The following is a 288,358-nucleotide window of genomic DNA, read 5'->3' on the forward strand; positions in this document are numbered from 1 at the left end:
TCAAAAGGAACAGCCTACCTATCAGGGTAGGCTGAATGGTACCAATAGTAGAAATGATCAAATCAATTTTCAAGCAATCTCTTAGCTGTTTCTTAAATAATCTCCAAAGAGAAAGTTCTTGAGGACCTTTTGGTCTATTGCTATGTATTTCAAGTTTCAAGTGTGAAATTTTTTCCTTCTTGTTTAACTGGTAACTGCCTGCTGTAAGCGTAGGAGTGTCTTTATATTCTTAGGCTAGTTAGTTCTGTCCTACTGATCAGTTCCCTGAAAAAATGAGGTATAGCAATAAACAATCAATTTACTTAAAGATATCTTTTAAATCAAAATAAAAGTAGGCATGTTTTTTCTAAAAGTTTATGCCTTGACTATTTTCTGGAATAGGGACTGTGTTCTAATATATTCAACTGTGTGGCATTATTATTTAGCACTGATTAGAATTTGTATTTTTAACAGGCAATTTTTATCCAAATTGATGTTCTGAAAGTTCATTTTCTAAACATGCATAACAGGATTCAGATATTTCTGATCTTTTGAGAGGTGCATGAGGATGACAATAATCAATCATATCTAATTAGCAGCTGACACACTGTGCTTGCAATAATTAAACAAGACATTACTGCTTACTTTCTAATGGTTAAGATCACACAGATTGAAAGCCAGCTGTTAATCACTTCTCTTGCAGGACTAATGTCATTAACAGAAAATCCCAACATTCCACCCCTAAGGCTACTTTGAGGAGAGCTTTTGGTGGACAGGCTGTGATGTAAGCAGTAAAATAGATTTTAAAATTACGGTTTTTGAGCATCTTTTCAAACAGCTGTTGGCTTGAGCTTTTAGTCTTTTTTGTAGATTTCTATATGCTAGTTAAATATTTAGAAAAAAATCTGTGTCCTGAAGTGCTGGAAAATAATATCACAATGCTGCAATTAAAATATTCTAAAAACTTTTAACATTAATATGCCTTTTAACTGGATGTAGTAAAATGTTAATCCACAGTAAGCACTGATAAATGCAGATATGCAAAAATAAGAAAAATCTTTATGAAAAATAGTAATTTTTAAGATGCATATTTCATATATTATAATTCATATTCATATATTATAATCTGTACTTTGGGGAAAAACAGAATGAATTTTTTATTAAATATCTGTTCTTGAACATTTTTGTTTCTGATTCTGATTCTTATAATAATCATATATCTACCTATTAAATATCTTGCATTGAAAATTTACAATATATTGTGACTGAGTACCTTTAGTCTTAATTGACTTACCCTGGAATCATTAATGCCCATCAGACAAATTCCACTGGCTTTAGCATGAATATGAATCACCCGTTTAAAAACAGGCTGTCAGGAATTTCTGTTCTTCGCCACTGACTGACAGTGGTGATTGTGAACTCTATGAAACGGCGTAACAGTCTATAATCAAAATACATAATCTAGTCTCATACTTTAACTGCTCAAGAGGATTAAAAAAAGGAAATAAGTGAAGAATAAATACTCTTACTAGCTACTTACTGATTAGGCTACCAAGCATTTTTCTCCTTTTGATTAATTTTTGGTGGGTTTGGCTTGAGGTTTTGTTTGTTTTAAATAGAGGCTGAAAGAAGATACATTCCAAATACATCTTAGATAGAAGTAAGGCAGCTGTTAAGTCAGTTTGGTTGTACATTATTCTAGATTAAAAATTACTGTTGACTTTGTGATAATAAAAATAATCTGCTATCAAAGATTAACATTGGCAGTTGCTTTCAGACTGGAATAAAATTCAGTTTATTTTATTTTGGTTAGTTTTTCAGAAATGAAAATAATACTACCCTTCAGTCTACTTCATGATAATGACAAAGTAGACTCTTGCTTCACTGTAGTTTGGGGGAAGGAGGGAATTAGTAGAATTAGGTAATACAAATATGATTTCAGATTTTTGCTTTTGCTGACAGGATGCATTCTAAAGTCCTCTCCAGTTCAAGTTTAAGGCTAGTTCAAAATATTTAATTTTTTTTCTAGGTTGTATAGATCTATTCTTCCAGTAATTTTATTAGGAAATTGTAAAGCAAAATAAAAACAAGCAATGTGTTTAAAACATCTACACTATTTTTTCTGTCATTCTATTTGCTTGCACTTAGAGCTGCTGTATTTGATATGTTCTGCGAAGTTTAAGTAAAGTTTCTAATTGAAGAAAGCAAGAATACTTATATTGCAAATATTATTTATAGTGTTTGTTCTGCTTGGGTTTACAGTACAAGTAATGTTTAACCAGTCAAACCTTCTCATTACCCATCTTAATTATTAAATTCAGTTTCACAACTGCGTGTGTGTGAAGAACACTGTACTTGAAAGGTAAAATTAAAATCAATGATTAAGTGAAGCAAAGCCTCTCCTGAATTCCTGTGCAGCATTGCCTAGTTTAGTGATCAAAGCTTATCAGTGACAATATTTGCCAGATTAATGTATTAATAAACGCTGTATGCTCTGTGGCTGGCCACATGTGTCATATGAATGACATACGAATGATGCATTTGTTACTTATTTTCCTAGGTGATTATCAGGGACTCAACATTTTCTGTGGCTCAGGCAAGTAGGTGCTTAGTGCTCATATCACTCTTGTTCTAACAAAACATTTCAACATATGCAGAACTCAGTTATGCTGAAGTTTACATAAATGTGGTGCTCTTGTAAAAGTCATTGACAGAATTAGCATTTTAAATTCCTCATCTTTTTTATGCTATTAAATGCTTTTATCTATGCAAAACAGTTATAATTCTGAGTTTTGCATCATCACATAGAGGAAAATACATTTTCTATTACAAATATGTGTTGTTCTTTCAAACACCATATTGCTGTATTTTTCTCTCAGGATTTATTCCAGTAGAATGTCATTCTACTTTTCAGAATACTTATTATCCTAATGGGTGCAGTTTCTAAGCTATAGCTCACAGTGCACACCCACACACTGTATCACTGAGCTACATGGGAGTTTGCATTTCTATATAGGTTGCAGTTTTGGGGCAAGGCTGTGCTGTGGGCAGTTCCACCTTATTCAGTCAAAGAAGTTCTTACATCACGGCTGCCTGTTACAACTCACTTTCGGTGTACCCGCTTCTGGAAGTTGCATTGACGGTGCTCTTCCTCTGTCTATGCAGCAGGCTGTAAACCCATGGGCTTTCAGTGCTGCCTTGCTGTTCTTCATGGATGTAAAGGCAAAGTAAAGGGGGCTGGCTGGGAAAAGGGGCAGCTTCTGGATGGAGAGTGGAAGGGGTACATAGATTCAAACTGAGAACAGCTCTAGGGGAAGGGAGTAGTCTTGCCTCAGCCACAGGCGAAGGCCAAAGGACTGAACTGCTGGGGCAGGCAGCCACCTCTTGTGCAAGGGGTAGCGCAAGATGCTGGTGCTGCGGTCACCACTGCAGTTGCTGTGCTCACTTAGAGCGGAAGCAGAAGCAGCTGGCAGTGAGCTATGTGTGTGTGCGGGGAGAGGCCCTGGGCATGGTCCTCAGACCAAAGCACAAGGTAGAGTGTGTAAGAGTGTCCAGCACAGCCCTGGCCTTTGGACTCTGCGGTTGGGTAAGCAGTAAGGGCCCCTGGTGATATCCTTGGGCCTAGCATGTAAAGGCACTGCTGTGCTCCTCTGTACATGGAAACTGGACAGTTGTGGCACTGGTGATGGTGAGCAATAGGAATTTAGAGCAGAACGGTGTCTGGAAATTTGAGCTCCCTCCTGTTTTCCCCGTCTTCAGTATTTCCTGTTAAAAGCACAGCCTGATTAAGTCGTTGACTGGGAGGGGATAGGAGCTCAGAAGAAGACCTCCATCAGAACCCACTGGTACTCTCTGACAGAGCACCCGTGTTTTGGAACAACTTTGAATTTTAATCTCATGTCTGGTTCAGACTGTAGAAGAGATGGCTTCAAGGCAGCTAATAGCAGCCCCCCCTGTACCTATGAGAGAGTATCAAGAAGACAGAGCCAGGCTCTTCACAGTTGTGCATGATGGGAGTATGAGAGACAACACGCAAAAATTGAAAAGAGAGGTTCAGACCTGATACAAGGGGAAGCTTTTTCCCCAGGAGGACAGCCAAGCAGTGGAGTGGGTTGCCCAGAGAGGTTGTGTAGTTTCCATCCTTAGAGAAGTTTTCAGCCTGGTCTGATCTCAGAGCTGACTCTGATCTGAACAGGAGATTGAGCTTCAAACCTCCCAAGTTCCCTTTCAACCTGAATGATTCTGTGATTGTAAAACAGCATTTTACCTCCTGATCTACAGCAGTTTTGAGTTACTCTTTGAGATATGGGAAAAGTCCATACCATTTGGGCATCCAATGGTTAGCATTTTTACAGATGGTTTTGTAACTTGTTCTCAGAAACCCCTAGTATTAGGGAACCATAATCTATCCAAACAATCTGTTTTAAGGACTTCATTATCATTATAATCCCTACATATCTGCTGTCCTTATCCTTTTATTCCATGTTGGTCCATCAAAAAGCCTGTATTTATGTTCTCACTCAAAGCCTCTTAAACCTGGAATTATCTTCTAGTCATGAAAGACAAAGTTACAGTTCTCTTTAGGGTACAGTCTTCCTTCAGATTAATTGGTGTGAAAATTATTAATATTAACCTATTCTATTTTGAATGCCACAAATCCATTTTTAGGTCCTTAAATGAAAAACTTCTTTAGGTCTTCTAGTTATTTTTCATGTCTCTCCTGTAACAGCAACAATTTTTTCAATGTAGATACCCTTTTAAAGCCAGTCAGAATTCTTCAAGAATGCATGATTCCAGTCATATGCAAGAAGTCAGAACTCTAAATATTAGTTTCATAGACAAACAGATCTGAAAGAAATCATTCTGTCCAGGATTTTTGCCATGTAAGAGGATTAGTACCTCTACAATTCAGACAGATGTTCAATTTTTTCTCAGAATCCCTCAGAGATGAAAATCCATAATCTGTCCCAGCAATCTGAGGACTTCAGTTTATTTGCAGTAGGAGTATGCTAAAGAGAGGAGGGTTTTTTTTTCCTTATTGGATTGTTCCGTTTGTCTTTGTAATATGACTTTAAAACTGTCATCATCTCCCCTGTTGTTCTGTCTTTAAGGTAAACAACCCTAATTCATGCAGAATTACAGATCTCTGGTAATTTTTAATTTTTTGTTCTTGACTCTTTTCAGTTCATTATCTCTTTTCTCTAGTGCGGCCATGAATCAGCACTGTCATAATGTATAAAAAGAAAATTTACTGGGATGCATTAAGTGCAACCTGTGGTAATGGATTACTTCACGGACATGAAATAATCTTCCCTTGTATTCAGCACTGTGAGGGAACATTTTGTACTACAAAGCCAGAGTGCTATGTTCACTTTTGGGCACTGTTTTTTGTTGCGGGGAGGGAAGCAAATCAGTTGGAGAGAACCAAAAGTAGAGCCACAGAAATGATCTGTGTTTGCCTTTATTGCAACAAGATAGTACACTAATATTGCCTGTTTCCTTTCTTGAAGGAGTGGTACAAGTTTTCCCAATTACATGCAATTGATTATTATTCCTAGAGTGTAGTACCTTCCACTTTCTTCTGTGGTGCTTCATCCCATTTTTTTAAATCTCTTTTGTATTAGTCAAGGTCATTTCAAATTTGAATTCTCTCCTGTTCCAAGAAAATGCCTTCCTTTGTCTTTTGATCGCAATAGTGGAAGTTGTGTATAAAATATATCAGAACAGTTATGAGAGAGTAAATTTAAGTCTTCCTTAACTTAGTGGTGAGAGCACTGTGGGGCAGACAGCGAACCTAAAGTTCTATCTCTGCTTAATTTAAAGTGACATAGGATAAAAATTAGTGACCTCACTTCTCACATGTCCTCCCAAACATCAGTAAACCCCAGATATGAAATTTCAACAGAGTTAAGTTTTCAGGAAAACCTTCATAATTGGATTAAAGAATTTAATCACTGTTTCTGAGATATAAGGATTATTGATAAAATATTTTTATTTATTTCATTTTAAAAAGTTAAATTTAAGTTCAAATGTGATGCTAAAAGAATTTTTTTTACAAATGAGGAAAGCTTATTTAGAAATGTATTTTTAGCAGTTGAAAATCAAACTGCTGTGCTATTGAAGCTATAAATATATTTATTAAGCCTAAGAACTAGCAAATGGTAATTTCTGCTGGAGGATCAGTGTGACTCAGTGGACTAGAGCAGAGTATTTTTTAGATACAGCAAGGGAAACTCCTTAGAATAAATTTTCATGCAGGTCTAAAGACACTGACGCCTCTATTCAGTTGGCCAAAATAGTGACGACAAATGATAAAAGCCATTTAGGCGGAGGGAAGGAAGAGAGAGAAGTTTTGAGTTACTGAGAACTTCTGCAATCTAAATCTCTGTAAAAGAGTTTTAAACTTTTTTTTTATGTCAAATATTCACTAGCATAAAAAGCCTGAAAACTATTGCTCTAATTCAGTATTACATTTGAAAAACAACTATATGTAAACAAGTAAACAGTTTCTGTAAAAGAAGACGGAATACACCTCAATAACACTTTTACATTTATGTCTGCCTTATTTTTTGCAAGCTTTTTCAACATTAAAGTAATGAAGACAAATGCTTATGCCATTAAGACCAAAGTTTGGCCCATAGATGTCTACTCTGAAACAGAATTCAAAGCTGTGACGTTTAGGCTGCAGATACAGTGCACTGAAAGAATTATGATAGTTTGAGTAGGGTCCCAAAATACTACACTGAACAGGGAGCACTCTAAAGCAGGTACACTGACAGAAAGGACCTGCCCTGAGTAGTGAACAATAGAAGTTTGATAAAAGGATGTATCTACAATTCTAGCTCCATCTAGAAAGTGCTGTTTTCTTCTGTGTGGTATTGACAGTTTTTGAGCTTGCTCAAGAAAGTAAGCCTCAGTGTTTCTTCTTTCAAAGACAGAATAGTGACTAAGCTTTCTTAAATGTCACGACTAATGTGATGTGTATGCTACTGTGCTCTGTTTTCTTTTCCTCTCTCTGCACACACATACATACACGTACCCCTTTTCTTTTCCTGAGGCCAATGTCTAGAAAACTTATCAGTACGGTATGTATTGGTATGGCAACCAACATTTAATTTCCTTATCTGCCCAAATGAATTTAAACACATATTCCTTTACTTCTCACTATAAGCACCTAAGTCCTATTGAGATGCAACTCTCTAGGCACTTTGTGCATTCTTTTATTACAAAGCACATACAAATTTGGTGTATGGTCTCTAACATTACTATGTCATTTTTAGGAGATACTTCTACTCTTCAAATCTCACTTTCTGATACCAGTTACTGGAACAGTTACTTTATAAAGAAACTTTTTAAAAAAGAAATCAAGACAAATCCAGCATAGATTAAATGTTGTATATACAAGTACATGCAAAAACTAAATTGCCATTAAAATAGTCTTGTTTGAAGAAGCACTTTGTCCATACTGGAATTTGCCTAATGAATGTGGAGTTACTTGTAACACCTCTTTAATACAAAGAAGGAACAGGTGAATGTTCTGAATTCTAATTCACAGCCATTTATAATGATCTAAAAAGGCATAATTGAAAGGCTGAGAGAAATCTAGATTTATTTTATTGATTCTGAAAGCAAATATGGTATTGCTGTTTGTCATCTTAGATCACACTGAAAGTTAGATGGTGTGAAGTAGGTATTCATTTTAATAGGAATAGATGAATTTCAGTGAGACTTTTAGTTTAAATAGCATGATAGAAAGCACTACAATATTTAATCACTCTACATGTTTCATTCATTATTTGATGGGCTGTTACAGGTAAAAGTTCTGTTGTTGTTTTTTTTTTTATTGTGTTACTTCTAAACATGTGCAACAATTGCTGGCCGGTAGAATGTTCTGATTTTAGATTATATAAAGTGTTCTGTTCTCTCAAGATGTTTCTGTAAAGCATAATCTGGCATATCAGCAAAAGTAACAATGATTGCCAGGCTGGGTGAAGTAGTGATGCAGAACCTTTGAATGGGAGCAAAATTTGGGTAAGCTGATTTTGCAAGGGAATTCTACTGTTTGAAAATATTTGCTCTTCTGTACCGTAGCTGTTAAGGAGATGGTGTTGACACAGTTTTCATATCCTGTCATTTATAAAATTGTATTGATAAATCATCCGATCATACTAGAAATTTTAAAATGTTGAAAGTTTGTGAATATAAAGTAATGTCAGTTTACAAACAAACGAGAATAATTAAAGTTTACACATGACACTGAACATTTTTTTTCCTTTAGGCATTCCTAGCAGACACTAGGGACAAGATTCATCTGTCCAGAATTAGACACCTGTGTCTGGGTTGTCATTTATATTTATTTTCTAAGTTGAAATAGAGAGCTATGATGCAATTTGTTTCATTCTAGATGGGTCTGTAGAAGAGATCAGATAAATCATGCTCCGGAAGTGTTTATTTCTCACCACTGGCTTTACGGAATCCAAATGGCTGGCCTAGATGGGAAATTCTGCATTGTAAACCTTTGTGGCGAGATTAATTTCAAGCTTAAAATATCTACAGGTAGATATCTACTAGTATGATAGGTGTCTGCATGTCATTATAATCATGGAGATCTGGCCAAGCCTCCAGCTAGAAGCACCTGGGTTTCCCATAGGGCCACATACATGTTTAGATTGTCTTGGATATCCTAAGTGTGTTAAATGGCAGCAGTGGCCTACATGGGGCACTAATGAGAACCTTATGAGCAATTCAACTGAGCAACTGCTATGTAAGGGTATATTGAATTGCTGTCTAGGCGGTTTTCCATTTCCGTGGACTATAATGGATGCTTTGGCACTTTCTTTCTGCATAGAGCTACATGACATCAAAATATAAGTGCCCTAAGCTTGAACTGATCCCGCCTTTAAAGACCAAAAGGTTTTACTAACAATCACCAAAGAGCTCTCTGCTTAATCTTTATAGTAATGAAAATATTGTTTTAAGGTTATGTGCCATTTTTTTTTATTTTACTTTTAAATCAGTTGAGGAGCATCCATCCAGTGCACAGGGCATGTTTCTTCTTTAATTCCATTACTCTGTTCTTTACTCAGTCTGCTATTTAACAAAATAAAAACAAAATATGAAGGTGAATGACTTGATTTAAAACAGTCTTAAGAAAAAAACAACACTGTAGCTATAAACCTTAAGTTGTGCTTGATTTCTTCACTTGCACAGAGAAAGTGCACAGTGGTCTGATGTTACAGATACAAATTAATAAACAAATATTACTCTCAAATATGATCATCTGTTTTCAGAACAGGTGCTATAATCTTTCTCTTCTGTGCAACAGTTGTAAAGTTCTGAAATTATACTAGCCTGCTTATTTTAACAACTAACTATAGCATTCTGAATTCCAGTTTAGTAGGAAATCTGTGCATATTTAAGAAAACCAAAAGTCAAAACAGATTTTCTTTTCTATTAGTCATGTAGAGAACTTTGAGGATAATCATTTCTTCTGGCTACAAGCTATCTTTTAGATTTTACCTTTTTTTAATACAAACATACTTGACTACCGATAGACTTTAGTATGTAATATTCTGGTGATGATGTAACTTCAGAAATACATGTCCATTTGACTTAAACAAATTGAAACCTTTAACACCTATATGTTTGCAGTGTGTATATGTGTGGTTTACTGTATGAAAACAGTTTTGTACCACAATAGAACTCTATCTTAAAGGTGGCATTTATGAAGGATACAGATTTTTTTCCTGAGACAGTGGAAGGAACATCTTTGAGTCAGTAACAATATTACACTTCTCCACCTCTTGTTGAAACTGAAAAGTGCATACATACATGTATATATATGTATGTACATACATTTTGCTTCTAATACAAATTAATAGTAAGTTGTATGACTAAAAATAAACAGAATTTTCTACAGCAAAAAAATCCTTTGTTGAACAGTACAATGGGGAATATTTTTTTATATATTAATACCTACTTCAAAGACCATTTAGCTGTCTTTTTACAGTACAGAAGAGGCTTTTTATGTTTAATCCATTTGAAGCCTAAAAAGCAAACCAGTTTTCCACTTTTTATAAAGAATGCTTATTTATATGCATTTTGTGTATTGAATCGGATAGAGGTTATTTTTTATCATTATGAAGTGTTCACATAATTAAAATCTTTGTTTCTATTTCTGTGCCTTGTTTTCACAGACTAAAACTGGTATTGCATTGTTGTATGATGAAGTATCTGAAAATGCCTATGACATCCGACTGAAGCTTACAAAAGAGGTATTAACAATTCAAAAACAAGATGTCGTCTGTGTTAGTGGAAGTGATCACAGTGCAAATGTAAGTGCTTCTAGATTTCTATGTTTTTGACTGTATATTTTAATGTCTTCTACAGAGATCAGAATATGCTATTGGAGTGCGAGATATGTTATTCGGTAATAGAAAATATGTAATGATCAATATTTCTTTTGTGCATATTTGGATTCTTGTAGGTAAGAACTTACTTTTTTATCTACAAGATGGTATGTGTCCTTTATTCTGACATGACATTACAAGAAATTAAAAATCTATAAATATTGAGAGTGCAGTATTCTTCCACCAAATATCGTTAGCTTATTAAATGAAAAAAAATAAAAGCAAGAAAAAGCTGTATTTCCAACTGAAAGCATTTTAAGAGTAAACTAATACAAGGACTTTTCTTCATTGATGCATCAAGTATCAACAATTGTCTGTTCAAGGGCATAGAGCTGGCTGGGAGAACACTTGACAGATACTTACTTGCTTCATTTTAATTCTTCTTCAGCCACAGATGGAGCTTACTCAGTGCCAGCATATATATGGTGTTTTTTTTTTTTTTTTTACCCAAATTCAGTTACAAAGTTTTTCTAAAGCATGTGGTGTCCTTAAGCTATAGAAAAGTCTTCTGTATCACCATTTAATATTGTTGCTAGAAAATCTAGAGACATTTTGTATAATGAGTACAACAATGGCATCTGTGCTTTGGACATCTTCAAATAGCATCTTTTATTTCCTCATATGAAAGTGTTCCTCTTAAATCTAAGTGTAGATATCCCAAATTTACTGAGTAAAATAAATTTCATGAACCATGCTGGTATTCGCTAGAACAATGCATGGCAGCCTCCTCAGAGGGAGGGCAAAAAGGGAGTCTTTTGTCTATTTGTTATATGGCACATTTCATCTGAACATAAAATCTAGCACTAGGAGTTATCATGTAAGTTTATGATATCCTGTTGAGGATTAAGAGCCTAAAAGTATATAGGGGTATCTGTATATGCATACACACACGCACGCACGCATGCACGTATACATGTGTGTGCATATGAGAGCGAGAGTGAGAGCCTGCTTATGTAACACATACATACATAAATTTCTGCTACAGTAAATATCTGTATTTTTTGTTTAATATCACACAAAAACAAACAGCTTTTAGAAGTTAGAAACTATATACTGGTTTCAAACCTTGTCTGTGTAATTCAATGGAACGTGACTTGCTTTTAAAAATGTGCAAAAAGACTGCATCAGTGGGCAGCTAGTGGAAGAACACTTAGTGAAGTGAAAGGCATGTCACATTCCGGTTGGTTTGCTGAAATAAATATAAGCCTGAGCCAAAAATTGTCAGCTTGTGTATACTTTCCACTTCACTGAGAAACATGAAAAGGTGCAGACTTTAACTACAGACATTATTGGTAGCACTGAGAAGTTGTATGCAAACTGTGGTTACAAAAGTCATAGTAAAATGTTTTATGGCTGCAATTCATGGTGTCTGTACATATAAGCATACATGATGGCTCTGGTCTTGGTGGCATCTAGATGCCTTTTGTATAAATTTTCTTTCATTGAAAAAGAATAGAAATTCATCCTATTCTGAGATAGTTCTTGACTGAATTAGCACAGGCTAGTTGCATCTGAGAAAAAAAAGAAGTATCAAATCTGTATCTGTATTGATCATCTTTCATTGAGCAAAAAAGCAAGCCTGATGCACTTTACTGCTACATTTTATGTGTCCCCTAAGTAGCATTTGCTGGAAGAAGACAGGACAGGAAAACAGGCTCTGATAATACTTGGAGTTTTAAGATAAGAAGTAGGATTTTGAAAAAAGTTCTGGAAAGTAAGAGTCAATGTAGTGTACCAGAGCTCTGACATGTAGCCACTGTGTACGAAATGAGCTGAAGATCCTAGGTTGTATTTCATGACGAGTAACAATTAGGTAGGTAAGTTAGTAGGTAAGCCTAGAGATAAGGGCATAGCCTGGGACTACGTCAGAAAGTAAACAGCTTTTCCAGTATATAGAAGTAGCATTAATGTGTAGAAGTGAGGGAGTTTCATATACAGGTCAGATGGCAATCTAGGTTTGAGTTGCAAAGTACTATGTGGCTCTAGATATGAAGTTCATTAAGAAGGAATTCTTCCTCATTGCACTGTTTGTAGGCAACATGGTAATTCTGCCAAGCTGACCTTTCCAGGAAAACACTGAAACATCAGGTGATCATACACAAACAACTGGGTCTTCCTCAACCTGTCCAGTTGCCTATACTGTGGTAGAGCCTATAGCTTTGTACTTTTTAAAATTCATTTAATTCTCATCTTCACATGTTATTTTGATGTTACGGCTGAACTTTTTCCTTGTTTCCTTTAATGGACAGGATAATATTTTCCTCACTATTTTTCTCCATATTGCTATAATTGGTGGGGTTTTTTTTTTTAAACAAATGCATTGAATTTATATAATAGAAATTATAAATTGCAAAACTGAATTGTTTTGAAAATCTTAATCTTTATCATTTGTTTATGATATTGTTACAATATTACAATATTATTACTATTACAATATTTATTGATTGTTTACATTAATCCTAAGTTATCCTTAAGTTTTCCTCAAGTTTTTTGTAGGTTTTGTTGCTGAAGACTCTAAAATGTAAATTACAAAGCTCTTACCTGTTGCTTTTCTATGGGCCTTTCAAGATCTTCTCAAGTTGTCCCTTCTTGAAAGTGTTATCTTCAATCTGCATGAGTTTCTGTTGTCAAACTCAAATGAGAAAAATGGATTAAATCAAGGCTTCGTGGCAATATTTGCTTTGGTTTACTTTGGACCAAATAGAAACTTTTGGAGCATTAGTTTTTAAAATAAATGCCAATTGAGTGTAATGTAAAGATGAGCATTTTAGTTTTTACAGAATATAAATTACCAGTATATAGGAACTCAAAGGCAGAATTTGAAATCAGGGTGAAATAGCTGGAAGTCCTCTAGCACTCTCTTTGCTAACTCTAAAATTTTGAAGAAAAATTCAGAAGAGCTAAATGTTTTAAGTGTTTCAAGAAAATAATTTTGCTTGTCCTCTATATGACTATGTATAATTCAATATGTTAATAGAAAATTGTAACCTGAAAGGCATTTCTATAGCAGTTATAGACAATCACATTGTCTTACTGATTTATTCTTCTCCTTTCTATACTTTGCCTTTATTATTTATTATTCATAGTTCATCTGTATTTTGCACACAGCCATTCATCACACTATTTCCTTTATAACAAAAACAGAAATAACTCATTTGCTTTCTTTATGTAATCATCTCAGATATGTAGGAGGAAAAAAACTTCTGCTTTTAGAGTTGCTTTTCGTAGGTGGAATATGTGAATGGGAAAATATTGAAAGTTCTGTATCTACTTGTGACAGTACTTAATTCTCTAGCCAGTTTTGTGGAAAGCATTCCATGTTACCTGTTCTGCTCCGCTATCAGTTCTTTCTCATATACTTCCAGCCTCCATGGGGCCGACCAGTTCATTGAGCTTGTGCAATACAGAGGACTACACAAGCCACTGGGGTGGGTTGGACTTTCAGCAACACAGATTGCTCCATAAGCATCTCACATTGATTGTACAGATACAAGGCAGGTTCTCTCACTGTAAAATACTACTAAGAGTAAATTACTTCTACTAGCATCATCTTGACCTTTACTTGTTTCGTATTTTGTCTCTGCCATACATTTTTAAACACTGAGAAAGCTGTTCACCTGTTCATGAGAAAATGTAGAGCTGGTTTTCTGTAATTTGATGGCAGTTCATCCCATTTCACTAGCCCATTTCACTAGACATTTGACTTGGATGTAAAATAATAAGGGAGAGGAATGTGGTTTGTGGAATTCAAGGTATGTATAGAAGAAATAGGTAAAGAAAGAGTTGTCTTTGCATTTCGATACCAGATTCTACACAATAGAAAAGATGGCTTTTAAATATGTAAAAAAATCCTTCCAGAAGTGGAACCACTGTGGGAAATAATATGTTCTCAGTGTTTGATTATATATTATTTGATTATCTCTCTATATATGTTATTAAATATGTGTTCCTTCCAACAAAATGTTTCAGTCATTCAGACTTGGAAAGTCCAAGCACTCCAAACAAGTCTTTGTGACTTACTTCACAGGGTTCTCATTGGTAGGAAAAAGGAGAATGTATGGGAGAATCATTCATAGAAGCAAAATTTGAAAATACTGACAGAAAAACAGGTAATTTTTTTTCAGGATGAATAGTTTAACAATACCCACAGAAGCAAATTGGTTGTATGGTAGCTAGGGAAAGAATCCATTATCAGTTAAAGGAGAAACAGGACGGCATTTGTTTCTATGCTTTCATAATATGATGTGCTTTACTAAGATGTGATATTTCTGTAATTTTTTGCTTGTCCACTTGTTAAAATTAGTTTCCCATATATTGCTAGTGCCTCACTATCTTACTATCTAGTAAGTGCTATCTTACTTCTCCTGCTGTCAGCCCAGTTTTATGCCTCTCCACTTTTCATAAACATTTTTTCTTTTCCTTTCTATTACCTTTCTGTGTCTATTCCCTGCGAAGTCCACTTGCAAAGTAAGAAAAAAAAAATGCATTTAGCTTTTTATCACTATTAATCAGTCCCTCCCACAGAGCTGAATTGTCTCTGACTTGATCAGTGGTAGAACAAATAGGTTTCTGATGCAGGCTCTTGGCTTGTTAATTGGAAGAAGACTCTTCAGAGGCTTTTGGGAGACTAATATAATTAGAATAACAAAAGCTTCACATTCTGGGCACACAGTCCAGTTTCACAGGTCTTGTCTTAGCTGGAGTTTGCCACATCGAGATAAGGTAGGTGAATAGGGACAAAAAATAGCAAGACTGGTTGTTTTGTTGATCCAAAAAAAAAAAAAAAAAAGAAAAGAAAGAAACAAGCATCTGAATGTACTGTTTAAATCTCTGATGAGACTGCTATGACTTTTTTTCTTTATAACTCAGATGCTAATAAGGACAGAAAAGAACGTTCTTTTAGCACACCTCTAGAGAATAGGTCTGCATTAAAAGTTTCTTTATACCCCAAGTACATTTCTGTCTAGGTAACTACTAATACTACTGTTTGCCCAGTGCCCATTCTGCCATAAGAGCTAATAACTAACATTTCTATTTATCTGGAAATATCAAGCTGGTGATTAAAGAAAGACTTCTTTTTGAAAATTAGATTTTTTTGTATGGAGGAAATACATTATTTAGCCTTTTGTTATTTATTTTCCATACTCTGGGAAGCTGGCCTAGATATTTAGAAGACAGATATCAAATAATGCTTTAGGATATATTATTAAAGATCATAAGCTCCTGTTGCTGTCACTTTGAGAACAGTTAGAAGTTTATATCACAAAATAAATAATAAATATGAGTATTCATCAGCATGACAAACAGAAAATAACTTTGGTTTATTATTAAAGGCAAAAAAGTAACTAGCATTGACAAAAATAGTAATAAATGTACAGAGGAGAATAATAAAAGGGACACTGTAGATATCCCTGAAAAAAAAATCTCCCTGAGATATGGTCAGAATCTAGCTGAGGTTAAGTGCCCTTACCAACAAGGTAGAAAAGAGAGCAATACAGTATCAGTATTTCTGTGTTGCTAACCAGGCAAACAGGCAGACAGATATATGCATCCTTTATTAAAATTTAAATTAATCTGTTATTGTACATGGGGCCATGACAAACTGTCAGGATTGGTAAATTGCTACTGTATATATTGCAAAAGATTGTGCAACAGTTAAAAATCTTCGATAGCTAGATGCAGAATATCTGACTGTGTGGAAACATAAGCATCTTTAGTGATAGAACAGGACACCGGTGGATACAGCCTCTATTGTTCATCTTTGCCTTCACACCTGCCAACATGTAACAGCGAATGCCATTGAAATTATTCAGCTAAAGAACAGCTGTGTTCTGGAAGGATTTAGCTGTAACTCTTGTTATAGCATGTCTTTTTACTTGAAAGAAATCAGCTTATTCTTAATGGAAAAAGAAAGAAATATAACTATATATTGCCACTGGGGCCATATATGTAATAACAATTAGCAACTCTGAAAATCCAGATTTGTAGATGATCTGCACAGCCTTTATCTATATTGTTGCTCTCACAGTCTGGGATCAGTCCAAGTCTCAAATCTTCTCTTATCACCAAAGATAGCTCCTGTCCCAAATTAATCTTACAACTCAGTGAGGGAGTTCCTGGAGATTCTTGTGAACTTTTACCAATACTTATACCAATATTGTCACTGAGAAATCTGTAATATGATCACCACACCCTGGAGAATGAACTACACTGTGGTTTCTCAGACTCATCCTTATTAGAATAGATCACAAGATAATTTAGATTGAAAGGGATCTGTGGAGTCATCCAGTTCAACCTCCCACTGAGATAGGGGTGGAGTCATCTAGTGCAACCTCCCACTGGAAGCAAGGATAGCTTCCAAGTTTGTTCAGGTTGCTTGGGGCCTTGTCCACTCAAGTTTATAATATCTCCAAGGATGGAGATTCCACCATCTCTCACCAGGGCAGCCTGTTCTAGTACTTAACCACTTTCACTGTGAAATTATTTCCCATTATACTCAACTGGAATTTCCTTTGCTGCCAGTGGTGACTGTTGCCTCTCCTCTTTTTATTGTGCACCTCTGAGAACAGTCTGGTTCAGTTTTCTTTATAATCTTCCTTTAGGTTGGCAGGCTTTAAAAATAGAATGAGTGACTTCGTTTTACTCTATCAAAAATGAACTAAGACTTTGATCTGCAGTAATGGAAATAGTTATAACAACATAAACTGATAAAAACACCTTATTACACTTAGCAAGGATCATCTACAGCTGTCCCAGATCTCAGCTTGCATGTGAAAAGATCTGCTTTGCCTCTGTACAAACCTCTACTGGTCCTGGCATGCCTCAGTCAATTTTTATAGCTGCATTTTTTTTCCTGTTGCTTTGGGGTAAAGATGACATCCTGTACAAAAAAACAAACAAACAAACAAAAAACCTGTGTTAAAAGTTCCAACTATCTCTTATATTCACAGTACTCTCTTGCTTTCTGTTTACCTGTCTTTTATTACAGCTTACCTCCTTTTCATGGCACTGGAGAATGAAGCATCACATGTTGCCATAGAGGATTACTGCATGCTTTTCTCTCTATTGAGGTTTCTTGACCTGTATTTCCATTTTCTGCTTAATTTCTTCCACTTCCTGACAAGTTACAGTGTCTTTTTAAGACTATAAAACTATTTCTAAGACTATAAAACAGTATTTTAAAAATCACATGGATTTAGGGCTAAAATTTATACAGACAGCCTTTGAGCAAAAAGCTTCTGCTGAAGGCTAAACATGTTACAACCAACAGTATAACATATTCTGTTGTAAAACCGGTCTTTGATTTCCACCCTCCTCCAATACATGGAAGAGCCTTTACATTATTTTTCATTGCATTATATAACAGTTTACCTAGTTAAGGGTAAGGTGCTGGTGGTTACAGTTCCCGAGAGAGCCGTATTAACAACCCTTAGAAATACATGAATATGGCAGATTCAGTCTTAAGTGGCTGTGAAATTTAGGTGAAACCTTCACTGTTTTCTTAAGATTTGTGATACTCATGGTCTTTCATAAAGGCTGTGGGACATATGTAAGTAGTAACAGGAGTCAGTAAGGAAGCAATCAAAATTCAGTGTTTTTTGGCATTTAATTAATTAATTAAATTTAATAATTTGTTTTTTGATCCCAGACTACAAAGTACTGCAACAAGGAACCTCTCTAATCCAGTCCTAGATACTGGCATTGCAATTCTTCTGAAATGCTGAATGATATGTGAAGTCTACTAGCCTTATCATGGGTGCCTATACTAGTCAGCGATAAATCATAATCCAGTACCATCTCTAGTTACAGCTGTCATGTACACTCTTTCTCCCAGGCATAGTTTTTCTTCTGACTTCCACCTTGATAGAATTTTGGCAAATGCAGTCCCTTCTGTAGTTTAAAATCCTTATTTCTAGCAAGAGTGTTGGGCAAAGGGCAGACTGCATCCAGTAGGAAGTGGAAGTGTGCTGCTCATCAGCAAGCAGTGAGGGTTATGTGAGTGTAGGTGGAAATCTCAATATATGGCAGAATATTAAATATATGCAGAGCAATATGCTGAGGAAGCTCTGGGATTGAACAGGTGGAGGGGTGTAGCTGAGAAAATCCTTATCTGCAATGATCTCCCCACCAAAGGATTTTACATATTCTTGTTCTGCCCTGGATGTCTGCATTTGGTGATACATTTTACGTTTACATTTTACATTCTCACAGCATCTGTCTCTTCAATCATTTTTTATCTTATAACTTCCTGTGGCAGCTTCAGCAATAAGAAAAGATAAGATTTGGCTGATATCTTAAGTATCTTCATTTTCTTATCCCTTTTTGTATCATGCTATTTCTTTCCTTGCACCCATGTGGGACAGGTTACAGACTTGTTTTAGCTCTTCTTATTGTATCTTTTTGTTCCACTTCTTCCTTTCCCCTGAATATTTCCCAAGGGATTGGCTGGTAAATTCTGCATTATTGTTTAAGGCTGGCTTTTGTTTTGTATCGTCACCCTGCCATGTCACTTGGAGAAAATTTGGTGCCTTATTTCCAACATCTAAGATGGCCTTTTGAGGTTATTCTTTCCAGTAGAGGAGATTACAGCCACAGAACTGGGAATAAAGTTTCTTTATCTAATAAAAACAACAAAGACTTTGAACTACTATGAACAATGCAGCAGTGAATGATTTCCTTGCTTGCATTTTCCTGGCTTGCTGTTTAGCCACTTACCGTGCTTAAGTTAATAGTGTGTTATGGTTTGAGATGGAGCTGGCAATGTGGAGGCTAGATGGTCTCAGGTACCAAAGCACGTTTAATCACAGATATATGGACAAGTGACACAGCAGCCTTTCAATGGAGGAGGTGGCAGGAAGAGTTTGGGCGGGCCAAACGTTGACATTTCTCCTATGACCTGCCTGTGCCCTGGCGGTGCAGACCAGGTGGCCCTGGAGGACACGGGGGGGCCAGTGCCCTTGGGCACTCCGGCAACCTCCATGGGCGCTTTGCTGGGTCCACGCGGCAACCTCAGCACTCTCGGCTATGGGTGAAAATGCCTGGTTCTGATTGGCTCAAATTCCCGTGTCACCTGGCGATTGGCTGTTGCTGGGGAAGGGGGCACACACAGCCTGCCCCTCTGGAAGGTTCTGCATGCTGTGGCAATGGCATGTTCACAGCTTTCAGTGTGATTACCAGGTTGTTTACCCTAAAATTACTCCCTTATTCTTGTCTGCTTCTTTCTAACTATAGTACAACCAGTGCCAACTGCCAAATAGTCATGACTGCCGGCTAGCATCTCCTAGCCTTGTTATGATTTATCTTGGATACAAAATAGATAGTAAAATGCCTATTATTTTTTCCACAATGCATGACGAACAATTGTTTAAATAATTATTTCTCCTTTTCTAGAAGGCCTTTCTTTGCTGTATGAGCGTACTTTTTTAGAAAGAACTCAAATTTCCAAGTGTTTATGTTTGTGTATATTACTTTTATAGCCACCTAGGATCATTACATATATATATGCTGAAAATATATATATATACACACACACAGAGTATATATATATATGTACTATATATATACACAGTGTATATATATATATATATATATACACATACTGAATCTTCTCCCAAATATATCCCTTTATATCAAATTGTGTGGAAAGCTTAAAGTACCTCCTCATGAAATCTCTCCCCTTGTTCATTAACGCACAAATAGAATACTCTTCATAATGAAGGATCCCCTTCCTCGACTGCCAGTGCTGGATGTTGACAATCTGGTAATGATGACAAAATGGGTAGACATTGATGGGTGGATGTAAAATCCTGCTACAAAACACTAAACTGAATTCTGTGATTGTTCAGTGACAGACAGCAAGCAGCACCAAAAATTAGAACTATAATCGGCTTCTGACATTGGCCCTTAAGCTCCATTCACATCTCTAGAAAAGTCTTTTATATGTTTGTATCCATCCACATGCAGAGATAAACTTTTCTATCAAACCATTGTATTTTAAAAGAACATAATAGGTCACCTATGTCAAGAGCTATCTCATAACTAAAAGACAGGTGTTTGACCACATAGTTCTCCAAATTACATTTAAAAAGTATCATAAGGCAGGTCTCGATGTTCTTTGAGAAACTTTATTAAAGCTGTTGGTTGTTTTCAGCTATATCATTCTCAGGAGTTAGGTCTGTGAGCCAGAGTTTATGATTTATTTGTAGGGAAATACACTTAAAATGAGGAGGGTAATTCATGTTTTTCCTGACATAGAAAGATTTCAGAAGTGGATTAAAAACTTTTTGAAAAATACATAGTATTAAAGGATAGTTTCAGTAGCAATGGAAATTGTTACAACCTCCACTTTATGCCTCCAGTTACCAACTAGTCTCTTCTCTAGTTACTGATCTCTTGCTCTTCTATTTGGTGTCTATGTTTTCAAGTTTGCATTGCATTTGTTTTTCAACATATTCTCGCATCATTCTTGGAGTTCTTTAAAGTTTTTGCCTTGCTGCTGTCTGTTTCAATATTGATGACTGAGATCTTTTAAGCTCCCCAATCTGTTTAGTTATATGTGCTATTTCAATCTAGAGCTCTCCTGAAATTGTCTCTCCCTGAAATTCTCTCTCCCAGGGCTTCTAAAACCTTTTGGGACTACATCTAAGCAAAAAAATGCAGGCTTAATTAACAACTATATTTTTGGTACTGCTTTCATGCTTAAAGCTTTGGAGAGCTACAGGTTGTTGAAAGCGACATAAGTACTGAACTGCATCCTGCCCAAGTCTGATTTCATCTGTGGTCTGTGCCTGTCAGCATCTTAGGTTAGGGCAAAATCCTTTCTGCTTATTCACATCGTGAACAGCTTTTTTATGCATTGCAGTTGTTTGCCCTTGTGCACAGAACAAGATCTTGTTCTGAAATAAAGCCCTTGTCTCTGAGCTACGTACTGTGACAAGATATAAACCCACTGGTTGTGCTCTGGCCTCCCTTCAGAACAAATGTTGTTCCATGAGCATGATAGTGACTGAGGAACAAACGAGTTGATCACTTCTAAATATTACTTCTAACCACAAAATTTAGTTTAACTCCACCCTTTCACTTTTGCAGCTACAAGGGTTTTTTTTTTGCCTAGAAATTGCTTTTGCTTCTGTCGTGATGACTGCTGATGTTAGTCTTTCATGAAAAGCAAAGTGCTTCCTTAAATGCAGTTGCATTGTCTTTGAACATATCTAAGCCTGTTCATGGTCAACAACCATGAACTCCAGTGTTTCCATGCTTTGGAACAAGACAAAGGTTTTATTCAGGCATGTACAACTGGATTTCTGGATTACTCCTTCCCCCTCCCTCCCCCTCCCCCCCATAAGCTACATTTTCATTTAAAGGCATTTAAAGGACTTTTTTTTTTTAATTAAATACTGGCTTTACCAATAAGATGCTTTTTTTATTTACCCTTTTGGTTGTGTTCTGTGCTCTGACTGTCTGCCCTAACAGGTGGCTGGACTCATTTTCACAGAGGGTCCTGTCCATCCTATAGTTCTCTCTACCATGCACCTATAAAATTCCAGGAAATAGCTTTTTAACACTGGATATCTAATTGGCAGCAAGAACAAAAGCGCAAAAATTGAAATGAACTCACAGACAACATTCATATCTGCACACAATCCCTATATGCTAATTCTTGTGAGTCGACTTTGGTTTCTTGGACCAAAGAGACAGTGTTTAGGAATTTTATTTCTATTCAAACCTTAAATAGAATTCACAGGAAGAATTCATCTTACGCACCTACATTTTCTAACTTTTCATTTTATGACCTTTCAATGATTTCAGTTTTTCCAGAAACAGATAGCAGATTTAGTAGAGATATCAAGATTGGAACCCATCATTTTGCAGTGGGATTTACGCCCAGAGTTAGGCTTTGTTTCAACTTCTCCATTTGTTTGTCTTACCCATCTGTTACAGGCTTTTGCCTGTCATCTGAAATTTCCAGTTCTGTGTAGCAGTACTTTTTTATGAAATGATAGATATGTTGGTCCTTGAAACCTCTTGTTATTATTATAGGGCTATGTAAAAAGTGTTAGAAGTAATCTTAATCTTGCAAATTCCATTATTCTGTAATATTAAGAAAATTATAGTCCTATTTGGGCTTTGGCAGTGAGTGTGTATTTCTGCGCTTCCCTCTAAAAGATTCCTTGATTGTAAATTTAGGGGAAAAACTGATCTGTGTTCATGAAATAACATGATAGATCATGGTTTAAAGAAAGATAAAAAAAAGAAATATCATTTCATTTTAAGGTCTAAAGGCCATATTATTGTTAAAAAATGTTCACTCTTTTAAATTCCAATTATGGTTTACCCTGGTAGCAAGGTTTAAAATGTTGTGTCTGTAGTCTGAATGTGTCTATTTTCAACTTCATGTCACTGAAATTTGCACTATATTTGTCTGTAAGATTCACTCTTCTGCCAAGGAAGTTGCTTAAAACTGTGCTTGATCATCCCTGAAATATGCTTAAAAAAGCTAAATAGGTTCAAGTCCTGGTATCTATTTCACTACAAGACAAACCTCTCAAGCTGTTTGGCATTCTTGTGGCTCTTCTTTGCTGCCTCTCCAGTTTGTGTGTTATCATTTTCAAAATGAGCTTATCAGAACTTGCTGTATTTGTTCAAGTGTTTGCACCACTGCCAGATACAGAAATAATTTAAGTGTCCATATTCCTGCTTAATAGTCACCTAATGATGTAGGATTACACTAGTGCTTTTGGCTGTGGTTTTATTTAGGAACACAGATTTTTCTCATACTCAGTAGAACTCACTTTTTTTGGAAAATCACCTTTTTCCAGATAGAGTGCTCTGCTCTATTTATTTATGGAATTTGTTTTCCTTGTTACAAGAAGAATTTATCTTTTATTTGCTTGTATTAAAATATGTATTGTAACTTACTTCCAATTTAACAAATCATCAAAATAACTATGTACTCAGAATCTGTCCTGGTGATCATTACTTCTCACTTTGTGTCACCTACAAACATTATTGCAATTAATTTAGATTTTCTTTCAGATCACTAATTTTTTGAACTTTTTTAATAATCCAGGGACTGTCACTACCCTACCAGAAGCATACCCACTTAATGATGACTTTATCTTAATTAAATTTTGATTTGGAATCTTTTAGTTAGCCAGTTTAAATGCATTTAAAATATGCCATATTATTTTGCGTAGTTTTATTTTTTTCATTAAATATTTTTGTGGTGTCAGATTGGTGCCTTATGTGGGTTATTACAGCACTGGTACCTGTCACTAAGACTGGAAACTGCATAACAAATATTAATTTAATTTGAAAAGCTCTGTTTTCCACAAAATTATTCTCCTTTAAATTTTTATGAGCTGGGTTGATTGCTATTCTATAATGGAACAGGTGGTTGGTTGACAGATTATGATCATCTGACCTTTAAGCCCCTGTGATATAATGAATTTATAAATGTTTTAAATATTGACCCAATTTTAGCTTTCTTCTATTCTTCTGCAATTATACACTCTTCAGTTTTTGGAAAATTGAAAATCACTAACAAAAATCTATCTTTCAGTGAAAATCAGAGGTAGGATTTGGTCTTGTATGACCATTAGTCATGATCATAGCGAACGATATATGATTACGTAATAGCAATACTGTTTCATAAGACAGATTTATGCATACAGTTGAGATGAGTTTGTTTAAATGATCTTGATAATGACACTGTCCAGCTTTTGGTATTTGACTTGGCAATTTGAACATCTTTACATGTAGAGGGTTCCTTTGCATTTTTTAAATGTAGCTCTAATTTAAAAGGCTGTTACTAGGAAAAAAAAAAAAAGATACATGTGTAATAACTTATGTCAAAGTATGTTTTAATAGGAGTATTTGGAGCTACATAATGAGCTATGCTATAAGCTCTGAAAATATAAATATCAAAATTATAACAAACTATTATGTGAGTAGAGTGCTTTGTAGGGCATAAAATATGTGTATTAGTTATAGTTGAATGGAGAAAATGCCAATAGACAATATCTTGCTTGTTTTTTTATTATAAAAAGGCAAAAGCTGTCCTTGCAGCATATGTACATTTCTTGCCAAATAATGCTCAAGTAATCTAAACTCTGAAATAATTTATTTCATCATTTCTGTACAATGAGTTATATTGGGATAATTTTTTTAGAGGGGATAAGTATAGGTGCAGGGAAAGAAAAAAAATTAAATAAGCGAGTAGGATTTATGTCATAGAAAAATGGCTCTTGGGAATGAGTCAATGATTTAAAACGTAGATATCCATGTATTCTCAATCAGATTGGATCCAAGCTTTCTCAGTACACATGATTATTTTGATTAAAAGTTTTGATTCAATTCAAAATGAAGAATCAATGAAATAATCTGAAACAGCACATACTTCACTAAAGCTGAATTATATAGTCTGAGATTGATTCATACACGCCTTTGATTAAATCAGTTATCATATGTCATGATAGAATACTTTTCCATTTTAGCACAGACTGGAGTAGTATAATATTCATGGGAACAGAAAAGATAAACTTTAAAAATGCAAGGAAGTATTCTTAAGTTTTAACTATATGCTTTAGTTTTTACCCTCTTAAAGTCAAACTGAAATGTATGACTTACTGTTGCCCTTTCCCCCAAGTCAATATTGTCACAAGTCTGCTAAGTTGAGTGTTAGAAAAAATAAATAACGTGTTGGGTATGGGCTTAACTGTTGAACATCAAAATTCACATTTATCTGAATTAGTGAAATCATAAAATGCCCAATCAGAAATTTACATGTAAGAGTAATCTCATATGAGATTCTGATATACAGAATAAAAAGAAAAATATTTTACCTTAAATGTTCAGTAGTTACTGTTGTAGGTGCTGAGAATCGACATTATATGCAGTATTGTTCAGCATGTTGCTAAAAAAGTCCTGCTCAACTATTAATTACTGTCAACAGATGAAGTAAAGATACATGTTCCATTATTATGGTGTCAGGCACTGAGAGGTACACATGAATGAAATGTCAAATTCAATATAGTATTAAACATATGATAGGTTACTACAGAAAAATATTGATAAATGTTTATCTTCTTTATGCACTTCAACAGAAAATGCAAGAAAATAATCATGAGAAGCATATGCTGCAAGAAAATTCACATAGGCCTGAAGATATGGATTAGAAAACATTGGTATTTGCAATTGAAAAATGATCAGCTAGAGAAAATAATTCAGCTGTAAAAATTTGCATCTCAAATCTCTTCATATAGTTTTCTCACAAAAACATTTGTCAAAGCAAAAGGATGTAAAAATTTCCATCTAGGAAGAATAGTGCTTCAGTAATAGAAAAAAAAAACATTAAAAATCTGTGTGCAGAATTCACAATATAAAAGTGTTCTGCTCTCAGTGTTAAAGACCTTTATGGTAAGGGAATTAAATGAGTGCCTGTGAAGTCAGTCTTGAATCATACCTCAGAACTGAACTTGATCACCCAGATTCTAGGGTACCTTTGAGAAATAACTTTTAAAAATTAAAAAAAAAAAAAATCAAAGACATTTTATATGCTTGTTCAGATATCATATTTTCATATATATAGTACTATAGTATACATTGTTTTTTCTTGAGAAAATTAAAGGTTCTTTGAACACAGAATTAAAATACATTTATGGATCATTCCTTCAGCATCACACTTTCTTTAAGCCTTTCTATAAATGTCCAAGTGCTCCATATGTCTTTGTGCTTAATTTAAAATCTATAATCTTTTCAAATCTTTAAGACCTGTACTTGAAATTTTACTGGTCAATATTAGCTTTAGAAAATACACTTTTTACAGCAGAAACACAACTGTGTCATAAACATAGCATTTAACATTAATCATAAAAACACAACTATGTTATAGGAAATCTACTGATACACTTAACTTTAATAACCCAGAGGATAAAATAATATGAACCGAGCATATTTTTCCCGACACAGTAATTCATTGCCATATGGTATGACTTATTGTGCCTAGTAGCAAACAGAGAGTGATTTGTAATGTTGATTTTTATTGTGATAACACCAGATATAAATCAGTATAATCCAACCCAGTTAATTATTACATTGACAAGTATTTGCAAAAGAAACCTCCTTTGCAGGGTAGTGTTAGAATTTGGAACGATCTTGAAAAATTGTAGAACTGTGAAAAAGAAAGGGTCAGTTCAGTGGAACCACTGCACGTAGGTGGGAATAATGAACTACACAAAGATAGGCAGCACCTTGCAAGGTGAAATAAAGGTTTTAGTTGATCAAAAACAAAGTCATATTTTTGTGTCTGGTGGACATGGACATGGTGACTAGTTTGTTTACACATAGATGCCAAACAAAGATGGTTTAATATGGAAGCACATGTGCTACTTCCTCCCTAAGTATTTTTTCAGAGTTGACCCCAGTCATTCACAAAGGTAGTACAGCTGAGGTAACCAAGGCTAGTCTGAATGGGTCGGTGGCCAGAAGCCAGGAGCTTGACTCCAGTGGGCCAACAAGGTCAAGTTTAAGGACGAGTTAAGCCCAGATGGAGGTGCTTGTGTGCATAAGGAAGTCAGAGTGGATCAAAAGCTTGTGTTACACCTTGCACTGATGAAGGTGGAGGTTGAACATGAGTCCTTCATTGAACAGAAGAAAGGCCTTACTTGAACATAAGACATTAGAACTTGCACGCTATTTAATATCTGTACACTGTTTCCTAGTGTCACATATTTGACTTAATATTTTTGCAGGATTATTCTTATTCTCTTCTATTTATTTTTAATTATTTTGCCCATGTTATTTTTCTTTATTACTGGAAAGCTAAAGGTATCTGAAGATAACATCTACTCAGTGTTCTCGCTCTTAGATCCACGCCTCCAGCACTACGTTTGGTTTGACAGGACCGAGTAGAACATTCTTAGCATTTAGGATTTTTTTCTTTTTCAGTATTGCATCTTTGAGACTAGTCAGGCACCAACAGGGGCCTCATTACCTGTTGATAGAAAGAACATCTCTATGAACAGTTTAATAGCAATCAACAAGAAGAGGCAAGTAGTTTGATCTCTGATTGAAGAATATATTTTTATTCAAAATAATAATTAAGCACATACTGAAGTTGCAATGATATGGAGTCACTATATGTTTAGTGAAAAGTGTATGGATAAATTAATTCTACAGTTGAGGCTTTAGAGTAATATATGATAATGGGATTTGTTTTGAGGGTTAAATGCTGAAACAAGGGACTTACTGAGGTAACTAAAGAATTCTTTGAGTAGAAGGATGCACAAGCTTAATTTTTAGTTGTTTGCTTAAGTGAACAGGCATCTACTTAAAATCAGATCTGAGAAATGTTTTTAAGAAGATATTGGAAATATTTGTATGCTTTAAAATTATTTATAAATGATTCCGCAGGAAAAGAAAAATTGGAATGAAATATTTGTATGTTTCACTTGAAAATTATGTTTTGTTGTGGAATTTGCTTTAATTTTCTTTTTATAGGATTTAAGAGCTTGATGAATTCAAAACACATTTTTAGAGAGAAAACCAAAGTATTCACATTTTAGGCTGATATAAAAAATTTTTTCATTTATTTGATTTGGCTAAAAAAACAGAAAGAGTGAACTAGCTGCCCAGTTCCAGACTTGCACAGTCACTTACTTACTTACTTTCCTGAAATGAGGCTTTATATATGTGTATATTTATATACGTGTGTGTGTGTGTGAATGACACCTGAGGGCTGTGCTGCCATTCAGAGGGACCTGGACAGGCTGGAGTGATGGGTAGAGGGAATCTCCTGAAGTTCAATAAAGGGAAGTGCAGGGTCCTGCACCTAGGGAGGAATAACCCCATGCATCAGTACAGGTTGGGGACTGACCTGCTGGAAAGCAGCTCTGCGGAGAAGGACCTGGGAGTCTTGGTGGAGAAGAAGTTAACCATGAGGCAGCAATGTGCCCTTGTGGCCAAGGCAAATGGTATCCTGGGTTGCATTAGGAAGAGCATTGCCAGCAGGTCAAGGGAAGTGATCTTCCCCCTCTACTCAGCCCTGGGGAGGCCACACCTGGAGTACTGTGTCCAGTGCTAGGCTCCCCAGTACAAGAGAGACATGGAGTTACTGGAGTGAGTCCAGCAAAGGCTTACTAAATCCCCTGATGAGGGGACTGGAGCATCTCTCATATACTGGGACTGTTCAGCCTGGGAAAGAGAAGGCTGAGGGGGGATCTTATCAATGTGTATAAATATCTGAAGGAAGAGTGTCAAGAGGATGGGGCCAGACTGTTTTCAGTGGTGCCCAGTGACAGGATGAAAGACAACTGAAACACAGGCAGTTCCATCTGAATAGGAGGAAACCTTTTTTACTGTGAGGGTGACAGAGCACTGGCACAGGTTGCTCAGAGAGGTTGTGGAGTTTCTATCCTTGGAGACATACAGAAGCCATCTGGACAGGATCCTGGGCAATGTGCTCCAGGTGATCTTGCGTGAGCAGGATGATCTCCAGAGGTCCCTTCCAACCTGAACCATTCTGTGATTCTGTAAAGATGTTTCTGGATACTGTACTTTAGTTCTGTATGTATTTCATGATCAATATTCACTTTGGAAGGTGCATTTTGCAGTTTATGAAACAAAAGATCGATATTAAATCTGAAAACCATAATCTGTAATTTCAGTGAACTTGTAGTATTACAGTTATCATTCACATACTTTAATCTTAATAGAGAAAGGTATCAAAATGCAGTATACTGTTTTAATTATCATCTCTTCCATGTAACATTTCAGTGAATATACTACTGCCTTAGGATACCACTGATATGAACAATTCCTATTCTTTCTTCTACCTACCTCTGGTTGAACGTAGTTCCTTCATGAATTTCAGAAATCTAATTAAATGGAAGATACTATTTGAATTTATTACCATTACAGTCCAGGTAGAAGAAAAAAATTATAATTATTCCATGCAGGCAAATTAGAGACCTAGACCATATGTGTTCACTCAGATCATTTGTTCAGGAGAGAACCACCTGAAATCTTTCTGAAGATGGATGGTGTTTTGGACTTTGGGTTTGGAGCTTGCTTTTACCATGGTGCTTTAGTGTGGAAGCTGAAGAAGCAAGCAGCTGGACAGAAAGCATCCTCTGGTCTGTAATACAGACTCACAGTGCACTGAAAGATACCGATTAAATTCAGAAGAAAATTCATGCAGATATTTTGGGGCAGAAGCACAACCAAGAATCATACAGTATATTTGATGGAAAGAGCAAATGTAGTGATCCTTCTGCTGGGAGATAGTGTCATATGGAATAATATGAGAAATTTAATAACATCCTTTGGCAATTTCAGAAGAGTTCTATTTTTGATCTTTTCACTGTTCTTATCTTCTTTGTACTGATTTATGAATTAAAGACTTTTTAGGCTATTTTAGGAAATATATCTCTTCTTTCCTTATAACTCATTTAATGTATATACTTCTGCTATTTCTGGCATCACCTCAGTTTGTCAAGTAAGTATTCCAATTTTCATATCTACAGCTGTTACAACGTTTTTTGCATTCTATAATGGTATGTAATGGAAACTGAGTTACCTATTTTGGAAGAAAAGATTGAAGATACCAGATTTGCGTTTAATTTATTTCTATATAAAATGTTACATATTCATAACTTGTCTGACTTTATATTATGCTATTCAGCTCAGTAGGCTTTTTACCTGTGATATTAATCATATGTGTATTAGAGCTAACCTTACACCTTAGAATATTGCAATTATGTGAGCAGATTCATCTTCCTTTACATTTTACTGCATTCCTCAATTTATTCACCAAGTGATTAATTAATTTTAAAATGTGTGCAACTATTTTCAACTGAAAAATACTGTACTCATTCTTAAAATATTATCAGGTTTATATTGAGTAACATGTAAAGACTTTCTGATACTATTAACCGTATCCTAGAAATGCTGCATTTTTATCAATTTAACTAAGTTTGCACTGACTTTTAATGGGGTCCTAATTATTCTTGCCTGGTAGAACTTTTTTATATTGTTTAACAATAAACATAGCTTGCTCACAACTGTAACTGTTGCTTTTGCTACTTACTTATTGCTACTTACTTCTGTCCTTATACAATAGATGAGTATTTTTACTTTTATTTTCAAAAGTAATGAACTTATTGGCTATAGTTAGGAATGTATCTCAAATAATAAATAACAGTAGTAATGTAGCATTTTCAAATTTTCTAAAGATATATTAAAAAAAAAGATGCTGTGTTTCTCATTACACCATCTTAGGTGCCATGTGTTTCCTTGAAAAAGTGAAGTTTTAAGTACTTCCATGACTAAAGTTCCAATTTTATGTGTCTTAACTTCTAGTATAGATATTTTTCTATAAAGACAAAGTCAGATGAGGAAGAACTGATTTACTAAGTGTGCATAAAACTGAAAATGTTTTCCTCTAGTACAAATTTATTCACATAATCACACATTCACAAGTTATACCACTCAACACTATTGGGTGAGGCACATGAATTACAATGAGATGAGAATTTACTGTTCATCAGCTGACCCATGATAACATTCATACGGGCTCTCTTTGCTGGCAACAAATACAAGATAATCTGTGCTACGTTAAACCCCTTCCCTTAACTAAAAAGGTAACTTCATGTGTCTCAGTTTTTCTTAATTGACTTCACACTGAATATTATTTGCTTGGAAATCACTGAAAGAATCACATTTTTAGCAGTTTGGCTTAAGATTATGATAACGAGACATACAAATACCTGGACTTCTGCAGGAAATTCAAGTTATTTGCATTTTTCTCCTAATTTCCTAAAGTAGGTCGAAAGTTAGTCTATTTTATCACAGTGTGTGTTGACACTTCACACAGATCATCTGATAAACTGTCAATGCAGCTGATGTCACAAACCTGCTTGCAATGAGAAAGTCATACAAAAGCCTTCACTAATTTTTCTTTTAGTCAGTGCTAAAAGATAGACGGGCAGAAATTTAACTGAACTGTAAAGCTTTTCCTGTTTTATCTTTTGATATACAAAGCACATTTAATTAAAAAAAAAGGAGTCATCCCCAGGACTTTTCCACATGTCTTCTATGTTTTGAAATGCATAGAGCTTATTGCCCCCACCAGATCAGAAAAAAAATGGCAAATTCTGGCAGTAATATAGGCTCTCAGAGTTATTAGGCAATTAGTATCAAAATGGTATTTTTTGAAATTGGCAAGAGACGCAGAGGACAGTTATAATATCATCTGCCTTCTAAAAGTCACAGCAGGGCAGGAAAAGGTTTGGGTTTTTAATTTTTTTAAAAGTTAAGGAAAGAATTTTCTCCTGTTTATGCTTTTCCTTGATGCCAGTTGCTATGCTTTTGCGGTTGCTAATTGCACTTACCCATTTGCCTCCGTTTATTTTTTGGCTTATATAAAATGTAAAACAATATTTGTTTATAAGAAAACAACATTTGTTCCATTGATATAGTCTGCAGTGAAAAATATTATGAATTTGTTGTTGCAGTAGTTTTCCTTTCAAGTTGGACTCAGTGCCAGCCATATAGGGGAAAGCACTTTTATTAGTAGAATGTTCTAATAAACAATTTATTCTGAAAACCTGCTTTTTTGCTTGTAATATCTGAAGGGAAATAGTGAAGAAGCAAAGCCAGTGTCAAAAGCAAAGCCATCTGCAAAACAGATTCATCCCTGTTACGTTTGCCTGTGTGACGTTTTCTGATTTTTTTAGAATTAAAACAACTTTTCATTTGAAAAAAGAAATTTCTAGCAATTCACAGCAATAAAGCAGGCTTTGAAATCATGAGCTAACTGTAAAATCTCCCCTTAAGCTGCCTATTTCTGTAAAAGATCTCATAAAATAGTTTAGATGGTCTTAAGTATCAGAACTGACTACAAGCTTGCTGATCATTCCAGGGAATGGAGTGGAGAATGGGATGAGAGAACAGCCTGTGAGGGATTCTCACACTGAAAATGAGTAGAAAAAGAGATGGAAAATCACAGAGATAAACAGAGCTAGAAATGAATAAAGCAGAATAGGGAAGAAAAATGGTAATAATACTGGAACAGAGAAAATCATTTTTGTTACAGGACCATAGTAAATACGACACTAACAATCTGAAGTATATATGGTTAGAAGTGTCCACCATTTCTTCACATCCCCACCCCCAGTGGAACCTGACTCAGTTACATTTTTCTGGATGAGATATCCATGTTTGATTTGGGAGGATTATTATTCTTAATTGCTGTGTAAGTCTTCAAAAACTGCTATGAAAATCTGTCTGCTCTCAATGTGAGATTCTCTTTGCTCCTCATGAGGTCTTTTTTTTTTTTTGTGAATATAGTTCCCATCTCACTGTAGCTCCCATTGCATTCTAGGAACCGGGAATTAGAAAAACAGTGCTTAGGTTTCTCACAGCAAAAAAGATCCAGAAAATGATATGGGTAGCATAAAGTATGAAGAATAATTCTGAGAAGAATCAACGTCTGGAAATCAAACTATAGTTTATACTAAATCCTGTTTTCATCCAGGATATCTTTATTTACAACAAATACTTCCTTAATATGTTAATGCCATGTTAAATTAGTTGTGTTTGAACAAATATGCTCATTATTAGAATACTACATATATTCCTGTATGCACCTTTGCAAATGTTCCTTTGATAGTAACAGCAGTACTCAAGAAATAAGTGTAATTCTTCTGAGGTAAATATCTCTCTTAGAGCAACAGCTGTTTCCTTTTCAGTAAAAAATATCAACTTATTTAGCAGTAGTTTACAAGAAATGGAGAAAATCACAATATTGGTATTCTCAGTGAAATAAAGGCAGAAATTAAGGTCACTAGCTAGCATGGAACTTGGGTAGAATATTGAGACAAATATTTCTATCAGTGTAAAAAGAGATAAATCATCTCAAATTCCACATAATCTATTGGGAGCAAATAAACTCCAGTGTTCAATAGTCTTATATCAAATAGCATAGTTTCTTCTGGAAGTGTACTTTCTCTTACCCTCATGGTAAGGCATTAGTTTAACAATGAATTCATGGCTTGAGCAAAACTTACTGACTCAAAAAGCATCATCTTTTGCAGCAGCAGTTATTTTATGGGATTCTCATCCAAGTATTCAGCCAGCCTAATCCTGCTTAGCTTTTGGAATCTGATGCAATTACGGGCTATTGTGATAAGGCAAAAGGCTTACTACCCAGATTTATTTTATAGTAATGTGAAGTCAGAACTTGCTGTGTTTAGATATAGTATTCTCCCCTTTTTCTTGGCAATATTATGTCAAGTAAGTCTTTCTCATGCTTTTACAGATTCCTATATTTGCCCTCTAGTTGCCTTTGTATGTTTACCTTCTGTTTGTGTAGCTTCTTAGCTCTGCAGTAATCTTGAGAGAGTAAATAAATAAGAGCTATACAACTCTATTTTGAATTATGTGCCAGCGGAGAGGAGGAGGGAAACAGAAAGTAAAATCAAGCAATCCATAGTTAGACTACAAAGCCTACATCTGTGCTCTTGGCTTTCTGATCACCACGGAGTGACACTAAATCACACTTAATTAATTGCATTAATTTCTTCAAATGATTTAACATTTTTGGTATGCTCCCACAGATTCTTCTGTCGTAATAATTGCACATGTTTAATTACTAACAAAATAATACCTTTCACTTGCAAACAAAGAAGTGCCAATTTTTTTGGTATAAATCATGGTTTCCTAAAATTTCCCAGATTACTACTGCTAAAAGCAGCAACATTAGTAGTTGAATCTTGACCCATGCACATATATTTAGTTTCTAGACAACTATGATCCCACTCCCATGACCTGACTTTACCAACTTTCCTAGTGTTACAAGAAAAACACCGCCTTCTATTATGTGCAGACCCTGCCTGCCCAATGAGTAGAACAGAAAAAGACTCACTTTATTAGCATTTCTTTTATTGAAGAAAATCTGAAGTTTACAATTGCTAGCACGTATCTATGACAAAGGTGTTGTAGACAGTTCCTGGTGTCAGTTGCATGCACATGACTGTGACCTATGCCAAACTGCAAGGAGGACTCCATCTAAGAGAGATCAGCTCTTGCACAGATACTTGGATGGTGGGTAGGTGTCATTATGTTATCTGCACACTGTTATAGTTCATGCTGTTTTTTACATAGTCCAAGTTCAAAATACTTCTGGTCTTCCAGGCCAAAACAGTTTTATCTTGAATTAACTTTGTAGAAGCAAGAGCATATGCAGCTATAAGAGTACCAGCTAAAATATTGTTTGGCAAGATGGCATTAGCTTTTTAACAGTTTGTTAACCTACTCACATAAAGTAACTAATATAGTTCATGCTGTTCTTTACATAGTCCAAGTTCAAAATACTTCTGGTCTTCCAGGCCAAAACAGTTTTATCTTGAATTAACTTTGTAGAAGCAAGAGCATATGCAGCTATAACAGTACCAGCTAAAATATTTTTTGGCAAGATGGCATTAGCTTTTTAACAGTTCGTTAACCTACTCACATAAAGTAACTAATCACTAATCTGCTGTGAGTCAGCAGGAGATTCATTCTGCCACTAAGGCACTCAGGGATGTTGAGGAGGGTAGTGGCATTTTCTGTACCACTGCTGAATATCCCACTCCTTCATTCACATAGGACCTATTATCGTCTCTCCAAAGGTGTCTCCAAAGGTCTCCGTGCTACATCCTGACTTGACCTACTCCTGTATCCAGTACTTGTCTCACCTCACTTCTCCTGTGCATGTCTCACATTGAGTTGATTTCTACAGTGTGTCAGACTTCAGGCTTGTGTACATGTAGGGTCTACAAGTGAATTCCTAAGTGGGTGTGTAGGCAGATACAGTACTTCAATAACATGAAGCCATCTTTTTCTGCCTGCTCCACAGGCACTGAGAGAAGTGAGGAAACAAGTCCTAAAATTTCCCATGTACTACCAGTAGTTTACTTACTACAGTGTGGGCAACCTCGTGCTTTAGAATAATGACATGGTGTTTTGAAACACATTTTATTACTGAGTGAGTTAAAAGCTTTTCTTTATATGATAAACTGGACACATATGAAAAGGAGGAAGACTAAGCTGAGGGAACCTCATATTCAAGAATAGAAATTTGGACCTTTTTTTTGCTTTAAACAAAGAAATGGAATTTAACATAGTACTGTAAAGAACGTGCACTTAAAAAGCTTTTCCAACAAGGTATTTTTCAATGTCTGAAGTAAGAGAGTTCCACTTTCAAATATTGATTAGAAATGTCAAATTGTTTGTCCTTAAAATATAGTAATAAAACAAATGGCACCAAGTGTATCTTTACAGTCATGATGGACACTTTGACTAGTTCATGGGAGAGGAGGGAAAAACACATCTGTACAGCTTTAAGGAGTCTCTTGTACTCTGGTTACCAGTTTCTCCAGTCTTTGTTTTATTTCATCTGGTTTCTTAATTAATGATTTTCATTTTCCTCATGCAGTGAATACTTATGCCTATATTTAAAGTTAAGCCTATGAGTTGAGAGGTCTGTAAAGTCAATGAAGCTAATCATATGCTTAAAACTGATCATGTTTTTGTGCAAAACTAATACAGTGTCAGAGAACTTACTGCTTTATATATTTCCTATGTAATTCAGGAATTTAACAATTTTTGAAAAATTAAATGGAAATATTTATTTTGATAAAAGTAGGAAAATATGCACAATAAACTATTTGAAGAATCAAATCTGTATTAGGAACTATGATTTGTGCATGAATTAACATGTGGTAAGTCAGGATTTCCCTAGCATCTGTTCTGTAAAATTTACAGCTTCACAACCTTACAAAGTTTAGAAAATTTAATACAGCTCTCCTCTAGCCCTAATGAATATGAAACACAAACAAGGTAAAGCTAGAAAAAATTACTTCTACTTCCTTTTTCTTCTCATCAAGTGCAAAATAATTTCACATAGTCCATGACTCTTTCTGAATTTTTAAGTGACTTCAATGATGGGCAACTTGCTTTCAGGAAAGTGTCTCAAGTCTGATACATTCTTAAAAGTAAGAATTTTTTATTTGATTAATTTCATATCATTTCATCTACGTCATTCCCTTTGGACTTCCCAGATGCTTTCTTCCTACTGCAGTATCATTTGTGAATTTTATCAGTGTACTTTTAAAGCTTTTTTTTTTTAAAAAAAAGATAATTAAGATGAAGACTAAAAGTGTTTTAACACTAATTGCTGCAGCATACATTTAATGTTCTTTTAAAGCCTGGTACATTTCTGCTTGTAACTACTTTGTGCTTATTTTCTTTTGAAAGTTTTTTTTTTTTTTTTTGGCCATGTTCAGTTCAAGATCACTGAAATTATTGGTATTGGTACCAAAATTCCATATTATTTCAAGTGAAACTTGACTCCACATAAATTGGAACATTTTACTTGAAGTTAGAAATGTTTTTGTTGTGTAGAGAGCATATAATTCCAGTGAAAACACCAGTGAAGTTTTAAATGATATATCCACTTGTCTTCAATATTTAAAATAGGTCCTAGAGAAACAGAACTGTCTTTTTCTCTCTTTTTCTCTCTTATTTTAGTAGCAACTAGGTTAATTCCCTGAACCACAGCTTCTTGTCAATTTTTTTTGTAGATTTATACATTTTTGCGAGAAACTGAGTAACTCCCTTAGAGCTGGCATTCACCTAGGTCGCAAAATTATTTGTTTTAAAGGGGTAGTATCTGTTTAGTCTTTCAGATAACATCAATTTGTAATACACTTGTAACCTATAATATGACTTCTGCATCTTTTCGCACGTCTTTGCAATTTGATTTGGGCAAAATACTTTTGTTAGAAGCCATCTTTGATTTTAAATTATAGACCGTTGGCTGAAATCAAAAAAAGAGACTTTCAAAGATGGTTTGCCAGACTACCATCACTGGCCATGATGACAGCTAGTGCCATTACAGCAACCATGGAGGTTTCTACATTATTGTTTTGGTTTGGAGCAGTATTGCATTTTTGGAGCAAATCTCCTGATTGTCCTTATTTTCAATGTTTTGTTTCAGATCACAGAACATTTGGTATCAATCCTGTAACCCACCTTCTCTCAGTTACTTTGTCTGGGCACACACAACTGTGCAGAGACTCTGCAAGAATATAAATGCTTTGTGCTCTTAAGCTGTAATATATATTGGCTAATACACACGATACATTGGTATTGCAGTACTCATTACCCCTGGGGGACACCTAGTGAGTCTTTGCTGGCCTGGAAGTCATCAGCCAGGTGGGGAAGGTTCAGCCTCCATTGTTCCCTGGAAGAGCTTTGATCTTCAGTGTTGCTGAATTACCATCTTCCAGTTCCCTGCTTTTCTCTCTTGAGATTTTCTACCTTTTCATGTCAGTGTTTTTCCTCTTCCATCTTCAGCTGCAAACTAGCCCCGTCAGAACAATCTTACCTGTGTCTGTAATTTTGACTTTCTTATCTGCATGATGCTTATCTGCATATTTTATTATAGCTCTTTCTCAAAATGTAGCAGTTTTCACAGAAGTCTGAGTCAAGATTATACGGCTGTGCTGCACCAGAATTAGGTAGTGGGTCATGGCTAGGTCAACAACTAGGAGGACGGTTACAACTACCAGCCTCTGGCTCTTCATGATTCACTCTTCCACCAGCAACTCATCTTCCACCCAAACCTCTCCTGGCTCAGTAGGCTTTCCCTTCTTGCTGGCCCTTCTGTTGTTTTCAGAACTTTTTTTCAAACTCCTTGTGCCCCCACCTCTCTTTCATTGTACTTCTTTTGTCAAGTGTCACCATTTGCAGTTAAAATCTTTCCAATGGTGACATCAGCTGCTTTGGTCTCCCAGACAAGCCAAGAAGAGAGGCCCTCAAGGAAACAACACTGCCTGCTGCATGACATCCTCATCATATTGGAGGCCTGTAGGTTAGTTGAGTGGCAGCCATTGAAGTATGTATGATTACAGCTGCTTTGCTGCAGTGATTTGGAGCGTGGGTCCTGCCATCACCCCCACACAGACCAAATAATATCCAGGAGGGCCAGGACTGCTTCATTAAGGGTGTCTGTGGAGGACTGGCTTGAGGGCAGAGGTCATGTGAAGATTGAACAACTAAAGGAAGCAGAACTAAGTGCATATCGCACACAGTTGATGTGAGCCAAGTCCCGTATGAGAGTAAAAACAGCTAGAGCCAAGGACACATTGTCCTTGGCTCCAAGGTGTTATCAATGATTAGTCCTGGGAACTTGCGGGTGATGTAATGCAGAAGTTGCTGGGTAAACCAAATTGCTGTTACCAATAAGGAGCTCAGCTTTTGCAATATGTATGAGCCTGATTAGTCCTATACTATATAAAGAAAGACCACACCTAATAAAGTTGAAGTACACTGATCACTCATATTGAGCGTCTGGGTCTTCCCTCCGTCGGCTCCTCCCGTGCAAGTTTCCAACAGGTGTCCTCCTGGAGAAGGTTGAAATCTTACTCTGTTGGTATTTCACCTTTGTTCAACTGAAGCTGAAGTTCTGCTTCACTGTAAGGAGGTTCAAATAGCAGGTACCATTGTATCACTTGTAAGTAAGGCCTACTTCTGCCGATGTGGCCCATTATAGCTACTGCTGGCATCAGGAGTATGTCACTGTGTGGCACAAACAACAGGATGCTGGTGCGTCTCTGGATGGGCTGCTTAGGGGCCAACATCCCAGAAAGTGAAGGTTTGTGCAATAGCTTTCCTTAGGCAGCTTTGCCTCACCTGGGCTGTGGGACCATTCAGTCTGGGAGACCAGACTAACTAGTCTGAAACAAAACTTCTGAAACCCATATAGCATAGGTATAAGGAGTGTCAACAACAGCTGCTTGAGCGGCTGACCCATTTCTGTTGTGCTTCATTATTGTTCATACAAACACATACAGTATTTCTCTGTTCACTGCTCAATCTCATACAGTGGGCACAGCATGCCTCCTGCACCCTTTGACTTTATCCTCTCATACCTCAGCTAGAATTTCAATCCTATTCACTATCCTATCCTACACAATCGTATATGTGATTGTTCATATACTTAAGTTAACCACATCAATCTTGGTAGGATCAGAGCCTTGCTTTTAATTAAGTACTAAATTCCAAGAGGTAATTGTCCTCAAATTCCACTAAAAATTACAAAATTTAAAAATCAGTGAGTACACCTCCAGAAATGTCATTGTTTGTACCTATACAGAATTATTTTTCCTTACAGTTTCATTACAGTGTTCCCATTAATTCTGCAAGGCAGGACACATGCAAATCACACACTGAAATAATGTATTATGTTACTCTCAGGAACAAAGCTAACTCAAACTTCATATTAAAGAGTGGTATTATATTCTAGGCACAACCTCTTTAATTATAGCAGTCCCTGTAAATTTGTTTGGGGGGAAAGGAGCTGCTAAGCAGTTTTCAAAATTCCTATTTTCCTTTTGTAGAAGACTAATGAAAAGTGTGAAATATGCTTTCCACATAATTTAATGAAATCCTTCATTAGTGAGAAATTACACTTGTGCTCCATATTAAAAAAGTTCTTTGTGCATGGAAAGTAACTCTTAATTTGCTTAAAATTGGAAGGAATCTATTAGCTTTACAGGATGGTAACTGATTGCCACTGGTATTTTTCACAAGCAAAGCAGTTTCAGGTGACTGTTATAAACAGTACGCTAAACCAAGTGCTGAAAGGCAATATAGCATTATTTTTCACTACCTTTTTCAATTCAAATGTACTCTTTTTGTAATCCCACAGCTGACCAAACAGGAATGTTATTCATAGGAGATGCAATAATACAGGTCAGTAAACATTTGCTTGTTCTGCAGACACGTTTGTTTCATACTTGGCTTTATGTTTATTTCTTTAGCCAGCTTACACATTGCAAATTGTTTTCTCTCTATCATATCTGCTTTTAGGTTAATGGTATTAATGTAGAAAGTGCTACCCATGAAGAAGTGGTAAGTCTTTCTACTTTGATTTTTTGATAACATGCAGAATATTGTGTCCATACTGCTTTTTCTCTAGCTTTGTACCATAGCAGTTTATTTTTTCACTGTAAAGACACAGTGCTTTAGCCAGGTCTGTCAGGCATGTGAACATTAAGAGTTTTATTTTGGCTGTTCACATTATTTATAGTTTCTTTTTAGGTACCTTTTTGTGACTGTTCTTCACAGTAGGATACATGCACTTGTGGCACAAACGTACTGTTCCAGAGTCCAGTCTCCTTTATCATTTACTATAGTTTTTACATTCCTTAGAAAAAAAAATTTTTTTAAGCAGAAAATAAGGCAAAAATGCCAAATCTTGGTAGGTTATGTCCATTCTCTTCAGTGGAGCCCAACTGCTCTTCCCAGAATACGAACTTTATCAGTTTCACCAATGAACATATGATGAATTTTTTCTTTCTGTGAACTGTACACTGGGCTACTTGCCATAAAAATTGAATAGAATGCAAATAAAAAATTAAAAGAGCTTCACTATTTAAGAATTAATGTTAAACATATAAAAAACATACATCACCTTCTTAGGTATGCTACCACAGGTACTCAACAGTCCTGTGGGTGTGCACAATTACAGTCTCTCAGGGAAGGCAAATACATTGAATAGTCTTATATATATATATATATGTATTTATATATGTATGTATGTACATGTACATGTGTGTGTATTTGTAACTTTATTTATTTATGCACAAAGGTATGATCTTTATGGAGTATGACTTCGTTATAGTCCCTGATCCACTGGTATTGTAGGTGGTCCTAAAGGGTTTAGGTACTTTGATAATACTTCTAAACAGTACAAAAATTCTCAGCTTTTTAGCATTGCAGGAACAAGGATTGAATTACTGTAGTAAAGAATCTATTTTAATTGATTGTAAGAGCAACATTGAAAAATTAGATTATGTGAGGTGAGTGTCATGTTCCTGCTCAGGTATTTAAAATCTTTGATACCCTTTGCCTTCAGTACGATTAAAAAGGACTCAAGTTTTGCAGGTTATATGTGTGCGTGTATATATATACACACACATATATATATGTATGTGTATGTGCACATGTGCACCCATGTATATATATATGTATAATATTATATATAATTTATGTGTGTATTGTGACCACAAGGTGGACAAGAGAGGGTCACATACCAGCGGAGAGAGACACTCAAGGTTCATAAGGGGTTAAGCAGGATAAGTTTAACAAAGGACTTACTCTACAGACTGCATGGGGAGCCCCAGGAACCACAAGGAGGGGTTGCCAATGGGAGGCTGCTGGAGGCACGGGTAGGACACACAGGTCAGACGCCCAGGTGGGAGTCAACTTGTTGTTCCTAAGGACCCCTTAAATCTACTAGAAGTGTTTCCTCATCTCAGCTGTGCTAACCTGAGTAGCTACTGTCTGGAAAGCAGCTAGACGTTGTTGACAAAATGGAATATGCATGCCTGACCTTGATGGGAATTTGGTCAGTGCATAGTTTCACACAATGGGCCTGCTACTATGTACGCTGCCAGTCACTGATTCCTCACCAGATCTTCAGCAGGTGTTCTCACTACATGTATATACACCTACATTCATGCGTATATATATAGTTATGTAGTTATTGTTGCTGTGGGCTGTATTGCTTAGCACAGTGTACCTGTTTTGTGTTAGGAGTTCTCAAGTGTTACAGAAATATCACTAGTACATAAAAATAAGATTTATCATTATATTTAGACTGTGTCTAAATGCTGGGGCAATAATGGGAGGAACAGAGAAAGCAGTGGTGATAACCCCATTCAAATTTCAGCTTATCCTGTATGTCATTTTAAGACAGTATTCATCAGATTTGGGGGAAGTTTAAAAGAAAGAAACTTTCTTTGAAAGAAAGAAACTTCCCCCAAATCTGATGAATAGTGTCTTAAAATGTAAGAAATGTACTTAAACATTGGTTGCAGATTTTTCTTCTTTTCTGAAGATTCTTTTAGATTGTATCTGTAGGACCAAGATGCACTTCCTACCTTCAAGTCTGAGTGCACATATTGTACACATGCTAACTCCAAGCTTATACTGCTAGATGTTAGAGGGATAGAGATAATAAATAACCCTAATATAAATCTTTGTACCTAATAAGACTAAATGTAAATGTTGAAGCAAAAAGGAGAGGAATAAAAAAAAAATACAAAGATATACGAAGTTAAAAAGTTGACCTACAAAGATGTCAGCTGCAGGCTGGGATGAGAATAAGGCACACACTGCTGTATCATGGTTTTCATGTGAAAACCAGTATGTGCGGATTACAGGGGAGCTGCACCACTATGAAAAGTCCCCTTCTGTAGAAAAGATTGTCCAGGATTGTACAGCATGCTATGGAATGCACTTGTAGCTTGTGCATAGCTTTTGAATCCGGTGAAGTTCCTTAAGAGAAGCCAAAGAAGTAAAAAAAAAAGCCAATGAAGTAAAAGTATGAATATGATAGATAGGTATCTCCTTTTTTTTCTGAGGCTCACTCATGTCGATTTTTGAGAAGTGTTAACAGCATGTAAGTTTTTGCTAAGTTTAGAGGAATCCTGAAGTTAAAGAATGGAATTAAGATAACTAGTGCTAGTACCGTGTACTGACTCTTTCTGGCATATTCATGGTCATTATAATATTCAAGAAGGGGACTAAGGTCTTCAAGTGAGTTCTAAGGAGGTATAGTACAGTAAAAAAGGATCTAAAGATTGGGAAGATTATCTGATATTTCTAAGGCCAGTAATTTCACAGAGCATTCAGTTTGCTTAAAATAAAAATTATTAAAATGTTTTCTATATTGCTTTATAGAATTAAGATGTTAAGAGTTTCTCTCTTCTCCTAATTAAACGGTAGCATCTCAAACTCTCTTATCTCTTCATTGAAAAGGTTTGTGTTGGGGGGTCAGTAGGGTTGTTCTGTTTTGCCGAAAAAAATTAAAATAGGGAATTACTTTCTTCTTCTGAAACATGTTATTCTTGTATATAATACCTTCCATAGCGTTTTCAGTGCTTAGATGCTTGCAGCCGTACCCCAGATTAGAAAATACTTATCAATTGCTACTTCATATTACCTATTGGAATCTAGGCAAGAGATAAGCCAGAAGTTGCTAGCTGAATTTCCAGAATGTTTTTACCAACACATGTAATCTGGTTGGGCTAAAGTATTGATTCTGACAGTATTTCTTATACTTTCTCCTCCAATTCATACTCCACCATAGTTTAAGAATCACTTGTATTTACATCCTCAGACTAATGTGTTGGCATGCACAGAGGAGAGGAGATGGCTGAGATGGGAGTAGGCAGTGCACAGAGCAGAGAGAACCTATGGATTTTGGATGCTACTGACACATCACCAGCTCTTGTCTGAGAGTGTCTGAATGGCTCCTAGCAGTAATATGTTCTCATTGCATCTGTTCCCTGTGCTGGCATTAGATGCAAGGCATTAGACAGGGATTACTACCTTAATCCTATAATTATGAAAAATTTTGTTTTTTAAAGGGAATGGACACACACCATTCTCGCTGATTTAAAGAAAAATGGGGGTCAATACTATGTTTATTTTTTTCATTTATTGTTCTGATTATTTCATGTGGCTTTGAAGCACAAACCATGACAATGTTTTCTCCTGCATTTAACATTGTTTAGTTTTAAATTGGTTTAGTTCATTTATCAGATTGACTGTATGCAGGGAATGATTTTACACACTATGAGATTAGGTAGACTACTGGCTCCTAAGAGAATGGAGGATGTTTTATTTCTTGTTTTTATGTATGTTGCATTTTCTTGAAATAATGGTTCAGTTTTCTCACCCAAAATAAAGCCAGTTCATATTCTGCCCATGTGCACTGCTTTTCTGACATGCAGTAAAAGGCAGTATAGGTAAAAGTTCTTACCACCTGTTGTGTGTTTATTGGCAGTATCAGTTGATTCACTGACAAGTGTATCTCAGAATAGCATCTGTAGCAATCATAAATGACATGGGTTTTGACAGTCTTATCAGCAAGGCAGAAATTATATGGGCAAAGAAACTAAACTAGTTTTTATTACCTGGAGGTGATCTCTCTAGGTCAAGATAAAGTGCAGCTACATGATCTTGCAGTCCATTTCTTAGTGCTGATTAATATAGTCAGGCTGAATCTCTAAAATAATAACAGACAGAATCTCAGTAAAGCACTGAGTCAGATCTGTTTTATATTGGTGAACTGCCCTCCTGCTGCTTGTATTGTTATTGCACATACAAAACTCTAAACCTTCTGAAAGCTATTCCTCACAAAACTGTAAGTTACATCCCTTAAGGGTTGTTTTTCAGTACCAAGGAACACTGAAGAACTGTCAGTGTAACTCAGCTATTCTCAGTGGTGAGGAACGATAGAGAAATTTGTAAAGCTACTCTTTGCACTGTGCATGGGAATTCAATGAGAATCACTAAACAAAACATTTTGGAACAACTGTAGGCCATATGGCTGAAAGAAGCTCCAGAAGGGAAAGAGATCTCAATGGACCTGGAGACAGATCTGCAAAGAGACATTTCTACAACCACAGCCTGCTATCAAAATCAGAGTGAGGTTTGATAAATGGGTCAAGTAGTTTAGGAAGGGACTGATTCTATATGGTATCAGATTAGGTAGGCCACTGCCAAAGCTCCTGAAAGAATGGAGGATGTTTTATTTCTTATTTTTATCTAAGTTGCATTTCCCTGAAATAACAGTTGAGTTTTCTCACCCAGAATAAAGATTTCCTTATTTGAATATGGTATATGACTTTGTAGTTGAGAAGAAATGCTTCAGAAAGAAGTCTGTTAATGTTCCTAAGCTTGCAGCTGTAGGAATCCCTTGTTTGTCAGTAGCCACTATTTGTAGATGGAATACGTCAATGATGCCTTTATCTGCTGTCTATGAGGAGGTTAATATTTCTTATCTCATGTTCATTGAATTACACAGTGCCTGAGTGCACATGCATGCACACAAACATACGACATAAACAGCTAAAGTAAAATTCATATAGAATTTAGGAATATGTGCGAGTGATCTATTTAATTAAAAATAAAAAATAAAAAGCCTTGAACTGAAGTTCTTTAGAGTCTGTGGGGTTTTTTTTTTTTTTTCTGATGAATGTAGATAAGTTTAAATTTCTGGTACTGCATACATCCAGAGCTGCGTTGATACTTGTTTTTTCAGTGCTTCTTTCCTACGTAAGATTTTTCATTTATTTGAAAGAGGAAACCTCACTCCTAAGATCTGTTTAGGGTTCAGAGAACTCATAAACTAACAGGTTTGGGTTTTGTATACAATACAGTAGCTTCTGAAGCTATTAATACAATAGCCTAGTGATTAAGAGTACTTATCTAATCCAAAAGGCAGGAAGTTAGGTTTTGAGGAGCTATCTAACCTTTAGGGAATCACACCTGCATCTTCTATCTCCATAAAGAGTTCCCTATTTTCTATGTGTGTAAGTCGGGTGAGAGGTACTCCATCAATTCTGTTCAAAAGGCGCTCAGCAATGAGGTTTGGGTAGTCTCAGTTCATGTGGGGTTGTATTTTATGCTTAGCATTGTTAATGTCATACGAAATAGTTAATGAGTGGGAGAATGCCTGCCGCAGGATTGCTGAGTCATTCTTCTGGCTTGCTTTATTTCCTTTGGCACCATGATCATATTCAGTGATCTGCTTCAAGAGGAGGCTTCTGAAAAGTCATCCTCCAGCATAGTTTGAACATACTTCTTCCTGTTCACGTCCTGGGAGATGAAGATGTCATTTGTAAACAGCTAAATCAAGATTATGAAATGTAGTGTGTGATCCAAAGGACTACTACAAGGACGCTGGTGGTAAAGGTAGAGACACTGGATTCTTTCACTGGTGCCTGCTACAGTGATAAGGTATTAAGGGGCAGGTTCAAGAACACAGTCTCTGCTTTTAGTTTTTTGGTTTGGCTTTTTTTTAATCTTTTTATTGTAGCACTAAAAAGTGGTATTTAGAATTTTTCCCCTTTTGTTCTTCATTTCTTCTGTTTTAGAACACCTGCTGGTTCAGTCTTAGAGTATGTGAGGAAGTGTGCTGCATAGACACAAGTTTAGATAACCCACACTTTATTAAATGGAAGATTATGTGTAATCTCATGCCAGTTTGGCTGACAGGTGTTCCAGAGTCACCATGGGTGAATACATTTGGAGAGGAAGCTACAAGATCTGGGAGTAGTGGGAAAGGAGGTCAGTTTAGTCTATCTACTGCTTACCAGCCTCACAGCTGGCACTGTGGAGATGGTTATGTAGATGGCTGATCTTGGTTGCACCAAATGTATAGCTTTGTTTCTTGATCCTTGCACTTTCAGCAAGGTTAAAAGATCCTAGCTTCCTTGGAATCTAAACAACTAGCTGGGCTGTCAGCAACAATCACAGCTTTCCTGTTTCACACTACTAATTATTAGAATTTGCTTTTCTCCACAGTTCTTCAAGCTGCTACAGACTTGCTATCAACTTGCAGTAGTTGCTACCCTTCTATGGGCTTATCTTGATGGCTTTATTTTCTAATATAATTTGGCTGTTTTTTTGCACCTTATTTTGTACTTCAGCTTTGCATTGTTGTTTCTTTATCCTTTTCATCTAACTTCGAGCAACTATCCTATCCCACAGTTCTCCCATTCTTTGCATTATCGCACTCATATGCACCAACCAAACATCAGAGGGCAAGCAGATAGAATCCTTAAAATAACAGTGTGTCCAAATTTTGGCTGATACACAGGCACGAAGGGGAGCTGCCGTGGCCCAAACTGTAATTTTTGTGTTGTATTTTGTATTCATGCCTGTCCTAGGCCTGACTCAGGAAAATATTCATGAGGTCATCAGATAAGCCAGTGTTTAATCCAGTTGAGATATATGGAAATGAAGCATGTGTTTAACTATTTTAATTATTGCATATGGCATTTTCTCTGAATGGTATGTTAGCAACAGATTCAAATACAATAATAATAAAAACAAAAAGATTAATGTAAATTTCATTTTAGATTTATTGCAGTCTGTGTGAGGGATTGCCTGTTTCCATTTCATATTATTAGAAAATAGATCTTTGAATTTTTAGATCACGACAAACTTAAGGACATCATGGATATTGATAAAATTCTGGATGAGTTGCTGTAGGTAGTGTTTGAAAAAAGTGTAGATGAAAACAGAAAACTGGAAATCAGAATTGAGTGAAATGATGCTTTTACAGTAGGTAATACAACAGACTGTGAAGAAATGAAAATAAATTATTTTCCGTGAAAAATAAATTTATTTTTAGAAATAGTATATTGGCATGGGCAGACGGTTAGTACAGATAATTTTAATGCAGAAATTAATCTTGTTTCTGTATTGATCATCTGAGAGCAAATATATTTTGTTTCTCTCATGGCTAATCAGATTATCACCCAACACAACACAAATTGAACAGTCAGTTCTCCTAATAAAATGTCAGTTCTACGTTTGCCCCAAAATACCCTTACAGCCTGCAAAATTCTATTTCGTGTGCATCAATCCTTTGCATTGGATGGTGTGTATATTAAAATAAAAACTGAACATATATTTTTTACTCCTTTTAAAATTTTAAAATCAAAATCTTTGATGTTGTTTCCTTCTTCTAGTAATGCTTCACTATTTAATAGAAATCAAAATGGACACTCCTTCCAATGAAACCGAATCAGGAATTACAGTAACTATACTTTTAAAAATTACTTTTCTGGTATTTTACAGATATTTTTCTCAGTAGCCTATGTCAACTGAGAAATATTTCTACAACATAGAACCAGTTGCTCCCGTGCTGTCTATGTGTTATTAGGGTATGAGGAACATGGACAGACAGCCTGTGGGACAAACTCCCAGTACGTTAGTTTATATTTAATTTTGGGACTATTTCAGATCATTGTCAGAGAGAGTTATGTCCAAAACAATGCACCAAAGTCCTTATTTTTATAAGCTCTGCCGCACTGTTGTAAGGCAAACTATTCTTAAGCATCCCAATATTGTTTACATTGGTCAAATCATACATCTACCATATGTCTGATCAGAACTTATTCTAGAGAATTACTGGATCAAGCATTTCCTTGATCAGGTCAAAACAAAATAAAATAAATAATCTTGTGTATCATAATGGAAGGTCGCTGTAGGAGCGGTGAATAAATGGGTCTTTTTAACAGTGAGCCACAGAAGGATGTGCTGGCTCTTTACTGCCACATCGAAGGAGGAGGCTGTCTTGATTTTACCCTAATTATTCTCTATTTTAAGGAGCAGTAAGAAATTCTAACTCTAAGTAAAGACATTTTTTTCCTAGAGAGAGTGGTGTCTGCAGAAAACTTCAGCAATGCTTGTATGCAAGTACTTTATTTTCAGATGTTGATGGGGAGTCTAAAGTATCTTTGTATTTGAGGATTGAGAGGTGACAAATATGTGTTAGTAAAAAGCACAAAAGATGATCTGGAAAACCTGGTGTCTGAACTAAGCAAATTATTAGCAAGTAGCAAAAAAATAGAGTTAACAAACACATAGACAAAAATGATTTGCTGGCAGAGTCAGTATGTCTCAGGAACCTACTAGAGCTTTGTCAGGAATCGAGAAGTGTGTGGATAAAGGAAATGTGATCAATATAGTCTGCTTGGCTTTACAAAAGGCTCTCAACGAAATGCTTGTCTCAGACATGCTTTTAAGTAGACTAACTAACCAGTGGATAAGAATGACAATTCTTGCTTGGATAAATAATTGATTAAAAGATGGGAAACAGAGGAAAAACTATCTGGTCAGTGTTCACAGTGAAGGGATACCATCACAGCTTTGCTTCATTCACAATGAACTGTGAAAGGAAATAGTTGTCTTGGTGTGAAATTCATATGTCCTTCTACTGTTTGACTACCATTACTTGGGAAAAGACTCCGTGGCAATATGGAGTATGGTTTGGCGACTTTGGTAGTTTTAAAGTTAGTGTCTTTATTTGCATTAAAAGTGAAAAAATATCTAACATTCTTAGGGTAAAAAATTACCCTCTTTTGTGAGAAAGACAGAGAAATTGTTATTCTGTTACTTTATATGAAATGGTCATTTTGTATAAATATTGCTTTATGGAAATTGTTTTCTATTTTTGTCATTTTACTGCATTGAAAAAAGCATAATTTTCTCTTAAAATGACAGTAGCTCAATGCTGTATTTCCAAACTGTCCAAAGCAAAATTAATATTTCTTTTTATGCTGAAACCATTGTACAGTACTTGTGGCAGACAAATCCACAGACGTCAGTGTGCGCGCATGCGTGACTGTCTGTGTGTTTGTGTGAATACGGCTTAGCAAGTTCTACTGAAGTCAAATCAATAAATATTTCCTTTAATTAAATCGTATTATTTGGAAAGATGCACTTCTATCCAAAATGGTCAGGAGTTCCATATACTTAAGTTATATGTTATATGTCCATATCTTCAAACATTATGTGTCTGTCATATTATGTAACAGTGGTGAGTCTAATCCTTTCTAGTTAATGAAGATCTCAACATAAAATTCTGTATGGGTTTGTGTGTGTGCCTGCAAGTGTATAATGCAGCAGAGATTTAAGAGAACAGTATTGTACAAATCAAAAAATAAATAATAATAGCAAAAGAGTTATTTGTTTATATTTTGGGGGGAAAAAAAAAAAAAAAGACCATTACCATGCAGAGGGCCTTTTAACTTTCTTCTAAGTGGCCTTCCAAGTGCCACAAGCTTGTTTCTGCAGGGTTAGGAATAGTAAGGGATATCCCACAGAGTACTACTGCACAGGTATACGAATGTGCAGGAACTCTGTAACAGGTTTACTAAATTTGTTTTTTTTTTTAAAAATCATCTACTTTGTTCTACTTAATCTTACAAAGTAGCATTTGAGCACACAGACAATAAATTCTTGCCGCTCATCTTATGTACGAATTGCCAGACAGCTGGGTTATCAGGTTCATCTTTCTTTGACACACCACTTTTTGTGAACAGCCCAAGTGGTCTATGATGTTCTCTGTGACTTTGAGGGAAACCCAGGGAAATCCGTGCTAAACGGCTATTGCACAGTACAGTTCCTGTTCTGGTGTTGTGTGGTGTGGGCTAGGTGTTAGCATGTGTGCTCTCTGTGCCTAGTGGAGAAGAGAAACATGATGCAGAAAGATTTTACTGAGATTTGTCTGGTTTTGGTCGGGGACACATCGCACTGTCCCCAAAGTGAGCGCTACCCTAGAGTGGAATGAATTGTTCACTAGAAATGCCTATTTGTATTCACCATAAACAAAAACCTACATGACTAGTTAAGATGTAAGTTTCATTGAACTGAATCCCATTTCAAGACAGTAAACTTTTTTTCCCATTAACTAGAAAAGACAAAACTGAGCATTTAAGAATATAAAAAGAAGCACAAGGTACTACGCAACATTTTTTCTTCATATTTTTTCATAGTAAATTAGTGAGTTTTAATATAATTTTGGTATTTCACACAAATGGTAATTTAATTGAAATCTTGCTCACCAATCCAGGAAAATACTTAGAAATATTTCTTATTTTAAGTATGTGAGTAATGTCACAGAAGTGAATCAATAAATAAGAAGTACTTCTTTAAAACAGAGAATCCATTCAATGGGGTTGTTTTAGATTTTCAGAATTTCAACTGCTTTTAGTCAGTAGTCATCAAGCGTCTTTGCCAGATCTTTGAACTCTTCCAGCTATTTTTTGTAACAGTTTAATATATTATTGGCTTGTCTGGCAGAGGGTGATGGACTTGGACTTGAATAGGTTGATTCATTAAGGACACAAGGGAAAATTTGAAAATTGCTCTTCTTCCTTAAGATATTGAAATTTTCGTTTCACTCATCCCTTATTTCATCATTCATTCTTTGTAAATTATTATTAGTTCTTTGCACAGAGTCTTCTTAAGTTCTATTACAAGTGGAACATAGACTATATCCTTGAGTTTGTATCTACGTAGTATCAGAAAGAAAAAGGCTGACTAGAAAGAATTAGATACATGCCTAAAAACATGCATGGTGGTCAACTGCTTAGCAGATACTTCACATCGAAGTTTGTAACATAATAAAAACCATATGAGTAGAATTGTAGTGATAAATTAATAAAATCAGTAAAATAGGAGAAAGAGAATTATCAAATACCTTCACAAATTGATAAATTCATCTTTTGATATGTATGTGAAATAATAAAAACATTTTTATGATAAACCATTCATTTACTAATTTTACTGTGTAGCAGTGCCTCATAATCATATTAATAAGTAATTTTTTATTGACATATCCAGTTATTAAAGTCATTTATTAAAATCTGCTGCTACCTTAAACAATTTAAGATATTAATTTATTTGCACTGTGAAAACTACAGTGTTATTTTCTGTAGATTTAACTACCTGCTAAATTTTAATACATAATTCAGCTATATTTGAGGCAGCAGCCATGTGAAATTTGGAGAAAATAAAAGTAAAGTTTTCATTCAATACCAATAGAGGGTTAGATACCTAAAGATTCCTGCAGGAAATAATGAGCAGTACAGATTACAACTGCAAGTGAAATGCTTTTTGTTTTGTTAGATTGAACATGTACTTGCTACATTAAAATATATAGATACACTTGCAGATGTACATGTATTTCTGACTTGAGACTGACACTGACCTTTTATCTTCAGGTTATTCTTCAAAGCTTTACGGTTTCTCCTGTGGGGAGCTTTTCATTTTAAACATGTTCTTTTGCCCAACAGAGAAAATGTTACGATGTCAGCAACATGTTAATTGAGATATGGCAAGTATAGTATGAGAGTTTGATCAAATAAATGAAGGCTAAGACAAATATTTTACTACATATGAAAACTGTGCACCTCTTTCATTTCTTGGAATATCTATCTTAATGCTGCCAAGATGAGTATTTTTTCAACAGTACACTGTACATTTCACTTTAATAGTTAGGCTTTTATACTGCAATTTCAGACTTCTATCAAAATATAAGAAATATTCAGATAATACTGGGAGGTAATTCCTCCAAGTCCAGAAGAACCAGTAGCTAAGAGTTTCTCAGGTCGCATGTAGATTATCTGATGCCTTTGGATGTTGTGGCACTGGTTCTTCGTTTCAGCTGTGTGGCTCTCCCATTTTATCAGTACTTTGCAAAATTATTTTTAGACATCTTAATTGTAGTAAATTAATTTGCTCTTTTGTATGGAGAGTTTAGAAGTGATGTTATAAATGGTTTCCATCTAAATGAGATTGTGATTCTGTATTCCCTATCCCTTTTCCTCCCATGTCTCCTTTCCCAAATGAAATTCAGTCAGAAACTGATCAAATAAGTATTAAGAAAAAAAAAAAAAAAAAAAGAAGAAGAAAGGATGTGGTGATTCCTAAGATGGTCTGACATATCCATTTACTTCCATATAGATGTTGCTGCCTTGCTCAGATGTTCTAACAAAAGCAATCTCTTCCTCCTCTTTTTTTTTTTTTTTTTTGATGTACTGAAAGAAGAGGTGGATGCTTTTAAGAACCATTTTTAAATGAATTATTACCAGTAAAAAGAGACAATAAAATTGTACACATTTTCTGAAATATTGTATATACATTATTGCAAAGTTTTGTTGGAATTAAATCCTACTATATTAATGCAAGTCAAAAAAGTATGTGTTATTGCACAGAAACTTAGCAGTATTGTGTTAAATCACCTGAACATTTTGTTGCAATTCACAGTCTGTATTTCCTGAAATTGGCATGTGTTCAAGTAATGCAGATGCAGTAGAGTGGAAATAAACGAATCTCTGTAAAGACTATATTGAACATGTAGAGAAGTGTGTGTACATTTTTGTGAGGTTGTATGTTTTGTCATGGGAAACCTAAAGAAATATGGAATAGGATAATCAAACTCTGTGTTCCAGAGAGACTGCAAATAAGTCTCAGGAAAATGTCAGCGAGGGAAGAAAAAGAAGAGCAATAGAAAAAGTTGAAAATCTGCCTCAGTGAGTTTTTGTTACGGCTTTTGTTAGTGCCTTCATTAATGTCAGTTAAGTAGCTGTTAAAGAAAAAGAGAATAAATATAAAAACTTACAATATGCAATTGACTAACCAAGAGCTAAAGTGGCTCCCTTCTCTCTGTCTGTCTCTCTCTCTTTTTTTAAACAAAAGCTTAATTAATCAAAGCTTGTAGAGCAAACAGAATTAAGGTATGTACTTTCATAGCCTTGACCCTCCTACTTCCCTTCTCCATATCCTTTCTGCTCATGAGAGCTGAAGAGAGAGGAAGGGAAAAAATGATGGAGATTACCTAGAACAACTTGGCAAGGCTGTGCTGTGAAATGACTTAGGAGGATCCATTGAGTCTCCCCTTTTTTTCAAAGTCTTTATGTGAAATGCATTTAATCTTTTGAAGATAGTTTTGGCATTTTCTGAATTTTCTGCTTACATCGTTCCCTCCACCCCCAAAAAATAGCATTTAAAAACAATAAAGCCAAAACCTTTGGTATTTTCTTACTCTAGCTGATTTCCATCACTGATCTAAGTTGTTACTGGATATTGAAGAAGAAATGTAGAGGTTTTCGTCTGTCGTCTTTTCTATGACTAGTTTCTGTGTATGAAATATAATTTATTTAATTTGTGATGCCTTATTCTTTTCCGTATATGTTGCTGTTAGTTTTATTTCTCTAAATGGATTATATGGGTCATGAAATAAATGGCCAAATACTGAGTGACTGAGAAGATTGGAGTGTGCTCCAGGCTAATAGGTTATCTCCAGCTACACAAAGACATAAAGAAACAATGTGGGCAGAATCCTTCCGCCCTGAGTATATTAATGAAGGGGAGCTGCATTCCTGGAACCCCTGCTGAAATAATTCCAAACTCTCCCTGCTAGGTATTCCCATTATTAGAAGGTTTACTTTTTCAGTCAGACAGAGCGAGCATGGAGCTTGCCAAAGGATTTATAAGTGAACTTTAAACAAAATGGGATTTTCAGACATAAGAGAAATTGCAATTGCATATAAGTAAGATTTTGTGGAGGAACTCTTTAACCATGAAACATTCAACAGGTCTCTGTTTAGTTAAAGCTTTTTAGTGTATTTCGAGGACTACACAGAGAAAAAAAGATAACAAGCTTCTGAAGATTTTATTTTCAGAACTTCATCTTGGTAGTTCTCAGAGTTCTCTTGTCATTGTCCCAGATCAGTCCCAAAAGAGCACTTTAATTGTGTCCACTATGTGGACAGTAAATACCTCTTACGGTGAGTAGATAGCTGCAGAATGGCTGCATGCATCAAAGAGCCCAAGCAGGAGCTGAAAGAAGTAGATGAACCCTTTTTTTAGTAGCATTTATTGAAGGGTTTAATATAGGAGCTTTCATTAGTTAAGACTTACCATGTATTTTAGAAAATTAGCTGCTGCTATGTTGGTAGGCAGTAACAGAAAGAGAAAAAAAATTTACATTAATAGCAAGAATGCTAATTTGAGTGCAGAATGAAGTCCTGGTGTTCATAGTTTGCCTAGGCTATAAAATAGTATTCTTTCAGTTACTCTTTGGAACTTTCCTGGGATATTTTTCTGGGGATTTGGTCATAGCAGAACAACCCTCCTATCTGACTGCGAGGCAAATAATTTAGCAATATTTTTTACCTTAGATGCGAAAGATACGAGTTTCGTTTCATTTTTCCAGGTGCTAGTTTGCCATAGGCATTCTGTATCCCAGCCCTACGTAAAAATAAAACTACATAAAATAAGCAAATTACAGTACTACTGAAAAATATTGTGGGATACACAATTCATCATTGCTGTTTGCCAGATACCATAAGAAATGGGATCATTTCATCACTGGATGCATCTGTCAGCATTCCTTATTAAGAATCAAGTTCTAATATACCATCAGTCTTCAGCATCTTTAACATGAAAATGATAAACCTCACATGCTTTAACACACATTTTTGCCATTTGAAATTGCACCCTTTTGCACCTCTAGAGTTCTTTTGTAAAGAATAAAAAAAAATCAAGAAAGAGATTTAAAAAATAGAGTAACACCATATGGTACCTATATTCGTTTTATACTTAAAAATGTTACATGATTTCTGTAATATATTCTTGGAAATGGACTTACTTTGAAGCACTAAACATGTTAAGAAAGCATCCAGAATTTAATAGTTCTAGATTTCAGTATTGTTATTTTACCACCACCTATTTCACAATCACTTAATTCCCTGAGTAAGAAAAGCAGCAAGTACTCTGGTATTACAAAAATGTGTGATATGCATAATCTTTGAACACAAAAGCTGAATTATTGTAATTAAAACCAATAGAAGAATGCAGCTTCTTGGCACAAAGGAGCTATAAGCAGAATTTAAGTCTTTGTTAAGTTACAGGCACAAAATGTAGCACTTAGATAAAGCACATAGACAGTAGGCCTGAACAGCTACCATTTAAAGCAGTGCTTTCTACAGGTTAAAAAAATAATATTTTAAAAAAAAGTTTTACTCCCAAACTCGGGTATCTCTATCTCTTCCTATAACAGTTAGCCTTTTTCATTTCATAAATTCTGAAAGACCTACAAAAGAGTTTTAACAAATTGTACTAGTCATAAAGAACAAAAAAATAGGGTCGCTATTAGAGTTGCATGTAAACTGTAAATAATACAAATACAGTTCAGAAATTAAAAGTAATTTTGCATCAGTTTATATAAGGGAAAATAATATTGAATGCATGAGTAAAAGCAGGATGAGTGATCACAATTTATATGTTTTATTATGCTTAAAATGTGATCCTCATTTTGATCTAGGTGATCCTTGTCTTAGAGTTTTGAAAAACTGACACATGATATAGCAGATCCTTTTACAAAAATCACCAAATACCTGGAGTTGTGCAAATACCTGGAGCAAGCAATTACAGTAGCTCTATATTTAACAGAGCTGGGGGGGGGGGTGTTGAGGGGGAAGGGTAACAGTGATCTAAACAGTTTGCTTGTAATAAGATGAAAAATAATCTTAATTTTATTCCATTTTTGTAAAGTACATCAGACAAATAAAGATTAGATCAAAATATAATTCAAGTTTAAAAGTAGGTCATGTTAGATCAGTCATATTTCCGCCTCTTATGATTACTGAACTTGATCACCACCACCACTGACACCTGCATCCACCCTCCTCTTGGCATTGTTGCCAGCACCCTGTCTGCACACCCTGTCTGAGCACATGGACCACAACCCTTGACACCCTGCACAATGGGAGCCAAAGATCCAGTAGGTCAAAACTGTGCCTGCTACCAGCTGAGTGTGGGGTGTCCCCGCACTGTCTGCAGCAGCAACTTCTTCCCACCACAGCCTGCTGCCTCCTCACAGAGGGAGTGAACTTTGAGTGAGTCCTCTTCCTCACTTACTCCAGCCCTGCTCCCCACTACTTCACTCTGCTCCTTCTTCCTTCTCCTCCTATCTGTATAAAACCAAATGCCATGGAGGGAAACCAAATATTTAAGCTAAAGGAGAATGTTGAAATAAGAACAAAAGGGTATAAACTGTCTGTGGATAAATCTCTAGCATCACTGAAAGTGTTGATAGGAAAAGAAATCATCTATCTTTAAAACGGGGCTTGATAGATTCAGGACAAGTACTGTGTGACGTCCCTTGTTATCACTGACAGTCACTAGGAAGAACTTTCCACTCTTGCTTTATTTGATCCTTACATCATGTGCACAAACTAATCTGTTTTTTTCATTTTTGGTCACACTTCTGCACCTCAACTGGTAGTTAGCTTCTCTGAAGCAGTATCCATTCTTCCTATTTCCCCCTCCCCTACGTACCTTTTGCTATCTAAACAGTGTTTTGTGCTATCAAATAAATCACTGCCTTATCTTGGGTGACCCTCCGTTTTTCATCAGAGTGTAAAGAATTACAGGACATGATATATTCTAGCCCCATGTTATTATGAGGACCAAACTGGAAACTAGAAAAGACTTAGTGATGTTCAGTTGATTATGTAAATAAAATTGTACAAGATCAAGCTTATTCTGTTTCCATAAGTGGAACTCAGTCATTTTGCATCTTGTACATTTCCTGAATGGGAAAGGAAAATACAAGTTGTATAAAAGAATTAATCCCACATAAAATTAACGTCTTAATAGAGTTGTTGTATTTCTGATCATAAGTGAGATGCATGAACTACTTCTTGGATTGTGGTTTGTAAAGATCATTATATAAGCTGTATATAAGTTCTGTTTCTCTTCAAAAAGGCGTTGACTTTAATGGGGATGATCTAAACAAGAGGCGAAGAGGTCTCATAGCTGTTATTAATATTACAGGCAATATTAATTTGTTTAGCCACTAAATTGAGGCTAGATTGTGGTACCTGCTCTTGTTCCTGATTGTAGATACCAGACAAAACACTCAGAGCATAAATGGTCATCCACTTTGTTAGGGGGAGGCCAAATCCAGTAGCCCAGTAGTATCCTGGGCTGCATTAGGAAGGGCTGCACTGCCAGCAGTTCGAGGGAGGTGATCTTTCCCCTCTACTCAGCCCTGGGGTGGCCACACTTGGAGTACTGTGTCCAGTTGTGGGCTCCCCAGCATAAGAAGGATATGGAGCTACTGGAACAAGTCCAGCAAAGGGCTACAAAGATGATTAAGAGACTAGGGCATCTCTCATATGAGGAAAGGCTGAGAGAGGTGGGACTATTCAGCCTGGGAAAGAGAGGGCTGAGGGGGGATCTTATCAGTGTGTATAAATAGCTGATGGGAGGGTGTAAAGAGGATGGGGCTAGACTCTTTTCACTGCTGCCCAGTGATGGGACAAGAGACAACAGGCACAAACTGAAACACAGGCAGTTCCATCTGAACGTAAGGAAAACCTTTTTTATTGTGAGGGAGACAGAGCACTGGCACAGGTTGCCCAGAGAGGTGGAGTCTCTATCCTTGGAGATACACAAAAGCCATCTGGGCAGGGTCCTGGGCAATGTGCTCTAGGTGATTTTGCTTGAGCAGGGGGGTTGGGCTAGATGATCTCCAGAGGTCCCTTCCGAACTCAACTATACCGTGATTCTGTGATAGCGGTGAGGCTGTCACAGCTCCGTGTCCCTAAATTCATCCAATAGCAAGGCTGAGCATACATTCCCAGTAGGCGCCCACACAAACACATGTATACAACATATATATACATATACACATGACTGGCCACACAGATTAACACGGACAGACACACTCAGCACTCACATAAACACAAGGAGTACCCATGTCCTCATCTTGGTCCCCTCTCTGGCTGATCAGGAGGCAGGTCTGTAGTGGGGCACATATATACAAATGCATGATGTGGATCCCTCCTGTAGCTGGGCTTCAACATTCAGTTTGTCCAGTCACTGCCCCTAGATCCCCAGTTTCCCAGTTGCTGGCTCATGGACATATGAGTCTCTGAGGCCCATAGCCACACTCCAGTTGCTGATGCAGATCCCCTTATGATCACGAACACACACTCAGAGACACAATCCAGAACCTGGGTTTAAAGACACACAGTCCATCTAGAAGTGTATCCTGGTATTATTTGAGTTCCTCCATCTGCCATTGTGTCTCTGCACCTTTGTGCGTGTGCAGAGGAGCTTTTTATCACAGAGCCTAACACTTCAAACCGTGGATAAGATAATGCAAATGTGGGTGCAAAACTGCTGTAGGTAAATCAACCCTCCACATTTGCTGTAGGTAAATCAACACTCCACATTTGAAGTAGGAATTTTCACCTTACAAAAACCATCATTCTATTTTAAAGGGCCTGCTTCAGGGCCTGCAGCTAGCTAGCACTATTTGGAATCTAGCCCTTGTTACTGTTGTTCAAGGAAGAGCTGCTTGAAACAGGAAGACTACTTTAACTGTGGTGTTGTATGCATATACATCATCCGTCCTTCTGTGGTTACAAGGAATGTCGCTGATGCAATTTCAATCAAAATCCTGGTAGCATAAACATGTAGAATACCAGTCTATTCTTGGGCATGTCAGTGATGTTGGGATTCAAAGATCAGATGAAATTTCCATAGCAAGCAAACCTGCTGTCTTGCTTTTGGCTACAGCCAGAGTACAGGTGTCATGAAAACAAGATAGAATTTTCATAGAGACAGGGAATTCAGACTGAAGTTGGAACTCAGTCTCTAATCTGGTAATATATACATCTACATGAAGAGTTCATTTACATTGGAACACTCTCAGTTTGGGTGTGAAGTCCTACTTTGCCAGTCTCCACACTATTTTTTGATGTGGGCTATGTCCTAAGTGTTCTTTCTGAGAAAGCCCAGGTATGGAGGGTGTAGAGTGCTAGGCTGGTGCACACATTTTGTTAATGCAGTACAGCTGTTCCACTACGGATTTTCTGAACACCACGGGCTCATCATTCTGGTTCAATTACAGTCCTCACGAGAGGTCATGCATGGGTTTGCAGCCTGTTGTTCTTCCTCACAATCTCATATGTCTTTCGGTATACATATATCACCCTCATCTGAACAACAAAGAAAAAGTTCTTTCTCCTGGACTGTCTTGTTTCTGTTGCTGCACCAATGTTGTGCTGCAAGGAGGACCATCAGGCATTGCATAACAGTATAGGAGGGTGAAGGGAAAAAGGAACAAGAGAGCTGTAGTGCATATGTGTGATGGGTAGTAGGGGGGTTGCTACTCCACTCTCTTTGGCAAATTTTCCTGTCAGTAGCATAGTGCTATTTTAAACACGCTGTCACAGACTATCAAGAAACACAACAGAGAAGCAATGCTTAACTGAAAGAAACTGAGAGAGACATGTTGGATACAAAATGCTAATTTGGGGCGTTTATCGGACCTGCCTCTCTTACAGCAAGCATGAAGAAATCTTTGGCAAGCATTATACTATCCTACCCACTCCAGTGCATGATCCCGTGCCCGGAGTCCTATACTACAGGCTCAACAAAAGGACTCTTTCAATATGATCAGGCAGCTGAGCAACTGAAGAAATGATCCTCCTTTTGAACTAGACATGGACATCAGCACAGAGCTCACCTGCTTGTCTCTGGGATGGTCTGTGCAGCCATCCAGTATAGGCTGAAACCAAACTCAATGAACAAGATGATCTTTGGACTTGATACAAGTACTCATTTTAGTGGTGAATGGGAAGAAACTAAAGTCTCATGGAAAATAGATTGCTTTAGGGGTACACACTGACATTATAGAGATGAGCAGAAGTGGGACAAAGCACCCAATGTTGGGAAGAAATTTCAGAAGCCTGTGCACAAAGGGGAATTCCAGTCATGAAGCATCAGTGACACGTATAACAGGCTAATTAACAATTATACTAAGCAATAAAGTACATCCCAACTCACACTGCTTGCAAGATTGAAGTGTATACATGCATAACTGAAGTATCTTGGCCTTTCCTGGCATCCCAGAAGACTCAGGCATATAGTCCCCTACCTCCAAGCATTCAATCAGACTAGCTGCTGCATTGGCAGTTTTAGTACTGTGGTGTTTTCCTTTTGAATGCAATCATATTGTCTCTTCCCATTAACCGGTGTTATTACTGTAATATTTCTTGTAAGTACATCCTCATGAATAACATTTGCCTCCCCTGATTATTTTTCAGAGTTCTTCCTTCCCTACACTATCTCATGCAGTGGGCTAGCAAAGGCACAAGATGTCACAACAGGGAAATACCTGCCTACAGTTCTCAACACTTTTGTCTGGTTGCTTCCCCATTTCATGGGTAATGAACAATAATATCGTATATATTCATAACTAAAATATAGGATTTGGCATGGGCTTAGGCAAGGGTATTGACTAATTGGCACTTAAGAATGAGACAAGGACTGCTTGTTTCTTCATTTGGGGTAGGTCCTACCCAGTGGTGATATGCCAGTATTGGTAGAGATCTCTGTCTCTTTCACAGCTGCCTGGAACTTCTGGACCATACTAGAGTGTTCTGATTGTCCATAATAGCATGGTGTCAGCAAATATTCTTTGGCACAGGAATTTGATCAGCAATATTGTTAAAATATCAGAGGATACTTGGCATAGCTTGGCCCAAACCAAATATTTCTTTCTGAAACAACTACCAGGCCTGGATCAGAAGTTAACATGGGCCAGCCACCCTGTTTTGGAGGTTAAGAGAAATATGGCCAGACAGTGCTAGTTGGTTTCAGTGCCAAAGAACAGGCACTGACACTATTTTCCTTACTAGTTTAGCTGTGCCCGCTGAATTCACTTTATGCATCCACATATAAAGTTGCAAACTTTGTGCTGTAAGTAGCACTGGGTGTTTGGCAGATTGGGTCTGGCTACCAATATATTGTGTACCTCTAAACAGAAGTAGAGATTGATGAATTTGCTGTCTTTGCCTCTACAGAAACAGCTGCCTCACCTTCTCATGGGTTGCCTCAAAACTCTCACCGTGAATCCTCCAACAGCAGACTGCTTCTGCTATTGAGATCATGTTCCTCGAGCACAGATAGATGAGGAAAGATCCCTCATCTATCATGCCCCAGCATAATTTTGTAGGACTGGAAGGTGCGAGGGTGCTAACAGTGCTATCTTCAGGGGGAACAGCGGTAGCAGCTGGACCTACTCCAGCAGAAACCATCAGGAAGAGCTAGTCCAGCCTGTGAAATGATTCACAGAAGATAAAGCAGTAGCTGAATCAGTAAGTCTTTGGTCTGAGACCCCAAATGCTCTTCCATATGGCTCCAGCCTTGGGGGAGGAGTGAAGGGAACAGGACTAGGTGCTTCTAGATGCTAGGGCTGATGGTAGCACAATCTACCCCTCCCTGGATCCACAATAGTTGGTTTGTAGGGATGTAGCCATGGCCCCTACTAATATAAATTAGGACAAGAAGACCTTGATTCTTGTGGGAAGAGGGTTGGGTTTTTTTCTCCTTAATAAAATTAAGAAGATATGGGAAAGTAGGACAGTTAATTTTCTCTTGTTGACTGGGTGCCCTTTTTTTGGTTTTGAATTTGGAAATAAAATGCTGGTAAGGACTGAAGCTATGTCTTTTGCCTTTCCATGGATTCCAGGATTTGTTAGCTTCTCCAAGATGTACAACTATGTGCCCTGGTGGTCACCCTACGCTGAGGCAGGGCACCAGGGTTCAGAATCTTCTGCAGGATAATAAATTAGGCCAACTAAGGAGTGGTGGGCTGTGGAGGGAAACCTCTACCAGACAGGTTTTGTGATGTTGAAGGGGAAACTTGATTTGTAGCATCAATAACTGTCTGCTCATTGGGTTGCCTTGCTCCATGACTACGATGATTCCTCATCCCATAGCCTGTGGTTTGCTCTAAGGTCACTGTGGGCGAGCCAGAGGACAGATTTGTGTTCCTGAAACAAAAAGGAGGAATTTCCCTTTTTGGGACTGGGTCAGGAAGTTGTTAGTGGATTAGTTATTGGAATTCTTTACTGTAGATGGTACTGAGTTCATTACCCATTCCAGAGTTGAATAGAGCATTAAGGGCCTTGTAGGGCCCTCTTAGATAGGGTTCACTGCTAGGGTTCACTGATAAGATTCATCAGAGCATTTTATTGTTACTCAGACTCTCTTAAGAAATTTCTCTTTCTGATAGTTAGGCAAAATTACCAGAATATTCTGAAGTTGCAAGGCTTGTAGTGTAATTAAAAATTACTAGAAGATTTTCCTTCAGTTTTATTTTGTGGTTTGACTGGAATGGTCTTCTTTCAGTTTTGTCTATTGGAGGTTGTCTATAACATAATTAGCAAGTCAGATATATGAGATTTGTTAATACAAGAGATCCCCAGTATAATACAGCAATTTTGATGATAAGACAAACTGTAGTATTATAAAGAATAAAACCTTGCTGACTACATGGTTCTGCTAGCCTGTTTTACTTGTTTTGTTGTTGTTGTTGTTGTTTTTTGCTTAGATGTTTAGTGTAATTCACTGACTGAAATAAACAGCTGTCTGTTGATGGCACTCTGGTGACCTTCTAGGTCTGGAAAGTTTCAGATTTTTAAACTTAAAAATATAATCCAGGTCATATTAAAATAAAAAGTAGAGTGCCTAACTTTTTAAGTTGAAAAATCTCAGTGATTCAATCAGAAAGAATAGAAATGAAAAAGATTTATTAACAACTCCCACCTGTACAACTGCAAATGAGTTCTTGCTTTCAGATTTAGTTTCATCTAACTCAGTGATTTCCTGAGTTACCACTAACTTCACAAAGTCCCCTGTGACCCTTTCCCTCACCTCTGAGTTCTGGTTCTCTGCCTCCTGGTACCCTCAGGAGTGTCCCGGTTTCTTTTCATGAACTGCAAACTCCTATATTGTTGCTAGATCTCTTTCTCTGACTCCTTCTCACCTTGCAGGCCAAGTTTCTTTCTCTGAGTATACTCAGCTGTTGCTCAAGCAAAGATCAGTCTTCTCCTCAACCAGAGAATCCTTCCTAACCCAGCTTTCTTAAAAGAATAAAAAATGGCACAACTGAGAATAAACACATTAAACAGATACAGCCTGTCATGCCCTGCATTCACGTTTCTCATAGGTTGGATGTCTAACTACAATTTGGATGGGGTAAGATGAGAGCTAGGTAATGAAAGGATGCTGAAAACCTCCAGCGTACCAAATACATAGTATCTGGCATGAGTATCCATCAGGATATTGTACGGTAGTGATGGAAAGGGGAGTTACCTATAGAACATGTTTTATTTTACATATATACTTTGTTTAGATAGTCTTTCTTGAAATACTGTTCCAGAGTTAGACTGGTACCTACCCTGTTAGATTTGGAGTCTCATCTACTTGGGCAAAGACTATAGTAGCAGATAGTGGAAGTTTTACTTCATGTTAGTATATTGTGTGTTGTGTATTTACTGTCTTTTTGGGTTTTGTTTTGTTCTGAGAGCAGGGAAAAAAGACTACTTGTTTGCTTTTGGGCTGCCATGCAGGGAGGCAGGTGGAGCTGCTTGGGAGATCAGAGAACAGCACCTTCCATGAAAGCATTTGAGCATACAGAGGGGCAGTTTCTAAAATGCTGAATGCGGCCATGAGTGAATAGTCCATGAGTCTGTGAGGCACAATAAGCAGGGAGCATACTAAAAGACTTGTGAACTTGATTGTAAGTCAAGTCTGGGAAGTGACAGAGACTGAGAGAGGCTATGTAGAGTTTGTTGTGACACAGAAAATGACAGACAACTGCTGAACTGGAAAGCAAATCCGTAAGGACACTGTAGTAGGAGGGAAATTTGTTATTTCACCTTTTATTCTAGGTTTTACCATGCAGCAGATGTCAGTTTTCTCCATTTAAAAAATAATTTATTGTAATGTAATGTTTTGTATTCTAGTAAAACCTGGATTTAGAGATTTGGAAGTCTCTTTGGAATTCATGTATTTGATATGTTCAGTTAACAGAAGAGATGGGATAGTTCCATTTTAAGAATCTGACTGACTCATGGACTTATTATGTGGTCCCCAAATAGCAGACTCTTCAGTGGAGAATTTAATGGCAACTATTTTATTTAAATGTTTTTATAAAGAATGTAGAAATTATTTCCAGCAAGTTATAATCATCTGTCAGTCCAAACATAGATTTTTGTGTTCGCATACGTGAAACTATCCATAAAACGTTATAGTTAGTTACTACAGTTGGTGTTTGGGTTAGATATGTATATAAGCAAACTGTGTCTATGCTATCTAAATATCTAAATGCTTTATAAAATAAATGTGAAAGATTAATTAAATGAACAACAATCAGCCAGCTTCCATGGCCATCAGAAATATAAAGACATTATAAATGCCTCTTGCTGATATCATTTAAAGGCATACAGAAATGACTGCAAATGAAAACCTGCTGAAACTTCCGAACTCAGGGTATTGCTTTGAGACCTCAGCACTGAACTGACAGAGATTTGTTATGGAGAAAATGAGCTTTTGCTGAACTAACTTCCATTTTGCTAAATCCTTCAGATATGTGGAATATAAACCTAGGAAAATATATGGCCAAGAATGACTTTTTGACTTTCTTGATGTTAGACTTGAAAAACCTATTAATGTGAAATGATTTACAGGCAATTTCAGGTGACTTCTTCAGACAGAAAAAAGTTTTCGGTGATGATGAATATAATGCTGTGAAATTGATTTTATGTACTTTATTGATAAGATCAAGTCCTGTCTGACAGTAATTGTATGAAGTGCCTTATTGGAGCTATATGTTAAGATTATACATTTAAGAAAATTGTACAATGATGTGACTTTGTGCTGGTTCCATTATAAAAATAGGTTATTACATACAGATGCATTAAGCTAACCTGGAGTCACATTAACCATTAAAGCAGGATCGTGATGCATAGCTATTAAAGAAAGAGTTATCTCAGAGATAATTTTTGAGACTATAATGGTGCAATATTAACATTGCAAAATGACTCCTTGCTTTTAATCTTGCAGTTTCAAAAAGTACCTCCTACTTGGCACTTGTAGCAGAAAGATATATCCATTAATAAAGTGTGTGTATGTGTACAGTTAGTGCTTGCCTGAGAGGTTCTTATTAGCTTTGTCTATAAATACAGTCCACAGTTATACTGTAGGGTGAGAGTTTCAATAGTAAATAAGAAATGTATTCATTAAATTAATGGGATTTGTGTAACTAAATTACTTACTTGGTTTTAAATATATCATTCTCAGTGCAAAAAAGGCTTAGTGCTGCTAACAGTTAAGCATATTAGAAGTTCCTCTGAGCCCAGTCTCTATATAATGATGTCCAGCTGCTTTTATGTGTTGGAAACTTGCACGGGAGGAGCCGACGGAGGGAAGACCCAGACGCTCAATATGAGTGATCAGTGTACTTCAACTTTATTAGGTGTGGTCTTTCTTTATATAGTATAGGACTAATCAGGCTCATACATATTGCAAAAGCTGAGCTCCTTATTGGTAACAGCAATTTGGTTTACCCAGCAACTTCTGCATTACATCACCCGCAAGTTCCCAGGACTAATCATTGATAACACCTTGGAGCCAAGGACAATGTGTCCTTGGCTCTAGCTGTTTTTACTCTCATACGGGACTTGGCTCACATCAACTGTGTGCGATATGCACTTAGTTCTGCTTCCTTTATTTGTTCAATCTTCACATGACCTCTGCCCTCAAGCCAGTCCTCCACATTTATGTTTTTAGACATATGAAGTGTAGCATATGGTCAGACACATTTTATTGGCTGTCATTCTAAATGCAAGCAGTACTCTTTTGGTTTGGTGTTTTATATTGAAAGTTCTCATTGTGTTTTCCTTTCTCAGCTGAATTAGCTATTGTCTGCTGAAAAAATATATATGTATAGTATAATGTAATATAATGTGTTAACATAAACAGTTTTCTTTCATGATCTGATTTCAGGTTCCCCTGGACCATCTAGTGATCACAGCAGTGGAGCTTCATCACCTCTCTTTGACAGTGGTTTACATTTAAATGGAAACTCGACTAACACGGTAAGCAAATTAGTAATAAAAACATGATGTAAGCTGTGTAAGTTCGCTTTCCATTCTGAGCTTCAGAATGTTAACATAGGACTATACTAAGGATTTGCATTTATTTATTTAATTTAAGGGCATAAAAAATTCTGAAGATTCTGAATTCACAAAGTAACCAACATGGGTTCTTGAATTACTAGGTTCTTATTCGGAAAAGCTGGTAAGAGTGACCACAGTAAGACTGGGTCACTGTATTGGGGGATATGAGTACATGTTAACTTTTGACATATTTTATTGAATTTAATACAGCTAAAGATGCTGACTTACACATGGAATTCTGAAAAGAATGTAAATTGAATTACTGAAACAAACATTCATAACAGGAAAGAAAGCGAGAAAAAGGGAAAGAAATGAAATGAGAAAGCAGACTTAGGGAAAAAAATCGGTTCTTTAATATGGAAGATAACAGTTCTTTTCTCATCAGCAAACAGCTATGATTGAAGCATACGTAATATCATGAGGGGTTTTTTTTTTCCCCTTTTTGAAGTAAAAAGACCATCTGGCAAAGCCAAAGATAGGTTGTCTTAGTAGGTGGACATGTTGCTATCTTTTTAAAATTAAGATGGAAGATGGAAATAGCAGCTGTACAAGGAGAGACCTTCATGGTGACAACTCCTTTAGCTCCTAACTAATTGCAACTGTGGTCTTTTCACTTCGATACTACATTTTACAGAAAGTATATCCAGAGAATGGACTGCAGGCTGCTGCTTCTATTTTTCCTTTTTTTTTTTTTTTTTGGCTCAACAAAAGATATCAGTGTCTGCTCCCTGCCGTAGACTTCTCCCACAACTTTGCACTTTTCTGAGCATTGTCTCTCTAAACTAGTCCTTAAGGCTGGTTTTCGTCTGATCGAAATTCTGAGATTCATCTATGCTGTGATACCTGTAACTTAGGGCCCAGGGTCCAAACTGAGTCTAGGTTCAGAAAGTTTCATGCTTATTTGTTTGCAGTTAATTATTTCCTTTCGGTTGTGTTATTGTCTTACCAAGGAACCCCAGTCAGTCATCAGGGTCCATCACTCTGCAGTGCCTGAAGAATGCCTGTGTACCAGGTGCTCTGCAAGCAATCCATTTTGCAAAGAGCATATGTTATAAGAAGAGGGCTATGGTCAGAGGATTGCATGTGATTGCATTAGCATGTTTTAGTAAATTAATGCCTTTTAAGTACCAACATGAGTGTTCCATAATAACTTACAAAAATTATTATGACTGTACTTTGGGAATTACACATTTTGAATTCTACACATTATAAAAGTATAAATAAGTGGCTGGAGATACTTAAATTTGTAAAAGATTAATTTAGAGTTGCAGTTTACAAGGTAGCACACAAAAGACTGAGTAAGCTTGAAATACAGACAGAAAAACAGAAAGCAAAGAAAGGAGAATACTTAGGAACGAATTTGTTTTTATACAGAACTTACTCTCTTTTTCTGAAGTTTGACATAAACTCACATGGGAAGCTATGCCTAAGCACCAGACACTATGGCCTAGAAGTGAAATAAAGCAAAACAGTCTATATTTTATCTAGCCAACTACTGTGGATACAGGAAGGGGTAGCTTGTGCTACCATCAGCTCTAGCATCTAGAAGCACCTAGTCCTTAGTGCTAAAGGAGGAGCTGACCTCAAGGCCGGTGATTACAGGTCATGTACCTCCATGATTCTAACTACAAAACAATGGGGAAAATACAATATGGATATTTTTCTTGCTGTCCAGATGCCCTAGATTTCCAGGCCGGCCCACTCAAGAGAAAGAAAAAGTCTGAAATAACTTTTAATAAAGACATATAATGAAGGTACAATAAAAATACCATTGAATTATTATTATTCAGTAGGATAGTTGCCAGGCACATGGGGAGAATGTGGTCATTTTTCATTTGTTTGAAAATCCAGCTTCCTCGAGATAAGGTAAATGGTCTAAAAGTGGTATTCTGATAAGTGAACTGAGACCAAAGTAGACCATGATTTTCTGTGTGTTCATGTAATTTAAGAATGCTAATTAAATTTTTATAAAGTGTATGATGACTTTGGTTGGTTAGATGAAACTAAATAAGCATTTAGGATTTTCTAAATTGCTTTAAAATCTTTTTTCCTTAGTTACTTTGTTTCATCTATTAAATTAAAATGTTTTGCATTAAGAAAGACATTGTCTACTTCATCACCTGCTACAGCTTATAAAAAATTAAAAATACAAATGCCCAGCTGATGGGACCTGTAAGATGCTAAATGTTTAATTTGCTATGCAAGATCCTGTTTTCAGAGAGAGATAAAGGTATGGCTCAGTCAAGCCCGTAAAAGGCAAAAAAGGAAAAGGCTCCAAGAAAGGGGATGGACACCCCCATACAGAGAGTAAAAGCTATGCTGACGGATACTTTTAGTAAGTGATCGGGCTATTGAGTTGAGATCCAGTTGCTGCCCTACATCTAAAAGCTTCAATGGTTTTATTTTTTGATTGCTTATATGGCATCTTCCAATTCAGTATAAACACACTATTTATCATTCTGAAGTTTTATTTTATTCTCCATTTTTACCATCCTGTAGCTCACTTTGGAGAAGTTTCAAGATTTCAGATCAATACTTTTTCTATTAGAATGGTTTAGCATGTGATGCCAGCAGACTCAGCCATTCCTTGATCTGAAAGTCCATGATTTTCTCACTGAGAATGAAAGCATTATAGGTATAGATCTTGAAGCTTTAAATTGACTTTCAATTTACACTGCATCATTTAGTAATGTATGTGTATAAAATGTAACAAATACAAAGAATAGTTCCCTTACTTAGAAGGACAGTGCTGGTTCCTGTCATGAAAGTAGTCATCAATATCTGCTGAACAGAAAAGAAAAGTGTTACAATAGATGAGCATAGCTAGGTACACTTAAATATTTTGGACTGCTGCTGGGCTGTGGACCTATATGAAATGAGATAAATACACTGCAAATAAGTGCACTCCTTTTACTTCATGAATAAATTTGAAATGGCTGTCTCTTTTCTGCATACAGGGAAAAATAATCTTGAATTTTCTGTTCTGATTACACCTTTCAGGAATAGTAGCAGTAGAAAAATAGGCTGGAAAAAGACAATTAATTAATGCCTTCTTACTCTACTAATATAGAATTGTATATGAAATTATTTTGATATTGAGTAAGAAAATTGTTTAGTTTAGATTTAGTTGTTCAAAACACTGTATGTCTCTAATTCGGATTAGAGTTGATTGGGACTTTCACTCTGACATTATTGAAATGAGTAAATCGTATCTTTAAAAGTCTTATCTTTTAGTTGCATTGATCCCCATAGTCAATTCTGTTAATTCTTTCACCAGACATATTTCTTCTGGTGTTGAAACTGATGGTTGTTTGTCATTTCTTCTGCACAGAAATTAAACACTTTTTAATTTACCATTGAAGTTTAATTCAAATATGTTTTATGATTTTTTTTTTAAACTTAGAGCCTTAGCAACGTCTGGTGAATGGAAATACAGAATTGCTAAGGTCTTATTAGCTGCTAAATAAGTGAACACTGAGCAATATTTATTATTTTATGATATCTAATACTAGTAGAAAAAATTCAGTTAAAACTCTGAAAATTGATCCAATGTTCACATACTGTCCAAGAGGAAGGTTTACATTTTTCAAGTAGGACTGGCCTTGTTCTGTTCCCATTGGAAAAGAAATCAGACCAAGAAAGGTCAGATGAAAGGTTCTGGCTTTGTGTAGTCTTTGTTGAGACTTCTAGCCATAAGCATAACAAAAAAGTGCAGCAGTGAAACTACGGAACTAAAATGCCAAGCGGAAAACAATAACTTGAGTTGCATTTTGTAGCTATTCTGGTTTCATTTATTATTTCTACAAATTTTTCCCATAAACAGCTCTTTCTTGTTGTGAATAAGTTGTTTTCATATTTCTTACAATTTTATTTCATTTTACTTTTCATCAGTAGCACAAAGGAAATGGCTTAGAAGATAAATAAAGCTTAGTTTATTACTTAGGGTTTTTTTATCCTTTCCCATATCACTCGGCTTATTTTCTTTATCCTTGTATTGTCTGCAAAATTGTCTGCAATAGCTGAAGTTTGGATATACTCACATTTACAGTATAATTTCATATTAATCTCAACATTTTTTTCTTTACTGTTCTATTCCTTATATATCTATAACATAATGTTTTGATTTCTGAGTGCAGTTATAATTTGAGGAGCGGCACAATTACTTTCTGCTTTTTGTGCTGAAATTAAATATAAATTACTCTGTCTCCCCATGACCGTCCCCATCTCCCCCCTTCCTCCCCCCCCCCCCCCCCAAAGAGTATATCTAGAAAGGCATTCCAGGCAAGGTCATTGAGGTTAGTCAGGAACCAATTAGATACTAGCCTGAGGGAAACAAATTAAAGAAAAAGGTGCAAGATTCTGTCAAATAGTCTATTCTCAAAAAATATCTTAGGCTTTTACTTTACTGAGTCATTAAAAAAAATAATGTAATAGTACCTGGCAGCACAAATATAATGAAATATTCATTAATATTTCCATTGTAAATCACTTCTGGAGAAATTCATATAATTGAAAGGTTTTTAGTTTGTGCCTCACTAGTAGCAGAATTACTAATCCAACTGATTTAAATGCATAGCTACTGCAGTGAACAGGGCAGCGTAAGCCACTAACACATACTGATATACAGACTCTCATGTAAACACCGCATATAGGTGTTCAGTGTCTGCAAGAGCAACCATTAAATTAAAAAACCATTAAAAGTCTGTGAGAGCAGCCATTAAATTTCAAACGCATACAGGTGAGATAGCCTTAGAATCAAATCAAAATGTTTTTTTCTGTAACAGAAAGAGAGGGGGCAATATCTTGTTTCACATGCTGTTTCACATTCTTCCAATTTAATTAAACAGTGTCTGCCGATTAAAATAATGTAGAATAGAGCTGTGTAATTAAAAGTTGCTGCTTTCACTGAATTTTAAAGACCTCAAATTACTTTTCCAAATTGTTATTTCATCTGGAAGACCTTGTTTCCTGTATAGAAGCCTTTATCTACTAAATGATTTGGTGATGCATGCTTTACCACAGAATTGTGCACTTGCATCTAAGCATTCCATTAAAAATAAATAAACACCAACCCTCTGCTGAACTGATGCTGCATCAAAGGAATGCATAGGTATTTTGATATCATCATTAAATGAATTTTGAGACTAGTCTAACACTCTGATTGACTCCTGTTTACAGCAGCTATCTCAAAAGTGTGTTTCATTAGCTGGGCATCACAAGAGTTTCAAGTCATGTCCCTGCTCCTCGTTGAACATTTGTAATTTTGCTGTTCCATGATTAATGTAAGCTAATGTAAGACTCCGCTACTGCTAGATGGAACAGTCTTAATTTCTTCTCCGACTTGTCCCCAGCCTCTGCTTCCTCTCTCTCCCAAGAATCAGTAATGTTCAGCCATACATTGATCAGATCAGTTCACTGTTCCACTGGAAACTAATCCTACCTATATATATGGGTATACATATATACATATATATGTATATACACGTATTTCAGTCACTGACCTGACTGACAGCTGAAGAGAGAGAGGTCATTCAATTCATTGTGGGTTGTGTGGTTTCTGGTGCTGTTGCAAGAAATGTAACAAGGAAACATGCCTGAGACAAAGACCAGAAGGTTAGAATAACTGCCATCAGCACCAGCATGATTTTATATCAGCTTAAGCTGATCATGACACTGCATGCTAAGGCCATAGCTTTGTGTACGTTTAAGTTTGCATTAGCCAGCAATAGTAGTGAAAGAAATTCTACCTTCCCCTAAACTAGTAATTCTCATCTATGCCTCCTGTGTACCTTTTCATGCTTCTGCAGTGAACTAGATTGGGGAATTGATCTAGGTTAAAACTGAGCTGGCAAAAACTTCTTCACGTAATTGTACAAATGGTGTTTGTGCAGAGGGTGGAAGTGCTGCATGGTTTTGACAATGATGCTAGAATATGCAGGCCTTAGAAAGTGAAAATTACATGAAATTATAGCCTCATTTAGAGTGGTGCAGCTTCACAGGGTGTTGGCTGGATCTGAGGCTTTTAGACTATACAGGATGAGCTTTCCAACTTCTCAAGTTCTGCCACTCCACTTCCAATTTTAGTTATCAGTCTACATTGAACAAACCCCTGAACACAATTTTACTAATCAGAACTAATGTATTTGAGCATATTCAAAGACTTGTACAATCTCATTGGAAATTATAAAATGCTAAAGCCCCTCCTCCAGATTAACTGTAAGACAAATCAGCCTACTTTGAAAAGCTTGTTACATTGAAAGCTTTCTTTTGAGTATGCTGTAATATATCTGGTAATGGAGGTTTGTAGAGATGTAAAGATGCAAGAAAGTTAAATTTACTACACTCAAAGTTTTACTAAATCCATCAAAAGTGATTGTCCAATGTTTTCAGTTATAGCTTTAGAAAATGAAAGTATTGAACATAAGGGCACTTTTCGGCACTTCAGCCTCAGGGTTAAGTTTATAGTTTCAGTATAGTTTCCGTTTATAAATTTCAAATGTTGTATTATCAAATGTTGTATTAATGCCGCTAACATTTTCATATACATATTTTATAGAGAAAGATTTGTTTTTCTGTTCAGAACTTTTCAATAATGCTTACTAAACAGTAAATAGCAAAAAAATGCCTTAGAAGATAAATAATATCATCCTCATAACCTCTTATTTTATCCAGTGTCAACAGCAGGCAGTAATCTGGTATTAGTCATGCTCTTCCATATGCATGTTCTTGATAGAAAAAACACTTTTACAGAACAAGTTCAAGAGTTTAATAATATGCTTTGAAAGATAAATTCTCTAAAACAAAAAATGGATGAATTCTGAATTATCGATAAAGATCTTACAGAAGGCAAGAGGAAGTCACAAAAATTAGGCTGTAATTTTTCCTAGTGGGTATCCCACTTGATTCTTAATCATTTTCTTGTAGATAGTTTTAACTGTCAGTCTTCACCAAAACAATAACTTCATTGAAAGTTAAGTTTCAATATAAGAATTTAGCTGCCCATATGTATTTGATCCAAGTTTCCTTGAAAGTTGTAAGTGTATATCTTGCCAGTCTTTTGAAACCTGCAAACATGCAAGTTAGCAAGTAATTGCAAAAATCAAGGGATTTTGATAGAAGATTGAAATCTTACAGAACACAAGCCTTTTGTGAAATCATTTCCACCGGTTACATTAATAACTGGCCACATTATGTAAAACAAATCTTCTTACACATGATAAATTTTTAAACCCAACTTATTAAATTTTTAAACCTGTAATTTTATTTTTGAACATTGCTTTCATTGCTAATGTTTTGTTTTGTATTCCATTCAAATATTTACTGAGTAGTAAATGCTGGGTATATCCAAAAGGCACATTTTGGGAAATCGGTTTATGCCTTTACCATCCTCAGTGGAGAAACATCATTGATAGAAGGAACAAACCAGTACCAGCCAAACATATTAGCAGGTTGAGAAGAAGTGATAAGGAACTCAGAGTACCCCCAAAAGAATCACATCTTCCTAGCTATTTCTTGCCCACATCCTTCCAGTAGGATTCTGCAACAGCAGCAGAAATTGCTTCAAATATCTCCAGTTTGCCAGAGCCTATCAAAACAGGAGGTTGATGGGCATTCAGTTATCAGGAATATCTGGAAATGGAAGCATTCCAGAAAGTGGAAGTGAGGTTCCTAGAACCTTTTTTCAATTAAAATTTGCCACCAGAAGTAAGATTGCATTGCTTGGAATGAGAAAGCCTTGAATCCTTGACTTGTCCTATCATCTTTACTGTCATACACTGCAAGAGACCATTGAAAGCTCAGATATTGCTAAAAAAAAGGTTCTGCCCTCACTTTCTTTCTTAAAGGTGGTGACAGCAGAGCAAGGCATCATGGTAGTAAAGAAAGAAAGATAGCTTCTTTAAAGGGAACAAATACTTGATGCTAGTCAGTTTAGTCTTCTAAGAATAAACCCTACCAATAATTGTTGCCTCTGTTTTTTTGCCCAGTTGTGCTACGACAATGCTTGCAATAGATACCTTGCTCTTCCAGGTGTATTCCTTCATCTTCATCCACTATAAAGACTTTGCAAGACCTGCCTTCCTGCAAAACAGATTATATTTGCAGTATGAAGTAAAGAGCATATTTAAGTGCAAGCTTAAGCACGCTGAGTAGCATGACCCTGAGTATTTTCTGCTCCCAAAACTGGCTTAACTCAGCTTCAACCTGTCTGAAGCCTGTGTTTAAAGAAAGAGCTGTGTCAACCTAGAAAATCACCGTTTCAAGGGGCAGCCGTAAGAGAAATTGCAAATTAAATTACTAGGGAAGATTCAGAAATACTTTCCTCCAATAACATGATATTTCCCCTGTAGAGATTTAGAATCAGTGGCAGTTTAAAAAAAGCAAGGTAAAACAACTGATTGCCCACTCTCTGCAAATCGTATATCACAACAAGATGAAAAGTTGACAGCCACAGCCAGCTGCAATCCTATTTTCTCCCTTCCTATGTTCTGATAGTGGAAGGTTGATTATAGAGACATATCTAATTAAGGCTCCCACTTAACAGAGGATGTTTTATTCTATTTATGGAAAGACTTCTTGGTTGACCCATAATGAGTTGTTATAGAATATGTTTAAAAAAACAACAAAGCTCTCATCTAAATTGTCCTTCATAGGTCAGTAATTGCTAATGGGATACAGAATCGTTCCCTCCTCCAGGTCAGCAGCTCACATCTGTCCCAGGTGGGTAGTGATTATGTGTCATTACAAATTGATTCTTGTTCAGTGTTCTGTCAAAAATGAGATTTTTCTGCTCAATCCATTTCCTAATGGACAGGTGTTACAAACAAAATGGCATTAATTGGCAGCATTGTTGGTGGTCTCAGCAGAAAGTCAAAGGTGTGAAATGGACCAGAGGATAAAAGATGTGATTGCAGAGGTGATCCCTAAACAGCTATTTTTTTTAGTGCTTTGGAAGGGTGATGTGGAGAGTTGCAACATGAGCAGCAGCTGTTTAGTAGACAGAAGGCTTGAAGGGCAGCCAGCTCGGCACACTGGACTTTGTCCTCAAAACATGCTCTTGACAAAATACAAGATCAGAGGAAATATATAGCGTTATTTCTATGGTATATTCTCTACACCTCCAGTGATTTCTGGCATAGGGACTTCCTGAGCCGGAGTTTGTATCTTTGCATTTAGCAGCCCTATTTGGATTTTGATTCCATATATTTGTATTTCTTGATCACATATAAACTTTTAGCACCTACAACTTTGTGGATGAAAGTTTCACAGCCTCACTCTATGTTATGTGGAGACATACATCCTTTTTTTGTTTTTACCCTGTTGCATTTTACCTCTATTTGATATCTCTGCTTCTTATATTAAAAGACTCAGTGAACTATTGTTTCCTAGTCACTTTCTTTGCATTTTTTGTGGCTTTATAAATCTTTGCCATACACCCCCCTCAGCAGTTTCTTTTCTAGTCTAATGAATCTTTGTTTACTTACTCATTTTCATGGAAGCCATTCCATACCTTTCAACATTTGTTTTTCCCACAAGAGCAAGATCTTTTTGCTGAGCAGTAATCACCTGTTCATATCCTGCCACAGCATATGGAAAGTTAATGTTGTCTTTTCTCAAGTATTTGTTTACAATAATTTTGTCTGTCATTTTATCTCTTGACTGGAGAAATATTAAATATCATGAGATTCTTTATTTTCATTTTGATTTTCTTTTTATTGTTCTTCATTACTTGGTATGCTTAGTAAACTTGGTCAGTCCAGCATTCACCACCTTGTCCAGTTCATTCATCAATATGCATAGGTTGGGCCACAGTTGTCTGTGGGAGCCTGATAATGCCCCTCCACAGTGAAAAATGGTTATTAATTGCTGTGTTTTGTTTGCTATATTTTGCTATATTTTAGGTAATTATTTATCTGTATTTATCTTGCCTTATTTCATAGCAAATTAGCTAAGAATCTTTGTGTGGGACAAATGATTTTTGGAAATCCAAGTGTGCCTTACCAAGTGGTTCTCTCATATTAGTTGACTGCTTTGGACAACTCTGAAAGATTTGTGAGACGTGACCTCTGTTTGCAAAAGTTGTGTTGACTTGATTCTTCCCCAGTTTGTTATGTTTATCTATGTGTTCACTAATTTTGAAGGGATAAAATCAAAGGATGAGTGTCAAATTGAAGTGTAATAGGTTACAGGACAAGCTGAACAAAATGAAGCGTTGGTCCTATGACAGAGTTTACTTTTTGCATGGTGGCCTATGGCCATGTGTATGCCCTCTTTTTCTCTTAAGAAGGAGGGGTCAGGCTCTACTCTGTGCTCCAACATAAACTGGGTAGTAGAATATGTTTTAGTACGAAGTAGACATTTGAGAATGTCACCAGCTTGACCCCTTTGTATCCTTTCCCTATTCCTTGTCATTACAGACAGGCTTTTAAGTTTAGATTATCTAGATCTGATCCATATCTAGAGAGTGGAGGGGAATGGAAAAATAGGTGAGGATGCTTCAGAAATTGTGGTACTTCTTTACTTTCTGATTCCTGGATATAAATTCAGTGATTGTATTCAAGCATTTATGTTTGACTGTAATAAACTACCTTCAGGTTTATGCTTAGACATTTCAGTTTCCAGATAGGCACTTTAAATTATGTTGATCATTTTCAACTTCGGATTGCATGAGGTTATGTCACAAAATCATTTGTACAGAATTCAAAAATATGCAACAGATTCTTCACTATGATCTTATAAAATTTATACAAAGCTCTGGAGACACCTTAGCCTTTTGAGGCTAATTGTACGGACTAGAATTAGTCTATGAACTTTATTATTAAGTATTCATACTGCAACAACACCAGGAGATCTCAATCAGATGAAAGCTGGATTTTCCTAGGTACTTTGCAAATACTCTAAATGAAATTCTTTTCCCCAAACAGTTTGAAGCCTAGGAGATATTTTAGTATTACCAATTCTGGCAATTTCATTACAAATTTTTCATTTACTAGAATGTGTTCCTCAGTCACTAATTCTCAGTGGTCCTGTTAGAATATGAAACTCACTATTCTGATTTATTTAAAGAAATAAATAGAAAGATCAGCCCTTGCTGACTATAAGAGCTTTAGGAAAAAATGTTAACCCTAAAACCTTATGAGCAAGAAAAAGAACTAGAAATAAAACAATTCTCAGAATATGCTTTATTTTGAGTTAAGTTTTATGGCCTTTGAACACCAGGGCTTAACAGAGCTGAAGCCAGGTCATCCTGTAGTTTGTCTGCTTTTGTACGTACTACTCAGTGCATATTTGTGACCTTTTTTTAAAATAGCCAGCTTTCAACTACATTCTGTACTGGAAAATTCTCTTTACAACCTGGGATAAGTAATTTTGGTTCAGAGTTAGAGAACATAGATGCCTAGTTTTGACCTTAATAGCTGTGTCTGTGAATCTGTCTCAGCTGCTTCTCTGTAAATAGTATTCCTATCTTTTTAAAAGAGTGCAATGCTCAGATGTCATGATAGTGAGGAGATAAAAGTACCAGTGAAAACTTTCCAAGTTATCATTTTTATGCACTCTGTAAGAAGCTCCTTGCTGTTCTATTGTTCCCATTTAATAATTCCCATTTTGCAGTACATAATCATGATCATAAATCCTGAGTGGTATTCTGAACAATGAATTCCAGCAGTTACTCAGCTGTTTCTAATTTAATTGATTTTTGCCTGTAAACACAATTTTCAAATCAATTGAATTGCAACCAAAACCAATTGCCACCATTTCCTTCTAAATTTGGGCATATTTCTGTACTTTCACTGGTGTAAACCTCTGTTTTTACAAATGGTGTAAACCTCTGGACATTATGTCATAAAGAACAAACTACATATATATACATATATATACCACTGCATATATATATTAGTGTTAGTGGTTCTGTTACACCTTTAACAATCTAAAAAATACTTTCTTTTAATCATGTTTCATTCTGTGGTGCCTTCAGGAACTAATTAAATAATTAGGTGTGATACATAAGAGGCAATATATATTAGGAGGCTGAACAATCTCCATATAATCTCTACTTTAGGTTTGGCTAGACCCTTTTATCAATGACAGTATGTCCAGTCTAATTCCCCTAACTTCATTTGCAACGGCATTTGCACACATTTAATTTAATGTTATATTATTTTGTTTGTTCTCATAACATGAACTAAGTAGGTCATACAGGTACATATTTATTTTCACTGTTCTGAGATCTGGACATCTTTTACTGCTTAAATAATGCCAGCAATCTTTACTAGAAGAAATACTTGGAGGAAAACTTCAAAGATAAAATTTTTAAATTCATCAGTCCGTATATGGTTAGTGATAATATGAAACTCAGGATTTGCAATCTGTTATTAAATAATGCTATGGATAAAAGTCACAATGCGTAAATAAGAAACCAGTATTCTGCATGACTACTGTAGTCTTTACATATATATACTAAAATTAAAATTACTGAAATACTGAAATCAAATCACAAGTATAGTATCAAGATGTCCAGTGTTCTTTTTTACACAAATACTTTTTAACATTTTTCTACTAGATCCTGAGTTTCTTGAATACTTCTATTGCTGTATATTATTCACTTCCAACACAAGCACAGCCAGAAATGCATATTCTTGCTTTATGCACTATATTGTCTGATAGACTGTGCTTACTGATTCTCATTTGTTTTGTACAGGCTCCATCATCACCTTCTTCACCCATAGTTAATGAACCAAAATACAAGAAGCGCTGGCTAGACACCTTATCAGTTCCTCTGTCGATGGCTCACATCTCGAGGTACAAAGCTGGAACAGATAAATTAAGGTTTGTAATCTAAAAAGGGAAGCACTGGGTTAGTTAGCTGGACCTAATATTTTGCTCTGGAGCATTGGCTGTGCAAGAATTCTTTGCGTTATGAAAATCTTTAGTTTTTATCATAAAAGATATATGTATATGCCGGTCATCTTCCCTTGAGGTTAATGGCATGCTTGGTGATTACCAATGACAAAGTAAAAAGTATAGTAAACATAGCTCCATAAAATATGTTTCCATAATCCATTTTATCTTGGGAGTTCGGTTACCATCAGCAGATAGTTCAGAGGTTAAGCTTGGCTTTACTTGAATTAGTTTTTAAGGTATTACATTTCACTCCATAGCTCTATAAGAGAATACTCCTATATTCCATATTCCCAAGTTTTGATATTGTCAGTTAACACCTTTTTTAAAAAAATAATGAGATATCTCACAATTCTTGTGACTATGCTACATACCATTGTCATATAGAAACTCATATTGACTGTAACAGAGTTTTATAAAGTACAGGGTACAAAAAGTAGTATTTTCAATCATAAAATCTTGCATCTCAGAGACCTAAGCAATGGTTTATAAAGCATCTGTGGAATAGGATAGAAGAGCTGATTTTGCTGGACTAACAAAAAGATGTGAAAGCAAAAGTGTATACTGTCACCTGAATCAGGTGGCAGCTCCTCTCCCAGACTTTGCGTTAAAGCATCACAAATCAAATAATAGTAATCTGTCCAGGAGAGTTTTAGGTTCTTCCCCAGTCTTTGTGTTAGCTCTTAATTCTATTCTTTGCTAAGTCTCTCATCACTTCCTCCACCGCTTTCTTTCTCCCTCCTTCAGCTGTGAAGTTCACATGGTCATTCTTCCAAATCTATAACAGGCCTCTATACATTCCAAAATAAATATATCACAACAAGGCTTAGAAGTTCTCCTGTGGGTTAAATGAACAAATCTCTGCATGCATATTTAGGCATCAACTCTAATGATCAATGTTATTGCACTTAAAGGATAAGTGGAAAGAAATCAAAACATTTAAACGACTGAGTTCAGTTACTACCCTGCTAGTTAGAAGCAGTTTCACTCCTATTCTGTGCACTCTGTCCATTAATTGGAGCAATCCGAATGGATTCCAATTCAGAAAATGTCAGCAATATATGCATTTTGAGATTGCCTTGAAATAAAACACCTTCTAAGTATTTTTCATGTAAGGAATTAGAATTCTAGTGCTTTCAGCCTCAGCCTCAGATAGATACAGTCTCTTGTGATGCATCTGACTCCAATATATACTTTCTGTACACAGCATTCCACTATTACTGTTCTTTTGCCTTTTCTTTTAAACAATACAGGAAGTTGGAATCATTCCTTAGAGCCTATCACTATCACATGATACTTCTACTGATATGCACCCTGCTGCTTTTTATTTTTGGTAATCCTGCAGGAATATCCATGTGAGCATTAAAGGAATACCACCTTGGGAGTAATTGCTGATGAGGCCAGTCCCATGTTCTTACCAATGTTGTATTCTTATATGAGGGGTACCAGACTGCTCTTACCTATTCTCTCCTCCTCTGAAATACATGCTTATATTCTTACTATTATCCCACATATTACTTTCTTTTACATTTCTCCATGTTTGTGTAAGCATAAATTCCAGCATTTGTCTTCAGTACTTACTTTATATAATCAAATGTCTGCCTTGCATGAAATGAAACCTATAAACAACTATAAGTATAAATGGTAACATCAGTCTGGATAAAATCCCTTCTTTCAACCATATCTGCATATCTTGACTCCCTTTCACATTTCAGCCATCAATCTAAATTCATTTGAATGAGTCTGTGCCAATTTCCTTGAATGTATCATGGGTCTAGCTGACCAATTTGCTTTTTTTGCCATTCTCTGAATATTTATTTAGAGTCTGTCTGCATACATTAGGTAAACAGCATGCCTATTTTTTCAGTATTAAATGAGTTTATGAATCTATATGTCATCCTTGCTACTTTCTGAATCCCTCCTGTTCTCTGTCATGGCTTTGTTTTGCTGTAATGCTTCTTTATATATTTCTTTTTATATACTACTTTATATATTATCCTTGGGATAATATATAGGATTATCTCAGTTGATCTTAAGAAGGTGCACTGGCACTGGAACAGCCACTCTTGTTTTTAAGTCCATATCATTGAGAACTATTGGAACTGTTTTCTGTAGTATCACATACGCAGCTGTGTGCTTTCTCTTCTACTGGGTGACCTGTGTGAAGGGCCTTTTTCCCTGCTCTTTACATCAATTAAACTTAGAAAGAGTGATCTGCATCATTCTCTGTATCAGAATGGTCTATGTACTGCTTGCTTTAGGAATTTACTTGCAACTGTGCAAAATGTTATGGTTTGGGAAAGGTTATTAAAGCCTGTATGAGTATCTTGCTGTCTGTCCACTCAGCCATGTAACACACACTGCATTCTTCAGTCCTTCTTTCCCAAATGGAAAACCGTCTTTTTCACCTCTGAGATTCTTGCAGATAGCCACAGCAGACTTAGCATTCTTTTGTTATTAAAATCAATTGCTTAATTGCTGTGGCTTGTTTTAATACGTGGTTTTGTACAGTGTAAGCCCAACTATTCTTGTTGTTCTGATGTGGAAAGCTGCTGCCAGCCAGTTTGGATGACCTCATTCACTTTTCTTTCCTTGGCCATCATAATTTTCAGCTTTCCTTTTCCAGTGTTGTAAATAATCTCCAGCCTTCAGACAACCTTATGAACAAAAAAGAGATTGCTTGTCATAAGGTCAAACAGAGTCTGATATGTTACTGAAGGGTATCTTTTTGTTGCCTTTAAAAAATATTGAGTATGTCAGCGTATAGCATGTAAGCATCTTGCTGAATGTCTTTGACCCTTTTTTGGATTAGAAACATTTTATAAGCTAGAGTTGTCTGTTAGACTATAATATAACTTTAGTGTGATATTAGATCAGTTCTAATCTAAGCTAATCAGATTAGGTTATATCATTTCCTTTGTGGTTAAACTACACATTTTAAATAGCTTGGTACTTCCTCTGAGCTTTCCAGTAACTTTGGCACGAAAATGCATACTTTTAGCTCTTATGTCATCAGATGGCCAGGAAAACCTGTATGTTTGATTGTTATTCTATTCTTCACTATAAGGAAAAGGACTTACCTTTGACTTTTCATTTCACTTGATTTTTCATTTGATTTTTCTCATGAAGTCTTAAGTCTTTTTACTTAGTGCCAAAGAGTACCTTTTTTCACGTCTATTAGATTTTGTTAGCACCATAGGTATTAACGGAAACCAGAGAGAATAGGAAGGACTTTTTTCCTTTTTTATACTCAAAGAGGAATGATCAGAAATACTGCAAAGGGCAAGTCCATGAAGTGTGTTTGCCCCATTACGAAACAAAAACAGAAGAAAAACAGTCCCAGGATACCTAAAGAAGAGGTAAGAAATGTAGTAGATCTCTTCTCTTCTCGGTGCAGGATTTTTCCAGCTATGTCTTCAGAGAGTGTGAGTATGGGCAAGAAATAGTAACTACCCAAGTCACCCCTAATTAGTATATTTCGGATTGTTGATATGATTGAAGTTTATCTGAATGCATGTAGATTGGTGTACTCCTTTTGGTAACTTACTAAATCAATAACTTTTTTATTTGCTTGTTTTTATAATAAGGCACCACTGCTTTTATCATCCTGAAGTTCTCATCAACCCATAAGTGTCTTAAATGTCCTGTTTTCTGTGTAAATTTTACAGTAATATATACTGTGAAAATTCTGTTCTTGCGAATACTGTTAATTGCTACTTGTTGATGGAAACATTAGGGATAGAGTTGGTCACTAATTGTAATAGAAGTTTGGCAGTGAAATACTGAGATCAATGTCTTTCTTACCCAAAGTATGCAGAGTCTTAAGAAGTGAATTATTGTGTATCTATAACCTCTCAAACATTATGAGTTTAGAGTCTGAAAAAAAAAAAACCAAACTCATTTGGAAGCAGATGGAAGCTAAATTCAAGAAATGTGTGGACTGGAAGTAACGTAGGCACAGTGGCTATGAGTCTGTGTAGCTATGATCCCAATTACAAAAACAGCTTAATTAGGTTTTGGTGTTATTTTCTATTTCTTGATATTCTGGTCATTATAATTATTGCAGTGTATTGCGTTTTTTGTTTTGTTTTGTTTTTATAATTGGCTCACTGGGTTTTTAAGATAGATAATTTTTCTTAAGTCTTCTATTTCCCATTTTAACACTTCAGTGGGTTAACAAAATGCCTTTAATTAGGTAAATAAATAGGACAGTAAGAAATTAAGCAAACCATTTTGAGATAAGGAAGGTGAAGGAATTGAGCAAAGAGTGAGTATGTAAATGAAAAATACCACAGCCAAACTGGAATCTAATTCAAGAAAAGGGGGCAGTAGGGCAGGAAACTATGGCAGACAGTAACATCTGGTAAACGGAAAAGATGAGAGTAATTTGTAGTGAAAAAGAAACTATTGATTTGGAGAGATACTATTAATAGAGTGCCTTAAGAACTAACTTGGCTGCTGTTGATGCAGAACAGAACTACACTAATCAAGCTCACTGGTGACACAGAATCAGCATCATCGATACAGAAAAGGAGCACTATATTCTTATAAAAAGATGGAACTAATGGAAATGGGATGCAACCTAACAGTACAAAGTGCAGGGAGATGACATCAGGGATTGTAGATGTTGTAACAGGGCAGTTTGATCCTTCAGGAAGATTAAAGTTTGTCACAGTTCTGTTCAAGCAGCAAGATATTTTGGAAATCAATTGTCAGGAATCAAGTAAATGCAGGCTACAGAATAAAGTCTGCTCAGCAGAATAGAAGCAAAGAGATATCCAAGAAGTGGCTAGGCATTCTGCAGATCTCTCCACAGTGAGAGACAGACATACCCTTGACTAAAATGAGCTGCTAACTCAGGGAAAAATCAAGATATAGGCAGGAAAGAAAAGCTAGACAGGAACTGTGCCACACAGAATTAGAGATCAGCGCTGAGTACTGATTCTCAGCATTTTAGTACCTGTTCCTTATGCAGCAAGTGAAGTAGAATGTCTAAGCCAGAAGTTAGACATCCTTTAGGATGCCAGATATTTGTAGTCTAAAAATGTATCAAAAAATCAATGACATGAAAATTAAGGAAATTGCTGTTTCTTTGCAGTGTAGAGCAGTGTATTTACATGCTCTTTACAGCTCATATACATGCCTTTAATTTGTTCGGCAGCATAGCAAGAGAAGTAAACTGGCTTATTTTTTGAATCTTCACCCTCACAACGGTTAGCTGAATTCTAGCTTTAAAATCTATACTGCAATTAAGTGTGCCACAAGCAAAAATGAAGCATCCTCATTCTTTTCAGAATCCATGTATTCAGGAAGAACTTCCCCTCATCCCCAATGGTTACACGTTGCACATCTCTTCATTTGTGTTTCTTCTACTAAATAGCATCCCTTAGAGTACAGAATCCTAGATCACAGAAAGGCAAATTGTTAGGAAGCAGAAGAAAAGGCAAAAGAAATCTTCCTATCCCCACCCCCCAAAATAAAGAGATTAATACTGTCAGAAGATTGTTCATATTAATATTACCACTGAGCTCAAAGAATTATTACTTCTTTTTCTTTCTGGAGGTGGTGAGACTTATTTTGCCTTTTCTTCTGCTTGCTGACAACATACTAAATTCTAATCTACTAGGATTATTTCAGCAAGACTCTGCCCCCAGATGTCTTCAATAAATGCCTCTGGATAAATAGCCTTGGGTTTCAGTGGCAGACCTGCTTGCTTTCCACTAACTTGGGCATCAAAGTAGGAAAGAAATAAGTCAAGTGAGCTGAGTATGTTGAAGTGAGTAGTCGTAGTGCTCATTACTGAGCTTTATTGCTTTTGTTTTTCAAAATACCTATTTGTTCAAGAAATGACTGTTTTCAGAGGTGTGTTATGGAAAAAGTCTGATTTGCACTATGTTAGCTTATTAATAATAATAATAATAATAAAAATATAAGAGCAAGCTATATTGGTCTTCCTTCTGAAACCAGACGGTTTGCAGACTTCAAAGAAACATTGCTAAGTGTGTCATGCACATGAACATCTGTTCTTCCCTCCCAAACACATCTGAATTTCATATGCCGTATAAACTATATATTTAAATCATGTGGAGAGCTGAAAATCTTGAAGAAGTAATCATTTGCGTATAATTTAAACAAAATGTACCTGATATTCTCTGTATTCATGACACTGATGAATACAATTCAGTTGTTGTGGGCTGTAGACTGTCCTCTTACCGAAAGGCTTACAGGGCCTGAGAGGAAATTGAACCTGAACATGAACGAGCATTACAATGGCAAGGCAGTCCAATAATTGTTATCTATATGTAGATTTTGTTAGCCATCTTATGTGTCAGGAAATAACTAGAGACACCTATATGTTATATATAAGAGATTGAAGCTATTGACCTGTCAAGTCATCTGTAAAGGCATCATTAAGATAAATCTAGTCTTCCTACAAGGAATGCAGTAGGATGGCTTATTATTTAAAATTTTCACATCTCCCACACACTCCCATTGTGCTGAAAGACCAATTAGAAAATAACATGCCTCTGTATCATCCAAGTGACTAAAAGAAAATATAAATACTTGCATTAAGACTTCTTAAAAATACAGCTGAAGGGTTCCTTTTTTTTTTACCTTTGCTTGTATTTACTTTGCCAGTTCATTCAATAAGATGAATGAAATCAATCTTGTCTGCTTTTTTCTTTGTCATTTTCAATTCATATTTAGTAATATTTTCTTGTATTTTTTTAAGTTGAGTTAATGTGATTATGCTCTGCATGTCGATAATGTAAGGCAAACCAACATTCCAACTGTTCTGTGGAACTATTCACATGCTTAAAATCTTTATGGGATTGGGACTTAATAAGTGAGATTGATCTCATCTGACTGTAACATCTAATAGTTGCTCATCTGCAAATGTGCTTAATCCCTGGACTCATGTTGGAGTCAATGGAGAGAAATAAATATCTCCAGAGAGTGATTCACCTCACCTATCTTGTGCATTTACTTATGATAAAACAAAGTTGTTCCTGAGTTTAGCATGCCTTGCTTATCGAATCATAGAATAATTTAGGTTGGAGGGGCCCTGGCGGTCATCTAGTCCAACTCCCTGCTCACTGCAGGTCTAATGGGATCATGTTGCTCAGACATCTTGTGCTGTCAAGTCTTGGACACTTCCCAGGATGAAGAGTCCACAGGCGCACTGTGGCAGTTTTTGATCCTGGCACCTGTGTCAGTATTTGATTGCCCCCATGGCAAAAAAAAAAAAAAAAAAAAAAAAAAAAAAAAAAAAAAATCTAATATCTGATTGTAATTTGCCACATTCTAACTTCTGTTTGTTGCCTCTCATCCATATACTTAGGCGATAGAATTTAACATGGCTAAATTGGGTGAAATGCATCTCACTTGAATTATGCCTTACCATAATTACACTGAAATTATAAAACACTTGCTCACAAGTACACATACACCCTGTTCTCCAGCCTACCACAGTGACCAGCCCTACTAGACATGCTGCACTCAAGAGACGACAGTAGTACAGTGATATTGCATATAGCTTTCAGTAATTCAAGCTGCTCCTGTTTTCCAGCAAAACTCCTCCACCTCTTTCTTTGATCTGTTACTTCCATACAAATAAAGCATGCTGAGTGTGACAGACTGTAATTCCACAGACTTTTCTCCCTGCAGCAAAGCCAATTAAATTATCTCATACCTGCATTCCACTCTCTTGTTTCTCCTTCAGCTGCTTGTTTTACCCTATTCTGTCCTCTTCATAGTGCCAGTGTAACTATTTGTATGACTTCATGAAGAACAGAGTAAGAAAGAGACCGGATCAATACTAAAACCGTCCCACCTCCCCCCTCTCCTTTTTCTCTGCATGTATTATTACAAACCTGATGGATACAGCTGGGAGTTGCTTCTGCTGGCAAATTAGTAAGAAAATTTCTCTAGAAGCATCATTTCTATGTCACTTCAGTTATCTTACTCTACTACTCCAAGTTTAATACAAAATAAAGCAAAGTGACAGCATGGGAAGCAAAATGTTCAGCTAAAACAAACACAAAATGCAATCCAGGTTTATGCTTAATAGCTTCATTTATTTTTAGCTCCACAGTTTCTGCTAATAACCCAATTGTATGAGCAACTTGATCATTATTTGAAAATATGAGGGTATATAAAAGCTACAGTACTAAAGCCCTTCATTTCTTAAATTTCAAAGAGATAAAGATTCAGAGAGTACTTTCTTAGGAATTTTCATTCATATCCACCCATAATCCATAAAACTTAAGCCTAAATAGAAGTAGAAATTCTAGCAAGAGAGCCATAGAGTAATGTAGATAAGCCACTAGAAAATGCTGTAAGAAACACAAGAAACTTTGAAGGCAGTCATCAAAATATGTAGAAACAGGGCGGAAGACTGAGTTAGGACCTGGGAAGATATAAAGCTGATCAAGTGTATCTGTCTGTAACAACATGTTAGTAAACTTTGGATAAAAGAGCTGCTGTCAGACAACCATCTAGGCTTTTATTAAGGAAATACCGTATAACTTTGAGATAAATCTAAAGGACAGACTGTTTCACATACCACATTCAGATACTGAAAATCTTAAAGTATCTTTTGCTGAAATCCTTAGCTTCTAAAAAAGTAGAAATTTAGCTTTTTGCATTTCAGTTGGCACTGAGAAGGTGTTTTCTCTTATAAAAGTCTTTTTGCTTAACACCTCTCTAATAGCTAGTGGCTCTATATGGCAAAATTCACAGTGGCCATTTTAAGTTTTATTAGTATTAGTTATTATTAATTACCAAGAAGTGTCAAAGTCAGGAATTGAATTTAAGTCTGTCGATGCCTATCTGTTATTCTGACTGCCACTCTCACTAAAACAGTGTTATTTTATTAAACAAAGAAATGTAAGGGTAGTGTGGCCCAAATCCCTAAAGTTTAGGAAAAGCAAACATTCTAAAATTCTTATTCACACTCATGCAATGTCCAGTTAAAGACAGTATGGCCAGATTCAGTAGCTGTCCAACTACATAAATGTAGAGTGAGAGAAAGCTGTAGAAACTAACAACATAATATGAAATATTAAAAGAAGACTCTTTTCATCAGAAATTTTTCTGCATCTGAAGTGTTTGTACTTTTCCCCATAGAAGTCACATATCAGCAAAAATGATCTCTTACATTTAATGTGTGAAACACATGCCTAACAATTAATGTTTGTTATCCTTCTTCCACACCTGAGGAAGAGATGAGATATTTTAAATGTTGGAGAAGGATGGCTGCCTCCAGATTGTCACTTCACAGCCACAATGATGCTGTCTTTGAACAGGCTACATTGGAGAAAATCATGCAACTCCAGTCTTTCAAGATGAAAAAAAGGCCTTCAATTTTCTCAGTCTGGGAGTTTAAGTGATACTTTCCTCAGTAAGACTATTTATACATGATACATTCGGTGATTGCTGCTTTGTAGTGAAGAATACTTCCAATCATGGCAAAGTGGGAAAAATTCCATAAAGTTGATGCATCTATTAAAGTGGAGACTTCTGTATTTGGAAGGACTTTATCTTTTACTTGATTCAGAGATGAGTTTCATGAGCTTTGGTAGTCACTTAAAATAGTTATGTAAAATTCTTGATAATGTCATCCCATCTGTATTTGAAATGATACTGAGAGTAAAGCACCAGCACACAATCTTTCTCGGAGAAGTAACTGCTTACATTTCTGTTTCCTGTTTTTTTCTTTTTGGGGGGTGTCTGAACTGAAGTCCATTCATTTCTGGTTCTATTTGCAATAATCGGTACAGTAACAGGAAAAGTAGAAGAGATGGGAATTTCCTCTAGCTCTGTCTTTCAATGATCTTGAAGCCACAGAGGGAAAAAATAGCCAAAAAAGATGTATCTAATCGTATTTTGTGGTGATGAGATGACTACATAGCATCTTGAGATCTCTCAAACCTGTTTTTCCGTATTAAATACAAAACTTAGCTAAAAGGAGTAGGCGCATACTTGTGCCTCTTCCCCCCGCCCATGCTTTGAAGAAATGGAGAAAGGCATGATCTTTAAGCCTCCAGGATTTATTTTCTCCTGAATTTCAATGCTGTCTTTGTGCTTGCGTTATTTATTGATTACTTCACATAAAAAGAAAAGAAAAATTCAGCATTCAGTAGTTTTCTACTTAGCTTTTATTTTTAGCTTCCATATTTGCTTTTACTTTTTTCTGTATATATGTTATATTTTTCAGACTACAGAGTAAAACAGAACAATATGTTACGTGAATTGTAGAGGGAAACTACTGTAATTAAAGGCAAGAAATAATCATAATAAAGTTCAGTATGTTGAGAACAAAACCACTGTTTTACCAGCACAGACTTACTGGTTGGCATCTGTAAACTTTGCTTATTCTTTTTCTGTTTTGTTTCAGTCACTTGCTTCAAAGGGGCCTGCTTTCTGGCAAAACCAGCTTTCTGCTAAAGTCAGCATAGTGGTGGTGGTGGTGGTGGTGGTGGTGGTGCACTGCAGGTCTCCGTCCCCCATACCAGACAGTGTGACTACCTATGGCACATCAGAGGCCTTAAACCAGACAGAGCTCCTGAGGGAGGAGGCAGTTGTCCTGGTCACAGGCTACAGGGACACATTGGCTAGAGACCAGGAATGAGGTCAGTGGAGGAGGTGGTTGAGCTATCAGTTGAAGAGGAGATGAAGGAGATGAGCAGCTGCATAGCATCATGGAGGATGAACAGGAGATTGACAGGTTCCTCACAGAGACTCTGGGGGCTCAGGACTGCGCCTGTCCACCCAGATTGCTTCGTATGATGAAACAACTCTCTCTGTAGATGAGGGGAGAGCAGTGGGTGTTATATTAACTTTTGCAAGACTTTCTGCAGTCTCCTGTAGCATCCCTGTAGCCAAATTGAGGACAATGGACTAGATGAGTGGACTACAAGATGTATGAAATTCTGGCTAGACTCAAAGGGCAGTGGATAATGGTTCAAAGTTTATCCGGTGGCTGTTTACAAGTATTATTCCTCAGCTGTCTGTAGTAGGGCCAGTAATGTTTAACATCTTCATTGGTAATCTGCTCAGTTGGACAGAGCACATCCTCATCAAGTCCATGAATGGCAACAAATTGGGAGCAGTAGACATTCTTGAAGATAAGACTGCCATCAAGAGAGACCTCAAAAAGGTAAAGAATGAGCCAACAGGAATCTCATCAAGTTCAGCAAAGACACATGCTAAGTCCTGCACCTGGGTCAGAATAAGCCCATGCAACAATACTGGCTAGGGAACAGCTCTGCAGAAGGGCTTGGGGATCCTAATGGACAGCACATTGAGCAGCGGTCAGCTGTAAGCACTTTCAGTGATGAAGGCTAAGACAGATGGGGCTGCATTGGTAATAAAATGGTATGCAGGTTGAAGGAAGTGATTATTCTTCTCTGCTTTGCATTTGTGAGGCCACATCTCAAATACATGCATCTATAATACTGTGTCCAGTTTTGGTCCTCTCGTTGAAAAGAGAATTGTAATGTAAACCAGTCAGCCAGAAGGTTGGACTAGAGGACCTTCAGGATCCCTCACACCATGTTCTTTGATTCTGTGCAAATATCCTGTGACTGAAGCGTTCAGAACTCTGTCAACTGGCTTTTATAACTGATTACCATATTTTAATAAGGAAAAGGATGTGACAACTGGAGTTTGTAGTGTCATCCGAAGTATTGCCAGCATCATGCTTTCAAACAGTAAAAGATTAGTTCATTTTTATAATAAAATTTGTTTTGTTTTTATGTTGATTGTCTAGTGCATTAGTTGTTAGCTTAAGAGTTTATTTCTGTGATCTTTCATCAGCCGTTTGTATAACTTTGTGCCACTTGAATAGGGCATTCACATTGCATTCATTCATGCATCTGCTCTGGATGAGTTAGAATCCTAGGCCTTCTATGGATTCAGTGGAGAGCATTTACTATTTCCTGCTTCAGTTAAATGTATTTTAATTTTGATATTTAAATTTGATGTCTAAAGTAGGCATTGTGAATGGGTTAACTTCATGGCAGCAGATTCAGTTTTTTTCCATGCTCCACTGTCTACATACATGGTAATGGAACTTTCCTATCTCAGAGGGGTGTGTATATATACATATATATATATGGATACTGTCTTGTGAATATTGTATTTGATGGGAACTTTATAATACCATTTTTAGCAAGTATATAGATTTGAGTCTTCATGTGCACCATCAAACTGCCTATGAATGACAAATGTTAGGTTAATAATTTTTTCAGTAAGTCATGAGTAAACATGCCTTGTAACCTCCATGTGTCACTTTGAATGCTTATTTTGACATATATCATAAACTAAGCATTACTGGACTTGGCCTTAGATCAGAGAATCACAGGGAAACCCTGCAACCACATAGAGCATTTTTCTTGAGTCAGTATCTTATTTTCTTCTGGGTTAGTTCTGAAAAGAAACCAATATAGCATATAAATAATCTGTACTACAAATATAGCAGATAGCAGCAATATTTTCCAAATGATATACAAAAGAAACATATGCACAATCTTTCAACTATTTATAATTGTCTTTTATAGTAGTATTTGAGCTTTCTGAAGTTCTGTTGCTGAAAACATTGCATGACACATATTTTAAAGATATCTAAACCAGTGCACTTCCATGCCACTACTTAATTTTCTGTTGTTCCTACCAAAAAATCTAACAGTTCAAAATGCATAATGATATCCCATTTCAGCATCCAGATGTGTGGGATTTCAGCAGTACATGGATGGTGCCTAATTTACTGCAAGCAATGAGGAAAGCACTGGCATTTGCAGAATAAAGTTGTTATATAAAAGATGCATAGAAAGTGAATAAATGCAATTAGCATACGTAGACGCTATTATGAAAAGGGGCCTTACACTGAAAAATGCTTTAAAGGAAATTTTAAGTACATTTTTCAGATTTTCTATGTCATAAAGGGGCTTAAAGGAAGCATTGCTTAGAATTTTATATAGAAAATTATAGGAATCCAAGAAATTAAAACTAGGGAAGTCAATTCTTTGCAACTTATACATCCTTAGTAAATGAAACCAAAATGCAAGAAATGCAGAAAAAAAGTCATTTTGGTTTCAGGATTTGTTATAGTTGTTCAAAAAAAATTAATGCATATGTCCTCAGTATGCTACACTAAGTTCAGTAATTGTAAACATATATTTATACCCTAGTAAATAAATGATCAGGGCATATAGATACTGGTACAGAGAAAGTATTTATTGTATGTATTGCTCCTGATACTGTCCATTATTATCTTTCTTTCTGTTACCTTTCCTTTACTTTGTAAAGTCAAAACCCAAAACTTGTCAAAGATTGTAAAGATCACTTGAACACTGAAAAATATTGGGCAGTTTCAGAAAACTGACATATCTTCCTTTATGGATATGTTTCTTCTTATTGCAGATCTAATGCATTTGAAGTGCTGGCACTCGATGGAGTTAGTACTGGGATACTTCAGTTATATACAGCCCAGGAGAGTGCTGACTGTCTGAGAGCAATATCAACTAACATCAGTGGTTTGACACTTCAAAATGTATGTTACTTTCTGCATATTTTTTGTCTATGCTGTCTTAAAATTATTTCTAATTTTCCAAGGACAGAAAATAATTCACATTTAAGATAGGCGATATAAAACAAATGTGTGTGTATTGGGAGGAAAAGGAGAAAGGAAAGAGAAGAGACAGGGCTTTTGGTAAATCAAAGCTGTCCTGAAGTTTTCAAGACTTGCAGTACTATTGTAAAACAGAGAGAAATAGAAGTTCAGGTTGCCTTTATTATTTTAAAGATTCTTTCAAGGCAAAATACTGACCCTTTCTAATCATATAATGGAGCTTTGGATAGGGCCAATTATATCACTTGTACTTTCTCGAAATTAGTGTGCTTAAAACATGGCTTCAGAAATTAGCATTTGTTGATTTTGAAGTAGGCATGTGGAAATTTTGTAACTAGTGAAATGTAACTTACAGGGGCTCATTGGGAGGCAGTATTTTTACGTCTGTAATTTGTCTAGGAATTGGTTTATTTAAAGTCATGTGTTCCATCTTTTTGCCTACAGGTATAGAGGTGCTTATGCCAGTGTAAATTATTCCTGTAAATTCAAAAGTAGCATTTGTTATTGAAAACAGAGGTACTAAATAAACTCCAGAGAAACAGAAAATCGTTATTTGGACAACAGGTTATTATTCCAAGAAAGAACAACTGGAAACTATTGAAAATTCTGGAATGGAACATAAAGTCAAATAGGCAACTTGATAATGTACACTATTGAAAATATATACCAGTCTTTATGAACTGGTAGAAATCAATGATGAAAAAAATACAAGCACAGTTTGCTCTGAGAGAATTACCTGGGCAGATTTTTAATCTTGTTCTTTAGATGTGTTAAGACTGAAGCATCTTCTATAAACCAGGATCTGGTAGGATAAATATCTTTAATTTGTGCTCCAGGTTAATCGATGCTTAGTTATTCAGATTATATTGGGTAGGATTTGTATCAGGTTTGAGCAATCTTTGATCAAACTACATAATAATTTGACTTTTTTGCTCTTCAAAAGTTACTTGATCATGGTAGATATTTGATCATGGTAGTTCTATTAAATTAATTCTTTTTTTTAATCTGAAATTATTTAAGGAGGTCTTTGACAAAATCAGTAAATTTGCTTATGATATATCCTTTATAAATATTCCCTTCTAGGCACTATTTAGTAAATTACCTAATTTAGAGATTATTGTTTCTATTTGATAATTCTAGGGAAATAATATACATTATTCAAGAATGTTCATAATTGCCTGCTGTGTGAATAGTGGAAAGAAGTTCACTTTAATATTTTTAGAGCAATTCCACTTCCTAGTTCCTAATCACAATTCTTTTGCTTTCTAAAAAAATCCCACGAGTTAAAGTCACTCCAAGTATGTAGCTGAATATGACAGTAAAAGTGGCTGTACAAGCAAAGTATTTATTAATATATTTTATTACTGGTAGGGTTCTGGTCTGTTTCTTTGAAATGCAATGTATGTGGTAGCAGGTGTCTTGACATAGTATCCTCACTGTGTTATGACCTGTCTACAAGAATATTTTGTTATCTGCTGAGTATTTTTACTAATCTTCATTTTTCAGTTATCTATCACAATATAGAATTCTGTAAACAAAATACTGCATCTTGTGTCTTCCTCTTTAGTAGGGGTTTGATCAAGCTTTGTTAACAGCAGTGATAAATTCACGTGTTCTAAGCCAGGCAGAGAGTAATCTCTACACAGATCATATTAGAAGTGGGTAAAATCTTTACTTGGATTTAGTGCTTAACAGGCTGTGACAGAGGTGCAGCCTTTGGAACAACTGAATAGGGTCTGGCCACAGTAGTATTTTAACTAATTACTAATCATCAGAACAACAGATGTAAAAGTCAGCGAGAAACCATTTTATTGCAAAACCTTTTGCAAAAAGATCAGAATGTGAGGCTGGAATGCAATTTCAGTGAAAGTTTGCAGTAAAGGAAGGCTCCCTGACTGGGAGGGCCAAGGGACTATTTCAAATCCACAGTGCCTAGGGCAAGGCCTTTACAGTAGACTTCTTGAAAATCTATTCAGAATGCTTTTTATTACATTATTATCATCTCACAAATGGTCAGTATTTTCCTATGATCATCTTATTGAAGTCGAAGTTAGGCTATGTATCTGTAATTCTTCAGACTATTTTTCCTGTATTTGCCCTTCTTTAGTCCTGTAAAATTTCAGCCATTCTCCAGGAGTCTCTGAAGATAATCAGGATTCAGAGATTAGGGTTAGGGTTAGGGTTTGGAGTTCAGATAATTTCCTAACTTCTCAAGGGTTAATTTCATGAGTACATGCCAACACTGAGTTCATTGGCTTCTCCAAATATTTAACCTATTCATTTCCTGTTCTGTCCTATGCTGTCATGCCTGTAGATAAATGAATTCTGTTAGATATGTGATCACAATGGGCCTTGTTACTAAGACTATTGGCATCAAGAATTTCAGCCTTTTCACCTGACCATTATTAAGTTTTTCTGCCATATTTTCCATTGCTCACTTTTACTTCTATATATTTTCAGATTTTCTATGTCTATGATGTTTATGCTTCTTGATTTTAGCAACTCTTCCTGCACCTTAGTCATTCTTGCTTTACCTGTGCCTATCTGTGCCTCTTCTGTATACATTCTTTGTTGTACATGTTTGCATACCATTCGAATCATCTATTTTTGACTTTTAGTTCTTAAAGAGATCCTGATGGAGGTGAATTGATCTCTTACAATGCACGCTGTCTTTCCTGCATCGTAATGCTTTGCCACTTTGCCCTTTCAGCAGTTGGCAGCTCTCTGCCAGATCCCCTGCTGATGCCAGAAGACAGTCCTAATGTAGGCAATACAAAAATAATTCTGCCACAATCTGACACTTCTGCTAATGTCAGACTACTCTTTTGAAGTATTGAAACATCTAACTTCTATGCAAAGGCAAGCTCTCAGGGGATCAAGTGAAAGGGAGGAGTTGTCTTTCAGTAGTGAAGATGTGAGGAGTTGTCACTGCCTGAGGATGCTACCACCGAATGTTAGCATAGCTAGAAAGTGTTACTCTGTAGATGAGAAATAATGATTCTGGTATTAGCCTGGAGACAGTTAGTTCTTATAAGACAGAAAAGCACAGCGAATATGGCAACATGGAGAAAGATGTAAGCGTGTCTTTTCAGCCTGCCTTCCTGATATTTCCCTTGTATGCTGAGTTAGGAAAACCTGCCAGTAACTGTCATCTTTACAAGCGATACAGATTTTTTTCTAAAGATCCATGCCCCCCACTATTTACCATTCTGTCCATACCCTTGTTTTTTGCATACTTTTCTACCAAAGGGAAACTTCCCTATCCTCTTCCTTTATGATTCGATCCTTAGTCTCCTCAGTGTGTTCCAAGATCTTCACATTTACCTTTTGGAGGAGGAAGAAAACAGAGATGAGTAAGCACCTCCCATCTATTTCTTCTTACAACCCTATTCTCACAAAAGGAGGTACAGTTAAAGACACTGAGGGAAGAAAAGGAACAGAAGCTGGCAGTGAAGCTGCCATAATGAATCAAAAAGCGTAGGCAGCAACTTGATCTGCATGTGCTTCTCGCTGCTACTGTTTGGTTTGTTTAGTTAGAGGGTTCTTTGCGGGGAAGTGACAGCGCTGTGCAGGAGATGTTTTTAGGAGACAATTCTTTGGAGTAATTTAGAATCCCCCCTCTGTTGTGCACCATGCAGATAGCTATCTATTAAACGTTTTTAGCTTTTGTCATGGGCTTTAATTATTTTCTTTCATACATAACACCAAACATTAATATAGACATGATAGGTAGAAACACCTGAAGTTGATGTTGCCGGTTCATTTGCATCATAGAAACTTATTTCTTATATTTATAGATCTCTCAAGGTTTTCTCTTTTTTGCAGTGTGTTCTCAAGGTGTTGTGTTTTTCAAATTTAATAACGAATTTAATAAATGAACAGTTCATAAGCAGATAAGGAATAAAAAGATGCAGTTGTTCCACTTTAACCATTATTTATGATCTTTTTAAATCATTCCAGCAGCTCATTGGAGGATGATAGAAACTTAAAATTTGGTTTCAAAACAAGGATATTAATCTTAAATCATATATATGATTTTGACAGTGGATTTAATTTCCATGTGTTGTAGGACTTAAACATTTTCTCTTATGCTTACATGTACATGTATATCTACAACAGTGGAGTGAAATTTCAGTTTGATTAGAGAGAGGCTTATGAAATATGAGCTTTGAACATTCATATAAAAAAGAAAGAGGAGTAGGTCTTTCTTTCTTTACAAACCAGTATGTGAGGTGCATGTAGATCAAAACAAAATCCATTATGTGTCCATAACCTGTAGGAAGCAGTATACAAATCTTATTGCTCAGTGATTATACAAACCATTCTATTGCTGTCTAGGGATAGTAGCACAAGAGAATGTATCTTTTCTGCCACTTCTTTTTGTTTTTCAATGCAGGAATTCCTATTTGGAAGTACATCAGATCAAACCACTGAGACTGTAGTCAGTAAGGGTAGGAATCATGTCAGCTAAATTTAGCCAATCAAATAGGATCCTCTTGCTGTGCGAAAAGAGAAGGAGACAACTGTCAAGATCCTCATATGTCTCTGCTGATTAGAAAGAGAATATTGATATATTAAATGTATAACTTTTTTTTTTTTTTTTGAATTGCCAAAGCTAAGTGAGGTAAATCCCAGCCTGGGAGCTGAGTCATGGCAGCCCCATTCTCTTCCTGCCCCCTGCAGATTCCTATGCATTCATTTAAACACAGTATAATAATTATGATTGTTTAACAGTTCTAGTTGTCTGACTCAGCCACCGCACTCTTTGCAGATCCAGATTTTTGGTTTTAGCTTCCCTGCTCTTCCAAACACCTATTACTGTACTACAGTGTTTAAAACACATACATTCCCAACAAGGTGTAGCAAATTCCATTTGTATTCCTGCCACAATGCACCAACTGTGGAGGGATGTAGGGAACACATGGTGCTGTGCAGTATGGAGAGTGCATACTTCCCTCTCCTCAGTCCAGTGACATAGGGGCACAATGTGATGTAGAAGGAGATCTTTCCCCTTGCCCCGCTTACATCAGGGCTGCAACCATCCCTGCTTTGAATAAAGAATGAGTTAAGCCTATGTGGTGAATAGCTGTGGAATCCAAAGCATCCTTCCATATTGCCCTTAATAACTGGAAGCGATGCTGTTTGTGAGGATGCTCTTCACATTACTCTTCTCTCATTCTCCAGAGAATCTGCATGGCCAGTCTCACACACATTTGCACAGGCGCATCTGAACATAGTAAGGTAGAAAGTCGGATAACAGAATTTCTTCCTTTTATAAAGAGAACTTAAAATAGTTTGATTTAACTGGAAAGCAAGGTGAAAGGAGACAGGATCACTGCTTATTCTGTTTATTTGCACTGTATTATATTATAGTGATCTCATAATTTAGTGTGTCTGTGGTCACCTGCAGGGAAATAGTATTTTCTGTGTGCATGGCTTGGTTTCTGAGTAGTTACTTCTTGTGTATATTTTTCTCTAAAGCACTGGAGAATTGCTGGAGCTGAAGATAGGCAGGGGGTGATGGTATTCCTGGTGATGTTAAAGTATTTAAGATACCTTTTTGTTATGTCTTCTCAAATGCCCAAGATTAAGCCTGCTACCAATCCCCCAGATCAGACTGGTGAGGACTGCTTCCTTCTGTAACACCGGGCTTTTCACTAATTTGTAGCACGCAGGTTACAGATAAGGTTTCTTGGGTTCCCACCAGTTTGTTACTGTCAAGGCCCTGAGAGTGGCCAACAACCTCTGCCACCCCCCGCCCCATCCCAGGGATTTGGCTGCATGTGCTCAAGGCCAGTGCTGACATGCAGCCGGGGATGAGGCTGCTGTGAGAAGAGCTGTGGGAGAGAGCTGGGAGAAGCCTTGCTGGAGGCTCCCCTTTTGCTTGGAAGCTGCATGTTGGGAATGCTCATCCTTGGTCTTTGCCTGAGCTATGGTGCAGATGTCTGTGGCCTGCCTCTGTTGTGGTGGCCCCACTCCTCCTCTGGGGTAGCATGACCCCTCCAAGGGGCTGGCGGACCCTCCCTGCGCACCATCAGATGCCTTGCCAGGGTGATAGCCAGGCCTGGCAGCTGCCTCAGGCAGCCGGCAGGTCAGCTTTGGCCACCTCATCACGCAAGGCCTCAGTTGGCACACCTGCACAGTTCAAATACACAATTCAGTTCAAGTGGGTTGCAAAGCTGAGTGGGGGGAACGATCCCTTATGGCCTATGACTGACAAGTTCTTATAGCCCTGGGGCCTTTGTGTCATCCTCCATGTGTACATTCAAGGCCCTTGCTATCATCCTGTATTCCTCTGTGTTGCGTTTTATTCTAGGGTCATTTTGTTTAGGGTGGTTCCATACAGAATAAGCACTTGTTATTGCTATCAATTAGTTACAAATATCTGCATATGTATATATATAACATTATACCCCACAACTGCACTTTTCTCAAAAAAAATGAGTCTCATGCTTTTTAGATAATTGTTATAGCTAAACAAGCTGTAACACAGCTCCAGACATACCAAGACAGATCCAGACCAAGCCCAACAAGAGCTGAGGCTGGTGTTGTTGGAATAATGCAAGGCCTGTTGGCCTCTTACTGTCATGCTCTGCCTTTGAGGTTTATCCACAGATTTCGTCTTGCAAATCTCTTGCTCTTGCTAGGATACTGGTAATAGCCTTGGATTTCTTCTGCTCTTTTCCAGTGACTGTATCTTTTCCTGTGTGCAATTGTAGCTTTTGGTCTGTTATCACAAGCTTTTCATTTTTTTATAAAATGAGGGGAAATGCTTTGTGATGATAAGATTGTTTGGAAGGACTCATCAGCTCTTGTGACTGTTTGCAGGTTCTATCCCTAGATATAGGGGAGTCTTTTCTTGTAGTCATTCAATCTTTTCATGTCTAAATCCCATATCTTTAGTTCACTGTTACTAATATTTCGCATTAAGAAGTGTTTCACTTTAAAGAAGGGTTTGTCAAGGTTTGTTCAGCAGTCACCTATGCCAATTATGACTGTCAAAGAAAAGCCAAAATCAGCACACCTCTTCATTGACTAAACTGTGAGCAAAAAGGAAGATATGTTACTTTATATTGAACAAAAGGAAATCCTAAACAATTCCCTTAATCTGTTTTATATGCTGCGTCCTTCATTTCACAAAGTACTTGAGCACATGCCTAATTTACAGATCTGCTTAAACAATCTGTAGTACAGTATAATATTTTCACAGTGGCAAAGTAAATTCGTACAGCCAGTTCTTTATGAAGGATTTCCTGAAAACTGTGATGAAAGGTTTCCTGTCTTTTGAGTCCTTTGTTTTCTAGGCTTAGGATAATTATAATCTAGTATTTCTGCACTGAAAATATAAAAATTTCTTATAATTTTGAAGTACTAATACCAGTGTGCATTAACTATGTCAGTGCTAATTGCCTCACAGTAACTTTTAGCATCAGAATATTAATAACTGAGTATTTTTCAATCTCTGTTCTATAGATGAAAATGACAAATAAATGCTGTTCTCCCTCAGACCAGGTAAGACTTTAATTGTATTAATGAAATGTATTCATCATGCCAGAACAAAAATTATTAATTTTTCTAATTCTTCTCATTGCTTTAAGTTGCAAAATTTGTAGAGCCTACATACAGACATTTAGTCAGTTTGCAAATTCTAAAACCACATTTGCAAAATCTGTTTTAAATTTTGAGATGTCATAGTTTACACAGCAGATTCTCACTAATCAACAGTAACTAGTAGAATCCCCAATTGCACTTGTTTATTAAAAAATAAAAATAAAGGAAGATTAAAAAAGAAGGCTATATCACTGGATTAGATGGAGCCATGATATAAGTGAAAGAGGGAGACAGTGTAACTTACAAATATGTCTTGGAAAACACACTTTATGCTTGCATGCCTATAGCTTCAGCGAGTCTGACAAATTGATGTGACTTTATATCTACATCACATTATTATGCATAGATAGCTCAGGAATATATTGCAAATAGTATCCTTTGGATGTGTCATGCTGTGCAGAATACATGTTTGCAGTGACCATTTGTCTAGGGCTTTTGGAGCTTAGGGAGCCTGATGCAATATTGCTGCACCTCTAGCTAGTCAAAAAGACCCAATGAATTTACTACACTGGAAAGCCTTCTTACTTATTGTGGGATTGCAAAGTTTTTTTTTTTCTTTTTTTTTCCCCATTTACTTTGTAAATTTTCTTTTTCTTTTTCCAGGCTAATTCTATATTTCTGGGAAATAAATTGAATTTTATATCATAAAACTAATGAGCTTCACACTTATTTGCTATCCTTGCATCAATCTGGTGCTGAACTCAGGAAAAAAGAGCCCAATCCTTGTCTGTTTCCAAGAATGCTGTGTTTGCAGATTAAAAAAGTGAAAATTAGCCAGGTTGTCTTTTGCTACTTACTGCTTTACTATAGAAATTTATTGTAGAAATTTACTACAGAATTAAAAGACTGAGTCTAGAAGTATATTGTATGGACATCAAATAAATGTTTAAAATATTTGTTATTAATTAGACAGCTTGTATATTCTTTCATGTGTCACCATTTTGTCATCTTATCTAAAAAACGTAGTTGGACATTTGTAGACTGTTCTAGAAGTCATTAAAAATATCTAACCATTTACATTTTCTTACCCAGGAAACTGCTTTATTTTGTTATACTTGTGCCTGCATTTTGGAAAAAAAAAAGTACACCTGAAGAACTACTATAAACTTTAATTCTGTGCGTAGTAGATACCCAAAAATTATCCCTAAAACAAAATGAATACCTATGTAAGAAGGGAGCATTTAATTATTCCTTCTCATTATTAATCAAACTGATATGGAAAACAGGTGATTATAAATGGTAGGAGGAAAGATATTGAATTTGGATATATGTTGTTGGATGAACTCCCTACTACAAATATTTTAGTAACTATTTTCGTAACATCTGAATCCCATTTTAAATTTAATGATACATTTAATTATCTGTAAGTTAAAGAAATGAAGAATAATGATAAATGAGAATTGCTGCCTGTAACCTGCTTACCTACCTGCAGTATGGTATAACTACTAATGTAATTAATAATATGTTCCAAAATTTATTTAATGTTCTTGGGTCTGTCACTTTTTTGGAGCTGCAGGAGTACTGAAATCAAAGAAATGCCAAATCTGCTATACTGTAGCATTCCCATGAAAAGCTCAAAAGGGAATTCCAACTTCTATTTTATTAAAGACAGAAGTACTAATTGACATTAAAATGTCTGCTTTTAAGAAGCTCTTTCTTAAACTAAGTACAGGAACATTAGAAGCAGTCTTTGTTGATACAGACAGCTTGTAGAGTTGGATTTAAAGACTTTGGTTCAAGCTGCTGAGAGTTAGAAGGCGAATGAAGATGATACAAGAATGAGCTTTTTGGTATTAATGGATAACTGCAAATGATTGACTCTATTCTTTTAAACTTTATTCATCTCAATTTTTGTGCATGTAATATGATACTTCAAAAAAAGGAAGAAGTATTCTTCCTGAATTTGTAAATAAATATTGAGGACAGTCATACGACCCAACATTAGATGCCTAATTTGATTTCCCAGGTTAACAGGCTAGTGTCTATAAACTATCCATTTAGTCAGGGCAGAAAGATATTCTTTTCCAGAGCGTCATTCAAATGTGGAAATTAATATCAATCAGTATTTTAAATAATCCTTTATACGGATTATATATATAGCCTCTCCTTCTGCTTTGACTGTACTGGGGTCCTAAGAAGACCCCAGTAGGCTCTTAATTTACTATCTAAGGTAGGTGTCTAATGTTAAGCAGTACAAATCCATTACCCTTTTTACCTTCAGAATATGAAAGGAAGGAAAGATGCAATTAGAACGTAAATTTCTGGAATGGAGAATTTAAGGCAAGACTGATGTCACTTACATAATGTGTGTACAAACCTGAACTGCTCTTGTTAATATAATTGATTTAAAAGACAGAGAAAAGAGAAGTCTGAGAGACTGGAGGTGGTTTGAAGAGCTTCCTTAAGTAAATTTTGTGATAGTTGCAGATTTATCCTTCCTGTTGAGTATGGACATTCCTGAAGAATTAGATAGAGCCTTTGAGTTTCATTATCGTGTCAGTTGCCATGAGTTTTCTTCATTGCCTTCAGAATCCAAACCAATCTTTCGAAAAGGGGTGAGATCAGATCAGGACAGGTTCCATTCAGATTCTGTTTTTCATAGGTCTGTAACAAACTAGGATTTGGCATCAACAAATGCAAAATTAGTTCACTAAACCTGGGTTTCTCGCTTTTCTTTCATATTGTCCTTGACTGGTTTAACTGGAAATATTATTCTGGAAATCCAGAACAAGATGAATTCCAAGGGCATATAGCTAAGAAAACTGTAGAGGGAAGGGATGCAACTAATGGTTCTCAGATCTAAAACAGCTGTATTTCTGGGTCTCTTTGCCCAAAGAAGACATTAAACAAAGAGTTTGCATTTTGTCCTGCATATAAGATCCAAAGTTAGGAAGAGGTTCCTAGAGGTAGTGGTAGCAACAGTTGTAATTATTATGACTATATTTATAATGTTAAATTAAACAGTTCCAGGTCAACAAGCTAATTGGCACAGTCTCGCTACGTTCATACTATTAATGTCTCTTCTCCCTCCAAAGGAGGCATTTAAACTGGGAGGCATTTAAACTATTGGAATTTCATTTTTGCCAGTGCTTAAATCCCAAACTGTTCTTGGGAATTTTTTGAAGAGTACTAGTTGTCCCAGACCATGTCATGCTAGTTAGTCTCTGTCAAGGACTAATTATAAAAATTTGACAGGTGTATATAAATAAGTACCACTGCTGAAGCCCTGACACTATACGTAACCTGTGTAGACCTCAGAGGATTGGAAGCATGAGGCACCTAAGCACTGGGTACTTTTAGAGCAGATTGGTGCTCTGCAAGAAGACCGGGAGATTGAGCTAGGTTGTACAATATTTTATTGAGTGTGGAGAGCTGCCATTTTCCAAACACTATAACTTTTGATTCTGCTTGATATAATTTGTTGCAGTGCTCTAGAGACTTGGAAGCACTTAATTCTCTTATCTGTAAGCAGTTAGATTTGTGACTCAATTTTCAAAAAGATATGCACCACTGGATTGCTGCATATTTTTTTATGAAACAGTAAATTAGGTGATTCCCTCTGTACAGAAAAAAAAACTTGCAGAGTTGTTGGCTTTCTAAGACTATATGAGCATTTCCCATCCCCCACTGAAGCAATACCTTTTCTTCTCAGTATTAAGAAAGTGTTCATCGGATCTTGATAAACACTATGTATAATTTTACTTTATATGCTATAAAACAGATTTTCAGTGTTTCCTGCAATGTCTCTTTCCTTGTTTGTTTTGATTTTTTGCAGCTGGAGGAAAAGGTGAACTCTCTCCCTGTAATTGTTTGCATATGTATATTCCATTTGCTCTTTTGTAGTGATTGTATGGATTTCAGTATTTATAACAATCCGTGATTTAGAACATGAGAGGAATTTCATGAATTTGGAGCCTTGCTTTAGTTGTGTCCTTTACCAGACTTGTGCATGGTAGTGCACAGGTATTCTCATCTGCAGCCCTGCAACTGTGAATCTTCCACGATGTTATACCAAAGTTTTACATTTGTGTTCCTGCTACAGTATCACCAATTCATAACATGCTTTTGAATTTGCTGACAATACTATTCCAGAACTGTTCACTGACCTTTGCAACCTGAGTCAAGGCCTACAAAGGGCACAGTAACATACTAATTGAATTAACTGGGGTTTGAATCATTCTTTTGTTTTTCTTCTGACATATATCTTCAGTAAACAGAGTCACTTGCTTGCCTAAATCATGAGCTTTTCATTGACTGCTAGAGGAAATCATACAGAAATTAAATTCTAGATACAGTGATTATAAAAGAAGAGCATGTACCTGAAAGGCCAGGACACAGATTAAGATGTAACCAGCAAGAGATATATAGGTAACAAAAAATTATGCTGTGAATTCATTAATAGCAGGGAGATGACAAAGGAAAATATTTGCCATTACTCAGTTTATCAGAGATCAGCCTTCAATAAAAAGGTCAACTGCAGCAGATGGTTATTGCAAGTAATACTAGAAAAATATGGCAAGATCTCAGATTACAAAATGAAGGAAAATTTTGGTGGTACTTATGCTTTCAATGCCTTGTGATGTGAAAAAATGGTCAAAGTAATCTCAGAGCTGTTATCAAGATATCTCAGAGGATTTGTGACTGCCAGCTGACAGATCAAAAGACTGGGAAAGGGTAAACACAGTGCCTGTTACTGAAAAGAAAGAGAAACTGGAGAATTAGAGACTAGTCAATTAACTTCAAACCCTTGAAAGAAATCTGAAATAAATAAGCAGAACATTTGTATACAGATGAAAGATAACAAGCAGATGAGTGGCAGCCATGAAGGATTTGTCAAGAATAAGTAGTTAATATCTAATCTAATTTCCTTCTGTGGTAGGATAACACATCTTGTGGATGGGTGAGAAGTAGTTGCTGACATATCTTGACTTCAGTAAAGCTTTTGACACTTCTTGACACGAGAGTATTCTAAACAAATTTTGTCCAGATTTCCTGGTACAAACTTTGTTGGATAATCCAAGAATAGGTGTAAATGGTTCACTTTTAAAACTAAATGATATATTGATGGAGTCCTGAAAAGGTATCTCCCAGATCCAATTCACTTGAATATTTTCCCTACGATGCATTAGCAAAAGTATGTGTACTAGTTTTGTAGACATGAAGCTGTAAAAGACAGCATTGGACATAAGAATGATCTTGATGTATTGAAGAATGAGTCTGAAAAACAGGATGGAAGCCAGTTAATGGTACAGCATGTAAGCAAGAATAATCAACAAATATTTGTGAGAGGTTGTAGGAACAACTCATTCTTCCAAAAAGTATTTGGGGACATAAAGTCTGTTGGGCAGTTCAGTCCAGCCTCTGTCCCCTTGCTAGCATTAGGGAGGTCATCGTAGTGCTACTGACCACAGAAGCCAGTTGGACACACATGGTGTCATCAGAAAAACAAGAGGTTTATTATTATATCAGGCTGTGGTAGTCAGGCACAGGGCTGATTAGCAGGGACCTTTCAAAAGTCCCAGTCACATGGTTGACCTTAAATTCCCTTTTCTCTCTTTTTCTCCCTCCAAATAAGCAACCCACAGACTTTTTAATCTTTCATCATCCCTGTTTTTCTCATTTTTATATTCTTTTTTGGTTATTTTGGCCTTAGTCACTGATCCTCAACATCCTCAAAAAGCCAGCACCTCTCTTTCTTCTGATATTCTTAACCCAAGGGGACTTCCTGATGCTTCCCTGTCATATATTTAGCCTGCCAGTTTATCCCGTTAATGTTTTATTAGTTCAGCAGTGCTAGACTGGAGTTGGCCAATCACTTTTTCCTGTACATTGTGTGCAATGTCCAGCAGTTTCTTACATTGTTACCTTGTTTGTTTAACCTCAGGCCAGAGCTGCATACCATAACTACAATGTCTCCTTTGTGACTTTTGATAAAGAGGCAAGCATTCTGGCCTATATGTTAATGTATAGGTGAGAGTACCTTGCAAAACATAAGTGCAAAGTGTTCCAGCTAATTTTGTGCACTGTGCTGCAGAAAAGATTTTGACGAAAGGCTTTCCATGGTCTCTGTGGAAAGATTGAAAGAAATGGAGTTGTGTAAATTAAAGAAGAGAAGACAGGGAGGTATGAAAGAAGTCTTCAGAAATGGTAACCTGATCTTGCAGAATGGAAGAAAATAAATGTTCTTATGTGGTTGATCAGAGAATGACATGTGGAAAGAAGCAAGGAATGATGCTACACAAACTACATGTTATGATTCATGGAATTTTTGCTCCAGTTATGGATTGAAGGAGTTTCTATTTCCTCTACTCTTGAGGGTGAAGCAATTTGAGACTTTAATGGAGAGGGCAAAAAATGTCTTGAATTGTGATTATAGCACAGATGACTCATGTTAGACATGAGGAATAGACTTCTTCATCTCTGGTAAAGCTGATAAAGTGCTGGAATAGATTGTTGGAAGAAATTATAGAGTCTCCATTACTGGAGGTCCTTAAGAGGTTAAGAAAACGTCTTTTAGAAATAAAATATGTATCATGGGTCCTGCATTTCAGAGCGGGTTTTAAACAATTTCTGAGAAGCCTCTTTTCGTCTCTGTTTTTGATGATTGTATGAACCTAATTGTGAATAAGTTTTCAAATATGAGGGGTTTTCCCACTGTTCTTCATAGTAGAACTGCTGTCTCAGGCATGCCATGAACTCTGGCTTCATGCTGCAGATTCAGACACTGCACATACTCTTACAAGATCAATTTCTCTTTTTTCATTTTCATAAATTAAAGAAAAACATTTTACAATTATATCATATACGTGATAAATTTAGTTTCTCCAAACTTCAAAAGTTAGTCTTCAAAAGTTAGATTCTTGCAGACTATAGTTTTAGGACTCACACACCTGGAAACAGCAAGAGTAAACTCCTTTGAACATAATGCAACCACTTAAAGATAGAATTGAGATATTCCTTTGTAATTGTTCTTACTTTATTTGTATGGAAGGTCAGTTATGCACTTCTTAATGAAATTCTCTTGATCTGTTTCAGAGATTTTTCTGGGACCTCAACACTTTCACTTATAAAATAAAAGTTTTTGGAACAAATAAAGACCACTTCAAAGCACATAAACAGTTGAACCTCTAGTCAGATAGTTACAATGTAATTCCTCTGTGATGTAATATTACTATTATACCAATTTTGAAGATGGAGAAACTGTAGATAATAAGGTTAAGAAATTGTCAAAGTTGATGGAACAAATCAATATATTCTGATTATCCTTGTTGCATTTCTGAACATATTTCAAAAATCTCACTGTGCCCTCTAAAACTAACACATTTCACAGTGTGTCATGGTGTTTGTATGTTCCAGTTTTCTCTCTTTAGAATGGAAAATATTTGTGTTAGTGAAATAGCTTGTATTAGCTTACTCTTTTAAAGTTGGAAGACTTCGAAACATTTGATTCTAGAAACTCTAGAATGGGTCAGACTAAAGAATTCTGTCTCAAAGACTGACCAATAGTTCCTATTGAAGAACTAAGTATATGAAACACAGTATTTAAACAGCATTTCTTACCCTAATATGTTGACCATAGCTTCCAGCTGTCATCTGGGTCTACAGATACTCTGACAGTGACTGGAACAATGTAATTCTGTTTTTTGTGAAAAATCATGTTCTCTGATTAAAGCTGTCTTCCTGATAATTTCATCAAGCTTCCATAAGCTCCTAGAATATAAAAAATTGTTAACAATTGTTCTTTATTCTCTGTTTCCATACCATTCTGACCTCTCCCTACTCTCTTTTCAATTTCTGCTCTCCAGGCTGAGTGCTGACCTACTGTATAGATTTCCTGTCTTTATGTCTGGACATCCGTATTGCCATTTTCTGTAGTTTTCTAGTTCTATTTGATCTCTCAATTTGATTTGTTTATTTCTGCTTTATGATTGTGAGAAAGAATCTAGAAGATATAGTCTTCTGCACAGGGAGCTCCTCTTCACAGCTTTTAGAACTAATTGCTTTTCTATTCAGTTCTATAGAACAGTGATTTCACTGGATTCACACTATACGATCAGTCCTTCTCCTTCAGGATGATTCTCCAATTAAAATTATGTTGACGCATTTTTAAGCAGAATTATCATGTGATTGATTAGGGGATAACATGCAGAAGGGAGCTGGGAGTAAATTTTCAGACTGAATTTTATTTTTGAGGATCTTTTTGCAGCAGCTATAGATTGATTTTTTTTTAAATTTTCCAGAACAGCAGAAGAAATAATTTGAGTCTTTATTAGGTGAGGAGTTGTTTTTTAAGCTCACTTTACGGTGGTTGTAATTTTGATAAAAAACTAAACAGAAATTTAAGAAAAGAGTAACTAAGGACCTGAGTTCTCCACTGTTACTTGGATTGGGTTCCTGCTGCACAAGTAGTCCCACTGATTAAAAAAAAAATACAAGAATATGTAGAAGAACAGGGCATCTACTAATAGGGAAGAACAAGAATCACAATAGTTAAATAAGGCTTGACCATCAGCTGTTGAGATATGAATGCTGCTTTGGGAGAGAGAAAAGGAACAACTGCCCAGCTCACTAATCATTACACCACATATGGTCTCCCAAAAGAAGAACATCTGAATATGTTCAAATATTGGAACTTTTGGTAATTTGGTCAAACACCGGAGCAAATTACCCAGACAGGTTATGGAATCTTCATCTTTGACAGATATTCAAAAAAATATATATTATGTTATGTTATATTATTTCTGTTGATACTAAAAACTCATTTGGATAAGTCCCTGAGTAACCTGATCTACATTGGTACTGCTTCAAGCAGGAGGTTGGACAAGATGAGCTCCAGAGGTCTCTGTCAACCTAAATTATTCTATGATTCTGTTTGGATCTTTTTTTCTGAAAGGCTCCCAGATGTCATCAGAGAGAGCAATATGGGCTGTAATAACTGTTTTCACATACCATTTCTGGACAAGAAGCTGAGAGCTGGATAGTCTTGACTTTAGTACAGGTGTGCACCCTTCGTTAATTTTAGTCACACCTACTCCGGCGAAATATATCTGACATTTAGCCATGGACACTGACCTACATGTACACTACTCATCAGGCGCTCATATCACATAGCGGGCAACTGTGCCACAGAATTCAAACTTTGGCCAGTAGGTTTGGCATTACACTGAGCTATTGTATAAAAGGCAAACACAGGTGTATCACTTCCTGCTGCATTCAGAAAAGGATTTTTTTCAAAGGCAACTTATTGATAGCTGTTCTCAAGAGAAAGCTTTAGGTTTTAGATCCTATCTTGAAAGAGAAGGCTATTATGAAATAACCAGTAGGTTATTATGAGAAAAAGTGGGTGACATCATCCCCAATTTTACCAGCAGCCCTGTAATGGAAACAGTAGTCACTACCCAAAGGACTCTGAATCCAAATTTGACATAGGCAGCCAGCTCCTGGGAAAATGAATGAAGTCAGATGCATACCCATCTTCATGGTTTCCTATCTGTTAATGTGGACATGTTGCTTTTTGTGGTGTTCAAGTTGTGCCTAGCTTGGACTTAAAAAATTCCCTCTGGGGTTGAAGCATGTAAAAATAGGGTATCGTCATTTCTAAATTCCTCTGTAGTTTCATCCCTAAAACATGTTATTTTAAATAAATGTTAAATATGTCATTCTGACAGAAATGGATTAAGTTAAATACAATGGAAAACATCAATGTAATGCATCAGATCTTCTGGCAGGCCGATTTTTTTTTTTTTTTGAAAATTTATTATTTTCATGATAATTATGTATGTGAGAGGCCTGCAGGTCACAAAGATACAGAAAAATCTATTAGTCCCTCTCCCCCCCCCCCCCCCCCACCAAGTACTAGTTAGAATATAAAGTCTGCCACTTGCTTTGGAAAAGACCAGAAAAAGAACTAAAACTAAAATTAAATGATGCTTTATGATACAACATTAGTTTTTGACTTGCAGTCAAAGCTGGTTTCTGTTGTAGATTCTTCTCCTCCTTTAACTAAATGAGCATTCTATCGCATCTGTTCTGACCTTTCATATGTCAGAGATCTACTTGATTTTCTTTAACTATTTTCCCCTTCAGTGTTTTGCTTCATTTACTTTTCATAGCTATTTAACTAGCAGTACTACACACAAAATGTACAGATAACTTTATTAAATGTAACACACGTTACGTTTCCAGTCATCTAGATGCTCTATTCCTATAGCAAAACAGTAAGTGCAAATAAGAATGTTCACTCATCTGCTATCATCGGATTACATTTTGTTAGTGACATATTATCACCCCATAATGAGTGCCATTGCTCATTTTGTTCCTACAGGAACTTTTGTAAAGTATATTGGAACACTTTAGGAAATTAATAACACAGCAATGGTGAATGGGTACTTTTCCATGCAGTTTCAAATAGCAGTCTGAGATTGATCAAGAAAGGAGTGCTAAAAGCAGTGCTGAAAATGGGGTAGTTTGTAGTGTTATGCCAAATCAGCACTCCTTAAAATTTCAAATGGAAGGTTTTGGTCTAGTCAAAATCTCCCTAGCATACTTATCAACCAAAAGCAGCTTATTATTGAGTGCCAATATTTGGTTGGTGTTTTTTTCCATACAGACTTCTGTTGAACTGAATAATTATTCTTATGTTAATTAAACACTGATTCTGATAAAATTCTTCTATTTTCTTTACTTTTTAGGCATTTTTTGTCTTTATAGTTGATTATAAATTTGTTACACTCTTTTCTTTATGGCTTTTTTTTCTCTCAGATTTGTTTTTCTCCCTGATTTTTCCTTCTTCGCATGCCTGTATAGTGTCTTCTGTTTTGTTCTTTTCATTTTAATTTCATGTTTGTTTCATTATTTTCCATCTTACAATATTGGTGTCTTTCTCCTCCTGAATGTCCTTTCCCTTGTCTCTCTGGTTTGCATTTGCCTTTCCTCTTTCTCTTTTATACTCGTTAGCACTTACTTTCTAGTTTCCCCTTTTATTATCCTCAGTTAATTCAAATAACAGTAATGCAGCTCTAAACCCACTGAGCTCACTCCAAATCTTCCAGTAGCAATCATTCTTCAAACACGTAGCTTAACTTTATTTCTTCTTGTAGACAGTATCTCATTTCAGCAATCTGCATTTGAATCAGCTCAAATATTGCTTTCTCATAAATATACGAAAACTCTAAACCAAACAACCACTAAAACTTTTCATGTCTTCTAGCCATATTATATTTCTTTCCCTAAATATATGTATGTACTGAGACTTCATACATTCAGTAAATTTTCTACAGGGGTATTCTTCTTTGACTTTTAGATCAATCTACCAATGGCTCCTTGTTGATTTTTTTCACATTTTCATTAAAAAAAGAATGGACCAAGATGATGTAAGAATAGATACCTTTTAGAAAAGGCAAGAATTGCCAATAGATTTTTTTTTTTTTTTTTTTTTTTTACTGGCACCTTTAATACTTAGGTAAGAGTCTCATAGTGTAAATATAGAAACCATAACCTTGTGATTTGAAAGGCTTTCAAAGCTTTTGAAGGGGGATTCTTTTCTTTAAATTCACATTGAACTATAACATACTAGCTAGTTTTTCTGGGTGAGTTTTTATTTTCTTTTGTAAGATAGAAATCAGCAAAGCATTTTTTCTTATTTCTACTGCTAGGCACAAAAATTGCTTCCTCATTCAAGAAACTATGTTGACAATCTGAAGCTAAGTAGTGGCTTTAAAAAAAATGGAAACCGAAAAAGCTGTTAATCAGTTTTGACATTTCTTGGCAATTATCATTAAATCAATCATCCAAAAAAACAAAAAAAATTTTCAGGGTTCTAAGACTGTTTGCTTTGATGATGTTATATTATTTGGGTTTTTTGATTTAGATCCTGTGTTTCTGGAATTGGACTTTTTAATTTGGCTGCTCATTTCAGTCAAGCAGAGTAATAAGCTGTCCAGTGTATTCAAAGTGTAACTGAAGTATTGCTCTTTTTTTCTGTAGTCTTTGAAGAAAGAGAACAAATAAATGACCTCATGATGATCCATATACTTGTTTCTATAAGAAATTAAATGAGCGATATTACAAAGTTGCAATCAGTTAATAGAAAGACCATACTCTCCAAAAAGGTTTCACAGTCCCCCCAAAATCTAGTCCAGTGAATATGTTTTTGTATAATTTTGGGGTTTTTGGTCTGGGGTTGAAAGAGATTCCATCATACCAAGGCAGATTATCACTGAGTTTATAGGTGCTAATAGGTATAAAAATCTGTTTGCAGTGTGGAAAAGGATATACTTGAAACCAAGACTTTTGATTCTGACCTACCACAAGTAGTCTGGTCACAGCATCATGTGGCTACAATAAAAATAGTAATAGTACATTTCCATTTTAGTAAAACACTTAGAGCACAAGCCCAAAATATATGTCTGCAGCTGATCAGAAAATGTAATCTATAATGTAAAGGGACATATTATAATACTGTTAGAGCAAAGTTATGTGATGAGTGAAACTGACATTTAATTTTACTACAACATAAAGCACATATCCTTCTTATGTGATAAAGTTAATCCAAAAAAGGTATATAAAGAAAGAATCAATGTGACAAAGGCACTTTATTAGCAACAACAAAGGTGAGCGTACAGAAAGTTTTTTTCAGATAAATCTTGTGACTTATTCAGATGTCTCTCTTAAGAGGTATGTGTCACAGAGGTTCTAGGTTGTCCAGCTTTTTACTGTCCTAAAGGTAAAGTAGAATCTAGAGTACTGGCTGTACTATTTTAGTACACCCAGCTTTTCTGCTGGCTAAAATGAGAGTCTGCTGAAACATATGTAGGTGACTTTTTAAAAGGAGATTATCTTTGGAACCTTCTAATATGGTTGAATTAATCATATTAGAACACCTAATTTTACAATAATAACTATGCTTAATTTTTACATATTAAATTTCCCCTTTCCTCCATGGCTGGCACACAGCATACCAGCATGGATACAACTTTGCTGCCTGGAATAGAATCAGGATTCAGAAAACCTGTTCAATATGGATTATGTCTCTTCAAGGACTTTTGACACACTGGAATGGTTAAAAGGTTAAGAGTGTGATAGCAATGGAAGGGCAGTTTAGAAGCAGGGAATGATGCATCCAAATCTAAGACACTCTTCCCTGTGGAAAGATTTGACCTATTCAGGTCTGTCTTATGCCTCGCTAGAAAAATGAGCTTTAATTTTCAATGACTTTGTTTTACAGGTCATACATATGGGATGGGTAAATGAGAAACTTGAAGGAACTGATTCATCTCAGCTCTACAAATTCAAGTTTCTGGCACTGAAGGGTTCATCCTTCTACATTTTCAGCACTCCACCGGTAAAAATATATACACATATATATATACTTTGGGGGAGGATTTAACTGTAGATGGAAACCTGTTTGTTATGTCTGGGTTTATTTTTTCCTACCAAGTAGAGTTGTCAGCTGAGATTTCAAAAACAGTTAAAGCCATAGATGCCACTATCTTTCAGTAAGCTTTAGATATCTAACCTTTTTCAAGGTCCTCTGAAAATCCTACCATATCTGGATATCTCAATAAATTCTTAATAGGGAACATTTGTGTTACTTTTTTAAGTTGTTGTGTTCAGATTCTTTTCTGGTTGGTTATAGTCAAAATTTCATATCTTACATTTATTCTGAGGCATTTTTCCAGGTGTAATGACTTGGTAGTTACTCTGTTTTCTTAAAGATAGTCACATCATGAAATACACCACCGATACTAAAGTTGTGAATTTTACATACAGGCTAGGGATTGAACTATTACAGAGAATCCAATCCTAAATGTACAGTTTGAATAAGTGACAACATCCTGCTTTGATTATTTCCATAGCTAAAAACTAGAATCGTATTTCATAACAGATGACTTACCTAATACCACTGTAAAACACTAAAAATTAATTTAAAAGAAGGGAAGAGAAATGAACTGGAAAATTCTCGGCTCCTAAAAGTGACCCATAAATACCACATGGAAGCTTTTTTAAGCTTTCTTTCTCCCTTCAGAGAGCCATTGCTTTAAATACATCACAAAGAACAAAATGTAGAATTAAAATACATTTGCAGCTAAATAGCTTTCTTAATTCTTGATCAGAAAGTGGTCAATCTCCTGATTTGTTCAGCAGAAGCAAAAGCAAATCTGATTTTTTATGTGTACCACCAGCATACCTTTGTGAAGTACTTACTCTTTGAACCTTATTTATGAACAGAAGCAATTAATAACAGTCTCTTTCTCTAGACTGAAATTCTAAACCCAGTGATTCCTATAAACTTCTAACATTTATAAATGGCAAATTAATAGTACTTTTCTTAAAATGAGAGAACACATCTGGAAAAAGTTTTTTTTTTTCTTTCTGCAAAAGAATATTCATGTTTATATGTTAAGTTGAGGAACTAAAATCTTATTCAGTTACTAGAATCCAATTATAGTGAAAAACAAAACAAAACAAAAAGTAAATAAATAGCACACCAATTATTCATGTGTCTTTTACTTTATGAATTTCAATTATGATGTTCAGACCTATTTTGGAAGGAAAATTTTTGATATAATTAAAACTATCTATCTAAATGATACTAATTGAGAAAAAACTACTTCATTTATCATATTCTACTAAGAACAGGCAAGTCAGGATAAATGTTTGTTAGCATTTTTACCATCTTATTTGTCACTATCTACTACACTCTACAGTGTTTCTGTGCAACGTATTTGTAGAAACAATGGCTTTTCAAAAAAAAGGAACAAAGGCGACCCCTTTGGTCATGGTGTTACGTCATCCCAGTAATCAGATGCACTTAGGTGTACAATATCAATGACAGAATGCATAAATCCCAAAACCCATTGACCAGTTTTCCTGATCTGTAATCACACCACAGATGTTTTATATCAGGGAATAAAAAAAAATTTTTAAAAAAGGAAATTGGCAGTTTCCATTTAGAATTCAAACCTGGATCTCGAGCCACAAGCTGGCTGGGGCTGCCCCAGCTGTCACCAGGACCTTGCTCCCTCAGAGCAGGGGGACGGGCCCCAGCAGCCAGGCCAAACCCAGCCCTGTCCCACCAGCAGCCCTTGCCAGTACCAGCCCTGGGGAGGCCCTGGCCCATGTTGCATCCTGAAACTGGTTCTGTATTGCATGTCCAAGCACGAGTAACTTTGTAGCTTCAAACATAAATCCCCACAAGAAGCCTTACACTACTTTTAGTGATATTTAATTATGCTGCTCTTATTATCCCCACTGATTTTTTTTTTACTACATTAAGTGAAATATAACAAATGGACTGTTCTACTACAAAAATATTAATATTGTTATCTTGCCTGATCTTTAAATGTTTGCCATTATGTTTTATTTCAGACATGTTTCTCTGATGCTATGCTATTGACAATGCCACACTGTAGTGTACATGAAGTAGATGATGTACAAGTCATATAGTTAGTTGTAATGACCTTATCCATAATTTATAACTGCTTATAAAAACATCTAATACAATTTTTACTCTATTTCTTTGTGTATAAGAGATCATATGGGGGCAAATACAGTTTCTAACTTTCAAAAGAATAAACAAAATACGGCTACCAATGAACAAAATTCAAGAAAAGTACAGATCAAGTACGGATTTTGTAATTTCAGAGAAGCTACTATAGAGAGTAGCGTTCTATTTATACTCTGCTTAAATAGTTTCTCAGATGGTGCTTTCAAAAATGTAGACGCTTCCCAGTAAGAACAGATATCAAGAACAGAGTTGCTTACCACAGTAACAGAAATGGGCTAGAAAACTCAGCTGTGATGTGTAGACCAGGGAGTTTTCTAGCTCCATGATGAGGAACAAGCCATTTTCTAAAAGGCTGTATGATATCTTCTGTCCTCTCCAAGAAGAAGTGTTATTTAACATCTTCCATGCTGGAAAAAGCTCATAGGCTTATTCTTGTTTGACTGTAATGGGCGCATTTTCAACTTTTTCTGTTTTCAGTTGTGCATATAATTTCATTTGCATGGTTTGTCACTATGAACTGATGAGAGGTTCTACATGTACACAGAGATATGCATGTACAGATACAAAACCCAGCACCTGTTCATGATGGAGTGAAACATTGTCACATATGTTTGGCATGGTGTGCATAGCTGTAGCTGTATGCAGGAGAGTTTTATATACAGAAATTGGTGATGTGCTGAAACGCTTTTACATTTAGACCTAATGATAGTAATCGAAATGTCTTTTACGTAAATACGCCTATGACTTATAGGTCATAACTTATGACACTTCCTATCATAGATTTAATATCCACAAAGGCCTTGGAAAAGAGATAATTAGGTTTCATATCAGATTTAGCAAAGTCATTTTTTTGTGTCATCAGATGCTGTATATTCTCATGTTTTCCTGTTTTAAGTAGAAGTAAAATATACATGACATCTGCACACTTTCTTCCCCAGAATCTTCACTGGCCCTAGAAGTGCATCTTTTCTGTAGTTTATAGAGACAAATAGACTGATATGATGTTCTCAGAGTTTAAATAGCTTGGACTGTGAAAGTTCAAAAAGCAGATGCTTGGGAATGGCTGCAGCAGGCACTGACCTATAATTGAGACTGAACTGAAGAATGTGTAATTTGTGTTTATAAGGCATAAGCATGGATCTACTGCCTGTGTTTACTCCATTCATTTCAAAAATTTCTTCCTGTTGTTTTTATGTCAGTCTGGTTAGTTAATTATACACTCTGTAACAGAATTCTTATCCACCCACTTTACAATATGTGAATCTTTCTGGATCAAGATCATTCCTGAATAAAGCCAATGAGTTTATGGTGAAGTTGCAGCTTAATGCTGAGACTAGAATATCTATAATATCTGTACTGAGGTCTGCTCTGCCTAAGAAGTGTTTTATTGGGGTTCCTGTTTTATGCAACAGTATCAGGACAAAACTTGGCAGATTTAGCGAAACTAGATTTTAGATTGCCCTTATGGAAAATGGATAAAGATATGGTAGGTGCCGTAAATATTACAGAATAGATAACTCAAGGGGAAACAACTCTTCGAGTCATTACCAGTGTAAGATTTGTCAATTATTCTGTAATCATGGCTGGCTCTAGGGGATAATTAAGGGCTAAAAATGCATGCATTTTTATTGCAGCTGATGGAGTCTGAATTATTGCCCTCTAGATGTTACCATATATAAATAAAACAGCAAACAGATGTGATTACAAAGTGCTTTCTATAAGCTGTTATTATGCTGTTTCCACTTATAATTGTATTTACTGTAAAAATATTTTAGTTCAGTTATATCCAAGGAATTCTGGGAGATTTTCTTTTTTGCAAGATAATACTTTATTTCTGAAGAAGCTAATTTTTTAAAAGAGTGGAAATTTATCCAAGAATATAAACATGACCGACAGTGAAGAGAAGATCTTGTTATCTCATCGTATACATAATTTGATTTAAAAATTAAAAATTCTTAAATAGAGATATGAAAAATCGAGTCTTTATTTTGAAATTATTATGAAGACTCCATCCTCAAAATTTATGTTTCGGTTATATAGATATACAAATGAAAAAAATGTAGTGGTTACAATAGGCATGTATAAATTAAAACAATTCCTTCTCTGTAGAGTTCATTTTGATCTTAAGGCAATATACTAGACATCTAAGAACTAATGCATAATCAGCAACCTACAGCCTGTTCTCAAATCCATCTGAAAACCAAATTTGCTGCACGATGTAGATGTTCATTAACTTCAAGACAAGAAATTCTTCAAGGCAAAAAAACAGTCAGTTTGAGTTTGGCAGATGATCACCTCTGCTGAAACAACTAGGAAAGTGGAAAGTGAATATGAATATTACGTGAAATGACAACAGTGATGGCCCTCAGGAGACAAACTGCCAGTTGTTTTAGAAAGAGTTATGTTTGTCTAGAGGAAGCAGATTCTCCATCTCTCATTCAGATAAGTGCATTAATCACTGACTATTATATATAATAGCACATCTAGAACCATATCCTGTGTTAGATTACTGATTCTGTGATCATCTTTGTTATCTGCCATTAACCTGTTATTTCAGGCTCTGCTCATCACTGGTCACTGGATTTCCCTTTAATTTTCATGTGATTTTCCTGAATAAGTATCACTGATAGTTGCTGCCTGTGAGAATTTTTTTCTTATTAGAAATATTTAACAACTTTCATGGCGTTAATGACTGATTGGAAAAGCTTGGTAAAATAATGCTAAATTGCAAAACTGAGGCACATATTCAGTTTTGTATGGAAATTTCAGTGACTTGTAACTTGAAATTGGCAAAATAGCTGAAGCAGAATATATTATTGCTTATTTTGTTACTGTAGTTCTTAGTAATTATAGTCCTGGACCAATATTTCAGAGTTTTGTTGCTGTTCAGAGAAGGTTCAACAAAAAGGTCTCTTCTCCAGAAAACCTGAAATGTAACTATGAGAGAACAGAATGAGAGAACAGATATGGGGTAGATAGAGAAAGACAGGGGGATATAAAAGGACAGTATTGGTAATAACCCACAACCCAAGTTCACAAAAGTATTGGTATAAAATTTGTGAGTAGTCTACAAATAGAAACTACATGAAGTAGTGTAGAGTGTTAGTGGTGAAGAGAAATGGAGTGGATGTATTTGTGAGGTAGTGAGAAAGGAGTTTTCTGAACTTTTTATAAAAGCCAAGAGGAATGCCAAGGAAAGATTTTTCTTTTTTCTTTCTTTTTTTCCTTTTTACAGCCAACAGAGATGTGCCTGAAACAGGACATATACTCTTTTTTGACCTTCCCAAGATCCAAAAAAACTCCTGGATCACATCATTGATCATAATTCACTTAAAGAAGCTGAAACAATAAGGCTGTTTGTCAAAGAATGTTCTTCCTGCATCCCTAAAGTAGCTTATCTGACTGCATTTAACAGATTTACAGATTTAATTCACAGATACCGTATTTACAGTTTAAAATTATGACACACTTTTCAAACTATCAAATATGAAAAACACCGTATCACAAATAAAAAATTATTTTTAGGGCTATGTTACTATGCAAGCTTTATTTTATTACATTCCGAAAGCATCTGATAAATTTCTGTCTATTTTCAAATCTTGAAAAAGTTCTGAATTCATATCCTAGAAGAAATTGGGAAGACATTATTCAGTGAACAAAATTTGCAAAAACATTCATTTAATAACAAAGTAGTTGAGATTTACTTGAAAATTTCCAGAAAAAAATATTTTGTATTCACAGAATAAGTGCTGTAATTGTGGGGAAGTTGTACTGTTTTGTTTTTCCTATCTTCTTCTTCCTCGTAGTTTAATATCATTTTTAGGTTCCAGTTTTAAAGTAATCATATCTTTGAAGCTGTTGTGGTAGTCTTTAATGTGTTTTTTGAGATGATTAGATAAATAGCACTGAAGTGACTCAAGTGAAGACAGTTGACCGTCTATCCTACTTTTATTTTTAACAAAAGGAATAAATGCAACAGTACTATGAAAGCAATAGAAATAGTTAGGGAGCTAATATACTCTATTTTATCAGTCTTTTACCTTGGACAAAAAATTACAGAGAAGAAAAGTACAGGTAATTTAATTGGTACATGAACAGTACTTTGATAAGAAAGAGTACCGCTATTTAAGTGGTAAGTATTGGCAATTGTAATTGTAATTGTACGTTGTGTATATTGCCAAAGTAACATAATAGGAATTGAGCTGCAGTGCGTAGCCATGGATGCTTTCAGTGGACTTTCTAACTCTACATATAAATCCTTATTTCTTTAGTTCACATCTTTGCTTGGATCTGACTACTCTTTATTGTGTGTTTTGTAGCATCTAGTTCAGGTTGTTTTAGACATCTTTAGGTTCCTACTGTTATATCATAGTTCACATCAGGAACATCTCTTGATATATCTTTTTCTTTTTAAAGTTTATATATAATTTTTGAAATTTTTTCTTGGATGATTTTTTCCCCTTTCATGAAGAAACCAGTGAAGTGAATACTATTGACCTGGAAGTATTTCATCTTTTTGTCTTTACCTTTGTAAATATTTTTAGATTGATTGGATAATTCTGCTTACTTGTCAGATAGTGAAGCTCCTCCGTAGTCCAGGTATTAAAATCTTTTTCATTTTTTCCCTAAGTTTTATTCTTTAAATATATTAAAATTTGTTAATATTATTTAGGTACTGTAAATTTCCAGAATCAGGTTCAGTGTTCACAGAAGCCAAAGAGTATGTTCCTTTTGCCTTCAGTGAGTTTTAGATTAGGTCTAGGTATAGTCATGCTACAATTTTTAATTAAGTGTGATGCTCCCTTATATATGCCCCAAAATTATATTGACTGTATCTCCTTCTTTATGTTCTATATCTGTAGTGTAATCCTTTAGTATGTTTTGTTGGGTATCATTGCAGAATTCTCTTCTAAGGAATAACTGTTGTTCAGTTTGTTGTCTAACACATGGATACATATGTCCTGTATGCATGTGTCAAAATGATTTTAATTTTGTTGTTTTCTCTCTCCTGTTCTAAAATCTTAACAGTGTTTTTAAGAAAAATCAATGAATTATGTGCCAATTTAGAGCTAAGTATATTTTGAATTTGAGCATTCTTCTGAACTGATGTTCAGATTACTTGGTCTAAATACTTAAAACGAGAAGGCTTGAACAGTGTAGTTTAGTTTCTTAAATCCATTAGAATGCCTTTTTTAAAAATGAGGAGCTCACAGAAACTCACACTGAAGGAAAAAGTACCTGTTAAACACTTAGCACTTTTGAAAATCAGGTCTGTTATTCCAGTATCTCTTTATGGATTTAGAATTGTCACTTCAGGTTATATCTTTGTTCATTTGTATTATCCCTGTGTCCTCATGGGTGTTCATGTGGCCTTTCATCTGAGCTCAGCATCATCTGCCAGTTTATGAATGTGTTATTTTACACTCTTTCTGAAGGAATAAATATAACCAAATATCTACAAAAACAGTATTCAATAACTTTTACAATTTTTCACCAGGTAGTGCATTGAGTTAGCTAGGAGTTGGCTATACACCTGAAAAATGCTCAACAATGCAATTCTTTCTAATACTGTATAATTAGACTTTCACCATATTGTTGTGAATAATAGCATTCAGTTAAATTTGGTTATAAATTCATGTATTAGACAAGAGTTAGGTGGAAGCTGACTGAATGCTACTAGGTATTCTCATATATTTTCACACTAGTTTTTACTCTTTGTGAGACCTAAATTCACATGAACAAAAGTGTGTCTCAGTCTTAATTGACCCATTCTGAATATAACTTTCTGAGATATTTTGTCAAATGCTTTATTAAAAAGTAAATATGTTGTCATTTTAAAACAATTCCAAAATATTGCAATGTATGGAATATTTAGAGGAACAATTCCAAAAGACAATAATGAGGAAAACTTCTTTATTGCTTAAGGAATATATTTCAGTGTCTCATTTATCTTAGACCTAATTATTAACTGTGTTATGATGGATATGCTCATGATAAATTGAGACATCTTTTAAAACAAATGAAGTGTATTGCACTTTTTGTGAACTCTTCTGATTCTTTGCAGCTTTTCTCATTGACTAGAAGTATATGATCACTTGCGATATTTTTAAAGCAATGCAGACTATAACAACAACATTTTAAACTTAGACATTCTAGGATAGTTCTAAGGAGAAAACTATAAATAATGTCAACTGCCCCTTTGGATTCCAACATCTCTTTGCATTATGTTTATTTCCCTTCCTTAAAATCCCTCCAAATGTCATTTGTGTTCTCCTGATGACCTTGCACACTATGATATTCAGGCTGTTTCACTCTTGGCTGTAAGTGTGGTAGTTTTTCCTTGATACACACAGTAAAATAAAGACTTGGCTTATATAGCTGTTGATTGTGATCTATCATCCCTTGCTATCTCTGCACAAAAGGTCATAAGAGGTTACAGAGAGTCAAAGGATGAAAGAGATCCACAGGATAATGGGGAGAATTCTGAAGTATTCACAGTGAATTTAATGGCACAGCAGTGTTACCAGTGTCCATGGCAGCATCATTAATAGTAGCAAAAAACCCTAGCAGTTTAAATTAATCTTCAGGAATCAAAACAGAAGGTAGGAGCAAATGAAAATTCAGTTGTCTGGACAACTTTTAAGTTATACCTTCTGTCATTAAGTTCACTTTCATAAACAGCAAATTAAGCAGGTGCTTCTGCTTTTATGTCTTGTCTAGCCACTAATAGGGATGGAGGATTCTCATACTTTTAACTGAGAATGAAAAGAAATTTTTTCCTTCCAGAAACTCAAGACCAAATAATGAACTAGATATCACTCTGCTATAAATCTTATTTTGCAAGAAGCATTGAGATCTTTTGAGAGTCAACAATAATGGGCCAGAACCTGTTATCTTTAATTAGTTTATTTTCAAAACGACTATCAAAGTAAAAAAGACTTCCCTTTAAATAAGAATCAAGGAAAGACCTGCAGTACTTAGCCCGATGTCAGCATGTTTGAATGTACGGCATTACCTTATGAATCTGCCATAATTCCTCAGTTCCAGTTGCTTCTAATCCTGTGTTATTGCCAACTCCTAACAATAATTAAAAATCAAAATTCAAATAAAATATTGATTGCACCTCACTAGAAAGAAAATAGTAACAGAATATTTAAAATCAGTAATGTATGACTCCAAAAATTACTGCACTTTATAAAGTAATGGGAGGACAAGTGTAATATTTAAAATTGCTTTAAATTGGTTTTCTAAAGCAGCTGACATTAGATTTAAATTTGACAAAGTTCCTTTAAGGTAGTATTAAGTACTTTTAAAGTTATCATTAAGTAATGTCTTGAGCTTTAATTTATGATGAAACAATGCTTATAATATTACAGAAAGAATTGTATTACATTGTATTTAGGTGATTTTTTAATTTAATTTTTAAAATATAAAAACTGTCAAATGGACAACCATGGAATATGAGTCCCTTTACATCCTGAAAAGATGTGGTGATACAGCTTTCACTTCCAGGGGTCTTCAGTCTCGTTTGTAATATGTGATTCATCTCAACTAAGTTTGGTTTTCTGAAAGCTACATATCTAATCTAAAGTAGTTACCAACTTCTATATCCAGTGACAGAAAAAGAAAAAGCATTTCCACAGTCTGTTCATAAACCCTATGGCAAGGATGTAAGACAACTTGGAGGAACCACTGTTTTGTCTTTTTTTTTTTCTTTCCCAAACATGAGGGAATTAAAATTAGATTTATGAAGAACTAGATTAGATTGTTAATATTACACACTTCTGATATCTAAATTTAAGTGAAATGTTTTGCATGCTGGGAAGAAAGATTTTAGGTAAATTCTGGAACACTGCTTTTAAACTCATAGCTGTGACAGATATGTGGCAATAATGCCCATTAGTTCCTGTTGGAGTGGACACAAGAGCATATAAGATTAGACAGAAATTAACACTGAGTTCACATTACTCTTCAAACAGCATTCAGGTGAAATAACTTTTAGTTACTGACAAAAATCACCACAGTCTGCTCCTGAGTTTTGTGGTGCTTTTCAGAGTTTGGTTTAGTCACATTCTCCATGTATCTGAACAGTCATACCTGTGCATTCACCAAGAAAAAAAACATGACTTTGCTGTAAATAATATAAAGAAAATAATGTGTATTCGCCTTGTATTTTTTATACTTAGAGGTTCATGTTTTTTTTCTTGAACTGCATAGGCTAGATCCTGTTTTTAAAATAAAGCAGATGATTAAGACATGACCTAGACATTAGAGAGAAAAAAAATATCATTCCAACTGTCAAGCTATAGCAGCCATTAATGTCAACAGGATACTGTAACAAAATCAAAAGAAAACAAAACATTCCATTTCTTTTTAGTATTAAGAAATATAGGCACACAGCTGACATTCTTTCTAATGTCAGATATTGTAAATATATAGTCCTTTTTCATTTTTAATATAAAATTAAGGTCCTCGTGTTCTAGTGTATGTGAATTCAAAGCTGAATTTAGGATCACATCTTGGTTTATTGATTTAAAATTTTTATTAAATTGGGGAGTGCATTTGAATGACTCTGAATTTGAGAAAGTTCTGTCTGTTAGCATTTTGTAAAATAAATATGGTTATGTACCTCACCACAGAGATTACAAAGAGGTTTCCATCATACTGAAGTAATAATAGAAAAAATGTAATTAAATATGTTTTAATTTTAGTAAGAACCCTCTAGGTTCTGTTTCTTTAAAAATGAAATGCTATTTGGCAGTCTTTTTTAAATCCTGGATATTAAGTGTAGTAACGTTTGAATATTTTTATAGTATCCAGTAGAATAATCATTGGTGAAATCTTTTTAATTTTTCATCTTTTCATAATTTTAATAGAAATATGTAAAAAGAAATATGTTTTTTAATATTTTCTTTTGATATTATAGGTAAGCACACTAGACTGGGTACGAGCTGAAAAAATCTATAACCTCTGTGAGGTTCTGTTTAAAATTCACAAGGTAGGTTTCCCAAAAATTACGATTATGCTATTTAGTAAAAAGAGTTTACCTCTTCAGGTTAATGATGATCTCAAGTTAAGATTAACTGGTAGTAGCTAACATTCAAGTAGTTTATCTGTTGTTATAAAGCCTATTCTTTGCAGCAGCTGCATTGTCTATGTAAGTATAAGAGACTACAGCAAATGGATTAGGTTCCAAGCGAGCAACTTACTAAAATACTTCCAAATTGAAGACATTTTTCAGTATTACAGCCAGCCATGTCAATTATGAATGAAACAAACAGCTAATCATAATGAAGCTTGATATTGCATTTCTCTTTAATGGGTCAGATTTTTACATGACTGTGACAAAAAATGCTTTCTTTGTAATTTTGATCTATGTAAGGTACTGTTATTTAATTTGCATAATAAGGAATACAAAATTCTGTCCTTGTTAGATTGTGAGTAACTTACTAACACTATAATTGGTTTTACCTTACAAAGGACAACATGGTGCATTCATGTATTGTAGGGTTTTTTTCTTTTCTTTTTTGCATAGTCTAGAGACGTTGTCATGTTTTATCTCTTTAGCTTGTCCTGAGGAATGACTTTTTGGCCAAACATTAGCAGTCTGTTTATAGAATTGATTTGTGAAAGATATTTTTGTGATAAGTTCCATCAGATAGATTAAGTTAGTTCTTTACCAGCTAATCGGAAACTGCTTTGCAGGTGAGGGAAATAACTTGATCATCATCATTTTGGACAGGGAAACCCAAGCATAGGTATATTAAAAGTATGCTTGCAGAGTCGCAGAAGACTGAAAGTAGAGCCATAAGAAGACTGTAATTCACCTGAGTCCCCAGACTGCACTCTAACTGTGAAATTATACTTTCCTTCACCATATTTGCAAGCTATGAAGTTTACACAGGATGATGTCCAGAAAGACAGGTACTAGAAAAGACAGGTCCAAAAAGACAGGTAGAGGTACCAGTTTGCAGCCATCCAAATGGGAAGTTAGCTGGAAAAAACTTGTACTTATCTCTCTCACGTTCTGTATGAGTGCTTTAACTACTAGACTACTTGCTGTTAGAATTACATCAAGAAATGCCATCCTAAATAAGAGATATTTTGAAGAAAATAAAAATCAGTGAATTCCCAGAAAAAAAGGTTTTCAATAATTCAGTCTTTTTTCATGAAATGCTATTTCATTGAAAAATTCCAAACCAACTGAAAACAATGCTGACCAGCTGCTGACCCTTTCCTTACTGTTATTCCTTTGACCATGTGCTAGTGTTCTAAAGAAGACGGGTTGGTCTGCTGTCTGTACGTAACTGCAGAAGAACAGTAGCTCGCCGACTTAAGTTCCATTACTGTAAGGGAGTGCTAGTTACGGATGCTTCTCTGATGCAACACAGTTATTATTCAGGACAAGTTACAGAAGGAGAAGATCAAAAAATATATCTTTCAGAGAGCTGACAATAACATTCGATCCCCCTTTTCTGTCTGGCTCAGAATGGAGTTCCCTGTTGCAGTAAATGACCAAATTCTTTAAAGAATGGGGTGACAGGTATGGATAGGTACAACATCTCGACCACTCAAACTATTTGTTCCAAACTAGCTTTCAACAACACGGGCATACTTCCTATGCTTGTTTTGCTGATAACGACAAAAAAAAAAAAAAAAAAAAAAAAAAGAAAAGAAGAACAAACTTGAAAATATGATCAAGTTATAACCACAGAGCAAAGAATATGTGAGATGACAGAAACTACAAAAATAGTTCTTAAACATGTGCTGACATCTGCATTTTACAGAGGTGTCATTCCCTTTAGCTGACAGCTAAAGGAGCCTCTACTGATTTCAGTGGCCAATTTTGCTGTTGTAAATGAAAAGTTCAGCAGTTGAACCCTTCAGCCAGAGTGAGGAGATTCCTTCACTGCCTATCACTGCAGCAAAGGGCAGAGGCTCTGTCCCAGGTTATTGATTCTATTTCCTTAAAATTTTATTAAACCTTATATTTTCCAGATAAATAAATTGGGCAGCGACAAAGTAGATACTCGTCAAGCCTTTTGAGAAGGGTTTGCTGTATAGTAGGCATTGTTTTTGTTTTCTCTCCTATAAATGTTACTACTGATTTCATACTCAGTCCTTCCTTGAATATTCTGGTAAGGTTAATTTCAAGGACATCACAAGAATTTGCTTGAAGTAAATTCTGAAAAAAATGAAAAAAATGAAAAGTCTTAATTTTCATTAAGAAAAAGTGGGAAATAAACTACCCACAATTCAACTCGTAATGTCCTTGACATTTTAATAGATGAATGCTTAATTCCAAATCTTAGTGATTAAATTAACTAAATTACAAAAGCTTAAACTCAACACTTAAGTTTCTTTTCTGTTGGTTCTTTAGTATACATGACAAATGAAGGAAATTGTGTGAATCAACAAACATGGACAAAATTCTTAAGAGATTAAAGCTTCTGCATGGCAGACTCAAAGATGGAATTCATGTTGTAAAGACTGCAGTTTTGGGAGAGCGTTTTTAAAGATTTTCCGAAGCTAGTTAGAACTACTGTAAGGGTGTAGTGGAGAATATTGTATCATTTTGGTTCTTAGGAAAGATGGTTCTTAAGGCAAGGTCACTTGTTACACATCAGATTGTAAGCTTCTCGTGTTGATTATAACATAAGTTAAAAATGGAAAATAAGAATTCAATATGGAAATTAGATTTTAACACAAAACACTTGCTATATTTTAGGTTTGTGTGTGTTTACATATGTACATATATACACACACACATGCAAACATAAACATACATATGCAAATATGTGAATGAATATTCATATTTCACATTCTCACACTTGAATATACATGAACATTCAGTGGTAACAACCAGATGATTGAAAATCTGATCTCATTTATCTCATTTTTCCCCCTACATCTTAATTTATACTCCATATTTACTGGAACTGTTACTGAAAATCTGTATAGTTCAGAGGCAAGAACATTAGATACTTTTTAAAAATCAATCTGCCTTAAAAAATTTCATTTTCTTCTAATACGTAGTGTTTCCACACATCACATTTTCACATTCAGTCAAAGTAAAAAAATATATATTTATTAGTCTAAGAGCCAGGGTAAGCATTACTGAGTCTCAAAGCAGAAGTAGGCTTAATACCTATTAGTCCATGGCTGCTGAAAAAGAGGTGACACTTGGGAACATAGGAGAATCTCTGCTCAGCTTCCATTTCATCAGTCCAAAAAAGCATGGGAAAATCGGTTTGAACTGCCTCAAGACCATTCTCTCCTAGAATAGCTGCAGGGCCATTTTGGACAATGAAGTGCAGTGTACCCTGGTGGTATTACATGCCACGTCCAAGGTGCCCCCTAAAACACCCACAGCACACATCACAGCTTAGGTTTGAGTAAATGGCATAAAGTTAGATATGCCAGCTTTATGTTACTCAGTAGTTCACGAGCACAAGCAAAATTTTCAGTTCCCACATGAGAAGTTTGGTGCTGTTTGTGAATATGGGGCAGTACCTGGAGGAGAATGTGCTAGCAGAGCAGTTTTTTCTTCTGCTTTTTATTACTGAAAAGGGAACCTTCACTGCTCTCCTGTGAAGGTGGTTGTGTGTTCATCTAGAACAGGAAGGACACAGGACCCTAAACTTGTAAGCATTTATTTTATACACATGATTGTAGGTTACATTTAGATGTTCAGATCCCAGTTGTTTGCTTATTTGTTTGTTTTTATGTACATGGGTTGCAGGTCCAGACTTTGGTAGGTTATGATAGACTACTATAGGTCCTGGAAAAATGAATGCAAAATCTTTAAAGTGCTTATTCTGACTACAGGATTCTAGGACTTGGGTACAAAGCTGCATTCTGATCTTTTCAAAGCCACCTATGTCCAGTCCAGCATCTGCTTTTATCCCATATCTGGCTGACTAGAGACCTCTCCTAAACCCAGAAACAAAACGCTCTTTATAGGTGACATTAGAGCGTAATGAATGGGATTCTCTTTGCAAAGTCCCTTTTGTTCTTTCACTGTTCTCTTCCCTGTGCCGTCAAAGAGAAAGGGAGGTGGGAAAGAGCCCTATCTAATATATAGAAACTAAAACATATATAATTTGAAAATTCAACTGGTGAAAATATTTAAATCTATAAGCAGCTGGAAAGACTGGCTTTTTAATTTAGTTTTGTTTTTCTCAGTTTTCGTGCTAATCAATGATAAACTGAAACATAAAGGAAGTTTCTTGTAAGAGTGTGTTTTCATTTACAAAACCTTGTGTTACAGGGATGTATTTTGGTTATAAAAGAGTAATGTGGAAGTTCTGGTTTGTCCTGAAGTTGATGGCAGGGTCTCACTTCACTGCCCTTGTAGTTGCAGGGCACACTGGCAGCTACTAAGGGACCTGTGTAAGCTCATGTTGTCATTTCCAGAATAACCATTAGATTGTTAATAAATTACTGCATTAGCAGACTGGAATCCAACTAGCGTGGAGTACTTGTACTCTGCTGTAAGACTGGTGCAGAGCTCTTCAACTGCATTCAAGCAAGTCAGGAATTTCCCTCCACTTGATTGTAAACAAAATATCATTTCTTTGAGCTTATAAGAAGTTCTTTTCAGTGTCACCTCTGAGTAATCTATGACTGGACCAAAACTGTAAAATGAAATGGGCTCATTAAAAGTGCTTCAAGAAAAAGAAACTCAATCTTTCAATCTTACAAATCTGAGTTTAGTGTTTGGGAAACACTTTAAATAAGATACCATTCATTTAAGTCTGTTTCAAAAGTAATTTCTTTCGTAGAAGCATTTATCACTATATGGGGGAGTCTTTTGTTTTATTTCATCTTTAAAAGGTTTTTTTTTCTTGTTTCACAAAATCACACTAATCAGTTCCTTGATTAACTGTGCAACTTAAACTAGGTATGTGGTCAGCTAAATTTATCTCAGATACAACTCCACTGACTGCGAGGGGCTATTTCCTGCCGATTTTTTCATAAATATGTTAGTTCAAAGGGGTGCTATTATGAAGACATTTGAAAAACCTATGATGAAAAAACATAAAAGAATATATATTATATAATATGTATTTATATATATTTATATATTTACTTTTATAATAGATTATAAATTCAAAAGCTAAAATATTTAAATTAGAGGGAATTGCTTTACTTGGAACTGGTATCTGACATCATAGTCACAATTTTTGCTATTTTAAACGGTCCATTTTTATAAAGTAGGTAAGACACCATTTTGCTTATAGAAGTTTGAATTCAAGTTCACATATAAAACAAAAAATAGCAATTCACTTCCAAATGGTTGATCACAGGATAGCTGGAAAAGGGGAGAAACAGAACTGGAAGGATATAAAATATAGTTCCATATATTATCAACACACCTGCTAATAGGTGTTCCTCTCTCTCTTCAGCATGATAGTGCAGACGTTTTAGTCATCACCTGGAATCATGGATGAATTTTTAAGAAACTTCTCCCACCATCCTCTGGAGAAACAATAGTATGCTATCTGCTCTACAGCCATTGGCTTTCTTAGAAGTTCTGATGCACTCCCATATGCTGTCTCCCAAATTTATCCCCAGTATCTCTCCAAAATCCGTCTTTCCCTCTTTCGTTGGTAGGCTTGTTCTCTAACCTCAGTCAGAGAACTTCCTTCTGGTCACCCTCCTAATCATCCCTTCCTCCTCAACTTCATTACTATAAAATCCTTTTAAATTACAATGTATGTATTGCTTAGATTACTTTGATGGTATTTTGGAAGTACAGAAGTAGCTCAGATTGTATATACAGGTTAAAGTGAATAAAAAGTAAAAGAGAAGTTGTCTTTGCAAATATTCCTTAATTCTCAAAACATTGCTTCAAGATAATTGTTAATATAACAACATAAATAAGTGAGTACCTGTCATTTACAGAAGACAATGTTGCCGTAACTGCTTGTTTTTGCTAGATGAAGAGTCACATACTGAAACATGTCTTTCAGCTCTGGCTTGCTGATGATTGCTGGCTACAAGCAAACTTGTATTTAGGTATTCATCAAGACTATGATCTTGAAGACCAGAGGCCATATTGTTTCAGTGTTATGGTTGGACATGGCAAGAGTCATTATTTCAATGTAGAGCTTGGCATTGAGTTGGCAGTGTGGGAGAAATCTTTTCAAAGAGCAATTTTCTTGGAAGTTCAAAGAACAGGGGTAAGTAATGAATAATTTGAATCCTGGAGCCATTTCATCAGTAAAATATTCTGTAACAAATTTTAGCAAAGTTACTGCATATGTTTAATAATTGTTTCAGATTAATATGCACTGTGAGTAAAGATCTGAGTATACTTTAATACACCAAAGGCTTCTGAAAGCTTCATCATCACATAAATATTTATCTGTCTATGACTGTGTGATAACACTGTATGAGTATATTATGACAGTTTGAAAATTAGAAGTAGTAATGTATAAATTTACTTTGATTACAATAAACTGGAAATTGATACATTCTGCAACTGGAAAAAAATTTCTGTGGAGTTTCTTCAGGACACCTTAAACAGTGTCCTCCATAAAGCTTATTTTCCACTTGCATAATATAAATTTATTGTATTTTGCATAATGGTTCTATTTTCAAAGAACAAAGAAAGAAGTATTTTGCTCTTACGTTGTTAATTGTAATTTAGGAATGACTTTATTAACATTGGAAGAATTTGAAAAATCATTGTAAAATCATTGTGAGAACAAATTTTGTCATATCACTCTATCACTCTTTACTGAATAGTAAAATTCTCTCAAGCTATTCTTTTCACAGACCAGAGAATACATTTCCCATTAGGTGATATGAAATTTAAGATGCAGATTCCTCATACAGTTATCTACAAGTGGGTGCCTATTAGCCTTGTGGTGTCTAAGCTCCCATGAGAGTTAGTGAATGGAACCCAGAGAATGATTGTGCTTATCCTAAAGCAGATATTTTATCCTAAAGGAGGTATTTTGTGGTATGAAGACAGAGCAGTTCTATTGATTTTGAGTTAAGTTGTAACTTACAGCATATTTATACTATATACCATTGCTATACATAAGGAAGTTATTGCTGAACATCTATATCTGTACTCCCAACTGAACTGGATGAGTAGTACGTGAATGTATGGGTTAAGAGTATAAGCCTTCTCTATTTCAAAATCTATTTACACATTTTAGCACAAATGCAAGCTTGAGCTGGTGTGTGCTAGTTTGCAGGGGCCTCCTAAAGATGTTTATGCTAGCCAAAGCACACTGGATCATGGTATTGCATTAGCACAGCTTGCAAGGAGCGGGAGTCCCAGCAAGACTGTTGAACCAGCTTTTCTAAGTTTATGTATATTTGGAATTCCCAGGAGATTTCTGCATGTTCACTTAGAAGAGTTTTAATAATCTCTTTGGACTGATAGGGTAACAAAAAAGATTTTGTAATGGCAATGTTGTTGTTCGTGCACTTCTGAGAAGGAATGCAGTCCTTCAGAAAAAATGTGATTCTTCCTGAAAAATTGCTAGGTTTCAGGGAGGGATTAGTAATGCATAAAGGATTTTCTCACGCAAACTCTTCAAGAAATAGTGATGAATCCATTTGACCAACCACGTAATTATCTTATCCATCATCCATATAAAAAACAGATAATATAGAATTAAAGTGTAAGAAGGGTGGGGATCAAATTATTTGGTAACTGATTTAAAAGACATTATTTTGCCTTATATGACATTGTGAAGTGTTTATTGTTAAATCTCAAAACCTGATGTTCTGTTACATTCTAACAATCTCAAAATTAAGGGACAATTATTCACTTGTGCAATGATCTTTGTCATTTGAATTCAAGAATCTGCTAGCCCAGTATAGCACAAAAGATATTAATATTTCTTCCAGTCATGGTTCAGCCTATCTGAAGACTCCAGCTGAGGCATTAGATTAAAAATCTGGTTGCAATGCATAAATTCCTGTGTGTGTATTCCCATATCTTAGTTTTCTGTCAGTCAGTTTCATACATTCAAGTTTGCTATAAACCACTATGCCAGTAGGGTACAAAGTGTTGTGGTCACTCTCCAGCAGTGAAAAATCTTTCTGATTCCACTATTTCCTTTCTTACCTCAAAAAATAAATGCTGCTTTTCATGTCCATCTTTTCAGAAGGATATCAGGACTAGCATGAATGAAGTCTGCAATTTAATGTTACGCAGAATATTTCTAGCCACATAAAGGGGACTGACATTTCAGCATCCAGAAAATTAAAGGTTCACCTGTAGGTTCATTTGTCCATAAGACTTCTTTCTTTTGAATAAGGACCATAATTGCAGTGGGAAGCTTTCAATTTTCATTTCAGAAATATTATGCTGATAAAACACTATTTTAATATTTAATTTTTTAGAAATTAAATTTCCTAAAAAAGAAACAAGAATAGTTAAAACAAATGCAATTAATCAATTCCTTTTCTGTTTTGTCAGCAGCGATGAATTACTTTTCAATGCTGGTGTGTCCTGCCAATCCCTGTTTTTGCTCTGTGATCATAAGCAATGTTCCACAGTTATGAAAGATCACAGAGCTGAAATTAACTTATCTCAAAGTATCCTGAGTTCGTTATCTTCTTATTCCAGACTTTAGCATTTCCCTCTATCCACTGAATGTTCTTCAGGATGATCAAGTCAAGTAATAATTTTAAAGAAATGTTTTATACAATATCCTTTCCTCAGCTTTGTTTCTCTTTCCTGTTTTGCTTGATGGACTATCTCTGATTGAGTATCTAGTCCTGGGTATTTTTGACATCTTCTCTTCTATTAGTCTTTCTAAATTTCCTCTTTAATATCTTGTCATAGATTTTACCAGTTCATCAGTTTAATTCATTTCTAACCCAAACATAATATTCAGGTCTGAGAAGATGAGATTATTTTCCATGACATATCCATTGCTTAAATTCTTTCAGAATCCATTCTGTGTTTATGTTTTGTTTTTCACTTCTTGTTTTCCTAGTAAATATTTATGGTTTTAAAATTTTCTGTGTAAAACATACCCATATAATACTTTCTTTCCATCTATCCTTTGCAACTCAGACAGTGATCTATACAATCTCCTCATTCCTACAACTGCTCACTGTTCTGAAGTATTATTTAATTTTGCATGTGTATTCTATTAAAAATGCCCTGAAAGAGGTCACTAGCACTGATCAATAATCATACAGAAGTGAATAGATTAGCTCCAACTGATTTCAGTAGCCTTTGCATGAAACCAGTGTTTTCTAATAATTTCCCTTTAAATGCATTCATTTGACTATATTATATATAATATCAACACAGTAGTGACTATATGCCTATGTACTACTTCCTGACCTTTCATTAGCAATAATTGTTTTATAATATGAAAAGTATTGCTTATATTTTAAATCACATACTTGCTTTTGTGATATTTTATATATTGATATATTGATAGCTGTGAGAGGTCAAATAGAAAACTGCACAAAACTGCACTGACATTTTAAAAACCTGCATTTTCACCAAAATAAACAAACAGGTGAATAGCTCCAAAAATCTAAGTTGCTCCAGAAAGAAACAAAATTAACTTGTATATTTTGGATATTGTTCTCAGTCCACTGGAGGTATCAATAAAACTCCCATTGTTTTCAAAATTAGGAGTTAGCTGAAGAGATTCCACTAGATAAAAATTCAAATAGCTTCTAAACTATTTTTGCAATGAATAGCAATGCAGTCTTGTATCCAGTTCTTCTGTGATCATGATCAATAGTAGCCTACTCGTATATTTTAAACTTTTTTTTCTATTTTAATGTTTCTATTCAAAAATAAAATCTGTAAATATCAAAATCTGGGTGAGACTGCTAAATAATTACAGCATAATATTCCATTATAAATCCATCACAATATTGTTGGACTCAAGTAATATGTAATTAGAGGGGTATCGGAAAGGCAAGGCAGAGGCAGAGAATAGGTATCTCCCTACTCATGTTTGTATCACAGCTAACCTAGCTCTTCCGAGAACTCAGAAGACTTTGGGTGTCTAAGCAACTCTGCAGTCAAAACAAATACATTAATTGTTTCCAGGCATCTTTAGGAATTAAGTGGTGCTTGAGAAATAGGATTCTGAATCACCCTCTTAAGTTTCATCAAGAAATGTTCCCCTACATAAATAAAATTAAGCAGAAATTAGGCAGTCAGAATAAGAAGTAATTGTCATTTCTATCTTATGAATCTATTAATTCTTCATGGTAAACTAAGAAGATGAATAAAACAGGGTTGATGAATGTGATGCTCATGAGTGGCAGGATCATGGCTGCTTGCTGTGCTTGTGAGGTCACAGCAGCCTGAGTGCCTCCTAGGCCAGTGGCAGGCTCATGGCTGCTGGCTGTGCTTGTGAGGTCACAGCAGCCTGAATGCCTCCTAGGCCAGTGGCAGGCTCATGGCTGCTGGCTGTGCTTGTGAGGTCACAGCAGCCTGAGTGCCTCCTAGGCCAGTGGCAGGCTCATGGCTGCTGTCTGTGTTTGTGAGGTCACAGCAGACTCAGTGCCTCATAGGTTAGTCTAGAGCGCCCCCTGCTGGCTGTGCTTGTGGGCTCAGAGCAGACTCAGGGCCCCATAGACCAGTGGCAGGCTCGTGGCTGCTGGCTGTGCTTGTGAGGTCACAGCAGCCTGAGTGCCTCCTAGGCCAGTGTCAGGCTCATGGCTGCTGGCTGTGATTGTGAGGTCACAGCAGCCTCAGTGCCTCATGGGTTAGTGTATATCGGCCCCTACTGGCTGCACATGTGAGGTCACAGCAGCCTAAGTGCCTCCTAGGCCAGTGCCATGCTCATGGCTGCTGGCTGTGCTTTTGAAGTCACAGCAGCCTCAGTGCCTCATGGGTTAGTGTATATCGCCCCCTACTGTCTGTGCATGTGAGGTCACAGCAGCCTTAGTGCATCTGAGGCCAGTGTCAGGCTCATGGCTGCTGGCTGTGCTTGTGAGGTCACAGCAAGCTCAGTGCCTCATAGGTTAGTGGCAGGCTCATGGCTGCTAGCTGTGCTTGTGACATCAGAGCAGCCTCAGTGCCTCCGAGGCCTGTGGCAGGCTCATGGCTGCTGGCTGTGCTTGTGAGGTCACAGCAGCCTCAGTGCATCTGAGGCCAGTGTCAGGCTCATGGCTGTTGGCTGTGCTTGTGAGGTCACAGCAGCCTGAGTGCCTCTTAGGTTAGTCTGCAGCGCCCCTTGCTGGCTTTTCTTGTGAGGTCACAGCAGCCTGAGTGCCTCCTAGGCCAGTGGCAGGCTCCTGGCTGCTGGCTGTGCTTGTGATGTCACAGGAGCCTCAGTGCCTCGTAGGCCAGGAGCAGGCTCACAGCTGCTGGCTGTGCTTGTGAGGTCACAGCAGCCTCAGTGCCTCATAGGCCCGTGGCAGGCTCCTGGCTGCTGGCTGTGCTTGTGAGGTCTGAGCAGCCTCGGGGCCTCCGAGGCCAGTGGCAGGCTCATGGCTGCTGGCTGTGCTTTTGAAGTCACAGCAGCCTCAGTGCCTCATGGGTTAGTGTATATCGCCCCCTACTGTCTGTGCATGTGAGGTCACAGCAGCCTTAGTGCATCTGAGGCCAGTGTCAGGCTCATGGCTGTTGGCTGTGCTTTTAAGGTCACAGCAGCCTCAGTGCGTCGTAGGCCACTGGCAGGCTCCTGATTGGTGGCTGTGCTTGTGAGGTCACAGCAGACTCAGCGCCTCCTAGCTTAGTGTACAGCGCCCCCTGCTGGCTGTGCTTGTGACATCGCAGCAGACTCAGTGCCTCCGAGGCCAGTGGCAGGATCATCGCTGCTGGCTGTGCTTGGGAGGTCACTGCAGCCTCAGTGCCTCCTAGGTTACTGTCCACTGCACCCTGCTGGATGTGCTTTTGAGGTCATAGCAGACTGAATGCCTCCTAGTCCGGTGGCAAGCTCATGGCTACTGGCTGTACTTGTGAGGTCACAGCAGCCTGAATGCCTCCTAGGCCAGTGGCAGGCTCATGGCTGCTGGCTGTGTTTGTGAGGTCACAGCAGCCTGGGTGCTTCCTACGCCAGTGGCAGGCTCCTGGCCTGGCTGAGATTTCCAAAGTCAAGTGGGAGTGGGCAGTCAAAGCAGGGAGTCCCCTGCATCGCTGATGGGGAGCTCCAGAAGGCAGCTGCTGGAGGCTGCCTGGGACTGCACACGCCGGGTGAGCTGGTGTGAGCACCAGAGGGGTTTGGTCTCTGTGCCCTGCTGCCGAGCTGTGCGCCTGCCTGCGCAGCAGCAGGTGGTCCTGCAGGAGAGGGAGGTAGATGCGACTGCAGGCGTTGAAATCCACAAAGCGAGGGGCAGAGAGACAGAGGCACAAGAGGAGGCTCTAATTCCTCGTCAGGAGAAAAACGCAACCGATGGCAGAGTCTCCCCAAACCCTGGCACGCGCTTGGCCCTCCCAAGGAGACGAACCTCCCCGGGCCACGGTGCCCTCAGAGGAGGAGCAGCTCCAGCATGGAGCACCTCCTTGCAAGAGTGCGACTCCAGCCATTTGCCTGACAATGTCCCCTGCCACGTAGCTCCTGCCTTTTGTTTCTCCAAACATGGCTCATGACAGTTCTCCTCACGGGGGCCCTCTCGTGGCTCCCGTGTCTCCTCCCATGTGCCTCCTCCTGTGTCTCCTGCCTGCAGCGTCTCCTGCCCGTTCTTCAGCACGTTGGAGCAGAGGCACCATGGGCTCCTCTGACTGCCTGAAGTCCTGCTGCGCAATGGGCTCTTGTCATCTGTGGCAGAGTTGGCTGGAAGGGGCTGAGCCTGGCCCAGGGCAGCTCGTGGTCTCCTCGCACACAGGGCCCCTGCAGAGCCCTGCTCCCAAACCGAGCCATCTGTGCCCAGCACGGCCCTCACTCACACACACACACACGCACACGCGCACACACCCGCACTGTGGCTCCCTCCAAGAACTGCCCTTAGACACTCAGTCGGTCCTGTAGTTGGCCCTGGATCCCTGGTTTCCCAGTTGCCCCCCTCCAGCCCCCAGGATCCCCCCGCGGGGCAGAGCCCGGCAGGGCCCCCACAGGTGGGGACGGAACCAGGCGTGCCGTCACCACGGCCCACCTATGTCATCATCAGTGACCTCAGCACCGCTGTTCCAGAGCCGTTGGGAGACCGTTGGTGGGAGAAGGGCCAGGAAGGTGCTCTCCGTTCCTGCCCGCCATGAGCCAGCCGGAGCGGCTGTGGATGAGGAGGAAGGCGGCGCTGCGCATCAGGAGGAAGGTGGGCCCGACCGTTTGGGACCGCCGCGCCGCCCTCCTGCCGAGTGCCGCAGCCGCCCCGGAGCCCGTGGAGGTGGAGCGCGCGGAGGAGGAGGAGGAGCCCATGCAGGTGGAGCCTGTGGAGGGGCAGCCCGCCCCGCAGCCCCTGGACCTGCCCCAGGGGCCAAAGAGGAGGAGGAGGTGCTAGCCCGGCAGAAGGCCCCCGCCGCCCACAAGCCAGGGCACGGCCCCCCAGCAAGACCAGGCTGGGGCTGGCACTCAGCCCGGGGCAGCCGAGCCCAAGGCGCCGGGCTTGGAGGCTGAGGAGTGCCGGGCTGCGCGGCACCTCCCGGCCCGCCCCTGACTGCCGGGCACCAACATCTGCCCGGCAGAGGCAGGGCCGACCACGGGGCCACCTCCCTGCCAGGACTCCCCTCCACCTCCGCTGCAGGACGCAGACAGCACCCAGCAACGGCTCCCACCACCCTGCCACGGCTCTCTTCAGGCCAGAGGATAGTTAGGAATATTATTATTTCAGGATTAGGAAGATAAGTAGTATGAAGATAGTTAGTGTAGGTATAGTTCTTGTAGTCTTAGTGGGTTCTTAGACAGTTAGAGAATTCTTTGAGCAGTTGCGGGGGGGTCTTAGTTCATAGGTATTTGTCTAAGTGTAGGATAGAGTTCTTGTTTTTAGTTCCCCTTGGGTCAATTATTTCTTAGAGGCATCCTAAGTAGCAGTAGTCATAGTTCTTGGTTAGAGCTATTTGGTACCATTAGGAGCATTAGTCCTAGTTGTTAGTTATAGTTCTTCTTAGTCAGACTTAGGGCATAGTTCTTCTTCCTGTAGGAGTGTAGTATGAGGCTGGGCAGCTCAGAGCTGGTGACAGTAATCTGAGTGTGCAGTTAGCTCGACTCAGTTACCGTATTCTTAGGGCAGTTGGAGGAGTCTTAGTTCCCAGGTGGCTCTGTTCTTCTTTGGACAGAGTTGGTGCCTTTGTATCCCTCACGGGAGAGGGAGGCAGAAGCCTGGAGGGACTAAGCTGGGCCCGACCTTCACAGAGCTGGTGCTTGCAAAAGCTCCTGTAGCAGGGAGGCGGCAGCACTGCCACCAAGGAGCATCTTGCACACACATGCATGGGCTGCCCAGGCCCCTGGGCTCAGTCACCTGGGCTACAACTGGAGGCAAGAGTGCATCTGTGTGCAGCTGCTTGTAGGACTGGGCCCCCCAAACCACCCTCTTGCCCTCTGCGGAAAAGCAGCTGGACTCTGGCGTCTCCTGCACGGGGACGTGAGGTTAGAGAGTTTCACCAAAGAGGCCTCTAACGCCAGGATTTAGGAACAGGGGAAGGTCCCTTGCAAAGTGCCTGCGGCCACGAGGCTGTGGTTCATTTCTGCCTTCCTACAAAACCTGCTGAGGAGCCTTGGGGAAGCGCAAACAACAGGAACTTGACTCCCTGTCTCTCCTGAAACCTTGCATCTCCATCTTCGGCAGTCAACAGCACAGACAGAAAGGACTCTTCCCCCTTCGCTGCTCCAGCACCTCCTCACAGGGCTTCCATTTTGCCTATCTGCACAGCACTTGCTGAGGATGTCTGCACCGCACACTCGGGATTTCCTCTTCTCTTCAAGACTGGTGGCAACAGGTGGGAGCTGATGAGGCGGCAGCTGTCCCAGCCCAGCAGGCAAGACTGGGCGTCCTGGCGAGCAGAGCCCCGATCCCAGCGGGCTGCCCTGGTGCGTCCCAGCAGTCGGCAATCGCCGGGGGTGTCCACGGCCTGAGGCACCCCACTGCAGGGCTGTGTGGGACCGGAGTGCTGAGAAAGGAGATGGCCCTGCAGAAACTCTCCCCTCTGGTAGGGCAGTAGGAAAAGGAGTGATAAAGAAGTCAAGCAAGGGAATTGTAAGGCATAAATGACTCCCAGCTGCATAAGAAGATGATTCAGCTGGTGATTGCTTTAAGCTGCTACCTTCAAGAGGAACAAGGGGGAGAGCTATGAAAGAGTAATACCATCCCACCTGGTGCGGACCCTGCGCTGGACAGCTGGACTGACCCCAAGACCCCACGCGGTGAGAAGGGGATGCCTGCACTGCGATTTCTCCGTGACTGATGGGGCATCAAGGGATCGGGATCCCGAAGACAGCCACTTGGGTGCAAACCTGAAGCGTGTGCAGAATAAAATTTTAGTGTTTGGCTCTAGCTCTGGCTTTAGCTCTAGACCAGCCTGTTAGACGGAGATGAACGACTAACCCAGTATGTTCTAAGTATGCAAAAAAGGTTTGAAAATCTTTTTTAAAAAAATACATGCTCGATGATATCAATCCACACCACCTGAAATACAAGTGCCTGATATACAGCCTGGGGATGAAGTGTTAGTTAAAGTATTTTCACAAAAATCCAAGTTAAAACCTAAAAAGGGGACGCCCTTAGCCAAAACTTTGGAAAACTGGAAAGAGATTGATGGTACCAAAAATTAGAAAAGAACCCAACAAAACAGTTGGTCCAACTGTGTCAGGAGGATTGCCCATTCCTGACAAAGGAGGGAAACCCAGCGGCACGGTGGCCACCGCAAGGGACTTGTGATCAGCAGGAACTAACTGTCTTGTGAAATCGTCTGGAAGGCAGGTTTCCAAGTCGAATGGATTACTGGTCTGTTTGGGAGAACTGGGCATGGGCGCGGGAGCATTTGAGCCAGGAGGGAGGGAGGAAAGAAACCTGCCGAAGGTAACACTCGTGTTAGCAGATACTAGGACCCCGGACTGTGCTCCAAAAGTTTCTGCTCCACCTTATATGCCTGATGATCTCTCTGTCATTACTTCTCCTCCTCCTCCTCCTTCTCCCTCTACTCCACCGGCTGCCGGACTCTATGCTATGATCCCCAACGTGCTGACTAACCCTGCCGCTTTACAGCCAGGGGAAAGGGAGGGGCCAGTCCCCCTCCTCCTGTGCTGCAGGTATTTACTAATCGACCCCGGGACCCTGGCGATCTCGCCTGATGGGGGGGTAAAATGCAGAGATTAAGAAAAGATGCAGAACCATGTGTCCAGTTATTTTCTAATATGTGCACCGGGCACAACCCGCTCTGGAGTGATACCCAAATTCTTTTGAGGGAATTCTTTCAACCAAATGAAGGGGATAAGATAATTAAAGATGCGGAAGTAGCACAGCAAGCCAGGGGAAATAGAAACCTCTGGCTAGCAAATGATCCAAACTGGGATTGTAATAATGCAGGAGATAGAGCTGTGTGTCAAACAGGACTTTGAAATTTAGCAGAAGCAATTAGAGCATGCAGAGAGTTAGCAGTAAATTGGACTAAAGTACGAGAATGCAGACAGTGATTAGATGAACACCCCCACGACTTTTGGGGACTTCTGCGGTAAGCCCTGCTAAAATATGGAGGGATGACCCCACAAAACTTCAACGATGCTCTCGCAATTAGTGTTTTTATAGATCAAGCAGCCCCTGATACACAAAAGTCTTTTAAAGAGCATGTGCCAGGCTGGCAAGGGGAGGGGGCATGGCAGAACCAGGGGAGATAGATGGAATCAAAGTGAGCGTGCTGTACAATCAAGAGTTAATGATGTTTGTCATTATTGCGGGGAACAAGGGCACTGGCAGCAGGAATGCCCAGCGAGGCCCTGTGTACGTGGGAATAGAGGGGCCAGCAGGAGAAAATCAAACACTAAGAATGAGACCAGGCAATTCCCAGTCAGTCCACAATGACAGGAGAGAGGAGGCTCAGAAAATACTGTGGAAATTGGGGTAAATATATGGGATATAAATTTGGATTTGAGGGGCAGGTAATGGCAAATAGAGAAGGCTTAGAAGTTCCCTTTCTAGTGGGTACTGGAGCCACCCTTTCCCTTTCAAATTTGGAGCCTAAAGGAAGCAAGTCATCAGATAAAATAGTGACGCAAGGAGTAATGGGAAAAGGCGAACGAATGTTATCTAAGCCCTTATTGCTCACTTTTGGAGGTAAAAGAGTGTGGGGACGTTCTATAATTTCCACAGACTCGCCCTCTTGCCTCTTAGGGAGAGATCTCCTGCAAGCCTCGGATACTCACATCTGTTTACAGCCAGAAGGGATAAAATTCATAATTATGGGCTCATGTGTTCTGGCTAAGACACCAGAAGCAGAGTCGACTAATCTGCAAATTCCAATGAGTTTAGAATCAGTTCCTAAAAAGTTATGGAGCTCTTCAGGAATGGATGCTGGACTACTGAAATCAGCTAGTCCAGTCTTGATAAAAACAAAGGGGGGATTGCCTCCCACAGTTAAGCAATACCCTATCCCAAAGGAAGCAGAGAAGAGCATTCAAAACCAGCCTTTTTTAGTATGCCCATAGCTGAGGACAGCCAAGATCTCTTTGCTTTCACTGGGAAGGGACGACAATTAACTTGGATGAGGCTGCCGCAGGGATTTACTGGGTCTCCAACTATCTTTTTTGCATATACTCAAAAATGATCTCTCAGATATCGAACTTCCAGGACATTCAGTGTTAATACAATATGTGGATGATTTGCTATTAGCAAGTAAAGATTATGAAGCATGTTTAAAAGACACTATTTCTCTATGTAATGCTCTTGCAGAAAAAGGGCATCCAGCATCTCTGTCTAAACTTCAGCTGTGTCAAGGAGAGCTAAAATAGTTGGGTTTTATTTTAAAGGAAGGACGCAGGTTAATTGATCCAGAATGAGTAAAGACAATTCTTAATATGCCTCGTCCTGTAACAAAAAAGCAACTTAGGGGATTTTTAGGAGCTGCAGGATTTTGCTGACCATGGATTCCTGGGTTAGGAGAACTTACTAAGCCTTTAGTGCAGGTAAGAAAAGAAAAAAAAAAAGAGGAGATAGAGCCTTTGGCCTGGGGTCCAGAAAGGGAGAAAGCTTTTACATCTGTAAAAAAGGTGTTGGTTTCAGCCCCTGCTCTAAGGTTACCAGATTATAGCAAACCATTTGAATTATTTGTCCATGAACGACAGGGAGTAGCAAGTGGGGTACTCACCCAAAAACTAGGTCCTCACCATAGACCAGTGGCCTATTTACTCCACACAGCTAGACGTGGTAGCTAAAGGCACTCCAGGATGCATCAGAGCAATAGCAGCTACTGCAGCTCTTACTGAAAAAAACAGGACCTGTAGTTTTGGGTCACTCATTGACTGTGTATGTGCCACATGAAGTAGAACTGTTAATGAAACAATACGCGACTCAAGCACTATCCCCACAGAGAGCTCACCGCTATGAACTGCTAATATTGCGTGCAGATAATGTGACTTTAAAGAGATGCAATATCTTAAATCCAGCAACGCTACTGCCTCTACCTGAGGATGGAGAGCCGCATCATTCCTGTGAACAGGTGGTCGTCAGCTCAAGCAAGCCCCGGGAGGACCTTAAAGACGAACCTTTGGGAAACCCGGACTTAGTTCTGTCTACAGATGGATCATCCTATTATTTGGAGGGAAGGCGCCACTCAGGTTATCCTGACACCAACATCTTTGAGGTACTTGAGACTAATCCTTTGTCTCCGTCTGTAAGTGCTCAAGGAGCAGAATTAATAGCATTGACCCAAGCAGCAAAAATCGGTAAGAACCTGCGGGTAAATATCCATACCGATTCTAAATATGCATTTGGAGTATCTGATGTAACAGGGATGTTATGGAAAGAACAAGGATTTTTTTTTTACGTCATCAGGAAAGAAAATAGCTAATGGAGAAGAAATACGTAATCTGCTGGAAGCAGTCCAACTGCCCCAAAGAAATTGCTGCAATACACTGCCCAGCCCATACTAAAGACACTACAGAAATTAGTAGAGGAAATGCATTAGCTGACGCTGCTGCGAAGGCTGCAGCCCAACAACTTCTCAGAGAAGGTATGGTGGCAGTTCCAAGGATGAATCAAAGTGAGTGGCCAAATTTAAGAGACCCCAAAACCATGTATGAAAAGGACTGCTCAGTGGAAGAGAAAAAACAATGGGAGTAGTGGGAAGCAAAACAAGATGATGATGGAATACGGACAATTGGAAGAAAACCAATTCTACCCCAAAAATATTTAATTACTATAGCTAGGTGGTTTCACGATAAAGCTCATGGGGGAGCCGAGGCAATAGCTAAACAGGTACAGAAAGTATGGGCCGCTCCAGGAATTTATGCGGCTGCAAAAAGAATAACAAATAGCTGCCTGACCTGCCAGAACTTTTCAAGTAGCAAACCAAGCTCAGAGCTAGGGGGATGACCATGGGCCCACTTCCCTTTCCAAAAGCTACAAACAGATTATGCGGGTATGCCATCTGCCAATGGGTACAAACACTTGTTAGTGATAGCAGATCAGTTATCAGGCTGGGTAGGAGCTTTCCCAACAAGAAAGGCCGATGCAGGAGGGGTAGTAAAAGCCTTACTGAAAGAAACCATACCTAGGTAGAGAGTCCCAGAAGCCACTGATTGAGATGGGGTGCCCATTTTACAGCAAGCATAATCACTCAGTTATAGAAATCATTAGGCATAAAAAGAAACCTATGTACCCCTTATCACCCACAATCTTCAGGACAAGTAGAGAGAATGAATAGAACCTTAAAAGGAAAAATAGCAAGAATATGTACACGTGCTAGCCTAAAATGGCCAGAAGCATTAAACTTAGCTCTATGGGATGTTTGAAATGCCCCATAGCAACCCATAGGACTAATGCCAGCAGAAATTCTCTTTGGGAGACATTTAGCTGTACTAGGGACTTGTTATTCCAGCTAAGACCAGCCTGTTAGACGGAGGTGAACGACTAACCCGGTATGTTCTAAGTATGCCAAAAAGGTTTGAAAATCTTTTTTTAAAAAAATATATGCTCGATGATATCAATCCACACCACCTGAAATACAAGTGCCTGATATACAGCCTGGGGATGAAGTTTTAGTTAAAGTATTTTCACAAAAATCCAAGTTAAAGCCTAAATGGAATGGGCCATATACTCTCATATTATGTTCTTATTTTGCTGTTAAAGTTGAACTGTACTTGTATAGGTTAAGAAAGGATGTGTATGTGTAAGAACACTTTCTAATCTTATATTCATAGATGGCATTGTTGTAGATACAAGTAACCATTCAAATATTTGTATTTGTAACTTTACCAGAATCATGGGATGCGACTTTAATTATTCAGCTCCTATTAGATCTTATCAATTGTTACAATCTAATTATACATTAATTCAAAATTTACTACCTACCCCCACTGGAATGAATCTCACCCTGGTAAGGAAACTCCTACAACATGAGGACCTGCGTCGACTGCTAGAACGCATCCAAAACAGTGGACAGAAAGCGCTAATCACTGTTCATCATGATGCAGAAGAGAGACACCACATCTTGGAAAGGGTAAAAAGGGACGGAGAACATCATGGCTGGGAAACTCTCCTCGGATGGTCACCAACTGCAACAGGGATTTATAATGGCATGTTGCACCCAGTAGTAGTTGTGTTAAGTTTAACTGTGTTATGCCTATTGCTTACGATCATATTATACAGAAGATTATGGAAAGTGATAGTATGCCTCGAAAGGCTTCAAGAACTCCCTTTAAAGGATTAGCAGGGATGCTTCATAAAAACAAAGGGGGGACTGTTAAAGAATATTGAGCTGAAACTGTCTAGAGATAGCTGCTTAGCACAACTTCTATAAAACTTGCTTAGCATGAGGAGCTAAATCTGCTGAAGCCTTAGGCCGCACTTAGATAAAATAATGACCTTTTACTTAGTCCAGTAAGAAAAGAGGCCTCAGAGCTGGTTCCAGCTGGGAACATAAGGAAGTTACAAGCAGTCTGCATTCCTGCGTCTCACACTCCGAAAGGGAGGACGTCAAGGCTGTGAAATAAGACCGGTGCAGGGCATTAGGACCTTGAGGGACAAAGCCTTAGCTCACTGCTGGGGCAGTGTTAATTGCTATGATTTAGAATCACCTCCTCCTCCTCAGGACCTTGAGAGACAACAGTAAGACCCAACAAGAAACGAAGGTACAACCGTCAGCAGTTGTGCTGACAGTTTACAGTCAGTTACAACAGTAAAGATAAGGGAGAAAAAGAGCCTGCCTAGGAACAACGATGAGACCCAATAAGGAGCAGGAGACCCCAGACCAAAAAATTACTATTGGTCTGAACTACCACGTGAGGGGTTGGAAACTTAATTTGAAAAAACTATAATTGCCCAGGATTTGTTTATGTTAGGGTCCCTCTTCGGAGGCACCCTCTGAAATTTTCTGTGGGAACCTAGGGTCGAGCCCTGTTATGGTGGCCGACAAGCCTCATTTCCGTAACATGGATCATCCTATTATTTGGACAGAAGGCGCCACTCAGGTTATCCTGACACCAACATCTTTGAGGTACTTGAGACTAATCCTTTGTCTCCGTCTGTAAGTGCTCAAGGAGTAGAATTAATAGCATTGACCCAAGCAGCAAAAATCGGTAAGAACCTGCGGGTAAATATCCATACCGATTCTAAATATGCATTTGGAGTATCTGATGTAACAGGGATGTTATGGAAAGAACAGGGATTTTTTACGTCATCAGGAAAGAAAATAGCTAATGGAGAAGAAATACATAATCTGCTGGAAGCAGTCCAACTGCCCCAAAGAAATTGCTGCAATACACTGCCCAGCCCATACTAAAGACACTACAGAAATTAGTAGAGGAAATGCATTAGCTGACGCTGCTGCGAAGGCTGCAGCCCAACAACTTCTCAGAGAAGGTATGGTGGCAGTTCCAAGGATGAATCAAAGTGAGTGGCCAAATTTAAGAGACCCCAAAACCATGTATGAAAAGGACTGCTCAGTGGAAGAGAAAAAACAATGGGAGTAGTGGGAAGCAAAACAAGATGATGATGGAATACGGACAATTGGAAGAAAACCAATTCTACCCCAAAAATATTTAATTACTATAGCTAGGTGGTTTCACGATAAAGCTCATGGGGGAGCCGAGGCAATAGCTAAACAGGTACAGAAAGTATGGGCCGCTCCAGGAATTTATGCGGCTGCAAAAAGAATAACAAATAGCTGCCCGACCTGCCAGAACTTTTCAAGTAGCAAACCAAGCTCAGAGCTAGGGGGATGACCATGGGCCCACTTCCCTTTCCAAAAGCTACAAACAGATTATGCGGGTATGCCATCTGCCAATGGGTACAAACACTTGTTAGTGATAGCAGATCAGTTATCAGGCTGGGTAGGAGCTTTCCCAACAAGAAAGGCCGATGCAGGAGGGGTAGTAAAAGCCTTACTGAAAGAAACCATACCTAGGTAGAGAGTCCCAGAAGCCACTGATTGAGATGGGGTGCCCATTTTACAGCAAGCATAATCACTCAGTTATAGAAATCATTAGGCATAAAAAGAAACCTATGTACCCCTTATCACCCACAATCTTCAGGACAAGTAGAGAGAATGAATAGAACCTTAAAAGGAAAAATAGCAAGAATATGTACACGTGCTAGCCTAAAATGGCCAGAAGCATTAAACTTAGCTCTATGGGATGTTTGAAATGCCCCATAGCAACCCATAGGACTAACGCCAGCAGAAATTCTCTTTGGGAGACATTTAGCTGTACTAGGGACTTGTTATTCCAGCTAAGACCAGCCTGTTAGACGGAGGTGAACGACTAACCCGGTATGTTCTAAGTATGCCAAAAAGGTTTGAAAATCTTTTTTTAAAAAAATATATGCTCGATGATATCAATCCACACCACCTGAAATACAAGTGCCTGATATACAGCCTGGGGATGAAGTTTTAGTTAAAGTATTTTCACAAAAATCCAAGTTAAAGCCTAAATGGAATGGGCCATATACTCTCATATTATGTTCTTATTTTGCTGTTAAAGTTGAACTGTACTTGTATAGGTTAAGAAAGGATGTGTATGTGTAAGAACACTTTCTAATCTTATATTCATAGATGGCATTGCTGTAGATACAAGTAACCATTCAAATATTTGTATTTGTAACTTTACCAGAATCATGGGATGCGACTTTAATTATTCAGCTCCTATTAGATCTTATCAATTGTTACAATCTAATTATACATTAATTCAAAATTTACTACCTACCCCCATTGGAATGAATCTCACCCTGGTAAGGAAACTCCTACAACATGAGGACCTGCGTCGACTGCTAGAACGCATCCAAAACAGTGGACAGAAAGCGCTAATCACTGTTCATCATGATGCAGAAGAGAGACACCACATCTTGGAAAGGGTAAAAAGGGACGGAGAACATCATGGCTGGGAAACTCTCCTCGGATGGTCACCAACTGCAACAGGGATTTATAATGGCATGTTGCACCCAGTAGTAGTTGTGTTAAGTTTAACTGTGTTATGCCTATTGCATACGATCATATTATACAGAAGATTATGGAAAGTGATAGTATGCCTCGAAAGGCTTCAAGAACTCCCTTAAAGGATTAAATCCCTTTAAAGGATTAGCAGGGATGCTTCATAAAAACAAAGGGGGGACTGTTAAAGAATATTGAGCTGAAACTGTCTAGAGATAGCTGCTTAGCACAACTTCTATAAAACTTGCTTAGCATGAGGAGCTAAATCTGCTGAAGCCTTAGGCCGCACTTAGATAAAATAATGACCTTTTACCTAGTCCAGTAAGAAAAGGGGCCTGAGAGCTGGTTCATACTGGAATGATAAGGGAGTTGCAAGCAGTTTGCATCCTGTGCTTCACACTCCGAAAGGCAGGATGTCAAGGCTTTGAAATAAGGCCTCATTGTGCACCAGAACCCTGGGAAACAGAGCCTCCTCTCACTGCTGAAACAGTGTTTATTTGCGGCGTCTGCACTATCTCGGGGTCTGGATTATATCCCCTTCCTGAGGACCTCGGGAGATAACACCTACTGCCACTGCTGGGGCAGTGCTAATTGCTGGAACAACACCTCTCTGTCAGGGCCTTGAGAGACAAGGGCGGGACCCGAAGAATTAAGACACATCTGTCAGCAGAAATCGCAACAGTAAAGATAAACAGCCTGCCTAGGGACAGGGATGAGACTTGATAAGGAGCAGGAGACCCCAGACCTAAATATTACTATTGGTCCAAACTACCGCGTGAGGGGTGGAGAGCTTGGACTGGAAAGTATAATTGCCCAGGGATTTCTTTGCTCGGGGTCCCTCTTCGGAGGCACCCAGCTCGAGCTGTAATTACTGCACGCGCGTCATTACAATTTAATTATTTAATTTGCTTTGATTTGGCTCTGAACTTTTCTGCGGGAAACCAGGGTCGGGCCCTGTTATGGTGGCCGACAAGCCTCATTTCCATAACACCTGGGAGGAGGGAGGTGTAACCCAGGCCATTCACGTGTCACCAGAACGCCAAGGGTGTTGTACGCAACCCCAGGCCTCCGGGATTTGGAGCCATAACACCCTGTGGGGGTCAGGGACACTCGACTGCCCCAGGCTGGGTCTGGGCTCAGCGCACACTTACTGGGGCTGGATTGTCTCCAGCTTGGCCGCTGCTTTCTTCTCTTCCACGGGGTGGGGGGAGGCTTTTCCACCTCTGCCTGTGCTCCTTTCTCCTGGGCTGGGCGGGAGGGTGGGGAGCCCAAGTCTCTTTACGGCCAAAGTCCTGCCAAGAAGGAGCGACCAACTGTCTGCAAACCAGACCGGGAAGAGAGCAGCCCTTTCCCAGAGGCCCTCTGGCAAGCACCCGGCAGCAGGAGCTGGGCAACCAGGAACCTCTCCACCACCGGCCCCCAGGGCAAGGGCAGGGTGGGAGCAGGGCTTCACTGCAATTCCCAGCTGGCCCTCTGCTTTCCTGCTGACATCACTGAGAGCATGGGAAATGGGGAGGAGGGAATTGCCATTTGCAGGGCAGGAACTTCCAGTGAGCTCCTCACCAGGTTTGGCAGGGCACACCAAGCGATCCCAACCCTTCTGGACTCAGGTTTTACCCACAGCTTCAGGCCTCACTGCCCCACTGGCTGCTTCCCCAACCCCCGGCAGCCCAGCAAGGGGGATTTGATAACACCGTGACTTTTCCTCAGCAGGACACCCCTCTGCTGCTTGGCCTTTGGCTGCTGCAGCACTCATGGAAAAACACCCAGCAGGATTCACACAGCCATTAGTGGGGCAGGAACTACTGCTTTGCTTCCCCAAATGCTCCTACCAGGTGTGCCCTGCTCTCAGCTGTACTTCTGCTCCTGGCAGCTCTGGGCAGCTCTGGATCCTCCCAAATGCTGCAAGAAGCTTCCCTGGGGTGGAGGTCTTTCTCCGGGGCCAACTGTTAGGCAAAGAACAAAAAGAGGCCCTGCCTTTTGGAGGCAGGTGAGAAGAGAGCTTGCCGCAGCATCTGCATCCTGAGGTGACTGCAGCACAACTGGGACCAAGAAGGAAAAAAGCAGTGAGGTGTACACTCCACCAGTCTATGCGCAAAAGCCTTGGAGGGGCTGTGCGAAGGATGGAGGGAACAAATTGCACCCTAGATGTTGTCCGAAAGAGGATTCGTTGCCCGGGGTGCAATAAGCCAGTAAGTACACACTCAGGAGAGACATTTGCTTATTTATTTCAGAGTTGCGCAAGCCTGGGTGCTCGGTGGTGTCCCACAAATCAAGCACACACCCCCAGCTTTTCAAGTAGCATTTATACAAACCAATTGCCAAGTCTGCAACTTTCCCTTTTACACTGCTTGGTTAGTACTTTACATGCAATTATAATTTTGCTTACACACCATTTTTGCTTACACACCATTTTTGCTTACACACCATTTTACTACTACGCATGCTCAGGGGAGGGGTCTTCACTTGGGCACGGGTCTTTTTGACCTATGGACGTGATTTTTTGTATTATAATGAGGACAGTTCAGTTAGGGATACATGGGCCTTGAATTCTTTTGCCAAATTGGCAATACGTACCTAGAAATAAACATTTTGATTTAATGTTTCTTTCAGGGCTTTAGCAGTTCTAGGATGCCCTTGATTAAAGAATGCTTCTTTTCAGAAGATACAGATAGAGGTTATCCTAACCTGCCTAGTTTAAACAGTATGAACATTCTTTCTGAGCTTCCAGGGTTGTCTTGTAACAATTCCCCCCTTTGAGACTTATATGATCATTTTCATATTAGTCTCACTCTTTTAAAATCTTTCCCTTGTCAACTTTGTACAACATCTAGAAATGCATTGAATCACTACATAAACACACATAAAAACTATTAACAGCATTCCCAAAATTGTTAAACACTTTTTAACCTATGAGCTCACGTCAGGGAACCAGGAAGTCAACCATTTCCATGTTTCTTCAAATCCAAAAGAGGTATCATCTTTCTGAACCCCATGTAAGATTTCAGTCTGCTTCCAGATTTCATTTAGATTGGTAGAAATTCTCCTGCTTTGATCCACATATACACAGCAACTAGTATTTACTACTGTACGTACTCCTCCCTGAGATGCCAATAACATATCTAGAGCCATCCTGGGTAGTTATTTTAGCAATTTCTGAAACCTCCTCTTGTAAAGCTGCAATGGCATCAGAGGTTTTATTCCTTATTTTCTCAACAAATGCTGAAATATTTACTACTGCTTTTTCAAGTTCACTCACTCCCAACTGTGGAAACAGCCACCTTGCGAATGAATGAAGCCTAGTGGGTCAATCTATTAAAGGATTATTGACCCTCTTTTGTCTCCCCATGAATGTTCTTAGCCAGGATTGTTGATATTTGTTACTCAATTCTTTTGTTACAGTAATATTAGGGATTATTGCCCCAGAGTACCTGTCCCTGACCAATTAGGAGGCAGCACTTTTCGTGCCTTGTTCCCACACAACCAATACCATCCTCTGCCTTTCGGAACCCGACACACATTTAGCTCCTTACTTGGCCACTTATAACCTATTCAGGTATCCGAGAGCAATCTTCATAACTTCCTACCTTAATTGCTCCAGTACAGTTGATTGGTTGTTCTCCATAAAGCACGGTTTTCTCCCACCATTTATTACTATTATTACATCTTTGGATACATTGATAATAATCTCCTGTCACACTCGGGACTTCCCATTCCTGTTCGGTTGTTTCATCATATTTCGTTCGATCACTATCACTTCTTATCTGTTTTATAAATTCCATAAAATAAAGAGGCACTCCAAATAGCGGGAAGCCCTTGTTGGAATGTTCAGGGAAGTGGGCACACACCCAACAGTCCATCTGGTTAACTGCCTTCATAGATTTTGTAATTACTTCCAAATGGAGATTGGGACCCCAAAATCCTTCCTGATTCCCTTTAATTGCTTGGCTCAGGTAACCTAGAAAAACTAACCACCACATTCCTCCCCTGTTGTTTGTTAAGGAGAACATCATTTGCACACAGACACCATAGCAACAATATTAACCCTAGTCCTAAGAAACAAATTTAAACAATTTTTCCCTGAATACAATCTAAATTTTAAACTGATTCACTTCTAATACAACTCACATGTCTTTATATTTTTTTAACTTGAAAGGCTGAACTTGTTCAGCTTTCCACGTCTCTCGAGGTACTGCTTTCACGCGGGTGTAGTGGATCCAGGAATCAATTCCCTGCAGTTTCACAGCAGTATTTGTTGTTAGCAGCACAAGATACGGTCCTCTCCATTTTTCTATCAACGGCTCATCCTTCCCGGTTCAAAGATACACTTGATCTCCCGGCTGGAATGAAAGTACAGGTGAATCTAAAAGTACAGGAGATCTTAACTGGAGAAGAAGAACTTTTGCCATAGACAAGAGATAATCACTTAAAATTTGATCGCCCTTAACGTGCATTTGAATTTCATTTCCAGTTCAATTTATGGTAGAAGGTTCACCATACAGAATCTCGAAGGGACTAATTTTCTCCTTAACCCTCAGGGTTATTCTGATTCTTAATGATGCCAGAGGTAAAACCTCAGTCCATTTCATCTGAGTCTCCTGACACAGTGTCCCTATCTGTCTCTTAATTGTTTGATTCATTCTTCCTACTTTTCCACGGGACTGTGGCCTCCAGGGGGTATGTAAATCCCATTTAATTTGTAGTATTTTAGAGATTTCCCATACTACTTCTGCTATGAAATGAGGTCCTCCATCTGAAGAAAATCCTTCAGGTACCCCAAATCTTGGTATGATTTCTTTTAATAACATTTTTACTACCTCCCTTGCTTTATTGGCACGGCACAGGAAAGCCTCAGGCCATCCTGAAAACATGTCAACAATTGCCAACAAACATTTATATCCGTTACAGCTTAGTAATTCAGAAAAATCAACTTGCCAGTAATTCCCCGGCATGAAGCCCCTTTTTACTTCCCCGGGGGGCAGCTTCTTCTGAATCTTGGGATTATTTCTGAGCCCCGCCGGCGGCAGCGCCCAGCTCCCACCTCTCTGCACACGCAGCCCCGCGGCAGCTCCAGCCCGCGCCGGGCCCAGCCCCCCCGCAGCCCAGCACAGCGCAGCAGGCAGCCGCGGCGGGCGCCCGGCCCCGCCCCCCCCGCCCCCCCCGCGGGCGAGCGCTCACAGCGCGTGCGCGGCGCCGCCGCTCCCCGGCCCTGGGCGCCCCCCTCCTCCGCGCCAGCGCGCCTGCGCAGAGCCCCGCCTCCGCCCCGGCGCCCCCCGCCCCGCCCCCACCCCCGCGCGGCGCACGCGCGCTGCCGCCCGCCCCTCCCGCGTGTCCCGCCCCGCGAGCCCACGAGCTGCGCAGCCAATGGGGAAGCGCGGGGCACAGTGGGGCGGGGCGGTCGGTGGTTTGGGAGGCGTCACTTGTGGTGCGGGGGGTGGGGCCTCTGTGCCAACGGCCGCCAACGGCCCGGCCCCGGCCCTGGCCCCAGCGTGCGGCCGCGCTGGAGCCTGGGGAGAAGCAGCCGCGGCAGGAACCGCTGTTGCCGGCTGCTGCGCAGGGAGCCCAGCGCCATGCTGCGGCCTGTCGTGTCCCCGTGTGCCCGGGAGCCTGCGGCTGCTCCCTGCCTCGCTGGGGCAGCGGGTGGTGAGCGAGTGGCAGGCAGAGGAGCAGGGCTGCTTTGGGGAGCTGTTCTCCTTGAGCAGCTGGCAAGAGCAACCTTTCTCCGGAGCCTCCTTTTTCCTCCTCTGCCTTGGACGGATGCCATGAGCCCGCAGCGCAGTTTTCTGTTTCCAGTGCTCCTGCGGCTCTGCACCGAGGGTGAGGGCTTCGGCAGCTCCTTGGCGAGGTGCCGCACAGAGACTGTTAAGTGCCCAAACTGCTGTGGCTGCCGGGCTGTGGTGGGGCTGGGCAGGGTGGGGGATGCCCCAAGGGCCCTGCCTGAGGGTGCCGTCTGGCTGGGGAACAAGGTGGCAGCCAGGACTGCTGGGGGCTGGGGCTGGGGCTGCCCTGAGCCCCAGGGCTCCTGTGGGACTGGCTCCATCCCTTTGTGGCCGGGGGAAATGCAGGTCTGTGCTTCCTTGGGAGTGGGACCCCCTTTGGAGTGTGGCTCTGGGAGGAAAAGGGGCCTGCATCCTGGAGGCCAGAGTGTCCTGCAGCTTGCGTGGGGCTCTCAAGAGCCTGCAGCAAATGCCCGTGCTGGCAATGGAGCCTTCCCCTTGTAAAAAATCCCAGGCGTCTACTTGTTTGGGAGAGCCTCTGGTTCTTCCGCAGGGCTCCTCTTGTGCCTCCAGCTTGGCAGAACATGTTTGGCAGAGCTCAAAAAGCCTTCCCATGTCCCTAGTTCCACTCGGGACGTCCCCTGGCCTAGGAGTAAGGCTGGCAGTCTGTAACTGGGGCAAAGCCCAGCTCTGCAGCCATGCCTCAGGCTTAATGTCCGCAGAGTGACTCTCCCTGGTGAGAAGGTCCTTCCAAAGGATGGTGGACAGCTTCAGCTCCCCCAGAACAAACCTCTGCCCAAAGAGCCCTTTCCCTAAGCAACTGCTTTGGGAATAGGCTTTTAAAAAGAGTGCATGAAGTTGGGCTCTCTCGGAGTCACCCAAACAGCTGGCTCCACCTGGCCCAGCACTGGCAGTGTAGCCTGCTGTGGCAGTGACGTTGTTGCCCTGCCTTGCAGGCAATGTCAGGATCAAACTGCTGAACTACCGGCGCTTGTCATGGGACACAGGCTTCCCCCTGCGCGTGGTGGAGGGCTGCGTGCAGGAGACCGTCCTTCTGTTCTCATCCCACCTGCTGAACAAGGAGCACGTCACCTTTGTCTTCAAGGACATGGGAGTTCTGGCCTGCAAAGGAGACCAAGTGGGCATGCAGTTCTGTCCCTACCTCATTCACAGGCTGGAGAGCAAGGCAGGCCTTCTTGCAGCCCTGCACAGTGTAAGTTGCCCAGCTTTCCTGGGCTCCTTGGCTTTCTTTGGGAATGCTCTCAGAGGACCAGCAATCTGCTCTCTGTTGGCTCCCCGCAACGTGGCGGGCTAATGCAATGCTTTCCCCAGGCCTTGCCCCACTGACTCCTGCACTAGCAAAGAGAGCCTCTGCTGAGTTGCTTGATTCTTGCTCCTAAGAAGAAGCCTGGCGCCATTAGTGCCCCCTCTTCCTTCCCTGCTGTGCACCAGAACTAGGGGCTGCTCCTCATGGCAGAGGCTTTAGAGCTGAGGGCTTTGGAGAGGCAGGTTCCCCTTGGAGCAGGATCAAGTGTGCTGCTGTTGGGTCGCAAGGAGAAAACTGCCTTGTAAGCCTCCCAACGGGTATGTGTTGCATTGCAGAGACCGTGGCCGATGGAGGCAGACAGCTCTGGAGGAGAAACCAGCAGTCCAGGCTTGCAGGCTAGCCCTGCCCACGTCTTCCCAAGGTCAGCAGGGTTCCTCTGCAGCCCTCGGCTCAGCCAGCGGGAGGTTTCCCGGCTCCTCTCCTGCAGGGGAGCGCACACTGCTGGGGCTGGACGCTCAGCCTGGAGGTGGGAGAAACTCCCTCCCGCAGGGATTGGGTCCTGCTTAACCAACGCTGAGTTGGGGCTACGTGTGTCTGTGTGTCAGCTGGAGCGCTGGGGAACGGTGACTGCATTTCTCATGCCCAGCCTGCCATCACTGCCATCAGAGAGAGAGAACTGATGGCACGCAGAGAGCAGTTGAGGCTACGTTTTGTGTTTTTTGGGGGAGAGTGCCAAAACCACCCATGCCTGCAACACAAAGGGGAAGGCATGCAAGGTCTCAGATGACAGCGAGGAGGATTAGTGCTGGCAAGCTGCAAGGGTAGATGGTGGCCTTTCCTCTGCTTGGTGTGGTCATTTCTTCCCCAGGTTTCAGCTCACCCTGGAAGGCAAAGCAAAGGGCGAGGCAGCCCCCCGATGGTGCCGCTGGGAAGTAAAGGCCCTGGGAGAGCTCCGGAGCACCACGAGCATCAGTGGTGAGGGAACAGCTCCCTCCTGAGCAGGCTGTGCCCCCACTGGCCGTCCTTCATGCCTGGGGACTTCAGCCAGCCACAAAGGCACTGCCCAAGAGGCTGCTCTGAAGAGCACCCACCTTTCCTCCTTCCAGAGGGCCATCCTGGCCAGCTCCTGCAGAGCCGGCAGCAGCTTCCCCTGCCCATGCTGCCAAGGTCGCGGGCAGGCAGCAGGCACCAAGACGTGGAGAAGGAGACTCCTGCCAGGTGAGACCCTTGGGCAAAGGCCTAAGGGGAACCCTTGTAAGCCTGCGGGAGAGACGTCCCTTTGGCCACGCCAGCTGCGGGCAGGGACTGGGAAAGCTTCCTGACACACATCCCAGCAAAGGCTGCACTGAGGTCTGGAGCCATTGGCGGAGCATTTGATCACATCAGAGGGGGGCAGGGAGGGGGCATCAGCATCATCTTCAGGGGGTTTCGTGCAGTCCTCTCTGTTGCTTCTCCTGTCCGTCTAGGTGACATGGCACAGCAAAGGCTCTTCAAAGCTTCAGGGTCCGCAGAGTGGCCACCTGCCACCCTGCCATGGGAAGCAGCCCCATCTCCCCTGCTGCATACAACACCCTCGGCATTCTGGTGACACAGGAATGACCTGGGTTACGCCTCCCTCCTCCCAGGGGCCTTTCTGCAGCCCACAGCTAAGCCCGAACACTCCCCCCAGGCTGAAAGGGGCTGTGGGTGCGCAGGGGCCTGGGTGGGTGCAGGGGCTGGAGCAGGGCAGAGGCAGGCAGGGGCCCAGCCAGCCACTGAGACACTTTTGCCCTGTTGTTGCAGCCACCTTTCCCCTCGAGCAGCCCAGACTCTCCAAAGCTTGGAGCCCTATCAAGCCCAGCGGGAAACATTCAGGTGCATTGCCAAGAGGAAGGGACGACAGCAAGAGGAGCAGCAGCAGTTGCCCTGCTAAATAGCTGCAAGGAGGGAGGGGACTTCCCCCTGCTGCAATGCCCCTGCTGCCCCTGGCAGCAGCAGCCGGGCAAAGGGGCTCTTTCTCTGGCAGCCCTCTGGGGACAGGAGCAGGTTGTTGGCTCTGGCCTTGACCTGGATGTCTCTGAACTCCAAGGGGCAGTTGTTGGGCCCCGCCAGAGGTGGCTCAACCTTTTCCAATCCGCATATGCTGTCCTTCCTTTGCAGAGCAGGGACACCAAGATGCCTTGCCGTGAGGGTGGTTCCCTGTTCAGGCCAAGGTCTCAGCCCCACCTGACTCAGCCCCAGCTGATTAGCTGCATATGGGACCCTGTCATGGGCTTGGACACAAGGGGCCTCTGTCTCATCGCAGAGACCTTGCAACTCCCCCAGAAGCAGATGCCATACCATTTGGCCCGCATTAGGCCTGCACTATTTCTCTGCCTTCTCCCTGCTCATGCAGCTGTCCCTCTTTTGGTTTAACTCTCCAGCACTCGGAGAAGAGGCTGGTACTCACTGCAGGGAGTGGTATGAAGAATGGCGGCTGTGCAAAAGACAGGGGACCGACATGAGGAAGCCCCTATATGTCCATATACCCCCCACCTGCGCATCCTAACACACAGTGCAATACAGCGCGTGCACAAACATCCTGGCCAGCATGTATGCGTGTGCTCAGATGCACACACGTGTGGTGCTTACATGTCTCGCTCCAAAGGGCCCGAATGCAGTCAGCACTGCAAACCATCATCCTGCTCCCCAGCTCCCCCTTTATGTAGAGCCTTTCTGGGGGTCACCTGTGCAGGGAAGATGCTGCTTTAATATTTTCCCGAGTGACAGTTTTGGTCTTGTGTGTGCTGAATGCTTGCAGTAGTTTGAATGGGCAAAGGCATCTGAGTCTTGAACCTTGATACAACAAAGAGCTGCTGCTGAGAACTGAAAATCTTTTTCCCAAAAGACACCTTCAAGTAACACCGCCCAATTTTTGAAACCTCCTTTCTTTGTAGGCTGGCTGGTGCCTCCACTCTGCCAGGCCTTGTCCCATTGATCCCACAGGGAAATGCATGCTGATTTCAAACAAAAGAGGGAAACCAGCCAGGGCAGCAGCTGGGCCTCAGACTGGTGGGGCCTGAAGTCAGCAAGGCCCCAAGGCAAAATGCCATCCCCTAACAGTTAATGACACCTGAGGGGTACAAAAAAAAGATGTGAGCGGCTGAACCGCGGAGAGACCGAGGGTGAGCAGGTGAGATCACCTTGTTTGGAGAGTTTGTAAATGGATATCGCTTTCCCCTTTCCTAGGGCCTTGCACTGAGCTTTATTATCCTACTTTCCCAGCGTTTCTTCTGGCCAGTTGTCACGCAGGACCTCAGCTGCTGCCTGCTGTGCTTCAGGGTCCTCATCATTTTGCCATCCCCAGAGATGGGCAATGACACAGGAGAGGGCCGGGGTGTGCCGATCCAATACCGGGGGGGTTTCGTTACGATCCCAAGGACGAGATTAAGATGCTAAAACTGGTCAAATATCGTACAACCTTTTAACTTTATTTTCCACAGAGTGGGGAGAAAAGGTGGGGAAAGGCGAAGGGGAGGAGAGAGAGAAAGAGAGAGAGAGAGAGAGAGAAAGGGGGAGAGAGAAAGAGATATCACCACCAGTGGATCCAGCAGCGTCCTGTTGGTCCTCTTCACCCTGGGTGTAAATTTTAGCGAAGCGTGTGCAGTAATTGCAACTTGAGCAGGGTCCGACCCTAGGTTCCCACTGAAAAGTTCGGAGCCAAATCAAGGCAAATTAAATAAATAAATTGTAATGACACGCGTGCAGTAGTTACAGCTCGAGCTGGGTGCCTCCGAAGAGGGACCCCGAGCAAAGAAATCCCTGGGCAATTATAGCTTTTTCAAATTAAGTTTCCCACCCCTCACGCGGTAGTTCAGACCAATAGTAATTTTTAGGTCTGGGGTCTCCTGCTCCTTATTGGGTCTCCTCGTTGTTCCTAGGCAGGCTCTTTTTCTCCCTTATCTTTACTGTTGCGGTTTCTGCTGACAGATGTGTTTTGATTCCTTGGGTCCCACCCTTGTCTCTCAAGGCACAAACAAAAAGAGGTGTTGTTCCAGCAATTAGCACTGCCCCAGCAGTGACAGTAGGTGTTATCTTCCAAGGTCCTGAGGAAGAGGATATAATCCAGACCCCCCCCCTTAAGTAACACTGTTTCAGCAGTGAGAGGAGGCTTTGTTTCCCAGGGTCGTGACGCCCAAGCAGGCCTTATTTCAAAGCCTTCACATCCTCCCTCCTGGAGTGTGAAGCACAGGAATGCAGACTGCTTGTAATTCCCTTATCTTTCCAGCCTGCACCAGCTCTGGGGCCCTTTCTCACTGAACTAGGGCCAGGTCCCAAAGTCTCTGCCCGATCGTGCCGTGGTTCGGCACAGGCTCGGTGTGTCCCAGGTGGTCACAGGGAGACCGTTTCGGGGGTCGCAGCAGCTCAGTCTTGTTTCTGCTGGGAACAGATGGCTTGTTCGGGGTGATGGTTTGCTTGCACCTTATGTACCAAGAAATGTTTAAGGCAAAAGTTCACTCATCTGTCCGCCACACGGGGTGACACTAGACCCAGGACAGGGAAATCCTGCCAACCCCCCCTAGCTCCTGCAGCAGGATAGTATCTTTATCCAGAAGGCATTTGCAGCTGGGTGATCACCTCTGTGCCCCGGGACCCAACTGCTCTGGGTGCAGAGACAGCCAGGATGAAGCAGATCTCAGCCACAGGCTTGGTGTGGGGCATGGCAGGGGAAGGAGCTCTGACCGTGGGCAGTGTGGGGCAGCAGGAGGGGCTGTAGGAGTCCCTTCTCCTCCAAAGGTGAAATTGCTTTTGGCAGGGTTACTGTGACCTTGTGTGTCCTTTCTGTGAAAGAGGGTATAGTGGAAATTTTCCCTAACGCAGGATCTGCCCTGGGATCCTGCCCTGAGATGTGCCTAGGTTCCACCCTGGGATCCTGCCTTGAGATCCTCTCTTTGGACCAGCCCTGGCATCCACCCCACCTATGCAGGTGTCTGAGCAATGGAGCCATCAGGGATCACAGGTGTCCGAGGAATGGAGGCGTCAGAGAATGCAGCTGTCCCAGCAAAGGAGGCATCGAGGGACCCAAGCCTTGGAGGGACTCAGGCGTCCGATGAGGAAGCCAGGCGTCAGGGGACCCAGACGACGAGACAGCCAGGTGATGGGCATCCAAGCGTCGGAGGGCCCCAGGGAAGAACCTCCGGTTCAGGAGATGCAAGGTTTCAGGAGAGACAGGGAGTCAAGTTCCTGTTGTTTGCGCTTCCCCAAGGCTCCTCAGCAGGTTTTGTAGGAAGGCAGAAATGAACCACAGCCTCGTGGCCGCAGGCACTTTGCAAGGGACCTTCCCCTGTTCCTAAATCCTGGCGTTAGAGGCCTCTTTGGTGAAACTCTCTAACCTCACGTCCCTGTGCAGGAGATGCCAGAGTCCAGCTGCTTTTCCGCAGAGGGCAAGAGGGTGGTTTGGGGGGCCCAGTCCTACAAGCAGCTGCACACAGATGCACTCTTGCCTCCAGTTGTAGCCCAGGTGACTGAGCCCAGGGGCCCGGGCACCCCATGCATGTGTGTGCAAGATGCTCCTTGGTGGCAGTGCTGCCGCCTCCCTGCTACAGGAGCTTTTGCAAGCACCAGCTCTGTGAAGGTCGGGCCCAGCTTAGTCCCTCCAGGCTTCTGCCTCCCTTCTGTGCCCCGTGGTCAGCCCTGCCTCTGCCGGGCAGATGTTGGTGCCCGGCAGTCAGGGGCGGGCCAGGAGGTGCCGCGCAGCCCGGCGCTCCTCAGCCTCCAAGCCCGGCGCCTTGGGCTCGGCTGCCCCGGGCTGAGTGCCAGCCCCAGCCTGGTCTTGCTGGGGGGCCGTGCCCTGGCTTGTGGGCAGCAGGGGCCTTCTGCCGGGCTAGCGCCTCCTCCTCCTCTTTGGCCCCTGGGGCAGGTCCAGGGGCTGCGGGGCGGGCTGCCCCTCCACAGGCTCCACCTGCATGGGCTCCTCCTCCTCCTCCGCGCGCTCCACCTCCACGGGCTCCGGGGCGGCTGCGGCACTCGGCAGGAGGGCGGCGCGGCGCTCCCAAACGGTCGGGCCCACCTTCCTCCTGATGCGCAGCGCCGCCTTCCTCCTCATCCACAGCCGCTCCGGCTGGCTCATGGCGGGCAGGAACGGAGAGCACCTTCCTGGCCCTTCTCCCACCAACGGTCTCCCAACGGCTCTGGAACAGCGGTGCTGAGGTCACTGATGATGACATGGGTGGGCCGTGGTGACGGCACGCCTGGTTCCGTCCCCACCTGTGGGGACCCTGCCGGGCTCTGCCCCGCGGGGAGATCCTGGGGGCTGGAGGGGGCCCCCATGGGCAGGGCCTTGCTGAATATATGTGTGTGTGTGTGTGTGTGTGTGTGTGTGTGTGTGTGTGGTTTGTGCGTGAGGCAACTGGGAAACCAGGGATCCAGGGCCAACTACAGGACCGACTGAGTGTCTAAGGGCAGTTCTTGGAGGGAGCCACAGTGCGGGTGTGTGCGCGTGTGCGTGTGTGTGTGAGTGAGGGCCGTGCTGGGCACAGATGGCTCGGTTTGGGAGCAGGGCTCTGCAGGGGCCCTGTGTGCGAGGAGACCACGAGCTGCCCTGGGCCAGGCTCAGCCCCTTCCAGCCAACTCTGCCACAGATGACAAGAGCCCATTGCGCAGCAGGACTTCAGGCAGTCAGAGGAGCCCATGGTGCCTCTGCTCCAACGTGCTGAAGAACGGGCAGGAGACGCTGCAGGCAGGAGACACAGGAGGAGGCACATGGGAGGAGACATGGGAGCCACGAGAGGGCCCCCGTGAGGAGAACTGTCATGAGCCATGTTTGGAGAAACAAAAGGCAGGAGCTACGTGGCAGGGGACATTGTCAGGCAAATGGCTGGAGTCGCGCTCTTGCAAGGAGGTGCTCCATGCTGGAGCTGGTCCTCCTCTGAGGGCACCGTGGCCCGGGGAGGTTCGTCTCCTTGGGAGGGCCAAGCGCGTGCCAGGGTTTGGGGAGACTCTGCCATCGGTTGCGTTTTTCTCCTGACGAGGAATTAGAGCCCCTCTTGTGCCTCTGTCTCTCTGCCCCTCGCTTTGTGGATTTCAACGCCTGCAGTCGCATCTACCTCCCTCTCCTGCAGGACCACCTGCTGCTGCGCAGGCAGGCGCACAGCTCGGCAGCAGGGCACAGAGACCAAACCCCTCTGGTGCTCACACCAGCTCACCCGGCGTGTGCAGTCCCAGGCAGCTTCCAGCAGCTGCCTTCTGGAGCTCCCCATCAGCGATGCAGGGGACTCCCTGCTTTGACTGCCCACTTCCACTTCACTTTGGAAGTCTCAGCCAGGCCACGAGCCTGCCACTGGCCTCGGAGGCACTCAGGCTGCGCTGACCTCACAAGCAGAGCCATCAGCCATGAGCCTGCCACTAACCTATGAGGCACTGAGTCTGCTGTGACCTCACAAGCACAGCCAGCAGGGGATGCTGTAGACTAACCTAGCAGGCTCTGAGGCTGCTGTGATGTCACAAGCACAGCCAGTAGGGGGTGATGGACACTAACCTATGAGGCACTGAGGCTGCTGGGACCTCACAAGCACAGCCAGCAGGGGGCGCTGGACACTAAGCTATGAGGCACTGAGTCTGCTGTGACCTCAGAAGCAGAGCCAGCAGGGGACGATGGACACTAAGTTATGAGGCACTGAGTCTGCTGTGACCTCACAAGCAGAGCCAGCAGGGGACGCTTGACACTAAACTATGAGGCACTGAGTCTGCTGTGACCTCACAAGCACAGCCAGCAGCCATGAGACTGCCACTGGCCTCAGAGGCACTGAGGCTGCTGTGACGTCACAAGCACAGCCAGCAGCCAGGAGCCTGATATTGGCCTATGAGGCACTGAGTCTGCTGTGACCTCACAATCACAGCCAGCAGCCATGAGCCTGCCACTGGCAGAGGAGGCATTAAGGCTTCTGTGACCTCAGAAGCACAGCCAGCAGCCATGAGCCTGGTACTGGCCTACGAGGCACTGAGTCTGCTGTGACCTCAGAAGCACAGCCAGCAGCCATGACCCTGATACTGGTCTTGGAGGCATTCAGGCTGCTGTGACCTGACAAGCACAGCCAGCAGCCATGAGCATGGCACTGGCCTGAGAGGCACTGAGGCTGCTGTGACCTCACAAGCACAGCCAGCAGCCATGAGACTGCCACTGGCAGAGGAGGCACGGAGGCTGCTGTGACCTCACAAGCACAGCCAGCAGCCATGAGCCTGCCACTGGCATAGGAGGCATTCAGGCTGCTGTGACCTCAGAAGCACAGCCAGCAGCCATGAGCATGGCACTGGCAGAGGAGGCACTGAGGCTGCTGTGACGTCACAAGCACAGCCAGCAGCCATGAGCCTGATGCTGGGGTGTGAGGCACTGAGGCTGCTGTGACCTCACAAGCACAGCCAGCAGGGGGCGCTGCACACTAACTTTTGAGGCACTGAGTCTGCTGTGACCTCACAAGCAGAGCCAGCAGGGGACGCTGGACCCTAACTTTTGAGGCACTGAGGCTTCTGTGAGCTCACAATCATAGCCAGCAGCCATGAGCCTGCCACAGGCCTAGGAGGCATTCAGGCTGCTGTGACCTCACAAGCACAGCCAGCAGCCATGAGCCTGATATTGGCCTGAGAGGCACTGAGTCTGCTGTGACCTCACAAGCAGAGCCAGCAGGGGGCGATGGACACTAACCTAGGAGCCACTGAGTCTGCTGTGACCTCACAATCACAGCCAGCAGCCATGAGCCTGCCACTGGCAGAGGAGGCACTGAGGCTGCTGTGACCTCCCAAGCACAGCCAGCAGCCATGAGACTGCCACTGGCCTCAGAGGCACTGAGGCTGCTGTGACCTCACAAGCAGAGCCAGCAGGGGGAGCTGGACACTAAACTATGAGGCACTGAGTCTGCTGTGACCTCACAAGCACAGCCAGCAGCCATGAGCCTGATACTGGCAGAGGAGCCACTGAGGCTGCTGTGACCTCACAACACAGCCAGCAGGGGGCACTGGAGATAACCTAGCAGGCACTGAGTCTGCTGTGACCTCACAAGCACAGCCAGCAGCCATGACCCTGATACTGGTCTTGGAGGCATTCAGGCTGCTGTGACCTCACAAGCACAGCCAGCAGCCATGAGCATGATACTGGCTTGAGAGGCGCTGAGTCTGCTGTGACCTCACAAGCAGAGCCAGCAGGGGGAGCTGGACACTAAAGTATGAGGCACTGAGTCTGCTGTGACCTCACAAGCACAGCCAGTAGGGGGTGATGGACACTAACCTAGGAGGCACTGAGGCTGCTGTGACCTCACAATCACAGCCAGCAGCCATGGGCCTGCCACTGGCAGAGGAGGCACTGAGGCTTCTGTGACCTCACAAGCACAGCCAGCAGCCATGAGACTGCCACTGGCCTCAGAGGCACTGAGGCTGCTGTGACGTCACAACCACAACCAGCAGCCATGAGCCTGCCACTGGCCTAGGAGGCAATCAGGCTGCTGTGACGTCACAAGCACAGCCAGCAGCCATGAGCCTGATACTGGCCTGAGAGGCACTGAGTCTGCTGTGACCTCAAAAGCACAGCCAGCAGCCATGAGACTGCCACTGGCAGAGGAGGCACTGAGTCTGCTGTGACCTCACAAGCACAGCCAGCAGCCATGAGACTGCCACTGGCAGAGGAGGCACTGAGGCTTCTGTGACCTCACAATCACAGCCAGCAGCCATAAGCCTGCCACTGGCATAGGAGGCATTCAGGCTGCTGTGATCTCAGAAGCACAGCCAGCAGCCATGAGCATGGCACTGGCAGAGGAGGCACTGAGGCTGCTGTGACCTCACAAGCACAGCCAGCAGCCATGAGCCTGATGCTGGGGTATGAGGCACTGAGGCTGCTGTGACCTCACAAGCACAGCCAGCAGGGGACGCTGGACACTAACTATTGAGGCACTGAGTCTGCTGTGATCTCACAAGCAGAGGCAGCAGGGGACGCTGGACACTAAACTATGAGGCACTGAGTCTGCTGTGACCTCACAAGCACAGCCAGTAGGGGGCGATGGACACTCACCTAGGAGGCACTGAGTCTGCTGTGACCTCACAAGCACAGCCAGTAGGGGGCGATGGACACTCACCTAGGAGGCTCTGAGTCTGCTGTGACCTCACAAGCACAGCCAGTAGCGGGCGATGGACACTAACCTAGGAGGCACTGAGGCTGCTGTGACCTCACAAGCACAGCCAGCAGCCATGAGACTGCCACTGGCCTCAGAGGCACTGAGGCTGCTGTGACGTCACAAGCATAGCCAGCAGCCAGGAGCCTGATTTTGGCCTGGGAATTACTGAGGCTGCTGTGACCTCACAAGCAGAGACACCAGGGGACGCTGGACACTAAGCAGTGAGGCACTGAGGCTGCTGTGACCTCACAATCACAGCCAGCAGCCATGAGCCTGCCACTGGCCTAGGAGGCATTCAGGCTGCTGTGACCTCAGAAGCACAGCCAGCAGCCATGACCCTGACACTGGTCTAGGAGGCATTTACGCTGCTGTGACCTCACAAGCACAGCCAGCAGCCATGAGCCTGATGCTGGCCTGTGAGGCACTGAGTCTGCTGTGACCTCACAAGCAGAGCCAGCAGGGGGCGCTGGACACTGAACTATGAGGCACTGAGTCTGCTGTGACCTCACAAGCACAGCCAGCAGCCAGGACCCTGATACTGGTCTTGGAGGCATTCAGGCTGCTGTGACCTCACAAGCACAGCCAGCAGCCATGAGCATGATACTGGCTTGAGAGGCGCTGAGTCTGCTGTGACCTCACAAGCAGAGCCAGCAGGGGGAGCTGGACACTAAAGTATGAGGCACTGAGTCTGCTGTGACCTCACAAGCACAGCCAGTAGGGGGTGATGGACACTAACCTAGGAGGCACTGAGGCTGCTGTGACCTCACAATCACAGCCAGCAGCCATGAGCCTGCCACTGGCAGAGGAGGCACTGAGGCTTCTGTGACCTCACAAGCACAGCCAGCAGCCATGAGACTGCCACTGGCCTCAGAGGCACTGAGGCTGCTGTGACCTCACAAGCATAGCCAGCAGCCAGGAGCCTGATTTTGGCCTGGGAATTACTGAGGCTGCTGTGACCTCACAAGCAGAGACACCAGGGGACGCTGGACACTAAGCAGTGAGGCACTGAGGCTGCTGTGACCTCACAATCACAGCCAGCAGCCATGAGCCTGCCACTGGCCTAGGAGGCATTCAGGCTGCTGTGACCTCAGAAGCACAGCCAGCAGCCATGACCCTGACACTGGTCTAGGAGGCATTTACGCTGCTGTGACCTCACAAGCACAGCCAGCAGCCATGAGCCTGATGCTGGCCTGTGAGGCACTGAGTCTGCTGTGACCTCACAAGCAGAGCCAGCAGGGGGCGCTGGACACTGAACTATGAGGCACTGAGTCTGCTGTGACCTCACAAGCACAGCCAGCAGCCAGGACCCTGATACTGGTCTTGGAGGCATTCAGGCTGCTGTGACCTCACAAGCACAGCCAGCAGCCATGAGCATGATACTGGCTTGAGAGGCGCTGAGTCTGCTGTGACCTCACAAGCAGAGCCAGCAGGGGGAGCTGGACACTAAAGTATGAGGCACTGAGTCTGCTGTGACCTCACAAGCACAGCCAGTAGGGGGTGATGGACACTAACCTAGGAGGCACTGAGGCTGCTGTGACCTCACAATCACAGCCAGCAGCCATGAGCCTGCCACTGGCAGAGGAGGCACTGAGGCTTCTGTGACCTCACAAGCACAGCCAGCAGCCATGAGACTGCCACTGACCTCAGAGGCACTGAGGCTGCTGTGACCTCACAAGCACAACCAGCAGCCATGAGCCTGCCACTGGCCTAGGAGGCAATCAGGCTGCTGTGACGTCACAAGCACAGCCAGCAGCCATGAGCCTGATACTGGCCTGAGAGGCACTGAGTCTGCTGTGACCTCACAAGCACAGCCAGCAGCCATGAGCATGGCACTATACACAGAGACACTGAGGCTGCTGTGACCTCACAAGCACAGCCAGCAGCCATGAGCCTGACACTGGCAGAGGAGGCACTCAGGCTGCTGTGACCTCACAACACAGCCAGCAGGGGGCACTGGAGATAACCTAGCAGGCACTGAGTCTGCTGTGACCTCACAAGCACAGCCAGCAGCCATGACCCTGATACTGGTCTTGGAGGCATTCAGGCTGCTGTGACCTCACAAGCACAGCCAGCAGCCATGAGCATGATACTGGCTTGAGAGGCACTGAGGCTGCTGTGACCTCACAAGCACAGCCAGCAGCCATGAGACTGCCACTGGCAGAGGAGGCACTGAGGCTTCTGTGACCTCACAATCACAGCCAGCAGCCATAAGCCTGCCACTGGCCTAGGAGGCATTCAGGCTGCTGTGATCTCAGAAGCACAGCCAGCAGCCATGAGCATGGCACTGGCAGAGGAGGCACTGAGGCTGCTGTGACCTCACAAGCACAGCCAGCAGCCATGAGCCTGATGCTGGGGTATGAGGCACTGAGGCTGCTGTGACCTCACAAGCACAGCCAGCAGGGGACGCTGGACACTAACTATTGAGGCACTGAGTCTGCTGTGATCTCACAAGCAGAGGCAGCAGGGGACGCTGGACACTAAACTATGAGGCACTGAGTCTGCTGTGACCTCACAAGCACAGCCAGTAGGGGGCGATGGACACTCACCTAGGAGGCACTGAGTCTGCTGTGACCTCACAAGCACAGCCAGTAGGGGGCGATGGACACTTACCTAGGAGGCTCTGAGTCTGCTGTGACCTCACAAGCACAGCCAGTAGGGGGCGATGGACCCTCACCTAGGAGGCACTGAGGCTGCTGTGACCTCCCAAGCACAGCCAGCAGCCATGAGACTGCCACTGGCCTCAGAGGCACTGAGGCTGCTGTGACGTCACAAGCATAGCCAGCAGCCAGGAGCCTGATTTTGGCCTGGGAATTACTGAGGCTGCTGTGACCTCACAAGCAGAGACACCAGGGGACGCTGGACACTAAGCAGTGAGGCACTGAGGCTGCTGTGACCTCACAATCACAGCCAGCAGCCATGAGCCTGCCACTGGCATAGGAGGCATTCAGGCTGCTGTGACCTCAGAAGCACAGCCAGCAGCCATGACCCTGACACTGGTCTAGGAGGCATTTAGGCTGCTGTGACCTCACAAGCACAGCCAGCAGCCATGAGCCTGATGCTGGCCTGTGAGGCACTGAGTCTGCTGTGACCTCACAAGCAGAGCCAGCAGGGGGCGCTGGACACTGAACTATGAGGCACTGAGTCTGCTGTGACCTCACAAGCACAGCCAGTATGGGGTGATGGACACTAAACTATGAGGCACTGAGTCTGCTGTGACCTCACAATCACAGCCAGCAGCCATGAGACTGCCACTGGCCTCAGGGGCACTGAGGGTGCTGTGACGTCACAAGCACAGCCAGCAGCCATGAGCCTGATACTGGCCTGGAAGGCGCTGAGTCTGCTGTGACCTCACAAGCAGAGCCACCAGGGGGAGCTGGACACTAAAGTATGAGGCACTGAGTCTGCTGTGACCTCACAAGCACAGCCAGTAGGGGGTGATGGACACTAACCTAGGAGGCACTGAGGCTGCTGTGACCTCACAATCACAGCCAGCAGCCATGAGCCTGCCACTGGCCTCAGAGGCACTGAGGCTTCTGTGACCTCACAAGCACAGCCAGCAGCCATGAGACTGCCACTGACCTCAGAGGCACTGAGGCTGCTGTGACGTCACAAGCACAGCCAGCAGCCAAGAGCCTGCCACTGGCCTAGGAGGCAATCAGGCTGCTGTGACGTCACAAGCACAGCCAGCAGCCATGAGCCTGATACTGGCCTGAGAGGCACTGAGTCTGCTGTGACCTCAAAAGCACAGCCAGCAGCCATGAGCATGGCACTATCCACAGAGACACTGAGTCTGCTGTGACCTCACAAGCACAGCCAGCAGCCAGGAGCCTGCCACTGGCATAGGAGGCATTCAGGCTGCTGTGACCTCAGAAACACAGCCAGCAGCCATGAGCATGGCACTGGCAGAGGAGGCACTGAGGCTGCTGTGACGTCACAAGCACAGCCAGCAGCCATGAGCCTGATGCTGGGGTATGAGGCACTGAGGCTGCTGTGACCTCACAAGCACAGCCAGCAGGGGGCGCTGGACACTAACTATTGAGGCACTGAGTCTGCTGTGATCTCACAAGCAGAGGCAGCAGGGGACACTGGACACTAAACTATGAGGCACTGAGTCTGCTGTGACCTCACAAGCACAGCCAGTAGGGGGTGATGGACACTAACCTAGGAGGCACTGAGGCTGCTGTGACCTCACAAGCACAGCCAGCAGCCATGAGACTGCCACTGGCCTCAGAGGCACTGAGGCTGCTGTGACCTCACAAGCATAGCCAGCAGCCAGGAGCCTGATTTTGGCCTGGGAATTACTGAGGCTGCTGTGACCTCACAAGCAGAGACACCAGGGGACGCTGGACACTAACCTAGGAGGCACTGAGTCTGCTGTGACCTCACAAGCACAGCCAGCAGCCATGAGCCTGCCACTGGCCTAGGAGGCATTCAGGGTGCTGTGACCTCAGAAGCACAGCCAGCAGCCATGAGCATGGCACTGGCAGAGGAGGCACTGAGGCTGCTGTGACGTCACAAGCACAGCCAGCAGCCATGAGCCTGATGCTGGCCTGTGAGGCACTGAGGCTGCTGTGACCTCACAAGCAGAGCCAGCAGGGGGCGCTGGACACTAAACTATGAGGCACTGAGTCTGCTGTGACCTCACAAGCACAGCCAGTAGGGGGTGATGGACACTAACCTAGGAGCCACTGAGTCTGCTGTGACCTCACAAGCACAGCCAGCAGCCATGAGCCTGCCACTGGCCTGAGAGGCCCTGAGGCTTCTGTGACCTCACAAGCACAGCCAGCAGCCATGAGACTGCCACTGGCCTCAGAGGCACTGAGTCTGCTGTGACGTCACAAGCACAGCCAGCAGCCATGAGCCTGCCACTGGCATAGGAGGCATTTAGGCTGCTGTGACCTCACAAGCACAGCCAGCAGCCATGAGCCTGATACTGGCCTGAGAGGCACTGAGGCTGCTGTGACCTCACAAGCACAGCCAGCAGCCATGAGCATGGCACTGGCAGAGGAGGCACTGAGGCTGCTGTGACGTCACAAGCACAGCCAGCAGCCATGAGCCTGATACTGGCCTGGAAGGCGCTGAGTCTGCTGTGACCTCACAAGCAGAGCCAGCAGGGGGCGCTGGACACTAAACTATGAGGCACTGAGTCTGCTGTGACCTCACAAGCACAGCCAGTAGGGGGTGATGGACACTAACCTAGGAGGCACTGAGGCTGCTGTGACCTCACAATCACAGCCAGCAGCCATGAGCCTGCCACTGGCCTCAGAGGCACTGAGGCTTCTGTGACCTCAGAAGCACAGCCAGCAGCCATGAGACTGCCACTGGCCTCAGAGGCACTGAGGCTGCTGTGACCTCACAAGCACAACCAGCAGCCATGAGCCTGCCACTGGCCTAGGAGGCAATCAGGCTGCTGTGACCTCACAAGCACAGCCAGCAGCCATGAGCCTGATACTGGCCTGAAAGGCACTGAGGCTGCTGTGACCTCACAAGCACAGCCAGCAGCCATGAGCATGGCACTATCCACAGAGACACTGAGGCTGCTGTGACGTCACAAGCACAGCCAGCAGCCATGAGCCTGACACTGGCAGAGGAGCCACTGAGGCTGCTGTGACCTCACAACACAGCCAGCAGCGGGCACTGGAGATAACCTAGCAGGCACTGAGTCTGCTGTGACCTCACAAGCACAGCCAGTAGGGGGCGATGGACACTAACCTAGGAGGCACTGAGGCTGCTGTGACCTCACAAGCACAGCCAGCAGCCATGAGACTGCCACTGGCCTCAGAGGCACTGAGGCTGCTGTGACGTCACAAGCATAGCCAGCAGCCAGGAGCCTGATTTTGGCCTGGGAATTACTGAGGCTGCTGTGACGTCACAAGCAGAGACACCAGGGGACGCTGGACACTAAACTATGAGGCACTGAGGCTTCTGTGACCTCACAATCCCAGCCAGCAGCCATGAGCCTGCCACTGGCATAGGAGGCATTCAGGCTGCTGTGACCTCAGAAGCACAGCCAGCAGCCATGAGCCTGACACTGGTCTAGGAGGCATTCAGGCTGCTGTGACCTCACAAGCACAGCCAGCAGCCATGAGCCTGATACTGGCCTGAGAGGCACTGAGTCTGCTGTGACCTCACAAGCAGAGCCAGCAGGGGGCGCTGGACACTAACTATTGAGGCACTGAGTCTGCTGTGATCTCACAAGCAGAGGCAGCAGGGGACGCTGGACACTAAACTATGAGGCACTGAGTCTGCTGTGACCTCACAAGCACAGCCAGTAGGGGGTGATGGACACTAACCTAGGAGGCACTGAGGCTGCTGTGACCTCACAATCACAGCCAGCAGCCATGAGCCTGCCACTGGCAGAGGAGGCACTGAGGCTTCTGTGACCTCACAAGCACAGCCAGCAGCCATGAGACTGCCACTGGCCTCAGAGGCACTGAGGCTGCTGTGACCTCACAATCACAGCCAGCAGCCATAAGCCTGCCACTGGCCTAGGAGGCATTCAGGCTGCTGTGATCTCAGAAGCACAGCCAGCAGCCATGAGCATGGCACTGGCAGAGGAGGCACTGAGGCTGCTGTGACGTCACAAACACAGGCAGCAGCCATGAGCATGATACTGGTCTTGGAGGCATTCAGGCTGCTGTGACCTCACAAGCACAGCCAGCAGCCATGAGCATGATACTGGCTTGAGAGGCACTGAGACTGCTGTGACCTCACAAGCACAGCCAGCAGCCATGAGACTGCCACTGGCAGAGGAGGCACTGAGGCTTCTGTGACCTCACAATCACAGCCAGCAGCCATGAGCCTGCCACTGGCCTAGGAGGCATTCAGGCTGCTGTGATCTCAGAAACACAGCCAGCAGCCATGAGCATGGCACTGGCAGAGGAGGCACTGAGGCTGCTGTGACCTCACAAGCACAGGCAGCAGCCATGAGCATGATACTGGTCTTGGAGGCATTCAGGCTGCTGTGACCTCACAAGCACAGCCAGCAGCCATGAGCATGATACTGGCTTGAGAGGCACTGAGGCTGCTGTGACCTCACAAGCACAGCCAGCAGCCATGAGACTGCCACTGGCCTGAGAGGCTCTGAGGGTTCTGTGACCTCACAAGCACAGCCAGCAGCCATGAGACTGCCACTGGCAGAGGAGGCACTGAGGCTGCTGTGACGTCACAAGCACAGCCAGCAGCCATGAGCCTGCCACTGGCATAGGAGGCATTCAGGCTGCTGTGACCTCAGAGGCACAGCCAGCAGCCATGAGCATGGCACTGGCAGAGGAGCCACTGAGGCTGCTGTGACATCACAAGCACAGCCAGCAGCCATGAGCCTGATGCTAGCCTGTGAGGCACTGAGGCTGCTGTGACCTCACAAGCAGAGCCAGCAGGGGGCGCTGGACACTAAACTATGAGGCACTGAGTCTGCTGTGACCTCACAAGCACAGCCAGTAGCGGGTGATGGACATTAACCTAGGAGGCACTGAGGCTGCTGTGACCTCACAAGCACAGCCAGCAGCCATGAGACTGCCACTGACCTCAGAGGCAATGAGGCTGCTGTGACGTCACAAGCATAGCCAGCAGCCAGGAGCCTGCCACTGGCATAGGAGGCATTCAGGCTGCTGTGACCTCAGAAGCACAGCCAGCAGCCAGGACCCTGACACTGGTCTAGGAGGCATTCAGGCTGCTGTGACGTCACAAGCACAGCCAGCAGCCATGAGCCTGATACTGGCCTGAGAGGCACTGAGTCTGCTGAGAGCTCACAAGCAGAGCCAGCAGGGGGCGCTGGACACTAACTATTGAGGCACTGAGTCTGCTGTGATCTCACAAGCAGAGGCAGCAGGGGACACTGGACACTAAACTATGAGGCACTGAGTCTGCTGTGACCTCACAAGCACAGCCAGTAGGGGGCGATGGACACTAAAGTATGAGGCACTGAGTCTGCTGTGACCTCACAATCACAGCCAGCAGCCATGAGCCTGATACTGGCCTGAGAGGCACTGAGTCTGCTGTGACCTCACAAGCAGAGCCAGCAGGGGGAGCTGGACACTAAAGTATGAGGCACTGAGTCTGCTGTGACCTCACAAGCACAGCCAGTAGGGGGTGATGGACACTAACCTAGGAGGCACTGAGGCTGCTGTGACCTCACAAGCACAGCCAGCAGCCATGAGCCTGCCACTGGCAGAGGAGGCACTGAGGCTTCTGTGACCTCACAAGCACAGCCAGCAGCCATGAGACTGCCACTGGCCTCAGAGGCACTGAGGCTGCTGTGAGGTCACAAGCACAACCAGCAGCCACGAGCCTGCCACTGGCCTAGGAGGCAATCAGGCTGCTGTGACGTCAGAAGCACAGCCAGCAGCCATGAGCCTGATACTGGCCTGAGAGGCACTGAGTCTGCTGTGACCTCAAAAGCACAGCCAGCAGCCATGAGCATGGCACTATCCACAGAGACACTGAGTCTGCTGTGACCTCACAAGCACAGCCAGCAGCCATGAGCCTGACACTGGCAGAGGAGCCACTGAGGCTGCTGTGACCTCACAACACAGCCAGCAGGGGGCACTGGAGATAACCTAGCAGGCACTGAGTCTGCTGTGACCTCACAAGCACAGCCAGTAGGGGGCGATGGACACTAACCTAGGAGGCACTGAGTCTGCTGTGACCTCACAAGCACAGCCAGCAGCCATGAGACTGCCACTGGCCTCAGAGGCACTGAGGCTTCTGTGACGTCACAAGCACAGCCAGCAGCCATGAGACTGCCACTGGCCTCAGAGGCACTGAGTCTGCTGTGACCTCACAAGCACAGCCAGCAGCCATGAGCCTGCCACTGGCAGAGGAGGCACTCAGGCTGCTGTGACCTCAGAAGCACAGCCAGCAGCCAGGAGCCTGATACTGGCCTGAGAGGCACTGAGGCTTCTGTGACCTCACAAGCACAGCCAGCAGCCATGAGCCTGCCACGGGCCTAGGAGGCACTCAGGCTGCTGTGACCTCACAAGCATAGCCAGCAGCCAGGAGCCTGATATTGGCCTGGGAGGCACTGAGTCTGCTGTGACCTCACAAGCAGAGCCAGCAGGGGACGCTGGACACTAAACTATGCGGCCCTGAGTCTGCTGTGACCTCACAATCCCAGCCAGCAGCCATGAGCCTGCCACTGGCATAGGAGGCATTCAGGCTTGTGTGACCTCACAAGCACAGCCAGCAGCCATGACCCTGATACTGGTCTTGGAGGCATTCAGGCTGCTGTGATCTCAGAAGCACAGCCAGCAGGGGGCGCTGGACACTAACTATTGAGGCACTGAGTCTGCTGTGACCTCACAAGCACAGCCATCAGGGGACGCTGGACACTGAACTATGAGGCACTGAGGCTGCTGTGACCTCACAAGCACAGCCAGCAGCCATGAGCCTGCCACTGGCAGAGGAGTCACTGAGGCTCGTGTGACCTCACAAGCACAGCCAGCAGGGGGCGCTGCACACTAACTTTTGAGGCACTGAGTCTGCTGTGACCTCACAAGCAGAGCCAGCAGGGGACGCTGGACCCTAACTTTTGAGGCACTGAGGCTTCTGTGAGCTCACAATCATAGCCAGCAGCCATGAGCCTGCCACAGGCCTAGGAGGCATTCAGGCTGCTGTGACCTCACAAGCACAGCCAGCAGCCATGAGCCTGATATTGGCCTGAGAGGCACTGAGGCTGCTGTGACCTCACAAGCACAGCCAGCAGCCATGAGCATGGCACTGGCAGAGGAGGCACTGAGGCTGCTGTGACGTCACAAGCACAGCCAGCAGCCATGAGCCTGATACTGGCAGAGGAGCCACTGAGGCTGCTGTGACCTCACAACACAGCCAGCAGGGGGCACTGGAGATAACCTAGCAGGCACTGAGTCTGCTGTGACCTCACAAGCACAGCCAGCAGCCATGACCCTGATACTGGTCTTGGAGGCATTCAGGCTGCTGTGACCTCACAAGCACAGGCAGCAGCCATGAGCATGATACTGGCTTGAGAGGCGCTGAGTCTGCTGTGACCTCACAAGCAGAGCCAGCAGGGGGAGCTGGACACTAAAGTATGAGGCACTGAGTCTGCTGTGACCTCACAAGCACAGCCAGTAGGGGGTGATGGACACTAACCTAGGAGGCACTGAGGCTGCTGTGACCTCACAATCACAGCCAGCAGCCATGAGCCTGCCACTGGCAGAGGAGGCACTGAGGCTTCTGTGACCTCACAAGCACAGCCAGCAGCCATGAGACTGCCACTGGCCTCAGAGGCACTGAGGCTGCTGTGACGTCACAAGCACAACCAGCAGCCATGAGCCTGCCACTGGCCTAGGAGGCAATCAGGCTGCTGTGACGTCACAAGCACAGCCAGCAGCCATGAGCCTGATACTGGCCTGAGAGGCACTGAGTCTGCTGTGACCTCAAAAGCACAGCCAGCAGCCATGAGCATGGCACTATCCACAGAGACACTGAGTCTGCTGTGACCTCACAAGCACAGCCAGCAGCCATGAGCCTGACACTGGCAGAGGAGGCACTCAGGCTGCTGTGACCTCACAACACAGCCAGCAGGGGGCACTGGAGATAACCTAGCAGGCACTGAGTCTGCTGTGACCTCACAAGCACAGCCAGCAGCCATGACCCTGATACTGGTCTTGGAGGCATTCAGGCTGCTGTGACCTCACAAGCACAGCCAGCAGCCATGAGCATGATACTGGCTTGAGAGGCACTGAGGCTGCTGTGACCTCACAAGCACAGCCAGCAGCCATGAGACTGCCACTGGCAGAGGAGGCACTGAGGCTTCTGTGACCTCACAATCACAGCCAGCAGCCATAAGCCTGCCACTGGCCTAGGAGGCATTCAGGCTGCTGTGATCTCAGAAGCACAGCCAGCAGCCATGAGCATGGCACTGGCAGAGGAGGCACTGAGGCTGCTGTGACCTCACAAGCACAGCCAGCAGCCATGAGCCTGATGCTGGGGTATGAGGCACTGAGGCTGCTGTGACCTCACAAGCACAGCCAGCAGGGGACGCTGGACACTAACTATTGAGGCACTGAGTCTGCTGTGATCTCACAAGCAGAGGCAGCAGGGGACGCTGGACACTAAACTATGAGGCACTGAGTCTGCTGTGACCTCACAAGCACAGCCAGTAGGGGGCGATGGACACTCACCTAGGAGGCACTGAGGCTGCTGTGACCTCACAAGCACAGCCAGTAGGGGGCGATGGACACTCACCTAGGAGGCTCTGAGTCTGCTGTGACCTCACAAGCACAGCCAGTAGGGGGCGATGGACCCTCACCTAGGAGGCACTGAGGCTGCTGTGACCTCCCAAGCACAGCCAGCAGCCATGAGACTGCCACTGGCCTCAGAGGCACTGAGGCTGCTGTGACGTCACAAGCATAGCCAGCAGCCAGGAGCCTGATTTTGGCCTGGGAATTACTGAGGCTGCTGTGACCTCACAAGCAGAGACACCAGGGGACGCTGGACACTAAGCAATGAGGCACTGAGGCTGCTGTGACCTCACAATCACAGCCAGCAGCCATGAGCCTGCCACTGGCATAGGAGGCATTCAGGCTGCCGTGACCTCAGAAGCACAGCCAGCAGCCATGACCCTGACACTGGTCTAGGAGGCATTTAGGCTGCTGTGACCTCACAAGCACAGCCAGCAGCCATGAGCCTGATGCTGGCCTGTGAGGCACTGAGTTTGCTGTGTCCTCACAAGCAGAGCCAGCAGGGGGCGCTGGACACTAAACTATGAGGCACTGAGTCTGCTGTGACCTCACAAGCACAGCCAGTATGGGGTGATGGACATTAACCTAGGAGGCACTGAGGCTGCTGTGACCTCCCAAGCACAGCCAGCAGCCATGAGACTGCCACTGGCCTCAGAGGCACTGAGGCTGCTGTGACGTCACAAGCATAGCCAGCAGCCAGGAGCCTGATTTTGGCCTGGGAATCACTGAGGCTGCTGTGACCTCACAAGCAGAGACACCAGGGGACGCTGGACACTAAGCAATGAGGCACTGAGGCTGCTGTGACCTCACAAGCACAGCCAGCAGCCATGAGCCTGCCACTGGCAGAGGAGGCATTCAGGCTGCTGTGACCTCAGAAGCACAGCCAGCAGCCATGAGCATGGCACTGGCCTGAGAGGCACTGAGGCTGCTGTGATGTCACAAGCACAGCCAGCAGCCATGAGCCTGATGCTGGCCTGTGAGGCACTGAGTCTGCTGTGACCTCACAAGCAGAGCCAGCAGGGGGCGCTGGACACTAAACTATGAGGCACTGAGTCTGCTGTGACCTCACAAGCACAGCCAGTAGGGGGTGATGGACATTAACCTAGGAGGCACTGAGGCTGCTGTGACCTCACAAGCACAGCCAGCAGCCATGAGACTGCCACTGACCTCAGAGGCACTGAGGCTGCTGTGACCTCACAAGCACAGCCAGCAGCCATGACCCTGACACTGGTCTAGGAGGCATTCAGGCTGCTGTGACCTCACAAGCACAGCCAGCAGCCATGAGCCTGATACTGGCCTGGAAGGCGCTGAGTCTGCTGTGACCTCACAAGCACAGCCAGCAGGGGGCGCTGGACACTAACTATTGAGGCACTGAGTCTGCTGTGATCGCACAAGCAGAGGCAGCAGGGGACGCTGGACACTAAAGTATGAGGCACTGAGTCTGCTGTGACCTCACAAGCACAGCCAGCAGCCATGAGCCTGCCACTGGCAGAGGAGGCACTGAGGCTTCTGTGACCTCACAAGCATAGCCAGCAGCCATGAGACTGCCACTGGCCTCAGAGGCACTGAGGCTGCTGTGACCTCACAAGCACAACCAGCAGCCATGAGCCTGCCACTGGCCTAGGAGGCAATCAGGCTGCTGTGACGTCACAAGCACAGCCAGCAGCCATGAGCCTGATACTGGCCTGAGAGGCACTGAGTCTGCTGTGACCTCAAAAGCACAGCCAGCAGCCATGAGCATGGCACTATCCACAGAGACACTGAGTCTGCTGTGACCTCACAAGCACAGCCAGCAGCCATGAGCCTGACACTGGCAGAGGAGCCACTGAGGCTGCTGTGACCTCACAACACAGCCAGCAGGGGGCACTGGAGATAACCTAGCAGGCACTGAGTCTGCTGTGACCTCACAAGCACAGCCAGCAGCCATGACCCTGATACTGGTCTTGGAGGCATTCAGGCTGCTGTTACCTCACAAGCACAGCCAGCAGCCATGAGCATGATACTGGCTTGAGAGGCACTGAGGCTGCTGTGACCTCACAAGCACAGCCAGCAGTCATGAGACTGCCACTGGCAGAGGAGGCACTGAGGCTTCTCTGACCTCACAAGCACAGCCAGCAGCCATAAGCCTGCCACTGGCCTAGGAGGCATTCAGGCTGCTGTGATCTCAGAAGCACAGCCAGCAGCCATGAGCATTGCACTGGCAGAGGAGGCACTGAGGCTGCTGTGACGTCACAAGCATAGCCAGCAGCCAGGAGCCTGATTTTGGCCTGGGAATTACTGAGGCTGCTGTGACCTCACAAGCAGAGACACCAGGGGACGCTGGACACTAAGCTATGAGGCACTGAGGATGCTGTGACCTCACAAGCAGAGCCAGCAGCCATGAGCCTGATACTGGCCTGAGAGGCACTGAGTCTGCTGTGACCTCACAAGCAGAGCCAGCAGGGGGAGCTGGACACTAAAGTATGAGGCACTGAGTCTGCTGTGACCTCACAAGCACAGCCAGTAGGGGGTGATGGACACTAACCTAGGAGGCACTGAGGCTGCTGTGACCTCACAAGCACAGCCAGCAGCCATGAGCCTGCCACTGGCAGAGGAGGCACTGAGGCTTCTGTGACCTCACAAGCACAGCCAGCAGCCATGAGACTGCCACTGGCCTCAGAGGCACTGAGGCTGCTGTGACGTCACAAGCACAACCAGCAGCCATGAGCCTGCCACTGGCCTAGGAGGCAATCAGGCTGCTGTGACGTCACAAGCACAGCCAGCAGCCATGAGCATGGCTCTATCCACAGAGACACTGAGTCTGCTGTGACCTCACAAGCACAGCCAGCAGCCATGAGCCTGACACTGGCAGAGGAGCCACTGAGGCTGCTGTGACCTCACAACACAGCCAGCAGGGGGCACTGGAGATAACCTAGCAGGCACTGAGTCTGCTGTGACCTCACAAGCACAGCCAGTAGGGGGCGATGGACACTAACCTAGGAGGCACTGAGTCTGCTGTGACCTCACAAGCACAGCCAGCAGCCATGAGACTGCCACTGGCCTCAGAGGCACTGAGGCTTCTGTGACGTCACAAGCACAGCCAGCAGCCATGAGACTGCCACTGGCCTCAGAGGCACTGAGTCTGCTGTGACCTCACAAGCACAGCCAGCAGCCATGAGCCTGCCACTGGCAGAGGAGGCACTCAGGCTGCTGTGACCTCAGAAGCACAGCCAGCAGCCAGGAGCCTGATACTGGCCTGAGAGGCACTGAGGCTTCTGTGACCTCACAAGCACAGCCAGCAGCCATGAGCCTGCCACGGGCCTAGGAGGCACTCAGGCTGCTGTGACCTCACAAGCACAGCCAGCAGCCAGGAGCCTGATATTGGCCTGGGAGGCACTGAGTCTGCTGTGACCTCACAAGCAGAGCCAGCAGGGGACGCTGGACACTAAACTATGCGGCCCTGAGTCTGCTGTGACCTCACAATCCCAGCCAGCAGCCATGAGCCTGCCACTGGCATAGGAGGCATTCAGGCTTGTGTGACCTCACAAGCACAGCCAGCAGCCATGACCCTGATACTGGTCTTGGAGGCATTCAGGCTGCTGTGATCTCAGAAGCACAGCCAGCAGCCATGAGCATGGCACTGGCAGAGGAGGCACTGAGGCTGCTGTGACCTCACAAGCAGAGCCAGCAGGGGGCGCTGCACACTAACTATTGAGGCACTGAGTCTGCTGTGACCTCACAAGCACAGCCATCAGGGGACGCTGGACACTGAACTATGAGGCACTGAGGCTGCTGTGACCTCACAAGCACAGCCAGCAGCCATGAGCCTGCCACTGGCAGAGGAGTCACTGAGGCTCGTGTGACCTCACAAGCACAGCCAGCAGGGGGCGCTGCACACTAACTTTTGAGGCACTGAGGCTGCTGTGACCTCACAAGCAGAGCCAGCAGGGGACGCTGGACCCTAACTTTTGAGGCACTGAGACTTCTGTGAGCTCACAATCATAGCCAGCAGCCATGAGCCTGCCACAGGCCTAGGAGGCATTCAGGCTGCTGTGACCTCACAAGCACAGCCAGCAGCCATGAGCCTGACACTGGCAGAGGAGCCACTGAGGCTGCTGTGACCTCACAACACAGCCAGCAGGGGGCACTGGAGATAACCTAGCAGGCACTGAGTCTGCTGTGACCTCACAAGCACAGCCAGTAGGGGGCGATGGACACTAACCTAGGAGGCACTGAGTCTGCTGTGACCTCACAAGCACAGCCAGCAGCCATGAGACTGCCACTGGCCTCAGAGGCACTGAGGCTTCTGTGACGTCACAAGCACAGCCAGCAGCCATGAGACTGCCACTGGCCTCAGAGGCACTGAGTCTGCTGTGACCTCACAAGCACAGCCAGCAGCCATGAGCCTGCCACTGGCAGAGGAGGCACTCAGGCTGCTGTGACCTCAGAAGCACAGCCAGCAGCCAGGAGCCTGATACTGGCCTGAGAGGCACTGAGGCTTCTGTGACCTCACAAGCACAGCCAGCAGCCATGAGCCTGCCACGGGCCTAGGAGGCACTCAGGCTGCTGTGACCTCACAAGCATAGCCAGCAGCCAGGAGCCTGATATTGGCCTGGGAGGCACTGAGTCTGCTGTGACCTCACAAGCAGAGCCAGCAGGGGACGCTGGACACTAAACTATGCGGCCCTGAGTCTGCTGTGACCTCACAATCCCAGCCAGCAGCCATGAGCCTGCCACTGGCATAGGAGGCATTCAGGCTTGTGTGACCTCACAAGCACAGCCAGCAGCCATGACCCTGATACTGGTCTTGGAGGCATTCAGGCTGCTGTGATCTCAGAAGCACAGCCAGCAGCCATGAGCATGGCACTGGCAGAGGAGGCACTGAGGCTGCTGTGACCTCACAAGCACAGCCAGCAGGGGGCGCTGGACACTAACTATTGAGGCACTGAGTCTGCTGTGACCTCACAAGCACAGCCAGCAGGGGACGCTGGACACTGAACTATGAGGCACTGAGGCTGCTGTGACCTCACAAGCACAGCCAGCAGCCATGAGCCTGCCACTGGCAGAGGAGTCACTGAGGCTCGTGTGACCTCACAAGCACAGCCAGCAGGGGGCGCTGCACACTAACTTTTGAGGCACTGAGTCTGCTGTGACCTCACAAGCAGAGCCAGCAGGGGACGCTGGACCCTAACTTTTGAGGCACTGAGGCTTCTGTGAGCTCACAATCATAGCCAGCAGCCATGAGCCTGCCACAGGCCTAGGAGGCATTCAGGCTGCTGTGACCTCACAAGCACAGCCAGCAGCCATGAGCCTGATATTGGCCTGAGAGGCACTGAGGCTGCTGTGACCTCACAAGCACAGCCAGCAGCCATGAGCATGGCACTGGCAGAGGAGGCACTGAGGCTGCTGTGACGTCACAAGCACAGCCAGCAGCCATGAGCCTGATACTGGCAGAGGAGCCACTGAGGCTGCTGTGACCTCACAACACAGCCAGCAGGGGGCACTGGAGATAACCTAGCAGGCACTGAGTCTGCTGTGACCTCACAAGCACAGCCAGCAGCCATGACCCTGATACTGGTCTTGGAGGCATTCAGGCTGCTGTGACCTCACAAGCACAGGCAGCAGCCATGAGCATGATACTGGCTTGAGAGGCGCTGAGTCTGCTGTGACCTCACAAGCAGAGCCAGCAGGGGGAGCTGGACACTAAAGTATGAGGCACTGAGTCTGCTGTGACCTCACAAGCACAGCCAGTAGGGGGTGATGGACACTAACCTAGGAGGCACTGAGGCTGCTGTGACCTCACAATCACAGCCAGCAGCCATGAGCCTGCCACTGGCAGAGGAGGCACTGAGGCTTCTGTGACCTCACAAGCACAGCCAGCAGCCATGAGACTGCCACTGGCCTCAGAGGCACTGAGGCTGCTGTGACCTCACAAGCACAACCAGCAGCCATGAGCCTGCCACTGGCCTAGGAGGCAATCAGGCTGCTGTGACGTCACAAGCACAGCCAGCAGCCATGAGCCTGATACTGGCCTGAGAGGCACTGAGTCTGCTGTGACCTCAAAAGCACAGCCAGCAGCCATGAGCATGGCACTATCCACAGAGACACTGAGTCTGCTGTGACCTCACAAGCACAGCCAGCAGCCATGAGCCTGACACTGGCAGAGGAGGCACTCAGGCTGCTGTGACCTCACAACACAGCCAGCAGGGGGCACTGGAGATAACCTAGCAGGCACTGAGTCTGCTGTGACCTCACAAGCACAGCCAGCAGCCATGACCCTGATACTGGTCTTGGAGGCATTCAGGCTGCTGTGACCTCACAAGCACAGCCAGCAGCCATGAGCATGATACTGGCTTGAGAGGCACTGAGGCTGCTGTGACCTCACAAGCACAGCCAGCAGCCATGAGACTGCCACTGGCAGAGGAGGCACTGAGGCTTCTGTGACCTCACAATCACAGCCAGCAGCCATAAGCCTGCCACTGGCCTAGGAGGCATTCAGGCTGCTGTGATCTCAGAAGCACAGCCAGCAGCCATGAGCATGGCACTGGCAGAGGAGGCACTGAGGCTGCTGTGACCTCACAAGCACAGCCAGCAGCCATGAGCCTGATGCTGGGGTATGAGGCACTGAGGCTGCTGTGACCTCACAAGCACAGCCAGCAGGGGACGCTGGACACTAACTATTGAGGCACTGAGTCTGCTGTGATCTCACAAGCAGAGGCAGCAGGGGACGCTGGACACTAAACTATTGAGGCACTGAGTCTGCTGTGACCTCACAAGCACAGCCAGTAGGGGGCGATGGACACTCACCTAGGAGGCACTGAGGCTGCTGTGACCTCACAAGCACAGCCAGTAGGGGGCGATGGACACTCACCTAGGAGGCTCTGAGTCTGCTGTGACCTCACAAGCACAGCCAGTAGGGGGCGATGGACCCTCACCTAGGAGGCACTGAGGCTGCTGTGACCTCCCAAGCACAGCCAGCAGCCATGAGACTGCCACTGGCCTCAGAGGCACTGAGGCTGCTGTGACGTCACAAGCATAGCCAGCAGCCAGGAGCCTGATTTTGGCCTGGGAATTACTGAGGCTGCTGTGACCTCACAAGCAGAGACACCAGGGGACGCTGGACACTAAGCAATGAGGCACTGAGGCTGCTGTGACCTCACAATCACAGCCAGCAGCCATGAGCCTGCCACTGGCATAGGAGGCATTCAGGCTGCCGTGACCTCAGAAGCACAGCCAGCAGCCATGACCCTGACACTGGTCTAGGAGGCATTTAGGCTGCTGTGACCTCACAAGCACAGCCAGCAGCCATGAGCCTGATGCTGGCCTGTGAGGCACTGAGTTTGCTGTGTCCTCACAAGCAGAGCCAGCAGGGGGCGCTGGACACTAAACTATGAGGCACTGAGTCTGCTGTGACCTCACAAGCACAGCCAGTATGGGGTGATGGACATTAACCTAGGAGGCACTGAGGCTGCTGTGACCTCCCAAGCACAGCCAGCAGCCATGAGACTGCCACTGGCCTCAGAGGCACTGAGGCTGCTGTGACGTCACAAGCATAGCCAGCAGCCAGGAGCCTGATTTTGGCCTGGGAATCACTGAGGCTGCTGTGACCTCACAAGCAGAGACACCAGGGGACGCTGGACACTAAGCAATGAGGCACTGAGGCTGCTGTGACCTCACAAGCACAGCCAGCAGCCATGAGCCTGCCACTGGCAGAGGAGGCATTCAGGCTGCTGTGACCTCAGAAGCACAGCCAGCAGCCATGAGCATGGCACTGGCCTGAGAGGCACTGAGGCTGCTGTGATGTCACAAGCACAGCCAGCAGCCATGAGCCTGATGCTGGCCTGTGAGGCACTGAGTCTGCTGTGACCTCACAAGCAGAGCCAGCAGGGGGCGCTGGACACTAAACTATGAGGCACTGAGTCTGCTGTGACCTCACAAGCACAGCCAGTAGGGGGTGATGGACATTAACCTAGGAGGCACTGAGGCTGCTGTGACCTCACAAGCACAGCCAGCAGCCATGAGACTGCCACTGACCTCAGAGGCACTGAGGCTGCTGTGACCTCACAAGCACAGCCAGCAGCCATGACCCTGACACTGGTCTAGGAGGCATTCAGGCTGCTGTGACCTCACAAGCACAGCCAGCAGCCATGAGCCTGATACTGGCCTGGAAGGCGCTGAGTCTGCTGTGACCTCACAAGCAGAGCCAGCAGGGGGCGCTGGACACTAACTATTGAGGCACTGAGTCTGCTGTGATCGCACAAGCAGAGGCAGCAGGGGACGCTGGACACTAAAGTATGAGGCACTGAGTCTGCTGTGACCTCACAAGCACAGCCAGCAGCCATGAGCCTGCCACTGGCAGAGGAGGCACTGAGGCTTCTGTGACCTCACAAGCATAGCCAGCAGCCATGAGACTGCCACTGGCCTCAGAGGCACTGAGGCTGCTGTGACCTCACAAGCACAACCAGCAGCCATGAGCCTGCCACTGGCCTAGGAGGCAATCAGGCTGCTGTGACGTCACAAGCACAGCCAGCAGCCATGAGCCTGATACTGGCCTGAGAGGCACTGAGTCTGCTGTGACCTCAAAAGCACAGCCAGCAGCCATGAGCATGGCACTATCCACAGAGACACTGAGTCTGCTGTGACCTCACAAGCACAGCCAGCAGCCATGAGCCTGACACTGGCAGAGGAGCCACTGAGGCTGCTGTGACCTCACAACACAGCCAGCAGGGGGCACTGGAGATAACCTAGCAGGCACTGAGTCTGCTGTGACCTCACAAGCACAGCCAGCAGCCATGACCCTGATACTGGTCTTGGAGGCATTCAGGCTGCTGTTACCTCACAAGCACAGCCAGCAGCCATGAGCATGATACTGGCTTGAGAGGCACTGAGGCTGCTGTGACCTCACAAGCACAGCCAGCAGTCATGAGACTGCCACTGGCAGAGGAGGCACTGAGGCTTCTCTGACCTCACAAGCACAGCCAGCAGCCATAAGCCTGCCACTGGCCTAGGAGGCATTCAGGCTGCTGTGATCTCAGAAGCACAGCCAGCAGCCATGAGCATGGCACTGGCAGAGGAGGCACTGAGGCTGCTGTGACGTCACAAGCATAGCCAGCAGCCAGGAGCCTGATTTTGGCCTGGGAATTACTGAGGCTGCTGTGACCTCACAAGCAGAGACACCAGGGGACGCTGGACACTAAGCTATGAGGCACTGAGGATGCTGTGACCTCACAAGCAGAGCCAGCAGCCATGAGCCTGATACTGGCCTGAGAGGCACTGAGTCTGCTGTGACCTCACAAGCAGAGCCAGCAGGGGGAGCTGGACACTAAAGTATGAGGCACTGAGTCTGCTGTGACCTCACAAGCACAGCCAGTAGGGGGTGATGGACACTAACCTAGGAGGCACTGAGGCTGCTGTGACCTCACAAGCACAGCCAGCAGCCATGAGCCTGCCACTGGCAGAGGAGGCACTGAGGCTTCTGTGACCTCACAAGCACAGCCAGCAGCCATGAGACTGCCACTGGCCTCAGAGGCACTGAGGCTGCTGTGACGTCACAAGCACAACCAGCAGCCATGAGCCTGCCACTGGCCTAGGAGGCAATCAGGCTGCTGTGACGTCACAAGCACAGCCAGCAGCCATGAGCATGGCACTATCCACAGAGACACTGAGTCTGCTGTGACCTCACAAGCACAGCCAGCAGCCATGAGCCTGACACTGGCAGAGGAGCCACTGAGGCTGCTGTGACCTCACAACACAGCCAGCAGGGGGCACTGGAGATAACCTAGCAGGCACTGAGTCTGCTGTGACCTCACAAGCACAGCCAGTAGGGGGCGATGGACACTAACCTAGGAGGCACTGAGTCTGCTGTGACCTCACAAGCACAGCCAGCAGCCATGAGACTGCCACTGGCCTCAGAGGCACTGAGGCTTCTGTGACGTCACAAGCACAGCCAGCAGCCATGAGACTGCCACTGGCCTCAGAGGCACTGAGTCTGCTGTGACCTCACAAGCACAGCCAGCAGCCATGAGCCTGCCACTGGCAGAGGAGGCACTCAGGCTGCTGTGACCTCAGAAGCACAGCCAGCAGCCAGGAGCCTGATACTGGCCTGAGAGGCACTGAGGCTTCTGTGACCTCACAAGCACAGCCAGCAGCCATGAGCCTGCCACGGGCCTAGGAGGCACTCAGGCTGCTGTGACCTCACAAGCACAGCCAGCAGCCAGGAGCCTGATATTGGCCTGGGAGGCACTGAGTCTGCTGTGACCTCACAAGCAGAGCCAGCAGGGGACGCTGGACACTAAACTATGCGGCCCTGAGTCTGCTGTGACCTCACAATCCCAGCCAGCAGCCATGAGCCTGCCACTGGCATAGGAGGCATTCAGGCTTGTGTGACCTCACAAGCACAGCCAGCAGCCATGACCCTGATACTGGTCTTGGAGGCATTCAGGCTGCTGTGATCTCAGAAGCACAGCCAGCAGCCATGAGCATGGCACTGGCAGAGGAGGCACTGAGGCTGCTGTGACCTCACAAGCACAGCCAGCAGGGGGCGCTGCACACTAACTATTGAGGCACTGAGTCTGCTGTGACCTCACAAGCACAGCCAGCAGGGGACGCTGGACACTGAACTATGAGGCACTGAGGCTGCTGTGACCTCACAAGCACAGCCAGCAGCCATGAGCCTGCCACTGGCAGAGGAGTCACTGAGGCTCGTGTGACCTCACAAGCACAGCCAGCAGGGGGCGCTGCACACTAACTTTTGAGGCACTGAGGCTGCTGTGACCTCACAAGCAGAGCCAGCAGGGGACGCTGGACCCTAACTTTTGAGGCACTGAGACTTCTGTGAGCTCACAATCATAGCCAGCAGCCATGAGCCTGCCACAGGCCTAGGAGGCATTCAGGCTGCTGTGACCTCACAAGCACAGCCAGCAGCCATGAGCCTGATATTGGCCTGAGAGGCACTGAGGCTGCTGTGACCTCACAAGCACAGCCAGCAGCCATGAGCATGGCACTGGCAGAGGAGGCACTGAGGCTGCTGTGACCTCACAATCACAGCCAGCACCCATGAGCCTGCCACTGGCAGAGGAGGCACTGAGTCTGCTGTGACCTCACAACACAGCCAGCAGGGGGCACTGGAGATAACCTAGCAGGCACTGAGTCTGCTGTGACCTCACAAGCACAGCCAGCAGCCATGACCCTGATACTGGTCTTGGAGGCATTCAGGCTGCTGTGACCTCACAAGCACAGCCAGCAGCCATGAGCATGATACTGGCTTGAGAGGCGCTGAGTCTGCTGTGACCTCACAAGCAGAGCCAGCAGGGGGAGCTGGACACTAAAGTATGAGGCACTGAGTCTGCTGTGACCTCACAAGCACAGCCAGTAGGGGGTGATGGACACTAACCTAGGAGGCACTGAGGCTGCTGTGACCTCACAATCACAGCCAGCAGCCATGAGCCTGCCACTGGCAGAGGAGGCACTGAGGCTTCTGTGACCTCACAAGCACAGCCAGCAGCCATGAGACTGCCACTGGCCTCAGAGGCACTGAGGCTGCTGTGACGTCACAAGCACAACCAGCAGCCATGAGCCTGCCACTGGCCTAGGAGGCAATCAGGCTGCTGTGACGTCACAAGCACAGCCAGCAGCCATGAGCCTGATACTGGCCTGAGAGGCACTGAGTCTGCTGTGACCTCAAAAGCACAGCCAGCAGCCATGAGCATGGCACTATCCACAGAGACACTGAGTCTGCTGTGACCTCACAAGCACAGCCAGCAGCCATGAGCCTGACACTGGCAGAGGAGCCACTGAGGCTGCTGTGACCTCACAACACAGCCAGCAGGGGGCACTGGAGATAACCTAGCAGGCACTGAGTCTGCTGTGACCTCACAAGCACAGCCAGCAGCCATGACCCTGATACTGGTCTTGGAGGCATTCAGGCTGCTGTGACCTCACAAGCACAGCCAGCAGCCATGAGCATGATACTGGCTTGAGAGGCACTGAGGCTGCTGTGACCTCACAAGCACAGCCAGCAGCCATGAGACTGCCACTGGCAGAGGAGGCACTGAGGCTTCTGTGACCTCACAATCACAGCCAGCAGCCATAAGCCTGCCACTGGCCTAGGAGGCATTCAGGCTGCTGTGATCTCAGAAGCACAGCCAGCAGCCATGAGCATGGCACTGGCAGAGGAGGCACTGAGGCTGCTGTGACCTCACAAGCACAGCCAGCAGCCATGAGCCTGATGCTGGGGTATGAGGCACTGAGGCTGCTGTGACCTCACAAGCACAGCCAGCAGGGGACGCTGGACACTAACTATTGAGGCACTGAGTATGCTGTGATCTCACAAGCAGAGGCAGCAGGGGACGCTGGACACTAAACTATGAGGCACTGAGTCTGCTGTGACCTCACAAGCACAGCCAGTAGGGGGCGATGGACACTCACCTAGGAGGCACTGAGTCTGCTGTGACCTCACAAGCACAGCCAGTAGGGGGCGATGGACACTCACCTAGGAGGCTCTGAGTCTGCTGTGACCTCACAAGCACAGCCAGTAGGGGGCGATGGACCCTCACCTAGGAAGCACTGAGGCTGCTGTGACCTCCCAAGCACAGCCAGCAGCCATGAGACTGCCACTGGCCTCAGAGGCACTGAGGCTGCTGTGACGTCACAAGCATAGCCAGCAGCCAGGAGCCTGATTTTGGCCTGGGAATTACTGAGGCTGCTGTGACCTCACAAGCAGAGACACCAGGGGACGCTGGACACTAAGCAATGAGGCACTGAGGCTGCTGTGACCTCACAATCACAGCCAGCAGCCATGAGCCTGCCACTGGCATAGGAGGCATTCAGGCTGCTGTGACCTCAGAAGCACAGCCAGCAGCCATGACCCTGACACTGGTCTAGGAGGCATTTAGGCTGCTGTGATGTAACAAGCACAGCCAGCAGCCATGAGCCTGATGCTGGCCTGTGAGGCACTGAGTCTGCTGTGTCCTCACAAGCAGAGCCAGCAGGGGGCGCTGGACACTGAACTATGAGGCACTGAGTCTGCTGTGACCTCACAAGCACAGCCAGTATGGGGTGATGGACATTAACCTAGGAGGCACTGAGGCTGCTGTGACCTCACAAGCACAGCCAGCAGCCATGAGACTGCCACTGGCCTCAGAGGCACTGAGGCTGCTGTGACGTCACAAGCACAGCCAGCAGCCATGAGCCTGATACTGGCCTGGAAGGCGCTGAGTCTGCTGTGACCTCACAAGCAGAGCCAGCAGGGGGAGCTGGACACTAAAGTATGAGGCACTGAGTCTGCTGTGACCTCACAAGCACAGCCAGTAGGGGGAAATGGACACTAACCTAGGAGGCACTGAGGCTGCTGTGACCTCACAATCACAGCCAGCAGCCATGAGCCTGCCACTGGCCTCAGAGGCACTGAGGCTTCTGTGACCTCACAAGCACAGCCAGCAGCCATGAGACTGCCACTGACCTCAGAGGCACTGAGGCTGCTGTGACGTCACAAGCACAGCCAGCAGCCATGAGCCTGCCACTGGCCTAGGAGGCAATCAGGCTGCTGTGACGTCACAAGCACAGCCAGCAGCCATGAGCCTGATACTGGCCTGAGAGGCACTGAGTCTGCTGTGACCTCAAAAGCACAGCCAGCAGCCATGAGCATGGCACTATCCACAGAGACACTGAGTCTGCTGTGACCTCACAAGCACAGCCAGCAGCCAGGAGCCTGCCACTGGCATAGGAGGCATTCAGGCTGCTGTGACCTCAGAAACACAGCCAGCAGCCCTGAGCATGGCACTGGCAGGGGAGGCACTGAGGCTGCTGTGACGTCACAAGCACAGGCAGCAGCCATGAGCCTGATGCTGGGGTATGAGGCACTGAGGCTGCTGTGACCTCACAGGCACAGCCAGCAGGGGGCGCTGGACACAAACTATTGAGGCACTGAGTCTGCTGTGATCTCACAAGCAGAGGCAGCAGGGGACGCTGGACACTAAACTGAGGCACTGAGTCTGCTGTGACCTCACAAGCACAGCCAGTAGGGGGCGATGGACACTAACCTAGGAGGCACTGAGGCTGCTGTGACCTCACAAGCACAACCAGGAGCCATGAGACTGCCACTGGCCTCAGAGGCACTGAGGCTGCTGTGACGTCACAAGCATAGCCAGCAGCCATGAGCCTGATACTGGCCTGGGAATCACTGAGGCTGCTGTGACCTCACAAGCAGAGACACCAGGGGACGCTGGACACTAAACTATGAGACACTGAGGCTGCTGTGACCTCACAATCACAGCCAGCAGCCATGAGCCTGCCACTGGCATAGGAGGCATTCAGGCTGCTGTGACCTCAGAAGCACAGCCAGCAGCCATGACCCTGACACTGGTCTAGGAGGCATTCAGGCTGCTGTGACCTCACAAGCACAGCCAGCAGCCATGAGCCTGATGCTGGCCTGTGAGGCACGGAGTCTGCTGTGAGCTCACAAGCAGAGCCAGCAGGGGGCGCTGGACACTAAACTATGAGGCACTGAGTCTGCTGTGACCTCACAAGCACAGCCAGTAGGGGGTGATGGACACTAACCTAGGAGGCACTGAGGCTGCTGTGACCTCACAATCACAGCCAGCAGCCATGAGCCTGCCACTGGCAGAGGAGGCACTGAGGCTTCTGTGACCTCAGAAGCACAGCCAGCAGCCATGAGACTGCCACTGGCCTCAGAGGCACTGAAGCTGCTGTGACCTCACAAGCACAACCAGCAGCCATGAGCCTGCCACTGGCCTAGGAGGCAATCAGGCTGCTGTGACGTCACAAGCACAGCCAGCAGCCATGAGCCTGATACTGGCCTGAGAGGCACTGAGTCTGCTGTGACCTCAAAAGCACAGCCAGCAGCCATGAGCATGGCACTATCCACATAGACACTGAGGCTGCTGTGACCTCACAAGCACAGCCAGCAGCCATGAGCCTGACACTGGCAGAGGAGCCACTGAGGCTGCTGTGACCTCACAACACAGCCAGCAGCGGGCACTGGAGATAACCTAGCAGGCACTGAGTCTGCTGTGACCTCACAAGCACAGCCAGTAGGGGGCGATGGACACTAACCTAGGAGGCACTGAGGCTGCTGTGACCTCACAAGCACAGCCAGCAGCCATGAGACTGCCACTGGCCTCAGAGGCACTGAGGCTGCTGTGACGTCACAAGCATAGCCAGCAGCCAGGAGCCTGATTTTGGCCTGGGAATTACTGAGGCTGCTGTGACCTCACAAGCAGAGACACCAGGGGACGCTGGACACTAAACTATGAGGCACTGAGGCTTCTGTGACCTCACAATCATAGCCAGCAGCCATGAGCCTGCCACAGGCCTAGGAGGCAATCAGGCTGCTGTGACCTCAGAAGCACAGCCAGCAGCCATGAGCCTGACACTGGTCTAGGAGGCATTCAGGCTGCTGTGACCTCACAAGCACAGCCAGCAGCCATGAGCCTGATACTGGCCTGAGAGGCACTGAGTCTGCTGTGACCTCACAGGCAGAGCCAGCAGGGGGCGCTGGACACTAACTATTGAGGCACTGAGTCTGCTGTGATCTCACAAGCAGAGGCAGCAGGGGACGCTGGACACTAAACTATGAGGCACTGAGTCTGCTGTGACCTCACAAGCACAGCCAGTAGGGGGCGATGGACACTAACCTAGGAGCCACTGAGTCTGCTGTGACCTCACAATCACAGCCAGCAGCCATGAGCCTGCCACTGGCCTGAGAGGCACTGAGGCTTCTGTGAGCTCACAAGCACAGCCAGCAGCCATGAGCCTGCCACTGGCATAAGAGGCATTCAGGCTGCTGTGACCTCAGAAGCACAGCCAGCAGCCATGAGCATGGCACTGGCAGAGGAGGCACTGAGGCTGCTGTGACGTCACAAGCACAGCCAGCAGCCATGAGACTGCCACTGGCCTCAGAGGCACTGAGGCTGCTGTGACGTCACAAGCACAGCCAGCAGCCATGAGACTGCCACTGGCAGAGGAGGCACTGAGGCTTCTGTGACCTCACAAGCACAGCCAGCAGCCATGAGACTGCCACTGGCCTCAGAGGCACTGAGGCTGCTGTGACGTCACAAGCACAACCAGCAGCCATGAGCCTGCCACTGGCCTAGGAGGCAATCAGGCTGCTGTGACGTCACAAGCACAGCCAGCAGCCATGAGCATGGCACTATCCACAGAGACACTGAGTCTGCTGTGACCTCACAAGCACAGCCAGCAGCCATGAGCCTGACACTGGCAGAGGAGCCACTGAGGCTGCTGTGACCTCACAACACAGCCAGCAGGGGGCACTGGAGATAACCTAGCAGGCACTGAGTCTGCTGTGACCTCACAAGCACAGCCAGTAGGGGGCGATGGACACTAACCTAGGAGGCACTGAGTCTGCTGTGACCTCACAAGCACAGCCAGCAGCCATGAGACTGCCACTGGCCTCAGAGGCACTGAGGCTTCTGTGACGTCACAAGCACAGCCAGCAGCCATGAGACTGCCACTGGCCTCAGAGGCACTGAGTCTGCTGTGACCTCACAAGCACAGCCAGCAGCCATGAGCCTGCCACTGGCAGAGGAGGCACTCAGGCTGCTGTGACCTCAGAAGCACAGCCAGCAGCCAGGAGCCTGATACTGGCCTGAGAGGCACTGAGGCTTCTGTGACCTCACAAGCACAGCCAGCAGCCATGAGCCTGCCACGGGCCTAGGAGGCACTCAGGCTGCTGTGACCTCACAAGCACAGCCAGCAGCCAGGAGCCTGATATTGGCCTGGGAGGCACTGAGTCTGCTGTGACCTCACAAGCAGAGCCAGCAGGGGACGCTGGACACTAAACTATGCGGCCCTGAGTCTGCTGTGACCTCACAATCCCAGCCAGCAGCCATGAGCCTGCCACTGGCATAGGAGGCATTCAGGCTTGTGTGACCTCACAAGCACAGCCAGCAGCCATGACCCTGATACTGGTCTTGGAGGCATTCAGGCTGCTGTGATCTCAGAAGCACAGCCAGCAGCCATGAGCATGGCACTGGCAGAGGAGGCACTGAGGCTGCTGTGACCTCACAAGCACAGCCAGCAGGGGGCGCTGCACACTAACTATTGAGGCACTGAGTCTGCTGTGACCTCACAAGCACAGCCAGCAGGGGACGCTGGACACTGAACTATGAGGCACTGAGGCTGCTGTGACCTCACAAGCACAGCCAGCAGCCATGAGCCTGCCACTGGCAGAGGAGTCACTGAGGCTCGTGTGACCTCACAAGCACAGCCAGCAGGGGGCGCTGCACACTAACTTTTGAGGCACTGAGGCTGCTGTGACCTCACAAGCAGAGCCAGCAGGGGACGCTGGACCCTAACTTTTGAGGCACTGAGACTTCTGTGAGCTCACAATCATAGCCAGCAGCCATGAGCCTGCCACAGGCCTAGGAGGCATTCAGGCTGCTGTGACCTCACAAGCACAGCCAGCAGCCATGAGCCTGATATTGGCCTGAGAGGCACTGAGGCTGCTGTGACCTCACAAGCACAGCCAGCAGCCATGAGCATGGCACTGGCAGAGGAGGCACTGAGGCTGCTGTGACCTCACAATCACAGCCAGCACCCATGAGCCTGCCACTGGCAGAGGAGGCACTGAGTCTGCTGTGACCTCACAACACAGCCAGCAGGGGGCACTGGAGATAACCTAGCAGGCACTGAGTCTGCTGTGACCTCACAAGCACAGCCAGCAGCCATGACCCTGATACTGGTCTTGGAGGCATTCAGGCTGCTGTGACCTCACAAGCACAGCCAGCAGCCATGAGCATGATACTGGCTTGAGAGGCGCTGAGTCTGCTGTGACCTCACAAGCAGAGCCAGCAGGGGGAGCTGGACACTAAAGTATGAGGCACTGAGTCTGCTGTGACCTCACAAGCACAGCCAGTAGGGGGTGATGGACACTAACCTAGGAGGCACTGAGGCTGCTGTGACCTCACAATCACAGCCAGCAGCCATGAGCCTGCCACTGGCAGAGGAGGCACTGAGGCTTCTGTGACCTCACAAGCACAGCCAGCAGCCATGAGACTGCCACTGGCCTCAGAGGCACTGAGGCTGCTGTGACGTCACAAGCACAACCAGCAGCCATGAGCCTGCCACTGGCCTAGGAGGCAATCAGGCTGCTGTGACGTCACAAGCACAGCCAGCAGCCATGAGCCTGATACTGGCCTGAGAGGCACTGAGTCTGCTGTGACCTCAAAAGCACAGCCAGCAGCCATGAGCATGGCACTATCCACAGAGACACTGAGTCTGCTGTGACCTCACAAGCACAGCCAGCAGCCATGAGCCTGACACTGGCAGAGGAGCCACTGAGGCTGCTGTGACCTCACAACACAGCCAGCAGGGGGCACTGGAGATAACCTAGCAGGCACTGAGTCTGCTGTGACCTCACAAGCACAGCCAGCAGCCATGACCCTGATACTGGTCTTGGAGGCATTCAGGCTGCTGTGACCTCACAAGCACAGCCAGCAGCCATGAGCATGATACTGGCTTGAGAGGCACTGAGGCTGCTGTGACCTCACAAGCACAGCCAGCAGCCATGAGACTGCCACTGGCAGAGGAGGCACTGAGGCTTCTGTGACCTCACAATCACAGCCAGCAGCCATAAGCCTGCCACTGGCATAGGAGGCATTCAGGCTGCTGTGATCTCAGAAGCACAGCCAGCAGCCATGAGCATGGCACTGGCAGAGGAGGCACTGAGGCTGCTGTGACCTCACAAGCACAGCCAGCAGCCATGAGCCTGATGCTGGGGTATGAGGCACTGAGGCTGCTGTGACCTCACAAGCACAGCCAGCAGGGGACGCTGGACACTAACTATTGAGGCACTGAGTATGCTGTGATCTCACAAGCAGAGGCAGCAGGGGACGCTGGACACTAAACTATGAGGCACTGAGTCTGCTGTGACCTCACAAGCACAGCCAGTAGGGGGCGATGGACACTCACCTAGGAGGCACTGAGTCTGCTGTGACCTCACAAGCACAGCCAGTAGGGGGCGATGGACACTCACCTAGGAGGCTCTGAGTCTGCTGTGACCTCACAAGCACAGCCAGTAGGGGGCGATGGACCCTCACCTAGGAAGCACTGAGGCTGCTGTGACCTCCCAAGCACAGCCAGCAGCCATGAGACTGCCACTGGCCTCAGAGGCACTGAGGCTGCTGTGACGTCACAAGCATAGCCAGCAGCCAGGAGCCTGATTTTGGCCTGGGAATTACTGAGGCTGCTGTGACCTCACAAGCAGAGACACCAGGGGACGCTGGACACTAAGCAATGAGGCACTGAGGCTGCTGTGACCTCACAATCACAGCCAGCAGCCATGAGCCTGCCACTGGCATAGGAGGCATTCAGGCTGCTGTGACCTCAGAAGCACAGCCAGCAGCCATGACCCTGACACTGGTCTAGGAGGCATTTAGGCTGCTGTGATGTAACAAGCACAGCCAGCAGCCATGAGCCTGATGCTGGCCTGTGAGGCACTGAGTCTGCTGTGTCCTCACAAGCAGAGCCAGCAGGGGGCGCTGGACACTGAACTATGAGGCACTGAGTCTGCTGTGACCTCACAAGCACAGCCAGTATGGGGTGATGGACATTAACCTAGGAGGCACTGAGGCTGCTGTGACCTCACAAGCACAGCCAGCAGCCATGAGACTGCCACTGGCCTCAGAGGCACTGAGGCTGCTGTGACGTCACAAGCACAGCCAGCAGCCATGAGCCTGATACTGGCCTGGAAGGCGCTGAGTCTGCTGTGACCTCACAAGCAGAGCCAGCAGGGGGAGCTGGACACTAAAGTATGAGGCACTGAGTCTGCTGTGACCTCACAAGCACAGCCAGTAGGGGGTGATGGACACTAACCTAGGAGGCACTGAGGCTGCTGTGACCTCACAATCACAGCCAGCAGCCATGAGCCTGCCACTGGCCTCAGAGGCACTGAGGCTTCTGTGACCTCACAAGCACAGCCAGCAGCCATGAGACTGCCACTGACCTCAGAGGCACTGAGGCTGCTGTGACGTCACAAGCACAGCCAGCAGCCATGAGCCTGCCACTGGCCTAGGAGGCAATCAGGCTGCTGTGACGTCACAAGCACAGCCAGCAGCCATGAGCCTGATACTGGCCTGAGAGGCACTGAGTCTGCTGTGACCTCAAAAGCACAGCCAGCAGCCATGAGCATGGCACTATCCACAGAGACACTGAGTCTGCTGTGACCTCACAAGCACAGCCAGCAGCCAGGAGCCTGCCACTGGCATAGGAGGCATTCAGGCTGCTGTGACCTCAGAAACACAGCCAGCAGCCCTGAGCATGGCACTGGCAGGGGAGGCACTGAGGCTGCTGTGACGTCACAAGCACAGGCAGCAGCCATGAGCCTGATGCTGGGGTATGAGGCACTGAGGCTGCTGTGACCTCACAGGCACAGCCAGCAGGGGGCGCTGGACACAAACTATTGAGGCACTGAGTCTGCTGTGATCTCACAAGCAGAGGCAGCAGGGGACGCTGGACACTAAACTGAGGCACTGAGTCTGCTGTGACCTCACAAGCACAGCCAGTAGGGGGCGATGGACACTAACCTAGGAGGCACTGAGGCTGCTGTGACCTCACAAGCACAACCAGGAGCCATGAGACTGCCACTGGCCTCAGAGGCACTGAGGCTGCTGTGACGTCACAAGCATAGCCAGCAGCCATGAGCCTGATACTGGCCTGGGAATCACTGAGGCTGCTGTGACCTCACAAGCAGAGACACCAGGGGACGCTGGACACTAAACTATGAGACACTGAGGCTGCTGTGACCTCACAATCACAGCCAGCAGCCATGAGCCTGCCACTGGCATAGGAGGCATTCAGGCTGCTGTGACCTCAGAAGCACAGCCAGCAGCCATGAGCCTGACACTGGTCTAGGAGGCATTCAGGCTGCTGTGACCTCACAAGCACAGCCAGCAGCCATGAGCCTGATGCTGGCCTGTGAGGCACGGAGTCTGCTGTGAGCTCACAAGCAGAGCCAGCAGGGGGCGCTGGACACTAAACTATGAGGCACTGAGTCTGCTGTGACCTCACAAGCACAGCCAGTAGGGGGTGATGGACACTAACCTAGGAGGCACTGAGGCTGCTGTGACCTCACAATCACAGCCAGCAGCCATGAGCCTGCCACTGGCAGAGGAGGCACTGAGGCTTCTGTGACCTCAGAAGCACAGCCAGCAGCCATGAGACTGCCACTGGCCTCAGAGGCACTGAAGCTGCTGTGACCTCACAAGCACAACCAGCAGCCATGAGCCTGCCACTGGCCTAGGAGGCAATCAGGCTGCTGTGACGTCACAAGCACAGCCAGCAGCCATGAGCCTGATACTGGCCTGAGAGGCACTGAGTCTGCTGTGACCTCAAAAGCACAGCCAGCAGCCATGAGCATGGCACTATCCACATAGACACTGAGGCTGCTGTGACCTCACAAGCACAGCCAGCAGCCATGAGCCTGACACTGGCAGAGGAGCCACTGAGGCTGCTGTGACCTCACAACACAGCCAGCAGCGGGCACTGGAGATAACCTAGCAGGCACTGAGTCTGCTGTGACCTCACAAGCACAGCCAGTAGGGGGCGATGGACACTAACCTAGGAGGCACTGAGGCTGCTGTGACCTCACAAGCACAGCCAGCAGCCATGAGACTGCCACTGGCCTCAGAGGCACTGAGGCTGCTGTGACGTCACAAGCATAGCCAGCAGCCAGGAGCCTGATTTTGGCCTGGGAATTACTGAGGCTGCTGTGACCTCACAAGCAGAGACACCAGGGGACGCTGGACACTAAACTATGAGGCACTGAGGCTTCTGTGACCTCACAATCATAGCCAGCAGCCATGAGCCTGCCACAGGCCTAGGAGGCAATCAGGCTGCTGTGACCTCAGAAGCACAGCCAGCAGCCATGAGCCTGACACTGGTCTAGGAGGCATTCAGGCTGCTGTGACCTCACAAGCACAGCCAGCAGCCATGAGCCTGATACTGGCCTGAGAGGCACTGAGTCTGCTGTGACCTCACAGGCAGAGCCAGCAGGGGGCGCTGGACACTAACTATTGAGGCACTGAGTCTGCTGTGATCTCACAAGCAGAGGCAGCAGGGGACGCTGGACACTAAACTATGAGGCACTGAGTCTGCTGTGACCTCACAAGCACAGCCAGTAGGGGGCGATGGACACTAACCTAGGAGCCACTGAGTCTGCTGTGACCTCACAATCACAGCCAGCAGCCATGAGCCTGCCACTGGCCTGAGAGGCACTGAGGCTTCTGTGAGCTCACAAGCACAGCCAGCAGCCATGAGCCTGCCACTGGCATAAGAGGCATTCAGGCTGCTGTGACCTCAGAAGCACAGCCAGCAGCCATGAGCATGGCACTGGCAGAGGAGGCACTGAGGCTGCTGTGACGTCACAAGCACAGCCAGCAGCCATGAGACTGCCACTGGCCTCAGAGGCACTGAGGCTGCTGTGACGTCACAAGCACAGCCAGCAGCCATGAGACTGCCACTGGCCTAGGAGGCATTCAGGCTGCTGTGACCTCAGAAGCACAGCCAGCAGCCATGAGCATGGCACTGGCAGAGGAGGCATTCAGGCTGCTGTGATGTCACAAGCACAGCCAGCAGCCATGAGCCTGATGCTGGCCTGTGAGGCACTGAGTCTGCTGTGACCTCACAAGCAGAGCCAGCAGGGGGCGCTGGACACTGAACTATGAGGCACTGAGTCTGCTGTGACCTCACAAGCACAGCCAGTAGGGGGTGATGGACATTAACCTAGGAGGCACTGAGGCTGCTGTGACCTCACAAGCACAGCCAGCAGCCATGAGACTGCCACTGACCTCAGAGGCACTGAGGCTGCTGTGACGTCACAAGCATAGCCAGCAGCCAGGAGCCTGCCACTGGCATAGGAGGCACTGAGTCTGCTGTGACCTCACAAGCACAGCCAGCAGCCATGACCCTGACACTGGTATAGGAGGCATTCAGGCTGCTGTGACCTCACAAGCACAGCCAGCAGCCATGAGCCTGACACTGGCAGAGGAGGCATTCAGGCTGCTGTGACGTCACAAGCACAGCCAGCAGCCATGAGCCTGATACTGGCCTGGAAGGCGCTGAGTCTGCTGTGACCTCACAAGCACAGCCAGTAGGGGGCGATGGACACTAAAGTATGAGGCACTGAGTCTGCTGTGACCTCACAATCACAGCCAGCAGCCATGAGCCTGCCACTGGCCTCAGAGGCACTGAGGCTTCTGTGACCTCACAAGCACAGCCAGCAGCCATGAGACTGCCACTGGCCTCAGAGGCACTGAGGCTGCTGTGACGTCACAATCACAGCCAGCAGCCATGAGCCTGCCACTGGCAGAGGAGGCACTGAGGCTTCTGTGACCTCACAAGCACAGCCAGCAGCCATGAGACTGCCACTGGCCTCAGAGGCACTGAGGCTGCTGTGACGTCAGAAGCACAACCAGCAGCCATGAGCCTGCCACTGGCCTAGGAGGCAATCAGGCTGCTGTGACGTCACAAGCACAGCCAGCAGCCATGAGCCTGATACTGGCCTGAGAGGCACTGAGTCTGCTGTGACCTCAAAAGCACAGCCAGCAGCCATGAGCATGGCACTATCCACAGAGACACTGAGTCTGCTGTGACCTCACAAGCACAGCCAGCAGCCATGAGCCTGACACTGGCAGAGGAGCCACTGAGGCTGCTGTGACCTCACAACACAGCCAGCAGGGGGCACTGGAGATAACCTAGCAGGCACTGAGTCTGCTGTGACCTCACAAGCACAGCCAGCAGCCATGAGCATGGCACTGGCAGAGGAGGCACTGAGGCTGCTGTGACGTCACAAGCACAGCCAGCAGCCATGATCATGATACTGGCTTGAGAGGCACTGAGGCTGCTGTGACCTCACAAGCACAGCCAGCAGCCATGAGACTGCCACTGGCAGAGGAGGCACTGAGGCTTCTGTGACCTCACAAGCACAGCCAGCAGCCATAAGCCTGCCACTGGCCTAGGAGGCATTCAGGCTGCTGTGATCTCAAAAGCACAGCCAGCAGCCATGAGCATGGCACTGGCAGAGGAGGCACTGAGGCTGCTGTGACGTCACAAGCACAGGCAGCAGCCATGAGCATGATACTGGTCTTGGAGGCATTCAGGCTGCTGTGACCTCACAAGCACAGCCAGCAGCCATGAGCATGATACTGGCTTGAGAGGCACTGAGGCTGCTGTGACCTCACAAGCACAGCCAGCAGCCATGAGACTGCCACTGGCCTCAGAGGCACTGAGGCTTCTGTGACCTCACAAGCACAGGCAGCAGCCATGAGCCTGCCACTGGCCTAGGAGGCATTCAGGCTGCTGTGATCTCAGAAGCACAGCCAGCAGCCATGAGCATGGCACTGGCAGAGGAGGCACTGAGGCTGCTGTGACGTCACAAGCACAGCCAGCAGCCATGAGCATGGCACTGGCAGAGGAGGCACTCAGGCTTCTGTGACCTCACAAGCACAGCCAGCAGGGGGCGCTGGACACTAACTATTGAGGCACTGAGTCTGCTGTGACCTCACAAGCACAGCCAGTAGGGGGCGATGGACACTAAACTATGAGGCACTGAGTCTGCTGTGACGTCACAAGCACAGCCAGTAGGGGGCGATGGACACTAACCTAGGAGCCACTGAGTCTGCTGTGACCTCACAAGCACAGCCAGCAGCCATGACCCTGATACTGGTCTTGGAGGCATTCAGGCTGCTGTGACCTCACAAGCACAGCGAGCAGCCATGAGCATGATACTGGCTTGAGAGGCACTGAGGCTGCTGTGACCTCACAAGCACAGCCAGCAGCCATGAGACTGCCACTGGCAGAGGAGGCACTGAGGCTTCTGTGACCTCACAATCACAGCCAGCAGCCATAAGCCTGCCACTGGCCTAGGAGGCATTCAGGCTGCTGTGATCTCAGAAGCACAGCCAGCAGCCATGAGCATGGCACTGGCAGAGGAGGCACTGAGGCTGCTGTGACGTCACAATCACAGCCAGCAGCCAGGAGCCTGCCACTGGCATAGGAGGCATTCAGGCTTGTGTGACCTCACAAGCACAGCCAGCAGCCATGACCCTGACACTGGTCTAGGAGGCATTTAGGCTGCTGTGACCTCACAAGCACAGCCAGCAGCCATGAGCCTGATGCTGGCCTGTGAGGCACTGAGTCTGCTGTGACCTCACAAGCAGAGCCAGCAGGGGGCGCTGGACACTAAACTATGAGGCACTGAGTCTGCTGTGACCTCACAAGCACAGCCAGCAGGGGGCGCTGGACCCTAACTTTTGAGGCACTGAGGCTTCTGTGAGCTCACAATCATAGCCAGCAGCCATGAGCCTGCCACAGGCCTAGGAGGCATTCAGGCTCCTGTGACCTCACAAGCACAGCCAGCAGCCATGAGCCTGATATTGGCCTGAGAGGCACTGAGTCTGCTGTGACCTCACAAACACAGCCAGCAGCCATGAGCATGGCACTGGCAGAGGAGGCACTGAGGCTGCTGTGACGTCACAAGCACAGCCAGCAGCCATGAGCCTGATACTGGCCTGGAAGGCGCTGAGTCTGCTGTGACCTCACAAGCACAGCCAGTAGGGGGTGATGGACACTAAACTATGAGGCACTGAGGCTGCTGTGACCTCACAAGCACAGCCAGCAGCCATGAGACTGCCACTGGCCTCAGAGGCACTGAGGCTGCTGTGACGTCACAAGCACAACCAGCAGCCATGAGCCTGCCACTGGCCTAGGAGGCAATCAGGCTGCTGTGACGTCACAAGCACAGCCAGCAGCCATGAGCCTGATACTGGCCTGAGAGGCACTGAGTCTGCTGTGACCTCACAAGCACAGCCAGCAGCCATGAGCCTGACACTGGCAGAGGAGCCACTGAGGCTGCTGTGACCTCAGAAGCACAGCCAGCAGGGGGCACTGGAGATAACCTAGCAGGCACTGAGTCTGCTGTGACCTCACAAGCACAGCCAGTAGGGGGCGATGGATACTAACCTAGGAGGCACTGAGGCTTCTGTGACGTCACAAGCACAGCCAGCAGCCATGAGACTGCCACTGGCCTCAGAGGCACTGAGGCTTCTGTGACCTCACAAGCACAGCCAGCAGCCATGAGACTGCCACTGGCCTCAGAGGCACTGAGGCTGCTGTGACCTCACAAGCACAGCCAGCAGCCATGAGCCTGCCACGGGCCTAGGAGGCACTCAGGCTGCTGTGACGTCAGAAGCACAGCCAGCAGCCAGGAGCCTGATATTGGCCTGGGAGGCACTGAGGCTGCTGTGAACTCACAAGCACAGCCAGTAGGGAGCGATGGACACTAACCTATGAGGCACTGAGTCTGCTGTGACCTCACAAGCAGAGCCAGCAGGGGACGCTGGACACTAAACTATGCGGCCCTGAGTCTGCTGTGACCTCACAATCCCAGCCAGCAGCCATGAGCCTGCCACTGGCATAGGAGGCATTCAGGCTTGTGTGACCTCACAAGCACAGCCAGCAGCCATGACCCTGACACTGGTCTAGGAGGCATTCAGGCTGCTGTGAGTTCACAAGCAGAGCCAGCAGGGGGCGCTGCACACTAAGTTTTGAGGCACTGAGTCTGCTGTGACCTCACAAGCAGAGCCAGCAGCCATGAGCCTGCCACTGGCAGAGGAGGCACTGAGGCTGGTGTGACCTCACAAGCACAGCCAGCAGGGGGCGCTGCACACTAACTTTTGAGGCACTGAGGCTTCTGTGAGCTCACAATCATAGCCAGCAGCCATGAGCCTGCCACAGGCCTAGGAGGCATTCAGGCTCCTGTGACCTCACAAGCACAGCCAGCAGCCATGAGCCTGATATTGGCCTGAGAGGCACTGAGTCTGCTGTGACCTCACAAGCACAGCCAGCAGCCATGAGCCTGATGCTGGGGTATGAGGCACTGAGGCTGCTGTGACCTCACAAGCACAGCCAGCAGCCATGATCCTGATACTGGCCTGGAAGGCGCTGAGTCTGCTGTGACCTCACAAGCAGAGCCAGCAGGGGGCGCTGGACACTAACCTAGGAGGCACTGAGTCTGCTGTGACCTCACAAGCACAGCCAGTAGGGGGTGATGGACACTAACCTAGGAGGCACTGAGGCTGCTGTGACCTCACAATCACAGCCAGCAGCCATGAGTCTGCCACTGGCAGAGGAGGCACTGAGGCTTCTGTGACCTCACAAGCACAGCCAGCAGCCATGAGACTGCCACTGGCCTCAGAGGCACTGAGGCTGCTGTGACGTCACAAGCACAGCCAGCAGCCATGAGCCTGATACTGCCCTGAGAGGCACTGAGTCTGCTGTGACCTCAAAAGCACAGCCAGCAGCCATGAGCATGGCACTATCCACAGAGATACTGAGTCTGCTGTGACCTCACAAGCACAGCCAGCAGCCATGAGCCTGACACTGGCAGAGGAGCCACTGAGGCTGCTGTGACCTCACAACACAGCCAGCAGGGGGCACTGGAGATAACCTAGCAGGCACTGAGTCTGCTGTGACCTCACAAGCACAGCCAGCAGCCATGACCCTGATACTGGTCTTGGAGGCACTGAGGCTGCTGTGACCTCACAAGCACAGCCAGCAGCCATGAGACTGCCACTGGCAGAAGAGGCACTGAGGCTTCTGTGACCTCACAAGCACAGCCAGCAGCCATAAGCCTGCCACTGGCCTAGGAGGCATTCAGGCTGCTGTGATCTCAGAAGCACAGCCAGCAGCCATGAGCATGGCACTGGCAGAGGAGGCACTGAGGCTGCTGTGACGTCACAAGCACAGCCAGCAGCCATGAGCCTGATGCTGGGGTATGAGGCACTGAGTCTGCTGTGACCTCACAAGCACAGCCAGCAGGGGGCGATGGACACTAACTATTGAGGCACTGAGTCTGCTGTGATCTCACAAGCAGAGGCAGCAGGGGACGCTGGACACTAAAGTATGAGGCACTGAGTCTGCTGTGACCTCACAATCACAGCCAGCAGCCATGAGCCTGCCACTGGCAGAGGAGGCACTGAGGCTTCTGTGACCTCACAAGCACAGCCAGCAGCCATGAGACTGCCACTGGCCTCAGAGGCACTGAGGCTGCTGTGACGTCACAAGCATAGCCAGCAGCCAGGAGCCTGATTTTGGCCTGGGAATTACTGAGGCTGCTGTGACCTCACAAGCAGAGACACCAGGGGACGCTGGACACTAAGCAGTGAGGCACTGAGGCTGCTGTGACCTCACAATCACAGCCAGCAGCCATGAGCCTGCCACTGGCCTAGGAGGCATTCAGGCTGCTGTGACCTCAGAAGCACAGCCAGCAGCCATGACCCTGACACTGGTCTAGGAGGCATTTACGCTGCTGTGACCTCACAAGCACAGCCAGCAGCCATGAGCCTGATGCTGGCCTGTGAGGCACTGAGTCTGCTGTGACCTCACAAGCAGAGCCAGCAGGGGGCGCTGGACACTGAACTATGAGGCACTGAGTCTGCTGTGACCTCACAAGCACAGCCAGCAGCCAGGACCCTGATACTGGTCTTGGAGGCATTCAGGCTGCTGTGACCTCACAAGCACAGCCAGCAGCCATGAGCATGATACTGGCTTGAGAGGCGCTGAGTCTGCTGTGACCTCACAAGCAGAGCCAGCAGGGGGAGCTGGACACTAAAGTATGAGGCACTGAGTCTGCTGTGACCTCACAAGCACAGCCAGTAGGGGGTGATGGACACTAACCTAGGAGGCACTGAGGCTGCTGTGACCTCACAATCACAGCCAGCAGCCATGAGCCTGCCACTGGCAGAGGAGGCACTGAGGCTTCTGTGACCTCACAAGCACAGCCAGCAGCCATGAGACTGCCACTGGCCTCAGAGGCACTGAGGCTGCTGTGACCTCACAAGCACAACCAGCAGCCATGAGCCTGCCACTGGCCTAGGAGGCAATCAGGCTGCTGTGACGTCACAAGCACAGCCAGCAGCCATGAGCCTGATACTGGCCTGAGAGGCACTGAGTCTGCTGTGACCTCACAAGCACAGCCAGCAGCCATGAGCATGGCACTATACACAGAGACACTGAGTCTGCTGTGACCTCACAAGCACAGCCAGCAGCCATGAGCCTGACACTGGCAGAGGAGGCACTCAGGCTGCTGTGACCTCACAACACAGCCAGCAGGGGGCACTGGAGATAACCTAGCAGGCACTGAGTCTGCTGTGACCTCACAAGCACAGCCAGCAGCCATGACCCTGATACTGGTCTTGGAGGCATTCAGGCTGCTGTGACCTCACAAGCACAGCCAGCAGCCATGAGCATGATACTGGCTTGAGAGGCACTGAGGCTGCTGTGACCTCACAAGCACAGCCAGCAGCCATGAGACTGCCACTGGCAGAGGAGGCACTGAGGCTTCTGTGACCTCACAATCACAGCCAGCAGCCATAAGCCTGCCACTGGCCTAGGAGGCATTCAGGCTGCTGTGATCTCAGAAGCACAGCCAGCAGCCATGAGCATGGCACTGGCAGAGGAGGCACTGAGGCTGCTGTGACCTCACAAGCACAGCCAGCAGCCATGAGCCTGATGCTGGGGTATGAGGCACTGAGGCTGCTGTGACCTCACAAGCACAGCCAGCAGGGGACGCTGGACACTAACTATTGAGGCACTGAGTCTGCTGTGATCTCACAAGCAGAGGCAGCAGGGGACGCTGGACACTAAACTATGAGGCACTGAGTCTGCTGTGACCTCACAAGCACAGCCAGTAGGGGGCGATGGACACTCACCTAGGAGGCACTGAGTCTGCTGTGACCTCACAAGCACAGCCAGTAGGGGGCGATGGACACTTACCTAGGAGGCTCTGAGTCTGCTGTGACCTCACAAGCACAGCCAGTAGGGGGCGATGGACCCTCACCTAGGAGGCACTGAGGCTGCTGTGACCTCCCAAGCACAGCCAGCAGCCATGAGACTGCCACTGGCCTCAGAGGCACTGAGGCTGCTGTGACGTCACAAGCATAGCCAGCAGCCAGGAGCCTGATTTTGGCCTGGGAATTACTGAGGCTGCTGTGAACTCACAAGCACAGCCAGTAGGGAGCGATGGACACTAACCTATGAGGCACTGAGTCTGCTGTGACCTCACAAGCAGAGCCAGCAGGGGACGCTGGACACTAAACTATGCGGCCCTGAGTCTGCTGTGACCTCACAATCCCAGCCAGCAGCCATGAGCCTGCCACTGGCATAGGAGGCATTCAGGCTTGTGTGACCTCACAAGCACAGCCAGCAGCCATGACCCTGACACTGGTCTAGGAGGCATTCAGGCTGCTGTGAGTTCACAAGCAGAGCCAGCAGGGGGCGCTGCACACTAAGTTTTGAGGCACTGAGTCTGCTGTGACCTCACAAGCAGAGCCAGCAGCCATGAGCCTGCCACTGGCAGAGGAGGCACTGAGGCTGGTGTGACCTCACAAGCACAGCCAGCAGGGGGCGCTGCACACTAACTTTTGAGGCACTGAGGCTTCTGTGAGCTCACAATCATAGCCAGCAGCCATGAGCCTGCCACAGGCCTAGGAGGCATTCAGGCTCCTGTGACCTCACAAGCACAGCCAGCAGCCATGAGCCTGATATTGGCCTGAGAGGCACTGAGTCTGCTGTGACCTCACAAGCACAGCCAGCAGCCATGAGCCTGATGCTGGGGTATGAGGCACTGAGGCTGCTGTGACCTCACAAGCACAGCCAGCAGCCATGATCCTGATACTGGCCTGGAAGGCGCTGAGTCTGCTGTGACCTCACAAGCAGAGCCAGCAGGGGGCGCTGGACACTAACCTAGGAGGCACTGAGTCTGCTGTGACCTCACAAGCACAGCCAGTAGGGGGTGATGGACACTAACCTAGGAGGCACTGAGGCTGCTGTGACCTCACAATCACAGCCAGCAGCCATGAGTCTGCCACTGGCAGAGGAGGCACTGAGGCTTCTGTGACCTCACAAGCACAGCCAGCAGCCATGAGACTGCCACTGGCCTCAGAGGCACTGAGGCTGCTGTGACGTCACAAGCACAGCCAGCAGCCATGAGCCTGATACTGCCCTGAGAGGCACTGAGTCTGCTGTGACCTCAAAAGCACAGCCAGCAGCCATGAGCATGGCACTATCCACAGAGATACTGAGTCTGCTGTGACCTCACAAGCACAGCCAGCAGCCATGAGCCTGACACTGGCAGAGGAGCCACTGAGGCTGCTGTGACCTCACAACACAGCCAGCAGGGGGCACTGGAGATAACCTAGCAGGCACTGAGTCTGCTGTGACCTCACAAGCACAGCCAGCAGCCATGACCCTGATACTGGTCTTGGAGGCACTGAGGCTGCTGTGACCTCACAAGCACAGCCAGCAGCCATGAGACTGCCACTGGCAGAAGAGGCACTGAGGCTTCTGTGACCTCACAAGCACAGCCAGCAGCCATAAGCCTGCCACTGGCCTAGGAGGCATTCAGGCTGCTGTGATCTCAGAAGCACAGCCAGCAGCCATGAGCATGGCACTGGCAGAGGAGGCACTGAGGCTGCTGTGACGTCACAAGCACAGCCAGCAGCCATGAGCCTGATGCTGGGGTATGAGGCACTGAGTCTGCTGTGACCTCACAAGCACAGCCAGCAGGGGGCGATGGACACTAACTATTGAGGCACTGAGTCTGCTGTGATCTCACAAGCAGAGGCAGCAGGGGACGCTGGACACTAAAGTATGAGGCACTGAGTCTGCTGTGACCTCACAATCACAGCCAGCAGCCATGAGCCTGCCACTGGCAGAGGAGGCACTGAGGCTTCTGTGACCTCACAAGCACAGCCAGCAGCCATGAGACTGCCACTGGCCTCAGAGGCACTGAGGCTGCTGTGACGTCACAAGCATAGCCAGCAGCCAGGAGCCTGATTTTGGCCTGGGAATTACTGAGGCTGCTGTGACCTCACAAGCAGAGACACCAGGGGACGCTGGACACTAAGCAGTGAGGCACTGAGGCTGCTGTGACCTCACAATCACAGCCAGCAGCCATGAGCCTGCCACTGGCCTAGGAGGCATTCAGGCTGCTGTGACCTCAGAAGCACAGCCAGCAGCCATGACCCTGACACTGGTCTAGGAGGCATTTACGCTGCTGTGACCTCACAAGCACAGCCAGCAGCCATGAGCCTGATGCTGGCCTGTGAGGCACTGAGTCTGCTGTGACCTCACAAGCAGAGCCAGCAGGGGGCGCTGGACACTGAACTATGAGGCACTGAGTCTGCTGTGACCTCACAAGCACAGCCAGCAGCCAGGACCCTGATACTGGTCTTGGAGGCATTCAGGCTGCTGTGACCTCACAAGCACAGCCAGCAGCCATGAGCATGATACTGGCTTGAGAGGCGCTGAGTCTGCTGTGACCTCACAAGCAGAGCCAGCAGGGGGAGCTGGACACTAAAGTATGAGGCACTGAGTCTGCTGTGACCTCACAAGCACAGCCAGTAGGGGGTGATGGACACTAACCTAGGAGGCACTGAGGCTGCTGTGACCTCACAATCACAGCCAGCAGCCATGAGCCTGCCACTGGCAGAGGAGGCACTGAGGCTTCTGTGACCTCACAAGCACAGCCAGCAGCCATGAGACTGCCACTGGCCTCAGAGGCACTGAGGCTGCTGTGACCTCACAAGCACAACCAGCAGCCATGAGCCTGCCACTGGCCTAGGAGGCAATCAGGCTGCTGTGACGTCACAAGCACAGCCAGCAGCCATGAGCCTGATACTGGCCTGAGAGGCACTGAGTCTGCTGTGACCTCACAAGCACAGCCAGCAGCCATGAGCATGGCACTATACACAGAGACACTGAGTCTGCTGTGACCTCACAAGCACAGCCAGCAGCCATGAGCCTGACACTGGCAGAGGAGGCACTCAGGCTGCTGTGACCTCACAACACAGCCAGCAGGGGGCACTGGAGATAACCTAGCAGGCACTGAGTCTGCTGTGACCTCACAAGCACAGCCAGCAGCCATGACCCTGATACTGGTCTTGGAGGCATTCAGGCTGCTGTGACCTCACAAGCACAGCCAGCAGCCATGAGCATGATACTGGCTTGAGAGGCACTGAGGCTGCTGTGACCTCACAAGCACAGCCAGCAGCCATGAGACTGCCACTGGCAGAGGAGGCACTGAGGCTTCTGTGACCTCACAATCACAGCCAGCAGCCATAAGCCTGCCACTGGCCTAGGAGGCATTCAGGCTGCTGTGATCTCAGAAGCACAGCCAGCAGCCATGAGCATGGCACTGGCAGAGGAGGCACTGAGGCTGCTGTGACCTCACAAGCACAGCCAGCAGCCATGAGCCTGATGCTGGGGTATGAGGCACTGAGGCTGCTGTGACCTCACAAGCACAGCCAGCAGGGGACGCTGGACACTAACTATTGAGGCACTGAGTCTGCTGTGATCTCACAAGCAGAGGCAGCAGGGGACGCTGGACACTAAACTATGAGGCACTGAGTCTGCTGTGACCTCACAAGCACAGCCAGTAGGGGGCGATGGACACTCACCTAGGAGGCACTGAGTCTGCTGTGACCTCACAAGCACAGCCAGTAGGGGGCGATGGACACTTACCTAGGAGGCTCTGAGTCTGCTGTGACCTCACAAGCACAGCCAGTAGGGGGCGATGGACCCTCACCTAGGAGGCACTGAGGCTGCTGTGACCTCCCAAGCACAGCCAGCAGCCATGAGACTGCCACTGGCCTCAGAGGCACTGAGGCTGCTGTGACGTCACAAGCATAGCCAGCAGCCAGGAGCCTGATTTTGGCCTGGGAATTACTGAGGCTGCTGTGACCTCACAAGCAGAGACACCAGGGGACGCTGGACACTAAGCAGTGAGGCACTGAGGCTGCTGTGACCTCACAATCACAGCCAGCAGCCATGAGCCTGCCACTGGCATAGGAGGCATTCAGGCTGCTGTGACCTCAGAAGCACAGCCAGCAGCCATGACCCTGACACTGGTCTAGGAGGCATTTAGGCTGCTGTGACCTCAGAAGCACAGCCAGCAGCCATGAGCCTGATGCTGGCCTGTGAGGCACTGAGTCTGCTGTGACCTCACAAGCAGAGCCAGCAGGGGGCGCTGGACACTGAACTATGAGGCACTGAGTCTGCTGTGACCTCACAAGCACAGCCAGTATGGGGTGATGGACACTAAACTATGAGGCACTGAGTCTGCTGTGACCTCACAATCACAGCCAGCAGCCATGAGACTGCCACTGGCCTCAGGGGCACTGAGGCTGCTGTGACGTCACAAGCACAGCCAGCAGCCATGAGCCTGATACTGGCCTGGAAGGCGCTGAGTCTGCTGTGACCTCACAAGCAGAGCCACCAGGGGGAGCTGGACACTAAAGTATGAGGCACTGAGTCTGCTGTGACCTCACAAGCACAGCCAGTAGGGGGTGATGGACACTAACCTAGGAGGCACTGAGGCTGCTGTGACCTCACAATCACAGCCAGCAGCCATGAGCCTGCCACTGGCCTCAGAGGCACTGAGGCTTCTGTGACCTCACAAGCACAGCCAGCAGCCATGAGACTGCCACTGACCTCAGAGGCACTGAGGCTGCTGTGACGTCACAAGCACAGCCAGCAGCCAAGAGCCTGCCACTGGCCTAGGAGGCAATCAGGCTGCTGTGACGTCACAAGCACAGCCAGCAGCCATGAGCCTGATACTGGCCTGAGAGGCACTGAGTCTGCTGTGACCTCAAAAGCACAGCCAGCAGCCATGAGCATGGCACTATCCACAGAGACACTGAGTCTGCTGTGACCTCACAAGCACAGCCAGCAGCCAGGAGCCTGCCACTGGCATAGGAGGCATTCAGGCTGCTGTGACCTCAGAAACACAGCCAGCAGCCATGAGCATGGCACTGGCAGAGGAGGCACTGAGGCTGCTGTGACGTCACAAGCACAGCCAGCAGCCATGAGCCTGATGCTGGGGTATGAGGCACTGAGGCTGCTGTGACCTCACAAGCACAGCCAGCAGGGGGCGCTGGACACTAACTATTGAGGCACTGAGTCTGCTGTGATCTCACAAGCAGAGGCAGCAGGGGACACTGGACACTAAACTATGAGGCACTGAGTCTGCTGTGACCTCACAAGCACAGCCAGTAGGGGGTGATGGACACTAACCTAGGAGGCACTGAGGCTGCTGTGACCTCACAAGCACAGCCAGCAGCCATGAGACTGCCACTGGCCTCAGAGGCACTGAGGCTGCTGTGACCTCACAAGCATAGCCAGCAGCCAGGAGCCTGATTTTGGCCTGGGAATTACTGAGGCTGCTGTGACCTCACAAGCAGAGACACCAGGGGACGCTGGACACTAACCTAGGAGGCACTGAGTCTGCTGTGACCTCACAAGCACAGCCAGCAGCCATGAGCCTGCCACTGGCCTAGGAGGCATTCAGGGTGCTGTGACCTCAGAAGCACAGCCAGCAGCCATGAGCATGGCACTGGCAGAGGAGGCACTGAGGCTGCTGTGACGTCACAAGCACAGCCAGCAGCCATGAGCCTGATGCTGGCCTGTGAGGCACTGAGGCTGCTGTGACCTCACAAGCAGAGCCAGCAGGGGGCGCTGGACACTAAACTATGAGGCACTGAGTCTGCTGTGACCTCACAAGCACAGCCAGTAGGGGGTGATGGACACTAACCTAGGAGCCACTGAGTCTGCTGTGACCTCACAAGCACAGCCAGCAGCCATGAGCCTGCCACTGGCCTGAGAGGCCCTGAGGCTTCTGTGACCTCACAAGCACAGCCAGCAGCCATGAGACTGCCACTGGCCTCAGAGGCACTGAGTCTGCTGTGACGTCACAAGCACAGCCAGCAGCCATGAGCCTGCCACTGGCATAGGAGGCATTTAGGCTGCTGTGACCTCACAAGCACAGCCAGCAGCCATGAGCCTGATACTGGCCTGAGAGGCACTGAGGCTGCTGTGACCTCACAAGCACAGCCAGCAGCCATGAGCATGGCACTGGCAGAGGAGGCACTGAGGCTGCTGTGACGTCACAAGCACAGCCAGCAGCCATGAGCCTGATACTGGCCTGGAAGGCGCTGAGTCTGCTGTGACCTCACAAGCAGAGCCAGCAGGGGGCGCTGGACACTAAACTATGAGGCACTGAGTCTGCTGTGACCTCACAAGCACAGCCAGTAGGGGGTGATGGACACTAACCTAGGAGGCACTGAGGCTGCTGTGACCTCACAATCACAGCCAGCAGCCATGAGCCTGCCACTGGCCTCAGAGGCACTGAGGCTTCTGTGACCTCAGAAGCACAGCCAGCAGCCATGAGACTGCCACTGGCCTCAGAGGCACTGAGGCTGCTGTGACCTCACAAGCACAACCAGCAGCCATGAGCCTGCCACTGGCCTAGGAGGCAATCAGGCTGCTGTGACCTCACAAGCACAGCCAGCAGCCATGAGCCTGATACTGGCCTGAAAGGCACTGAGGCTGCTGTGACCTCACAAGCACAGCCAGCAGCCATGAGCATGGCACTATCCACAGAGACACTGAGGCTGCTGTGACGTCACAAGCACAGCCAGCAGCCATGAGCCTGACACTGGCAGAGGAGCCACTGAGGCTGCTGTGACCTCACAACACAGCCAGCAGCGGGCACTGGAGATAACCTAGCAGGCACTGAGTCTGCTGTGACCTCACAAGCACAGCCAGTAGGGGGCGATGGACACTAACCTAGGAGGCACTGAGGCTGCTGTGACCTCACAAGCACAGCCAGCAGCCATGAGACTGCCACTGGCCTCAGAGGCACTGAGGCTGCTGTGACGTCACAAGCATAGCCAGCAGCCAGGAGCCTGATTTTGGCCTGGGAATTACTGAGGCTGCTGTGACGTCACAAGCAGAGACACCAGGGGACGCTGGACACTAAACTATGAGGCACTGAGGCTTCTGTGACCTCACAATCCCAGCCAGCAGCCATGAGCCTGCCACTGGCATAGGAGGCATTCAGGCTGCTGTGACCTCAGAAGCACAGCCAGCAGCCATGAGCCTGACACTGGTCTAGGAGGCATTCAGGCTGCTGTGACCTCACAAGCACAGCCAGCAGCCATGAGCCTGATACTGGCCTGAGAGGCACTGAGTCTGCTGTGACCTCACAAGCAGAGCCAGCAGGGGGCGCTGGACACTAACTATTGAGGCACTGAGTCTGCTGTGATCTCACAAGCAGAGGCAGCAGGGGACGCTGGACACTAAACTATGAGGCACTGAGTCTGCTGTGACCTCACAAGCACAGCCAGTAGGGGGTGATGGACACTAACCTAGGAGGCACTGAGGCTGCTGTGACCTCACAATCACAGCCAGCAGCCATGAGCCTGCCACTGGCAGAGGAGGCACTGAGGCTTCTGTGACCTCACAAGCACAGCCAGCAGCCATGAGACTGCCACTGGCCTCAGAGGCACTGAGGCTGCTGTGACGTCACAAACACAGGCAGCAGCCATGAGCATGATACTGGTCTTGGAGGCATTCAGGCTGCTGTGACCTCACAAGCACAGCCAGCAGCCATGAGCATGATACTGGCTTGAGAGGCACTGAGGCTGCTGTGACCTCACAAGCACAGCCAGCAGCCATGAGACTGCCACTGGCCTCAGAGGCACTGAGGCTTCTGTGACCTCACAATCACAGCCAGCAGCCATGAGCCTGCCACTGGCCTAGGAGGCATTCAGGCTGCTGTGATCTCAGAAACACAGCCAGCAGCCATGAGCATGGCACTGGCAGAGGAGGCACTGAGGCTGCTGTGACCTCACAAGCACAGGCAGCAGCCATGAGCATGATACTGGTCTTGGAGGCATTCAGGCTGCTGTGACCTCACAAGCACAGCCAGCAGCCATGAGCATGATACTGGCGTGAGAGGCACTGAGGCTGCTGTGACCTCACAAGCACAGCCAGCAGCCATGAGACTGCCACTGGCCTGAGAGGCTCTGAGGGTTCTGTGACCTCACAAGCACAGCCAGCAGCCATGAGACTGCCACTGGCAGAGGAGGCACTGAGGCTGCTGTGACGTCACAAGCACAGCCAGCAGCCATGAGCCTGCCACTGGCATAGGAGGCATTCAGGCTGCTGTGACCTCAGAGGCACAGCCAGCAGCCATGAGCATGGCACTGGCAGAGGAGCCACTGAGGCTGCTGTGACATCACAAGCACAGCCAGCAGCCATGAGCCTGATGCTAGCCTGTGAGGCACTGAGGCTGCTGTGACCTCACAAGCAGAGCCAGCAGGGGGCGCTGGACACTAAACTATGAGGCACTGAGTCTGCTGTGACCTCACAAGCACAGCCAGTAGCGGGTGATGGACATTAACCTAGGAGGCACTGAGGCTGCTGTGACCTCACAAGCACAGCCAGCAGCCATGAGACTGCCACTGACCTCAGAGGCAATGAGGCTGCTGTGACGTCACAAGCATAGCCAGCAGCCAGGAGCCTGCCACTGGCATAGGAGGCATTCAGGCTGCTGTGACCTCAGAAGCACAGCCAGCAGCCAGGACCCTGACACTGGTCTAGGAGGCATTCAGGCTGCTGTGACGTCACAAGCACAGCCAGCAGCCATGAGCCTGATACTGGCCTGAGAGGCACTGAGTCTGCTGAGAGCTCACAAGCAGAGCCAGCAGGGGGCGCTGGACACTAAATATTGAGGCACTGAGTCTGCTGTGATCTCACAAGCAGAGGCAGCAGGGGACACTGGACACTAAACTATGAGGCACTGAGTCTGCTGTGACCTCACAAGCACAGCCAGTAGGGGGCGATGGACACTAAAGTATGAGGCACTGAGTCTGCTGTGACCTCACAATCACAGCCAGCAGCCATGAGCCTGATACTGGCCTGAGAGGCACTGAGTCTGCTGTGACCTCACAAGCAGAGCCAGCAGGGGGAGCTGGACACTAAAGTATGAGGCACTGAGTCTGCTGTGACCTCACAAGCACAGCCAGTAGGGGGTGATGGACACTAACCTAGGAGGCACTGAGGCTGCTGTGACCTCACAAGCACAGCCAGCAGCCATGAGCCTGCCACTGGCAGAGGAGGCACTGAGGCTTCTGTGACCTCACAAGCACAGCCAGCAGCCATGAGACTGCCACTGGCCTCAGAGGCACTGAGGCTGCTGTGAGGTCACAAGCACAACCAGCAGCCACGAGCCTGCCACTGGCCTAGGAGGCAATCAGGCTGCTGTGACGTCAGAAGCACAGCCAGCAGCCATGAGCCTGATACTGGCCTGAGAGGCACTGAGTCTGCTGTGACCTCAAAAGCACAGCCAGCAGCCATGAGCATGGCACTATCCACAGAGACACTGAGTCTGCTGTGACCTCACAAGCACAGCCAGCAGCCATGAGCCTGACACTGGCAGAGGAGCCACTGAGGCTGCTGTGACCTCACAACACAGCCAGCAGGGGGCACTGGAGATAACCTAGCAGGCACTGAGTCTGCTGTGACCTCACAAGCACAGCCAGTAGGGGGCGATGGACACTAACCTAGGAGGCACTGAGTCTGCTGTGACCTCACAAGCACAGCCAGCAGCCATGAGACTGCCACTGGCCTCAGAGGCACTGAGGCTTCTGTGACGTCACAAGCACAGCCAGCAGCCATGAGACTGCCACTGGCCTCAGAGGCACTGAGTCTGCTGTGACCTCACAAGCACAGCCAGCAGCCATGAGCCTGCCACTGGCAGAGGAGGCACTCAGGCTGCTGTGACCTCAGAAGCACAGCCAGCAGCCAGGAGCCTGATACTGGCCTGAGAGGCACTGAGGCTTCTGTGACCTCACAAGCACAGCCAGCAGCCATGAGCCTGCCACGGGCCTAGGAGGCACTCAGGCTGCTGTGACCTCACAAGCATAGCCAGCAGCCAGGAGCCTGATATTGGCCTGGGAGGCACTGAGTCTGCTGTGACCTCACAAGCAGAGCCAGCAGGGGGCGCTGGACACTAAACTATGCGGCCCTGAGTCTGCTGTGACCTCACAATCCCAGCCAGCAGCCATGAGCCTGCCACTGGCATAGGAGGCATTCAGGCTTGTGTGACCTCACAAGCACAGCCAGCAGCCATGACCCTGATACTGGTCTTGGAGGCATTCAGGCTGCTGTGATCTCAGAAGCACAGCCAGCAGCCATGAGCATGGCACTGGCAGAGGAGGCACTGAGGCTGCTGTGACCTCACAAGCACAGCCAGCAGGGGGCGCTGGACACTAACTATTGAGGCACTGAGTCTGCTGTGACCTCACAAGCACAGCCAGCAGGGGACGCTGGACACTGAACTATGAGGCACTGAGGCTGCTGTGACCTCACAAGCACAGCCAGCAGCCATGAGCCTGCCACTGGCAGAGGAGTCACTGAGGCTCGTGTGACCTCACAAGCACAGCCAGCAGGGGGCGCTGCACACTAACTTTTGAGGCACTGAGTCTGCTGTGACCTCACAAGCAGAGCCAGCAGGGGACGCTGGACCCTAACTTTTGAGGCACTGAGGCTTCTGTGAGCTCACAATCATAGCCAGCAGCCATGAGCCTGCCACAGGCCTAGGAGGCATTCAGGCTGCTGTGACCTCACAAGCACAGCCAGCAGCCATGAGCCTGATATTGGCCTGAGAGGCACTGAGGCTGCTGTGACCTCACAAGCACAGCCAGCAGCCATGAGCATGGCACTGGCAGAGGAGGCACTGAGGCTGCTGTGACGTCACAAGCACAGCCAGCAGCCATGAGCCTGATACTGGCAGAGGAGCCACTGAGGCTGCTGTGACCTCACAACACAGCCAGCAGGGGGCACTGGAGATAACCTAGCAGGCACTGAGTCTGCTGTGACCTCACAAGCACAGCCAGCAGCCATGACCCTGATACTGGTCTTGGAGGCATTCAGGCTGCTGTGACCTCACAAGCACAGGCAGCAGCCATGAGCATGATACTGGCTTGAGAGGCGCTGAGTCTGCTGTGACCTCACAAGCAGAGCCAGCAGGGGGAGCTGGACACTAAAGTATGAGGCACTGAGTCTGCTGTGACCTCACAAGCACAGCCAGTAGGGGGTGATGGACACTAACCTAGGAGGCACTGAGGCTGCTGTGACCTCACAATCACAGCCAGCAGCCATGAGCCTGCCACTGGCAGAGGAGGCACTGAGGCTTCTGTGACCTCACAAGCACAGCCAGCAGCCATGAGACTGCCACTGGCCTCAGAGGCACTGAGGCTGCTGTGACGTCACAAGCACAACCAGCAGCCATGAGCCTGCCACTGGCCTAGGAGGCAATCAGGCTGCTGTGACGTCACAAGCACAGCCAGCAGCCATGAGCCTGATACTGGCCTGAGAGGCACTGAGTCTGCTGTGACCTCAAAAGCACAGCCAGCAGCCATGAGCATGGCACTATCCACAGAGACACTGAGTCTGCTGTGACCTCACAAGCACAGCCAGCAGCCATGAGCCTGACACTGGCAGAGGAGGCACTCAGGCTGCTGTGACCTCACAACACAGCCAGCAGGGGGCACTGGAGATAACCTAGCAGGCACTGAGTCTGCTGTGACCTCACAAGCACAGCCAGCAGCCATGACCCTGATACTGGTCTTGGAGGCATTCAGGCTGCTGTGACCTCACAAGCACAGCCAGCAGCCATGAGCATGATACTGGCTTGAGAGGCACTGAGGCTGCTGTGACCTCACAAGCACAGCCAGCAGCCATGAGACTGCCACTGGCAGAGGAGGCACTGAGGCTTCTGTGACCTCACAATCACAGCCAGCAGCCATAAGCCTGCCACTGGCCTAGGAGGCATTCAGGCTGCTGTGATCTCAGAAGCACAGCCAGCAGCCATGAGCATGGCACTGGCAGAGGAGGCACTGAGGCTGCTGTGACCTCACAAGCACAGCCAGCAGCCATGAGCCTGATGCTGGGGTATGAGGCACTGAGGCTGCTGTGACCTCACAAGCAGAGCCAGCAGGGGACGCTGGACACTAACTATTGAGGCACTGAGTCTGCTGTGATCTCACAAGCAGAGGCAGCAGGGGACGCTGGACACTAAACTATGAGGCACTGAGTCTGCTGTGACCTCACAAGCACAGCCAGTAGGGGGCGATGGACACTCACCTAGGAGGCACTGAGGCTGCTGTGACCTCACAAGCACAGCCAGTAGGGGGCGATGGACACTCACCTAGGAGGCTCTGAGTCTGCTGTGACCTCACAAGCACAGCCAGTAGGGGGCGATGGACCCTCACCTAGGAGGCACTGAGGCTGCTGTGACCTCCCAAGCACAGCCAGCAGCCATGAGACTGCCACTGGCCTCAGAGGCACTGAGGCTGCTGTGACGTCACAAGCATAGCCAGCAGCCAGGAGCCTGATTTTGGCCTGGGAATTACTGAGGCTGCTGTGACCTCACAAGCAGAGACACCAGGGGACGCTGGACACTAAGCAATGAGGCACTGAGGCTGCTGTGACCTCACAATCACAGCCAGCAGCCATGAGCCTGCCACTGGCATAGGAGGCATTCAGGCTGCCGTGACCTCAGAAGCACAGCCAGCAGCCATGACCCTGACACTGGTCTAGGAGGCATTTAGGCTGCTGTGACCTCACAAGCACAGCCAGCAGCCATGAGCCTGATGCTGGCCTGTGAGGCACTGAGTTTGCTGTGTCCTCACAAGCAGAGCCAGCAGGGGGCGCTGGACACTAAACTATGAGGCACTGAGTCTGCTGTGACCTCACAAGCACAGCCAGTATGGGGTGATGGACATTAACCTAGGAGGCACTGAGGCTGCTGTGACCTCCCAAGCACAGCCAGCAGCCATGAGACTGCCACTGGCCTCAGAGGCACTGAGGCTGCTGTGACGTCACAAGCATAGCCAGCAGCCAGGAGCCTGATTTTGGCCTGGGAATCACTGAGGCTGCTGTGACCTCACAAGCAGAGACACCAGGGGACGCTGGACACTAAGCAATGAGGCACTGAGGCTGCTGTGACCTCACAAGCACAGCCAGCAGCCATGAGCCTGCCACTGGCAGAGGAGGCATTCAGGCTGCTGTGACCTCAGAAGCACAGCCAGCAGCCATGAGCATGGCACTGGCCTGAGAGGCACTGAGGCTGCTGTGATGTCACAAGCACAGCCAGCAGCCATGAGCCTGATGCTGGCCTGTGAGGCACTGAGTCTGCTGTGACCTCACAAGCAGAGCCAGCAGGGGGCGCTGGACACTAAACTATGAGGCACTGAGTCTGCTGTGACCTCACAAGCACAGCCAGTAGGGGGTGATGGACATTAACCTAGGAGGCACTGAGGCTGCTGTGACCTCACAAGCACAGCCAGCAGCCATGAGACTGCCACTGACCTCAGAGGCACTGAGGCTGCTGTGACCTCACAAGCACAGCCAGCAGCCATGACCCTGACACTGGTCTAGGAGGCATTCAGGCTGCTGTGACCTCACAAGCACAGCCAGCAGCCATGAGCCTGATACTGGCCTGGAAGGCGCTGAGTCTGCTGTGACCTCACAAGCAGAGCCAGCAGGGGGCGCTGGACACTAACTATTGAGGCACTGAGTCTGCTGTGATCGCACAAGCAGAGGCAGCAGGGGACGCTGGACACTAAAGTATGAGGCACTGAGTCTGCTGTGACCTCACAAGCACAGCCAGCAGCCATGAGCCTGCCACTGGCAGAGGAGGCACTGAGGCTTCTGTGACCTCACAAGCATAGCCAGCAGCCATGAGACTGCCACTGGCCTCAGAGGCACTGAGGCTGCTGTGACGTCACAAGCACAACCAGCAGCCATGAGCCTGCCACTGGCCTAGGAGGCAATCAGGCTGCTGTGACGTCACAAGCACAGCCAGCAGCCATGAGCCTGATACTGGCCTGAGAGGCACTGAGTCTGCTGTGACCTCAAAAGCACAGCCAGCAGCCATGAGCATGGCACTATCCACAGAGACACTGAGTCTGCTGTGACCTCACAAGCACAGCCAGCAGCCATGAGCCTGACACTGGCAGAGGAGCCACTGAGGCTGCTGTGACCTCACAACACAGCCAGCAGGGGGCACTGGAGATAACCTAGCAGGCACTGAGTCTGCTGTGACCTCACAAGCACAGCCAGCAGCCATGACCCTGATACTGGTCTTGGAGGCATTCAGGCTGCTGTTACCTCACAAGCACAGCCAGCAGCCATGAGCATGATACTGGCTTGAGAGGCACTGAGGCTGCTGTGACCTCACAAGCACAGCCAGCAGTCATGAGACTGCCACTGGCAGAGGAGGCACTGAGGCTTCTCTGACCTCACAAGCACAGCCAGCAGCCATAAGCCTGCCACTGGCCTAGGAGGCATTCAGGCTGCTGTGATCTCAGAAGCACAGCCAGCAGCCATGAGCATGGCACTGGCAGAGGAGGCACTGAGGCTGCTGTGACGTCACAAGCATAGCCAGCAGCCAGGAGCCTGATTTTGGCCTGGGAATTACTGAGGCTGCTGTGACCTCACAAGCAGAGACACCAGGGGACGCTGGACACTAAGCTATGAGGCACTGAGGATGCTGTGACCTCACAAGCAGAGCCAGCAGCCATGAGCCTGATACTGGCCTGAGAGGCACTGAGTCTGCTGTGACCTCACAAGCAGAGCCAGCAGGGGGAGCTGGACACTAAAGTATGAGGCACTGAGTCTGCTGTGACCTCACAAGCACAGCCAGTAGGGGGTGATGGACACTAACCTAGGAGGCACTGAGGCTGCTGTGACCTCACAAGCACAGCCAGCAGCCATGAGCCTGCCACTGGCAGAGGAGGCACTGAGGCTTCTGTGACCTCACAAGCACAGCCAGCAGCCATGAGACTGCCACTGGCCTCAGAGGCACTGAGGCTGCTGTGACGTCACAAGCACAACCAGCAGCCATGAGCCTGCCACTGGCCTAGGAGGCAATCAGGCTGCTGTGACGTCACAAGCACAGCCAGCAGCCATGAGCATGGCACTATCCACAGAGACACTGAGTCTGCTGTGACCTCACAAGCACAGCCAGCAGCCATGAGCCTGACACTGGCAGAGGAGCCACTGAGGCTGCTGTGACCTCACAACACAGCCAGCAGGGGGCACTGGAGATAACCTAGCAGGCACTGAGTCTGCTGTGACCTCACAAGCACAGCCAGTAGGGGGCGATGGACACTAACCTAGGAGGCACTGAGTCTGCTGTGACCTCACAAGCACAGCCAGCAGCCATGAGACTGCCACTGGCCTCAGAGGCACTGAGGCTTCTGTGACGTCACAAGCACAGCCAGCAGCCATGAGACTGCCACTGGCCTCAGAGGCACTGAGTCTGCTGTGACCTCACAAGCACAGCCAGCAGCCATGAGCCTGCCACTGGCAGAGGAGGCACTCAGGCTGCTGTGACCTCAGAAGCACAGCCAGCAGCCAGGAGCCTGATACTGGCCTGAGAGGCACTGAGGCTTCTGTGACCTCACAAGCACAGCCAGCAGCCATGAGCCTGCCACGGGCCTAGGAGGCACTCAGGCTGCTGTGACCTCACAAGCACAGCCAGCAGCCAGGAGCCTGATATTGGCCTGGGAGGCACTGAGTCTGCTGTGACCTCACAAGCAGAGCCAGCAGGGGACGCTGGACACTAAACTATGCGGCCCTGAGTCTGCTGTGACCTCACAATCCCAGCCAGCAGCCATGAGCCTGCCACTGGCATAGGAGGCATTCAGGCTTGTGTGACCTCACAAGCACAGCCAGCAGCCATGACCCTGATACTGGTCTTGGAGGCATTCAGGCTGCTGTGATCTCAGAAGCACAGCCAGCAGCCATGAGCATGGCACTGGCAGAGGAGGCACTGAGGCTGCTGTGACCTCACAAGCACAGCCAGCAGGGGGCGCTGCACACTAACTATTGAGGCACTGAGTCTGCTGTGACCTCACAAGCACAGCCAGCAGGGGACGCTGGACACTGAACTATGAGGCACTGAGGCTGCTGTGACCTCACAAGCACAGCCAGCAGCCATGAGCCTGCCACTGGCAGAGGAGTCACTGAGGCTCGTGTGACCTCACAAGCACAGCCAGCAGGGGGCGCTGCACACTAACTTTTGAGGCACTGAGGCTGCTGTGACCTCACAAGCAGAGCCAGCAGGGGACGCTGGACCCTAACTTTTGAGGCACTGAGACTTCTGTGAGCTCACAATCATAGCCAGCAGCCATGAGCCTGCCACAGGCCTAGGAGGCATTCAGGCTGCTGTGACCTCACAAGCACAGCCAGCAGCCATGAGCCTGATATTGGCCTGAGAGGCACTGAGGCTGCTGTGACCTCACAAGCACAGCCAGCAGCCATGAGCATGGCACTGGCAGAGGAGGCACTGAGGCTGCTGTGACCTCACAATCACAGCCAGCACCCATGAGCCTGCCACTGGCAGAGGAGGCACTGAGTCTGCTGTGACCTCACAACACAGCCAGCAGGGGGCACTGGAGATAACCTAGCAGGCACTGAGTCTGCTGTGACCTCACAAGCACAGCCAGCAGCCATGACCCTGATACTGGTCTTGGAGGCATTCAGGCTGCTGTGACCTCACAAGCACAGCCAGCAGCCATGAGCATGATACTGGCTTGAGAGGCGCTGAGTCTGCTGTGACCTCACAAGCAGAGCCAGCAGGGGGAGCTGGACACTAAAGTATGAGGCACTGAGTCTGCTGTGACCTCACAAGCACAGCCAGTAGGGGGTGATGGACACTAACCTAGGAGGCACTGAGGCTGCTGTGACCTCACAATCACAGCCAGCAGCCATGAGCCTGCCACTGGCAGAGGAGGCACTGAGGCTTCTGTGACCTCAGAAGCACAGCCAGCAGCCATGAGACTGCCACTGGCCTCAGAGGCACTGAGGCTGCTGTGACGTCACAAGCACAACCAGCAGCCATGAGCCTGCCACTGGCCTAGGAGGCAATCAGGCTGCTGTGACGTCACAAGCACAGCCAGCAGCCATGAGCCTGATACTGGCCTGAGAGGCACTGAGTCTGCTGTGACCTCAAAAGCACAGCCAGCAGCCATGAGCATGGCACTATCCACAGAGACACTGAGTCTGCTGTGACCTCACAAGCACAGCCAGCAGCCATGAGCCTGACACTGGCAGAGGAGCCACTGAGGCTGCTGTGACCTCACAACACAGCCAGCAGGGGGCACTGGAGATAACCTAGCAGGCACTGAGTCTGCTGTGACCTCACAAGCACAGCCAGCAGCCATGACCCTGATACTGGTCTTGGAGGCATTCAGGCTGCTGTGACCTCACAAGCACAGCCAGCAGCCATGAGCATGATACTGGCTTGAGAGGCACTGAGGCTGCTGTGACCTCACAAGCACAGCCAGCAGCCATGAGACTGCCACTGGCAGAGGAGGCACTGAGGCTTCTGTGACCTCACAATCACAGCCAGCAGCCATAAGCCTGCCACTGGCCTAGGAGGCATTCAGGCTGCTGTGATCTCAGAAGCACAGCCAGCAGCCATGAGCATGGCACTGGCAGAGGAGGCACTGAGGCTGCTGTGACCTCACAAGCACAGCCAGCAGCCATGAGCCTGATGCTGGGGTATGAGGCACTGAGGCTGCTGTGACCTCACAAGCACAGCCAGCAGGGGACGCTGGACACTAACTATTGAGGCACTGAGTATGCTGTGATCTCACAAGCAGAGGCAGCAGGGGACGCTGGACACTAAACTATGAGGCACTGAGTCTGCTGTGACCTCACAAGCACAGCCAGTAGGGGGCGATGGACACTCACCTAGGAGGCACTGAGTCTGCTGTGACCTCACAAGCACAGCCAGTAGGGGGCGATGGACACTCACCTAGGAGGCTCTGAGTCTGCTGTGACCTCACAAGCACAGCCAGTAGGGGGCGATGGACCCTCACCTAGGAAGCACTGAGGCTGCTGTGACCTCCCAAGCACAGCCAGCAGCCATGAGACTGCCACTGGCCTCAGAGGCACTGAGGCTGCTGTGACGTCACAAGCATAGCCAGCAGCCAGGAGCCTGATTTTGGCCTGGGAATTACTGAGGCTACTGTGACCTCACAAGCAGAGACACCAGGGGACGCTGGACACTAAGCAATGAGGCACTGAGGCTGCTGTGACCTCACAATCACAGCCAGCAGCCATGAGCCTGCCACTGGCATAGGAGGCATTCAGGCTGCTGTGACCTCAGAAGCACAGCCAGCAGCCATGACCCTGACACTGGTCTAGGAGGCATTTAGGCTGCTGTGATGTCACAAGCACAGCCAGCAGCCATGAGCCTGATGCTGGCCTGTGAGGCACTGAGTCTGCTGTGTCCTCACAAGCAGAGCCAGCAGGGGGCGCTGGACACTGAACTATGAGGCACTGAGTCTGCTGTGACCTCACAAGCACAGCCAGTATGGGGTGATGGACATTAACCTAGGAGGCACTGAGGCTGCTGTGACCTCACAAGCACAGCCAGCAGCCATGAGACTGCCACTGGCCTCAGAGGCACTGAGGCTGCTGTGACGTCACAAGCACAGCCAGCAGCCATGAGCCTGATACTGGCCTGGAAGGCGCTGAGTCTGCTGTGACCTCACAAGCAGAGCCAGCAGGGGGAGCTGGACACTAAAGTATGAGGCACTGAGTCTGCTGTGACCTCACAAGCACAGCCAGTAGGGGGTGATGGACACTAACCTAGGAGGCACTGAGGCTGCTGTGACCTCACAATCACAGCCAGCAGCCATGAGCCTGCCACTGGCCTCAGAGGCACTGAGGCTTCTGTGACCTCACAAGCACAGCCAGCAGCCATGAGACTGCCACTGACCTCAGAGGCACTGAGGCTGCTGTGACGTCACAAGCACAGCCAGCAGCCATGAGCCTGCCACTGGCCTAGGAGGCAATCAGTCTGCTGTGACGTCACAAGCACAGCCAGCAGCCATGAGCCTGATACTGGCCTGAGAGGCACTGAGTCTGCTGTGACCTCAAAAGCACAGCCAGCAGCCATGAGCATGGCACTATCCACAGAGACACTGAGTCTGCTGTGACCTCACAAGCACAGCCAGCAGCCAGGAGCCTGCCACTGGCATAGGAGGCATTCAGGCTGCTGTGACCTCAGAAACACAGCCAGCAGCCCTGAGCATGGCACTGGCAGGGGAGGCACTGAGGCTGCTGTGACGTCACAAGCACAGGCAGCAGCCATGAGCCTGATGCTGGGGTATGAGGCACTGAGGCTGCTGTGACCTCACAGGCACAGCCAGCAGGGGGCGCTGGACACAAACTATTGAGGCACTGAGTCTGCTGTGATCTCACAAGCAGAGGCAGCAGGGGACGCTGGACACTAAACTGAGGCACTGAGTCTGCTGTGACCTCACAAGCACAGCCAGTAGGGGGCGATGGACACTAACCTAGGAGGCACTGAGGCTGCTGTGACCTCACAAGCACAACCAGGAGCCATGAGACTGCCACTGGCCTCAGAGGCACTGAGGCTGCTGTGACGTCACAAGCATAGCCAGCAGCCATGAGCCTGATACTGGCCTGGGAATCACTGAGGCTGCTGTGACCTCACAAGCAGAGACACCAGGGGACGCTGGACACTAAACTATGAGACACTGAGGCTGCTGTGACCTCACAATCACAGCCAGCAGCCATGAGCCTGCCACTGGCATAGGAGGCATTCAGGCTGCTGTGACCTCAGAAGCACAGCCAGCAGCCATGACCCTGACACTGGTCTAGGAGGCATTCAGGCTGCTGTGACCTCACAAGCACAGCCAGCAGCCATGAGCCTGATGCTGGCCTGTGAGGCACGGAGTCTGCTGTGAGCTCACAAGCAGAGGCAGCAGGGGACGCTGGACACTAAACTGAGGCACTGAGTCTGCTGTGACCTCACAAGCACAGCCAGTAGGGGGCGATGGACACTAACCTAGGAGGCACTGAGGCTGCTGTGACCTCACAATCACAGCCAGCAGCCATGAGCCTGCCACTGGCAGAGGAGGCACTGAGGCTTCTGTGACCTCAGAAGCACAGCCAGCAGCCATGAGACTGCCACTGGCCTCAGAGGCACTGAAGCTGCTGTGACCTCACAAGCACAACCAGCAGCCATGAGCCTGCCACTGGCCTAGGAGGCAATCAGTCTGCTGTGACGTCACAAGCACAGCCAGCAGCCATGAGCCTGATACTGGCCTGAGAGGCACTGAGTCTGCTGTGACCTCAAAAGCACAGCCAGCAGCCATGAGCATGGCACTATCCACATAGACACTGAGGCTGCTGTGACCTCACAAGCACAGCCAGCAGCCATGAGCCTGACACTGGCAGAGGAGCCACTGAGGCTGCTGTGACCTCACAACACAGCCAGCAGCGGGCACTGGAGATAACCTAGCAGGCACTGAGTCTGCTGTGACCTCACAAGCACAGCCAGTAGGGGGCGATGGACACTAACCTAGGAGGCACTGAGGCTGCTGTGACCTCACAAGCACAGCCAGCAGCCATGAGACTGCCACTGGCCTCAGAGGCACTGAGGCTGCTGTGACGTCACAAGCATAGCCAGCAGCCAGGAGCCTGATTTTGGCCTGGGAATTACTGAGGCTGCTGTGACCTCACAAGCAGAGACACCAGGGGACGCTGGACACTAAACTATGAGGCACTGAGGCTTCTGTGACCTCACAATCATAGCCAGCAGCCATGAGCCTGCCACAGGCCTAGGAGGCAATCAGGCTGCTGTGACCTCAGAAGCACAGCCAGCAGCCATGAGCCTGACACTGGTCTAGGAGGCATTCAGGCTGCTGTGACCTCACAAGCACAGCCAGCAGCCATGAGCCTGATACTGGCCTGAGAGGCACTGAGTCTGCTGTGACCTCACAGGCAGAGCCAGCAGGGGGCGCTGGACACTAACTATTGAGGCACTGAGTCTGCTGTGATCTCACAAGCAGAGCCAGCAGGGGACGCTGGACACTAAACTATGAGGCACTGAGTCTGCTGTGACCTCACAAGCACAGCCAGTAGGGGGCGATGGACACTAACCTAGGAGCCACTGAGTCTGCTGTGACCTCACAATCACAGCCAGCAGCCATGAGCCTGCCACTGGCCTGAGAGGCACTGAGGCTTCTGTGAGCTCACAAGCACAGCCAGCAGCCATGAGCCTGCCACTGGCATAAGAGGCATTCAGGCTGCTGTGACCTCAGAAGCACAGCCAGCAGCCATGAGCATGGCACTGGCAGAGGAGGCACTGAGGCTGCTGTGACGTCACAAGCACAGCCAGCAGCCATGAGACTGCCACTGGCCTCAGAGGCACTGAGGCTGCTGTGACGTCACAAGCACAGCCAGCAGCCATGAGACTGCCACTGGCCTAGGAGGCATTCAGGCTGCTGTGACCTCAGAAGCACAGCCAGCAGCCATGAGCATGGCACTGGCAGAGGAGGCATTCAGGCTGCTGTGATGTCACAAGCACAGCCAGCAGCCATGAGCCTGATGCTGGCCTGTGAGGCACTGAGTCTGCTGTGACCTCACAAGCAGAGCCAGCAGGGGACGCTGGACACTGAACTATGAGGCACTGAGTCTGCTGTGACCTCACAAGCACAGCCAGTAGGGGGTGATGGACATTAACCTAGGAGGCACTGAGGCTGCTGTGACCTCACAAGCACAGCCAGCAGCCATGAGACTGCCACTGACCTCAGAGGCACTGAGGCTGCTGTGACGTCACAAGCATAGCCAGCAGCCAGGAGCCTGCCACTGGCATAGGAGGCACTGAGTCTGCTGTGACCTCACAAGCACAGCCAGCAGCCATGACCCTGACACTGGTCTAGGAGGCATTCAGGCTGCTGTGACCTCACAAGCACAGCCAGCAGCCATGAGCCTGACACTGGCAGAGGAGGCATTCAGGCTGCTGTGACGTCACAAGCACAGCCAGCAGCCATGAGCCTGATACTGGCCTGGAAGGCGCTGAGTCTGCTGTGATCTCACAAGCAGAGCCAGCAGGGGACGCTGGACACTAAAGTATGAGGCACTGAGTCTGCTGTGACCTCACAAGCACAGCCAGTAGGGGGCGATGGACACTAAAGTATGAGGCACTGAGTCTGCTGTGACCTCACAATCACAGCCAGCAGCCATGAGCCTGCCACTGGCAGAGGAGGCACTGAGGCTGCTGTGACGTCACAATCACAGCCAGCAGCCATGAGCCTGCCACTGGCAGAGGAGGCACTGAGGCTTCTGTGACCTCACAAGCACAGCCAGCAGCCATGAGACTGCCACTGGCCTCAGAGGCACTGAGGCTGCTGTGACGTCACAAGCACAACCAGCAGCCATGAGCCTGCCACTGGCCTAGGAGGCAATCAGGCTGCTGTGACGTCACAAGCACAGCCAGCAGCCATGAGCCTGATACTGGCCTGAGAGGCACTGAGTCTGCTGTGACCTCAAAAGCACAGCCAGCAGCCATGAGCATGGCACTATCCACAGAGACACTGAGTCTGCTGTGACCTCACAAGCACAACCAGCAGCCATGAGCCTGCCACTGGCCTAGGAGGCAATCAGGCTGCTGTGACCTCACAACACAGCCAGCAGGGGGCACTGGAGATAACCTAGCAGGCACTGAGTCTGCTGTGACCTCACAAGCACAGCCAGCAGCCATGAGCATGGCACTGGCAGAGGAGGCACTGAGGCTGCTGTGACGTCACAAGCACAGCCAGCAGCCATGATCATGATACTGGCTTGAGAGGCACTGAGGCTGCTGTGACCTCACAAGCACAGCCAGCAGCCATGAGACTGCCACTGGCAGAGGAGGCACTGAGGCTTCTGTGACCTCACAAGCACAGCCAGCAGCCATAAGCCTGCCACTGGCCTAGGAGGCATTCAGGCTGCTGTGACCTCACAACACAGCCAGCAGCCATGAGCATGGCACTGGCAGAGGAGGCACTGAGGCTGCTGTGACGTCACAAGCACAGGCAGCAGCCATGAGCATGATACTGGTCTTGGAGGCATTCAGGCTGCTGTGACCTCACAAGCACAGCCAGCAGCCATGAGCATGATACTGGCTTGAGAGGCACTGAGGCTGCTGTGACCTCACAAGCACAGCCAGCAGCCATGAGACTGCCACTGGCCTCAGAGGCACTGAGGCTTCTGTGACCTCACAAGCACAGGCAGCAGCCATGAGCCTGCCACTGGCCTAGGAGGCATTCAGGCTGCTGTGATCTCAGAAGCACAGCCAGCAGCCATGAGCATGGCACTGGCAGAGGAGGCACTGAGGCTGCTGTGACGTCACAAGCACAGCCAGCAGCCATGAGCATGGCACTGGCAGAGGAGGCACTCAGGCTTCTGTGACCTCACAAGCACAGCCAGCAGGGGGCGCTGGACACTAACTATAGAGGCACTGAGTCTGCTGTGACCTCACAAGCACAGCCAGTAGGGGGCGATGGACACTAAACTATGAGGCACTGAGTCTGCTGTGACGTCACAAGCACAGCCAGTAGGGGGCGATGGACACTAACCTAGGAGCCACTGAGTCTGCTGTGACCTCACAAGCACAGGCAGCAGCCATGACCCTGATACTGGTCTTGGAGGCATTCAGGCTGCTGTGACCTCACAAGCACAGCGAGCAGCCATGAGCATGATACTGGCTTGAGAGGCACTGAGGCTGCTGTGACCTCACAAGCACAGCCAGCAGCCATGAGACTGCCACTGGCAGAGGAGGCACTGAGGCTTCTGTGACCTCACAATCACAGCCAGCAGCCATAAGCCTGCCACTGGCCTAGGAGGCATTCAGGCTGCTGTGATCTCAGAAGCACAGCCAGCAGCCATGAGCATGGCACTGGCAGAGGAGGCACTGAGGCTGCTGTGACGTCACAAGCACAGCCAGCAGCCATGAGCCTGATGCTGGGGTATGAGGCACTGAAGCTGCTGTGACCTCACAAGCACAGCCAGCAGGGGGCGCTGGACACTAACTATTGAGGCACTGAGTCTGCTGTGATTTCACAAGCAGAGGCAGCAGGGGACGCTGGACACTAAACTATGAGGCACTGAGTCTGCTGTGACGTCACAAGCACAGCCAGTAGGGGGCGATGGACACTAACCTAGGAGGCACTGAGGCTGCTGTGACGTCACAAGCACAACCAGCAGCCATGACCCTGATACTGGTCTTGGAGGCATTCAGGCTGCTGTGACCTCACAAGCACAGCCAGCAGCCATAAGCCTGCCACTGGCCTAGGAGGCATTCAGGCTGCTGTGATCTCAGAAGCACAGCCAGCAGCCATGAGCATGGCACTGGCAGAGGAGGCACTGAGGCTGCTGTGACGTCACAAGCACAGGCAGCAGCCATGAGCATGATACTGGCTTGAGAGTCACTGAGGCTGCTGTGACCTCACAAGCACAGCCAGCAGCCATGAGACTGCCACTGGCAGAGGAGGCACTGAGGCTTCTGTGACCTCACAAGCACAGCCAGCAGCCATAAGCCTGCCACTGGCCTAGGAGGCATTCAGGCTGCTGTGATCTCAGAAGCACAGCCAGCAGCCATGAGCATGGCACTGGCAGAGGAGGCACTGAGGCTGCTGTGACGTCACAAGCACAGCCAGCAGCCATGAGCCTGATGCTGGGGTATGAGGCACTGAGGCTGCTGTGACCTCACAAGCACAGCCAGCAGGGGGCGCTGGACACTAACTATTGAGGCACTGAGTCTGCTGTGATCTCACAAGCAGAGGCAGCAGGGGACGCTGGACACTAAACTGAGGCACTGAGTCTGCTGTGACCTCACAAGCACAGCCAGTAGGGGGCGATGGACACTAACCTAGGAGGCACTGAGGCTGCTGTGACCTCACAAGCACAGCCAGCAGCCATGAGACTGCCACTGGCCTCAGAGGCACTGAGGCTTCTGTGACGTCACAAGCACAGCCAGCAGCCATGAGACTGCCACTGGCCTCAGAGGCACTGAGTCTGCTGTAACCTCACAAGCACAGCCAGCAGCCATGAGCCTGCCACTGGCAGAGGAGGCACTCAGGCTGCTGTGACCTCAGAAGCACAGCCAGCAGCCAGGAGCCTGATACTGGCCTGAGAGGCACTGAGGCTTCTGTGACCTCACAAGCACAGCCAGCAGCCATGAGCCTGCCACGGGCCTAGGAGGCACTCAGGCTGCTGTGACGTCACAAGCACAGCCAGCAGCCAGGAGCCTGATATTGGCCTGGGAGGCACTGAGTCTGCTGTGACCTCACAAGCAGAGCCAGCAGGGGACGCTGGACACTAAACTATGCGGCCCTGAGTCTGCTGTGACCTCACAATCCCAGCCAGCAGCCATGAGCCTGCCACTGGCCTCAGAGGCACTGAGGCTGCTGTGACGTCACAAGCACAGCCAGCAGCCATGAGACTGCCACTGGCCTCAGAGGCACTGAGGCTGCTGTGACGTCACAAGCACAGCCAGCAGCCATGAGACTGCCACTGGCCTAGGAGGCATTCAGGCTGCTGTGACCTCAGAAGCACAGCCAGCAGCCATGAGCATGGCACTGGCAGAGGAGGCATTCAGGCTGCTGTGATGTCACAAGCACAGCCAGCAGCCATGAGCCTGATGCTGGCCTGTGAGGCACTGAGTCTGCTGTGACCTCACAAGCAGAGCCAGCAGGGGGCGCTGGACACTGAACTATGAGGCACTGAGTCTGCTGTGACCTCACAAGCACAGCCAGTAGGGGGTGATGGACATTAACCTAGGAGGCACTGAGGCTGCTGTGACCTCACAAGCACAGCCAGCAGCCATGAGACTGCCACTGACCTCAGAGGCACTGAGGCTGCTGTGACGTCACAAGCATAGCCAGCAGCCAGGAGCCTGCCACTGGCATAGGAGGCACTGAGTCTGCTGTGACCTCACAAGCACAGCCAGCAGCCATGACCCTGACACTGGTCTAGGAGGCATTCAGGCTGCTGTGACCTCACAAGCACAGCCAGCAGCCATGAGCCTGACACTGGCAGAGGAGGCATTCAGGCTGCTGTGACGTCACAAGCACAGCCAGCAGCCATGAGCCTGATACTGGCCTGGAAGGCGCTGAGTCTGCTGTGACCTCACAAGCAGAGCCAGCAGGGGGCGCTGGACACTAACTATTGAGGCACTGAGTCTGCTGTCATCTCACAAGCAGAGGCAGCAGGGGACGCTGGACACTAAACTATGAGGCACTGAGTCTGCTGTGACCTCACAAGCACAGCCAGTAGGGGGCGATGGACACTAAAGTATGAGGCACTGAGTCTGCTGTGACCTCACAAGCACAGCCAGCAGCCATGAGCCTGCCACTGGCCTCAGAGGCACTGAGGCTTCTGTGACCTCACAAGCACAGCCAGCAGCCATGAGACTGCCACTGGCCTCAGAGGCACTGAGGCTGCTGTGACGTCACAATCACAGCCAGCAGCCATGAGCCTGCCACTGGCAGAGGAGGCACTGAGGCTTCTGTGACCTCACAAGCACAGCCAGCAGCCATGAGACTGCCACTGGCCTCAGAGGCACTGAGGCTGCTGTGACCTCACAAGCACAGCCAGCAGCCATGAGCCTGCCACTGGCCTAGGAGGCAATCAGGCTGCTGTGACGTCACAAGCACAGCCAGCAGCCATGAGCCTGATACTGGCCTGAGAGGCACTGAGTCTGCTGTGACCTCAAAAGCACAGCCAGCAGCCATGAGCATGGCACTATCCACAGAGACACTGAGTCTGCTGTGACCTCACAAGCACAGCCAGCAGCCATGAGCCTGACACTGGCAGAGGAGCCACTGAGGCTGCTGTGACCTCACAACACAGCCAGCAGGGGGCACTGGAGATAACCTAGCAGGCACTGAGTCTGCTGTGACCTCACAAGCACAGCCAGCAGCCATGAGCATGGCACTGGCAGAGGAGGCACTGAGGCTGCTGTGACGTCACAAGCACAGCCAGCAGCCATGAGCATGATACTGGCTTGAGAGGCACTGAGGCTGCTGTGACCTCACAAGCACAGCCAGCAGCCATGAGACTGCCACTGGCAGAGGAGGCACTGAGGCTTCTGTGACCTCACAAGCACAGCCAGCAGCCATAAGCCTGCCACTGGCCTAGGAGGCATTCAGGCTGCTGTGATCTCAGAAGCACAGCCAGCAGCCATGAGCATGGCACTGGCAGAGGAGGCACTGAGGCTGCTGTGACGTCACAAGCACAGGCAGCAGCCATGAGCATGATACTGGTCTTGGAGGCATTCAGGCTGCTGTGACCTCACAAGCACAGCCAGCAGCCATGAGCATGATACTGGCTTGAGAGGCACTGAGGCTGCTGTGACCTCACAAGCACAGCCAGCAGCCATGAGACTGCCACTGGCAGAGGAGGCACTGAGGCTTCTGTGACCTCACAAGCACAGGCAGCAGCCATAAGCCTGCCACTGGCCTAGGAGGCATTCAGGCTGCTGTGATCTCAGAAGCACAGCCAGCAGCCATGAGCATGGCACTGGCAGAGGAGGCACTGAGGCTGCTGTGACGTCACAAGCACAGCCAGCAGCCATGAGCATGGCACTGGCAGAGGAGGCACTCAGGCTTCTGTGACCTCACAAGCACAGCCAGCAGGGGGCGGTGGACACTAACTATTGAGGCACTGAGTCTGCTGTGACCTCACAAGCACAGCCAGTAGGGGGCGATGGACACTAAACTATGAGGCACTGAGTCTGCTGTGACGTCACAAGCACAGCCAGTAGGGGGCGATGGACACTAACCTAGGAGCCACTGAGTCTGCTGTGACCTCACAAGCACAGCCAGCAGCCATGACCCTGATACTGGTCTTGGAGGCATTCAGGCTGCTGTGACCTCACAAGCACAGCCAGCAGCCATGAGCATGATACTGGCTTGAGAGGCACTGAGGCTGCTGTGACCTCACAAGCACAGCCAGCAGCCATGAGACTGCCACTGGCAGAGGAGGCACTGAGGCTTCTCTGACCTCACAAGCACAGCCAGCAGCCATAAGCCTGCCACTGGCCTAGGAGGCATTCAGGCTGCTGTGATCTCAGAAGCACAGCCAGCAGCCATGAGCATGGCACTGGCAGAGGAGGCACTGAGGCTGCTGTGACGTCACAAGCACAGCCAGCAGCCATGAGCCTGATGCTGGGGTATGAGGCACTGAAGCTGCTGTGACCTCACAAGCACAGCCAGCAGGGGGCGCTGGACACTAACTATTGAGGCACTGAGTCTGCTGTGATTTCACAAGCAGAGGCAGCAGGGGACGCTGGACACTAAACTATGAGGCACTGAGTCTGCTGTGACGTCACAAGCACAGCCAGTAGGGGGCGATGGACACTAACCTAGGAGGCACTGAGGCTGCTGTGACGTCACAAGCACAACCAGCAGCCATGACCCTGATACTGGTCTTGGAGGCATTCAGGCTGCTGTGACCTCACAAGCACAGCCAGCAGCCATAAGCCTGCCACTGGCCTAGGAGGCATTCAGGCTGCTGTGATCTCAGAAGCACAGCCAGCAGCCATGAGCATGGCACTGGCAGAGGAGGCACTGAGGCTGCTGTGACGTCACAAGCACAGCCAGCAGCCATGAGCATGATACTGGCTTGAGAGTCACTGAGGCTGCTGTGACCTCACAAGCACAGCCAGCAGCCATGAGACTGCCACTGGCAGAGGAGGCACTGAGGCTTCTGTGACCTCACAAGCACAGCCAGCAGCCATAAGCCTGCCACTGGCCTAGGAGGCATTCAGGCTGCTGTGATCTCAGAAGCACAGCCAGCAGCCATGAGCATGGCACTGGCAGAGGAGGCACTGAGGCTGCTGTGACGTCACAAGCACAGCCAGCAGCCATGAGCCTGATGCTGGGGTATGAGGCACTGAGGCTGCTGTGACCTCACAAGCACAGCCAGCAGGGGAAGCTGGACACTAACTATTGAGGCACTGAGTCTGCTGTGATCTCACAAGCAGAGGCAGCAGGGGACGCTGGACACTAAACTGAGGCACTGAGTCTGCTGTGACCTCACAAGCACAGCCAGTAGGGGGCGATGGACACTAACCTAGGAGGCACTGAGGCTGCTGTGACCTCACAAGCACAGCCAGCAGCCATGAGACTGCCACTGGCCTCAGAGGCACTGAGGCTGCTGTGACGTCACAAGCATAGCCAGCAGCCATGAGCCTGCCACTGGCATAGGAGGCATTCAGGCTTGTGTGACCTCAGAAGCACAGCCAGCAGCCATGACCCTGACACTGGTCTAGGAGGCATTCAGGCTGCTGTGACCTCACAAGCACAGCCAGCAGCCATGAGCCTGATGCTGGCCTGTGAGGCACGGAGTCTGCTGTGAGCTCAGAAGCAGAGCCAGCAGGGGGCGCTGGACACTAAACTATGAGGCACTGAGTCTGCTGTGATCTCACAAGCAGAGCCAGCAGGGGGCGCTGGACACTAACTATTGAGGCACTGAGTCTGCTGTGATCTCACAAGCACAGCCAGCAGCCATGAGACTGCCACTGGCCTCAGAGGCACTGAGGCTGCTGTGACCTCACAAGCACAGCCAGCAGCCATGAGCCTGCCACTGGCATAGGAGGCATTCAGGCTGCTGTGACCTCACAAGCACAGCCAGCAGCCATGAGCCTGATACTGGCCTGAGAGGCACTGAGTCTGCTGTGAGCTCACAAGCAGAGCCAGCAGGGGGCGCTGGACACTAAACTATGAGGCACTGAGTCTGCTGTGACCTCACAAGCACAGCCAGTAGGGGGCGATGGACACTAACCTAGGAGGCACTGAGTCTGCTGAGACCTCACAATCACAGCCAGCAGCCATGAGCCTGCCACTGGCCTCAGAGGCACTGAGGCTTCTGTGACCTCACAAGCACAGCCAGCAGCCATGAGACTGCCACTGCCCTCAGAGGCACTGAGGCTGCTGTGACCTCACAAGCACAGCCAGCAGCCATGAGACTGCCACTGGCCTCAGAGGCACTGAGGCTGCTGTGACCTCACAAGCACAGCCAGCAGCCATGAGCCTGATACTGGCCTGGAAGGCGCTGAGTCTGCTGTGACCTCACAAGCAGAACCAGCAGGGGGAGCTGGACACTAAACTATGAGGCACTGAGTCTGCTGTGACCTCACAACACAGCCAGCAGGGGGCACTGGAGATAACCTAGCAGGCACTGAGTCTGCTGTGACCTCACAAGCACAGCCAGTAGGGGGCGATGGACACTAACCTAGGAGGCACTGAGTCTGCTGTGACCTCACAATCACAGCCAGCAGCCATGAGCCTGCTACTGGCAGAGGAGGCACTGAGGCTTCTGTGACCTCACAAGCACAGCCAGCAGCCATGGGACTGCCACTGGCCTCAGAGGCACTGAGGCTGCAGTGACCTCACAAGCACAGCCAGCAGCCATGAGCCTGCCACGGACCTAGGAGGCACTCAGGCTGCTGTGACGTCAGAAGCACAACCAGCAGACAGGAGCCTGATATTGGCCAGGGAGGCACTGAGGATGCTGTGAACTCACAAGCACAGCCAGTAGGGCGCGATGGACACTAACCTATGAGGCACTGAGTCTGCTGTGACCTCACAAGCAGAGCCAGCAGGGGATGCTGGACACTAAACTATGCGGCCCTGAGTCTGCTGTGACCTCACAATCCCAGCCAGCAGCCATGAGCCTGCCACTGGCATAGGAGGCATTCAGGCTTGTGTGACCTCACAAGCACAGCCAGCAGCCATGACCCTGACACTGGTCTAGGAGGCATTCAGGCTGCTGTGACCTCAGAAGCACAGCCAGCAGGGGGCGCTGCACACTAACTTTTGAGGCACTGAGTCTGCTGTGACCTCACAAGCAGAGCCAGCAGGGGATGCTGGACACTGAACTATGAGGCACTGAGGCTGCTGTGACCTCACAAGCACAGCCAGCAGCCATGAGCCTGCCACTGGCAGAGGAGGCACTGAGGCTCGTGTGACCTCACAATCACAGCCAGCAGGGGGCGCTGCACACTAACTTTTGAGGCACTGAGTCTGCTGTGACCTCACAAGCAGAGCCAGCAGGGGACGCTGGACCCTAACTTTTGAGGCACTGAGGCTTCTGTGACGTCACAAGCATAGCCAGCAGCCATGAGCCTGCCACAGGCCTAGGAGGCATTCAGGCTGCTGTGACCTCACAAGCACAGCCAGCAGCCATGAGCCTGATACTGGCAGAGGATCCACTGAGGCTGCTGTGACCTCACAACACAGCCAGCAGGGGGCACTGGAGATAACCTAGCAGGCACTGAGTCTGCTGTGACCTCACAAGCACAGCCAGCAGCCATGACCCTGATACTGGTCTTGGAGGCATTCAGGCTGCTGTGACCTCACAAGCACAGCCAGCAGCCATGAGCATGATACTGGCTTGAGAGGCGCTGAGTCTGCTGTGACCTCACAAGCAGAGCCAGCAGGGGGAGCTGGACACTAAAGTATGAGGCACTGAGTCTGCTGTGACCTCACAAGCACAGCCAGTAGGGGGTGATGGACACTAACCTAGGAGGCACTGAGGCTGCTGTGACCTCACAATCACAGCCAGCAGCCATGAGCCTGCCACTGGCAGAGGAGGCACTGAGGCTTCTGTGACCTCAGAAGCACAGCCAGCAGCCATGAGACTGCCACTGGCCTCAGAGGCACTGAGGCTGCTGTGACGTCACAAGCACAACCAGCAGCCATGAGCCTGCCACTGGCCTAGGAGGCAATCAGGCTGCTGTGACATCACAAGCACAGCCAGCAGCCATGAGCCTGATACTGGCCTGAGAGGCACTGAGTCTGCTGTGACCTCAAAAGCACAGCCAGCAGCCATGAGCATGGCACTATCCACAGAGACACTGAGGCTGCTGTGACGTCACAAGCACAGCCAGCAGCCATGAGCCTGACACTGGCAGAGGAGGCACTCAGGCTGCTGTGACCTCACAACACAGCCAGCAGGGGGCACTGGAGATAACCTAGCAGGCACTGAGTCTGCTGTGACCTCACAAGCACAGCCAGCAGCCATGACCCTGATACTGGCTTGAGAGGCACTGAGGCTGCTGTGACCTCACAAGCACAGCCAGCAGCCATGAGACTGCCACTGGCAGAGGAGGCACTGAGGCTTCTGTGACCTCACAATCACAGCCAACAGCCATAAGCCTGCAACTGGCCTAGGAGGCATTCAGGCTGCTGTGATCTCAGAAGCACAGCCAGCAGCCATGAGCATGGCACTGGCAGAGGAGGCACTCAGGCTTCTGTGACCTCACAAGCACAGCCAGCAGGGGGCGCTGGACACTAACTATTGAGGCACTGAGTCTGCTGTGACCTCACAAGCACAGCCAGTAGGGGGCGATGGACACTAAACTGTGAGGCACTGAGTCTGCTGTGACGTCACAAGCACAGCCAGTAGGGGGCGATGGACACTAACCTAGGAGCCACTGAGTCTGCTGTGACCTCACAAGCACAGCCAGCAGCCATGACCCTGATACTGGTCTTGGAGGCATTCAGGCTGCTGTGACCTCACAAGCACAGCGAGCAGCCATGAGCATGATACTGGCTTGAGAGGCACTGAGGCTGCTGTGACCTCACAAGCACAGCCAGCAGCCATGAGACTGCTACTGGCAGAGGAGGCACTGAGGCTTCTGTGACTTCACAATCACAGCCGGCAGCCATGAGCCGAATGCTGGGGTATGAGGCACTGAGGCTGCTGTGACCTCACAAGCACAGCCAGCAGGGGGCGCTGGACACTAACTATTGAGGCACTGAGTCTGCTGTGATCTCACAAGCAGAGGCAGCAGGGGACGCTGGACACTAAACTATGAGGCACTGAGTCTGCTGTGACCTCACAAGCACAGCCAGTAGGGGGCGATGGACACTAACCTGGGAGGCATTCAGGCTGCTGTGACGTCACAAGCACAACCAGCAGCCATGACCCTGATACTGGTCTTGGAGGCATTCAGGCTGCTGTGACCTCACAAGCACAGCCAGCAGCCAAGAGCATGATACTGGCTTGAGAGGCACTGAGGCTGCTGTGACCTCACAAGCACAGCCAGCAGCCATGAGACTGCCACTGGCAGAGGAGGCACTGAGGCTTCTGTGACCTCACAAGCACAGGCAGCAGCCATAAGCCTGCCACTGGCCTAGGAGGCATTCAGGCTGCTGTGACCTCACAAGCACAGCCAGCAGCCATGAGCATGGCACTGGCAGAGGAGGCACTGAGGCTGCTGTGACGTCACAAGCACAGCCAGCAGCCATGAGCATGGCACTGGCAGAGGAGGCACTGAGGCTGCTGTGACGTCACAAGCACAGCCAGCAGCCATGAGCCTGATGCTGGGGTATGAGGCACTGAGGCTGCTGTGACCTCACAAGCACAGCCAGCAGGGGGCGCTGGACACTAACTATTGAGGCACTGAGTCTGCTGTGATCTCACAAGCAGAGCCAGCAGGGGGCGCTGGACACTAAACTATGAGGCACTGAGTCTGCTGTGACCTCACAAGCACAGCCAGTAGGGGGCGATGGACACTCACCTAGGAGGCACTGAGGCTGCTGTGACCTCACAAGCACAGCCAGCAGCCATGAGACTGCCACTGGCCTCAGAGGCACTGAGGCTGCTGTGACGTCACAAGCATAGCCAGCAGCCAGGAGCCTGATTTTGGCCTGGAAATTACTGAGGCTGCTGTGACCTCACAAGCAGAGACACCAGGGGACGCTGGACACTAAGCTATGAGGCACTGAGGCTGCTGTGACCTCACAATCACAGCCAGCAGCCAGGAGCCTGCCACTGGCATAGGAGGCATTCAGGCTTGTGTGACCTCACAAGCACAGCCAGCAGCCATGACCCTGACACTGGTCTAGGAGGCATTTAGGCTGCTGTGACCTCACAAGCACAGCCAGCAGCCATGAGCCTGATGCTGGCCTGTGAGGCACTGAGTCTGCTGTGACCTCACAAGCAGAGCCAGCAGGGGGCGCTGGACACTAAACTATGAGGCACTGAGTCTGCTGTGACCTCACAAGCACAGCCAGCAGGGGGCGCTGGACCCTAACTTTTGAGGCACTGAGGCTTCTGTGAGCTCACAATCATAGCCAGCAGCCATGAGCCTGCCACAGGCCTAGGAGGCATTCAGGCTCCTGTGACCTCACAAGCACAGCCAGCAGCCATGAGCCTGATATTGGCCTGAGAGGCACTGAGTCTGCTGTGACCTCACAAACACAGCCAGCAGCCATGAGCATGGCACTGGCAGAGGAGGCACTGAGGCTGCTGTGACGTCACAAGCACAGCCAGCAGCCATGAGCCTGATACTGGCCTGGAAGGCGCTGAGTCTGCTGTGACCTCACAAGCACAGCCAGTAGGGGGTGATGGACACTAAACTATGAGGCACTGAGGCTGCTGTGACCTCACAAGCACAGCCAGCAGCCATGAGACTGCCACTGGCCTCAGAGGCACTGAGGCTGCTGTGACGTCACAAGCACAACCAGCAGCCATGAGCCTGCCACTGGCCTAGGAGGCAATCAGGCTGCTGTGACGTCACAAGCACAGCCAGCAGCCATGAGCCTGATACTGGCCTGAGAGGCACTGAGTCTGCTGTGACCTCACAAGCACAGCCAGCAGCCATGAGCCTGACACTGGCAGAGGAGCCACTGAGGCTGCTGTGACCTCAGAAGCACAGCCAGCAGGGGGCACTGGAGATAACCTAGCAGGCACTGAGTCTGCTGTGACCTCACAAGCACAGCCAGTAGGGGGCGATGGATACTAACCTAGGAGGCACTGAGGCTTCTGTGACGTCACAAGCACAGCCAGCAGCCATGAGACTGCCACTGGCCTCAGAGGCACTGAGGCTTCTGTGACCTCACAAGCACAGCCAGCAGCCATGAGACTGCCACTGGCCTCAGAGGCACTGAGGCTGCTGTGACGTCACAAGCACAGCCAGCAGCCATGAGCCTGCCACGGGCCTAGGAGGCACTCAGGCTGCTGTGACGTCAGAAGCACAGCCAGCAGCCAGGAGCCTGATATTGGCCTGGGAGGCACTGAGGCTGCTGTGAACTCACAAGCACAGCCAGTAGGGAGCGATGGACACTAACCTATGAGGCACTGAGTCTGCTGTGACCTCACAAGCAGAGCCAGCAGGGGACGCTGGACACTAAACTATGCGGCCCTGAGTCTGCTGTGACCTCACAATCCCAGCCAGCAGCCATGAGCCTGCCACTGGCATAGGAGGCATTCAGGCTTGTGTGACCTCACAAGCACAGCCAGCAGCCATGACCCTGACACTGGTCTAGGAGGCATTCAGGCTGCTGTGAGTTCACAAGCAGAGCCAGCAGGGGGCGCTGCACACTAAGTTTTGAGGCACTGAGTCTGCTGTGACCTCACAAGCAGAGCCAGCAGCCATGAGCCTGCCACTGGCAGAGGAGGCACTGAGGCTGGTGTGACCTCACAAGCACAGCCAGCAGGGGGCGCTGCACACTAACTTTTGAGGCACTGAGGCTTCTGTGAGCTCACAATCATAGCCAGCAGCCATGAGCCTGCCACAGGCCTAGGAGGCATTCAGGCTCCTGTGACCTCACAAGCACAGCCAGCAGCCATGAGCCTGATATTGGCCTGAGAGGCACTGAGTCTGCTGTGACCTCACAAGCACAGCCAGCAGCCATGAGCCTGATGCTGGGGTATGAGGCACTGAGGCTGCTGTGACCTCACAAGCACAGCCAGCAGCCATGATCCTGATACTGGCCTGGAAGGCGCTGAGTCTGCTGTGACCTCACAAGCAGAGCCAGCAGGGGGCGCTGGACACTAACCTAGGAGGCACTGAGTCTGCTGTGACCTCACAAGCACAGCCAGTAGGGGGTGATGGACACTAACCTAGGAGGCACTGAGGCTGCTGTGACCTCACAATCACAGCCAGCAGCCATGAGTCTGCCACTGGCAGAGGAGGCACTGAGGCTTCTGTGACCTCACAAGCACAGCCAGCAGCCATGAGACTGCCACTGGCCTCAGAGGCACTGAGGCTGCTGTGACGTCACAAGCACAGCCAGCAGCCATGAGCCTGATACTGCCCTGAGAGGCACTGAGTCTGCTGTGACCTCAAAAGCACAGCCAGCAGCCATGAGCATGGCACTATCCACAGAGATACTGAGTCTGCTGTGACCTCACAAGCACAGCCAGCAGCCATGAGCCTGACACTGGCAGAGGAGCCACTGAGGCTGCTGTGACCTCACAACACAGCCAGCAGGGGGCACTGGAGATAACCTAGCAGGCACTGAGTCTGCTGTGACCTCACAAGCACAGCCAGCAGCCATGACCCTGATACTGGTCTTGGAGGCACTGAGGCTGCTGTGACCTCACAAGCACAGCCAGCAGCCATGAGACTGCCACTGGCAGAAGAGGCACTGAGGCTTCTGTGACCTCACAAGCACAGCCAGCAGCCATAAGCCTGCCACTGGCCTAGGAGGCATTCAGGCTGCTGTGATCTCAGAAGCACAGCCAGCAGCCATGAGCATGGCACTGGCAGAGGAGGCACTGAGGCTGCTGTGACGTCACAAGCACAGCCAGCAGCCATGAGCCTGATGCTGGGGTATGAGGCACTGAGTCTGCTGTGACCTCACAAGCACAGCCAGCAGGGGGCGATGGACACTAACTATTGAGGCACTGAGTCTGCTGTGATCTCACAAGCAGAGGCAGCAGGGGACGCTGGACACTAAAGTATGAGGCACTGAGTCTGCTGTGACCTCACAAGCACAGCCAGTAGGGGGCGATGGACACTAACCTAGGAGGCACTGAGGCTGCTGTGACCTCACAAGCACAGCCAGCAGGGGGCGCTGGACACTAACTATTGAGGCACTGAGTCTGCTGTGATCTCACAAGCAGAGGCAGCAGGGGACGCTGGACACTAAACTATGAGGCACTGAGGCTGCTGTGACCTCACAAGCAGAGACACCAGGGGACGCTGGACACTAAACTATGAGGCACTGAGGCTGCTGTGACCTCACAAGCACAGCCAGTAGGGGGCGATGGACACTAACCTAGGAGGCACTGAGGCTGCTGTGACCTCACAAGCACAGCCAGCAGCCATGAGACTGCCACTGGCCTCAGAGGCACTGAGGCTGCTGTGACGTCACAAGCATAGCCAGCAGCCAGGAGCCTGATTTTGGCCTGGGAATCACTGAGGCTGCTGTGACTTCACAAGCAGAGACACCAGGGGACGCTGGACACTAAACTATGAGGCACTGAGGCTGCTGTGACCTCACAATCACAGCCAGCAGCCATGAGCCTGCCACTGGCATAGGAGGCATTCAGGCTGCTGTGACCTCAGAAGCACAGCCAGCAGCCATGACCCTGACACTGGTCTCGGAGGCATTCAGGCTGCTGTGACCTCACAAGCACAGCCAGCAGCCATGAGCCTGATGCTGGCCTGTGAGGCACTGAGTCTGCTGTGACCTCACAAGCACAGCCAGTAGGGGGAGCTGGACACTAACCTAGGAGGCACTGAGTCTGCTGTGACCTCACAAGCACAGCCAGTAGGGGGTGATGGACACTAACCTAGGAGGCACTGAGGCTGCTGTGACCTCACAATCACAGCCAGCAGCCATGAGTCTGCCACTGGCAGAGGAGGCACTGAGGCTTCTGTGACCTCACAAGCACAGCCAGCAGCCATGAGACTGCCACTGGCCTCAGAGGCACTGAGGCTGCTGTGACGTCACAAGCACAGCCAGCAGCCATGAGCCTGATACTGGCCTGAGAGGCACTGAGTCTGCTGTGACCTCAAAAGCACAGCCAGCAGCCATGAGCATGGCACTATCCACAGAGATACTGAGTCTGCTGTGACCTCACAAGCACAGCCAGCAGCCATGAGCCTGACACTGGCAGAGGAGCCACTGAGGCTGCTGTGACCTCACAACACAGCCAGCAGGGGGCACTGGAGATAACCTAGCAGGCACTGAGTCTGCTGTGACCTCACAAGCACAGCCAGCAGCCATGACCCTGATACTGGTCTTGGAGGCACTGAGGCTGCTGTGACCTCACAAGCACAGCCAGCAGCCATGAGACTGCCACTGGCAGAAGAGGCACTGAGGCTTCTGTGACCTCACAAGCACAGCCAGCAGCCATAAGCCTGCCACTGGCCTAGGAGGCATTCAGGCTGCTGTGATCTCAGAAGCACAGCCAGCAGCCATGAGCATGGCACTGGCAGAGGAGGCACTGAGGCTGCTGTGACGTCACAAGCACAGCCAGCAGCCATGAGCCTGATGCTGGGGTATGAGGCACTGAGGCTGCTGTGACCTCACAAGCACAGCCAGCAGGGGGCGCTGGACACTAACTATTGAGGCACTGAGTCTGCTGTGATCTCACAAGCAGAGGCAGCAGGGGACGCTGGACACTAAAGTATGAGGCACTGAGTCTGCTGTGACCTCACAAGCACAGCCAGTAGGGGGCGATGGACACTAACCTAGGAGGCACTGAGGCTGCTGTGACCTCACAAGCACAGCCAGTAGGGGGCGATGGACACTAAACTATGAGGCACTGAGGCTGCTGTGACCTCACAATCAGAGGCAGCAGGGGACGCTGGACACTAAACTATGAGGCACTGAGGCTGCTGTGACCTCACAAGCAGAGACACCAGGGGACGCTGGACACTAAACTATGAGGCACTGAGGCTGCTGTGACCTCACAAGCACAGCCAGTAGGGGGCGATGGACACTAACCTAGGAGGCACTGAGGCTGCTGTGACCTCACAAGCACAGCCAGCAGCCATGAGACTGCCACTGGCCTCAGGGGCACTGAGGCTGCTGTGACGTCACAAGCATAGCCAGCAGCCAGGAGACTGCCACTGGCATAGGAGGCATTCAGGCTGCTGTGACCTGAGAAGCACAGCCAGCAGCCATGACCCTGACACTGGTCTAGGAGGCATTCAGGCTGCTGTGACCTCACAAGCACAGCCAGCAGCCATGAGCCTGATATTGGCCTGAGAGGCACTGAGGCTGCTGTGACCTCACAAGCACAGCCAGCAGCCATGAGCATGGCACTGGCAGAGGAGGCACTGAGGCTGCTGTGACGTCACAAGCACAGCCAGCAGCCATGAGCCTGATACTGGCCTGGAAGGCGCTGAGTCTGCTGTGACCTCACAAGCAGAGCCAGCAGGGGGCGCTGGACACTAAACTATGAGGCACTGAGTCTGCTGTGACCTCACAAGCACAGCCAGTAGGGGGTGATGGACACTAACCTAGGAGGCACTGAGGCTGCTGTGACCTCACAAGCACAGCCAGCAGCCATGAACCTGACACTGGCAGAGGAGGCACTGAGGCTGGTGTGACCTCACAAGCACAGCCAGCAGCCATGAGACTGCCACTGGCCTCAGAGGCACTGAGGCTGCTGTGACGTCACAAGCACAACCAGCAGCCATGAGCCTGCCACTGGCCTAGGAGGCAATCAGGCTGCTGTGACGTCACAAGCACAGCCAGCAGCCATGAGCCTGATACTGGCCTGAGAGGCACTGAGTCTGCTGTGACCTCACAAGCACAGCCAGCAGCCATGAGCATGGCACTATCCACAGAGACACTGAGTCTGCTGTGACCTCACAAGCACAGCCAGCAGCCATGAGCCTGACACTGGCAGAGGAGCCACTGAGGCTGCTGTGACCTCACAACACAGCCAGCGGGGGGCACTGGAGATAACCTAGCAGGCACTGAGTCTGCTGTGACCTCACAAGCACAGCCAGCAGCCATGACCCTGATACTGGTCTTGGAGGCATTCAGGCTGCTGTGACCTCACAAGCACAGCCAGCAGCCATGAGACTGCCACTGGCCTCAGAGGCACTGAGGCTGCTGTGACGTCACAAGCATAGCCAGCAGCCATGAGCCTGATTTTGGCCTGGGAATCACTGAGGCTGCTGTGAGCTCACAGGCAGAGACACCAGGGGACGCTGGACACTAAACTATGAGGCACTGAGGCTGCTGTGACCTCACAAGCACAGCCAGCAGCCATGAGCCTGATACTGGCCTGGAAGGCGCTGAGTCTGCTGTGACCTCACAAGCAGAGCCAGCAGGGGGAGCTGGACACTAAAGTATGAGGCACTGAGTCTGCTGTGACCTCACAAGCACAGCCAGTAGGGGGTGATGGACACTAACCTAGGAGGCACTGAGGCTGCTGTGACCTCACAATCACAGCCAGCAGCCATGAGCCTGCCACTGGCCTAGGAGGCAATCAGGCTGCTGTGACGTCACAAGCACAGCCAGCAGCCATGAGCCTGATACTGGCCTGAGAGGCACTGAGTCTGCTGTGACCTCAAAAGCACAGCCAGCAGCCATGAGCATGGCACTATCCACAGAGACACTGAGTCTGCTGTGACCTCACAAGCACAGCCAGCAGCCATGAGCCTGATACTGGCAGAGGAGCCACTGAGGCTGCTGTGACCTCACAACACAGCCAGCAGGGGGCACTGGAGATAACCTAGCAGGCACTGAGTCTGCTGTGACCTCACAAGCACAGCCAGTAGGGGGCGATGGACACTAACCTAGGAGGCACTGAGTCTGCTGTGACCTCACAAGCACAGCCAGCAGCCATGAGACTGCCACTGGCCTCAGAGGCACTGAGGCTTCTGTGACGTCACAAGCACAGCCAGCAGCCATGAGCATGATACTGGCCTCAGAGGCACTGAGTCTGCTGTGACCTCACAAGCACAGCCAGCAGCCATGAGCCTGCCACGGGCCTAGGAGACACTCAGGCTGCTGTGATGTCACAAGCACAGCCAGCAGCCAGGAGCCTGATATTGGCCTGGGAGGCACTGAGGCTGCTGTGACCTCACAAGCACAGCCAGTAGGGGGCGATGGACACTAACCTAGGAGCCACTGAGTCTGCTGTGACCTCACAAGCAGAGCCAGCAGGGGACGCTGGACACTAAACTATGCGGCCCTGAGTCTGCTGTGACCTCACAATCCCAGCCAGCAGCCATGAGCCTGCCACTGGCATAGGAGGCATTCAGGCTTGTGTGACCTCACAAGCACAGCCAGCAGCCATGACCCTGACACTGGTCTAGGAGGCATTCAGGCTGCTGTGAGTTCACAAGCACAGCCAGCAGGGGGCGCTGCACACTAACTTTTGAGGCACTGAGTCTGCTGTGACCTCACAAGCAGAGCCAGCAGGGGACGCTGGACACTGAACTATGAGGCATTGAGGCTGCTGTGACCTCACAAGCACAGCCAGCAGCCATGAGCCTGCCACTGGCAGAGGAGGCACTGAGGCTGGTGTGACCTCACAAGCACAGCCAGCAGGGGGCGCTGGACCCTAACTTTTGAGGCACTGAGGCTTCTGTGAGCTCACAATCATAGCCAGCAGCCATGAGCCTGCCACAGGCCGAGGAGGCATTCAGGCTGCTGTGACCTCACAAGCACAGCCAGCAGCCATGAGCCTGATATTGGCCTGAGAGGCTGAGGCTGCTGTGACCTCACAAGCACAGCCAGCAGCCATGAGCATGGCACTGGCAGAGGAGGCACTGAGGCTGCTGTGACGTCACAAGCACAGCCAGCAGCCATGAGCCTGATACTGGCCTGGAAGGCGCTGAGTCTGCTGTGACCTCACAAGCAGAGCCAGCAGGGGGAGCTGGACACTAAAGTATGAGGCACTGAGTCTGCTGTGACCTCACAAGCACAGCCAGTAGGGGGTGATGGACACTAACCTAGGAGGCACTGAGGCTGCTGTGACCTCACAAGCACAGCCAGCAGCCATGAGCCTGCCACTGGCAGAGGAGGCACTGAGGCTGGTGTGACCTCACAAGCACAGCCAGCAGCCATGAGACTGCCACTGGCCTCAGAGGCACTGAGGCTGCTGTGACGTCACAACCACAACCAGCAGCCATGAGCCTGCTACTGGCCTAGGAGGCAATCAGGCTGCTGTGACGTCACAAGCACAGCCAGCAGCCATGAGCCTGATACTGGCCTGAGAGGCACTGAGTCTGCTGTGACCTCAAAAGCACAGCCAGCAGCCATGAGCATGGCACTATCCACAGAGACACTGAGTCTGCTGTGACCTCACAAGCACAGCCAGCAGCCATGAGCCTGACACTGGCAGAGGAGCCACTGAGGCTGCTGTGACCTCACAAGCACAGCCAGCAGCCATGACCCTGATACTGGTCTTGGAGGCATTCAGGCTGCTGTGACCTCACAAGCACAGCCAGCAGCCATGAGCATGATACTGGCTTGAGAGGCACTGAGGCTGCTGTGACCTCACAAGCACAGCCAGCAGCCATGAGACTGCCACTGGCAGAGGAGGCACTGACGCTGCTGTGACCTCACAAGCACAGCCAGCAGCCATGAGCCTGATGCTGGGGTATGAGGCACTGAGGCTGCTGTGACCTCACAAGCAGAGCCAGCAGGGGGCGCTGGACACTAACTATTGAGGCACTGAGTCTGCTGTGATCTCACAAGCAGAGACACCAGGGGACGCTGGACACTAAACTATGAGGCACTGAGGCTGCTGTGACCTCACAAGCACAGCCAGTAGGGGGCGATGGACACTAACCTAGGAGGCACTGAGGCTGCTGTGACCTCACAAGCACAGCCAGCAGCCATGAGACTGCAACTGGCCTCAGAGGCACTGAGGGTGCTGTGACGTCACAAGCATAGCCAGCAGCCAGGAGCCTGATTTTGGCCTGGGAATCACTGAGGCTGCTGTGACCTCACAAGCAGAAACACCAGGGGACGCTGGACACTAAACTATGAGGCACTGAGGCTGCTGTGACCTCACAATCACAGCCAGCAGCCATGAGCCTGCCACTGGCATAGGAGGCATTCAGGCTGCTGTGACCTCAGAACCACAGCCAGCAGCCATGACCCTGACACTGGTCTCAGAGGCATTCAGGCTGCTGTGACCTCACAAGCACAGCCAGCAGCCATGAGCCTGATGCTGGCCTGTGAGGCACTGAGTCTGCTGTGACCTCACAAGCAGAGCCAGTAGGGGGTGATGGACATTAACCTAGGAGGCACTGAGGCTGCTGTGACCTCACAAGCACAGCCAGCAGCCATGAGACTGCCACTGACCTCAGAGGCACTGAGGCTGCTGTGACGTCACAAGCATAGCCAGCAGCCAGGAGCCTGCCACTGGCATAGGAGGCATTCAGGCTGCTGTGACCTCACAAGCACAGCCAGCAGCCATGAGCCTGACACTGGTCTAGGAGGCATTCAGGCTGCTGTGACCTCACAAGCACAGCCAGCAGCCATGAGCCTGATATTGGCCTGAGAGGCACTGAGGCTGCTGTGACCTCACAAGCACAGCCAGCAGCCATGAGCATGGCACTGGCAGAGGAGGCACTGAGGCTGCTGTGACGTCACAAGCACAGCCAGCAGCCATGAGCCTGATACTGGCCTGGAAGGCGCTGAGTCTGCTGTGACCTCACAAGCAGAGCCAGCAGGGGGCGCTGGACACTAAACTATGAGGCACTGAGTCTGCTGTGACCTCACAAGCACAGCCAGTAGGGGGTGATGGACACTAACCTAGGAGGCACTGAGGCTGCTGTGACCTCACAAGCACAGCCAGCAGCCATGAGCCTGCCACTGGCAGAGGAGGCACTGAGGCTGGTGTGACCTCACAAGCACAGCCAGCAGCCATGAGACTGCCACTGGCCTCAGAGGCACTGAGGCTGCTGTGACCTCACAAGCACAACCAGCAGCCATGAGCCTGCCACTGGCCTAGGAGGCAATCAGGCTGCTGTGACGTCACAAGCACAGCCAGCAGCCATGAGCCTGATACTGGCCTGAGAGGCACTGAGTCTGCTGTGACCTCAAAAGCACAGCCAGCAGCCATGAGCATGGCACTATCCACAGAGACACTGAGTCTGCTGTGACCTCACAAGCACAGCCAGCAGCCATGAGCCTGACACTGGCAGAGGAGCCACTGAGGCTGCTGTGACCTCACAACACAGCCAGCAGGGGGCACTGGAGATAACCTAGCAGGCACTGAGTCTGCTGTGACCTCACAAGCACAGCCAGCAGCCATGACCCTGATACTGGTCTTGGAGGCATTCAGGCTGCTGTGACCTCACAAGCACAGCCAGCAGCCATGAGCATGATACTGGCTTGAGAGGCACTGAGGCTGCTGTGACCTCACAAGCACAGCCAGCAGCCATGAGACTGCCACTGGCCTAGGAGGCATTCAGGCTGCTGTGATCTCAGAAGCACAGCCAGCAGCCATGAGCATGGCACTGGCAGAGGAGGCACTGAGGCTGCTGTGACGTCACAAGCACAGCCAGCAGCCATGAGCCTGATGCTGGGGTATGAGGCACTGAGGCTGCTGTGACCTCACAAGCACAGCCAGTAGGGGGCGATGGACACTAACCTAGGAGGCACTGAGGCTGCTGTGACCTCACAAGCACAGCCAGCAGCCATGAGACTGCCACTGGCCTCAGAGGCACTGAGGCTGCTGTGACGTCACAAGCATAGCCAGCAGCCAGGAGCCTGATTTTGGCCTGGGAATCACTGAGGCTGCTGTGAGCTCACAAGCAGAGACACCAGGGGACGCTGGACACTAAACTATGAGGCACTGAGGCTGCTGTGACCTCAGAAGCACAGCCAGCAGCCATGAGCCTGCCACTGGCATAGGAGGCATTCAGGCTGCTGTGACCTCAGAAGCACAGCCAGCAGCCATGACCCTGACACTGGTCTAGGAGGCATTCAGGCTGCTGTGACCTCACAAGCACAGCCAGCAGCCATGAGCCTGATGCTGCCCTGTGAGGCACGGAGTCTGTTGTGAGCTCACAAGCAGAGCCAGCAGGGGGCGCTGGACACTAAACTATGAGGCACTGAGTCTGCTGTGACCTCACAAGCACAGCCAGTAGGGGGTGATGGACATTAACCTAGGAGGCACTGAGGCTGCTGTGACTTCACAAGCACAGCCAGCAGCCATGAGACTGCCACTGACCTCAGAGGCACTGAGGCTGCTGTGACGTCACAAGCACAGCCAGCAGCCATGAGCCTGCCACTGGCATAGGAGGCATTCAGGCTGCTGTGACCTCAGAAGCACAGCCAGCAGCCATGACCCTGACACTGGCCTCAGAGGCACTGAGGCTGCTGTGACGTCACAAGCACAGCCAGCAGCCATGAGCCTGATACTGGCCTGGAAGGCGCTGAGTCTGCTGTGACCTCACAAGCAGAGCCAGCAGGGGGAGCTGGACACTAAAGTATGAGGCACTGAGTCTGCTGTGACCTCACAAGCACAGCCAGTAGGGGGTGATGGACACTAACCTAGGAGGCACTGAGGCTGCTGTGACCTCACAATCACAGCCAGCAGCCATGAGCCTGCCACTGGCAGAGGAGGCACTGAGGCTTCTGTGACCTCACAAGCACAGCCAGCAGCCATGAGACTGCCACTGGCCTCAGAGGCACTGAGGCTGCTGTGACGTCAGAAGCACAACCAGCAGCCATGAGCCTGCCACTGGCCTAGGAGGCAATCAGTCTGCTGTGACGTCACAAGCACAGCCAGCAGCCATGAGCCTGATACTGGCCTGAGAGGCACTGAGTCTGCTGTGACCTCGAAAGCACAGCCAGCAGCCATGAGCATGGCACTATCCACAGAGACACTGAGTCTGCTGTGACCTCACAAGCACAGCCAGCAGCCATGAGCCTGACACTGGCAGAGGAGCCACTGAGGCTGCTGTGGCCTCACAAGCACAGCCAGCAGCCATGAGCATGATACTGGCTTGAGAGGCACTGAGGCTGCTGTGACCTCACAAGCACAGCCAGCAGCCATGAGACTGCCACTGGCAGAGGAGGCACTGAGTCTGCTGTGACCTCACAAGCACAGCCAGCAGCCATAAGCCTGCCACTGGCCTAGGACGCATTCAGGCTGCTGTGATCTCAGAAGCACAGCCAGCAGCCATGAGCATGGCACTGGCAGAGGAGGCACTGAGGCTGCTGTGACGTCACAAGCACAGCCAGCAGCCATGAGCCTGATGCTGGGGTATGAGGCACTGAGGCTGCTGTGAGCTCACAAGCACAGCCAGCAGGGGGCGCTGGACACTAACTATTGAGGCACTGAGTCTGCTGTGATCTCACAAGCACAGCCAGTAGGGGACGATGGACACTAACCTAGGAGGCACTGAGGCTGCTGTGACCTCACAAGCACAGCCAGCAGCCATGAGACTGCCACTGGCCTCAGAGGCACTGAGGCTGCTGTGACGTCACAAGCATAGCCAGCAGCCAGGAGCCTGATTTTGGCCTGGGTATCACTGAGGCTGCTGTGACTTCACAAGCAGAGACACCAGGGGACGCTGGACACTAAACTATGAGGCACTGAGGCTGCTGTGACCTCACAATCACAGCCAGCAGCCATGAGCCTGCCACTGGCATAGGAGGCATTCAGGCTGCTGTGACCTCAGAAGCACAGCCAGCAGCCATGACCCTGACACTGGTCTAGGAGGCATTCAGGCTGCTGTGACCTCACAAGCACAGCCAGCAGCCATGAGCCTGATGCTGGCCTGTGAGGCACTGAGTCTGCTGTGACCTCACAAGCAGAGCCAGCAGGGGGCGCTGGACACTAAACTATGAGGCACTGAGTCTGCTGTGACCTCACAAGCACAGCCAGTAGGGGGTGATGGACATTAACCTAGGAGGCACTGAGGCTGCTGTGACCTCACAAGCACAGCCAGCAGCCATGAGACTGCCACTGACCTCAGAGGCACTGAGGCTGCTGTGACGTCACAAGCATAGCCAGCAGCCAGGAGACTGCCACTGGCATAGGAGGCATTCAGGCTGCTGTGACCTGAGAAGCACAGCCAGCAGCCATGACCCTGACACTGGCCTAGGAGGCATTCAGGCTGCTGTGACCTCACAAGCACAGCCAGTAGGGGGCGATGGACACTAACCTAGGAGGCACTGAGGCTGCTGTGACCTCACAAGCACAGCCAGCAGCCATGAGACTGCCACTGGCCTCAGATGCACTGAGGCTGCTGTGATGTCACAAGCATAGCCAGCAGCCAGGAGCCTGATTTTGGCCTGGGAATCACTGAGGCTGCTGTGACCTCACAAGCAGAGACACCAGGGGACGCTGGACACTAAACTATGAGGCACTGAGGCTGCTGTGACCTCACAAGCACAGCCAGCAGCCATGAGCCTGCCACTGGCATAGGAGGCATTCAGGCTGCTGTGACCTCAGAACCACAGCCAGCAGCCATGACCCTGACACTGGTCTCAGAGGCATTCAGGCTGCTGTGACCTCACAAGCACAGCCAGCAGCCATGAGCCTGATGCTGGCCTGTGAGGCACTGAGTCTGCTGTGACCTCACAAGCAGAGCCATCAGGGGGCGCTGGACACTAAACTATGAGGCACTGAGTCTGCTGTGACCTCACAAGCACAGCCAGTAGGGGGTGATGGACATTAACCTAGGAGGCACTGAGGCTGCTGTGACCTCACAAGCACAGCCAGCAGCCATGAGACTGCCACTGACCTCAGAGGCACTGAGGCTGCTGTGACGTCACAAGCATAGCCAGCAGCCAGGAGCCTGCCACTGGCATAGGAGGCATTCAGGCTGCTGTGACCTCAGAATTACAGCCAGCAGCCATGACCCTGACACTGGCCTAGGAGGCATTCAGGCTGCTGTGACCTCACAAGCACAGCCAGCAGCCATGAGCCTGATATTGGCCTGAGAGGCACTGAGGCTGCTGTGACCTCACAAGCACAGCCAGCAGCCATGAGCATGGCACTGGCAGAGGAGGCACTGAGGCTGCTGTGACCTCACAAGCACAGCCAGCAGCCATGAGCCTGATACTGGCCTGGAAGGCGCTGAGTCTGCTGTGACCTCACAAGCAGAGCCAGCAGGGGGCGCTGGACACTAAACTATGAGGCACTGAGTCTGCTGTGACCTCACAAGCACAGCCAGTAGGGGGTGATGGACACTAACCTAGGAGGCACTGAGGCTGCTGTGACCTCACAATCACAGCCAGCAGCCATGAGCCTGCCACTGGCAGAGGAGGCACTGAGGCTGCTGTGACGTCACAAGCACAGCCAGCAGCCATGAGACTGCCACTGGCCTCAGAGGCACTGAGGCTGCTGTGACGTCACAAGCACAACCAGCAGCCATGAGCCTGCCACTGGCCTAGGAGGCAATCAGTCTGCTGTGACGTCACAAGCACAGCCAGCAGCCATGAGCCTGATACTGGCCTGAGAGGCACTGAGTCTGCTGTGACCTCACAAGCACAGCCAGCAGCCATGAGCATGGCACTATCCACAGAGACACTGAGTCTGCTGTGACCTCACAAGCACAGCCAGCAGCCATGAGCCTGACACTGGCAGAGGAGCCACTGAGGCTGCTGTGACCTCACAAGCACAGCCAGCAGGGGGCACTGGAGATAACCTAGGAGGCATTCAGGCTGCTGTGACCTCACAAGCACAGCCAGCAGCCATGACCCTGATACTGGTCTTGGAGGCATTCAGGCTGCTGTGACCTCACAAGCACAGCCAGCAGCCATGAGCATGATACTGGCTTGAGAGGCACTGAGGCTGCTGTGACCTCACAAGCACAGGCAGCAGCCATAAGCCTGCCACTGGCCTAGGAGGCATTCAGGCTGCTGTGACCTCACAAGCACAGCCAGCAGCCATGAGCATGGCACTGGCAGAGGAGGCACTGAGGCTGCTGTGACGTCACAAGCACAGCCAGCAGCCATGAGCCTGATGCTGGGGTATGAGGCACTGAGGCTGCTTTGACCTCACAAGCACAGCCAGTAGGGGGCGATGGACACTAACCTAGGAGGCACTGAGGCTGCTGTGACCTCACAAGCACAGCCAGCAGCCATGAGACTGCCACTGGCCTCAGAGGCACTGAGGCTGCTGTGACGTCACAAGCATAGCCAGCAGCCAGGAGCCTGATTTTGGCCTGGGAATCACTGAGGCTGCTGTGACCTCACAAGCAGAGACACCAGGGGACGCTGGACACTAAACTATGAGGCACTGAGGCTGCTGTGACCTCACAATCCCAGCCAGCAGCCATGAGCCTGCCACTGGCATAGGAGGCATTCAGGCTGCTGTGACCTCAGAAGCACAGCCAGCAGCCATGACCCTGACACTGGTCTAGGAGGCATTCAGGCTGCTGTGACCTCACAAGCACAGCCAGCAGCCATGAGCCTGATGCTGGCCTGTGAGGCACGGAGTCTGTTGTGAGCTCACAAGCATAGCCAGCAGGGGGCGCTGGACACTAAACTATGAGGCACTGAGTCTGCTGTGACCTCACAAGCACAGCCAGTAGGGGGTGATGGACATTAACCTAGGAGGCACTGAGGCTGCTGTGACTTCACAAGCACAGCCAGCAGCCATGAGACTGCCACTGACCTCAGAGGCACTGAGGCTGCTGTGACGTCACAAGCATAGCCAGCAGCCAGGAGCCTGCCACTGGCATAGGAGGCATTCAGGCTGCTGTGACCTCAGAAGCACAGCCAGCAGCCATGACCCTGACACTGGCCTCAGAGGCACTGAGGCTGCTGTGACGTCACAAGCACAGCCAGCAGCCATGAGCCTGATACTGGCCTGGAAGGCGCTGAGTCTGCTGTGACCTCACAAGCAGAGCCAGCAGGGGGAGCTGGACACTAAAGTATGAGGCACTGAGTCTGCTGTGACCTCACAAGCACAGCCAGTAGGGGGTGATGGACACTAACCTAGGAGGCACTGAGGCTGCTGTGACCTCACAAGCACAGCCAGCAGCCATGAGCCTGCCACTGGCAGAGGAGGCACTGAGGCTGGTGTGACCTCACAAGCACAGCCAGCAGCCATGAGACTGCCACTGGCCTCAGAGGCACTGAGGCTGCTGTGACGTCACAAGCACAACCAGCAGCCATGAGCCTGCCACTGGCCTAGGAGGCAATCAGTCTGCTGTGACGTCACAAGCACAGCCAGCAGCCATGAGCCTGATACTGGCCTGAGAGGCACTGAGTCTGCTGTGACCTCAAAAGCACAGCCAGCAGCCATGAGCATGGCACTATCCACAGAGACACTGAGTCTGCTGTGACCTCACAAGCACAGCCAGCAGCCATGAGCCTGACACTGGCAGAGGAGCCACTGAGGCTGCTGTGACCTCACAACACAGCCAGCAGGGGGCACTGGAGATAACCTAGCAGGCACTGAGTCTGCTGTGACCTCACAAGCACAGCCAGCAGCCATGACCCTGATAAAGGTCTTGGAGGCATTCAGGCTGCTGTGACCTCACAAGCACAGCCAGCAGCCATGAGCATGATACTGGCTTGAGAGGCACTGAGGCTGCTGTGACCTCACAAGCACAGCCAGCAGCCATGAGACTGCCACTGGCAGAGGAGGCACTGAGGCTTCTCTGACCTCACAAGCACAGCCAGCAGCCATAAGCCTGCCACTGGCCTAGGAGGCATTCAGGCTGCTGTGATCTCAGAAGCACAGCCAGCAGCCATGAGCATGGCACTGGCAGAGGAGGCACTGAGGCTGCTGTGACGTCACAAGCACAGCCAGCAGCCATGAGCCTGATATTGGCCTGAGAGGCACTGAGGCTGCTGTGACCTCACAAGCACAGCCAGCAGCCATGAGCCTGATGCTGGGGTATGAGGCACTGAGGCTGCTGTGACCTCACAAGCACAGCCAGCAGCCATGAGCCTGATACTGGCCTGGAAGGCGCTGAGTCTGCTGTGACCTCACAAGCAGAGCCAGCAGGGGGAGCTGGACACTAACCTAGGAGGCACTGAGTCTGCTGTGACCTCACAAGCACAGCCAGTAGGGGGTGATGGACACTAACCTAGGAGGCACTGAGGCTGCTGTGACCTCACAATCACAGCCAGCAGCCATGAGTCTGCCACTGGCAGAGGAGGCACTGAGGCTTCTGTGACCTCACAAGCACAGCCAGCAGCCATGAGACTGCCACTGGCCTCAGAGGCACTGAGGCTGCTGTGACGTCACAAGCACAGCCAGCAGCCATGAGCCTGATACTGGCCTGAGAGGCACTGAGTCTGCTGTGACCTCAAAAGCACAGCCAGCAGCCATGAGCATGGCACTATCCACAGAGATACTGAGTCTGCTGTGACCTCACAAGCACAGCCAGCAGCCATGAGCCTGACACTGGCAGAGGAGCCACTGAGGCTGCTGTGACCTCACAACACAGCCAGCAGGGGGCACTGGAGATAACCTAGCAGGCACTGAGTCTGCTGTGACCTCACAAGCACAGCCAGCAGCCATGACCCTGATACTGGTCTTGGAGGCACTGAGGCTGCTGTGACCTCACAAGCACAGCCAGCAGCCATGAGACTGCCACTGGCCTCAGAGGCACTGAGGCTGCTGTGACGTCACAAGCATAGCCAGCAGCCAGGAGCCTGATTTTGGCCTGGGAATCACTGAGGCTGCTGTGACTTCACAAGCAGAGACACCAGGGGACGCTGGACACTAAACTATGAGGCACTGAGGCTGCTGTGACCTCACAATCCCAGCCAGCAGCCATGAGCCTGCCACTGGCATAGGAGGCATTCAGGCTGCTGTGACCTCAGAACCACAGCCAGCAGCCATGACCCTGACACTGGTCTCGGAGGCATTCAGGCTGCTGTGACCTCACAAGCACAGCCAGCAGCCATGAGCCTGATGCTGGCCTGTGAGGCACGGAGTCTGCTGTGAGCTCACAAGCAGAGCCAGCAGGGGGCGCTGGACACTAAACTATGAGGCACTGAGTCTGCTGTGACCTCACAAGCACAGCCAGTAGGGGGTGATGGACATTAACCTAGGAGGCACTGAGGCTGCTGTGACCTCACAAGCACAGCCAGCAGCCATGAGACTGCCACTGACCTCAGAGGCACTGAGGCTGCTGTGACGTCACAAGCATAGCCAGCAGCCAGGAGACTGCCACTGGCATAGGAGGCATTCAGGCTGCTGTGACCTGAGAAGCACAGCCAGCAGCCATGTCCCTGACACTGGTCTAGGAGGCATTCAGGCTGCTGTGACCTCACAAGCACAGCCAGCAGCCATGAGCCTGATATTGGCCTGAGAGGCACTGAGGCTGCTGTGACCTCACAAGCACAGCCAGCAGCCATGAGCATGGCACTGGCAGAGGAGGCACTGAGGCTGCTGTGACGTCACAAGCACAGCCAGCAGCCATGAGCCTGATACTGGCCTGGAAGGCGCTGAGTCTGCTGTGACCTCACAAGCAGAGCCAGCAGGGGGCGCTGGACACTAAACTATGAGGCACTGAGTCTGCTGTGACCTCACAAGCACAGCCAGTAGGGGGTGATGGACACTAACCTAGGAGGCACTGAGGCTGCTGTGACCTCACAAGCACAGCCAGCAGCCATGAGCCTGACACTGGCAGAGGAGGCACTGAGGCTGCTGTGACCTCACAAGCACAGCCAGCAGCCATGAGACTGCCACTGGCCTCAGAGGCACTGAGGCTGCTGTGACCTCACAAGCACAACCAGCAGCCATGAGCCTGCCACTGGCCTAGGAGGCAATCAGGCTGCTGTGACGTCACAAGCACAGCCAGCAGCCATGAGCCTGATACTGGCCTGAGAGGCACTGAGTCTGCTGTGACCTCACAAGCACAGCCAGCAGCCATGAGCATGGCACTATCCACAGAGACACTGAGTCTGCTGTGACCTCACAAGCACAGCCAGCAGCCATGAGCCTGACACTGGCAGAGGAGCCACTGAGGCTGCTGTGACCTCACAACACAGCCAGCGGGGGGCACTGGAGATAACCTAGCAGGCACTGAGTCTGCTGTGACCTCACAAGCACAGCCAGCAGCCATGACCCTGATACTGGTCTTGGAGACATTCAGGCTGCTGTGACCTCACAAGCACAGCCAGCAGCCATGAGACTGCCACTGGCCTCAGAGGCACTGAGGCTGCTGTGACGTCACAAGCATAGCCAGCAGCCATGAGCCTGATTTTGGCCTGGGAATCACTGAGGCTGCTGTGAGCTCACAAGCAGAGACACCAGGGGACGCTGGACACTAAACTATGAGGCACTGAGGCTGCTGTGACCTCACAAGCACAGCCAGCAGCCATGAGACTGCCACTGGCATAGGAGGCATTCAGGCTGCTGTGACCTCAGAAGCACAGCCAGCAGCCATGACTCTGACACTGGTCTAGGAGGCATTCAGGCTGCTGTGACCTCACAAGCACAGCCAGCAGCCATGAGCCTGATGCTGGCCTGTGAGGCACGGAGTCTGCTGTGACCTCACAAGCAGAGCCAGCAGGGGGCGCTGGACACTAAACTATGAGGCACTGAGTCTGCTGTGACCTCACAAGCACAGCCAGTAGGGGGTGATGGACATTAACCTAGGAGGCACTGAGGCTGCTGTGACCTCACAAGCACAGCCAGCAGCCATGAGACTGCCACTGACCTCAGAGGCACTGAGGCTGCTGTGACGTCACAAGCATAGCCAGCAGCCAGGAGACTGCCACTGGCATAGGAGGCATTCAGGCTGCTGTGACCTGAGAAGCACAGCCAGCAGCCATGACCCTGACACTGGTCTAGGAGGCATTCAGGCTGCTGTGACCTCACAAGCACAGCCAGCAGCCATGAGCCTGATATTGGCCTGAGAGGCACTGAGGCTGCTGTGACCTCACAAGCAGAGCCAGCAGCCATGAGCATGGCACTGGCAGAGGAGGCACTGAGGCTGCTGTGACGTCACAAGCACAGCCAGCAGCCATGAGCCTGATACTGGCCTGGAAGGCGCTGAGTCTGCTGTGACCTCACAAGCAGAGCCAGCAGGGGGCGCTGGACACTAAACTATGAGGCACTGAGTCTGCTGTGACCTCACAAGCACAGCCAGTAGGGGGTGATGGACACTAACCTAGGAGGCACTGAGGCTGCTGTGACCTCACAAGCACAGCCAGCAGCCATGAGCCTGCCACTGGCAGAGGAGGCACTGAGGCTGGTGTGACCTCACAAGCACAGCCAGCAGCCATGAGACTGCCACTGGCCTCAGAGGCACTGAGGCTGCTGTGACGTCACAAGCACAACCAGCAGCCATGAGCCTGCCACTGGCCTAGGAGGCAATCAGGCTGCTGTGACGTCACAAGCACAGCCAGCAGCCATGAGCCTGATACTGGCCTGAGAGGCACTGAGTCTGCTGTGACCTCACAAGCACAGCCAGCAGCCATGAGCATGGCACTATCCACAGAGACACTGAGTCTGCTGTGACCTCACAAGCACAGCCAGCAGCCATGAGCCTGACACTGGCAGAGGAGCCACTGAGGCTGCTGTGACCTCACAACACAGCCAGCGGGGGGCACTGGAGATAACCTAGCAGGCACTGAGTCTGCTGTGACCTCACAAGCACAGCCAGCAGCCATGACCCTGATACTGGTCTTGGAGACATTCAGGCTGCTGTGACCTCACAAGCACAGCCAGCAGCCATGAGACTGCCACTGGCCTCAGAGGCACTGAGGCGGCTGTGACGTCACAAGCATAGCCAGCAGCCAGGAGCCTGATTTTGGCCTGGGAATCACTGAGGCTGCTGTGACTTCACAAGCAGAGACACCAGGGGACGCTGGACACTAAACTATGAGGCACTGAGGCTGCTGTGACCTCACAAGCACAGCCAGCAGCCATGAGACTGCCACTGGCATAGGAGGCATTCAGGCTGCTGTGACCTCAGAAGCACAGCCAGCAGCCATGACTCTGACACTGGTCTAGGAGGCATTCAGGCTGCTGTGACCTCACAAGCACAGCCAGCAGCCATGAGCCTGATGCTGGCCTGTGAGGCACGGAGTCTGCTGTGAGCTCACAAGCAGAGCCAGCAGGGGGCGCTGGACACTAAACTATGAGGCACTGAGTCTGCTGTGACCTCACAAGCACAGCCAGTAGGGGGTGATGGACATTAACCTAGGAGGCACTGAGGCTGCTGTGACTTCAGAAGCACAGCCAGCAGCCATGAGACTGCCACTGGCCTCAGAGGCACTGAGGCTGCTGTGACGTCACAAGCACAGCCAGCAGCCAGGAGCCTGCCACTGGCATAGGAGGCATTCAGGCTGCTGTGACCTCAGAAGCACAGCCAGCAGCCATGACCCTGACACTGGCCTCAGAGGCACTGAGGCTGCTGTGACGTCACAAGCACAGCCAGCAGCCATGAGCCTGATACTGGCCTGGAAGGCGCTGAGTCTGCTGTGACCTCACAAGCAGAGCCAGCAGGGGGAGCTGGACACTAAAGTATGAGGCACTGAGTCTGCTGTGACCTCACAAGCACAGCCAGTAGGGGGTGATGGACACTAACCTAGGAGGCACTGAGGCTGCTGTGACCTCACAATCACAGCCAGCAGCCATGAGCCTGCCACTGGCCTAGGACGCACTCAGGCTGCTGTGACCTCACAACACAGCCAGCAGGGGGCACTGGAGATAACCTAGCAGGCACTGAGTCTACTGTGACCTCACAAGCACAGCCAGTAGGGGGCGATGGACACTAACCTAGGAGGCACTGAGGCTGCTGTGACCTCACAATCACAGCCAGCAGCCATGAGCCTGCCACTGGCAGAGGAGGCACTCAGGCTGCTGTGACCTCACAACACAGCCAGCAGGGGGCACTGGAGATAACCTAGCAGGCACTGAGTCTGCTGTGACGTCACAAGCACAGCCAGCAGCCATGAGACTGCCACTGGCCTCAGAGGCACTGAGTCTGCTGTGACCTCACAAGCACAGCCAGCAGCCATGAGCCTGCCACGGGCCTAGGAGGCACTCAGGCTGCTGTGACGTCAGAAGCACAGCCAGCAGCCAGGAGCCTGATATTGTCCTGGGAGGCACTCAGGCTGCTGTGAACTCACAAGCACAGCCAGTAGGGGGCGATGGACACTAACCTATGAGGCACTGAGTCTGCTGTGACCTCACAAGCAGAGCCAGCAGGGGACGCTGGACACTAAACTATGCGGCCCTGAGTCTGCTGTGACCTCACAATCCCAGCCAGCAGCCATGAGCCTGCCACTGGCCTCAGAGGCACTGAGGCTGGTGTGACCTCACAAGCACAGCCAGCAGGGGGCGCTGGACCCTAACTTTTGAGGCACTGAGGCTTCTGTGAGCTCACAATCATAGCCAGCAGCCATGAGCCTGCCACAGGCCTAGGAGGCATTCAGGCTCCTGTGACCTCACAAGCACAGCCAGCAGCCATGAGCCTGATATTGGCCTGAGAGGCACTGAGGCTGCTGTGACCTCACAAGCACAGCCAGCAGCCATGAGCATGGCACTGGCGGAGGAGGCACTGAGGCTGCTGTGACGTCACAAGCACAGCCAGCAGCCATGAGCCTGATACTGGCCTGGAAGGCGCTGAGTCTGCTGTGACCTCACAAGCAGAGCCAGCAGGGGGAGCTGGACACTAAAGTATGAGGCACTGAGTCTGCTGTGACCTCACAAGCACAGCCAGTAGGGGGTGATGGACACTAACCTAGGAGGCACTGAGGCTGCTGTGACCTCACAAGCACAGCCAGCAGCCATGAGCCTGCCACTGGCAGAGGAGGCACTGAGGCTGGTGTGACCTCACAAGCACAGCCAGCAGCCATGAGACTGCCACTGGCCTCAGAGGCACTGAGGCTGCTGTGACGTCACAACCACAACCAGCAGCCATGAGCCTGCCACTGGCCTAGGAGGCAATCAGGCTGCTGTGACGTCACAAGCACAGCCAGCAGCCATGAGCCTGATACTGGCCTGAGAGGCACTGAGTCTGCTGTGACCTCAAAAGCACAGCCAGCAGCCATGAGCATGGCACTATCCACAGAGACACTGAGTCTGCTGTGACCTCACAAGCACAGCCAGCAGCCATGAGCCTGACACTGGCAGAGGAGCCACTGAGGCTGCTGTGACCTCACAACACAGCCAGCAGGGGGCACTGGAGATAACCTAGCAGGCACTGAGTCTGCTGTGACCTCACAAGCACAGCCAGTAGGGGGCGATGGACACTAACCTAGGAGGCACTGAGTCTGCTGTGACCTCACAAGCACAGCCAGCAGCCATGAGACTGCCACTGGCCTCAGAGGCACTGAGGCTTCTGTGACGTCACAAGCACAGCCAGCAGCCATGAGCATGATACTGGCCTCAGAGGCACTGAGTCTGCTGTGACCTCACAAGCACAGCCAGCAGCCATGAGCCTGCCACGGGCCTAGGAGACACTCAGGCTGCTGTGATGTCACAAGCACAGCCAGCAGCCAGGAGCCTGATATTGGCCTGGGAGGCACTGAGGCTGCTGTGAACTCACAAGCACAGCCAGTAGGGGGCGATGGACACTAACCTAGGAGCCACTGAGTCTGCTGTGACCTCACAAGCAGAGCCAGCAGGGGACGCTGGACACTAAACTATGCGGCCCTGAGTCTGCTGTGACCTCACAATCCCAGCCAGCAGCCATGAGCCTGCCACTGGCATAGGAGGCATTCAGGCTTGTGTGACCTCACAAGCACAGCCAGCAGCCATGACCCTGACACTGGTCTAGGAGGCATTCAGGCTGCTGTGAGTTCACAAGGAGAGCCAGCAGGGGGCGCTGCACACTAACTTTTGAGGCACTGAGTCTGCTGTGACCTCACAAGCAGAGCCAGCAGGGGACGCTGGACACTGAACTATGAGGCATTGAGGCTGCTGTGACCTCACAAGCACAGCCAGCAGCCATGAGCCTGCCACTGGCAGAGGAGGCACTGAGGCTGGTGTGACCTCACAAGCACAGCCAGCAGGGGGCGCTGGAGATAACCTAGCAGGCACTGAGTCTGCTGTGACCTCACAAGCACAGCCAGCAGCCATGAGCCTGATACTGGCCTGAGAGGCACTGAGTCTGCTGTGACCTCAAAAGCACAGCCAGCAGCCATGAGCATGGCACTATCCACAGAGACACTGAGTCTGCTGTGACCTCACAAGCACAGCCAGCAGCCATGAGCCTGACACTGGCAGAGGAGCCACTGAGGCTGCTGTGACCTCACAACACAGCCAGCAGGGGGCACTGGAGATAACCTAGCAGGCACTGAGTCTGCTGTGACCTCACAAGCACAGCCAGCAGCCATGAGCCTGATACTGGTCTTGGAGGCATTCAGGCTGCTGTGACCTCACAAGCACAGCCAGCAGCCATGAGCATGATACTGGCTTGAGAGGCACTGAGGCTGCTGTGACCTCACAATCACAGCCAGCAGCCATGAGACTGCCACTGGCAGAGGAGGCACTGACGCTGCTGTGACCTCACAAGCACAGCCAGCAGCCATGAGCCTGATGCTGGGGTATGAGGCACTGAGGCTGCTGTGACCTCACAACACAGCCAGCAGGGGGCGCTGGACACTAACTATTGAGGCACTGAGTCTGCTGTGATCTCACAAGCAGAGACACCAGGGGACGCTGGACACTAAACTATGAGGCACTGAGGCTGCTGTGACCTCACAAGCACAGCCAGCAGCCATGAGACTGCCACTGGCAGAGGAGGCACTGACGCTGCTGTGACCTCACAAGCACAGCCAGCAGCCATGAGCCTGATGCTGGGGTATGAGGCACTGAGGCTGCTGTGACCTCACAAGCAGAGCCAGCAGGGGGCGCTGGACACTAACTATTGAGGCACTGAGTCTGCTGTGATCTCACAAGCAGAGACACCAGGGGACGCTGGACACTAAACTATGAGGCACTGAGGCTGCTGTGACCTCACAAGCACAGCCAGTAGGGGGCGATGGACACTAACCTAGGAGGCACTGAGGCTGCTGTGACCTCACAAGCACAGCCAGCAGCCATGAGACTGCCACTGGCCTCAGAGGCACTGAGGCTGCTGTGACGTCACAAGCATAGCCAGCAGCCAGGAGCCTGATTTTGGCCTGGGAATCACTGAGGCTGCTGTGACCTCACAAGCAGAGACACCAGGGGACGCTGGACACTACACTATGAGGCACTGAGGCTGCTGTGACCTCACAATCACAGCCAGCAGCCATGAGCCTGCCACTGGCATAGGAGGCATTCAGGCTGCTGTGACCTCAGAACCACAGCCAGCAGCCATGACCCTGACACTGGTCTCAGAGGCATTCAGGCTGCTGTGACCTCACAAGCACAGCCAGCAGCCATGAGCCTGATGCTGGCCTGTGAGGCACTGAGTCTGCTGTGACCTCACAAGCACAGCCAGTAGGGGGTGATGGACATTAACCTAGGAGGCACTGAGGCTGCTGTGACCTCACAAGCACAGCCAGCAGCCATGAGACTGCCACTGACCTCAGAGGCACTGAGGCTGCTGTGACGTCACAAGCATAGCCAGCAGCCAGGAGCCTGCCACTGGCATAGGAGGCATTCAGGCTGCTGTGACCTCAGAAGCACAGCCAGCAGCCATGACCCTGACACTGGTCTCGGAGGCATTCAGGCTGCTGTGACCTCACAAGCACAGCCAGCAGCCATGAGCCTGATATTGGCCTGAGAGGCACTGAGGCTGCTGTGACCTCACAAGCACAGCCAGCAGCCATGAGCATGGCACTGGCAGAGGAGGTACTGAGGCTGCTGTGACGTCACAAGCACAGCCAGCAGCCATGACCCTGATACTGGCCTGGAAGGCGCTGAGTCTGCTGTGACCTCACAAGCAGAGCCAGCAGGGGGCGCTGGACACTAAACTATGAGGCACTGAGTCTGCTGTGACCTCACAAGCACAGCCAGTAGGGGGTGATGGACACTAACCTAGGAGGCACTGAGGCTGCTGTGACCTCACAAGCACAGCCAGCAGCCATGAGCCTGCCACTGGCAGAGGAGGCACTGAGGCTGGTGTGACCTCACAAGCACAGCCAGCAGCCATGAGACTGCCACTGGCCTCAGAGGCACTGAGGCTGCTGTGACCTCACAAGCACAACCAGCAGCCATGAGCCTGCCACTGGCCTAGGAGGCAATCAGGCTGCTGTGACGTCACAAGCACAGCCAGCAGCCATGAGCCTGATACTGGCCTGAGAGGCACTGAGTCTGCTGTGACCTCAAAAGCACAGCCAGCAGCCATGAGCATGGCACTATCCACAGAGACACTGAGTCTGCTGTGACCTCACAAGCACAGCCAGCAGCCATGAGCCTGACACTGGCAGAGGAGCCACTGAGGCTGCTGTGACCTCACAACACAGCCAGCAGGGGGCACTGGAGATAACCTAGCAGGCACTGAGTCTGCTGTGACCTCACAAGCACAGCCAGCAGCCATGACCCTGATACTGGTCTTGGAGGCATTCAGGCTGCTGTGACCTCACAAGCACAGCCAGCAGCCATGAGCATGATACTGGCTTGAGAGGCACTGAGGCTGCTGTGACCTCACAAGCACAGCCAGCAGCCATGAGACTGCCACTGGCCTAGGAGGCATTCAGGCTGCTGTGATCTCAGAAGCACAGCCAGCAGCCATGAGCATGGCACTGGCAGAGGAGGCACTGAGGCTGCTGTGACGTCACAAGCACAGCCAGCAGCCATGAGCCTGATGCTGGGGTATGAGGCACTGAGGCTGCTGTGACCTCACAAGCACAGCCAGTAGGGGGCGATGGACACTAACCTAGGAGGCACTGAGGCTGCTGTGACCTCACAAGCACAGCCAGCAGCCATGAGACTGCCACTGGCCTCAGAGGCACTGAGGCTGCTGTGACGTCACAAGCATAGCCAGCAGCCAGGAGCCTGATTTTGGCCTGGGAATCACTGAGGCTGCTGTGACCTCACAAGCAGAGACACCAGGGGACGCTGGACACTAAACTATGAGGCACTGAGGCTGCTGTGACCTCAGAAGCACAGCCAGCAGCCATGAGCCTGCCACTGGCATAGGAGGCATTCAGGCTGCTGTGACCTCAGAAGCACAGCCAGCAGCCATGACCCTGACACTGGTCTAGGAGGCATTCAGGCTGCTGTGACCTCACAAGCACAGCCAGCAGCCATGAGCCTGATGCTGGCCTGTGAGGCACGGAGTCTGTTGTGAGCTCACAAGCAGAGGCAGCAGGGGGCGCTGGACACTAAACTATGAGGCACTGAGTCTGCTGTGACCTCACAAGCACAGCCAGTAGGGGGTGATGGACATTAACCTAGGAGGCACTGAGGCTGCTGTGACTTCACAAGCACAGCCAGCAGCCATGAGACTGCCACTGACCTCAGAGGCACTGAGGCTGCTGTGACGTCACAAGCACAGCCAGCAGCCAGGAGCCTGCCACTGGCATAGGAGGCATTCAGGCTGCTGTGACCTCAGAAGCACAGCCAGCAGCCATGACCCTGACACTGGCCTCAGAGGCACTGAGGCTGCTGTGACGTCACAAGCACAGCCAGCAGCCATGAGCCTGATACTGGCCTGGAAGGCGCTGAGTCTGCTGTGACCTCACAAGCAGAGCCAGCAGGGGGAGCTGGACACTAAACTATGAGGCACTGAGGCTGCTGTGACCTCACAAGCACAGCCAGTAGGGGGTGATGGACACTAACCTAGGAGGCACTGAGGCTGCTGTGACCTCACAAGCACAGCCAGCAGCCATGAGCCTGCCACTGGCAGAGGAGGCACTGAGGCTTCTGTGACCTCACAAGCACAGCCAGCAGCCATGAGACTGCCACTGGCCTCAGAGGCACTGAGGCTGCTGTGACGTCACAAGCACAACCAGCAGCCATGAGCCTGCCACTGGCCTAGGAGGCAATCAGTCTGCTGTGACGTCACAAGCACAGCCAGCAGCCATGAGCCTGATACTGGCCTGAGAGGCACTGAGTCTGCTGTGACCTCGAAAGCACAGCCAGCAGCCATGAGCATGGCACTATCCACAGAGACACTGAGTCTGCTGTGACCTCACAAGCACAGCCAGCAGCCATGAGCCTGACACTGGCAGAGGAGCCACTGAGGCTGCTGTGACCTCACAACACAGCCAGCAGGGGGCACTGGAGATAACCTAGCAGGCACTGAGTCTGCTGTGACCTCACAAGCACAGCCAGCAGCCATGACCCTGATACTGGTCTTGGAGGCATTCAGGCTGCTGTGACCTCACAAGCACAGCCAGCAGCCATGAGCATGATACTGGCTTGAGAGGCACTGAGGCTGCTGTGACCTCACAAGCACAGCCAGCAGCCATGAGACTGCCACTGGCAGAGGAGGCACTGAGGCTTCTCTGACCTCACAAGCACAGCCAGCAGCCATAAGCCTGCCACTGGCCTAGGAGGCATTCAGGCTGCTGTGATCTCAGAAGCACAGCCAGCAGCCATGAGCATGGCACTGGCAGAGGAGGCACTGAGGCTGCTGTGACGTCACAAGCACAGCCAGCAGCCATGAGCCTGATGCTGGGGTATGAGGCACTGAAGCTGCTGTGACCTCACAAGCACAGCCAGCAGGGGGCGCTGGACACTAACTATTGAGGCACTGAGTCTGCTGTGATTTCACAAGCAGAGGCAGCAGGGGACGCTGGACACTAAACTATGAGGCACTGAGTCTGCTGTGACCTCACAAGCAGAGCCAGTAGGGGGCGATGGACACTCACCTAGGAGGCACTGAGGCTGCTGTGACCTCACAAGCACAGCCAGCAGCCATGAGCATGATACTGGCCTCAGAGGCACTGAGTCTGCTGTGACCTCACAAGCACAGCCAGCAGCCATGAGCCTGCCGCGGGCCTAGGAGACACTCAGGCTGCTGTGATGTCACAAGCACAGCCAGCAGCCAGGAGCCTGATATTGGCCTGGGAGGCACTGAGGCTGCTGTGAACTCACAAGCACAGCCAGTAGGGTGCGATGGACACTAACCTAGGAGCCACTGAGTCTGCTGTGACCTCACAAGCAGAGCCAGCAGGGGACGCTGGACACTAAACTATGCGGCCCTGAGTCTGCTGTGACCTCACAATCCCAGCCAGCAGCCATGAGCCTGCCACTGGCATAGGAGGCATTCAGGCTTGTGTGACCTCACAAGCACAGCCAGCAGCCATGACCCTGACACTGGTCTAGGAGGCATTCAGGCTGCTGTGAGTTCACAAGCACAGCCAGCAGGGGGCGCTGCACACTAACTTTTGAGGCACTAAGTCTGCTGTGACCTCACAAGCAGAGCCAGCAGGGGACGCTGGACACTGAACTATGAGGCATTGAGGCTGCTGTGACCTCACAAGCACAGCCAGCAGCCATGAGCCTGCCACTGGCCTCAGAGGCACTGAGGCTGGTGTGACCTCACAAGCACAGCCAGCAGGGGGCGCTGGACCCTAACTTTTGAGGCACTGAGGCTTCTGTGAGCTCACAATCATAGCCAGCAGCCATGAGCCTGCCACAGGCCGAGGAGGCATTCAGGCTCCTGTGACCTCACAAGCACAGCCAGCAGCCATGAGCCTGATATTGGCCTGAGAGGCTGAGGCTGCTGTGACCTCACAAGCACAGCCAGCAGCCATGAGCATGGCACTGGCAGAGGAGGCACTGAGGCTGCTGTGACGTCACAAGCACAGCCAGCAGCCATGAGCCTGATACTGGCCTGGAAGGCGCTGAGTCTGCTGTGACCTCACAAGCAGAGCCAGCAGGGGGAGCTGGACACTAAAGTATGAGGCACTGAGTCTGCTGTGACCTCACAAGCACAGCCAGTAGGGGGTGATGGACACTAACCTAGGAGGCACTGAGGCTGCTGTGACCTCACAAGCACAGCCAGCAGCCATGAGCCTGCCACTGGCAGAGGAGGCACTGAGGCTTCTGTGACCTCACAAGCACAGCCAGCAGCCATGAGACTGCCACTGGCCTCAGAGGCACTGAGGCTGCTGTGACGTCACAACCACAACCAGCAGCCATGAGCCTGCTACTGGCCTAGGAGGCAATCAGGCTGCTGTGACGTCACAAGCACAGCCAGCAGCCATGAGCCTGATACTGGCCTGAGAGGCACTGAGTCTGCTGTGACCTCAAAAGCACAGCCAGCAGCCATGAGCATGGCACTATCCACAGAGACACTGAGTCTGCTGTGACCTCACAAGCACAGCCAGCAGCCATGAGCCTGACACTGGCAGAGGAGCCACTGAGGCTGCTGTGACCTCACAACACAGCCAGCAGGGGGCACTGGAGATAACCTAGCAGGCACTGAGTCTGCTGTGACCTCACAAGCACAGCCAGCAGCCATGACCCTGATACTGGTCTTGGAGGCATTCAGGCTGCTGTGACCTCACAAGCACAGCCAGCAGCCATGAGCATGATACTGGCTTGAGAGGCACTGAGGCTGCTGTGACCTCACAATCACAGCCAGCAGCCATGAGACTGCCACTGGCAGAGGAGGCACTGACGCTGCTGTGACCTCACAAGCACAGCCAGCAGCCATGAGCCTGATGCTGGGGTATGAGGCACTGAGGCTGCTGTGACCTCACAAGCAGAGCCAGCAGCCAGGAGCCTGATTTTGGCCTGGGAATCACTGAGGCTGCTGTGACCTCACAAGCAGAGACACCAGGGGACGCTGGACACTAAACTATGAGGCACTGAGGCTGCTGTGACCTCACAAGCACAGCCAGCAGCCATGAGCCTGCCACTGGCATAGGAGGCATTCAGGCTGCTGTGACCTCAGAACCACAGCCAGCAGCCATGACCCTGACACTGGTCTCAGAGGCATTCAGGCTGCTGTGACCTCACAAGCACAGCCAGCAGCCATGAGCCTGATGCTGGCCTGTGAGGCACTGAGTCTGCTGTGACCTCACAAGCACAGCCAGTAGGGGGTGATGGACATTAACCTAGGAGGCACTGAGGCTGCTGTGACCTCACAAGCACAGCCAGCAGCCATGAGACTGCCACTGACCTCAGAGGCACTGAGGCTGCTGTGACGTCACAAGCATAGCCAGCAGCCAGGAGCCTGCCACTGGCATAGGAGGCATTCAGGCTGCTGTGACCTCAGAAGCACAGCCAGCAGCCATGACCCTGACACTGGTCTCGGAGGCATTCAGGCTGCTGTGACCTCACAAGCACAGCCAGCAGCCATGAGCCTGATATTGGCCTGAGAGGCTGAGGCTGCTGTGACCTCACAAGCACAGCCAGCAGCCATGAGCATGGCACTGGCAGAGGAGGCACTGAGGCTGCTGTGACGTCACAAGCACAGCCAGCAGCCATGAGCCTGATACTGGCCTGGAAGGCGCTGAGTCTGCTGTGACCTCACAAGCAGAGCCAGCAGGGGGCGCTGGACACTAAACTATGAGGCACTGAGTCTGCTGTGACCTCACAAGCACAGCCAGTAGGGGGTGATGGACACTAACCTAGGAGGCACTGAGGCTGCTGTGACCTCACAAGCACAGCCAGCAGCCATGAGCCTGCCACTGGCAGAGGAGGCACTGAGGCTGGTGTGACCTCACAAGCACAGCCAGCAGCCATGAGACTGCCACTGGCCTCAGAGGCACTGAGGCTGCTGTGACCTCACAAGCACAACCAGCAGCCATGAGCCTGCCACTGGCCTAGGAGGCAATCAGGCTGCTGTGACGTCACAAGCACAGCCAGCAGCCATGAGCCTGATACTGGCCTGAGAGGCACTGAGTCTGCTGTGACCTCAAAAGCACAGCCAGCAGCCATGAGCATGGCACTATCCACAGAGACACTGAGTCTGCTGTGACCTCACAAGCACAGCCAGCAGCCATGAGCCTGACACTGGCAGAGGAGCCACTGAGGCTGCTGTGACCTCACAACACAGCCAGCAGCGGGCACTGGAGATAACCTAGCAGGCACTGAGGCTTCTGTGACCTCACAAGCACAGCCAGCAGCCATGACCCTGATACTGGTCTTGGAGGCATTCAGGCTGCTGTGACCTCACAAGCACAGCCAGCAGCCATGAGCATGATACTGGCTTGAGAGGCACTGAGGCTGCTGTGACCTCACAAGCACAGCCAGCAGCCATGAGACTGCCACTGGCCTAGGAGGCATTCAGGCTGCTGTGATCTCAGAAGCACAGCCAGCAGCCATGAGCATGGCACTGGCAGAGGAGGCACTGAGGCTGCTGTGACGTCACAAGCACAGCCAGCAGCCATGAGCCTGATGCTGGGGTATGAGGCACTGAGGCTGCTGTGACCTCACAAGCACAGCCAGTAGGGGGCGATGGACACTAACCTAGGAGGCACTGAGGCTGCTGTGACCTCACAAGCACAGCCAGCAGCCATGAGACTGCCACTGGCCTCAGAGGCACTGAGGCTGCTGTGACGTCACAAGCATAGCCAGCAGCCAGGAGCCTGATTTTGGCCTGGGAATCACTGAGGCTGCTGTGACCTCACAAGCAGAGACACCAGGGGACGCTGGACACTAAACTATGAGGCACTGAGGCTGCTGTGACCTCACAAGCACAGCCAGCAGCCATGAGCCTGCCACTGGCATAGGAGGCATTCAGGCTGCTGTGACCTCAGAAGCACAGCCAGCAGCCATGACCCTGACACTGGTCTAGGAGGCATTCAGGCTGCTGTGACCTCACAAGCACAGCCAGCAGCCATGAGCCTGCCACGGGCCTAGGAGGCACTCAGGCTGCTGTGACGTCAGAAGCACAGCCAGCAGCCAGGAGCCTGATATTGGCCTGGGAGGCACTGAGGCTGCTGTGAACTCACAAGCACAGCCAGTAGGGGGCGATGGACACTAACCTATGAGGCACTGAGTCTGCTGTGACCTCACAAGCAGAGCCAGCAGGGGACGCTGGACACTAAACTATGCGGCCCTGAGTCTGCTGTGACCTCACAATCCCAGCCAGCAGCCATGAGCCTGCCACTGGCATAGGAGGCATTCAGGCTTGTGTGACCTCACAAGCACAGCCAGCAGCCATGACCCTGACACTGGTCTAGGAGGCATTCAGGCTGCTGTGAGTTCACAAGGAGAGCCAGCAGGGGGCGCTGCACACTAACTTTTGAGGCACTGAGTCTGCTGTGACCTCACAAGCAGAGCCAGCAGGGGACGCTGGACACTGAACTATGAGGCATTGAGGCTGCTGTGACCTCACAAGCACAGCCAGCAGCCATGAGCCTGCCACTGGCCTCAGAGGCACTGAGGCTGGTGTGACCTCACAAGCACAGCCAGCAGGGGGCGCTGGACCCTAACTTTTGAGGCACTGAGGCTTCTGTGAGCTCACAATCATAGCCAGCAGCCATGAGCCTGCCACAGGCCTAGGAGGCATTCAGGCTCCTGTGACCTCACAAGCACAGCCAGCAGCCATGAGCCTGATATTGGCCTGAGAGGCACTGAGGCTGCTGTGACCTCACAAGCACAGCCAGCAGCCATGAGCATGGCACTGGCGGAGGAGGCACTGAGGCTGCTGTGACGTCACAAGCACAGCCAGCAGCCATGAGCCTGATAATGGCCTGGAAGGCGCTGAGTCTGCTGTGACCTCACAAGCACAGCCAGTAGGGGGTGATGGACATTAACCTAGGAGGCACTGAGGCTGCTGTGACCTCACAAGCACAGCCAGCAGCCATGAGACTGCCACTGACCTCAGAGGCACTGAGGCTGCTGTGACGTCACAAGCATAGCCAGCAGCCAGGAGCCTGCCACTGGCATAGGAGGCATTCAGGCTGCTGTGACCTCAGAAGCACAGCCAGCAGCCATGACCCTGACACTGGTCTCGGAGGCATTCAGGCTGCTGTGACCTCACAAGCACAGCCAGCAGCCATGAGCCTGATATTGGCCTGAGAGGCACTGAGGCTGCTGTGACCTCACAAGCACAGCCAGCAGCCATGAGCATGGCACTGGCAGAGGAGGCACTGAGGCTGCTGTGACGTCACAAGCACAGCCAGCAGCCATGAGCCTGATACTGGCCTGGAAGGCGCTGAGTCTGCTGTGACCTCACAAGCAGAGCCAGCAGGGGGCGCTGGACACTAAACTATGAGGCACTGAGTCTGCTGTGACCTCACAAGCACAGCCAGTAGGGGGTGATGGACACTAACCTAGGAGGCACTGAGGCTGCTGTGACCTCACAAGCACAGCCAGCAGCCATGAGCCTGCCACTGGCAGAGGAGGCACTGAGGCTGGTGTGACCTCACAAGCACAGCCAGCAGCCATGAGACTGCCACTGGCCTCAGAGGCACTGAGGCTGCTGTGACCTCACAAGCACAACCAGCAGCCATGAGCCTGCCACTGGCCTAGGAGGCAATCAGGCTGCTGTGACGTCACAAGCACAGCCAGCAGCCATGAGCCTGATACTGGCCTGAGAGGCACTGAGTCTGCTGTGACCTCAAAAGCACAGCCAGCAGCCATGAGCATGGCACTATCCACAGAGACACTGAGTCTGCTGTGACCTCACAAGCACAGCCAGCAGCCATGAGCCTGACACTGGCAGAGGAGCCACTGAGGCTGCTGTGACCTCACAACACAGCCAGCAGCGGGCACTGGAGATAACCTAGCAGGCACTGAGGCTTCTGTGACCTCACAAGCACAGCCAGCAGCCATGAGCCTGATACTGGTCTTGGAGGCATTCAGGCTGCTGTGACCTCACAAGCACAGCCAGCAGCCATGAGCATGATACTGGCTTGAGAGGCACTGAGGCTGCTGTGACCTCACAAGCACAGCCAGCAGCCATGAGACTGCCACTGGCCTAGGAGGCATTCAGGCTGCTGTGATCTCAGAAGCACAGCCAGCAGCCATGAGCATGGCACTGGCAGAGGAGGCACTGAGGCTGCTGTGACGTCACAAGCACAGCCAGCAGCCATGAGCCTGATGCTGGGGTATGAGGCACTGAGGCTGCTGTGACCTCACAAGCACAGCCAGTAGGGGGCGATGGACACTAACCTAGGAGGCACTGAGGCTGCTGTGACCTCACAAGCACAGCCAGCAGCCATGAGACTGCCACTGGCCTCAGAGGCACTGAGGCTGCTGTGACGTCACAAGCATAGCCAGCAGCCAGGAGCCTGATTTTGGCCTGGGAATCACTGAGGCTGCTGTGACCTCACAAGCAGAGACACCAGGGGACGCTGGACACTAAACTATGAGGCACTGAGGCTGCTGTGACCTCACAATCACAGCCAGCAGCCATGAGCCTGCCACTGGCATAGGAGGCATTCAGGCTGCTGTGACCTCAGAAGCACAGCCAGCAGCCATGACCCTGACACTGGTCTAGGAGGCATTCAGGCTGCTGTGACCTCACAAGCACAGCCAGCAGCCATGAGCCTGCCACGGGCCTAGGAGGCACTCAGGCTGCTGTGACGTCAGAAGCACAGCCAGCAGCCAGGAGCCTGATATTGTCCTGGGAGGCACTGAGGCTGCTGTGAACTCACAAGCACAGCCAGTAGGGGGCGATGGACACTAACCTATGAGGCACTGAGTCTGCTGTGACCTCACAAGCAGAGCCAGCAGGGGACGCTGGACACTAAACTATGCGGCCCTGAGTCTGCTGTGACCTCACAATCCCAGCCAGCAGCCATGAGCCTGCCACTGGCATAGGAGGCATTCAGGCTTGTGTGACCTCACAAGCACAGCCAGCAGCCATGACCCTGACACTGGTCTAGGAGGCATTCAGGCTGCTGTGAGTTCACAAGGAGAGCCAGCAGGGGGCGCTGCACACTAACTTTTGAGGCACTGAGTCTGCTGTGACCTCACAAGCAGAGCCAGCAGGGGACGCTGGACACTGAACTATGAGGCATTGAGGCTGCTGTGACCTCACAAGCACAGCCAGCAGCCATGAGCCTGCCACTGGCCTCAGAGGCACTGAGGCTGGTGTGACCTCACAAGCACAGCCAGCAGGGGGCGCTGGACCCTAACTTTTGAGGCACTGAGGCTTCTGTGAGCTCACAATCATAGCCAGCAGCCATGAGCCTGCCACAGGCCTAGGAGGCATTCAGGCTCCTGTGACCTCACAAGCACAGCCAGCAGCCATGAGCCTGATATTGGCCTGAGAGGCACTGAGGCTGCTGTGACCTCACAAGCACAGCCAGCAGCCATGAGCATGGCACTGGCGGAGGAGGCACTGAGGCTGCTGTGACGTCACAAGCACAGCCAGCAGCCATGAGCCTGATACTGGCCTGGAAGGCGCTGAGTCTGCTGTGACCTCACAAGCAGAGCCAGCAGGGGGAGCTGGACACTAAAGTATGAGGCACTGAGTCTGCTGTAACCTCACAAGCACAGCCAGTAGGGGGTGATGGACACTAACCTAGGAGGCACTGAGGCTGCTGTGACCTCACAATCACAGCCAGCAGCCATGAGCCTGCCACTGGCAGAGGAGGCACTGAGGCTGGTGTGACCTCACAAGCACAGCCAGCAGCCATGAGACTGCCACTGGCCTCAGAGGCACTGAGGCTGCTGTGACGTCACAACCACAACCAGCAGCCATGAGCCTGCCACTGGCCTAGGAGGCAATCAGGCTGCTGTGACGTCACAAGCACAGCCAGCAGCCATGAGCCTGATACTGGCCTGAGAGGCACTGAGTCTGCTGTGACCTCAAAAGCACAGCCAGCAGCCATGAGCATGGCACTATCCACAGAGACACTGAGTCTGCTGTGACCTCACAAGCACAGCCAGCAGCCATGAGCCTGACACTGGCAGAGGAGCCACTGAGGCTGCTGTGACCTCACAACACAGCCAGCAGGGGGCACTGGAGATAACCTAGCAGGCACTGAGTCTGCTGTGACCTCACAAGCACAGCCAGTAGGGGGCGATGGACACTAACCTAGGAGGCACTGAGTCTGCTGTGACCTCACAAGCACAGCCAGCAGCCATGAGACTGCCACTGGCCTCAGAGGCACTGAGGCTGCTGTGACGTCACAAGCACAGCCAGCAGCCAGGAGCATGATACTGGCCTCAGAGGCACTGAGTCTGCTGTGACCTCACAAGCACAGCCAGCAGCCATGAGCCTGCCACGGGCCTAGGAGACACTCAGGCTGCTGTGATGTCACAAGCACAGCCAGCAGCCAGGAGCCTGATATTGGCCTGGGAGGCACTGAGGCTGCTGTGAACTCACAAGCACAGCCAGTAGGGGGCGATGGACACTAACCTAGGAGCCACTGAGTCTGCTGTGACCTCACAAGCAGAGCCAGCAGGGGACGCTGGACACTAAACTATGCGGCCCTGAGTCTGCTGTGACCTCACAATCCCAGCCAGCAGCCATGAGCCTGCCACTGGCATAGGAGGCATTCAGGCTTGTGTGACCTCACAAGCACAGCCAGCAGCCATGACCCTGACACTGGTCTAGGAGGCATTCAGGCTGCTGTGAGTTCACAAGGAGAGCCAGCAGGGGGCGCTGCACACTAAGTTTTGAGGCACTGAGTCTGCTGTGACCTCACAAGCAGAGCCAGCAGGGGACGCTGGACACTGAACTATGAGGCATTGAGGCTGCTGTGACCTCACAAGCACAGCCAGCAGCCATGAGCCTGCCACTGGCAGAGGAGGCACTGAGGCTGGTGTGACCTCACAAGCACAGCCAGCAGGGGGCGCTGGACCCTAACTTTTGAGGCACTGAGGCTTCTGTGAGCTCACAATCATAGCCAGCAGCCATGAGCCTGCCACAGGCCGAGGAGGCATTCAGGCTCCTGTGACCTCACAAGCACAGCCAGCAGCCATGAGCCTGATATTGGCCTGAGAGGCTGAGGCTGCTGTGACCTCACAAGCACAGCCAGCAGCCATGAGCATGGCACTGGCAGAGGAGGCACTGAGGCTGCTGTGACGTCACAAGCACAGCCAGCAGCCATGAGCCTGATACTGGCCTGGAAGGCGCTGAGTCTGCTGTGACCTCACAAGCAGAGCCAGCAGGGGGAGCTGGACACTAAAGTATGAGGCACTGAGTCTGCTGTGACCTCACAAGCACAGCCAGTAGGGGGTGATGGACACTAACCTAGGAGGCACTGAGGCTGCTGTGACCTCACAAGCACAGCCAGCAGCCATGAGCCTGCCACTGGCAGAGGAGGCACTGAGGCTTCTGTGACCTCACAAGCACAGCCAGCAGCCATGAGACTGCCACTGGCCTCAGAGGCACTGAGGCTGCTGTGACGTCACAACCACAACCAGCAGCCATGAGCCTGCTACTGGCCTAGGAGGAAATCAGGCTGCTGTGACGTCACAAGCACAGCCAGCAGCCATGAGCCTGATACTGGCCTGAGAGGCACTGAGTCTGCTGTGACCTCAAAAGCACAGCCAGCAGCCATGAGCATGGCACTATCCACAGAGACACTGAGTCTGCTGTGACCTCACAAGCACAGCCAGCAGCCATGAGCCTGACACTGGCAGAGGAGCCACTGAGGCTGCTGTGACCTCACAACACAGCCAGCAGGGGGCACTGGAGAAAACCTAGCAGGCACTGAGTCTGCTGTGACCTCACAAGCACAGCCAGCAGCCATGAGCCTGATACTGGTCTTGGAGGCATTCAGGCTGCTGTGACCTCACAAGCACAGCCAGCAGCCATGAGCATGATACTGGCTTGAGAGGCACTGAGGCTGCTGTGACCTCACAATCACAGCCAGCAGCCATGAGACTGCCACTGGCAGAGGAGGCACTGAGGCTTCTGTGACCTCACAATCACAGCCAGCAGCCATGAGCCTGATGCTGGGGTATGAGGCACTGAGGCTGCTGTGACCTCACAAGCAGAGCCAGCAGGGGGCGCTGGACACTAACTATTGAGGCACTGAGTCTGCTGTGATCTCACAAGCAGAGACACCAGGGGACGCTGGACACTAAACTATGAGGCACTGAGGCTGCTGTGACCTCACAATCACAGCCAGCAGCCATGAGACTGCCACTGGCAGAGGAGGCACTGACGCTGCTGTGACCTCACAAGCACAGCCAGCCGCCATGAGCCTGATGCTGGGGTATGAGGCACTGAGGCTGCTGTGACCTCACAAGCAGAGCCAGCAGGGGGCGCTGGACACTAACTATTGAGGCACTGAGTCTGCTGTGATCTCACAAGCAGAGACACCAGGGGACGCTGGACACTAAACTATGAGGCACTGAGGCTGCTGTGACCTCACAAGCACAGCCAGTAGGGGGCGATGGACACTAACCTAGGAGGCACTGAGGCTGCTGTGACCTCACAAGCACAGCCAGCAGCCATGAGACTGCCACTGGCCTCAGAGGCACTGAGGCTGCTGTGACGTCACAAGCATAGCCAGCAGCCAGGAGCCTGATTTTGGCCTGGGAATCACTGAGGCTGCTGTGACCTCACAAGCAGAGACACCAGGGGACGCTGGACACTAAACTATGAGGCACTGAGGCTGCTGTGACCTCACAAGCACAGCCAGCAGCCATGAGCCTGCCACTGGCATAGGAGGCATTCAGGCTGCTGTGACCTCAGAACCACAGCCAGCAGCCATGACCCTGACACTGGTCTCAGAGGCATTCAGGCTGCTGTGAACTCACAAGCACAGCCAGTAGGGGGCGATGGACACTAACCTATGAGGCACTGAGTCTGCTGTGACCTCACAAGCAGAGCCAGCAGGGGACGCTGGACACTAAACTATGCGGCCCTGAGTCTGCTGTGACCTCACAATCCCAGCCAGCAGCCATGAGCCTGCCACTGGCATAGGAGGCATTCAGGCTTGTGTGACCTCACAAGCACAGCCAGCAGCCATGACCCTGACACTGGTCTAGGAGGCATTCAGGCTGCTGTGAGTTCACAAGGAGAGCCAGCAGGGGGCGCTGCACACTAACTTTTGAGGCACTGAGTCTGCTGTGACCTCACAAGCAGAGCCAGCAGGGGACGCTGGACACTGAACTATGAGGCATTGAGGCTGCTGTGACCTCACAAGCACAGCCAGCAGCCATGAGCCTGCCACTGGCCTCAGAGGCACTGAGGCTGGTGTGACCTCACAAGCACAGCCAGCAGGGGGCGCTGGACCCTAACTTTTGAGGCACTGAGGCTTCTGTGAGCTCACAATCATAGCCAGCAGCCATGAGCCTGCCACAGGCCTAGGAGGCATTCAGGCTCCTGTGACCTCACAAGCACAGCCAGCAGCCATGAGCCTGATATTGGCCTGAGAGGCACTGAGGCTGCTGTGACCTCACAAGCACAGCCAGCAGCCATGAGCATGGCACTGGCGGAGGAGGCACTGAGGCTGCTGTGACCTCACAAGCACAGCCAGCAGCCATGAGACTGCCACTGACCTCAGAGGCACTGAGGCTGCTGTGACGTCACAAGCATAGCCAGCAGCCAGGAGCCTGCCACTGGCATAGGAGGCATTCAGGCTGCTGTGACCTCAGAAGCACAGCCAGCAGCCATGACCCTGACACTGGTCTCGGAGGCATTCAGGCTGCTGTGACCTCACAAGCACAGCCAGCAGCCATGAGCCTGATATTGGCCTGAGAGGCACTGAGGCTGCTGTGACCTCACAAGCACAGCCAGCAGCCATGAGCATGGCACTGGCAGAGGAGGCACTGAGGCTGCTGTGACGTCACAAGCACAGCCAGCAGCCATGAGCCTGATACTGGCCTGGAAGGCGCTGAGTCTGCTGTGACCTCACAAGCAGAGCCAGCAGGGGGCGCTGGACACTAAACTATGAGGCACTGAGTCTGCTGTGACCTCACAAGCACAGCCAGTAGGGGGTGATGGACACTAACCTAGGAGGCACTGAGGCTGCTGTGACCTCACAAGCACAGCCAGCAGCCATGAGCCTGCCACTGGCAGAGGAGGCACTGAGGCTGGTGTGACCTCACAAGCACAGCCAGCAGCCATGAGACTGCCACTGGCCTCAGAGGCACTGAGGCTGCTGTGACCTCACAAGCACAACCAGCAGCCATGAGCCTGCCACTGGCCTAGGAGGCAATCAGGCTGCTGTGACGTCACAAGCACAGCCAGCAGCCATGAGCCTGATACTGGCCTGAGAGGCACTGAGTCTGCTGTGACCTCAAAAGCACAGCCAGCAGCCATGAGCATGGCACTATCCACAGAGACACTGAGTCTGCTGTGACCTCACAAGCACAGCCAGCAGCCATGAGCCTGACACTGGCAGAGGAGCCACTGAGGCTGCTGTGACCTCACAACACAGCCAGCAGGGGGCACTGGAGATAACCTAGCAGGCACTGAGTCTGCTGTGACCTCACAAGCACAGCCAGCAGCCATGACCCTGATACTGGTCTTGGAGGCATTCAGGCTGCTGTGACCTCACAAGCACAGCCAGCAGCCATGAGCATGATACTGGCTTGAGAGGCACTGAGGCTGCTGTGACCTCACAATCACAGCCAGCAGCCATGAGACTGCCACTGGCCTAGGAGGCATTCAGGCTGCTGTGATCTCAGAAGCACAGCCAGCAGCCATGAGCATGGCACTGGCAGAGGAGGCACTGAGGCTGCTGTGACGTCACAAGCACAGCCAGCAGCCATGAGCCTGATGCTGGGGTATGAGGCACTGAGGCTGCTGTGACCTCACAAGCACAGCCAGTAGGGGGCGATGGACACTAACCTAGGAGGCACTGAGGCTGCTGTGACCTCACAAGCACAGCCAGCAGCCATGAGACTGCCACTGGCCTCAGAGGCACTGAGGCTGCTGTGACGTCACAAGCATAGCCAGCAGCCAGGAGCCTGATTTTGGCCTGGGAATCACTGAGGCTGCTGTGACCTCACAAGCAGAGACACCAGGGGACGCTGGACACTAAACTATGAGGCACTGAGGCTGCTGTGACCTCAGAAGCCCAGCCAGCAGCCATGAGCCTGCCACTGGCATAGGAGGCATTCAGGCTGCTGTGACCTCAGAAGCACAGCCAGCAGCCATGACCCTGACACTGGTCTAGGAGGCATTCAGGCTGCTGTGACCTCACAAGCACAGCCAGCAGCCATGAGCCTGATGCTGGCCTGTGAGGCACGGAGTCTGTTGTGAGCTCACAAGCAGAGGCAGCAGGGGGCGCTGGACACTAAACTATGAGGCACTGAGTCTGCTGTGACCTCACAAGCACAGCCAGTAGGGGGTGATGGACATTAACCTAGGAGGCACTGAGGCTGCTGTGACTTCACAAGCACAGCCAGCAGCCATGAGACTGCCACTGACCTCAGAGGCACTGAGGCTGCTGTGACGTCACAAGCACAGCCAGCAGCCAGGAGCCTGCCACTGGCATAGGAGGCATTCAGGCTGCTGTGACCTCAGAAGCACAGCCAGCAGCCATGACCCTGACACTGGCCTCAGAGGCACTGAGGCTGCTGTGACGTCACAAGCACAGCCAGCAGCCATGAGCCTGATACTGGCCTGGAAGGCGCTGAGTCTGCTGTGACCTCACAAGCAGAGCCAGCAGGGGGAGCTGGACACTAAACTATGAGGCACTGAGTCTGCTGTGACCTCACAAGCACAGCCAGTAGGGGGTGATGGACACTAACCTAGGAGGCACTGAGGCTGCTGTGACCTCACAAGCACAGCCAGCAGCCATGAGCCTGCCACTGGCAGAGGAGGCACTGAGGCTTCTGTGACCTCACAAGCACAGCCAGCAGCCATGAGACTGCCACTGGCCTCAGAGGCACTGAGGCTGCTGTGACGTCACAAGCACAACCAGCAGCCATGAGCCTGCCACTGGCCTAGGAGGCAATCAGTCTGCTGTGACGTCACAAGCACAGCCAGCAGCCATGAGCCTGATACTGGCCTGAGAGGCACTGAGTCTGCTGTGACCTCGAAAGCACAGCCAGCAGCCATGAGCATGGCACTATCCACAGAGACACTGAGTCTGCTGTGACCTCACAAGCACAGCCAGCAGCCATGAGCCTGACACTGGCAGAGGAGCCACTGAGGCTGCTGTGACCTCACAACACAGCCAGCAGGGGGCACTGGAGATAACCTAGCAGGCACTGAGTCTGCTGTGACCTCACAAGCACAGCCAGCAGCCATGACCCTGATACTGGTCTTGGAGGCATTCAGGCTGCTGTGACCTCACAAGCACAGCCAGCAGCCATGAGACTGCCACTGGCCTCAGAGGCACTGAGGCTTCTCTGACCTCACAAGCACAGCCAGCAGCCATAAGCCTGCCACTGGCCTAGGAGGCATTCAGGCTGCTGTGATCTCAGAAGCACAGCCAGCAGCCATGAGCATGGCACTGGCAGAGGAGGCACTGAGGCTGCTGTGACGTCACAAGCACAGCCAGCAGCCATGAGCCTGATGCTGGGGTATGAGGCACTGAAGCTGCTGTGACCTCACAAGCACAGCCAGCAGGGGGCGCTGGACACTAACTATTGAGGCACTGAGTCTGCTGTGATTTCACAAGCAGAAGCAGCAGGGGACGCTGGACACTAAACTATGAGGCACTGAGTCTGCTGTGACCTCACAAGCACAGCCAGTAGGGGGCGATGGACACTCACCTAGGAGGCACTGAGGCTGCTGTGACCTCACAAGCACAGCCAGCAGCCATGAGCATGATACTGGCCTCAGAGGCACTGAGTCTGCTGTGACCTCACAAGCACAGCCAGCAGCCATGAGCCTGCCACGGGCCTAGGAGACACTCAGGCTGCTGTGATGTCACAAGCACAGCCAGCAGCCAGGAGCCTGATATTGGCCTGGGAGGCACTGAGGCTGCTGTGAACTCACAAGCACAGCCAGTAGGGGGCGATGGACACTAACCTAGGAGCCACTGAGTCTGCTGTGACCTCACAAGCAGAGCCAGCAGGGGACGCTGGACACTAAACTATGCGGCCCTGAGTCTGCTGTGACCTCACAATCCCAGCCAGCAGCCATGAGCCTGCCACTGGCATAGGAGGCATTCAGGCTTGTGTGACCTCACAAGCACAGCCAGCAGCCATGACCCTGACACTGGTCTAGGAGGCATTCAGGCTGCTGTGAGTTCACAAGCACAGCCAGCAGGGGGCGCTGCACACTAACTTTTGAGGCACTGAGTCTGCTGTGACCTCACAAGCAGAGCCAGCAGGGGACGCTGGACACTGAACTATGAGGCATTGAGGCTGCTGTGACCTCACAAGCACAGCCAGCAGCCATGAGCCTGCCACTGGCAGAGGAGGCACTGAGGCTGGTGTGACCTCACAAGCACAGCCAGCAGGGGGCGCTGGACCCTAACTTTTGAGGCACTGAGGCTTCTGTGAGCTCACAATCATAGCCAGCAGCCATGAGCCTGCCACAGGCCGAGGAGGCATTCAGGCTCCTGTGACCTCACAAGCACAGCCAGCAGCCATGAGCCTGATATTGGCCTGAGAGGCTGAGGCTGCTGTGACCTCACAAGCACAGCCAGCAGCCATGAGCATGGCACTGGCAGAGGAGGCACTGAGGCTGCTGTGACGTCACAAGCACAGCCAGCAGCCATGAGCCTGATACTGGCCTGGAAGGCGCTGAGTCTGCTGTGACCTCACAAGCAGAGCCAGCAGGGGGAGCTGGACACTAAAGTATGAGGCACTGAGTCTGCTGTGACCTCACAAGCACAGCCAGTAGGGGGTGATGGACACTAACCTAGGAGGCACTGAGGCTGCTGTGACCTCACAAGCACAGCCAGCAACCATGAGCCTGCCACTGGCAGAGGAGGCACTGAGGCTTCTGTGACCTCACAAGCACAGCCAGCAGCCATGAGACTGCCACTGGCCTCAGAGGCACTGGGGCTGCTGTGACGTCACAACCACAACCAGCAGCCATGAGCCTGCTACTGGCCTAGGAGGCAATCAGGCTGCTGTGACGTCAGAAGCACAGCCAGCAGCCATGAGCCTGATACTGGCCTGAGAGGCACTGAGTCTGCTGTGACCTCAAAAGCACAGCCAGCAGCCATGAGCATGGCACTATCCACAGAGACACTGAGTCTGCTGTGACCTCACAAGCACAGCCAGCAGCCATGAGCCTGACACTGGCAGAGGAGCCACTGAGGCTGCTGTGACCTCACAACACAGCCAGCGGGGGGCACTGGAGATAACCTAGCAGGCACTGAGTCTGCTGTGACCTCACAAGCACAGCCAGCAGCCATGACCCTGATACTGGTCTTGGAGGCATTCAGGCTGCTGTGACCTCACAAGCACAGCCAGCAGCCATGAGCATGATACTGGCTTGAGAGGCACTGAGGCTGCTGTGACCTCACAAGCACAGCCAGCAGCCATGAGACTGCCACTGGCAGAGGAGGCACTGACGCTGCTGTGACCTCACAAGCACAGCCAGCAGCCATGAGCCTGATGCTGGGGTATGAGGCACTGAGGCTGCTGTGACCTCACAAGCAGAGCCAGCAGGGGGCGCTGGACACTAACTATTGAGGCACTGAGTCTGCTGTGATCTCACAAGCAGAGACACCAGGGGACGCTGGACACCAAACTATGAGGCACTGAGGCTGCTGTGACCTCACAAGCACAGCCAGTAGGGGGCGATGGACACTAACCTAGGAGGCACTGAGGCTGCTGTGACCTCACAAGCACAGCCAGCAGCCATGAGACTGCCACTGGCCTCAGAGGCACTGAGGCTGCTGTGACGTCACAAGCATAGCCAGCAGCCAGGAGCCTGATTTTGGCCTGGGAATCACTGAGGCTGCTGTGACCTCACAAGCAGAGACACCAGGGGACGCTGGACACTAAACTATGAGGCACTGAGGCTGCTGTGACCTCACAAGCACAGCCAGCAGCCATGAGCCTGCCACTGGCATAGGAGGCATTCAGGCTGCTGTGACCTCAGAAGCACAGCCAGCAGCCATGACCCTGACACTGGTCTCAGAGGCATTCAGGCTGCTGTGACCTCACAAGCACAGCCAGCAGCCATGAGCCTGATGCTGGCCTGTGAGGCACTGAGTCTGCTGTGACCTCACAAGCACAGCCAGTAGGGGGTGATGGACATTAACCTAGGAGGCACTGAGGCTGCTGTGACCTCACAAGCACAGCCAGCAGCCATGAGACTGCCACTGACCTCAGAGGCACTGAGGCTGCTGTGACGTCACAAGCATAGCCAGCAGCCAGGAGCCTGCCACTGGCATAGGAGGCATTCAGGCTGCTGTGACCTCAGAAGCACAGCCAGCAGCCATGACCCTGACACTGGTCTCGGAGGCATTCAGGCTGCTGTGACCTCACAAGCACAGCCAGCAGCCATGAGCCTGATATTGGCCTGAGAGGCACTGAGGCTGCTGTGACCTCACAAGCACAGCCAGCAGCCATGAGCATGGCACTGGCAGAGGAGGCACTGAGGCTGCTGTGACGTCACAAGCACAACCAGCAGCCATGAGCCTGATACTGGCCTGGAAGGCGCTGAGTCTGCTGTGACCTCACAAGCAGAGCCAGCAGGGGGCGCTGGACACTAAACTATGAGGCACTGAGTCTGCTGTGACCTCACAAGCACAGCCAGTAGGGGGTGATGGACACTAACCTAGGAGGCACTGAGGCTGCTGTGACCTCACAAGCACAGCCAGCAGCCATGAGCCTGCCACTGGCAGAGGAGGCACTGAGGCTGGTGTGACCTCACAAGCACAGCCAGCAGCCATGAGACTGCCACTGGCCTCAGAGGCACTGAGGCTGCTGTGACCTCACAAGCACAACCAGCAGCCATGAGCCTGCCACTGGCCTAGGAGGCATTCAGGCTGCTGTGATCTCAGAAGCACAGCCAGCAGCCATGAGCATGGCACTGGCAGAGGAGGCACTGAGGCTGCTGTGACGTCACAAGCACAGCCAGCAGCCATGAGCCTGATGCTGGGGTATGAGGCACTGAGGCTGCTGTGACCTCACAAGCACAGCCAGTAGGGGGCGATGGACACTAACCTAGGAGGCACTGAGGCTGCTGTGACCTCACAAGCACAGCCAGCAGCCATGAGACTGCCACTGGCCTCAGAGGCACTGAGGCTGCTGTGACGTCACAAGCATAGCCAGCAGCCAGGAGCCTGATTTTGGCCTGGGAATCACTGAGGCTGCTGTGACCTCACAAGCAGAGACACCAGGGGACGCTGGACACTAAACTATGAGGCACTGAGGCTGCTGTGACCTCACAAGCACAGCCAGCAGCCATGAGCCTGCCACTGGCATAGGAGGCATTCAGGCTGCTGTGACCTCAGAAGCACAGCCAGCAGCCATGACCCTGACACTGGTCTAGGAGGCATTCAGGCTGCTGTGACCTCACAAGCACAGCCAGCAGCCATGAGCCTGATGCTGGCCTGTGAGGCACGGAGTCTGTTGTGAGCTCACAAGCAGAGCCAGCAGGGGGCGCTGGACACTAAACTATGAGGCACTGAGTCTGCTGTGACCTCACAAGCACAGCCAGTAGGGGGTGATGGACATTAACCTAGGAGGCACTGAGGCTGCTGTGACTTCACAAGCACAGCCAGCAGCCATGAGACTGCCACTGACCTCAGAGGCACTGAGGCTGCTGTGACGTCACAAGCACAGCCAGCAGCCAGGAGCCTGCCACTGGCATAGGAGGCATTCAGGCTGCTGTGACCTCAGAAGCACAGCCAGCAGCCATGACCCTGACACTGGCCTCAGAGGCACTGAGGCTGCTGTGACGTCACAAGCACAGCCAGCAGCCATGAGCCTGATACTGGCCTGGAAGGCGCTGAGTCTGCTGTGACCTCACAAGCAGAGCCAGCAGGGGGAGCTGGACACTAAACTATGAGGCACTGAGTCTGCTGTGACCTCACAAGCACAGCCAGTAGGGGGTGATGGACACTAACCTAGGAGGCACTGAGGCTGCTGTGACCTCACAAGCACAGCCAGCAGCCATGAGCCTGCCACTGGCAGAGGAGGCACTGAGGCTTCTG

The 288,358-nt window shown here is 47.3% G+C and overlaps 1 protein-coding gene across 1 annotated transcript; it reads left to right on the forward strand.

Moving 5' to 3' along the window:
- The first annotated feature begins 3,487 nt into the window (after positions 1-3,487).
- Positions 3,488-131,984, forward strand: LOC135326297 (gamma-2-syntrophin-like). The gene is made up of 11 exons (XM_064504177.1): positions 3,488-3,565; positions 10,176-10,313; positions 40,302-40,343; positions 46,382-46,574; positions 66,678-66,769; positions 79,548-79,675; positions 93,173-93,302; positions 100,854-100,892; positions 114,217-114,333; positions 125,426-125,497; positions 131,475-131,984. The coding sequence occupies exons 1-11, from the start codon at positions 3,488-3,490 to the stop codon at positions 131,697-131,699; spliced, it is 1,254 nt and encodes a 417-aa protein (XP_064360247.1). The 3' UTR covers positions 131,700-131,984.
- The last annotated feature ends 156,374 nt before the right edge of the window (positions 131,985-288,358 follow it).

This window comes from Dromaius novaehollandiae, unplaced genomic scaffold, assembly GCF_036370855.1.
Source record: "Dromaius novaehollandiae isolate bDroNov1 unplaced genomic scaffold, bDroNov1.hap1 HAP1_SCAFFOLD_27, whole genome shotgun sequence".
In the NCBI taxonomy this organism is placed as follows: domain Eukaryota; kingdom Metazoa; phylum Chordata; class Aves; order Casuariiformes; family Dromaiidae; genus Dromaius; species Dromaius novaehollandiae.

Excerpts from the sequence above, each read along its gene's own strand:
- LOC135326297 (XM_064504177.1), top strand. The coding sequence starts at position 3,488 with ATGGTCCTCAGACCAAAGCACAAGGTAGAGTGTGTAAGAGTGTCCAGC. Across the intron at positions 40,344-46,381 it reads GTGCTACCCATGAAGAAGTG|AACACCTGCTGGTTCAGTCT; the intron begins GTAAGTCTTTCT and ends CTTCTGTTTTAG. Across the intron at positions 46,575-66,677 it reads TGGGAGTAGTGGGAAAGGAG|GTTCCCCTGGACCATCTAGT; the intron begins GTCAGTTTAGTC and ends ATCTGATTTCAG.